General features: G+C 58.8%; 4 protein-coding genes across 8 annotated transcripts; 1 reads left to right on the forward strand and 3 right to left on the reverse strand.

Moving 5' to 3' along the window:
* The first annotated feature begins 23,555 nt into the window (after window positions 1-23,555).
* On the forward strand, window positions 23,556-39,182 carry LOC123357015. The gene is made up of 3 exons (XM_045000275.1): window positions 23,556-23,586; window positions 25,657-25,675; window positions 31,717-39,182. Exons 1-3 carry the CDS (start codon window positions 23,556-23,558, stop codon window positions 36,515-36,517), a joined length of 4,851 nt encoding a protein of 1,616 aa, XP_044856210.1. The 3' UTR covers window positions 36,518-39,182.
* A 9,967-nt stretch (window positions 39,183-49,149) lies between these two features.
* On the reverse strand, window positions 49,150-188,045 carry LOC123357017 (slit homolog 1 protein-like). Its single transcript, XM_045000277.1, has 37 exons — window positions 187,811-188,045; window positions 162,781-162,852; window positions 161,758-161,829; window positions 158,393-158,464; window positions 103,291-103,362; window positions 102,125-102,196; window positions 101,121-101,192; window positions 100,266-100,429; window positions 97,107-97,254; window positions 89,353-89,424; window positions 87,954-88,025; window positions 84,426-84,497; window positions 84,166-84,309; window positions 83,528-83,691; window positions 82,936-82,959; window positions 82,064-82,208; window positions 81,771-81,845; window positions 81,206-81,349; window positions 77,835-77,978; window positions 76,159-76,325; window positions 75,364-75,496; window positions 73,078-73,146; window positions 70,737-70,808; window positions 70,350-70,421; window positions 67,452-67,523; window positions 66,314-66,477; window positions 62,335-62,459; window positions 61,942-62,039; window positions 58,851-58,996; window positions 58,217-58,310; window positions 55,552-55,686; window positions 54,910-55,141; window positions 54,027-54,157; window positions 53,312-53,466; window positions 51,724-52,012; window positions 50,400-50,611; window positions 49,150-49,971 (listed from the first exon to the last, which is right to left on the reverse strand). Exons 1-37 carry the CDS (start codon window positions 187,987-187,989, stop codon window positions 49,721-49,723), a joined length of 4,596 nt encoding a protein of 1,531 aa, XP_044856212.1. The 5' UTR covers window positions 187,990-188,045; the 3' UTR covers window positions 49,150-49,720.
* Window positions 188,046-205,709: 17,664 nt separating this feature from the next.
* Window positions 205,710-259,252, reverse strand: LOC123357018 (rho GTPase-activating protein 19-like). Of its 5 annotated transcripts, none has more exons than XM_045000279.1 (12): window positions 245,235-245,301; window positions 231,908-232,173; window positions 214,354-214,434; window positions 213,812-214,021; window positions 213,207-213,433; window positions 212,576-212,662; window positions 211,509-211,574; window positions 210,521-210,709; window positions 210,222-210,314; window positions 208,504-208,596; window positions 207,149-207,223; window positions 205,711-206,347 (listed from the first exon to the last, which is right to left on the reverse strand). In XM_045000279.1, the coding sequence occupies exons 1-12, from the start codon at window positions 245,297-245,299 to the stop codon at window positions 206,291-206,293; spliced, it is 1,509 nt and encodes a 502-aa protein (XP_044856214.1). In that variant the 5' UTR covers window positions 245,300-245,301; the 3' UTR covers window positions 205,711-206,290. The 5 variants fall into 5 exon arrangements, with proteins under 5 accessions (XP_044856216.1, XP_044856214.1, XP_044856213.1 ...); XM_045000278.1 differs by lacking the exon at window positions 245,235-245,301 and adding an exon at window positions 259,167-259,252 and having other exon boundaries at window positions 205,712-206,347; XM_045000280.1 differs by lacking the exon at window positions 245,235-245,301 and adding an exon at window positions 238,640-238,674 and having other exon boundaries at window positions 205,712-206,347.
* Window positions 259,253-263,069: 3,817 nt separating this feature from the next.
* Window positions 263,070-269,588, reverse strand: LOC123357016 (neurotensin receptor type 1-like). Its single transcript, XM_045000276.1, has 2 exons — window positions 268,658-269,588; window positions 263,070-264,198 (listed from the first exon to the last, which is right to left on the reverse strand). The coding sequence occupies exons 1-2, from the start codon at window positions 269,586-269,588 to the stop codon at window positions 263,792-263,794; spliced, it is 1,338 nt and encodes a 445-aa protein (XP_044856211.1). The 3' UTR covers window positions 263,070-263,791.
* Window positions 269,589-280,256: the final 10,668 nt, after the last annotated feature.

The following is a 280,256-nucleotide window of genomic DNA, read 5'->3' on the forward strand; positions in this document are numbered from 1 at the left end:
CCCCCTCCTGCGGGTACAGATGAGGCCTCCGTTCCACCGGCAGACTCCCAGGTCCCACCCGAACCTGACACCGCCCAGGAACAAGAGCCCTCGCAGGACCCTCTTGTCCCTGACCTCTCCTCTTCCTCCTCTCCAGATGAGGCGGTGCCAGGGACATCCTCCTCCGGCCCTCCCCCGATTGACCTGAGGGCCCATCAGGACCTTCTGAGGCGGGTGGCTCAGAACATGAATCTTCAGGTGGAGGAGGTCCCGGAAATAGAAGACCCTGTGGTGGATATTTTATCAGCTGACACCCCCATAAGAGTGGCCCTGCCTTTTATTCGTACTATTCAGGCGAACGCCGATACCATCTGGCAATCCCCAGCCTCTATTCCGCCCACGGCCAGGGGAGTTGAGCGGAAGTACATGGTACCCTCTAAGGGGTACGAGTATCTGTACGTGCACCCTGCTCCCTAGTCGTGCAATCGGTTAACGAAAGGGAGCGCCATGGCCAGCAAGCTCCTGCTCCAAAGTCCAAGGAGGCTAGGCGCATGGACTTATTGGGCCGCAAAGTATACTCTGCTGGAGGCCTCCAACTCAGTGTGGCAAACCAGCAAGCCCTACTCAGTCGCTACAACTACAACACCTGGGCGACGGTGGGGAAATTCACGGAGCTAGTTCCCCAAGACTCCCGCCAGGAGTTTGCAGCCCTCTTGGAGGAAGGAAAGAAGGTGGCGAGAACCTCTCTCCAAGCCTCACTGGACGCAGCCGACTCTGCAGCCAGGACTCTGGCTTCAGGAGTGGCCATGAGGAGAATATCATGGCTTCAGGTGTCAGGCCTTCCACCAGAGTTACAACAAACTATACAAGACTTGCCCTTTGAAGGCCAAGGGCTATTTTCTGAAAAGACTGACCCTAGGCTGCAAAGCCTAAAGGACAACAGGGTAATCATGCGCTCGCTGGGAATGCACACCCCGGTGACCCAGTGCAGGTCCTTCCATCCTCAGCCTCACCGCGCTTACCCCCTGCCTAGGCCGCGACAGGACTTCGGCAGAAGGCAGTCTGGGCCCCAAGGGGGTCAAAATCAGGGCTCCCCCAAACTACCCATGGGACCCAAACCGAACTTTTGAAGGGACGCCCGAGGACGGGATAACAGTTGTTTCCCAGGATCCTTTTCCACCTTTTTACAACCGCCTCTCCCATTTCCTCCCTGCGTGGGCCCAACTAACGTTGGATCGTTGAGTCCTACGCACAGTAGAATTGGGATACCACCTCCAGTTTATTTCGCCCCCCCCCCTCCCACCCCTCATCCTCGTCCCTCTTCAGGGACCCCTCTCACGAGCAATTCCTCTTGCAAGAGGTACGGACGCTCCTAACCATGGGAGCTATAGAGGAGGTACCGAAAGACTCGAGGGGCAAGGGGTTTTATTCCCACTATTTCCTAATCCCCAAAGGAAAGGGAGGTCTGAGACCTATCCTAGACCTGCGAGGACTCAACAAATTCATGATAAAGTTGAAGTTCCGCATGGTATCCCTGGGGACCATCATCCCGTCCTTGGATCCCAGAGACTGGTACGCCGCCCTCAATATGAAGGACGCGTATTTTCACATTGCAATTTACCCACCACACAGATGGTACCTCCATTTTGTGGTCATCCATCGACATTTTCAATTTACGGTCCTTCCGTTTGGCCTTTCTACGGCCCCCACGAGTATTCACAAAATGCATGGCTGTGGTCGCTGCCTCCCTCCGTTGTCGTCAGGTACACGTCTTCCCGTATCTCGACGATTGGCTCATTCGAGGGACCTCCGAGACGCAAGTGACCCGTCATATGGGCATCATCAAGGACCTATTCAGGCGATTAGGCCTGATGATCAATATAGAGAAGTCCACTCTGGTTCCCACACAGAGAATAGACTTCATTGGGGCTATCCTGGACTCCAATATCACCAGAGCCTGCCTACCACAGCCTCGGTTTCAGGCGATGGTAACAATTATCCAAGGCCTACAAAACTTCCCGACAACCTCGGCTCGCACTTGTCTCGGCCTCCTAGGACACATGGCTACCTGCACGTTCGTGACCAAACACGCCAGGCTATGCCTCCGTCCCCTTCAAACTTGGCTTTCCTCGGTATACCAGCCAGGCCGAGACAGCATAGACACGATCCTCACGATTCCCCCGAGCATCCTAGGCTCCCTGGCCTGGTGGCTGACTCCCACCCTGGTCTGTGCAGGGATGCCATTCCACCCGCCTTAACCTTCAATGGCCCTGACCATTTCTGGGTTGGGGTGCTCACCTCGAGGATCTCCGCACTCAAGGCCTTTGGTCAGCTCAAGAACTGACCTTGCACATCAACGTGCGGGAACTGAGGGCAATCCACCTCGCGTGCCAGGTGTTTCGAGAGCATATACAAGGCCGTTGTGTCTCAGTGTTCACAGACAACACAACGGCCATGTTTTACATAAACAAGCAGGGCGGAGCACGTTCCTCCCTCCTTTGTCAGGAAGCCATCCAGCTCTGGGACTTTTGCATAGCCCACTCAATCGACCTGGTAGCGTCCTTTCTCCCAGGGGTTCAGAACACTCTGGCGGATCACCTCAGTAGATCCTTCCTGTCTCATGGGTGGTCGATTCGTCCGGACATTATCCATTCTGTTTTCCGGAAGTGGGGTTCTCCCTGTGTAGACCTCTTCGCCTCCCACAAGAACAGGAAATGCCAAGTGTTCTACGCTTTCCAGGGTCACTCCCCGGGCTCCCTCTCAGACGCATTTCTGATACCGTGGACGAGCCATCTACTTTACGCCTTTCCACCGTTCCTGCTGGTTCACAGGGTCCTGCTCACGCTCCGCAGAGACAGAGCCCACCTGATTGTGATCGCTCCAGCGTGGCCGAGGCAACACTGGTACACCATGTTGCTCGACCTGTCGGTGGCCAACCCAATCCCCCTACCTCTTTGGCCAGATCTCATAACTCAGGACCATGGCAGACTTCACCACTCAGACCTGCAGTCTCTTCACCTCACAGCATTGTTGCTGCATGGTTAAGCCAGTCCGAGTTATGCTGCTCTGCCTCGGTACAACAAGTACTCCTGGGTAGTAGGAAACCTTCCACTAGGTTAACATATCTGGCCAAGTGGAAGCGTTTCTCCTGTTGGTGCGCTCAGCGTAACGCTGTTCCCACCAAGGTACCAGTTCCTACCATCTTGGACTACCTCTGGTCCCTAAAAAAACAAGGCCTAGCGGTTTCATTAATAAAGGTGCACTTGGCGGCCATCTCTGCCTTCCACCCAGGGGAGAGCGGCCGTTCAGTCTTCTCTCATCCCATGGTTTCTAGGTTCCTCAAGGGCTTGGAGTGTTTCTACCCACAGGTCCGCCGCCCCGCCCCAACCTGGGACCTCAATCTAGTTCTAGCCAAGCTTATGGCTGCTCCTTTCGAGCCGCTAGCAACCTGCTCGCTGCTGTACCTGTCCTGGAAGACAGCATTCCTCGTAGCCATTACATCGGCAAGACGAGTCTCCGAACTTCGGGCTCTCACTGTGGACCCCCCCTATACAGTGTTTCACACAGACAAGGTACAGCTGCGACCACATCCGGCCTTCCTCCCTAAAGTGGTATCGGCCTTTCATATCAATCAAGATATCTTCCTTCCGGTCTTCTTCCCGAAGCCACACTCATCGCGCCGGGAACAGCAACTGCACTCCCTAGACGTCCGTAGGGCTCTCGCCTTTTATATCGACTGAACAAAGCCCTTTTGTAAAACACCCCAACTCTTCATCGCGGTCGCAGATCGAATGAACGGCCTACCTGTCTCCTCCCAGAGGATTTCATCTTGGGTGACGTCGTGCATCCGCACCTGCTATGACTTGGCCCATGTTCTGATGAGCCACCTCACCGCCCATTCTACTAGGGCTCAGGCTTCATCTGCCGCCTTCCTGGCTCATGTACCCATCCAGGAGATATGTCGTGCAGCTACTTGGTCCTCGGTTCACACCTTTGCGTCACATTACGCACTGGATACAACAGTCCAGAGATGATGCGGCCTTTGGCTCAGCAGTTCTACATTCTGCGACATCTCACTCCGACCCCACCGCCTAGGTAAGGCTTGGGAGTCACCTAATTGGAATCGATCTGAGCAAGCACTCGAAGAAGAAAAGACGGTTACTCACCTTTGTAGCTGTCATTCTTCGAGATGTGTTGCTCATATCCATTCCAAACCCGCCCTCCTTCCCCTCTGTCAGAGTAGCCGGCAAGAAGGAACTGAGGAGCGGATGGGTCGGCTGGGGTATATATCCAGTGCCATAACGGCGCCACTCCAGGGGGCGACCCAGCCGACCCACCGAGTGTTGCTAGGGTAAAAATCTTCCGACGAACGTGCACGCGGCGCGCGCACACCTAATTGGAATGGATATGAGCAACCATCTCGAAGAACAACAGCTACAAAGGTGAGTAACCGTCTTTTTCCATATCTTTATGCATGACTAGAGCACCCAGCACTGTAAAATGTAGGTGTCCAGCCTTTTAAAGGTGATATATTTGTCCTCTTTTGGGGTTCTTTAAAATGTATAAAGGGTTGAAAGGTTTTCATCATTTTTTTAATGAAATAAACTTTTCTGCTGTAGGACTATCAGGAATGTCAAGTCTTGTTTTGCTGGAGAACACACTGGGAGTCTCAGAGATGTGGATTGAGAGGTTTTGTAGCCTTTAATTAAAAGAGTGAGGTGTAGACTCTTCAATGAAGGCTATTTATTATTATTAATTTACTTATACAACAACAGTGACCAAAGTATGCCAGGCACGTAGTAAAACTTAAGCAGACACCATCCATGCCCTGAACTGGTTATATTGTAAAACTACAAGAGGAGAATACAAAGCATATTAAATAAATGGCCAACTCCCAGTGGCCTCTGTACCTAGCTATATTTAGCCAACTCCTTTCATGCAGGCATCATGCTAGAAATGGGTCTTCAGGAGCAGGGCTTTGGAGCTGTTCTCCAGCTCCACTCCAGCTCCAGACAAAATCCTTCAGCTCCACTGCTCTGGAGCTGCTCCGGGCTCCGCTCCAAAGCCCTGTTCAGGAGGGAGTTAGGCCCTGGTTCACCCAGGTACTTAAGTATATGGCTACCTTTTAACCCATTAAGTTCAAAGGGACCACTCTGCATGTGTTAGCACATGCCTAAGGTTAGGTACCTTGCTAAACTGTGGCACTAATGAGCAGAGAGGAGCAGCCCACAGACAAGCTGAGGAATGGCATTTTATGTGCTGAGGGGCAGCATGTAAGAAAGTGCAGCGATGATTTGGGAGAAGTGGGCAATGTTTTGAAAGAAACAAAAGGAAGTATTTCTTCACACAACGCAGTCAACCTGTGGAACTCCTTGCCAGAGGATGTTGTGAAGGCCGAGACTATAACAGGGTTCATAAAAGAACTAGATACATTCCTGGGGGATAGGTCCATCAGTGGCTATTAGTAGGGCCCTACCAAATCCGTGGCCATGAAAAATGCATCACGGACCATGAAATCTGGTCTTCCACCGTGAAATCTGGTCTTTGGTGTGCTTTGACCCTATACTATTCAGATTTCACGGGGGAGACCAGCATTTCTCAAATTGGGGGCCTGACCCAAAAGGGAGTTGGGTTACAAGGTTATTTTAGGGGGGGTCATGGTATTGCCACCATTACTTCTGTCCTGCCTTCAGAGCTGGGCAGCTGGAGAGTGGCAGCTGCTGACTGAGGGCCCAGCTCTGCAGGCAGCTGCACAGAAGCAAGGGTGGCCATGCCATACCATGCCGCCCTTCTTTCTGCGCTGCTGTTGATGGCAGCTCTGCCTTCAGAGCTGGGCTCCTGGCCAGCAGCCACCGCTCTCCAGCCAACCAGCTCCGAAGGCAGCGCCACCGCCAGAAGCAGCGCAGAAGTAAGGGTGGCAATACCGCAACCCTCCCTGCAATAACCTTCCGAACTCCCCCCCCCCCCCCCCACACACACACAGACGCGCGCGCACACACAATTCCTTTTTGGGTCAGGCCGCCTACAATTACAACACTGAAATTTCAGATGTAAATAACTGAAATCATGAAATATACGATTTTTAAAATCCTATGACTGTGAAATTGACTAAAATGGACCATAACTTTGGTAGGGCCCTAGCTATTAGCCAGGAGGGGCAGGGATGGTGTCCCTGCCTCTGTCTGCCAGGAGCTGGGAATGGGCGACAGGGGATGGATCACTCCATGATTCCCTGTTCTGTTCACTCCCTCTGGGGCACCTGGCACTGGCCGCTGTCGGCAGACAGGACACTGGGCTGGATGGACCTTTGGTCTGACCCGGTCTGGCCGTTCTTACGGTGCCTGGGCAGTGCCAGATCGCACACCGATGCTGGGGCACTTCGCACTGAGGAACCTAGGCCCAGTGCCGGGCGGTCTGGGGCCGGTGGTTGTTGCATGGCCTCCATGAGCAACTGCTGAAGACGAAAGTCTTTCGTGTGCGTGGTTTGAAGGCCTTACAGATCTTGCAACACTCGGCCTGATGAGCCTCTCCCAGACACCGGAGACAGGAGTCGTGGGGGTCGGTCTTAGGCATAGACTTGCGGCACGTGGTGAAACCCTGGGCTTGCAGCATGCCTTGCAGCCCAAGGCTGGTGCTGGAGCTAGCTTCCTGACACCTGCATACAATGGTATGTCAACAACTCTAACTAGAAGACTGAATAGCTAAGGGCTCACTGGCGAGTGAGAGAGAACGTTTCAACACCGTCACGGACGGTAAGAAGGAACTGAAGGGGGTTTGGGCCGGCAGGGTTCTATATACACCACCATAAGAGCCCCACTCTAGGGGGCTCCCCTGCGGTCCTGACAGGAGCTGCTAAGGGAAAAAGTTGCCGACGTCCGTGCGTGCAACGCACACACGCCTAATTGGAATGGATGTGAACAATCACTTGAAGAAGAATGGAGCCTTCCAGCTGCTGCCATTGCGGGGTGGCGAGGGATGCTGCAGCCGGCGAGGCTGGATACGTGAGGTGGGGCGAAGTATGTGGCTCCTTCAAGGCAAATCCAAGAAAGTTGAAATGGATGCAGTGGAAAAGGAGGAGGGATTAAAACTGAGGAGTGACATCTTTTCAGCTAACAGTTTCCCCCAGCATTTGAAGTAAAGAGTTGTTGGGCTGACAGAGGAACCAGAACAAAGCCTGGTAATAAACAGTCTGACTCAAAATCACTTATCTCAGGCTGGTTTCCAAACGTCAAAACTAAGGCTACGTTTTAGTCACGGGTATTTTGAGTAAAAGTCATGGACAGGTCAAGGCAGTAAACAAAAATTCACAGCCCATGAGCTGCCCATGACTTTTACTAAAAATGCCTGTGACTAAAACTTGGGTGGGGGGCCTCTGGGTGCTGGGGGAGGTGGCCCAGGCCCCCCGCTGGTGCTGGGGTGTGTGTGGGGGGTGCTGGGGAGTGGGACCCCGCAGGTGCTGGAGTGGTGTATGGCCTGGAACCTATGCTGGGGGGCCCGGGACTCCCGCACGTGCTGGGGGGGGGGGGGGGGGGGGGGGGGGGCTGGCAGAGGCACCCTACCCAGCTCCGTGTCCCTGCAGCGCCTAGGCCGCAGAGGGGCCAGGGGCTGTGCGTGCTGCTCACCCACCACAAGCACCGCCTGCACAGCCCCCATTGGCAGGAACCACAGCCAGTGGGAGCTGCGGGGGTGGCCTGCGGGTGCGGGCAGCGTGCGGAGCCCACTGGCTCCTCCACCGCCTAGGAGCTTCAGGGCCATGCCAGTGGGAGCTGGGGAGCCCCCAACCCTGAGGTAAGTGCCCCCCCCGCACCTCCCAACCCCCTCCCCCTAACCCTGAGCCCCCATCCCACACACCCAAACTGCTGCTGCTGGCCCAGGGGCTGCCAGAGTTGAGCAGCCCCTGAGCTAGCACTGGCTGCTGTAGAAGTCACGGAAAGTCACAGGCTCACAGCCTTAGTCATAACCCTACCAAGTTCTCAGTTGTCCATAGTCTTACACGAAAAAATTGAGTAGACAAGACCTGAATTTCTAGTATCGGAGAACAGCATCTCACCCTTTTATTCTGAAGGAACAAAGGAAAAATTCTAACTTTTTGAAGCTGCCTTTGTCCATAACAAAGCATCAGAAAAGTGCAAACTCTATTTTCCTTCTTTGCAGGCCTACTTCAACTTGATAGAAATGTTATAGGGATACTCAATACACAGGAGCATTTGATGAAATAAAAATCACTAGCAGTGTTCCACTAAAATGATTTCTTCAATCTCTTAGAATTCCCTTTTCTTCCCTGTTTCCCCATGTGCTGTTCAAAAAGTCTCTACGGTGCTTACTTTATAAGTGTCTGTTCTCCCCTAGCTGGACTCTTCTTCTTTCTTGGGGAACAATTTTGAAAATAACTTTTTAAAAGCAAAGAATTATTAAACAGGTTTATGGAAGGTGACAGGACTTGGCATTCAAGCTACTGATAGTTTTACCCATCTCAAGGAATTGGCACTAAAACATTTCTTCAGCTCGGGCAATTACATTAAAAATAGCAAAAGGACGTGATAGCTCTTGAAAAAATACATAAAGCACAGCAGTTGATCCCAAAAATTAAAGGTGAGAGTTGGTGTCTCAAGTGCAGAGAATATTTAGCGGCATAGAGGATTTCAATTGGGTTGCTTTTTCTAGCCTCATGGAATCAACAACACAGACAAACTGAAGAAAATGTCGAACACATTTTTTTCAAAGCTAAGTTACATAAATGCCATTTCCTCAAAGTTCAAAGATTGTGGGCATTAAAATGCAGCTCTGCATCTTCCCAAAGGACTGGCCAGAGCCTCAGTGATTCAACTGCCTTAATTTGTTTCAGAATGAAATCTCTGGATTCTGAGGCTGCCTTTTTTGAAAGAATTGCTTTCTCTCTAAACCCAAAGCTTTAATGCTTTACTTCAGCACTGCTGAGCAGTTCATGAAGCAGGTTTTGACATTAATTGTTAAATTTTAATAGTGGGTTGTGTGAGGAGAGGATTGAGTCTATCAGATGCAGGTCAGCCAGCCATTTTCTCCTGTGACTAATGCCCATGCGATGTAGTTTTAAGATGTGGTGCTCGTGTATCTGATGAATTCTCCTGCTGGGAACCTTGTTGTAACCTGAGTCTAAAATCCTTCCGTACAGGATCAAATAATGCAACTGTAGTTTAGAATCCTGATGGGTTTTTCTTTGGCTGCACAATAAAACGGACATGGTGACCATGGTCTTGAATGTAGAGTGTCTCTGCCCTCTGTAATTTAGCAATACATTGAATTTGTATTTGTTACTTATGCTGTTCTTCCAAGGGCAGTGCATGGTGAGGTTTTTCTATCACACTGATTGGAAATATTGTCCTGTAAATCCAACAGCGACTTTACAGTTGTTATATCCACTAACAAAACCCCACTATGGTGCTTGATGGAATAGTGATAGTGGAAGAGGCAGGTGGGACAGTTATGGCTAAGGTAGTGAGGAGGTGATTTCATTTCCCTTTTTGACCTGTTTATAAAGCTCTGCACTGCTCTGTGTAGAAACATTGTTTTCTGCATATCCTCAAGCTACACATACGAGAAAGGCGTTTCCAGTTCCTGCCTCAGGTGAAGTTCAGACTGGAGTTTCGGCCCCTCCTACATTAGTAGTACGCTGTTGTGGTTGGACATCTCATTTGTTCTCTTCAGCTTTTTATACTGTCACCATGGTCCCTGAGTGTGGTTACTTCCGAATCTTTGAGGAGTGTAACCACTTGTGAGATATTGGCAGTGTTTTAAAATGCACTTTAACATTGAAAACTGTCTTTGTAAAATGGTGTTGGGGATTCCGTTTTTGTGTAATTTCCACAGCAAATGCACTCTGTTTTTTGGATTTCTAGCCCTTCAATCTCAGCCGGGAATTTGAAAATCAAGCTAGGTTTTTCTATAGCAACCTTATTCATCAGTGATAAACTTTCCATAAGGCAAATTAGATTCTTGGATACACACGTATAACCCCATTGCTGGCAGTAGGTTTGCACTGCTGTAACTCGGTAAACAATTCTGTTAATGCACAAAAAGTAATGGAACAGTTTACAGAATATTTAGATATGTTAGATGTATGCAAGTTGGCAGGGCCTGGTGAAATTTCACCCTAGGGTACTTAAGGAAGTAGCTGAGTCAATCTCCGAACTGTTAGTGATTATCTTTGAGAACTCAGGCAGTACGGGTGAGGTCCCAGAGGACTGGAGAAGGGCAAACACAGCACCTCTCTTTAAAAGGTGGGACAAAGAGGACCCAGGGAATTATAGACCAGTCAGCCTAACTTCAATACCTGGGGGCTCCCCGGAAGCGGCAACGTCCCCCTCGCTCAGCTGCTATGTAGAGGCGTGGCCAGGCAGCTCTGCCTGCAGGCACCACTCCCGCAGCTCCCATTGGCCACCGTTCACGGCCAATGGGAGCTGCAAAGCCAGCGTTCTGGGCGGAGGCAGTGCGCAGAGTTGCCTGGCCACGCCTCTGCCTAGCAGCTGAGAGGGGGGATATCGCTGCTTCCGGGGAGCCCCTAGGTAAGCGCTGCCCAGAGCCTGCCTCACCCCATTCTGTGCCCCAACCCCCTGCCCCTCCTACACCCAAACTTTCTGGGGGGTGGGAGGGCGTAGTGGCCCAAGACTTCCCCAGAAACAGCCAGTTCACTGCCTGAGCTGCCCCTGAGCTAGGTGCACTGGCCACTGCAGAAGTCATGGAGGTCACGGAAAGTCACAGAATCCGTGACCTCCATGACACACTCGCAAGCTTACTCATAAGCAAACTATTGAACAGGTTTATGGAAGGTGACAGGATTTGGCATTCAAGCTACTGATAGTTTTTCCCAGCTCAAGGAACTGGCACTGAAACATTTCTTCAGCTCAGGCAATCACATTATAAATAGCAAAAGGACGTGGTAGCTTTTGAAAAAGTATATAAAGCACAGCAGTTGATCTCAAGTGAAGTTACTATAAGGTGGTTGCGCAACTGGTTGAAAACCCGGACTGACTTGGATAACTGAGTAGAGAGTACATGAGCTGGCTGGTCAACAAGTTTCGGTTTGAAATTAGATGAAGGTTTCTAACTACCAGAGGAGGGACGTTCTGGAACAGCCTCCCAAGGGGAGCAGTGTGGGGCAGAAAACCTAAGTGGCTTTAAGACTGAGCTTGCTTGCTAAGTTTACGAGGGGATGGTATGATGAGACCACCTACAATGGGATGTAGCTGATATGCGACTGTTAGTAGTCAATATCCCCCAATGACCAGTGATGGGGCACGAGATGGGGAGGGCTCTGAGCTACTACAGTGAATTCTTTCCCAGGTGTCTGGCTTCTGGGTCCTGCCCACATACCCAGGGGCTAACTGATGTCCATATTTGGGGACAGGAAAGAATTTCCCCCCAGATCAGATTGGCTGAGATGCTGGGGGGTTTTCACCTTCCTATTCAGCATGAGGCACGGGTCACTTGCAGGTTTAAACTGGCGTCAGTGGTGAATTCTCTGTAACTTGAAGCCTTTAAACAATGATTTGAGGCCATCAGTAGCTTAGCAGAGGTTAGGGGTCTATCACAGGAGTGGGTGGGTGAGGTTCTGTGGCCTGCAATGTGCAGCAGCTCAGACTAGATCAGGCCTGCACAACTTGTAAAGCGGCGAGGGCCATATTACTCCAAAGAAAACAGCTGAGGGCTGAACCCCCTGGCCCTGCCGCCCCCCCCCCCGTGTCACCAAGCCCCCCCCAAAACACAACTCCCCCAGTGCTGCCCAGCCCCCCTGAAATACTCCCCACCCCAGCAACGCCTGCCCCGTGGAAACAAACCCTCCTTCCCAGTAGAATAAGATCTTCCCCCCACTTTGTAATCAGTCGCCCTGTTGAGTGACTGAGGCGTGGCTGAGGCAGCCGTGGAAGGCAGCACCTCCAGCCAGCTGCACCCCTTGGAGAGGGGCTGGGAGCCAGCCCAGATCAGTAGAACTCCTCGCTCATCTCCTCAGCCCCCCCCCCACCCCCCGGCTCGCCTCCTCACCCCCTGCCACTGCCCGCCCGCCTCCTCACCCCCCACTCCCCCGGCTCGCCTCCTCAGCCCCCCACCACTGCCCGCCCGCCTCCTCAGCCCCCCGCCCCCCGGCTCACCTCCTCACCCCCTGCCACTGCCCACCCACTCGCCTCCTCACCCCCCTGGCTCACCCCTGCCACTGTCCGCCCACGTGCCTCCTCCCCCCCCCCCCCCCGGCTCACCCCTGCCACTGCCCGCCCGCCTGCCTCCTCAGCCCCCACCCCCCGGCTCGCCTCCTCACCCCCTGCCACTGCCCACCCACTCGCCTCCTCACCCCCCTGGCTCAACCCTGCCAATGCCCACCCACGCGCCTCCTCACCCCCCACCCCCCAGGCTCACCCCTGCCACTGCCCGCCCGGCTGCCTCCTCAGCCCCCACCCCCCCCGGCTCACCCCTGCCACTGCCCTCCCACTCGCCTCCTCACCCCCCTCCCCCCGGCTCACCCCTGCCACTGCCCGCCCACTCGCCTCCTCAGCCCCCCACCCCCGGCTCGCCTCAGCCCCCCACCCCCCGGCTCGCCTCCTCACCCCCTGCCACTGCCCACCCACTCGCCTCCTCACCCCCCACCCCCGGCTCGCCTACTTAGCCCCCCACCACTGCCCGCCTGCCTTCTCAGCCCCCCACCCCCCCGGCTCGCCTACTCACCCCCTGCTACTGCCCTCCCACTCGGCTCCACAGTCCCCCACCCCCCCGGCTCGCCTCCTCAGCCCCCCACCACTGCCCGCCCGCCTCCTCAGCCCCCCCCCCCAGCTCGCCTCCTCAGCCCCCCACCACTGCCCGCCCGCCTCCTCACCCCCCACTCCCCCGGCTCGCCTCCTCAGCCCCCCACCACTGCCCGCCCGCCTCCTCAGCCCCCCACCCCCTGGCTCGCCTCCTCAGCCCCCACCACTGCCCGCCCACTCGCCTCCTCAGCCCCCACCCCCCGGCTCGCCTCCCCCCCCCCCGGCTCGCCGCCTCCCCCCCTGCCTCTGCCCACCCACTCGCCTCCTCATCACCCCGTCTCAACCCTGCCAATTCACACCCACGCGCCGCCTCAGCCCCCCACCCCCCCCCGGCTCACCCCTGCCACTGCCCGCCCGCCTGCCTCCTCAGCCCCCCTCCCCCCGGCTCACCTCCACCCCCCCTGCCCACCCACTCGCCTCCTCCCCCCCCACCCCCCGGCTCGCCTCCTCACCCCCTGCCACTGCCCACCCACTCGCCTCCTCATCCCCCCTGGCTCACCCCTGCCACTGTCCGCCCACGTGCCTCCTCACCCCCCCCCCCCCCGGCTCACCCCTGCCACTGCCCGCCCGCCTGCCTCCTCAGCCCCCCACCCCCCGGCTCGCCTCCTCACCCCCTGCCACTGCCCACCCACTCGCCTCCTCACCCCCCCGGCTCAACCCTGCCAATGCCCACCCACGCGCCTCCCCACCCCCCAGGCTCACCCCTGCCACTCCCCGCCCGGCTGCCTCCTCACCCCCCCCCCCCCCCCGGCTCACCCCTGCCACTGCCCGCCCACTCGCCTCCTCACCCCCCACCCCCCGGCTCACCCCTGCCACTGCCCGCCCACTCACCTCCTCAGCCCCCCACCCCCCGGCTCGCCTCAGCCCCCCACCCCCCCGGCTCGCCTCCTCACCCCCTGCCACTGCCCACCCACTCGCCTCCTCACCCCCCACACCCCCGGCTCGCCTACTTAGCCCCCCACCACTGCCCGCCTGCCTTCTCAGCCCCCCACCCCCCCCGGCTCGCCTACTCACCCCCTGCTACTGGCCACCCACTCGCCTCCTCAGTCCCCCACCCCCCCGGCTCGCCTCCTCAGCCCCCCCCCCCTGCCCGCCCGCCTCCTCAGCCCCCCACCCCCCCAGCTCGCCTCCTCAGCCCCCCACCACTGCCCGCCCGCCTCCTCACCCCCCACTCCCCCGGCTCGCCTCCTCAGCCCCCCACCACTGCCCGCCCACTCGCCTCCTCAGCCCCCCACCCCCCTGGCTCGCCTACTCAGCCCCCCACCCCGGCCCGCCCACTCGCCTCCTCACCCCCCCATCCCCCGGCTCGCCTCCCCACCCCCCGGCTCGCCTCCTCACCCCCTGCCACTGCCCACCCACTCGCCTCCTCATCCCTCCGGCTCAACCCTGCCAATGCCCACCCACGCGCCTCCTCACCCCCCACCCCCCAGGCTCACCCCTGCCACTGCCCGCCCGGCTGCCTCCCCCGCCCCCCACCCCCCCCCCGGCTCACCCCTGCCACTGCCCGCCCACTCGCCTCCTCAGCCCCCCCCCCCGGCTCGCCCCCCCCCCCCGGCTCGCCTACACACACCCCTGCCACTGCCCGCCCGCCTGCCTCCTCAGCCCCCCACCCCCCCGGCTCGCCTACTCACCCCCTGCTACTGCCCACCCACTTGCCTCCTCCCCCCCCCCCCCCCGGCTCGCCTCCTCAGCCCCCCACCACTGCCCGCCCGCCTCCTCAGCCCCCCACCCCCCTGGCTCGCCTACTCAGCCCCCCACCACTGCCCGCCCACTCACCTCCTCCGCCCCCCCCACCCCCGGCTCGCCTCCTCAGCTCCCCACCACTGCCCGCCCACTCGCCTCCTCAGCCCCCGCCCCCCGGCTCGCCTCCTCAGCCCCCCACCACTGCCCGCCCGCCTCCTCAGCCCCCCACCCCCCCGGCTCGCCTACTCACCCCTTGCTACTGCCCACCCACTTGCCTCCTCACCCCCCCACCCCTCCCGGCTCACCCCTATCACTGCCCCACCACTGCCTCACCACTCGCCTCCTCAGCCCCCCACCCCCCCGCCCGCCTCCTCAGCCCCCACCACTGCCCGCCCGCCTCCTCAGCCCCCCACCCCCCGGCTCGCCTCCTCAGCCCCCACCACTGCCCGCCCGCCTCCTCAGCCCCCCACCCCCCCCCGCTCGCCGCCTCAGCCCCCACCACTGCCCACCCGCCTCCTCAGCCCCCCACTCCCCCGGCTCACCCCCTGCCACTGCCCGCCCACTCGCCACCTCAGCCCCCCACCCCCCCGGCTCGCCTACTCACCCCCTGCCACTGCCCGCCCGCCCACCTCCTCCGCCCCCCACCCCCCCGGCTCGCCTACTCAGCCCCTGCCACTGCCCGCCCGCCCGCCTCCTCCGCCCCCCACCCTCCCGGCTCGCCTCCTCATCACCCGCCACTCCCCGCCCACTCGCCTCCTCACCCCCCACCCCCCCGGCTCGCCTACTCATCCCCCACCACTGCCCGCCTGCCTCTTCAGCCCCCCTCCCTCACCCACCACTTGCCTACTCACCCCCCGGGCCACACAGTGAGCCCCCGTGAGCCGCATGTTGTGCAGGCCTGGACTAGATGATCACGATGGTCCCTTCCGGCCTTAAAGTCAATGAGCCTGCTTATAGACTGTCCATGTGACACTGAGCGGGGAGGGGTTGCTGGCACTTTGGAGACCAGAATTGGAAATCAAAAGGACTTTAGCAAATAAGAGAATTGGTCTGAAACCAACAAGATGAAATTCAATAAAGTGCAAAGTGCTACACTCAAGAAGAAAAAAATCAGATGCATTACAAAATGAGGACTAACTGGCTAGGTGATAGTACTGCTGACAAGGGTCTGGAGGGTGATAGCAGATCATAAATTGAATATGAGCCAACAATGCAGTGCACCTGAGAAAAAGGTTTATATCAGTCTGGGGTGTATTAACAGGAGTGTCGTATTAGAGACTCAAGGCAAGTGAGATAATATCTTTTCTTGGACCAGCTTCTGTTGGTGAGAGAGCCAAGCTTACACAGAGCTCCTCTTCAGGGCTGGGGAGTGTGGTATGTAAGGTGCAGGAGGTAATTGTCCTGCTGTACTTGGCACTTACGAGGCCTCAGCTGAAGTTCTGTGTCCAGTCCTGGGTGCAAAACTTTAGGAAAGATGTGGACAGATTGCAGAGAGTCCAGAGAAGAGCGACAGAAATGATAAAAGGTTAGAGAACCTAGCCTTTGAGGAAAGGTTAAAAACTGGCACGTTTAGTCTTGAGACAAGAAGACTGAGGGGAACCTGCTAACAGTCTTCAAATCAGTTAAGGGCTGTTATAAAGAGGATGGTGATCAGTAGTTCTCCATGGCCACCGAGGGTAGGACAAGTAGTAAAGGCCTTAATTGGCAGCAATGGAGATTTAGGTTAGATATTAGGAAAAATTTTCTAACTCTAAGGGTGGCTAAGCTCTGGAACAGGCTTCCAAGGCAGGCTGTGGAATCCCCATCACTGGAGGTTTCTAAGAACAGGTTGGAGAGACACCTGTCAGGTTTACTTGGTTCTGCCCCAGCGCAGGGGGCTGGACTAGATGGGCTCTCCAGGTCCCTTCCAGCCCTACATTTCTATGACTCCAGCTCCCATTTCTGCGGCTGTGTCGGCTTTACAGAGCACACAGGAGTAAAAAGCAGTTAAACATAAGCTTTGCCTACATACAAACTTGCCCTGGTTGAACTGTACCGTGCCTCTGGGGACACTCCTAGTTTGGCTTATTGTGTTTTATCTTAAACTTGATTCCTAAGTGACTTAAGCCCAGCTGAAATAAGCTTGGTGTGACGGGTTCCCCCCGGGGTGCCACTGATCCCACCTGTCCATCAGCCTGGGCTCCCTCACACTGTCCTGCTGAGCCAGCCCTCAAGCCTTCTCCAGCACACACAGGTAGGGACACGCCCAGCTGCAGACAGACAGACACTGAGATCAGCTCTGCCTGGGAAGCCTTCAGCTAGGGGATTGCCCAGCATGCAAGTGCTCACCCCCTCTGGGCTGTAAACCCCAAATTGTGTTGTCTTGCAGAGAACTGCACAGCGTAAGCTCATGAAATCCGCCCCCTCCCTCAGGGTGGAGGAAGATCTGCACAGCTTTTCACCCCTTAGTTATGAATTCCACAAACTGGTTGTAGGGAAAACAAAAACAAGTTTCACAACTACAGAAGATAGATTGTAAGTGATTATAAAGGTTAGCAAACAGATCAAAGCAGATTACCCAGCAACTGAAACAAACACCCAAACCAAACTTAATACTGAAGAAGCTGGTTACAAGTAGCAATTCCTCATCCTAATGTTGTTTTAGGCGGATTGCAGAGGTTCTTGAAGGCCAGCTGCTCTTACTTGCAGCTTAAAACTCCAGGTATTTCTGTCACAGGCCAGATCCCTTCCCAGCCTGGGCTCAGTCCTTCTCCCCTCATTTGTCTTTGTTTCTTAGATGTTTGCCGCAGTCGTTCTGGGCGGGGATTCAGTGAAGAACCCTGATTAAGTCCCTCCTCTGTCTTACAGGTTTTACATATGGCAGAAGCCTTTGTTTTCCAGTGTGGCACACCCCTTTCCCCCCACTGCTCCCAGTGGAAAAATACTGGTATTCTATCATGGAGTCCAGTACCAGGTGACTTAATCACATGATCCTGCAGTATCAAAGCAGCCATGAGTCAGAGGTTGTTCGTGGCATCTCAGGACAGCTTCTCAGGAAGGTGGGAGATTGGCATCTTCAAAGACCAATTGTTCTCCCTAATGGTTCGTTGACTTGTCCCCAGCTGGCCAGCCAGACTGGTTGCATTCTGTCTGGTGGGCGTTCCCCAGGTGCAAACACTTCTGTAGTACAGATGTACAGTGGATATTCCTAACCTTGGATACAAAAATGATACAAATGGGATAATCATATTCAGTAGATCATAACCTCTCCAATGATATCTCACCTGCCTTAACTTGCACAACGTATATCATAGTTAGGCTATAATCGTATTATAACAATATTTCTATGAAGAATATGGGCTATGGTGTCACACTGGGTTTAATCCAAACAAACATGTCCACACAACCTCTTACAACAGTTTAACATAATCGGCTTAAAAATCACAATTTCAGTTAGAAATGGCTGTAACGCTGCCAGTAGGCTAGCCCATAGAGACAGCTCGGACTCTGAACAATGGCATGGTCTGTGGGAGTGTGAGTGACAGCATCAAAACTCAGCTGCTTCTGGCGGCAGAGGAAGGAGAGTTGTAGGAGTTGGGGAATAAAAGGGGGGTTTGAATTGTGAGAGTCACTAATGATGGCAGGGCTTTCGGCAAGAGCCAGGGCTGGCTCCAGGGGTTTTGCTGCCCCAGGCAGCCCCCCCCCCCCCCCCCAAAAAGCTGCGATCACGATCTGTGGCATTTCAGCGGGAGGGTCATTCGCTCTGACCGGGAGTGAGGGACCCTCCGCCAAATTGCCGCCAAATAGCTGGACCTGCCGCCCCTCTCCGGAGTGGCCGCCCCAACCACCTGCTTGCTAAGCTGGTGCCTGGAGCCGGCCCTGGCAAGAGCGAGGCTTTGCTGTGTGTCCTAAAGATGGTCAGACTCTGGAGTCACCTGATCTGAAGTTAGACCACAGTAGTCAAAATGCGGGTGCCCTGTAAAGACTGGAGCTGGCACAATGCTGTCAGCAATTAGTGACCTAGGGGTCCTGATCGCTCTAGCAGAGACAGGGCCTTCAGGGTTTGCAATTCCCACTAAGGAGTTACAAACACCTTTGGCAGAAGAGACCCACGAGTATTTGATGATCAGCCTGTGCTAACTGGCGGTCGTAGGCTTTGTCTGCAGTGAGAAGGGTGGGGAATGTTTTCCTAGTTGGTAGCACCAGTGGAACTGCATGGTGAGAGAATCTCTGAAAATGTGTCTAGGAAATGCAGCCTTGGTGTTATTTTGGCTTCTTCGTTTGTCTTTACCCTTGGGTGTCGAGTGGCCGGTCATATTCACTTCTCTGAGAGTTCGATTCCCCTCAAGGTACAAGTTAGTGGGGATGAATTCTGACTTATTTTTTATGGCAAACAGGCAACTGATGTTTTTCTGACTCAGGTTTTTTTGTAAATTTTAAACTGAACCGTTTTCTTGCGTAAATGAAAACTGCACCGAAATATAAAATATATTCTAACCACAACATCTAATTACAAAGAGTAAGTTGCTAAAATCTAATATTATTTATTGGTATTACCATGGCACTGAGGAGCCCTAGCCATGGAGCACAAGAAAACAACGAGATGATATTGGTCAGTGTCATAGGCACTGGCTGGAGTTTGCCTGCTTTAAATATAATAAAGAGTTGTTTAAGTGATGAAAGCATGGTCAGTACTGTTAAAGACACGGTTCATGCTTTAAATAGCTTACAGTCTCTCACGGACTCACAGATCGTGCCCGCTCTTGGCTCCATGCGGTCCGTGGACGGGGGGGCCCCTTTCAGTGAGACAGTCCCCACTTCGTCACACAGTCTACCCAGGCAAAAATTGGACACTGAAACACCCTGGGAGACTTGGGGTGAAGTGCTTACTTAGGGGGATGGGAGATGGCATTTTCTGGACAAGGATTGGGGTTTGTGAGCCTTGCGCTAGCATTGAATTTTGTCCAGAGATATGACTGGAGAGTGCAGGCGCTCTTCGGCCAGTGAGCTGAGAAAGAAACTTCAGGGACAGGGGAGCAAAATCTGTAAGACATAAGGATGAGCGTAGGAAGCTAAAGAAGAGATATAGGGAGTAATAAGAAACAAGAACGAAGATGTAGGTAGGATGAAGATGTGCAGAGCTTTGAAGGTGAGGATAAGAAGCTTGATCTTAATAGGGAACGAGGTATGTTAGGACACAGGAAATGTCCCTCTTCATTGGAATGCATGAGAAATTCAAAGATTTCCTGTTGATGTTTTTGTTTTAACAGTTGTCTGTCTACTGCAAAATTAACCTGTATCATTTAATAGCAGTTGAACAACAGCTAAATTAACCCACATTAAAAATAGAACTTACTTTACCATCAACTTTGAGTCAGTCTTATTCCCCAGACATTCCAACGGTGAAATGCATTTTCCTTGTCTTAAGCTACTTCCCAAGCGGCAGGCCTTCTGCAGGACTATTAGCAAACAGTCAGTTGCCAATTGAAGGACAACAGTTAGCTGGAGATACTGACATATTTCTGAAACGGGTCATTCATATTTCAAAATATAGTCTTAGGCAGTAAATTTCAGCATTTGTCGGTAGAGAATGCTAAAGTTGAGGTTACAAAAGTGTTTCTGTTACAGTACAGCCTTGTCTGTCCAACGCTCAGTTATCTAAACTCCCTTTTTTCCGAAATGAGGTCACATTCCCAAACGTCAGTTAATTACACCGAAGTTTCCCACTATTCTCCGATCTTATTCAGCATGTCCCTCCTGACATTTGGATAATTGCGATTGTTCTGCTTGTATATTTAGCAGTCGAAGGTGCTATAGCTAATTGCTGCATCTGATCTTTTACATCTTCAGAGCAAAAAACCCTGCCTCACTTTTGCCTGTTTCTGCAAGATTCATGAGACTAAAACCCTTCAGGTTTCCCTCTGTTGGACGGTGGCAGTGCTTTGTGCTCGGGCTCCAGGGCTGGAGGGCTCTGGAATGACTCGGGGGTTGTCTGCACTAGAGATGTTAAAGTGAGGGTCTCGTCCATGAGACGTGCCCTGGCGTAAGCCCTGTGTGACCCTAGGGCAGGGCATCTCCGGTGAGGGTTTGTGCTGGGGTAGCTACAGTGGTGCAAAAATCCCTAATGAACACAAGCCATAAGGTCCCCATCCTGCAACTAACCCCCTTGACTTCAGTGTCTGGGCATAGGGATCTGATTACAGGATCTGGGCCTTAGAGCTGCAGTTCCTGATTTACCAGAGCCCAGGCCAGGTAGCAGCAATGATGTGTTCGGAAACGGAGAGTAGAGGTGTCTACATAGTACCCTCCTATGGGGAGATTCAGATGCCACTTGCCTCTTCTGTGTTCATGGAATCATTCAATCGGACAGTGCATCCTCTTGCTTAGCAATGGGATTGTTCCCTGCATGTCCTCCTCTAGTGGTGTGTCCAGATGCTTTTACATTTAAAAAATGTGCAGTGCTGTGAAAGGCCTTTGAAGAGCTCTGCACGACTGGTGTGGTTTGCCAGCTGTCTTCTGGCTTTATAATATGCACCTCACTGTAGTAGCTAGGTACCACCATCTTCCATAATGCCATGCTCAGCGCTGATGCTGTTCGAACCATCACACACAGGAGCACTCATGCTAATTTCTTTTTCCACCTCTTAAAAGAAAAATCCCAAATGTCCTTAGTAATTAGAGAAATTAGTCAGGACAATTGTGAAAAGCCCTTGAAAGCCAGTACGTGGGGCAATGTTTGCAGCTTGATAAATTTCCCCTGGTTTTAAAGACATGGGCTCGATGGCAAGGTTTTAATTAGCCCCAGCGAGGCTAATGTTAGATGTGTCACAACTGGTGATAAACCCCTGTACAGGAGTGGGGTGGAAGCAAGCAGAGACAGGAACACTGCAGAAACAAGAGTGTATTATGGATTGTGTTTGGTTTTAATTGTGTATAAGCTACATTGGCCTTTCCTGGCTTTGTTTGGATACAGGTGCGGAAGAAGGTTGCTTTAAATGTGTAATCCCTCTACAAAATGAATACTCTGAAGGGTTAAAAGTCTGACCCAGGGCTGGGTGCCTGCTGTTTATCTGAGCCAGTTGATTCATTGTACATCCCAAGTAAATTGATGAACAAGTGCACTTTGCAAAAAATCCCTATAACTTTTTTTTCTTTCTGCTTTTAGTTTAAACGCACACTTTATAAATCCCCAAAGCAGGTCACCAGGGACAGCAGAAATCCAGGGGCCTTGAAAATTCAGTGGGCCTGTGGTCTTTTTCTGGAGCTGTTTTGCTTGTGCTATGCAGCACTTAAGCTTTCAATTTAAGTTAAGAAAACATTCTCTCACTTCTAGTTGTTGCACTGAATTTCTCCTCGGTCTGCACTGCTTGTCTCTTTCCTCTGCAGTCAGACAGAATCACTGCAGCACCAACAGAGCTGTAAACTACCCTGTTCTTCTACTGGGGAGTATTACGTTCAAAGCATATGCTGAGCACTGAAATGTGTTACAACTAAACTGGTTCATCCAAACCAAACTTAATTACTGAGGCCTTGTGTACACTAGAAAAGCTATACCAAAAAACCCACCTGGTGGAGATGCAGCTTATACTGGGTGCAAAAGAATTCTTTTGTTGGTAGAACGTATGCCAGTTTCCCGAACGAAATAAGCTATACCCGCAAAAGGGCTTCTTTTGGTGGTGTAACTGCATGTACACTAGGGCTTTTGCTAGCATAGCTCTGTTAGTTAACAGGGGTTTGGTTTGGTTTTTTCACACTCCTAACTGCCGTAGCTGTGGGGGCAAAACATTTAAACGTAGACCAAACTGGAATCTCAGCACAGATCACAATGACAATACTTGTACATTAACGTGTCTTGGATTGACACATTGCTAGAGAAATATTCAGGTCAGGTATAGAGAGTCCTGAAAAATGTCATCTGTTCCTTTAATTGTGTTTGAAAGGCGAACCTGCCTTGGCAGGGCGTAGTACATTGTGTGCTCCTGCCCATCACAGTCATCTGCGTGATGGCAGAAGAGGGAGGGGGAAGGTCTGCCCAGTACAATACTCAGTTGGATTTTATAAGTTTATAGCTATGTTTTGTTTCTTTTCAGGAACTATATAATCGTGGTGCTTAGAGTGGTCTGAAAGGAACAGAAACACTTAGCCTTGAACTTCTGTTCTGCTGCTGCTTCTTGTGCCTCTGAGGTACAAAACGTATCTGTAAACTTATAATCTATCAAACTGATGTTCAGGGGCTTAAAAAAACAGAGACCCAGGCTTCACGCTCAATAAAAGCCTCTTGGGGTGGGGAAACTGGCACCGCACTATTCCCATGGACAGGTTTTTGGAGACCAGCGTTCCAGGTAGGTTGGTGTGAAACAGTCACACTCCCTGTTTCCTCCCCTGCCTGGCCCCAGAAGACACGCACAGGATCCTGGGCTCGTTCAGCAAGAGGCTGCCCAGAGTGACGTGCACCAGCCCGGAGGAGCAGGGTAATTCCATAAACAGTAATGGCAGGGGCAGAATGAGTTAAAGGCAGAGCCCGCAGAGCTCCCACGTGCACTGCAGATAATCTGGTGGTTCCTCCCGGGCCGCACGGCCGTGCCCCATACCCGGCAGTCTCTGGCTCTTACTGAGAAATAAAGAAGTGCCTTTTATGGGCTAGATCACTTATGTAAGAGCCCCTGGATTTTGTGAGAGCGGGAAGGAATGATTGTGAACTCTACAAAATAGTGGAGGCTCAATGCAAACAAATGGATTACAGCATCCAGCTATGCAAATAGCTTCAGAGCACAGCCCATTTTGCTGAGCATTAATTGCTACACCAGGACTGTTGCATAGCAACAGCTGCATTTGTACAGCTGACAGCTACTGCCCCTGAATTTCTCTGCCACCCTCAGTGACAAATTGAAAAGAAGGGGGCTGTCCCCAGGAAAGCTAGTAGGTGCTAAGAGCACCTGTGTCAGGCCAGGGAATCTGCTAGGGCTACCCCGGGTACACGTGAAATTGTGTACGCAGCAGTGGAACTGGAGTCGCATGTGTGGCTGGGACATAGGGCGAGGCGGGGATTGAGGTGGTGTAGACCAGTCAACTAGTGGAGTATGTGCAAGAAGGGGTCATTAAAACAGCTAGTTACAGCTCAGCGTGAGTGGCTTCAAAGCTGGAATGACTGGCAGCAAGCACCTGCGCATCACAGGTACTGCGGTAACTTTCTGGGCTGAGACTAGCAATCTTAGTGCTGGAGCAGCCCTTCCCCCAAGGAGTAAATCTCGCCGAAGATCCCCTTGTTGAGTTCCTGACCAGGCCCCCAAACATGGGTGATCCTCACAGATCCACATGAAGCTCCTGTGTTCCCAGCAGGTACTCAGCCCCCCTGTACCCTGGTAGCAGAACTGTGTTAGCAGGGACTCTCCCTGGCCATAGCTTCTCCAGAGACCGCCTTGATAGGGTGATAGATTCTTTGTGTGCATCCAAGTAAGAAACCCCTGAGCTCCATCCCCAGGGAAAGAGGACAAGTGGGGAAAGAGACTGGAGAGCAGGTCATAGAGGTTAAGGACAGCAGGAACCATTAGATCATCTAATCTGACCTCCTGTATAACACAGGCCATTACGGTCCGCCTCGTTACCTATGTGTTAAGCCCATTAACTTGTTTGGCTAATGCATGAATTCCAGAGAGTGATCAGTCTGGGTCTGAAGCCACCAAGAGGTGGAGAATCTGCCACTTCCCTCGGGAGTTCGTTCCACTGTTAAAAATGTGGGTTGGATTCTTAATTGTGCTGGGCTCCAGCTTCCAGCTCCTGGCTCTTGTTCTGCCTTTCTCTGCTAGATGAAAGAGCCCTCTAATCCCCCCAGGAAGGTATTTATACACTGCACACAAGTCACCCCTCCTCCTTCTTCTTTTTTATAAACTGCGCAGGTGAATGATTTCTAGGCAGTAATCTACATAATCTGTAGGGAACCCTGCCTAAAGGACACTGGGTGCCTTAAAGAGCCCCCCAACACCATTTATCCCAAAGCAAGCCACATGCCCAGTCTGTTTCTTGCACCATCCACGGTTCACAGTACTGCCAAAACAGAGACAAATTGGTGAGGAATGCTAGCTGCTGAGAGCCGCTGTCCCCAGTAGACCTGAGAATGGAAGCAAGTAGCAGCCTGCAACTCATCTGCACCATAACACCTATAACCCTACACTCAGCACTGAAAACTACAGGGGAACCCAAAAGACCAGGTTACCCTGATAGGTGTGCTCTGAGGAAGAGAAGAATGTTGCTGCAGGTAATGGAGAAATCTCTACCCTGAGGTCACTCTGCAGCCCAGGGAGATGAGGCACAGCCAGAGGCAGGACTACTGTTTCCAGCTGACGAGGGGATGGGTCAACTGGAGATGAGATATTGAAATAAATCCCCAGGACTGAAAGTGTTAAACCAGAGAGTTCTGAACAAAGGATGCCCCAAAACAGCTGAGTGGCTCTGGGTCGCTGGGGGAGTGGGGGGGGGGGGTGTCAGTTTATTGATGCTAACCCCCCCCCCCTTATTTCCTTTACAAAATGCAAACTTTTTCCTCCCTTGTAAATCTTCAAGTTAATGGAGCTAGGAGTGAACCCCACTGGTACCAGCTGAGTTATGGGGGTGTAAATGAGATCAGAATCAGGCCCCCAGCCTGCACACCAGGAATAAAATAAACTACGCACAAGCAGAAGAGAGACATGCCCTGCGAGCTGTTAAGAATGGGAGCTTGGTATCATCTTAGTGACGCAAGTGGAACCTGGGTTCTGTGAACATGCTGCTTCCCCGTCCTAGAGCCCAGAGAGTGCCACCCCCTGCCTTGCACACTCGCTGCACAGGTCCATGTAAAGCAGGGGAGAGTCACCACCTTTCCTTTCCCAGGATTGGGGCCCCCAGATTTGGCCTTTGAGGACTGATAACCTTGTCCCTGGCAAGAAACTGTTCAGATCACAACATGCTTTTCCTTATACCAAGCAGATCCAAATAAATCCTGTATCTGCCTAGGGTCTGCCTTCACAAACCCCATTGCTTTAACCCCCCAGACCAGCCCTAACAAGGAAGATGTTCATTGTTTTGCCATCATAACCACTTCCTGATCCGCCATCATTCCAGCATTCCTTTGAGCCTACTTCGCTAATTCCACAGTAGGCAAAGGAGTGTGTCACACAGGTGGGGGCTAGTCAGTAGCCACACCCCTGAGTGTGCTATAAAGTCAGGCCAGATTGCTGGCCAACTGCTTGAAAATGGCTGCCATCCTCAGAAACTGGGCTTTCAAACAGGTAAAAGAACCCATGCCTCTCCCTTGGGAAAATGGCAATCGCCTTCAGTTGGAGTAGTTACTGCTGAGCCCCGTCTCTTTGAACAGTCAGGCTGAAACCCCCCCTCTCCTCTCTCTAGTGGGGTTTGAGGCTTGTTTTCTCCATTGTTACTCTGCAGACTTGGGGAGGGATTTGCTCTGACATGCAGTGAGAACAGTTACTATACAGAGCCGTGGAGAGATGCCAGCGTTGTACCTGTGCCTTTAGAACGTTGTCTCAGGAATTCCAAGCTGTCTCTTAGCAGTCTCAGCAAACACCTTTCAGACACTTACTGGAGATAGAATGATAAAGGAGAGTAAAACTGTGTGTAGTAAAATGATATCACTGGCTTTTGTAAGGGGAAATGGTACCTCTCTAACCTGTTAGATATTTTCTGAAGGAGCTAAAGCAGTGGCTGAAGGAGACCCACTAAGTGTCATGTACTCTTTCAAAAGTCTTTGCTAAAGCCCTACACGAAACCCTGGTAGGGACCCTTTGTAACCAGGGTGTGTGATAGTCTTGTTATGAATTCAAAGCTGGCGGAGAAATGGGAAGTAAAAAGTAGCCAGTGGTTAATACTGGGGTGCCCAGGCATCAGTTGTTTGAAAAATATTAAAGAGCTGGAAGAAGGAGTGAGGATTAAAAAGACTAGGACGGTTCAGCTAGGAAAGGAGACGACTAAGGGGGGATTTGATAGAGGGCTATAAAATCATGAGTGGTGTGGAGAACGTGAAGAGGGAAGTGTTATTTACTCCTCCTCATAACACAAGAACCAGGCATCACCTAATGACATTAATAGGCAGCACGTTTAAAATAAACACAAGAAAGTACTTCTCCGCACAGCGCACAGCCCACCGGTGGAACTCTCTATCAGGGGATGTTGTGAAGGCCAAAAGTATAAGTTGATTCAAAAAAGAGCCAGATAAGTTCCTGGAGGGCAGGTCCATCAATGGCTATTAGCCAGAATGAGCAGGGATGCAGCCCCATGCTCTGAGTGTCTCTTGCTTCTGACTGCCAGAAGCTGGGAATGGGCGACAGGGGCTGGATCACTCCATGATTCCCTGTTCTGTTCATTCCCTCTGGGGCACCTGGCATTGGCCACTGTCGGCAGACAGGATACTGGGCTGGATGAACCATTGGCCTGGCCCAGTGTGGCCGTTCTTATGTTCTTAAAGGATGGTTGTAAGATGTTGAACTTGTAAACGAAATGATTCTGAGGGGTGGCTGAGACTAGGGAGGAGAGCAAGGAGCTTCAGAAGGATCTAACAACGTGAGATAACTAGGAAACATGATGGCAGATGAAATCCAGCCTAGCCCAGTGCAGAGTCATGCATTCTGGGAAGAGTAGTGTGAGCAGCTTGCACACTGATTGGCCTCAGTATAACATCTCGAGGGGTGGGAATGCAAATACCCAAATAGGCTTTGAGTCCAGCACTTGCAGTCCATTGGGAGTGTTTGCACAGACTCCAGTGGGTTTCGGATCAGACTCTAAGGGTCCCTGGGGAGAGATCACTGAAGACAGCAACCCAGTGTTTAGTAGCTTTAGAAAAGGGACTAGGAATCCACAAGTAATTGTGTGATACTAACTGAGGAGTGCTCTCTAGCGCTCTCACAGACCCGCACTCATTGTGTCAGCAATACACTAGATTTTCTAGCTTGACCTCCTCTTTCCCCATGTTCTACCTTTGGGTATGGCTACACTGGCGAGTTGCAGCGCTGGAAAGCCTCCACCAGCGCTGCAATTAGTAAGTGGCCACACCTGCAGGGCACTTCCAGCGCTGCAACTCCCTGGCTGCAGCGCTGGCCGTACACCTCACTCGGCATGGGGAATAAGGATTCCAGCGCTGGTGCTGCAGCGCTGCTCATCAAGTGTGGCCACACACCAGCGCTGTGACTGGCCTCCAGGGTATAAGGTGTATCCCAGAATGCTTTTATAAATTACTCTCTTTGTTTTGTTATGAACGAGCTCCCATCGGAGCTCCATTGCTTATCTAAAAAACAAACAGAGCTCCTGTTTGCTGTGATCATCTGTACCTGGCTGTAAACAATCAAATGAGAGGCAGGCAGGGAGTGAATGAAACAGCGGGGAGTCGTGTTGGCTGCAGGCTGTTTGCAATTCAGGGCTTGGCTACACTTACAAATTTGCAGCGCTGCAGCAGGGTGTGAAAACACACCCTCTCCAGCGCTGCAAATTGCGGCGCTGCAAAGCGCCAGTGTAGTCAAAGCCCCACAGGGAGGTGGAGTACGGACAGCGCTGGGAGAGCTTTCTCCCAGCGCTGGTGCTTTGACTACACTTAGCGCTTTGAAGTGTAAGTGTAGCCAAAGCCTAAGAGTTAAGACTAAGCGGTCGGAAAAATGTTCTGATTTTTCAAGGCAGGAAGCTAAACACAGTGTTGGCTCCAAAAATCCCCTCTCTCTCTCTCCCCCGGCTCCCTGTCACACTAGACCCCACTCCACCCCCCTCTTTTGAAAAGCACGTTGCGGCCACTTGAACGCTGGGATAGCTGCCCATAATGCATCACTCCCAACAGCGCTGCTAATGCTGCAAATGTGGCCACACACCAGTGCTGGTAGCTGTGAGTGTGGCCACACACCAGCGCTGCTCCTACACAGCTGGACAACCAGCGCTGCAAACTACCAGTGCTGCAAACCATAAGTGTAGCCATACCCTCCTTCTGTGTGTCAGCTCTCCGGTTCAGGAGCATTGCCTTCTTGTATGTCGGGAAGAAGCCAAGGGCATTGTGGGTGTTACTGAAAATATAACAACGGCAATAGAATGCTAGGATGTATTGCGGGAAACATGTATGAATCATAGGACTGGAAGGGACCCTGAGAGGTCATCTAGTCTAGTCCCCTGCACTCACGGCAGGATGAAGTATTATCTAGACCAGGGGTTCTCAGACTTTTGTACTGGTGACCCCTTTCACACAGCAAGCCTCTGTGTGACCCCCCCTTATACATTAAAAACACTTCTTCATGTATTAACACCATTATAAATGCTGGAGGCAAAGCAGGGTTTGGGGTGGAGGCTGACAGCTTGTGACCCCCCATGTAATAACCTCACGACCCCCTGAGGGGTCCTGACCCCCAGTTTGAGAACCCTTGATCTAGACCATCCCTGACAGGTGTTTGTCTAACCTGCTCTTCAAAACCTCTAGTGATGGGGATTCCACAACCTCCCTGGGCAGTTTCTCCCAGTGCTTAGCCACCCTGACAGGTAGGAAGTTTTTCCTAATGTCCAACCTCAACCGCCCTTGCTGCAGTTTAAGCCCATTGCTCCTTGTCCTGTCCTCAGAGGTTAACGAGAACAATTTCCCTCCCTCCTCCTTGTAACAACCTTTTATGTACTTGAAACCTGTTCTCATGCCCCCGCTCAGTCTGCTCCTCCCCAGGCTAAACAAACCCGAGTCGTTCCCTCTTCCCTCCGAGCTCCCGTTTTCTAGCCCTTTCATCATCTGTGTCGCTCTCCTCTGGCCTCTCTCCAGATAAGCCATTATTACTGGTCTCTGCCCTTCCCTCGAATCCCGCAGTGAGTGGTGACCCCTCAGCCCAAACCAGGATCCAGCAGAAAGAGAGAGGAGCTGGGAATGGTAACGAAATAATGACCGGCCTGGGGGGGGGGGCTTCTAAAGAGAGGGTTAAAGAGGGCAGGGCTATTTCTTTAGCATGGAAAGGGAGTGAGGAGGAAGAGAGAAGCTACAGGCATTATTATTATTATTCATTTTCATTACTGTGGAACCAGTGCCTGCCCCCGTCTAATAACACTGTGTGCTGCATTGTACAGGACTGGCTTATGCAGCCTTCTCTGCTCTGAAACCCAGCCAGGGTCTAGCAGCCACACGACCTGGTTGTTTCAGACAGGAGGCAGCGAAGAGCCTGGATCCAACTGAAATGATTGGTGGAACTTGGGGAGTGACTTGGCCAGGGCTTGGCCAGCCGTTTCCCGTGGGTTGTGAACAATCCCGGGCGGTCGAGGCTCCGAGTCCACAGGGGCAGTTAGTCCGTAGTGACTGCCTCCCGTCACCAGCCTCGCTTCAGCCTTCCCTTAGCGCTCTCCCGTGCAAGGGTTAACCCCGGCGCTCTCAGCTCACAGCCCTAAGTGATTTGGCTGTAGCTCGGACCATGGGGAGGGAAGCAGGGGGTTAAATGTGAGGAGTCCAGGATAACAACACACCTTGCCCTCCAAACAGTCAGAGGCTGAGCGAGAGGGGCCAGGGCTAGCCTGGCTCCAGTGGCCCTGATTCCCCGGCTGGGCCAGTCACTTGGTGTCTCTGTAACACAGGGAGCCCCGCAGGGGTGTTACCCATTGCACCCTGTGGCGCTCAGCTCCGTCTTGCAGCCACGTGAAGAGCCTTTGAGGGAGTGAAAAGAGCGCAGTGTCCAGTGGCACAGCTGTGGGATCTTCCCCAGGAAAGACACCAGGGCGCAGCAGGTCCAGCAGTTCCCTCTTCCCAGGGCTTGCAGGGGGGACCCAGCCTTGAGGGGCTGGGGGGAGCACAGGAACATAGGCAGATGGAAGCAGACCCCAGGTCTCTCTAGCCCAGTATCATGTCTCTGACAGTGGCCAGCACAGCTGCTGCAGGGGAAGGTGTGAGATCTCCTGGGGAGTGGGGGGGGGCGTAATCTGCTCCTCACATTAGGTGTGATCCTGATTTCTAAAATGAGATACTGAAACATGGTGGGCTAAGGAGCTAAGGGTCTAACTGTATATACCAGGGAGCCATGTGACTAGGCCATGTGCCTGGAGCGACAGTCAGCTCTGTTCAGTCTAGCGTAGGGGGTAACGTCTGTCAGTGCTGGAGAACAGCTGGAGCTACATCCATGCAGCATTGCCTAGTGGTTGAAGCCCTGAGACCCAGTTCTCCTCCCAGCTCTGCCGCGGCTTGCTGTGCTGCAGCGTGAGAGAGGGGTCTGAGCCAGGCCCCAGGGAGGATGTGAGAGCAAGCGTTCCAGAGCCGTTCTCGCTGGGGCCGGAGAGCAGGTGCAGAGACGTCCGAGGGGCATTAGTGCAGGGAGGACCAAAGGGGCTAGGAGGTTCGTAGCCCCGCCCTTGGATTGCGCCCACCACACTATCATCCAGCCCAGCCAGTTAATACCCAGATGTAAAGGGATTGCGGAGGATGCGATGCCTCCATTAGCGCATGTGGCACATCTGTCCTTGGTGTGCGACTGGCTGGCAGAAGGCTGGGGGGAGACTTGTAACTTCCAGCTTTTAAAGGGGAGAAAGATGTTAGCAAAGGAACTACGGGCCGCTTCCCCTCGCTTCTGACCCCGGAGATATGCTGGAGCCCAGGCTGCAGGCTCGGGCGAAGGACATTCGGGTGGAAATTGAAAGAGCTGTAATTGGGAACTAGCACGGCTTTCATAATACACTGTCAAAGCCGAGGACAGATATTAATGAGCCCTTAACCTCACCCCTGGTTAATCCAGCTAGTGGCCTCTGTGCAGCAGGTAAGTATGGTCACGCCCACCTTCGAGCTGGCTAGAGACAAGAGGAGGGTGTCTAGCCGCAGGGCCCAGAAGCCCGTGGCTGGGCTTGGACGGCAGCCCTGTCAGTGGCACAGCAGGGGGTGGCAGTGGCAGTGAGCTGCAGTGAAGAACTCGCTTGTGGGGCCCGGTGTCTTGTAGGCTGGTATTTGTCGGTTTGTGCAGGGCCTCGTCCAGGCGTCCTCCGCCGAATGGCCACAACTTGAAATCTTCCCTTTTTGATTGGGGGGGGGGGGGAGATTCCCAGCTGATAGACAAAAGTGAAATGCTAGTCTGGGTCCAAACGTGCATAGAAGATAAGTGCCAATCTCCACGAGGCGCTGAGAGGGAGCTGCCAAACATGGCGATAGGCCCCTTGCTCTGGCAAATGGATCACGCTTTGCCTTCCTGGGTGGATTGCTGAGTATCAAGGGTGCTAAGACCAGTTGCCGTTTGAGAGGATATACTGCTAAGGGGGAGGAGGAGGGTTTCTGTAGCTTTTACAACTTAAATTCTCTGTCCTCTGCTTTACTGACTGTTTCTCTCTTTCTCTCTAGTGAGGATACAGCGGAGACAATAGCAATAGAGCCTAACAATCAGCCGAAGTCTCCCCTGGAAAAGTTTATGGTCAGACTGTGTACACATCACCAGAAGCAATTCATTCGTGTGCTAAACGACATCTACACGGAAGTCCAGCCAGGCTGCGAGGGCCGGCCATTACCTGAATCCGAAAACATGGATGCAGCTACTTGCAGCTCTGGTTGTAGCCAGCAAAGCACTGAAAATTGGAAGAAGTCTGCTCCCTGTTCTGAATTGAAGCCCCTTACTTCCTCAGACTCAGACAGAGACCCAGTGGCTCTTCATAGCCCTTTGCGTGCTGCAGGGCAACCCTTGGAGCAGCACGCAGAGGTGAAATCCATGAACAGGATGGAGAATTTCAGTTCTGCTTTCAAAAAAGACTTCTCTGAACACTCTGCTACTAGAAGTAGTTCTGTTAGTCCAAAGGATAGTTCCACCCAAGGATACCTCACCACTTCGAACTCTTCCTCACTTCACTTCCATCCTGGCACCAGGAGCCCGGAAGGACAAACCCCTGGACAGGAGCAAGAGTCTGGTGTCAGAAAGTGTGAGGATGACAAAGACCAGATCCAAGGCAAGGCCTTAGCAGACGGCTACGTTGCTGTCAAAGTGGCCCATGTGAACGGCAGTGAGGACAAGTCAGACAGCTGCCTGGGCTCTCAGAAGAACTCTTCCAAAGCTTTCCCAGAAGAGGGTTGGGATTCAGGGTTTCCAGTGAACTCTCCTAGAAGAGCTGACAAGGAGAACGCTTTACAGTGCAGCTCCAAAGCCTCTTTGCACCAGGATTTAGAAATAAACGAAGAAGATGCAAGACCAAAGCAAGAAAACCATCTCCATGCCCTGGGGAAGGCTAAGGGGGGCTACCACCCGCATGCTGGCGACAAGAATCCACGTGAGCATGCCAGAGACGGATGGGTGGCCTCTGCCCCAGTGCCAGTGATGCACAAAGCCTCCAGTGGGCGCTCACGAGCTAAGGCAGGGTCCTCAGCCGTCAGAACAGCTCGGAAGAACAAAAGGGCATCGGGGCTGAGAATAAACGACTATGACAACCAGTGTGACGTTGTCTACATCAGCCAGCCAATAACTGAATGCCACCTGGAGAGCCAGCGGTCAGTGTCGTCCCGGAGGACAGCTCGGAAGAGCACCCGCGGGTATTACTTCAACGGTGAGTGCTGCGAGCTGCCAACTGTCCGCACGCTGGTGAAAAGCTCCCGGGTGGGGCCGGCACTGAGGCCGGAAGCTAAGCAGAGCCCGGCGCGCTCCGGAGGCGAGCCTTCGGGGGCAGCCCCAGCTGGGCGGAAAGAGGCTGACAAAAGAGCTTCCCTCAGGCTCCTGTCCAAAGGGGCTCCCCCCAGCAGAGAAGCTAACGAGAGAGCCGAAAAGGAGCCCAGCGAGGGCGGCTCGCTGGAGTCAAGAGAAGCTGCTTACACTGAGCCACTGCTGGCTCTCTCTGCTCCCGCCTGCCCTGACAATGCACCAGAAGGCGGCTCGGCCACCACGCAGCCTCTAGCCATCGGCCCCTCTGCTGCTGAAGGAAGTGAGGAGAGGATGTGCCAGCTGCTGGAAGAGGTGGAGGCAAATGTTCTTCAGCAAGCTAGCAGCAGTGCTGACCTGGCTGGGGACTGTGAGCCCACAGAAGACAGCAGCAGGGAGGCTACAGATTCGACACCTCTTTCTCCGCCAGAAGCTGCTAGTAGGGAGGAAGGTTCTCCAAGCTCAGAAATACACGTTGTTCCGGCGCCTCCTGCCAGCCTGGACCCGGCGCCTCCTGCCGGCCTGGACCCAACTCCTCCTTTGCAGCTTCCTACCAGTGCAGAGCTGGTGCACCATGCAGAGCCTCCTGCCAGCATGGACCCAACTCCTCCTTTGCAGCTTCCTACCAGTGCAGAGCTGGTGCATCATGCAGAGCCTCCTGCCAGCATGGACCCAACTCCTCCTTTGCAGCTTCCTACCAGTGCAGAGCTGGTGCATCATGCAGAGCCTCCTGCCAGCATGGACCCAACTCCTCCTTTGCAGCTTCCTACCAGTGCAGAGCTGGTGCACCATGCAGAGCCTCCTGCCGGCCTGGACCCTGAGCCTCCTGCTGGAGTAGACCCAGAGCTGGCTGGAGCACTTCCTGGAGACCCCCCAACTAGTTCAGACCTGGAGCTTCCTGCCATGCCCCCTGCCAGCATGGACCTGGAGCCTCCTGTGCAGCCCCCGGCGAGCTTGGAGACGGAGCCCCCGGCGAGCTTGGAGATGGAGCCCCCGGCTAGCTTGCAGTCTGCCGATGTGACCACAAGCGTTCCTGCTGACCCACAAGCTGCCGTAAGGGAGGTGCAGGAAAGCCCACCTGAGCCAGGGGAGGCCATGCTGACTCTTGCAGAGCTCAGTGGAATCTTGGCAGGCGAGACTGCCCCAGAGAGCAGCAGGCTGTGTGAGAGAGAGAACGGTGATGGCGAAATGCCATCAGGACCTGACACTTCAGAAACAGATGGTAAAGGGACCGGCTTGTCCAAAGAAAGCCCAGAGAAGAAGCAAAAGAAAGGCAGGAGAGCGCTCGTAGCATCAGACCGGCGTCTCCGCAGCCAGCAATCCCAACCACCCACAGAAGGCAGTGCTGAAAAGTCTGGTTCTTCCACCTCTCTGCAGCTTCCCTGTCTTCAGATTAAGCTTTCTAAAAGTCCCGGTGCAAAGCGTTTTAGGAGGGAGGTGCACCTTGATGGAGCAGCATCCGTGTGCTTCCCAAAGGATTGTTTCCACAAAACACTGCTGAAGAACATCCAGGGCCCAGGCACCGGGAGTGCTCTAGAGAGAGAGCCCGTGCAGCGGGGAGGAGATGAAAATGGCATTACTACTAGGCAAACCTATAAAAGCATGTTGGCAAAAGAGGGTGCAGCAGAGAGAGAAGGGTCATCAAAAGATGGCCCCCCTGCTAAAGCCAGCCATAGTAAGTCAGGGGAGATGCTTGAGATCTGTGTAGAGGCTAATTCTGATAAGAGAAGTGTTCTCCTTCCTAGGGAAAGTGGAACAGGTGTACAGGATGCAGAGCGATCGGATGAGAAACCAGGTGATGTGGAGAACCCAGACCATGCTGTAGATGCTGGAAAGGTACAGTATAAAGATCTGACTGATTCGCCTACAGGTCCCAGTAGCAAAAGTGGAAGCAAACACGTCCCATCCAAGACTTGGAAGCATAAAAAGCTGGCCCTCCCAGTTTACAACTTGAGACACACCCCTACACCTGTGGACACTGCAAAAAAGAATCTTCCAGGGAAGGAAGTTCTGCAAGCAAATCCAAGCCAGAAGGAAGAACGCAGTTCAGGGAACAAAGACACCATAGATTTGAAGGAGGTGGACGCAGTGGCTGAGGACAAACCAAAGTTTGTGGAGTGGTGTGCTGAGGAAGAGAATCAGGAGCTTATTGCTGACTTTAATGCCCAGTATATGAAAGTTCAGAAAGGCTGGATTCAGTTGGAAAAAGAAGTACAGCCAGCCCCCAAAGTAAAGAACAAAGCTGACAAGCTGAAAGAGATTTGGAAAAGCAAGAAAAGAACCCGGAAATGCAGGGCATCTCTTGAAGTTCAGAAGCTTTCTCCTGTCCAGATGCTGTTTATGAAGGCCTTCAAGTTATCCAACATTTGCCGTTGGTTCTTGGAGACAACTGAAACCAGGTCGCTAGTCATTGTGAAGAAACTCAATACCCGTCTCCCCGGAGATGTGCCCCCCATCAAGATCCCCCTGCAGAAATATTGTTCTTCCAGCCTGTATCCCAGCTCACTGCAAGCTGAACGCTTGAAAAAACACCTCAAGAAATTTGCTGCAACTACCCCTGCTAAAAATAACTTGAAGAATCAAAAGTTATGGGCCAGGCTTCGGGAGAACGCTGACAGTACGGAGCCCGGGGAAGCCGCCAGTCCCAACCGGATGTCTCCTTGTGAGACGAGCTCAGAAGAAGCTGGTGAAGACAGAAACGTGCAGCCCCCTCCAAGTCTGCCAACGCAGGCTAGCACTAGGATTCTGCGGAAATACTCCAATCTGCGGGGCAAACTGCGAGCCCAGCACCGCCTGGCAAAGAACGAGAGAAAGGGGGAGAGTGCAGCTGATCATCCCTCCGTGGAAAGTAAGCAAAGCCGGAAGAGCGTCTGCATCAACCCGCTGATGTCTCCAAAGCTGGCCTTGCAAGTCAAAGCAGATGTGTTTCCTGCTAAGTCCATGCGAGCGGAAGCAGCGGTAAAGGGAAGAAAAGGGAAAAGCAGGTCCCAGGAGGACTCCTTGCCCAAAGCTGACCCTCAGCCAGGCAGAAAGAAGAGAACGCTGCAGGAGGGCAGTGCTGTGCCAGAGCCGTCTCACTCCTCCAGTAAAGACAGGCTGCCAGCTAAGAAGGGCAGCAAAGTAAAACATTCCGAGGGTCCTCCGAAAGCTCCTGCTACCAGAAAGCAGGCTGCCATGGAAAGAAGCAGTAAGCTCGAGAAAAAGGTGTCTTCGAAAGAGAAGAGAGTCCCGAAAAGGCAGCTTGGCAAAGGCAGACTCCCCATCCCGAAAGTCAGAGAGAACCCCACCAAAAGAGCTGCAGCCCCACCCAGCCAGGAAGGGCTCACAAAATCTGCAAAGCCGAAGCCTGCGGGGGAGCCCTCTACCAGGTCACAGAAAGCAGCCAATAAGAAGCCCAGCAGTGGGAAAACTCTGACCAGGTCTATGAAGAAAATTCAAGAGAGCAGCACGTCCCAGGGCAAGAGAAAATTAAGGGCAAAAGTTGACTGTTCACACAGCAAGCGAACACGACTGGATGCAAAATAACCAAGAGAATGGTAGCCGTGGAAAAACTGTTGTATAGTAGTAACCCTTGATCATGCATTAACTGAAGCTGCTTTTATAAGCTGTAGCAAGCCTTCAAAAATCCACAGCTAAAGGATTACACCTGGGATTTTAGGCATCGGAAGGTGTGTCTCAGACAGAGAGGAGAGCCGTCTGTCTCTACTGTTGAGGGAAGTTACTGCAATTCGAATGTTCCTTGGATTTTAAGCTTGGAACCAGGCAGTTTTAGTTAAAAGTACAGTGCCTTATTTATCATTTTTAAACAAATAAAGAAAAAAGCTAGTCTGTGTGATTTAAAGGCTTGCATTTTATACTTGATGCACAAGCACTTGTACTGTAGCAGAAAGGAAACCACCTTCATGCACATAAAGTAGCTTTCAGCAGCCTCTTGAGGGGCATGCACACAAACCCTTCCCTTTGCATTAAACATCCTGACTGTGTGTTTGTGAGTGACATTGGAAGCAAAACCAAAAGCATTTCTCTTGTAGCCAGAGAGGGAAGGGGTAATTGGTCATTACTCCGTTCATTAGCAGCAGGTAACTGTTTAAAGATATTAATTGTTGGCTACTTGCGTGTAATTTATGGTCTTTAGGGTTAGACAGCGATTTCTGCTCTGCTGCTTCTTAAGCCTTGAGGTGGTGTGGTCTGATCTAAACCGCCGTGGCAAAGGGGTCACTGCTTGGAATATTGCCGCTAGTTCTGTAGCATCTACAGCTGTTTGCAGGCACAGTGGGCTAAGCTCATCCTTGGGGCTCTCCGGTATGTTAGGGATGAATTGGTCCCACGGTGCCTTACTGTTGGGCAAAACGCCCTCTCCAATCAGCGTTTTGTTTCATAGCACCTGGATCCATGTTGATTTCTGCTTTCTCGGACGGTAGCTTTTCACTAATAATCGGGTATTTTCCTTCCTGTGAAAAGCCAGGGCAGATTTCCACTTGTTATTTAGTCAGTCTGTGTGAAAGGGATATTTTTACCCTCCCCACGTTGTCTTCCCCCACCCGCACAGAACACCTGTATTTTAAGGCAAAATTCTTAATGTCAACTTTGAATAATGCTGAGATCTAAAGTCTCTGATTCCTTTTTTTTATTAACTTCAATCTCATTTTAAAATAAAGTGAAGCTGTTTTGGTTCCAGCCAGCGTTGTGGTGTGCTGTGGAGTCTAGGAGCGGGTAGTTCCCTTCATCGTCAGAGCAGCCCAGGCACTCTGTACACCCCGCCTTGCAAACATAGCCTTGAAGGTCTAATCAACACACACCTTGCACTGCTTAAAGGTCAAGCAATAGTTTCCAGTGGAGAACCACGAAGAGTAACAGCTGATACGCGCAGGAAAACCTGTTAGAAATTCATAGAATCATATTCCCACCGCAGACACTGGCGGTGGAGCTAATTGGGGTGGGGGTGGGGAGTTGAAAATTTCCGCCCGCCCCTTGTGTAAGCAGCTGTAAGATGATGGCGTCAGCTCCCACTCTGTGCCCAAGTTTAAAAGCTCAAGGCCACTCATTTTATTTCAAAAGCTCCACTCCGAGCCGGTACAAAAGAAGGGCTGTTTGCACAAGTTTCTAAGCAAACTTCCTTCCATTCACTAGGTTCAGCACCTGAAATGTGATTGTGAAGGCTCTGAAATCTCCTGACCTTTGGAGAATAGCTTCCAGCCGCCATTGTCCTGGCGCGATCGGAATATACATGCAGATCTGTGTTGTACCAACCAGCTTAAACGAGGCTCTCCCCTCCGAGAGCGTTACAGGAGCATGCCTCTTGGGCCGTGGAGAGGGCGGCCTTGCAGAGGAATTGATTTTCACGGTTAGCGTTGAACCTCAGATACCAAAGCTCATTATTGGAGGCAGAAAGTGGATAATTAATTGTCTTCAATCTCTTGCTGGATCCATTTAGCACAGGGGATGAAACTAAGCTTTGGAGACTCCACAGCACTCTTCCCAGTGCAGTAGTTCGCTCCCCGTGTGCTGGAGAGTGTCGTGTGCTGAGACAGGCGGGCACCCGCACTGGCGGTGCTACAGCCAGAGCCCAGGGGCAGGGGGACTTGGAAATCACTGATCTTTAAAGCACTGTTATTTTTTTAATCATGCTGAATAAAGTAAATGCTGGACAGTTGTTTTGTGGCTGCCAGGCCTGTCGGCCCTGTACTGGTTCATATGCAGTTATCTATTACTTTAATTGTATTGTGCATATTAAATATGTCAAGCATTCCGCCAGAACAGATCTAAAGGCATTTAAGGAGGGGGGGGCTGTACTTGCTGGTGGAGGATTGGTCCTCAGATGTTAAAAAGCTGGATTTTTTTTTAATTCTGATCTAGAATATTCTTGTTTCCTGTAGTCTGGGCTGCTTTCATAAATAGTGAGTGTGTATGTGTGTGCGCACGTGTGCAAGGACCTTTGCTGTCTCTGAATGGTGCCCCTATCCCAACGTCATGCCAATAAAACCTTTACCCCACCCACCCCATCGGTTTTCGTGTGTATGCCAGAGTGGAAAGAAAAGGTGTTCGGTTTCTGTGGGGTTTTAGCATTTCAAAGCTTTCTCCTAGGACTGTTTGTCCTTCACAACCTGCAAGGAACCGGGGGCTATTTTAACGTCCAGCTTCAGGCTGGGGAGTGACAGAAATCTGAGAATAACCAGGAGCTGCAATAGCTCTTCTGGGCAGCCGATTGCTGCAGATTGCTGCTAGGTCTCCAGGCCTAGCTGCACATGGCTGTGGCAGGGCCATGACAGGTGGGCTCTAGGGCCTGTCTCGCCCTGCCGGCTCCTGTGTAGCTCGTCGCTCGCTGCCTGCCCTGCCTTTGGAGCCAGTGTCCCTTCTCCGGGCGTGACGTCACCCAGGGGCTGCCACGTTACTCGTGGCACGTCTGGATCAGAGTCTGACTGGGGTGAGAGACGGGCCAGTGTGCCCATCGGGGAAGGGGGCAACCGTGCCCACCTGCCAGTGGTGCCCAGCTAGGACACAGTCCCTGGAAATGGGAGACTCTTCCCAGGAGGCTACATTGAGAAAAGAAAAGAAAATCTTCCTGTCCCCCCCTGCAGGCCCCCGGCTGCGTCCTTTCACCTCCCCCGCTGGTGAGCCAGGGGAGTGTGTGTGTGTGTTCATTGCTGAGAGGTCAGAGCACTAAGCCGGGCCAGAGAACGCGGCCCTCAGCCGTGGAGACGCCGCTGGGGCAGCTGCTGAGCCGGGCATCACCGGGCAGGGCGCCTGCTGCAGGGGGCAGGCGGGTCAGACACGCAGCTCAGCACAGGCTGGGAGTGCGGGGGGTTGGACGTGGGTCCCAGCAGCTCCTGTGGCGGAGGTGTTGGTGTCCCCAGGAGCTGTGAAGTGCTCAAAGGAGGGGCCCGATCCAGCGCCTGGGGCCGGCAGGGGCGAGACACCTATTGCTTGGGGTGAGCAGGAGCTGAGTGCGGGAGTGGCTGGCTCTAGCCTATAGGGACAGTGCAGGGGAAGCGGGGGGGGGGGTGAGTACCCACGGGTGGGTCTGTAGAAAGCAGGGGAGAGGATGCAATTCAGGTCTTTCTGCTGCCAAGCAAACCCTGTGGATTGATTGAGTGATGTGAGTGCGACTGGGCCGCGGTGGGTCAAACACTGCGTGTGGGGCAGCAGGTGGGGCCCAGGACTGCTCCACGCCTTCGGGGAGGGGCCAGGCTGCACCGGTCCCCGTCCTGGTGCCTCTGCTATGGAAGTGCCCGTCCCCGTGCCAGGCAGGGCCCGCAGCTGGCTTCTCGCTGCTTTAACCCTACCCACGCCGCCCTCGTTTGAGGGGCCCGGGGACGCCGCAGCCGCCCCAGGCAGCTTCATTTGGGAGCTTGCGCTCGTTTGGGTAACTGTGTGTGGGAGAATATGAACCCTCCCGCTCCGAGCAGGAGGTGCTGTGTCTCCAGCCCCTGCTCGCCCACTCCCAGCACAGCTGCGCCGCGAGCCGGCTCTGGAGCCCGGGCGCCTAGTGCTGTGGGACTGGGGCAGCTCTCAGCCAGCTCAAAGGGCAGGAGCTGGTTTGCTGGCTCAGCACCCCCCTGAGCTGTCCCCCGTGGCCCTGGCTGGGGACGCTAGGCCCCCGGACTGAGCTGGGCATGTCTGCGCGGTGGGTGCCTGGAGCAGCACGTCCTCGTGGAAGGGAAGGCCAGCGAGACCCTGGGCTGATGGCCAGGAAGGGTTACGGGGGGACCTGGCCTCTCAGGAGGTGGCCATGATGGCTACAGGCCACCCAACGCTGTGGCTTAGTACTTAGCCTTTGGGCCAAGACAGCAGCATCCCCTTGCTGGTCCCTGAGCTGCAGACACCGGCACGGTCGCTGGGCTCTTGGGGCAGCAAACACCCACCGGGCTTCTCCGACCCATTGTCGTGGACTCCTGCTACGGCTCAGTGCTCTGGGGGGAGCCGCGCTCCCCGTCCACCTCTCCTGCGTCACTACATTACACCTGTAGCCACCACGGCTTCCAAAGTGCAGGGTGGAGCTCGTCATCCGGCAGGCACTGGACTCCTTGCTGATTCCGGGGAAGGGACGAATTAGAAACCGCAGGGTCTGTTTTATCCTGTGGGGCAGAGCTGTGTGGGCAGCCAGGCCTCAGGTGTTAGACTCCCCCCGCCCCCCCCCAGCCGTCTTTGCATCACACTCTTCCTCATCTGCCCTCGGCGCAGGCCTGTCACTTACTGCTGTGGGCTGGAGATATGACGTGCACCCAGATGATACTGTCCGAACCTGTCTGCCTATTGGTAATTCTGTACACGGGCTGCTCCTGTCTCTGCTGCGCAGCCTGACTGCACGTGGCTGGGCCACCAGCTCCAGATCCCTGCCGCATTCACAGAGCGAAGACACGAGGCGGCTGGAGCGAGTGGCAGTTAATGGCGGATGAGAAGCAGTGTGTTTTACTGCCTTCGTGCCTGGCCTGGCCTGTGGCTCTGCGCTTTCCTCTCCCATCTGCTCCAGGGCCACTCTCGGCTCTCCAGCCTTGCTGGACTCCTCATCTTGGCGGCCTGCTCTCCCATCTTCCCCAAGCCCCGAATGCTGCGGCTGCCACAAGGCCACGTCACCCCCATCTTCAGACCCCACCCTGACTCTCCTTAGGTCGGGATCCATCATTCAGTGGCCATCCTAGGGTTCACCAACAAACACCCTCCTCGGCGGGCCCCAGACCCCCTCTGGACCTTTCCTGTTAGTCGAGCCCTGGCCTCCCTCACTTCCCAGCTCCCGTCAGATAACACTTCTCCGCAACCCCATCCGTCCGGAACAGCCTCCCGGGATGTTTCCACCACATCAACTGGCCAGTTTGGGTCAAATCTCTTTAAATCCCTCTTCTGTGGCTAGCCCTCCCCTGGGTCTCCATGCAGCGTCTTTAGCCCCGCTGCATCTGTAACGTAGCATCTCACAGGTAATTCTGCGAGCGGCTTGGTTTGCAGTGCGTGGCGTGCACCGGGCCGAATTCAAGTGAGATTTGTCCTGCATGTTGACATCAGACCTGAAAGTGCAGCTAGAGCTCTGAACTGCTTCCAGCAGCTGCTCCTAGCTGGGAGATGGTCTCTGCCGGTGGGGGTGGGGGATCTGTGTGTGCACCCCTCCCCCCCACACACTTGGACCCACCGCTCGAAGGTTAGTTTTACTGTGTTAAGAATGGGATTGCTCTGTGCAGACACCTCCCCCCAGGCCACGTCGGTAGCACGGATTTACCAGGAATTTTGGGGAAGAGCTGCCAGTCGTGTATTTGCTGTTAGGAACAAACTTTCCCAACTGCCGTGTTTTGTCCTGGAAACCCCCCGAGGGAAAATCTTCTTTCCCTGCTGTTCCCTGGCTGTTAAACGTTCGATGGGCTGGAGATTGTCTTCGGCCCCCGAGTATCTTTGCACCCTTGGCAGGTGAACAAAGCCTTCAGCTCTGGCCCAGTAGATTGACAGTAATTCCAGTCGTTCAGTTCCGAGCGCTGAGAGCTCTGTCGCCACCACCAGGTGGTGCTGTGAGGAACTAAAACAATCGGAAAACGGGGGACCTCATTTGCGCTGGGCTGTTTTTATCCCTGGTAGTGACAGGTCCATTCCCCGCCGGAGCCAGTCCCACACGGGGCAGAGAATGGGTCACTGCCCCATTGAGCTACATTCCCCTCATCACTGGCGCCTCCCAGCCCGATTTACTGATTGCGTAGGTGTGTGCGTGAACTCGCGCCTGCATGTCCAAAATGGGCTGGACTCAGCTGCCTTCGATGCCAGCGTGTCCGCACACAGCACACCCGAACACGCGTCTGCACACCCGAACGCAGGCATTCACACACCGCACACCCAAACGCTGGTGTCTGCACACCCGAACATGCGTCTGCACACCCGAACACAGGCGTTCACACACTGCACACCCGAACGCAGACGTCTGCACACCCGAACACAGGCATTCACACACCGCACACCCGAACGCAGGCATTCACACACCACACACCCAAACGCTGGTGTCTGCACACCCGAACGCAGGCGTTCACACACTGCACACCCGAACGCAGGCGTCTGCACACCCGAACACGCATTCACACACCGCACACCTGAACACAGGCGTCTGCACACCCGAACGCAGGCATTCACACACAGCACACCCGAACGCAGGCGCCCACACACAGCACATCTGAACGCTGGCGTCCGCACACAGCACATCCGAACACAGGCGTCCGCACACCTGAACGCTGGCATCCACACACCTGAACGCAGGGCCTCCCGGAGGCTGAACGTGCGGATCTGTAGAAAGTCCTGGGTTCATGCAGCTCGGAGCTCTGCAAACCAGGGACGGTTAGCTGGACCCAGCCCCTTGGCTCGGCATAATGTCCATCCGAGCTAAGGTGTTCACAGGAGCTGTAATCTGCATTGTGATCATCCCTAGGCTTGGAAGAAGTCATGGTCTCCTCCTCCTCACCATATTGGTCTTACTCTCATCAGGAGCACATCCATCGCCTTCCCTTTAGGACGGGGGTCAGGGTGTTGGGCGTGTCTCTGGGCACGTTGGCAGCTTCCAGACCTGGCATTCTGAGAACTTGAGTTGCAAGGTTTTGATGGCCTCTGTTGACCCGTTCAGCACATGTGGTTGGTTTTTAAGCATCTGTGTGTAGGAGTACCCGCGCTCTGTGGGTGCTGGGGAGGGTAGCCAGGGACTAGCCATTGAAATGCGGATCTCCTTGATAAGCTTTCTGGGCAGGCTGAGGCATTTCCTCCCTCTTGGCTTTCACCAAAACTACGCTTGTAAATAGTTTTGATATTTATTTTGTGTACTTTCTGCAGCTCAGTGTTCCTGGTGCCAGTGGGTGGCCACGTTTGCCTCACGTTGGACACAGCTCAAGGCACACACCAGGCCAGTGGCCTGTTCTGGTGGGATGATTTATTTTTTAATGACGCAACATTAAAAAGTCGAAGCATTAAATATTTTTCTTCATCTCATCTTCTTAAAGCTGGTCGGAAATGGTTAGCAAGACCTGGTTGCCTTCGTTGGCCCTGGCACCGTAAGCCATAAGATTCATAGTAATAAGTTCCAAGTCAGTAAAACTGAGTCTTCAGGGCCCATGGATGGGATGGGGGATCTCACTGCAGATTGGTTTGCCTTTGCATAGGGACCTGGTAGCTTAGAACCACCGTTTATGGGTCTGTGCGCTCTCGTGTCTCCTTAGGACAGGAAATCACAGACCCGATGGCAGGGCTGGACCCCGACACCAGCTGGGGAGTCTGGGGAGGAAAGCTGCCAACGGGCTTGTATTCCAGTGCGCATCTGACTGAGGCAAAGCCCCTGATTAATTTAGGAATCCCCTAAAATGGCCAGGATGGACCAAGCTACTTATTAGCCTGTTGCAACTTAGGACCTTTTAACTAATGTCCCCATCATGTGTCTGCTCTTCTGGTTGTGGAAAATGTAATTCCACTGCCACAGAGGGGGTGACCTACCCGCCGGGTTCTTGCACTGATGCTTTTAAGGCATTTAGTCAGACTTCCTCGGGACCTGCCCAGGATGGCTCCCAAATGCTCCCTGGCTCTTTGCTCGGAGCTTTCTAGGATTTTGGTCTAGGGTTTGTGTCTTTATAAATGTGCTCAGAATTTTTTTCACGCTTTTTGTGCTTGATGCGTGTCTTGGTTCTAGCCCTCAGGAAGAGCAAACCTAGCCCCAAGCTGTCTGCGTTGGAGCGTCTCGTGCTTCTAGTCCTTTAACTTCTGATTTTTAGCCAGTGGAATCTTTTGTTTCCTGATATTGGTTTTCTTGGTCACATAGGACTCTCCCCTGCACCCCTCAAACTTCCTCCTTTGGGACATTGTAGAAACCAGTAATTTTCTCTGTTAAAGTGTGTGTCAACTTTTCAATGGTAGTTCCTTTTTAATAACAAAAAGGTTTTTCTGCATCTACATCTGCTGCCCTTGGAGAACTTTGTAGACAGTTTCCCTGTGACACTGATCTGAGAAGCCCAGGACCACACGAGTCCCCTGCCACCCCGTCTGGTACTGTATGTATGAGCCTAACCAATGTGAACTTTAGAGGGAGCTAGGAGGCCTGTAGGCTGGTGCCCGTATAGGTTGGAGGATCTGGCTTGGATCTGCATTTCCATTCTGTTCTGGGTATTAGGAACGACTTCAGTGTGACTGGAGAAAATGAGATGTCTGCTGTGAATTGCGGGTCGGAGTGTTGAACAAGGTTTTCATTCGCTAATGTTTACATACCTCACCTGAAGGACCTTGGAAAGTGTATATAACAAAATAAAATTATATTGAGTTGCTTTAAAACAATACGTGTAACTGTAAGAGCTGGAGTGATCTGAACTGTCTCAAGTCTCTGAATAGTGACGTTGTGAACTCTGTGCTCCTGTGTTTTATTCCTGTTAGACTCTGGGAGAAGTTGTGTTCTTGTTACTGGTTAAACTCCTTCAGGATTCCCACCACCTTGTTTTCTTTTGTTCCTTAGACATTGATAACGACCCAACGAGCTTTCTAAAAGTCCTGATTTTATTGCAGCTTATTAAACTTCCCTTTGATATCGAAGCCTGCTTGGTGTGGTAACTGGGGCGAGTGAATGGGCCTGGTGGGTGTTTAAAGTTGCTGACATTGCTGACTCCTAGCAGGTCTCCTGCTCTCGCCGCCCCTCAGCCACGCGTCCCGCCTGGGAGTGGTGCTGGTTCCCTGAGTGAATGACCCGGGAAGTACCTGGGGCCAGCCCAGGCCACAGCAATGGCAGGCTGCTCGGCAGGCGATCCCTGGATCGCCAGCAGTGTCCAATGTAACCCCCGTGGGAGCGGGGCCTCCTTCCCGAGGACGTGCCAGGCCCCTGCCAGCGGGGCATGAAGAGAGAACGTTGCAGCTTCTCAGTAAAGCACCCGGGGCCCGAGCGCTGGGGTTTTTAAACATGCGTGAGCGGAAAGGTCCCTCTGCCGTCAGCGAGCCGAGCGCCTCTCGACTCCCGCTCCAGCCCTACCCTGAGCGGGCTTTGCTCTCAGCCTGAGCCTCCAGTTGTGGTAAACGGCCCTGAGCTGACACGGGGTGGGAGCCGGGAGTGTCCGACCAGGGACAGGATGGGTTCCCTAGCAGGGCCGGCGCTAGGCCCCAGCAAACCAAGCACGTGCTTGGGGCAGCAGAATGCCAGGGGCGGCATTCCGGCTGGGTTTTTTTGGTTTTTTTTTGCTTCAGCAGTTGCACTCTCAGAGGGTTTTTTTGTTTTTTGTTTTTTTTGCTTGGGGCGGCAAAAACCCTAGAGCTGGTCCTGTTCCCTAGGGAGGTGGTGGAATCTCCTTCCTTAGAGGTTTTTAAGGTCAGGCTTGACAAAGCCCTGGCTGGGATGGTTTAGTTGGGGTTGGTCCTGCTTTGAGCAGAGGGTTGGACCAGATCCCTCCTGAGGTCCCTTCCCACCCTGAGATTCTGTGCAGCTGTGAACAACCCCCTGCAAGCGGCGCGGCCCTGCCTGCAGGGTTCTCTGTGGGGCAATAGGGGCTGGCACAGGTAGGTGTTGCAGACCCACAGCCGTTGGCATTCGCACTAAGCCCTGCCCAGGTCACGGTTGGGCTGGTGGGAGTTTCAGGGCCCAGGCTCCTGCTCCCAGCTCGGCGATGCACCGGGGCAGGTCTCTGCAGGGCCCAGCTCCAGTGCCCACCCTCAATGACTGGGGCTGTCCTGGGGGAGCCTGCAGGGTGCTCCCGTGGGTCATCTTCCCAGGGCCCCTTCTGTGCCTCACCCCAGTGCCTCACCTCATCCTCTGCCCACAGCTCCCCTCCCACTTCATCAGGCTCCGGCTCCCGAGGCTTGAACCCCCCCCACCCTTGGCACCTACGCGGCTCGCCCTCGCCCCTCCTGAAGGGGCGCACGGGCTGCTGCACCTGGCTCACCTCAGCTACTCCAGCCCTGGACTCCTGCTCCCAGCCCCCGGTTTGCCCTCGGCCACGCGCCCCGTTGGGCAGGGGCTGTTTTGTGACCTGTGTCCCTGGAGCCTTCTGCCTCCAGGCGAGTGCGGCTCTGGAGGTCCCATTTCCTCTCACCCCAGCCCCGGGTGCGAGTGGGAGCCGTGTCTGGGCTGCCCGCCGTGTGCACACCCAGCGCGTGCCGAGGACGCGGCCCGTGGAAAGCGCCGGGAAGTGGGCAGCGTTCCGCATGGAGCAGGGGGCGTCCTGCAGGCTCCTGCGGGGGGGATCCCAGCATCGGGATCACCTCCCGGGATCACCTCCCGGGGCTCTGGGGGTGTCCTAGGAAAGGGGCCAGGCCCGATGCTGCTAGCAGGAAAGACGAGACCAGGCCGGCACCTCTGAATGAATCAATGTCATGTTCACGTGGAAGACAAAGCGACACGACCACACAGCTTCTAAAACAACACTGCCCCTGCTAGCCACTGGCCACGCACGGTGCCTCCCTGCCCGGCGCTACCCAGCACCTCGATGCGTGAAAAACCAACAGGCAAACGGAGCCCTTGTCCTTCGCTGCGGCACCGCAGCTGCAGCCGAACCGAACCGGCCGCGGGCTTGCCCGGAACGTATAAAAATACTATAACAAACTGAAATACAAATATATATTAGAATCTGTAAGTATTCTGTAGAAAGAGATACTTTAGAGGTTAGCTTACAACGAGCAACAGACAATGACCCCAGCCTTGGCATCGGGCAAAACGGCGCGGCCCAGCCAGACCCAGCAGCAGGCAGTGGAGGGGGGCTCAGGACGGGGGGGGGTGCCCGGGTGTTGGTGGGTTGGGCTGGGGTGAAGCCAGCATCAATTAAAGCTCTTGACAGAACTTGCTGCAAACTGCCCCGATGCCCCAGGGCGGGGGGAGGGCCGGGGCCCAGGCAAACGGCAGCCGGGACCCGTGAACTGGAGCCGTCAGCCCAGGTCCTGGTACATTTGTGTAGAACTGGGCGGGGGTGTCTCAATGGGCCAGGAACCAGGCACCCCCAGGGCGTGGGAGCGCGGCAGGGGTATGTCACAGGCGCACTGGCCCCCAGCTGGGGGGGCCGGGGGGGGGAGCTGTGCTGGCCTGGGATAACCACCCCCCTTGCCTCGCAAAGCCCCTGGGGGATGCTGGGGGGGGGGCTGTCGCACCCCGTGGTGTGACTTGGGTTCCATTATATCCCGGCTGCACCCCCTGGCTCAGCCGCTCCGGCCCCCCCAAGACACACCCTGGGCCGCCCCCGTGCAGGGCTGCCAGCTGCCCGGTTCTGACCAGGACGTCCCAGCGAAAAGGGACCTGGCGGCTCCGGGCAGCACCACTGACCGGGCCATTAAACGTCGGCGGTGCAGCAGGGCTAAGGCACCTCCCTGCCTACCCTGGCTCCACATTCCCCCCCTCCGGCTCCTACGTGTGGGGTCATCCAGGGCCCTCCACATGCTGCGCCAGCTCCGCAGCTCCCATTGGCTGGGAACTATGGCCAATGGGTGCTGCGGGGGCGGCACGTGCAGAACCACCTGGCCGTGCCTCCGCGTAGGAGCTGGAGTGGGGACCTGCTGCTGCTTCTGGGAGCTGCCTGAGGTAAGCACTGCCCCGAGCCTGCACCCCTGAGCCCCCCCCTGCCCTGATCCCCCTCCCACCCTCCAAACCCCTCACATCTAGCCCCCCCACCCCAGCGTCTACATACCCAGCCAGAGCTCTCAGCCCCCCCCAGCCCCAGCCCAGAGCCCTCACCCCCCCCCACCTCCAAACGCCTCATCCCTGGCTCCACCCCAGAGCGCCGTGGGGCTGCTTCCTGCCCACGTCAGAGCAGGACCCAGCCGGGCCTTCAGTGCGCCAGCTGGTGCCATCAGCCTCGCTGCTGGGCCCCCAGCCACGGGCGCCCCCTGGTTTTTCGAGTGCCCTATTCCATGGGGCGCAGGGCAGTGGGGGGGGTCTCCCCCCGCCCCCCGCAGCATGCAGGGCCCTGCGCTGGCAGAGCCTGGCTCGGGAGCGGGGGGGGTTAAATAGCCCAGCGGTCCAACCATTCACTGCCCCCCCCCCCCGTGGCACCCGACAGCCGACACGGGAGCGCCTTTGGTACGCGGCCCGGCCCGGGGACCGGCAGCCAGGGGCACTCCTGCACTGCAGCCAGGCCGCCGGTGCCAGCCGAGGGGAGGGGGCAGGAGAGCTGCCTGTGGCCGGCCCAACACTGCTACGCCCATGGCCACCCTGCGTTTGCCTGGGGGCACGTGGCCAGGCCTCCAGCCCAAACACTGATGCGGGGGCCTGGCACAGCGGGGGGCTCGTGCCCTGTGGACAGTGCAGGGCTCACCACTCCCATGGCGAGGGGGGCGGGGGGAGCCCAGGTCTCTGGCCACCACGGCTCCTGCGTTGCCCACGAACTGACACTGCTGCCGTTACAGCCAACGTCACGCTGCTGAGCCGGGCGCGGCCAGCCACCCCTAGGTGAAGGCAGCAGGGTCAGAGCCCCCCCGCCCCTCCGGTGGCCAGGCCCCCGGTGCCTCGGCCGCCCTGACAGCCCCCGTCCCAGGGGAATTTCCGCAGGCCGGGAGCGGGCGTGGGGGCGCGTGGTTCTGGGGCTGTACAAACACAGGGTGGGGGCTGGGCCTGCTCCCCATGTCCCCCCACTATAAATACATTGGGGGCGCTGCCGTTTTAAACCCCCCCCTATCGACACAGGTGTTCTGCGGCGGCTCGGCTGGGCAGCGACGTGGGCTGTGGGAGTCCCGGCTCACGGGTGGTGCCTCCAGCGGCTCCGCCCCTCGTCTCTAGCGGCGTTCTCCTCGGCGGGCCCCGGCTCTGCCGCCTCCCGCCGCCGGCCGCTACATGCACCGGGCGCAGCCGCACTTGCTGGCCTTCTCCACCTCCTCCACGAAGGAGGAGCCGTCGCTGCACTCGAAGGTGAACTTCCTCCGCTTCAGGCGCAGCCCCGTGCAGCAGCCCTGGCCCTGGCCCTGGCCCCGGCAGGAGCCCCGGCACTGCACCCAGGAGACGGGCCGCGTGGTCTGGCAGATGGCATAGCCCCGCTGCACTTGGGGGTGCTCCCGCACCGGCTCGCCCCGGCACGCCGACTCTGCAGGGCCAGGAGAGAGGCAGTCAGCCCCGGGGGCACGGCGCAGGTTGGCGCCTGCCGAGGAGCCTGGCATGTCACCCCCTGCACACGGGCGAGGCCCCGGCCCTGGGCGCACTGCTCTGTGGCACCTGCTGGCTGTGAGACTCTGCCGAGGCCCAGCCCGAGGCAGGGGGGCCGAGTGCTCCCTGCGGAGGAGACCACGAGGCAGGAGCTAGCACCAAATAGCAATCGCCACCGGGAGCCCTGCTCCAGGGACGTGGGGCCAGACTCACCGCGGGCAGCAGCGCTACGCCAGGGCCCTGGGCACCTCTCAGTGGGCGGGGGAGGCCTGTCCGTGGGGCTCTGCCGTCGCAGCCACGCCCGGGGCAAGCTGGAGCAGGCCGTGATGGGGCAGGGGCACTGGGGGCCAGGGCGGGCGGGGCACTGACCTTGGTTGCACAGCTGGCCGGCGTAGCCGCTCTGGCACTCGCAGGACGCCTCCCCCAGGGCCGAGATCTGGCAGTGCCCGTGCACGCACGGCAGGCTGTTGCAGGGGTTGTGGGGCTCCCCCGGCTGGCTGCACAGGGCGCCGCGGTACCCGTCGTGGCACTGGCAGCTGTAGGAGAGCGCGTCGAGGGGCACGCAGTCCCCGTGGACACACCTGCGGGAGCAGAGACACGAACCTGGGCAGAGCCGAGTGCTGCAGGCAGGGCCGTGGGGCGCCGGGCGCTCTACTGTCTGCCAGGGGCCCTGGCCCAGGGGTTTAGCCGTAAGCCAGGCAGCCCGTCACGGCCTCAGCGACCCGCCGGGACAGCGCCCACGGAGGAGCCCCTGGCAGCAGAGAGCGTGAAGGCGAACACCCCCCCACCGGGCTGGTACCAACCCTGGCACGTCACCCCCAGCAACTCAGCAGATCCGAGCTGGCTACGCCGGCTACTCCCGGCCTGCTCCTTCCCCGGCAACGGTCCTGCCGGGCCTGGCTCGGACTCAGCCACCCGGGGCCGCGCTGCCCATCCCCAGCCAGGCCCGTCATTGGCTGCGTGTGGCCTCGGGGCTCATGCAAGGGAGCACCTGGCAGCACCAGCGGGAGCGCGGCACATACGCAGCGTGCGCCCGCTGCCCCGTACGCTGCTCATTCCTCCCTCCCCCCAGCTCTGCCGGGGCCCCTCCCTCCCGACCTGCAGCCCCTGCCAGCCCGTCTCTGCCCCCTCTCCAGCTCTGCCAGTGCCCCTCACTCCCGACCTGCAGCCCAGCTCTGCCGATGCCCCTCACTCCCGACCTGCAGCCCCTGCCAGCCCGTCTCTGCCCCCTCTCCAGCTCTGCCAGTGCCCCTCCCTCCCGACCTGCAGCCCCTGCCAGCCCATCTCTGCCCCCTCTCCAGCTCTGCCAGGGCCCCTCCCTCCCGACCTGCAGCCCCTGCCAGCCCGTCTCTGCCCCCTCTCCAGCTCTGCCGATGCCCCTCACTCCCGACCTGCAGCCCCTGCCAGCCCAGCTCTGCCGATGCCCCTCACTCCCGACCTGCAGCCCAGCTCTGCCGATGCCCCTCACTCCCGACCTGCAGCCCAGCTCTGCCGGGGCCCCTCACTCCCGACCTGCAGCCCAGCTCTGCCGATGCCCCTCACTCCCGACCTGCAGCCCCTGCCAGCCCAGTACTGCCGGGGCCCCTCACTCCCGACCTGCAGCCCCTGCTGCGCCAGCTGGGGGCTTTGCTGCTGGTGCCGCGAGGGGCCAGCGTCGGCAGCCCGTGGGGAAGGGGCTGGCACCCACACTCACTTGTGGCCCTGGCAGGGGCTGTGGCCCTGCTGGTCGCAGTGCAGCCCTGCCCAGCCCGGCTCGCAGTGGCAGACGGGGCCGTGGGCGGCGTCGGGCTGGCACAGGCCATGCAGGCAGTACAGCTTGCGGCAGGGCTCGCAGCCCGGCACCACCCCCGGCTTCATCTGGGTCTTGGTGAAGTCCTGCAGCTCGTGGTTGATGTAGAGGTTGCGGATGCAGCCGTGGAAGCTGGTGCCGTTGAGGATCTGCCAGAGGCGGAAGGCGGCCGAGTTCACGTCCACCGGCATGCCTGGCAGAGAGCGGGTGGGGCGGGCGTCAGACGGGCGCAGGGGCACCCAGCCCCCACAGCGCAGAGAGATCCGAGCGCCGCCATCCCCTCCCTCCTGGGCCCAGCGAAGCCTCCCCCACGCGCCCTGGCTGACCGACCGCCAGCCTGGGCCTGACCCCTGCCAAGCCCCTTGTGCCAGCCTCCCCAAGGCCTCCCCGCGGCCGAGCTCAGCCCCCCCCTCCCCTCCCGGGCAGCCCCAGGAACCCTTTGTGACATTATTGATATAATCTGGCACCAAATCTTGTGCAAAGAGGGCATAGGAGGTGTCTAAGACCAGATTATGGGGGGCTGGTTAAAATGTGGGGGGTCTATATGTGTGTATCACTTTGTAAGCTCTGTACTGTCTGTATTTTAAATTTTAAACTCGCTTCTGGGAAACACCCCAGACAAGTTGTTGACAGCTCTGACTAGCTGGCTTGATGGCCCATTAAGGACCATCAGCTCCACAATTGACCCCTGGAGAGAAGGCAGACACGCCTTGTGACTCAGCAAAGTGCAGGGACTTGCCCATGTGACTCCAGACTCCATTTTGCTGTAATTTTCCACAGTGAGAACAAAGAGATTCTTACACCTGGAAGAGCCTATATAAGGCTGATGTCTCATCTCCCATCTGGTCTTCAATCCTGCTTCTTACCTCTGGAGGGACTTTGCTACAAACTGAAGCTCTGAACAAAGGACTGAATGACCCATCCCAGCGGGGGATGTTCCAGAGACTTGATTTGAACCTGCAGTTTATTCCATCACTGCTGCAAGCCTGAACTAAGAACTTTGCCATCACTGTATGTAATTGATTCCATTTAACCAATTCTAACTCTCATCTCTATCTTTTCCCCTTATGAATAAACCTTTAGATTTTAGATTCTAAAGGATTGGCAACAGCGTGATTTGTGGGTAAGATCTGATGTGTATATTGACCTGGGTCTGGGGCTTGATTCTTTGGGATCGAGGGAACCGTTTTCTTTTACTGGGGTGTTGGTTTTCATAACCATTCATCCCCAGGACGAGTGGCACTGGTGGTGATGCTGGGAGACTGGAGTGTCTAAGGGAATTGCTTGTGTGACTTGTGGTTAGCCAGTGGGGTGAAACCGAAGTCATTTTTGTCTGACTGGTTTGGTGCCTTAGAGGTGGAAAAACCCCGGCCTAGGGCTGTGACTGCCCTGTTTTAAGCGATTTGTCCTGAATTGGCACCTCAGTTGGGTCCCGCCAGAACAGCCTTGTCACACCCTCCCCCAAGCCTGGCGCCCCGGGTCCGGGACCCACCTCCCACGTAGAGTGGCGCCTCGCTGCTCAGCGTGTGGGGCTTGCCGAAGCCGTCCATGGTCATGGGGCTGCCCCCGTCGATGGAGAGATTCACCATCTGCTCGAACGTCACCAGCTCCACCGTGTGGAACTGCCCGTCGTTGATGGTCTCGGCGCTGGGGGCAGGGCCAGATCCCAGGGTTAGTGACGGAGCCCAGAGCCTCCCCCCACCCTGGCTGTCCAGCCCAGCCCAGCCCAGCCCCACCCACCCCTCCAGCTGCCCACACTCACAGCAGTCAGTGTCTGGCATGGGGGGGCCTGTGCCTAGGCCCGGGGTGGGGGATGCTATCCCAGCGCACAGACTGGGGTTCAGGGAGTGGCTCCTCCACACACAGGGCTCAGGGCTGGCACCGCCGTCAGGGGTGCGGTTGCACTGAGCTGGGGGGCGCTGACCTTGTCTACACTGGGGCATCCATGCCAGGCTGCTCCCCGTCAGTGCCACTCCGGCCAGCTGTGCTGGGGGCGGGCGGGACAGTGCCAGGCCTGGCAGAGCCCTCCGGGGACAGGCCAGGCTCTCCGGCCAGCCTGTGGGACACGGCTGGGGGCCCGGTGCAGGGGCAGGGGCTGTGCCCCAGGCCCCACATCACGGGTACGGCTCTGGCAGGGGCGGGGGGCTCAGGCTGCCCCCCCAAGGGGCTGCCCCCCGGCGCCGCGGCTGGCGGGGAGAGGGTGGTACCTGTAGATGGCCGAGCTGGGGTAGCTGCCGGGGTCGTAGCTGACCCGCACGTGGCCCTGGTACAGCTCCACGGCCATGTGGTCCCGATCCCCGTTGTACAGCAGGATCCCGTTGTCCTCGGCCGTGGAGACCTGGCGGGGGTGGGGGGGGACGGTCAGACCAGGTGCCGCGGCCCAGCAGCCAGCCTGGGCAGATCCCCAGCATCCCCGCCCGGCACCCGCCCCCCTGCACCCCCCTGCATCGCCCTGGCACTCAGCCCCGCCCCCCGCCTCGCCTCCCTGCACCCCCCTGGCATCCAGCCCCACCCCAACCCCACCTCCCTGCACCTCCCTCTGCCACCCAGCCCCGCCTCCCTGCATCCCCCTGGCACCCAGCCCCACCTCCCTGCATCCCCCTGGCACCCAGCCCCACCTCCCTGCATCGCCCTGGCACCCAGCCCCACCTCCCTGCATCCCTCTGGCACCCAGCCCCACCTCCCTGCATCCCCCTGGCACCCAGCCCCACCTCCCTGCATCGCCCTGGCACTCAGCCCCGCCCCCCGCCTCGCCTCCCTGCACTCCCCTGGCACCCAGCCCCACCCCAACCCCACCTCCCTCTGCCACCCAGCCCCGCCCCCCGCCTCGCCTCCCTGCACCCCCCTGGCACCCAGCCCTGCCCCCAGCCCCACCTCCCTGCATCCCCCTGGCACCCAGCCCCGCCCCCAGCCCCACCTCCCTGCATCCCCCTGGCACCCAGCACTGCTCCCTGCACCCAGCTCTGCCCCCTAGCACCCAGTCCCCCCTGCTCACCCCACGCACCGGCCCTGCAGCAGCCCCAGGGGCAGCCCTGGCAGGGGCCGTGCCCGGTGGCTGAGGGGTGTGGCGGGGCCGGCACAGGCCCGTACCTGCAGCGTGATGTTGGCCCGTGGCCAGTTGTGCAGGTCGGTGAATTGCAGGTACGTGTCCCGGTCCACAAAGTTGACGCTCAGCAGCTTCTCGCACTTGGGGCCCCCGAAGCCGGGGGGGCAGCGGCACACGGCGCGGCTGCCCAGCTCCACGCACTCGGCCCCGTTCTGGCACTCGGCCCGCGGGCAGAGACCGGGCTGGGCGCGAGGCGGCAGCTCACACAGCTGCCCGCTGGGGAGAGGGACGGGCCGGCAGCGTGGTGAGAGGAGCCCGTGCACCTGGGACCCCAGCGAGACCCGGGCGGCCGGCCCCTCCCCAGGCCCGGCTCAGCCGCCACACAGCAGGTGCAGGGGGCTCTGGGTGCTGAGGGCAACGGCCCCCACAGCAAACCCCCGAGAGCAAAGCTAGGCAGGTTCTGGGCCCCCCTCGGCCACACTGGGGCAGACTCCCCGGCCCACGAGGCCCCTCACCTCCAGCTGCACGGCCCATGCTGGGCCCCGCCCGGGACGTGCGCAGGGAGCGGGACGGGGTGCTAGGGAGACCACCGGGCACCCGCCTAGCGGCGCTGTGCATCCCACGCCCCCCACACAGGGCGGGCAGCCCCCTCTCCCCGGGGTGCCACGCGGCTCTGCCGGCCTCACCTGTAGCCCTGCCTGCAGAGGCAGGAGTAGCCGGTCCCCTCGGCCTGGCACTGGGCACCGTGCTGGCAGCGGTGGTCCTGGCAGGCATCGTCCAGGCTGCAGTTGTCCCCCCCGTAGCCGGGGGCGCACTCACACCTGGGGGGGGGGCACCTTGCTCAGAGCCGCCACGTCCTGCCGCTGCAAGGGGGCGGCTGCTCCCCCGGAAACGCGCCTAAGGGAAGCTGCCATGTGCAGCTCCGACGAGCCCAGAGATCCTCCCGCCCCCCCCCAGCCCATCGACGACGAGCCCAGAGATCCTCCGGCCCCCCTCCCCCAGCCCAGCTCCGGGCAGAGCCCAGAGATCCTCCGGCCCCCCCAGCCCAGCTCCGGGCAGAGCCCAGAGATCCTCCGGCCCCCCCAGCCCAGCTCCGGGCAGAGCCCAGAGATCCTCCGGCCCCCCTCCCCCAGCCCAGCTCCGGGCAGAGCCCAGAGATCCTCCGGCCCCCCTCCCCCAGCCCAGCTCCGGGCAGAGCCCAGAGATCCTCCGGCCCCCCCAGCCCAGCTCCGGGCAGAGCCCAGAGATCCTCCGGCCCCCCCAGCCCTGCTCCGGGCAGAGCCCAGAGATCCTCCGGCCCCCCCAGCCCAGCTCCGGGCAGAGCCCAGAGATCCTCCGGCCCCCCCAGCCCGGCTCCGGGCAGAGCCCAGAGATCCTCCGGCCCCCCCACCCCCCAGCTGCGCAGAGCCCAGAGATCCTCCGGCCCCCCCAGCCCAGCTCCGACGAGCCCAGAGATCCTCCGGCGCCCCCCAGCCCAGCTCCGACGAGCCCAGACTTCCTCCGCCCCCCCCCCCAGCCCAGCTCCGACGAGCCCAGAGATCCTCCGCCCCCCCCCCCCCCAGCCCAGCTCCGACGAGCCCAGAGATCCTCCGGCCCCCGCAGCCCAGCTCCGATGAGCCCAGAGATCCTCCGGCGCCCCCCAGCCCAGCTCCGACGAGCCCAGAGATCCTCCGCCCCCCCCCCCCCAGCCCAGCTCCGACGAGCCCAGAGATCCTCCGGCCCCCCCAGCCCAGCTCCGATGAGCCCAGAGATCTCCGCCCCCCCCCCCAGCCCAGCTCCTGGCAGAGCCCAGATATCCTCCGGCCCCCCCCAGCCCAGCTCCGACGAGCCCAGAGATCCTCCGCCCCCCCCCCCCCAGCCCAGCTCCAACGAGCCCAGAGATCCTCCGGGCCCCCCCAGCCCAGCTCCGACGAGCCCAGAGATCCTCCGGCCCCCCCAGCCCAGCTCCGGGCCAGGGCAGGGGTAGGCCCCACTGTCCCTGTGCTTGGGCACTGCCTGGCCCCCGCCCTGTGCCAGTCCCGCTCCCCCTCCTGCCCGTGGGGACATGGCGGAGCTGAACCAGTGTGATGAACTGGGACTGTTCTTAATGTTTGCTCTGAATACTGGGCTGGTGCCTCAGTGACCCCTCTGCAGTTCTTAATATCCAGGTGGGGGGATCGGGGGGTGGGATTGCTGCAGAGGAAGGGGCCAGTGCACCTAAATGCCTGACACTGTCTCCTAGCAACTGCTGGCCTGGGCCCCTCCCCTGCAAAGGTGCCAGCTGAAGGTGTTGGAGACAAAGAGGTCAGGTGACCTCCTGGCCCGGGGAAGGGGCTGAGCAGAGAGGAGGGGCTGGGGGGGGTTTCAGTCTGGAGCTGGTTGGGGATGGGAAGTGAGGGCAGATGTGGGGGTCTGGCTCACTGCCCCCCAGAATGGACCCGGCCGAGGGGTCCGGCTCGCAGTACCTACAAGCTCTGTGTTAGACCCTGTTCCTGTCATCGAATAAACCTCTGTGTTACTGGCTGGCTGAGAGTCACGTCTGACTGCGCAGTGGGGGGGCAGGACCCTGTGGCCCCCCCAGGACCCCGCCTGGGCGGACTCGCTGGGGGAAGCACACGGAGGGGCAGAGGATGCTGAATGCTCCAAGGAGAGACCCAGGAGGTGAAGCTGTGGGAGCTTCTTGCCCTGCAGACAGGCTGCTCCCAGGAAGAGGAGGCTCCCCAGAGTCCTGCCTGGCTTGGTGGGGAGCAGTTCCATCGCCCGGGGACTCCGGGACAATCTGCTCCTCAGGCTCGGCCGGGCTCCCCACTCGGCGCCAGGGGATCCTTTGACTCTCAGCGCTGGCGGGTCCCAGCGCCCCGGAGCGCTAGGCGCTGGCTGCCCCCCGAGCAGCGTGAGTCCCAGCCCTGGGACGCAGGCGAGACGCCAGGGCGCACAGGGCAGCACCGGGACGCCACCGGGCAGCAGGTCGGGCAGTGTCTGTTGGGACGTCCCTGCTCCCAGCACCGGGGGGTCTGTGCCCGGGCCCTCCAGCACCAGGGCAAACCGCCCCGAGGGACGCCCAGAAAGGGGCAGGCCAAAGGCACTTGGCCCCCCGGGTGTCGCCCGGCTGCGGGTCCGTGCAGCCGGTGCCCCAGCCCCAGCGCTGCCCCCTGCGGCCCAAGGGAGGGGAGCCCCGGCACGACGGCGAGCAGGGTCCCGATTCAGACACTGCGGTGACAGGCGCTGCCCCTCCCCCATGCCTGGGGACTGGGGGTCTCTGGGCTCGTGCCCACGACCGTGCCATGTCTGGGGCAGCCCCAGGTGCCCTGTGCCCAGCCTCACGGGCAGGGAACGGGGGGGGGCGTTAACCCTTCGTGGGCGGGTACTCACCGGGGCCCCTCGGCGGTGGCGACGCACTGCGCACGGGGCTGGCAGGGGCTGAGCTCCATGGCGCAGAGATCCAGCAGCTCCTCGCAGGCCCGGCCTGGACAAGGGAGGGGAGAGGCCAGGCTCAGCGGGCGGTGGGCAGTGCCAGCACGGACCCCTCCCGGCCTGCTGCCCGAGCTCCCCCGGGCCCGGCTCCGCGGGACGGACGGGGGGGAGGGGCGCTGGCCCCACGGCCACGGGGAGCAGGCCGGCGGGTCTGTGCGGGAGGCTGGCACAGGGCACCGCAGCCTGGCAGAGAAGGTCCCCAGGCCATGTGCTCGCCAGGCTTTCCCCCCTGGTGCCCAGCCAGGCCTCCCTGCTCCGCCTTGCTCGTTCGGCTCCGGGCCAGGGAGAGGCCTGGCCGGTGAAATGTCCCCCGGCTCCCACGGGCCTGGGCTGGGACACCGGCTGTCACCACCTGCCCAGCGGCAGGGCCCAGCTCAGGGGAGCAGGGCGGGATGGGCACGGCTGGCAGCGGGGGCAGGGAGACCTTTCTCCTCCTGGGGAGGGGCTCTGGCCCGTCCACCCAGACTGCCCAGCTGGGGCCCTCGGAGGCCGGTTCCCTGGCGGCCCTGGGAGGGTCCCTCCTGCCCCTTACCTGTGTAGTGGGGCTGGCACAGACAGGTGGCGTTTCCGAGCCCAGGAAGGCAGGTGCCCCCGTTGGCACAGGCCTGGTCCTGGTCCTGGCAGGCGTCGGTGATGGCGCTGCAGGTCGGCCCCTCGAATCCTGCTGCACAAAGGCACCTGCCAGGCGGGGAGGAAAACAACCCACAGGTAACCCCACAGACCCAGCCGCCCGGCTAACCCCACGGCTGGGCTGGCTCCAAACAGCCCCAGAACCACTGCGCAGCGCCCCCTGCTGGCTCTGCAGCAATTGTCACCAGACCCCCCCCCCCCCCCCGCTCGCGTTCCCGGGACAGTCAATGGAGCGAGCGACGCCCAGGGGGCCGGGGCAGCACCACCTGCCCTTTGCAGACACGGCTGCCTTTGAGCCCGCACCCCCCTGGGAGAGGGGGACCCCCCGTCCCCGGGGGAACCGACACCCAGAGCTCCGAGGAGACACCCCAAGGCAGCGAAAGAGCTGGGACTAGAACCAGCCGCACCCGGCAGCTCCCTGCTCTAGCCCCTGGCGCGCAACCCCTCGGGGCGGGACCCAGGAGTCCTGGGCTCTGTCCCCCTCCTGCCCAGAGCCAGGCAGAACCCAGGAGTCCTGGGCTCTGTCCCCCTCCCGCCCAGAGCTGGGCACGGGCAGAACCCAGGAGTCCTGGGCTCTGTCCCCCTCCCACCCAGAGCCGGGCACGGGCAGAACCCAGGAGTCCTGGGCTCTATCCCCCTCCCGCCCAGAGCTGGGCAGAACCCAGGAGTCCTGGGTTCTATCCCCCTCCCACCCAGAGCTGGGCAGAACCCAGGAGTCCTGGGCTCTGTCCCCCTCCCACCCAGAGCCGGGCACGGGCAGAACCCAGGAGTCCTGGGCTCTATCCCCCTCCCGCCCAGAGCCGGGCACGGGCAGAACCCAGGAGTCCTGGGCTCTATCCCCCTCCCGCCCAGAGCCAGGTACGGGCAGAACCCAGGAGTCCTGGGCTCTGTCCCCCTCCCGCCCAGAGCCGGGCATGGGCAGAACCCAGGAGTCCTGGGCTCTGTCCCCCTCCCGCCCAGAGCTGGGCACGGGCAGAACCCAGGAGTCCTGGGCTCTATCCCCCTCCCGCCCAGAACCGGGCACGGGCAGAACCCAGGAGTCCTGGGCTCTATCCCCCTCCCGCCCAGAGCCAGGTACGGGCAGAACCCAGGAGTCCTGGGCTCTGTCCCCCTCCCGCCCAGAGCCGGGCACGGGTGGAACCCAGGAGTCCTGGGCTCTATCCCCCTCTCGCCCACAGCCGGGCACGGGTGGAACCCAGGAGTCCTGGGCTCTATCCCCCTCCCACCCAGAGCCAGGCATGGCTGTGGCAATGCTGGTGATTAAACCCTGTGCCCAGTGCCCGCTAGCTCTGAACTGGTGCAGAGCTGCAGAGAGGATCAGGCCAGGAAAGGCTCCAGGACTGGACTGGGCTTCACCTGCTGCAGGAAGCGTCCTGAGGCCCAGTGCCCGTTGCAGCGTGGGCACCGGGGTGAGGGCTGCGGCACCGCGCCGATCCGTGGGAACCCAGGACGGTCTCTGCACGGGCCCAACCCGGGATGCACCCAGTCCCGGGCCAGGCTCAGGGCCAGCTGTGAGTCCCATGGTTGTAAAGGGGCGGGAGCAGGGGGTGGGTTCACAGGACGCCCCGTCATAAGCTGGGCCCGTGTTCAGCCGTGGAAGCACCAAAACCAGCAGTTCCAAGAACCTGCCTGGCCTGAAATCTCTGCTCAGCATCAGTTCACGTCACTGCCAGTGTGTGTGTGCGTGTGAGTGTGTGCAAGCGCACCGTGTGAGTGCATGTGTATGTACTGGGCTGTGGGGGCGGGCCCCGTGCAGCGTCATACAGTGTGCATGTGAGTGTGTGTGCAAGTGCCGTGTGCTACTGTGTGTGTGCATGTGCACAGGTGCAAGTGCACAGTGAGTGCATGTGCAAGTGCACGTGTGTGCATGTTGCTGGTGTGTGCACGCACTGCACGTGTGTAGATGGGTGCAGCATGCATGTGCGTGTTACACGTGTACACACGTGTGTGTGCAAAGGAAGCTGGGGGTGGCTGGCTGTGGGCCCAGGGCCGTGCTGCCCTCCCCCGGGGTCGGGGCTGCTTGGTTGGCCGTGCCCGGAGCCTCGGCACCTGCTTGGTGAGCTCTGCAAACCCCCAAGCGCCAGGCTGGCTGGCACGGAGGCTGGGTTGCCGTGGCGACGGGCTGAGGCCATCCAGCGTGGGCGCTGGTGTCGGGGGGGGCACGTGGGGGCAGGGCTGGCTGTGCCACGCTTCCCAGGGGCCCATTGGCTGCCTCCCTCCGCAGCGCGGGAAGAGACCAGGCTGCCTCCGGCTTCCCGTGGGGAGTGCGTGAGCCCCACTCCCAGGGCTGGCGGCTGCGCCCGCCTGGGCCCCCGCCTGCAGGGACCAGCCTGGCACACAGACCTGCTTGGACTCGGGCTCCAGGGGAATCGCGCCCGGGCACCTGCCCTGGCACTGAGCTCTCACCGCCGGGGAACAGGGCAAGCGGCTGGGCCCGGCGGCATGGGGGGCTCCTGTCTGAGGGACGGAGCAGAGCACGTGCAGGGATGGGGGGGCGCCCGTGGGCTGCAGCACGGCCCCCCAGTCCCTCACTGCAGCGTCTCCAGCACCTCCCCGCTCCCGCCCCCCAGCCAGCCCCACCCGGCCTTGGCCCGCGGGGTCCCAGCCCCCTGGGCTCTGAGCTTGCACGGCAGCCGGGCCCAGGTCTCAAGCTGCGGGAGGTTCCCCCCTCGCTCCCAGCCCCTCGGAGAGCCACTGAGCGCAGCTCTGGGGGATGCGCCCTGGGAGCCGGCCGCACAGGCCATCCCCGCCGCACTGAGCCGTCCCGCGGCAGGTCTCCAGACTCTGCTCCGGCCCCGAGTGCGTGGGGTGGGGAGCCGGGAACCCCAGCCATGCCGGCGGCAGGCGAGTCCCAGATCCACCCTGGGAGCCACGGTGCAGCGTCACACGACCCTGCGCTGGGCACCGCCCGGCCCTGCGTGGGTGCCCAGTGCCGTCCCCTGGTGCCCCATCTCCAGGGGTCCCACAGCCATAACCCCCACGCTCACACTCACGTGAACCCAGCTCCCTCCCGCTCCGGGGGCTGGCAGGTCCCGCCGTTGGCACAGGGGCTACTGGAGCAGCTGTCCACGGGCTCCTCGCAGTCCTTGCCCTGGGGACGGAGAGCTGGAAGCTAGGAGCTGGTCACAGCACAGGCCGCGCGGTCCCCGTCCAGTCCCTGGACCCTTTCATGAGCAATACCCTGGCAGAGCCCCATCCTGTGGGGAGCGGTGCCCCGCCAGGCAGGCTCGGGGGGCAGCAGCTGAGCCCAGCAGGCAGCGGGTGCGAGTGCCCCCCCCCCGATCTGGGGTGTTGGCAGAGCCCTGGGCTCCTGCTCACGTCTTGCTGCCCGTGACATGCAGTGGGAGGCAGCGACAGCGAACGAATGCCCAGCCCCCCCCGTTCACCTTGTACCCGCTGGGGCAGGCGCAGCGGTAGGCGGCCAGCGGGTCCTTGTGGCAGGTGCCTTGGTTCTGGCACGGGCTGGAGAGGCAGGGCTCACACTTGGCCTGGATGCTCAGGGCCGGCGGACCTGGCGGGGGGAAGGTCCCGAGAGTTACAAAGGAGGGTCCCTGGAGCCCGCTGGCAGCGTGTGACCGTGTGGGAGGACGCGGAGGCACAGGCCCAGCCGCCGTTTGAGCCAGGGCGCTTCGGGCTCGGGGCCGTACTCCCAGGGCCGGCTAAGCCACGGCTGGGCTACGCAGGGAGGTGTTCGAGCACCGTGCCAGGCAGCCGGCGCCGAGCGCAGCATGACCGTCCCTGGAGCACAGCGGGGGCAGCTCCCTGCGCTCAGCCACTGGCTGCAATGGGCTGGGGGTCCGGGGGGCAGGAGCAGGGGTCTATGGCCAGGCTGATTGCCCCGTCTGACCGCCGGCACAACCCAGGCCAGGGACCCTCCCCAAGGCCCCGAGCTCCTGGAACTGGTTCCGAGAGAGCCGTCCGATGCAAAGCCTCCAGCGACGGGGAACCCGCCCCGTGCCCTGCGAGGGGCCAGTGGGTAATTGTCCTCCCTGTTCAATGGGAATGTCTGGCTCCAGCAGGGCTGTCCCTAGCCAAACCTCCCCTCCCCAGGGCGACACACACAGACCGGGATCGAGCCGCCTCCCAGCCAGCAGACACTGAGCAGCCGGAGCTCCAGCCGCCTCCTGCCCTACGGCAGGCTTCCAGCCCCTGAACCAGACTCAGCGCAGCCACGGCCACGAGCCCTGTGATCACCTCATCTGAGCTGTGCCCAGCACGAGCCACGCGATGGCCCTGGAGTCACTGTGCTCTGCACCAGGCCAGAAACCGCCCAGCTCCGTTCGGCAATGGCCAGTGATGGAGAATCCGCCCGAGGCCGGGTAACGCGGTCCAGGGGCTAGTGACTGTCACTGGTAAAGAAACACCGTTTCCCATCTGCACATCCAGCCACTGGCCCGTGGGAGACCTTCCTCGGCCGGAGGGTTAAACACCTGTTCCCCAGGCAGTGCCGGCAGGCTGGGCTCCAGCCACCCTTAGCCACCTCCTTGTTGAGCTAAATAGATTGAGCTCCTGGAGTCTCACGATCAGGCCGGTTTTCTAACCCTTTAATCATTCCCGTGGCTCTTCTCTGACCCCCCCAATCTACCCGCATCCTTCTTGGCTTTGTGGGCACCAGCACTGGACACAGGAGCCCAGCAGCAGTCACACCAGTGCCAAACCCAGAGGTAAAATAACCTCCCTGCTCCTTCTTGAGCCCCCTGTTCATGCAGCCCAGGGTCACACTGGCCCTTCTGGCCTCCCACTGGGAGCTCCTGTTCAGCTGAGTGGCCACCCTGAGCCTCGTGGTTTTCAGCGTCCCCCGTCGGGTGAGTAGGGCCGAGGGCTTGTGCCCAGAGCTCGTTACAAACGCAGGCAGAGTCCCAGCCCTGTCAGGCAGCGAGGCCGTCACCCAACCAGCCCTGCCAGGCGTGTGTCTAACCCCCACGATGGGGATCCTGCATCCTCCCGCAGGAGCCTGGCCCAGAGCTTTGCTGCCCTGAGCGTTCGTTTTCCGAACACCAAACCGAAATCCCCGGCTGCTTGTCCGGCCTGCAGTGGGCGTGGGGACCTGATCCCCGTCCCCTTTAGAACCGCCCTGCGCATACGCTCTCAGGTCCCCCCCAGCCCTGGCTCCAGCCTGAACACACCCAGGTTTCACCCCTTCCTCAGCGCTCAGGGTATCGACCCCTCCGAGCGTCGCTGTTGCTCCCCTGGGGTCCCCAGCTCGCCAAGTCACCGCACACCTGGGGCTAGTGACTGTTTGTGGGTCCCTGTTACAGATGTTACACAGTGTAGGGCCAAGAACCCCTCCCCGCGGGCCCCCACTGGCCACATGCCTGCCCCGTGCCGAGCCCCCCTCAGTCACGTTTGGGACCGAGCAGCCAGCCAGCTCCTGCCCCGCTCCCCGTGTGCCAAGGCCGGTTTGTGGGGGTCTCGTTTGCAATGGCCACTAGCACGTGCACCCCAAGCCTGGAGCCCATCGAACGGGAGCCTGGCGAGGCGGAGCGGCTCCGTTTCAGTCCCTGCCAATCCTCGGGGAAGCGGGGGCAGCGCTGACCCGCCGGGCTGAAGCGGGGCCCGTGCCTGGCGGGGTGAGTCTCCACCTCTGTGGGACAGTCTGTAAAGCTGCCGCCGCCGCCCTGGGTTTCAAGCCCTGTTTGGTCAGTGCAGCGTGGGCCGGCTCTGGGGCCGAGGGGTTAAAACGGGCTCATCTCCCCAGCAGGCCTAGCGAGGGGGGGTCATTTCTCAGAGTCACTCGGCTGCTGACCGAGACCCCACAGGGCTCCTCTGTGGTCTCGGGGTAGCGACCGGCCAGTGGCACTCGGCACCAGCCAGATCGGCCCCAAGGCCCCGCTCCCTCTGTGGCCGGTCTGTGAGTGGCCGGTGCAGCCGCTGTGGGGTGAGCCGCCCCCCACGCAGGTCTCGTCCTGGTCTCCAGTACCTGGCTCAGCCCCTGGGGCCTGGGGGTCTCACGTGCTGCTGGAATTCCGGCTCCGCCCCCTGGGGGGTCCTGTCGCCCCAATAAATATCTGCTCCTGATTGGGGAGCATGGCCTGAACTGGTGCCTCTTGCTGCCGGGGAGTCAAAGTCCTCCTGGGAACGTGAGAGCTGCCTGCCCGGCCCAGGGCCCCGGTGTCCCTTTCGCCCTGGGGGGCTGTGCTGGGGGCTGGCCCCAGGGACCCCCAACCCCGCAGCAGGGACAGGCACAAGGACAAGGCAGCGTTTGCACCTGCTGACCCACGCCCAGCAGGTGCAAAGCCCGGTTAGATCAGTCGCTGCAGAGCCCTGCGGTGCGGCCTGCACTCAGGGCGGGTCTGCTGGCGCTGGCGAGGCACCGGGCGTTCTGCCGCGCTGTGACCAGTGCCGGGGGGTTACCGACCGTGACTAGCTACAGCCAGCCCTGGCTGCTAGGGTCTGACTCCACGGAGTGTCCTCCTCTCCCCGCCGAGGGTCTGGCTGGACCGAAGCGGGGCTCAGCCGTCAGACTCACCCACTGGCCGGCGTGGGCCAGGAGTCGCGAGTCACAGACACTTGGAGCCAGGCCCTGGCTCCGGGAGCAGAGCTGCCCTTCTGCAGCCAGGCACCTTTCCCGGCCCAGCCCCTGTGCCAGGCCCCGCATTGTCCAGAGAGCCCCGACACGCTAGGCCGGGGCCAAGCCAGAGCCAGCCGCTGGAGCTGAAGCCAGAGCCATTCCCAGTAGAACTAAGGGGAACCCCATTTCCAGCCGGCAGGGAATTAACGCCGGAGCAGCACGCCGAGGGCCCAGGGCTGGACTCCTCTCCCTGACCGACACGCTCCAGCTCAGCCGGGGGTACGTCCGCCCAGCAACCAGCCAGCTGCTCTCCGCCGGCAGGGCTGGAAAGCTGCTGGGGAGACGTCTGGGCTCTGGGTCCCGGAACCCGGGCTGCAGCCTGAGCCGCAATGTCTACACAGCCGAGCTTAGCGCTGCGAGCCCCCGTCGGCTGAGCCCACCCGCTGCGGCCAGGGGTAGACGTACTCCAGTGCGACAGGGCTGGAGGCAGAATCCAGGGCAGGTTCTCCGGCCTGCGCTGTGCAGGACGTCCGATGGGCTGCTCGGCAGGGTCCCTCGTGGCCCTGACGTCTCTGGCTCTCGCAGCAGCCCAGGAGGATCAGCGGAGGGAAACTGAGGCACAGGGTTGGGGCGGGGCTTTGCCACATGGAGAAGGTGTCTCAGAGCTGGGTGTAGGGCTCAGGACCCCCTGGGTCCAAGCTCTGCATGTGACCCACGGCAGCACACGATCCCCTGCCTGCAGCGACCCCAGCCGGCCCATTCGCTCCAGCGTTAGCCCGCGGGGGTGACAGCCAGGGCAAGGGTCAGAGTCCACGGGACCCTGTCGGTGCCCAGGCGCTGAATGGGCCCCTCACCTTGGCACTCAAACTTCTTGGCCGGGGTGGTGAGCAGCAGCTTGCCTTCCATGTCGGGCGGGCCGGCGCAGCGGGCGATGCCGGGTTCCTTGTAGCCCGTTTTGACCCAGCCCGAGAGCCAGCGCAGGTGGCAGTCGCAGTGCAGGGGGTTGGCCCCGATGGCGCTGCACAGGGGAGACAAGAGCAAAGGCCAGTCAGCGAGACCTGGCCCCTGGCCCCGGGGCGGGACGAGCCCGCCTGGCCCTACTCCCTTCGCAGCCCCTGGGCTGAGCGAGGCCAGCTGGCAGGGCCGGCGCTCCATGGCAGCTGCTGGTGCCCCCACCCGCGGGTGCGGGAAGACAAGGGTGCAGTGCCAAGGCACCTCCTCCAGGGGGCACACCGCTCCCACAAAGCCAGCGCCAGCTGCAGAGCCGGGAGCAGCTCCAGCCCCTGGGGCAGGCGGGAGCCCCCGTTCCCCAGAGCCAGGCGAGTGGCGTCCCGGCCTGTCCCGGCCTGCTCCAAGGTGCCCTGGGAAGGAGGCAGTCCTGGGCCCCCCCCTGGGGCCCCCCTCCTAGGAGCAATCGGACGCCGCTGCCCCAGGGCACGTCCTGCTCCCCGGGGATTCGGCCCTTGGCTGCCCGCCTGCTGCGGTGTCTCCTGTAGCCGACGGGTGCCCCCATCAGGGGCTGGCTGGCCTGGGCCAGTGGGATCGTAGCTAAAAGGCCGAGAAGCCGCCCGGCCCCGCAGCGCAGAGGGATGGCGCCCGCCAGCAGCACGGAGCAGCCGGGTCCCCTCTGCACTTGCTGGGTCCCGCGTCAGCGGCACTGGAGCTGCGGCCCCAGCCAGCTCGTGCTGAGAGCCCCCCATAACGCGGCAGGGAGCCGGGGGCATGGCCGGGGCAGCACTCGCGGCACAGGTCGCACGGCGGTGACGGCAAGGCCTCGGCCACGTGTCGCCCGCCAGGCTGCAGAGAGAAGCTGGAACCCGGCCCCAGGCGTGGCCTGATGGTGCTGACCCCAGAAGGAAAGACCCCCCCGCACACCCGGCAGTGATTCTCTCCTGCCCTTTGGGGCCTGTCTGCGATCCCTGGGCTCTGCGGGGAGCCCAGCCTGGCACCGTGCGGCCTTCCCGGGGCAGCCAGGCGCAGGGAGCTACTCACAGGTGGGACAAGGAGGTGACGTCGGCGAAGATGCCCTCTGGCAGGCCGGAGACGTCGTTGCCATGCAGAGACCTGTGGGAACAAGAGGCTCTGAGCCCAGAGGGCGCCGGCAGCTTGGGATCAAGGCTGATGCCAACACAGGGCCAGAGTGTGCCACCGGGGCAGCCTGTGCACTTCCATCAGAGTCAGGCACGCGCCCGCCCAGCGCGGTGCCCGGGGGGACACCCAGGCAGCTTAGACACTCGGGCTATATCCACATGGAGTCAGCGGAGCAGCAGTCCCGCCCCTCGCCCACCCCCACCCCCGTTCACTGGCACTGCGCAGCGTCCGCCCGGCACCTTCCCCAGACCCCCGTCCCCTGGCACAGCACAGCGTCCGCCCGGCATCTTCCACAGCCCCCCGTCCCCTGGCACTGCGCAGCGTCCGCCCGGCACCTTCCCCAGCCCCCCGTCCCCTGGCACTGCGCAGCGTCCACCCGGCACCTTCCCCAGCCCCCCGTCCCCTGGCACTGCACCGCGTCTGCCCGGCACCTTCCCCGGCCCCCCGTTCACTGGCACTGCACCGCGTCAGCCCAGCACCTTCCCCAGCCTCCCGTTCACTGGCACTGCGCAGCGTCAGCCCGGCACCTTCCCCAGCCCCCCGTCCCCTGGCACTGCTCAGCGTCTGCCCGGCACCTTCCCCAGCCCCCCGTCCCCTGGCACTGCTCCGCGTCTGCCCGGCACCTTCCCCAGCTCCCCAATCCCTGGCACTGCACCGCGTCCACCCGGCACCTTCCCCGGCCCCCCAGCCCTTGGCACTGCACCACGTCAGCCCGGCACCTTCCCCAGCCCCCCGTCCCCTGGCACTGCACTATGTCAGCCCGGCACCTTCCCCGTCCCCCCGTCCCCTGGCACTGCACTACGTCAGCCCGGCACCTTCCCCGGCCCCCCGTTCACTGGCACTGCACCGCGTCAGCCCAGCACCTTCCCCGGCCCCCCCGTTCACTGGCACTGCACCGCGTCAGCCCTGCACCTTCCCCGGCCCCCCGTCCCTTGGCACTGCACCGCGTCAGCCCCGCACCTTCCCCGGCCCCCCGTTCACTGGCACTGCGCAGCGTCAGCCCGGCACCTTCCCCAGCCCCCCGTCCCCTGGCACTGCACCGCGTCCGCCCGGCACCTTCCCCAGACCCCCAGCCCCTGGCACTGCACAGCGTCCGCCCGGCATCTTCCACAGCCCCCCGTCCCCTGGCACTGCACCGCGTCTGCCCGGCACCTTCCCCGGCCCCCCGTTCACTGGCACTGCACCGCGTCAGCCCAGCACCTTCCCCAGCCTCCCGTTCACTGGCACTGCGCAGCGTCAGCCCGGCACCTTCCCCAGCCCCCCGTCCCCTGGCACTGCACCGCGTCTGCCCGGCACCTTCCCCAGCCCCCCGTCCCCTGGCACTGCACCGCGTCTGCCCGGCACCTTCCCCAGCTCCCCAATCCCTGGCACTGCACCGCGTCCACCCGGCACCTTCCCCGGCCCCCCAGCCCTTGGCACTGCACCGCGTCAGCCCGGCACCTTCCCCAGCCCCCCGTCCCCTGGCACTGCACTATGTCAGCCCGGCACCTTCCCCGTCCCCCCGTCCCCTGGCACTGCACTACGTCAGCCCGGCACCTTCCCCGGCCCCCCGTTCACTGGCACTGCACCGCGTCAGCCCAGCACCTTCCCCGGCCCCCCCGTTCACTGGCACTGCACCGCGTCAGCCCAGCACCTTCCCCGGCCCCCCGTTCACTGGCACTGCACCGCGTCAGCCCAGCACCTTCCCCGGCCCCCCGTTCACTGGCACTGCGCAGCGTCCACCCGGCACCTTCCCCGGCCCCCCAGCCCTTGGCACTGCACCACGTCAGCCCGGCACCTTCCCCAGCCTCCCGTCCCCTGGCACTGCACCGCTTCTGCCCAGCACCTTCCCCAGCCCCCCGTTCACTGGCACTACACCGCGTCCGCCCGGCACCTTCCCCAGCCCCCCATTCACTGGCACTGCACCGCGTCCGCCCGGCACCTTCCCCGGCTCCCCAGCCCCTGGCACTGCACCACGTCAGCCTGGCACCTTCCCCAGCCCCCCGTTCACTGGCACAGCACCGCGTCCGCCCGGCACCTTCCCCAGCCTCCCGTTCACTGGCACTGCACCGCGTCTGCCCAGCACCTTCCCCAGCCCCCCGTTCACTGGCACTGCGCAGCGTCCGCCCGGCACCTTCCCCAGCCCCCAGTCCCCTGGCACTGCACAGCGTCCGCCCGGCACCTTCCCCAGCCCCCCGTCCCCTGGCACTGCACTACGTCAGCCCGGCACCTTCTCCGGCCCCCCGTTCACTGGCACTGCACCGCTTCAGCCCGGCACCTTCACCAGCCCCCCAGCTCCTGGCACTGCACAGCGTCCGCCCGGCACCTTCCCCAGCCCCCCATTCACTGGCACTGCACAGTGTCCGCCCGGCACCTTCCCCAGCTCCCCAGCCCCTGGCACTGCACAGCATTCGCCCGGCACCTTCCCCAGCGCCCCAGCCCCTGGCACTGCGCAGCGTCCGCCCGGCACCTTCCTCAGCCCCCCGTTCACTGGCACTGCACCGCGTCAGCCCGGCACCTTCACCAACCCCCCAGCCCCTGGCACTGCACAGCGTCCGCCCGGCACCTTCCCCAGCCCCCCGTCCCCTGGCAGTGCGCTGCGTCCGCCCAGGGGCACCGTCCCCAGCCTCCTGCTGCAGAGCCGAGCCGGGACACACGTCCTGACACCGTACACCTCACCCCCTGGAGCTGTGGGTGCTCAGCACTCCCCCAAAGCAGGCCACTGACAGGGCCACGGAGGTGCCACCAGGGCCCCGGCCTGGCCCCGTGCTGTGAGCAGGGCAGGGCAGGGCACCACTCCGGGCACGGCCACGCACTTACAGCAGCCGGAGCGCCCGGAGCCCTTCGAAGGCGAGCAGGGGGATGCACTGCAGGGCGTTGTAGCTGAGGATCCTGGGGAGGCAGAGGAGGAAACAACACGTGGTCACGTCCCCTGAGCACCGACACGCACCCGGCGAGGCTCCCGCGCCAGGCCCCCCTAACGGGCCGTTTCACTAGCACCCCGGGCAGAGACCCGGCACCCCGTGCACACTGCCTCTCGGGCGCTCTCCAGCAGGGCCGCTAGTTACGGTTCTTCTTAGTACAGGAACCGGCCGCCGGCCTGCACAGCCCAGAGGCCTCAGCAGCAAGCCCGGCTTATTGTCTCCCGGCCTTCACCCGCCCACCGCGCAGCTGGGTCAGGAGCCGCGGCCCCGGGCCGGGACTTACAGGGTGGTGAGCTGGCTCATGTTGGTGAAGGAGGAGTTGCTCAAGGAGCTGATCTTGTTGTTGCTCAGGTCACTGGAAAACACAAGTGCAGCAGGGGGGTCAGTTGGAGCTGGGCTCCCGGCCTCCCCCCAGCCCGTGGGGTGGCGCTGGCTGGTTTCACTGGGTGGCACTGGCTGGCAGGCCGAGGGAACAGTGGTTTTGCAGGAGATGCCGCCCCCTGTGGCCAGTCTAGGACACCCCTGGGTGCCTTACAGGTGGTGTGGTGATTCCTCTGCCACTGCGGGCTCCCCTCATCCTCTGGGTCCCGGACACTGCGCGCCGGCAGCTCCAGGAGGAAGCTTTTCCTGTCGCAGTTTAACCACGTGTCACTCGGTTAACGAGTGCTGCCAATGCTCACGTCGCTGGCAAGTCTCCTGGCCGCTGGTGGTTCTTGTAAGCCCCAGCTGCCGAGTCAGGCGCTGAGCTGAGCGTTCCCCTTGCAACGCTAGTCTCCAGCCCTCTGGGTTGCACAGCAAAGCTTGAAACGTGGCCTGCCCGTGCCGGCGCCGGGAGGCAAAGGAAAGGCTCCACATGTACTTGCTGGTTGCCCTCCGGGTGCTAAGCCACTGTCGTGACTTTTTGTGGCCTGGTGTGATTTTTGCAGGGGTGGGGTGGGGGGGTGACGCAGGTTCCACTCGCCCTAGGGAGGCGAGCGGGGCTGCAACGCTGGGCAAGTCGTTCGCTGCTTCGTCGCAGACTTTCCACAAGAACAAATGGAAACAAACAGGCCGTCAACACGTTTGGGCTCAACATGAGGCGAAGGTTTCTAAGCACCAGAGGGGTGAGGGTCTGGACCAGCCCCCCAAGGGGAGCCGCGGGGGCCAGACACCAAACCGGCTTCACGCCTGAGCCTGAGACGTGTGTGGAGGGGACGGTGTGATGGGGCTGCCCACAACGGCCAGTCGGCGATGGCTAGTAGCAAATACCCCCGTGGCCGGTGATGGGCCACTAGCCGGGGACGGCTCTGAGCTACTGCAGGGAATTGTCCGGCTGCTGGTGGGATTCTGCCCAGCAAACCACTGAGTTAGCACAGGGGCAGCCAGTGGGCTGGATTTTCCGTGGGCTCCAGCCACTGGGCATTGCCTCAGAGCTCCTCCGTCTGGCGGCTTCGCAGCCCCAGGGCAGCGTGTTTTAGCTCTCAGCTCCGATGAGAGAAGCTCGTCGCGGGGCCTGCGGGGCGGGGGGGTCTGCGACAGGGAACAAGCGCTCCCGGGGCTCACTGCTGGTTTCTCCAGGGAGAAGGGAGTGGGCTTTCCTCGACAGGGGCTGGGAGCACCCTCTGTCAGGAAGGGTCCCCAAAACGTCAGCCACGTGGGCTGAAACTTTCCTCGCCGGGCGGCTGCCTCGGGCTGAATTTTCGGGGAATGTTTCAGCCAAAGCAGTTCAGCCGTTTCTGAGACCGAGGCTGGAGAACAAGGCTCGGTCTGCCCAGGGGTAGATGGGGGAAGGAGGCTGCGGAGCCGGGCCCCAGAGGACTGGGGCTGTTGGCTGGCAGGAGCCTGGGACTGGCAGGGCTAAAAACTGGATTAAAAGAATAATATGAAAGTTGCAGAGTCGCTAGGAAAGGCCAGAACAGAGCCCGGCAACCCTCCTCCACCCCATGTACAGGCACATTTTCCCTCCAGCATTAGCACGGCCCCGATCCCTGCAGCACCGGAGCACGTCCTCTGGCTGCCCTCTGCCCACAGTCCCCTCTGGGCCCGTCACCCCGTTCCTGTTCCTGGCCACAGCGCGGGGGCTCGCGCCGGCCCCCGGGGCCCCCCCTTGGTCTGGGATTACACCATTGCTCGGTGTCCGTGGTTAACGCAGTCGAGTGCTGCCCTGGAGCACCGGAGTCTGTCCCTGCCTCTGCCACAGAGTTCCTGCGAGACGCTGGGCCAGTCGCGGTGTGTGCCTGGTGTCTGGGTGCTGGACCTGAGCCGCCGGGGGCGGCTCTGCAGAGGTGCCGGGCTGTGCCCTGAACAGGGAAGTGCAGCGGGATGTGGGACTGGGACAGGGACAGGCTGGAGGGGACGGGGCAGAGGGGGGGAATTTGGGGGTGAGTGGGCAGAAGGAGCTGGGCCTGCCAGAGCCTGGAAGGGGCCCCGCGGTCCCGGCCCCGTGGGAAAGCAGCTGAGAAACCTTCCGCACACGCAGCCAGGAGCCCCGAGGGCTGATCCCAGCTTTGTCACAGCTGCCAGGCTGCGCGGCCCACTGGCCAGCTCGCCGCCCCGACCCCCCCACTGCCCGGCCTTCGCGGCTCGAGTCTCAGCCAGCCCAGCCCCCGGGATCCCAGCCGCCGGGGCCGGGCCAGGATACTTACACCAGCTGCAGGGATCGGAAGGAGGAGAGCTCCCCAGGGACCAGCGTGAGCTGATTGCCGTCCAGGTAGCTACGGGAGAGAACAAAGGCCCGTCACCCATCGGGGCTGGGCCCAGGAGGCCGCTGCACAGGCAGTGAGAGGGCAGGGCTCACGTGGGGGTGCAGGACCAACCGCCCCAGTTCGGCCCCGGGGTCCGTCCGTGCAGAGACCCCCCGACACCGCGCGGAGCGGAGCACTGCCAGAGCCATGCAGGGGATCGGGGGCCCGCTCTGACCGCGGGGGCGCACTCGTGTGTGTGTGAGTCTGTCTGAGACTCCAGGTGGGCTGGCTGGAAGTGTGTGTGAGCTAGTCATGGTTCCCAGCCAATGGGAGCTGCGGAGCTGGTGCTTCAGGAGGGGGCGGCACGTAGGAGCCAGAGGGGGACATGCCTCTGCTTCCAGGAGCTGCCAGAGGTAAGCGCCACCCAGAGCCCGCACCCCCCCGCCCTGGCATCCCAACCCCCTGCCCCAGCCCTGGTCCCCCTCCTGCCCTCCGAACCCCTCAGCGCCAGCCCAGCCCCCTCCTGCACCCCAAATCCCTCATCCCTGACCCCACCCCAGAGCCCGCACCCCCCCGCCCTCGCATCCCAACCCCCTGCCCCAGCCCTGGTCCCCCTCCTGCCCTCCGAACCCCTCAGCGCCAGCCCAGCCCCCTCCTGCACCCCAAATCCCTCATCCCTGACCCCACCCCAGAGCCCCCACCCCCCCGCCCTCGCATCCCAACCCCCTGCCCCAGCCCTGGTCCCCCTCCTGCCCTCCAAACCCCTCAGCGTCAGCCCAGCCCCCTCCTGCACCCCAAATCCCTCATCCCTGACCCCACCCCAGAGCCCGCACCCCCCGCCCTCGCATCCCAACCCCCTGCCCCAGCCCTGGTCCCCCTCCTGCCCTCCAAACCCCTCAGCGTCAGCCCAGCCCCCTCCTGCACCCCAAATCCCTCATCCCTGACCCCACCCCAGAGCCCGCACCCCCCCGCCCTCGCATCCCAACCCCCTGCCACACCCTGAACCCCTCATTTCTGGCCCCACCCTGGAACCTGCACCCCCAGCCGGAGCCCTCACCCCCCCACAGCCCAGCCCCCTGCCTCAGCCCGGAGCCCCCTCCCATCCTCTGAACCCCTCGGCTCCACCCCCAGCCCGGATCCCCCTCCCGCATCCCAACCCCCTGCGCCAGCCCTGGGAAAACGAGGAAGTGAGTGAGGGTGGGGAGAGCGAGCGACAGAGGGAGGGGGGATGGAGTGAGAGGGGCGGGGCCTCGGAGGGGGCGGGGTCTCAGAGGAGGGGCGGGGCAGGGTGTTCAGTTTAGCGCGGCAGCCTGAGGTCGGGCGCTCGCCCCGCGGTGCAGACAGGTGCCGGGGCCTGGTGCCGGTTCAGCAGCCCCCGCTGGGAGCAGGGCCCGTGGGTGCAGCACCGGGCGAGCTCAGGGCCCCAGTGCGGCGGGTGCTGCACGAACGCCCGGCGACAGCCGGCCCAGCCGGCGCATGGGGGGCCCCCCTGCTAACCAGGGTTTGCTCTGCTTCTGTTTAATGATGGGGTGGGGGGGGGTCACAGGAGGGTGAACAATTAACCCCCCCGACTGTAATGTGCAGCCCCCGTTAGCTGCGTTTCCTGCCCCCCCCGTCTCCCGGCGGGCGGGTCACTCACCTGGTCGCCCCGCGGCATTCTGGGGCCCAGTGACGTGGTGCTCGCCTGACCCCCCCCCTTGGGGCAGTCTGGCCTAGGCGTTCCCGCAGCAGCCTCAGCCCAGCGCCCTCGCGGGCCGTGCCCAGGCGAGCCCCGGGGCACCAGGGGGCACGTTCACAGGGCTGGGCTCCCACGGGCCGCGGCGGAGCGGGAATCCCCTCTGGCTCAGGGCTAGCCCCCCTCACGACGGGCCAGAGCTGGGGCGGGAATTCACACCTCCAGCCCCGCGGCCAGCTCCGCTCGCGGGCCGCGGGGTGAACGCCATCAAAGCCAGTGGGGTCCCTCTGGATTTACACCAGGGTAACAGAGCAGCGTTTGCACCAGCGTGCGATGCACGCAGCTCTGGGCCCGGTGCCGGGCGGATCAGCTGGCCTGAGTGTGCAGGGGGTGACCCTGGACTCCGGGGGGGTTGGGGGGGGCAGCAGGAGGGCTCGGCTCCCTCCCGCCTCGCAGCCCCTGCTGGGAAATCTGACCCGCTCTCCCTGTGTCCAGGAGGCCCGGCCCCGCAGGCTCCCGGCCCCGCAGGCTCCATGGCCCGGGGCAGGCGGTCAGAGCCCTGGGATACTCACAGCTCAGTGACGTTCTTTGGGATCCCCTTGGGCAGGGACTTGAGGTGTTTGTTGCTGCAGCGAACGACCGTGTCCAGGCAGGTGCACTCCGGAGGGCACTGTGGGCGTGGGACGCACCCCGTCTCCTCCTGGCCTGCAAGGGGGGCACAGCTAGTAACGGGCCCACCCAGATCCGGCCTCTTGCCCTGTCCTGGGGGCAGAGATTCCCACACTCCAAGGCCAGAAGGGCCCTGTGCCGCGCCCGCAGCCCCTAGCGCAGACTCTAGACAAACATCCGCCCAGGCTGGAGAATCCACCTGCCCCCGGGTCACCTGTTCCCACAGTCACTCCCCCCCGGCGCAGATCCAGGCCTGCTTCCTGCCTGAGCACGTCTGGCTCCAGCTTCCAGCCCCGGGCCGGGTTCCACCTTCCTCGGCTGGACTGGCCGGCAGCGGCCACCTCCCAGGACCCGTCCCCCGGCGTAATCAAGTCACCCCTTCACCGAGCAGAGGGGGCTCCGGGGGCCGGCACTACGGGGCAGGTTTCCTCAGTCTCGTGTGGCCTTAATCGAAACCAAACCAAGGCTAAAAATGAAAATGGCCCAGCCCAGCCCCCGCTCAGCCAGGCTCTGTGTCGGAGCCCAGCCTGGAGGTGGGCAGAGCCAGGACTGAGGCTGGTGCGGGAGCGCGGCAGCACCGCCGGTGCCGGGTGGCAGGGGGCACAACGTGACCAGCCGGGAAGCACCCGCTGGGGACGCTGCTGCGGGGTCACCCTCGTCGGCCGCCCCTGCTCAGCCCCATGGCGCCTGTGAGTTACCTTCCTCACACCTGAAGTCGGGGAAGGCCACGTCCTGGAGCGGGATCTGCCGCAGGAAGTCGGGGTTCTGGCAGCGCGGGTTCCCCGTCACGATCTTCCTCCTCCGCAGCCAGTCGCCCAGCCAGGCCAGCCGGCAGTTACAGTCGAAGGGATTGGCCAGCAGGTTCCTGCGCCGCAGAGGGGGAGCGCGGGGCTAACGTGGTGGCAGCAGGGCCGGGCACCCGGAGTCCCCATGGCTGCCAGCTCCTGAGCCAGCGGGGCCTGAGCCAAGCCTCAGGCGTGTGCATCAGTGACGTGCTGAGTGTGAGCTAATCTCTCATGGGAGGGTGACAGGGCCAGAAGGAGTCAATTACCTCCCAGGCTGACCTGCCCCAGGGCCGAACTTTAGAGACTGGTTAGGAAGATCTGTAAATGACCAGAGCTTTGAAATGCAGCCGGCATTGTTAGAGGTAGAAGGGGAGGTGTTTGCTCAGGGCTTGGGATGTCAGCAAACAAGTCTTGTCTATTGCTAGAGCTTTGATTCAAAGATCAAAACAGGAATATTAACATTTAGGAATCAGAGTAGCAGCCGTGTTAGTCTGTATCCGCAAAAAGAACAGGAGTACTTGTGGCACCTTAAAGACTAACAAATTTATTTTAGCATGAGCTTTCGTGAGCTGCAGCTCACTTCTTCGGATGCATAGAATGGAAAGAAGTGAGCTGCAGCTCACGAAAGCTCATGCTAAAATAAATTTGTTAGTCTTTAAGGTGCCACAAGTACTCCTGTTCTTTTAACATTTAGGAAGACACTTGAGTGAAATAGTATTATTGTCTGTGTGTCTCTTTGAAGGTTGCGGTAACCTGTATCTGAACTGTTTAATGGATAAATTACCCTGTGCTAATTGCCAGGATGTTTGGGAGAAGGAGTTAAACCTATTGTTTTCTCAGGCCAAGAGGCTGCTGGAAATGTATAAAAACCCTGGGACACGATCCAGCTTCATCGCAGATCTGCTTTGGGTTTCAAGAGGGGGAAACCTTAAGCCACAAGGATTGAGATCCCCAGTCACTGACTGGAGCCACCCTGAATATGGACATTGGACTATAACCTCTGGACTATTTCTAAAAGGACTTTTGGCAACTACAAGCTCATCTCTGCTGTGTGTGAACCTCAAGAATTGAATTCAAGTCTGTCTGTATATTGATCTTTTAACCAGCACGCTTCTTTTTAAATAAATTTTAGCTTAGTTAATAAGAATTGGCTGTAGCGTGTATTTTGGGTAAGATCTAAGTTATAATTGGGCCTGGGTGTGTGGCTGATCCTTTGGGGTTGGAAGAACCTTTTCTTTTATATGATGAGATAAGATTTTCAGGAATCATCATCAGATCTGACAGGTGTGTCTGGACGGAGGCCTGAGGCTGGGCACTTTTAAGGGAACTGCGTTGTTTGGACTCTGAGGAACCAGGGAGGTGCTACAGACGCTGTTCTGCGCTGGCTGGTAAATCTCAGTATTGGAAGATCCACCAGCGTTTGGGGTTTGTCTGCCCCAGTCTGTTTGCAGTTCACCCTGATTGACTGACCTCAGCTGGCTCCCACATGGTTACAGCATCACCCACCCCAGAGCCCAGCGCCAGGGGGCCGGGAGGGGGAGGGCCGGGTCCCCAGGCCGGGCTGGGACCGCGGGGACGCCCCGACTCACAGCGTGGAGAGCGACTGCAGCGTGTCGAAGGCGCCGGGCGCGATGGTGCTGATCTGGTTGTCGTAGAGCGAGAGCAGGCGCATGCTGCGCAGCCCCGTGAAGCTGTCGTTGTGGATGCAGCTGATGCGGTTGTTTCGCAGCATCCTGGGAGGGAGGGAGCAGCGGGAGGGTTAACGGCTCCGCGAGCAGCGCCTGTCGCCACAGCCGCACCCGCCCTCTGCCCACCTCGCACCCAGGGACCCTCAGTGCAGTGACTCGGCCCCGCCCCGCCAGGGACACTGCCACACGCATGGGGTGCTGGGCGCACGAACCCCCCGGGAGCACCCCAGGGACTCAGGCCAGCTGGGGCCTGCCCCAGACGAGCAGCAAACCGACGCCCCACGTCAGCGCAGCAACGCTGCCTGCAGCAGGGGCAGCACCTGAGGGTGGCACCACCGGGGGCGGCTCCAGGCCCCAGCACACCAAGCGCGTGCCTGGGGCAGCAAGCCACGGGGGGGCTCTGCCGGTCGCCACGAGGGCGCAGGCAGGCTGCCTTCGGCGACATGCCTGCGGGGGGTCCACTGGTCCCGCAGCTTCGGAGGACCTCCCGCAGGCGCTGCCAAATCCACGGGACTGGGGAGCTCCCGCAGGCAAGCCGCCGAATCCGCGGGACCGGGGACCTCCCGCAGGCGCTGCCGAATCCGCGGGACCGGGGACCTCCCGCAGGCGTGCCGCCGAATCCGCGGGACTGGGGACCTCCCGCAGGCGCCGCCGAATCCGCGGGACCGGGGACCTCCCGCAGGCGAGCCACCGAACCCGCGGGACCGGGGACCTCCCGCAGGCGCTGCCGAATCCACGGGACCGGGGACCTCCCGCAGGCGTGCCGCCGAATCCGCGGGACTGGGGACCTCCCGCAGGCGCCGCCGAATCCGCGGGACCGGGGACCTCCCGCAGGCGTGCCACCGAACCCGCGGGACCGGGGACCTCCCGCAGGCGCTGCCGAATCCACGGGACCGGGGACCTCCCGCAGGCGCTGCCGAATCCGCGGGACCGGGGACCTCCCGCAGGCGTGCCGCCGAATCCGCGGGACCGGGGACCTCCCGCAGGCGCTGCCGAATCCACGGGACCGGGGACCTCCCGCAGGCGTGCCGCCGAATCCGCGGGACCGGGGACCTCCCGCAGGCGTGCTGCCGAATCCGCGGGACCGGGGACCTCCCGCAGGCGCTGCCGAATCCGCGGGACCAGGGACCTCCCGCAGGCGTGCCGCCGAATCCGCGGGACCAGGGACCTCCCGCAGGCGCTGCCGAATCCGCGGGACCGGGGACCTCCCGCAGGCAAGCTGCCGAATCCGCGGGACCGGGGACCTCCCGCAGGCGTGTCGCCGAATCCGCGGGACCGGGGACCTCCCGCAGGCAAGCTGTCGAATCCGCGGGACCGGGGACCTCCCGCAGGCTTGTCGCCGAATCCGCGGGACCGGGGACCTCCCGCAGGCAAGCCGCCGAATCCGCGGGACCGGGGACCTCCCGCAGGCAAGCCGCCGAATCCGTGGGACCGGGGAGCTCCCGCAGGGTGTGGCACGAGGCACCCGGAGGGAGACGCGGGCGCGGGGGGGCGGCACGAGGCGCCCGGAGGGAGACGCGGGCGCGGGGGGGCGGCGCGAGGCGCCCGGAGGGAGACGCGGGCGCGGGGGGGCGGCGCGAGGCACCCGGAGGGAGACGCGGGCGCGCGGGGGGGGCGGCACGAGGCGCCCGGAGGGAGACCGGGCGCGGGGGGGCGGCGCGAGGCACCCGGAGGGAGACGCGGGCGCGGGGGGGGCGGCTCGAGGCGCCCGGAGGGAGACGCGGGCGCGGGGGGCGGCGCGAGGCTCTTGGAGGGAGACGCGGGCGCGGGGGGGCGGCACGAGGCTCTCGGAGGGAGACGCGGGTGCGGGGGGCGGCGCGAGGCTCCCGGAGGGAGACGCGGGCGGGGGGGCGGCGCGAGGCTCTTGGAGGGAGACGCGGGCGCGGGGGGCGGCACGAGGCTCACGGAGGGAGACGAGGGCGCGGGGGGGAGGGACGAGGCGCCCGGAGGGAGACGCGGTCGCGGGGGGGGGCGGCTCGAGGCGCCCGGAGGGAGACGCGGGCGCGGGGGGGGTGGCGCGAGGCTCTTGGAGGGAGACGCGGGCGCGGGGGGGGCGGCGCGAGGCGCCCGGAGGGAGACGCGGGAACCGGGGGGCGGGACGAGGCGCCCGGAGGGAGACGAGGGCGCGGGGGGGGGGGCGGCTCGAGGCGCCCGGAGGGAGACGCGGGCGCGGGGGGGGGGCGGCACGAGGCGCCCGGAGGGAGGCGCGGGGGGGCGGCACGAGGCGCCCGGAGGGAGACGGGCGCGGGGGGGCGGCACGAGGCGCCCGGAGGGAGGCGCGGGGGGGGCGGCACGAGGCTCTCGGAGGGAGACGCGGGTGCGGGGGGCGGCGCGAGGCTCCCGGAGGGAGACGCGGGCGGCGGGGGGGCGGCGCGAGGCGCCCGGAGGGAGACGCGGGCGCGGGGGGGCGGCGCGAGGCGCCCGGAGGGAGACGCGGGCGGGGGGGGCGGCGCGAGGCTCTCGGAGGGAGACGCGGGCGGGGGGGGGGCGGCGCGAGGCGCCCGGAGGGAGACGTGGGCGCGGGGGGGCGGCGCGAGGCGCCCGGAGGGAGACGCGGGCGCGGGGGGCGGCGCGAGGCGCCCGGAGGGAGACGCGGGCGCGGGGGGGGCGGCGCGAGGCTCTCGGAGGGAGACCGGGCGCGGGGGGCGGCGCGAGGCGCCCGGAGGGAGACGCGGGCGCGGGGGGGCGGCGCGAGGCGCCCAGAGGGAGACGCGGGCGCGGGGGGGGCGGCGCGAGGCTCTCGGAGGGAGACGCGGGCGCGGGGGGGGCGGCGCGAGGCTCTCGGAGGGAGACGCGGGCGGGGGGGGGGGCGGCGCGAGGCTCCCGGAGGGAGACGCGGGCGCGGGGGGGGGGGCGGCGCGAGGCGCCCGGAGGGAGACGCGGGCGCGGGGGGCGGCGCGAGGCGCCCGGAGGGAGACGCGGGCGCGGGGGGCGGCGCGAGGCGCCCGGAGGGAGACGCGGGCGCGGGGGGGGGCCCCAAGGCGCCCGGTGGGAGACCCGGGCGCGGGGGGGGGCGGCACGAGGCGCCCGGAGGGAGACGCGGGCGTGGGGGGGCGGCGCGAGGCGCCCGGAGGGAGACGCGGGCGCGGGGGGTGGCGCGAGGCGCCCGGAGGGAGACGCGGGCGCGGGGGGTTGGCACGAGGCGCCCGGAGGGAGACGCGGGCGCGGGGGGCGGCACGAGGCATCGGGTTTAGCCTCCCCCAGGCCCCGGTGAAACCCGCCCGCAGCCCCCGCCAGCCCCCGCCGCGAGATCTGGGCACGGCTCCACTCACAGGGTGCGCAGCCCCGCCAGGCCCCGGAACATGCCGCTGCGCACCGACTCCAGCTGGTTGGCCGTCAGGTGCAGCTCGCTGACGGACGCTGCCCCCTCGAAGGCCCCGTCCTCGATCTCCGTCACCTTGTTGTTGCTCAGGTTGCTGGGGAGAGAGGGGAGCGGCAGGCTGGGCCTATGTAGGGGATGGGGGATGCAGCCCCCCAGAGAGCCCCCCCTGTGCACTGTGGGCCATCAATCCGGTCGGGCCGGCTTGGGGCGTCAGTCCAGCCCCGGCTGCTGCGGAGAAGGTGCACGGCACCCCCCTGTGGGCACTAGTAGAATAACCGGTCCGGGGGGGAGGGTCCTCCTGGCCCCTGTCCGAGAGAGGCTGGCTTGTGCCCTGGAATGGCAGGTTTACTGTCACTCTGGCTGGCCTCACTAGCCACAGAAATGCCCACTCCTGCTTGGCTCGTGACATCTTGTGTCAGTGAGTTCCACAGGTTAACGCTGCATCGTCAGGCCCTGCGTGCGGTGTCTCACACGCCGGCACCGCGGCCACGAGGCCTCGCTGGCGTCATACTCACATTTTTTTCAGGTGTGGGAGTTTTTTGAAGAGCCCCGTGGCCTCCAGCACCGAGATCTCGTTGTTGTTCAGGCGTCTGGGGGTGGGGGAGGCGGGGAGAGAAGGACAAAGGCGGAACGGATGAGCCCCAGGCAGTGCTCACCCCCCCCGGGAGGAATGAAGGAAGCCCCCAGCCCCCCGTCACTGAACCGGGCGGGGGCGTTACGCGGGGGTCTGCGGGCTCGGCAAGGCGAGTGCGCGTGCGACACAGACCCGGGGCAGGACGCCCAGCGCGGGGGGGCGGGGGGGTCTTACAGCTCTGCCGTGGCCTGCGGGATGCGCTCCGGGAGCTGGGTGAGCTTCAGGCTGGAGCATTCCACCACGTTGGCCTCGCAGCGGCACTTGGGGGGGCAGCCCACGTCGCTGCTGCAGTCGCTGTTCAGCTGCTGATCCTCCGCGCCTGCCACGAGAGACACGCCGGGGAGGGCAGGACGCCAGCCACCGCTCTGCTGGGGGGGGGGGCTGGGCTGCCACAGTCCCGCCCCAGTGCAGCGAGGCCAGCAGGGGGCAGCGCAGCGCGCCGCGCATGGAGCTGCACCTCCTGCTCCCCCGGGTTTAGGGGCAGATGCCATTTCCCTGCAACCATCGGGGGTTCAGGGCCACCCCTGCCCCAGCCCGAGATCCCCCAATCGCAGCCCCCAGCTGCTCTCTGCTAGAAGCCCAGCCAGGGCCCGGCGGCCGGGCGTGGGGAGGGGCCGCGGCTGCTTTTCGTCTCTCATTCAACCTCCATCCCAGCCCCCGCGCCGGCGCCGGCGTCGTGCCCTCGCTGGGTGCCTGGCCGGCCCGAGGCCGCGAGCCGCAGCCGGCTCCTGGGTGTGTGCAGGGTTCCTGCTCTGTGCCTGCGGGGGGCGCTGGCTGCGTGGAGCCAGACACTGCGCTCGGGGGCTGTGTGGGGCCAGGCTGGGTTAGGGCCATTCGCTGCCTCTGGAGCCAGAGCCCCGGGTGCCAGCAGCGGGCGGCACTATCTGTGCCAGGCCGGAGAGCCGGGCCGTGGGAGTCCTGCGTGGCCCCATACCCAGCTACCCAGGGACGTCACACGGCAAAGCACAGCCCGTCCGAGAGAGGCCCCCGGACACTCCCTGTGCAGATCCCCAGCTCCCGCCCGCAGAGCTCTGCCCGGTGCTTACCGGGGATAACGTACTGCTCCTTGGCTGCGGAGAGAAAGGCACAAGCACGTTAGCGGGGGCAGGGGGGCGGCTGGGCACAGCCAGTGGGGCCTGGCGAGATCTCTGGGGCACTGGCACCAGGGCTCGAGCCCTGGCTCTGCCACTGACACACCGGCTGAGCTTGGGCGGGTCCCTCCAGCTCCGTGCCTCGGTTTCCCCTCCTCCCTTGCTGTCTATGTGGCTTGGGAGCTGGGCAGGGCAGGGCGGGACGCGGTGGCTCTGCAGGGCCCAGCACCCCACGGCTCGGTTAAGGCCTCTGGATAGTGCTGCCCTCGCAGCAGCCCGAGGGGGAGCCCCAGCCCGCATCGGGCGGGGGGGGCAGCGACAGCGGCTGCGCGGACGGACGCTCTGGGTCCCAGGGAAGGGGCCGGGGCTGGAGGAGCAGGAGCCCGGTTCCAGCTTCCCTGTGGCTGCGTGGAGACTCTGCGCCCCGGCTCGTCTCCTGCCTGCTCGGCACACGGGGGCACCAGCCTCTCGCTCCCTTCACTGCTGGGCCCGTCCCCCAGCCCCGGGGTCCCGCGGCCGCAGGGGGGCAGGGAGGGGACGGACGCACCTGAGCAGCGGAACTTCTTGCTCTTGATCTGGCCGATGCGCTTGTTGGCCAGGCGGCGCGGGCTGGCGCACCGGGCCCCGCTGGTCTCAATGGGGTTGGCGCGCAGGAAATCCGCCAGCCAGCGCAGGTTGCAGTCGCAGATGAAGGGGTTCTGGGCCAGGTGCCTGGGGGGATGCGGAGGGGAGGGGGGGGATGCTGGCCCCAGCGCTGAGCGATACTGGCCAGGCCTGAGCTGGGGGTGCCGGCCCCATGGGCAGGGCCCCGGGCCCAGGCAGGGAGCGCCACACCCAGCAGGGCTCCAGGGTAAATTCCAGCAACCCCCGGCCTGGCCCCCCTCCGCTCCCTGGGGCCTGGCCCCCCTCCGCTCCCTGGGGCCTGCCCCCCAGCCCCAGCCAGCTCCATGCTGCCCCACTGAGCCCTGCTGGGGGGCTGCAGCACGTGGGGCTGGGACCCCCCCCCTCCCCGTTGCTCTGACTTACCCGGTTCCAGGGTTGCTTCCCCTCTCGGCCCCGGGGGAGCCCAGGATCCGGAGGGCGTGAAGGCCCCTTTGCCCCCCCCCCAGCCCCGGAGCCTGCCCCAGGCGCCTGCCCCGGGGGCCATGCAGGGCGGGGCAGGAACCCCCCAGCTCCGGCACTCACAGCGTCTGGATGGCCCGAAGGGGGGCGAAGGTGCCCTTGGCCAGGCCCTGCAGCTTGTTGTCGTACAGCGAGAGCAGAGAGAGGCTCTGCAGGTCCCCGAAGGCGTCGGCGCGGATGCAGTTGATCTTGTTGGCGTTGATGAGCCTGGGGGGGCAGGAGACGTCAGACGGAGACGCAGGCCGGCCCTGCTGCGGGCCCCGCCGACACTGGGGGTTCCCGAGAGCAGCCCCCCGCCCCCCCCGGAGCCGCCGCGTCCTTACAGAAGCTGCAGCGCGTGGAGTCCCCCGAAGACGCCCCTGGGCAGGTCTGTGATCTTGTTCCCATACAGCACGCTGGAAAAGACAGAGCCGGTCGCTCGCACGCAGCCCCCCGGGCATCGGCTGAGCCCCCAGCCCAGCGACCGGGGATCCCCGCAGGACCCCAGACAGGAGCACAGATCCCCCCACCTCGGCCCCCCAGCTCCCAGCTTTAGCGACCCCAGCACGGACCCCCAGGCCTCGGGCCTGGCCAGGGATCTTACCTCCGCCGCCAAACCAGACCCACCTCACCATGCGACGGGCAACAGACAGGGCTGTTCACCCTCACTCCAGAGAGGTCAAGGACCAAACCTGCAGGGGGCTGCGGGTCGGGAGTGAGGGGCACCGGCAGAGCTGTGGGGGCTCAGGGCTGGGCTGGCGGGGGCTGCGGGTCGGGAGTGAGGGGCACCGGCGGAGCTGGGGGGTAGCTCAGGGCTGGGCTGGCGGGGGCTGCGGGTCGGGAGTGAGGGGCACCGGCAGAGCTGTGGGGGCTCAGGGCTGGGCTGGCAGGGGCTGCGGGTCGGGAGTGAGGGGCACCAGCGGAGCTCGGGGGGACCCAGAGCTGGGATGGGACGGGACTGTGAGTTGGCACAGTAGCGGGTCGGGAGTGAGGGGCATTGGCAGAGCTGCTGGGGGCTCAGGCTTGGGCTGGCAGAGGGCTGCGGGTCGGGAGTGAGGGGCACCGGCGGAGCTGGGGGGCGGCTCAGGGCTGGGCTGGCGGGGGCTGCGGGTCGGGAGGGAGGGGCACCGGCGGAGCTGGGGGGCGGCTCAGGGCTGGGCTGGCGGGGGCTGCGGGTCGGGAGTGAGGGGCACCAGCAGAGCTGTGGGGGCTCAGGGCTGGGCTGGCGGGGACTGCGGGTCGGGAGTGAGGGGCACCGGCAGAGCTGGGGGGCGGCTTAGGGCTGGGCTGGCGGGGGCTGCGGGTCGGGAGTGAGGGGCACCGGCAGAGCTGGGCGGGGGCTCAGGGCTGGGCTGGCGGGGGCTGCGGGTCGGGAGTGAGGGGCACCGGCAGAGCTGTGGGGGCTCAGGGCTGGGCTGGCGGGGGCTGCGGGTCGGGAGTGAGGGGCACTGGCGGAGCTGGGGGGGGCAGGGCTGGGCTGGCAGGGGCTGCGGGTCGGGAGTGAGGGGCACCGGCAGAGCTGGGGGGGGCAGACCTGGGCTGGCAGGGCATGCGGTTCGGGAGTGAGGGGCACCGGCAGAGCTGGGGGGGCAGGGCTGGGCTGGCAGGGGCTGCGGGTCGGGAGTGAGGGGCACCGGCAGAGCTGGGGGGGGCAGGGCTGGGCTGGCGGGGGCTGCGGGTCGGGAGTGAGGGGCACCGGCAGAGCTGGGGGGGGCAGGGCTGGGCTGGCAGGGGCTGCGGGTCGGGAGTGAGGGGCACCGGCGGAGCTGGGGGGCGGCTCAGGGCTGGGCTGGCGGGGGCTGTGGGTCGGGAGTGAGGGGCACCGGCGGAGCTGGGTGGGGGCTCAGGGCTGGGCTGGCAGGGGCTGCGGGTCGGGAGTGAGGGGCACCGGCAGAGCTGGGGGGGGCAGGGCTGGGCTGGCAGGGGCTGCGGGTCGGGAGTGAGGGGCACCGGCGGAGCTGGGGGGCGGCTCAGGGCTGGGCTGGCGGGGGCTGCGGGTCGGGAGTGAGGGGCACCGGCAGAGCTGGGCGGGGGCTCAGGGCTGGGCTGGCGGGGGCTGCGGGTCTGGAGTGAGGGGCACCGGCAGAGCTGGGGGGCGGCTCAGGGCTGGGCTGGTGGGGGCTGCGGGTCGGGAGTGAGGGGCACCGGCGGAGCTGGGTGGGGGCTCAGGGCTGGGCTGGCAGGGGCTGCGGGTCGGGAGTGAGGGGCACCGGCAGAGCTGGGGGGGGCAGGGCTGGGCTGGCAGGGGCTGCGGGTCGGGAGTGAGGGGCACCGGCGGAGCTGGGGGGCGGCTCAGGGCTGGGCTGGCGGGGGCTGCGGGTCGGGAGTGAGGGGCACCGGCAGAGCTGGGCGGGGGCTCAGGGCTGGGCTGGCGGGGGCTGCGGGTCGGGAGTGAGGGGCACCGGCAGAGCTGTGGGGGCTCAGGGCTGGGGGGGTGGGGGCTGCGGGTCGGGAGTGAGGGGCACCGGCGGAGCTGGGGGGCGGCTCAGGGCTGGGCTGGCGGGGGCTGCGGGTCGGGAGTGAGGGGCACCGGCGGAGCTGGGGGGCGGCTCAGGGCTGGGCTGGCGGGGGCTGCGGGTCGGGAGTGAGGGGCACTGGCGGAGCTGGGGTGGGCAGGGCTGGGCTGGCAGGGGCTGCGGGTCGGGAGTGAGGGGCACCGGCGGAGCTGGGGGGCGGCTCAGGGCTGGGCTGGCGGGGGCTGCAGGTCGGGAGTGAGGGGCACCGGCGGAGCTGGGGGGGGGCTCAGGGCTGGGCTGGCGGGGGCTGCGGGTCGGGAGTGAGGGGCACCGGCAGAGCTGGGGGGGGGCAGGGCTGGGCTGGCAGGGGCTGCGGGTCGGGAGTGAGGGGCACCGGCAGAGCTGGGGGGGGCAGGGCGGGGCTGGCCGGGGCTGCGGGTCGGGAGTGAGGGGCACCGGCGGAGCTGGGGGGCGGCTCAGGGCTGGGCTGGCGGGGGCTGCGGGTCGGGAGTGAGGGGCACCGGCGGAGCTGGGGGGTAGCTCAGGGCTGGGCTGGCGGGGGCTGCGGGTCGGGAGTGAGGGGCACCGGCGGAGCTGGGGGCGGGCTCAGGGCTGGGCTGGCGGGGGCTGCGGGTCGGGAGTGAGGGGCACCGGCGGAGCTGGGGGGCGGCTCAGGGCTGGGCTAGCAGGGGGCTGCGGGTCGGGAGTGAGGGGCACCGGCAGAGCTGGGGGGGGCAGGGCTGGGCTGGCAGGGGCTTCGGGTCGGGAGTGAGGGGCACCGGCGGAGCTGGGGGGGGGACTCAGGGCTGAGCTGGCGGGGGCTGCGGGTCGGGAGTGAGGGGCACCGGCGGAGCTGGGGGGTAGCTCAGGGCTGGGCTGGCGGGGGCTGCGGGTCGGGAGTGAGGGGCACCGGCGGAGCTGGGGGGGGGGGGGGGGTGGGCTGGCGGGGGCTGCGGGTCGGGAGTGAGGGGCACCGGCGGAGGTGGGGGGGGCAGGGCTGGGCTGGCAGGGGCTGCGGGTCGGGAGTGAGGGGCATCGGCGGAGCTGGGGGGCGGCTCAGGGCTGGGCTGGCGGGGGCTGCAGGTCGGGAGTGAGGGGCACCGGCGGAGCTGGGGGGCGGCTCAGGGCTGGGCTGGCGGGGGCTGCGGGTCGGGAGTGAGGGGCACCGGCGGAGCTGGGGGGGGGCTCAGGGCTGGGCTGGCGGGGGCTGCGGGTCGGGAGTGAGGGGCACCGGCGGAGCTGGGGGGGGCTCAGGGCTGGGCTGGCGGGGGCTGCGGGTCGGGAGTGAGGGGCAGCAGAGGAGTCCCAGGGCAGCGTGACGATTAGTGAGGCTGGAGGTCGGACTCCCGGGGCTCGGGGTGCGGTGGAGCCCGTGGCCGGGGGCTGGGGGGGCCGGGGGCCGGCGCGGGGACTCACAGCGAGTTCAGCGAGCGCAGCCCCTGGAAGGCGTCGGGCGCGATCTCCGAGATCTGGTTGTTGCTCAGGTCTCTGCAAGGCAAAGGGGGAAATGCCCAGCCCCCGCCCGCCGCCCCAGCCCCTCAGCTGCAGCCCTGGGGGGCACAGGGAGCGTCTCCCCCGGCGCTGGCCAGACTCCCACTGCTCCCCCCGCAGCCCATGGAGGGGCAGGTCCCTGCCCAGCCGCCCCCGGCCAGGTGGGGGGGAGGCAAGGGCTGGGGGGGGCTGGGCGGGGGCCCCGGAAGGCCCTGGGGCAGAGGGGCAGGTGATGGGTCTCCCCCACGGCTCCTCCCCCTGGGAGCCGGAAGCTTCAGCTGTCGCGCTTGGTAGCCCGGCCGGTTGTGAGTCCGGGTCCTTAGGGATCCCCCCAGCCCCGGCCTGGGGTCCCCTCCTGCACCCCAAACTCCTCATCCTCAGCGCCCGCACCCCCAGCCGTAGCCCTCACCCCCCGCACCCCAACCCCCTGCCCTAGCCCTGAGCCCCCTCCCACACACTGAACCCCTCATCCCCGGCCCCACCCCAGCGCCCGCACCCCCAGCCGTAGCCCTCACCCCCCGCACCCAACCCTCTGCCCCTCATCCCCGGCCCCACCCCAGCGCCCGCATCCCCACTGAACGACGGCTGGGGAGGACAATCCCCCCCTCCCGGTAACACACTGCCAGCGCCTCCCTTACGTCCTAACTAAGCGTCTGCCGGCCGGTCTTCACCAGCTCCCGGGCCTTTGCCTTGGGCCTGACCACCGTAAACCAGCCCTACGGACGCTAACGAAGCCTGTTTGAGTTTGTTAGCGTAGGTACTGTGCTGTTAAGAGTGAATGCCCGGGGGTGCGGGGGGAGCCGCTGGCATGGGGCCAAGCGGGCCCCCCGTCTTTCCAGTGCCCCGTACCGGCTAGAACTCTCCGGCAGGTGCGGGGTCCCGGGGGCACCGCTGTCTTGGCAGCCGGGTGGGCACGTGGAAGGCCTGGCCGGGCCGGAAGAGCTCACCAAGCAGCTGGCTCGGCACCAGCCACGCCAGGCGCAGCACCACCCGGTGTCGGGCAGACCTTCCTGGGGGCTGTTCTGCCCTGGGGCCTGGAATTGCTGCTGGCGGGTCTGAGGGCTGGGTGCACCCCACAGGCACCCTAGCCCCATTGGCACCTGCTGCGTGAGCCCAGGGCAGAGGGGCCCAGTGCCAGGGGACTCCACGGGGCACGGAGCTGAGGGACCACAGGGTACCCAGGGCAGGAGCTGTGCCCCTCGGGCTCCTCGGGGGCTGAGAGCCCAGAGGCAGCTGCCGGGATGTGGGGCAGGAGCTGGGAGCAATGGGGCAGAGGCGTGTGGGGCAGTACTGGGCAAGCCCCGGGTCAGCCTCGGGCACTTACATCCGCCGCAGCTTCTTGTAGGGCGAGAAGGCCCCAGGGGGGACGGATCTGATCCCGTTCAGCTCCAGGCGTCTGCGGGGAGACAGAAAATGAACCAAACCTGCCCGTCCCCCTGGCCGCCTACTGCAGCCCGGCCTCTCCCAGCAGGGGGCGCTGTGGGGCACAGTGGGGCGCTGGCTGGGGGGGGAGCTGCCCCGGCCCCACCTCTCCCTGCAGGGGGCACTGTGGGGCACAGTGGGGCGCTGGCTGGGGGGGGAGCTGCCCCAGCCCCACCTCTCCCAGCAGGGGGCGCTGTGGGGGCACAGTGGGGCGCTGGCTGGGGGGGAGCTGCCCCGGCCCCATCTCTCCCTGCAGGGGGCGCTGTGGGGGCACAGTGGGGCGCTGGCTGGGGGGAGCTGCCCCAGCCCCATCTCTCCCTGCAGGGGGCGCTGTGGGGGCACAGTGGGGCGCTGGCTGGGGGGAGCTGCGCCAGCCCCATCTCTCCCTGCAGGGGGCACTGTGGGGGCAGAGTGGGGCGCTGGCTGGGGGGGAGCTGCCCCAGCCCCACCTGTCCCAGCAGGGGGCGCTGTGGGGCACAGTGGGGCGCTGGCTGGGGGGGGAGCTGCCCCGGCCCCACCTCTCCCAGCAGGGGGCGCTGTGGGGCACAGTGGGGCGCTGGCTGGGGGGAGCTGCCCCAGCCCCATCTCTCCCTGCAGGGGGCGCTGTGGGGGCACAGTGGGGCGCTGGCTGGGGGGGAGCTGCCCCAGCCCCATCTCTCCCTGCAGGGGGCGCTGTGGGGGCACAGTGGGGCGCTGGCTGGGGGGAGCTGCCCCAGCCCCACCTCTCCCAGCAGGGGGCGCTCTCGGCGGCGTGGTATGATGGAATAGGGACTGTCTGTGTGGTTGATAGGTGAGAGCAGGGACTGTCTCTGTGCTTGGTAGGCAGAGACAGGTCTGCAGCTGTAACATGAGCCTGGCTGGGGGAGGGGAGGTCTCACCTCTGGCTGTAGCTAGACAAAGGGAGGGGGGAAGTGGAATCAGTTTTTGGTTTTGGGAGCTGGGTGGTGGGTTTCAGGGGATCCTAAGCTGGGATCCAGGCACCCTGAACCCCCCCCCAGAACGGCCAGATTGAGGGGCCCTGGTTCTGAATCCAAGCTGGGCTGTATCCTGTGTTCCTGTTGTTCAATAAACCTTCTGTTTTACTGGCTGGCTGAGAGTCACTGTGAGTTCAGGAGAGGGGTGCAGGGCCAGACTCCCCCACACCCCGTGACAACTGGTGGCAGCGGTGGGATCGGCGGCACCCCGTGGACGGCGCTTCCTGCAGTAAGTGACTGGGGAGCAGTAAAACGAAGGGGCGATTCACCCCTGGGCGAGTGTGGCCAGAGAGAAGGACTTTGCAGTAACAGGGTCCCCCGGGGGATCACAGCGAGCGATCCCAGGGGCGGAGGAGTCTGCAGCTCGACCCTGGCAGAGAGGTGGTGAGCTCAAGGACTGGCACACTAGGGGTCCCCCTGGAACCCGTGGGGAGCGGCGAGCACCCCAGCCTGCGAGTGGCCAGCAGGAAGATGTACTCCCAGAAGCGCAAGTGTGAGCTGGTGGAGCTGTGCAAGCAGAGGGGGCTGCGCCATGGGAAGCTCACCAAGGCCCAGCTGATTGCCCGGCTGGAGGAGAGAGATCGCAGGGATGAACCGGTCCCTGTCTCTGAGGGAAGCAGCCGGGCAGATGCAGCGCAGGCACCAGTGTCTGTCCCCGCTGGGAGTGGCCAGTCGGCGGGTGAGGGCTCCTCGAGACCCCCCACCCCTAGGCCTAGGGGGAGGGGGAGGAGGAGCCCAGCTACGGAGGGCACCGTGACCCCCCCGGCCAGCAGGGGATCGTTCCGGCGACGCTCGGCCTCCGTGGAGCGCAGGCGGCTGGACTTGGAGAGAGAGATCAAACTGAAGGAGATGGAGATGGAGGACCGGCAGAAGCAACGGGAATACGATGACAGGGAGAAGCAGCGCAGTCATGAGCTGGCCATGGCCCAGCTGAACAATAGGGAGGCCCCGGCTGCGGTGAGTGAGGGGGGGCCCAAGCCTACAAAGAGCTTCGATGCGAACTTCCTGGCCCCGCGTAAGGAGGGGGAGGACATAGACACCTTCCTGACGGCCTTTGAGAATGCCTGCGAGCTGCACCAGGTTGCCCCTGCAGACAGGATCCGGCGCCTCACCCCCTTACTGGACTCCACCGCCGTGGAGGTGTACAGCCGAATGAGAGGGGAGGAGGCGCGGGACTACAACCTGTTCAAAGAGGCCCTGCTCCGCGAGTTTGGGCTGACCCCGGAGATGTACCGGAAGAGGTTCCGGGGTCAACGTAAGACCCGGGAGGGCACATACCTGCAACTGGTCAACCGGGCGCAGGGGTATGCCCGCAAGTGGACAGCTGGGGCCCAAACTAGAGAGGACCTGCTTGACCTAGTCGTACTGGAGCACCTGTATGCGCAGTGCCCATCCGACCTGAAGCAGTGGCTGATGGACCAGAAGCCGGAGAACCCGCAACATGCAGGCCGGCTGGCCGACCAATACATGGACAATCGGGCGGGGGATGGCAGGGAGGAGTCTCGAGGGAGCAGGCCTGCCTCAACGCAGAGAGAGAGTCACCACGGGACCTCCCAGCGGGGCCCTATGGAGAACCCCCAAAAAAGGGGAACGTCCAGCGTCAGATCCACCCGACCCCCTCGAGGGGACCCACGAGACATGGGCTGCTTTCACTGTGGCCAACAAGGCCACATACGGGCCCAGTGCCCCAAGCTCAGAGACAGACCGAGCAGACCCAACCCGCCGAGGGTTGACTGGGTACAGACCCAATCGGAGGAGGGGCAACGTGCCCAGGAGAGGGGGGCTGGCAGCGTCCCACCTGGGGAGGAGGGAGGAGGGCCCCAGGTCAGCGCCCCTGGGGGGCTGGATGCTCCGGTCCCAAGGGGCTGCTACAGGGTGGCCATGGGGCTGCCCCTCCGGAAACAGTGCCTGGTTCCCCTGGAGGTGGATGGGAAGAAGGTCACTGGGTACTGGGACACAGGCGCAGAGGTGACGCTGGCCCGGCCCGAGGTGGTGGGCCTAAATCGGATGGTGCCTGATACCTACCTGTCCCTGATGGGCGTGAGCGGGACCCCATTCAAGGTACCCGTGGCGAGGGTGCACCTGAAGTGGGGGGTCAAGGAGGGCCCCAAGGATGTGGGAGTGCACTCCCATTTGCCCACAGAGGTGCTAATGGGGGGGGACCTCGAGACCTGGCCCGGCAATACCCAGGGTACCCTGATTGTGACCCGTAGTCAGAGTCGGCGCAGGGCTCTGCACCCTGACAACGGGGAAAGTACTCTGCCCGAGTGCCTGGCGGGGAGGGAACGCCCAGAGACACGACCCAGAGAGGCTGCGGCCTCAGACCCAGCCGGTGAGAGAGAGCAGGTCCCCATCCCTGTCCCAGCTGCTGAGTTCCAGGCCGAGGTGCAGAAGGATCCCTCCTTGCAGAAGCCCAGGGACCGGGCTGACCTCAATGCAGCGCAGACCATGAGGAGAGGTTGCAAGGAGAGGTTCCTGTGGGAGAAGGGGTTCCTGTACCGGGAATGGGCTCCCCCCGGGGAGGTGGAGGCATGGGGGATTAGGAGGCAGCTGGTGGTTCCTCAGAAGTTTCGCCACAAGCTGCTGTACCTGGCCCATGACATCCCCCTCGCAGGGCACCAGGGAATCCGGCGCACCAGGCAGAGGCTGCTACAGAACTTTTACTGGCCTGGGGTCTTTACCCATGTCCGGCAGTACTGCCAATCCTGTGACCCCTGCCAGCGGGTGGGGAAGGCCCGGGACAAGGGGAAAGCAGCTCTGAGGCCTTTACCCATCATAGAAGAGCCTTTCCAGAAGGTGGCCATGGACATGGTGGGGCCTCTCAGCAAGGCGACCCGGTCAGGAAAGAAATACATCTTGGTGGTGGTAGATTTCGCCACTCGATACCCCGAGGCGGTGGCCTTGTCCTCTACCGAAGCAGCCACCGTGGCGGATGCGCTGCTGACCATTTTCAGCCGGGTGGGGTTCCCCCAGGAAGTCTTAACGGACCAGGGGTCCAACTTCATGTCGGACCTGCTCCAGTCCCTGTGGGAGAAATGTGGGGTCCGACCCAGCTGGGCCTCAGCGTACCACCCCCAGACCAACGGGCTGGTGGAGAGGTTCAACGGGACGCTAAAGATGATGCTAAAAACATTCATGCACCAGCACCCACAGGACTGGGACAAGTACTTACCTCACCTGCTGTTTGCGTACAGGGAGGTACCCCAGGAGTCTACTGGGTTCTCGCCGTTCGAACTGTTATATGGAAGGCGGGTAAGGGGGCCCCTGGACCTGATGAGAGACGAATGGGAGGGGAAGGCCGCTCCCGATGGAGAGTCGGTGGTGGAGTATGTCCTGACCTTCCGGGAAAGACTTACCGAGCTCATGGGCCTGGCCAGGGAGAATCTGGCCCGAGCCCAGAGGAAGCAGAAGGTCTGGTACGACCGCACGGCGCGGGCCCGCGCCTTCGCCACCGGGGACCAAGTGATGGTTCTCATCCCCGTGAGGAAAAACAAACTCCAGGCTGCCTGGGAAGGGCCCTTCAAGGTTGTCAAGCAGCTAAATGAGGTAAACTATGTGGTGGAGCTGTCGAACCGGGCTCATCACTGCCGGGTGTACCATGTGAATATGATGAAGCCATATTATGACCGGGGGAATATGGTGTTGGCCGTGTGTGGCCACTGGGAGGAGCCGGGGGATGACCCTCTAGTGGATCTATTCCCAGGGACAAAGGCTGGTTCCCCCCTGGAGGCGATTCCCCTCTCAGATCAGCTGACCCCGGCTCAGCATGCTGAGATCAGAGGGGTGCTGCAACTGTACCGACAGCTGTTTTCCAACCAGCCTGGACGCACTAATTTGACCGTCCACCGGGTGGAGACTGGGACACACACCCCGATACGCTGCTCCCCTTTTCGGGTTACCGGGAAGACTGCCCAGGACCTGGAAAGGGAGGTCAGGGACATGCTGGCTTTAGGGGTGATCCAGCCGTCCGCCAGCCCCTGGGCCTCCCCAGTGGTGCTGGTCCCCAAGAAGGACGGGTCGATCCGGTTCTGCGTGGACTATCGGAAGCTTAATGCCATCACCGTATCTGATGCCTACCCCATGCCAAGGCCTGATGAGCTCCTAGACAAGCTGGGAGGCGCTCGGTACCTCACCACCATGGATCTTACAAAGGGCTACTGGCAAGTGCCGCTGGACGCAGATGCCAGGCTGAAATCGGCCTTCATCACTCCCCTGGGGCTCTATGAGTTTCTGACCCTGCCCTTCGGCCTCAAGGGAGCGCCGGCCACCTTCCAGCGCCTGGTGGATCAGCTACTGAGGGGGATGGAGAGTTTTGCTGTGGCGTATATTGATGACATCTGCGTCTTCAGCCAGACCTGGGAGGACCACGTGTCCCAGGTTAGACAAGTGCTGGACCGACTCCGGGAGGCGGGGTTAACCGTAAAGGCTGAGAAGTGCAAGGTGGGGATGGCTGAAGTATCTTACCTGGGCCATCGGGTGGGGAGCGGCTGCCTAAAGCCGGAACCAGCCAAGGTGGAGGTGATCAGAGACTGGCCCGCTCCCCAGACCAAAAAGCAGGTCCAGGCCTTTATCGGGATGGCGGGGTACTATCGGAGGTTCGTGCCCCACTTTAGTGCCATAGCCGCCCCCATCACTGAGCTGTGCAAGAAGGGGAAGCCGGACAAGGTGGTCTGGACCGAGCAGTGCCAGGAGGCTCTCCAGACGCTGAAGGAGGCTCTGCTCAGAGGCCCAGTTCTGGCAAACCCAGACTTTGACAAGCCCTTTATGGTGTTTACCGACGCCTCAGACACGGGCCTGGGGGCGGTGTTGATGCAGGAGGATGAAAAGGGGGAGAGACACCCCATCGTGTACCTGAGCAAGAAGTTGCTACCCCGGGAGCAGAACTACGCGGCCATCGAGAAGGAATGCCTGGCCATGGTGTGGGCCCTGAAGAAGCTGGAGCCATATCTCTTTGGGCGCCACTTCACCGTGTACACCGACCACTCTCCCCTGACCTGGCTGCACCAGATGAAAGGAGCCAACGCCAAGCTCCTGAGGTGGAGCCTGCTCCTGCAGGACTATGACATGGACGTGGTCCACGTGAAGGGAAGTGCCAACCTGATAGCGGACGCGCTGTCCCGGAGAGGGGGCCCCGAACTTCCCCGGGTCACTGGGCAGTGACCCCGCTCAGTTCAGTCTCGGAGGGGGGAGAGGTATGATGGAATAGGGACTGTCTGTGTGGTTGATAGGTGAGAGCAGGGACTGTCTCTGTGCTTGGTAGGCAGAGACAGGTCTGCAGCTGTAACATGAGCCTGGCTGGGGGAGGGGAGGTCTCACCTCTGGCTGTAGCTAGACAAAGGGAGGGGGGAAGTGGAATCAGTTTTTGGTTTTGGGAGCTGGGTGGTGGGTTTCAGGGGATCCTAAGCTGGGATCCAGGCACCCTGAACCCCCCCCCAGAACGGCCAGATTGAGGGGCCCTGGTTCTGAATCCAAGCTGGGCTGTATCCTGTGTTCCTGTTGTTCAATAAACCTTCTGTTTTACTGGCTGGCTGAGAGTCACTGTGAGTTCAGGAGAGGGGTGCAGGGCCAGACTCCCCCACACCCCGTGACACGTGGGCTCGCCCTGGGCTGCTCAGCTGGAGCTCCCGACGGAGATTCGCTCTAGTTACAGTTTGGGCGAAGTCCTGGGGGACGGGGCGAGCAGGGCCACAGCGCCCCGGGCGGGGGGGGGGGTCGCCGGGGAACCGGGGCAACTGGCGCGTCCAAGGGCCGGCGCCAGCCTCCTGCTGCCTACGGCCGCCCTGATGAGCGACCCCTTTCCCCGGGCGTGGGCGGCCCTGGCAGCTCCCGACGGCTCCCGAGGGAGGGGACCCCCAGGCGGAGCAGCAAGGGGCCGTGCTCGGCGCTCACAGCCCTCTGGGGCCTCTGGTGCGGGGCCCTGGGCATCGCCGGCAAGGGGCAGGCCATGGGGCAGGGCAGGGTGCAGGCAGGGTGAGTGGGGGAGCCCCCACTCGGTTCCCTGGCCTGTTAGTGCCCCAGCTCCGCTCGGCAGCGCCTGAGGGGGATCCCTCACCCCCCGCCCAGTGCTGCCAGGGAGACCGTGCGTGTGCAAACGTGTGTGCACAGACGTGTGTGACAGTGCACGTGTGCACCGCAGGGCGTTCGGCAGGCAGGGAGCCAGGCCCGTGACCCCTCAGCTCTGCCCCGTCACGCAGCCCCACGGGCACCGCGGTGCCGTTAACGTGGGCACGGGCCCCGCCTGGCTGGACGGAGCAGGGCCGGCGGCAGGGGAGTGTTTGTAGCCTCAGTGCCTCCCCCCGCGGCTGGGGGTGACCGGACCATTCGGGGCCGTCTGGGCGCAGGCTGGGGGTGGGCTGCCGCGAGCGGCAGTGGGGGGGCTGAGCAGGGGGGGGGCGGGTGGGGGGGGGACTGGGGCGGAGCAGGGCTGGATTGTGGGTGGGGCCCTGGCTGGAAGAGGCGGGACAAGGAGCCATGTGACTCACCCAGCAGGCAGGAGCGGCGGAAGCGCCCTACAAGTGGGGGGGGGCACCGCCACTCACCCTCGCGGGCGGGAGAAAGTGGGGGGTTCTGGGGCCGCGCAGGAGGACCCCAGGGGTCTGGCTCCCGGTTGTGACGCGCCGAGGGGGGGGCTGTGACAGCTGGGTGCCCGCGCCCCACGGGCTCCCCCCACGGGCGGACTCACATCTCCGTCATGCCCTCGGGCAGGTTGGCGGGGATGGCCGTCAGCCCCTTGCCGCGGCAGTCCACCACGCTGCTGCTGCAGGTGCACATGGCGGGGCAGGAGCCGGACGAGAGGCTGCAGACGTGGGCGCGGGCGGCGTCCGTTTGTCCTGCCGGGGGGAACCAGCGGCCGAGTGAGACGGGGGCCCGGCCGGGCGGGGGCAGGGAGCTCAGGGGGCAGCTGGGGCCGGGCTGGGCTGAGACGCGGCATCGCCCGCCCCTCGCGCCCCCGGAGAGCCGCTTCGGTTCCCAGGGCGCCAGCCCCGCAGCCCAGAGCCCCCCCAGCAGGGCCCCCGCAGCCCAGAGCCCCCCCGGCAGGGCCCCCCACATCCCAGAGCCCCCCCAGGCAGGGCCCCCCGCAGCCCAGAGCCCCCCCCGGCAGGGCCCCCCGCAGCCCAGAGCCCCCCAGGCAGGGCCCCCCGCAGGGCCCCCCGCAGCCCAGAGACCCCAGGCAGGGCCCCCTGCATCCCAGAGCCCCCCCAGGCAGGGCCCCTCGCAGCCCAGAGACCCCAGGCAGGGCCCCCCGCAGCCCAGAGCCCCCCAGGCAGGGCCCCCCGCAGGGCCCCCCGCAGCCCAGAGACCCCAGGCAGGGCCCCCTGCATCCCAGAGCACACCCTGGCAGGGCCCCTCGCAGCCCAGAGACCCCAGGCAGGGCCCCCCGCAGCCCAGAGCCCCCAGGCAGGGCCCCCCCGCAGGGCCCCCCGCAGCCCAGAGACCCCAGGCAGGGCCCCCCGCAGCCCAGAGCCCCCAGGCAGGGCCCCCCCCGCAGCCCAGAGCAGCTCCCTCCCCCCAGCCAGGGTTATAATCTGGGACCATACAGAACATGGTTGCAACCAAGGTCCTGTAGTGGCACCAAATCTATGTAAAGGGGGTCATCTGAGGTGTCTAAGAGCAGGTTCTGGGTTGCTGGTTAGGATTATGCTGTCTGGGTGCCTGTGTCAAGTTATGAGTATTGGCTCTGTACTGTCTGTGCTTCAAACTTGTGCTGTGCTGCTGGGTGACACCCCAGACAAGTTGGTGTTAGCTCTGCCTAGCCGGCTTGATGGCCCATTAAGGACCATCAGCTCCACAACTGACCCATTGAGAGGAGGCAGATACGCCTTGTAACTCAGCAAAGTATCTATTGGGTTTCCGGGAAACAGGGTGGGCGGAAGCCCCCCCCACTGCTAATGGATCCCCCCGTCAGCCTAAGGGGAGGATCTACAGGGCCTCAGAAACCCACTAATTTCGGGGGACAACTAATAAAAGAACAGGGACAGGAGTGAGGTCAAAGGGTCATAAGGAGGGAGCCTGACGGGGACACCGAGCAGAGAACCCCCGACAGCGCCCACTGCTCCTCGAAGGCGTCAAGGGAGCCAGCGGACGCCGCCCAGAGGAACTCCGCCCGGAGACGTGAACGGACAGAGGATCGGAAACAGGCCCCACAGTCGCGGGAGTCTCCATTGGCCAACCGCCTCTCCCTGGTCACGTAGATGGCCATTTTTGCCAGGGCGAGGAGGAGGTTGACCAGGAGGTCCCGCGACTTCGTGGGGCCACGGATAGGGAGTGCATGGAGAAGCAGGTGGGGGGAAAAGTGCAGCCAGAAACGCAATGGGATGTTGGTGAGGAGCCGGTATAGGGGCTGCAGCCTGGCGCACTCTAAGTAAACGTGCGGCAGGGTCTCCCTCACGCGCAGAAGGGGCAGGTGTCTGGGACAGGGGTAAACCGCGCCAAGTACACGCCCGTGCTCACGGCCCCATGGAGGAGCCGCCAACCGATATCCCCGACGGGCCTCGGGACCAGGGTGGAGTACAGACTGGCCCACCGGGGCTCCTCACCCTCCAGAGGTGGCAGGAGGTCCCGCCACTTGGTGTCGGGGCGGGACACGAGGGTGAGGAAGTGAAGGGTGTGGAGCACGAGCACGTAGAGCTGCTTCCTTGGTGCGGTTTGGAAACGGACCGGCTGCAGATCGTGCAGCCGGCTTGCGGTGAAGGGGCGGGGGGGCCGGTCGGGTCCACGGAGCAGGGGCCCGATGAAGAGGTCCAGAGGGCTCGGGGTGGGGGGTGGGCGGGGCGTGCCCTCACGCAGGACCCCGTCAAGGTAGGCCCGAGCAGCGGGCGGCAAAGCGGCCTTCACCTCCTGTAGTACGCGCTGGGGAGTACACGGTCTGGAGAGCCCCATCCGCCGAGCGAGCGTCAGGGGATCCAGCCAGTCTCCCCGGTCGTAGTCCAGGAGGTCTCCGACCCTGGTGGCTTCCGCCAGGACCAACCTCTGGCGCAAAGTATGCAGGGACTTGCCCTCATGACTTCAGACTCCATGTTGCTGTAAAGTCTATATAAGGCTGATGCCTCATCTCCATCTGGTCTTCAATCCTGCTTCTTACCTCTGGAGGGACTTTGCTACAAACTGAAGCTCTGAACAAAGGACTGAATGACCCATCCCAGCGGGGGATGTTCCAGAGACTTGATTTGAACCTGCAGTTTATTCCATCACTGCTACAAGCCTGAACTAAGAACTTTGCCATCACTGTATGTAATTGATTCCATTTAACCAATTCTAGCTCTCATCTCTACCTTTTTCCTTTTATGAATAAACCTTTAGATGTTAGATTCTAAAGGATTGGCAACAGCGTGATTTGTGGGTAAGATCTGATGTGTATATTGACCTGGGTCTGGGGCTTGATTCTTTGGGATCGAGAGAACCTTTTTCCTTTATTAGGGTGTTGGTTTTCATAACCATTCATCCCCAGGACGAGTGGCACTGGTGGTGATACTGGGAAACTGGAGTGTCTAAGGGAATTGCTTGTGTGACTTGTGGTTAGCCAGTGGGGTGAGACCAAAGTCCTCTTTGGCTGGCTGGTTTGGTGCCTTAGAGGTGGAAAAACCCCAGCCTAGGGCTGTGACTGCCCTGTTTGAGCAATTGATCCTGAATTGGCACCTCAGTTGGGTCCCGCCAGAACCGCATCGTCACACCCCCGCAGCCCAGAGCCCCCCCACACATCCCAGGGCCCCCCACAGTGCAGACCCCCCCCAGGCAGGGCCCCCTCACATCCTGGACCCCCCCGGGCAGGGCCCTGCCCCCACAGCCCAGACCCCCCCGCAGCCCAGACCCCCCCAGGCAGGGCCCCCCCACAGCCCCTCACCTGAGCAGCTGAACTCGTTCTTCTGGAGCTCGGGCAGGCTGGTGCCGCGGAGCGGGGGGGGCCCGGCGCACTGCGTGAAGAGCCCGATGGCGGGGCGCTGGCGGAGCCACTGCGCCAGCCAGCCCAGGTGGCAGTCGCAGAACAGCTGGTTGGAATGGAGGCGGCTGGGGAAGGGCAGAGGGTCAGTGACGGCCCCCCCCCTCACGGGGACATCCCCGGCCGGGCCTCCCCCGGGCCCACGGCCCCTCCCCCGTCCCTCCCCCCCAGACCTCCCCCATGGGGACATCCCCGGCCGGGCCTCCCCCGGGCCCACGGCCCCTCCCCCATCCCACCCCCCAGACCCCCCCCACAGGGGCCTCCCCAGCCCCCACGGCCCCTCCCCCGTCCCACCCCCCCAGACCCCCTCCACGGGGACATCCCCGGCCGAGCCTCCCCCGGGCCCACGGCCCCTCCCCCATCCCACCCCCCAGGCCACCCCCACAGGGGCCTCCCCAGCCCCCACGGCCCCTCCCCCGTCCCACCCCCCCTGCCCCCCCACAGGGGCCTCCCCAGCCCCCACGGCCCCTCCCCCGTCCCTCCCCCCAGACCCCCCCCACAGGGGCCTCCCCAGCCCCCACGGCCCCTCCCCCGTCCCTCCCCCCCAGGCCACCCCCACAGGGGCCTCCCCAGCCCCCATGGCCCCTCCCCCATCCTACCCCCCCACGGGGACATCCCCGGCCTCCCGTCCCCAGGGCCCACGGCCCCTCCCCCGTCCCACCCCCCCAGACTCCCCCATGGGGACATCCTCGGCCGAGCCTCCCCCGGGCCCACGGCCCCTCCCCCGTCCCACCCCCCCTGCCCCCCCCCCGCACTCACAAGGTCCGGAGTCGGGGCATGTGGTTGAAGCTGGACACGGGGATGGTGCTGATGTTGTTGTTGTTCAGTGTCCTGCGAGCGGCGATGGAGACGGGTCAGGGCCCCCACCCCGCCGGGACAGACCAGCCAGAGCCCCCCCCCCGCCTGCCCCCATCCCCCGCTGGGACAGACCAGCCAGAGCCCCCCCCCGCCTGCCTCCCCTCCCCCGCCGGGACAGACCAACCAGAGCCCCCCCCCCGCCTGCCCCCCGCCGGGACAGACCACCCCGAGCCCCCCCCCCCGCCTGCCCCCCTCCCCCGCCGGGACAGACCAACCAGAGCCCCCCCCCCGCCTGCCTCCCCTCCCCCGCCGGGACAGACCAGCCAGAGCCCCCCCCCCCGCCTGCCCCCCCCCCCCGCCGGGACAGACCAGCCAGAGCCCCCCCCCCCCCCGCCTGCCTCCCCTCCCCCGCCGGGACAGACCAGCCAGAGCCCCCCCCCCGCCTGCCCCCCTCCCCCGCTGGGACAGACCAGCCAGAGTCCCCCCCCCCGCCTGCCTCCTCTCCCCCATCGGGAGAGAACAGCCAGAGCCCCCCCCGCCTCCCCCTCCCCGCCGGGACAGACCAGCCAGAGCCCCCCCCCGCCTCCCCCCCTCCCCCGCGGGGACAGACCAGCCAGAGCCCCCCCCCCGCCTGCCTCCCCTCCCCCGCCGGGACAGACCAACCAGAGCCCCCCCCCACGTGCTCCCCCTGCCAGGGAGCGGGGGGGCTGTGCGAAGGGGCCCCCGCTCTGCGGGACAAGGAGAGAGCAGGTCACACCCCTGGCTAGCAAGGCCCACGACAGGCCTCTGGCCCCGGTTTGCTCCGCGAGGCTTCGCCGGACTGGCCGCCGCGGACAGCCTGTTCCCGGAGCTGGCACCTGGAGACCGGGCAGGTGGGAGCTCCCCACCCCGACAGCCGAACTCACGGCTCGACTCCAGCCCGCGCCCCCAGGAGACGCGGCGAGCCCCCTGCCCGCCCCACTTACAGAACCTCCAGGCCCCGCAGCGCGCGGAAGGCCCCGTCCTCGATACAGCCGATCTGGTTCTTGTCCAGCTGCCTGCACAACAAAAGGGGACCCCGTTTTGCTGAACAGACTCCGGGCCCCAGGACAGTCTGCAGGCCGGGCCGGCGCCCTGAGCTGGGCAGAGGAATGTCAAGGCCCAGGGGGCTGCGGGTCGGGAGTGAGGGGCGCCGGCAGAGCTGGGGGAGCCCAGGGCCGAGACAGCAGGGGCTGCGGGTCGGGAGTGAGGGGCACCGGCAGAGCTGGGGGAGCCCAGGGCCGAGACAGCAGGGGCTGCGGGTCGGGAGTGAGGGGCACCGGCAGAGCTGGGGGAGCCCAGGGCCGAGACAGCAGGGGCTGCGGGTCGGGAGTGAGGGGCACCGGCAGAGCTGCGGGAGCCCAGGGCCGAGACAGCAGGGGCTGCGGGTCGGGAGTGAGGGGCACTACAATTATTAGTTGTTATTTAGAGTGCCCTGAATGTCCCTGGCACTCTCCAGACACCGGGTAAGCACCAGGCCCTGTCTGGCACAGCGACCGCTGGGGACCTGGCACTGGAGGGGGTGGTCCTTGGCAGACCTGTGGGGGGAGGCTTATGCAGTATCTGCCCCCACGAGGCCCCCTCCTGGCCTGAACTAAGCAGATATCGCCCCAGGTGTGCACCCTGGCTGTGAGCCCAGGGGCCGCCCCCTGCCATGGAGACGTGGCTCTCCCGGGCTGAGCCCCCCCATTGCCACGCTCGGTGGATCATCCTGCCCCCGCTGCCCGGCACCGAGTCCCGTCGTTCATGGCAGGCGGGGGGTCCCGCTGCACCGTGCGCTCCCACTGCACAGGTGGGAAGGGCCGTGCGGTGCAGGGCAGCACCCATCTGTCTGCATCCCTGGGGAGCAGCAGAGCACGGGACGCCCCAGGGACTCCAATGCAACAAGCCCGAGCTGGGGGCGGGAGGCCGTGACACCCCCCACACACACACTCCTCATGGCTTTCTGCATCCCGAGACCCGTCCTTCCCCAGCTGGGCTCCCCACGCTCTAGTGCCCCCAGCGTGCGTGATCCTGCAGCAAAGCACCGGGGAGCCCCTGGCACAGCTCGGGGGCCCGTCCCGGAGGGGCAGAGGAGCCAGGCCGGAGGAGCGGCTGGACCACAGCGACTCACAGGTTCTTCAGGTCGGTGGCTCCGCGGAAGGCTTTCCTCGGCACGGCCTGGAGGAGGTTCTCGCTCAGGTCCCTGGGGAAACAAAACGTGGGCGGTGAAATCAGCGAAGCCCCGAAAGCGACGTCCCCTCCCTGAGAGTGGGGCAGGCGCTGGGGGAACCGAGACGTGTCAGGTCAGCTCAGTGCCCCTGGCTGGTATCGCCAGGCCAGGGGGCAGGAACAGCCGGGGCCGAAGGCTGGGCTAATGATCAAAAGTCACATCACAAAATGCTCTGTCGGCACTGTCGGGTTTGCAGACTATCCCCAACCACACCTCCAGCCTGCAGAGGGCAGCAGAGTGCAGCCCATGGCTGGGTTCCTTATGCTGTGTACTATCTGGTACCACAGCAGCACCACCATTGACCAAGCTTTAGGGGGCTGTAGCACTCCTACACTCTCTGGTGTTGAGTGTGCCAGACACTCCTCCCTACTCTGGAGAGACCTGGGTTTCTGGGCTCTGCCCTGTGCCAGCTGCCGCACCCACTGTCCTCCCACGAAGCGCAAATCATCAACGGTGACCACCCCTCCAGGCCAGATCACAAGCACAGGCATGATGGGAGAGGTCTCAGCCGAGTCTCTGCAGACACCTTCCCACTGCTGGGCCGTGTCTGAGCTAAACTACTACACCCCACGGGCACTGCATGCACACGTCTAACTCGGCCACTGCTGCTCGGGCCCTACTGCGTGGGGTGTGGGGGGAAGCTGTCCTCGCTGCAGAGCACTGGGAGAAGGGGGCTCCCCTGGCGACAGGGCCCATGGCCATTGCAATGAATGGAGAGACCCCCAGGCTCTGGCTCAATCCCATAAGCAGCAAAGCCTATTCAGGGCTCAGTGCAGATACCAGCGAATGGCCCCGAGGCAGGAGCTGCTCTCCTGGCTGGCAGGGGCACCAGGAACACATGGACAGAGCCTTGGGCAGCCCTGGGCAGCGCCACCACAAGTTGGCCAAGAGCCATCCCATGCGATGGGATCCGGATTCCAGAGCACACGGACACCACCCGGGTCACGCTAATCAGAATTGAATTCTCTGAGGCTTGGCTCTGAACCACAGATCTGGCGGGGGGCCGGGCAGCACCGACCAGGTGAGAGCCAGCGAGAGGCAGAGACTGCCGGGGGGACGACACTGGGCCCAGGCCCGAAGCAGCCAGCGACCATGGGGGACTCTGTCGCAGCCTCCCCAGGCTCGCGGCCAGGGTGAACGCTGTCTGGGATGGCTAAGGGGCAGGGCGGAGCTGCCTGGGGCCGGGGGAGGGCGTGTCCGAATGGATCTGGATGGGACGCGTTAAGAAAACCAACCCGAACGGGAGCCTGATTGGCCTGCACTGTCCCTAGGCTCAGCGCCCGCCCCTGTTGGGATGTCGCCAATCATCCAAGCTGTGCACTGAGGGGGAGGCGCTCTGCCTCAGTTTCCCTGTCAGTACAATGGGAACGATGGTCCTGCCTGAGGTTGAATTTGCAAAGGGCCTTGCCAGTCACAGCTTCTCTGGGACTGAGGCAGCAGGTCTCCCAAGGAGAAAGGGGCAGGTGGCCTCAGTCCCCCAGCAGTGACACAAGGGGAAAGATTGGCCTTCAGCGCCGAGAGCCAATCCAGGCCTCGCACCAGCCGGCCAAGGGCGCAGGTGGGGTTTTAAAGGGGCTTCTAGCTCTGACGTGCAGTTCACGTTCTGCCCAGGGGGTGGCGCTGACAGGCTGTCCCGGAGCTGCAGGGATCTGGGTAAGTTCATTACCTTGTCCCCCGAGAGAAGAGCCCAGGGACCGGGGGGGCTCGTCTCTCTCACCGTCAGCCCCGGGGTAGACGGGATCACAGGGGTCACCTAGTCTAACCCCTGCCGAGATGCAGGATTTATTGGGTCTAAACCAGCCAAGCCAGATGGCTCGTGAAGGAGCTTCCCCAGGCGTCTGGGCCACTGTCCGACTGCTCTTACGGTCGGGGAATTTCCTCTGAGATTGAATCTAGATCTGCTGTGCTGTAGTTTGAACCCACTGCCTCTTGTCCTGCCCTCCGTGGCCAGAGAGAACCACTTTTCGACGGCACCTTTCACGTCTTTGAAGGCAGATCCCATGTCCCCGCTCAATCTGTTCTCTTCCATTGGGGGTTTGTCTGCCCCGGTCTGTTTGCAGTTCACCCTGACTGAGTGACCTCGGCTGGCTCCCACGGGCAGCACCGTCAAACCCCCCTCCCCAAAAAAATTGGCTGTTCTGCAAGGGACACTGGTACGGGCCAGGGCTGTCAGCCCCTGCCGGCTAGAGGCTGCCCCCGCCCCCCGCTCCCCGAGGTATCGCCGCTGAGGGGGTGGGCAGGAAACCTGCCTTCAAACGGCCCATCAGCGACGCTGCATTTTAGTTCTCAAGTCTCTGCCTCCCTCTGCCCAGCGTTTCTGTGGCACGATGGCTATTGAGAGCAACGGACGTGGCTGCTGGACAGAGCTGGAGCCGGAGCGCGGCTGCAAGGCCCAGCGCAGGGGCTGAAACTGTCACCGCCGCTGTGCTTTGATGATGACAGGGACATAAAAAAATCTCTTGCCTGCAGGATCCTCAAACTCCCCAACGTTCACCTCTTCCGCCTCGTCAGACCGAGTCCTGCCCCGGCTCATCTGGCCCGCAGAACGGGGAGAAGCCAGTTTTCTGCCCTTGGAACAGGGCACAAACCCTTCCCGTCGTGTGCGGGACACTTCTGTCGGCACTTGGCTTCACGTTAGACGAATCCTCTCATCTCGTTGCTTCAGTCCTTCGGCCGCTGTTTTCGAACCGCCCTGCGCAAATGTCGCCATCCCGATCACCAGGAAACGCTCGTCGCCCGCTTGCAGTCTGACCCGCAGCTTTCGCATGCCCCGCGGCAGGACGGGGAGCTGGGCCCCGGGAATACGGGAGCCAGTGTCGACGGAGCCCCAGCCAGCCCAACACGCCCACAAACACTGCCCCGGCCAGCGGGCGGGAATGGTGGGAGGAAATGTGGCTTGTTCCTGGCCCATTGCCTTTTCCTCACTGATTTCAGCCCTTTCCAAAAGGTTTCAGTTATTTGACGAAGAAGAAAATGTTTTTTGCACAGAAAAAACTTCCTACCCAGCTCTGTTCACACACACTCCCCTCCTGCTTCTCTTCCACCTCCAGAGACAGCTGCTGTGTGCGTAGCTCGCCCCCCGACTCGCCCAGCCCCAGCCCCTGGGCCCATCGCCTCCTAGCGGGCACCGTGGGCACTCAGCCGTCCCAGGCCACTCAAAGCGTTTGCTCAAAGACTGACTCCCGAGACCGGCGTCCCGCATCTCAGCCCCCGGCCATGTTCCTGTGCCGGAGGAATCGCCAACAAATGGACTGATCCTGCCTGTAAACCCCACTGGAGAAACCTGCTCCCACAAATCACCCCCCAAAACGTGCCCCCATCGGCACCTCCCCCCTCGCCCACCCGCCGTGTCTCTGCTGCTTTCAGGCTGTAATTCCAGGGGGTCTGTGCTGCACCCAGCGAGATGGGGCCTGATCCGGAGCAGGCCCCCGGGCGCTGCTGTAACGTGCGCTAAATAACCCTTCTAGCAGAAACGCTCTGCAGGGCTCTTGGCCGGCAGCCGGCCGGGAAGGAGAGCAGCAGCCTCCCGGCTCTGGCCACCAGGGAGCTGTGACAATTCATTGCCCTGAACATCCGGCTAATCCCCTGCGCTGGCTGGGTGGGCAGTGAAACCTCCCAGCGAGACTCTGGCAAGGCGGGGCTGCAGCCTGCCCCCGGGACGGCTCGGGTGCCCCTGGCTGCTTTGCCACAACCTGTGAGGCTGCCAGGCCACGCTGCCCCCACCCGCTAGGCGCCAGGCAGGGCTCTCAGACCTGGGGGGAGAATTCCCCGCCCCCACGGCCCGGGGCAACCCCTGCAAGTACCCTGGGGGGTTCCCGTCTGCACCGTGCACACGCCCCATCCCACCCTCAGCCCCCCACACCCTCTGTTCCGGCTGCCGGGGCCCCTCGCTTTCCCGTTAGCCCCTGGCTCCCTCCCAACCCACAGCCAGCCGCCCAGGGAGGGCTCCCACTTCCCAGCCAAGCCTTCTCCCTTCCCTGGCCGGGCAGCTCGCCGGCCGGCCAGTGCCTGTTCACACGCAGCACCCCGGCCCTGCTGAGCGCAGCCGAGACCCACGGCGCAGGGGGAGGGGGTGACCAGGCAGTGTCCCTTCAGCCTCCTGATTGTCTCACCAGCGCCGCCCCCCTGGCGCCAGGCACGCAAAGCGCCCTGCTCTCCCTCCCCTCCAGTCCGGTCCCAGGGCTCCCTGCCGAGGCCAGGGGGCTCTGTGCGGTCCTGCGGGGCTCCGGTGTCTCAGAGAAGGCCAGGACTCAGGAGTGCGAGCGTGGGCCCAGATCCACAGGCTCCCCCCCTGCATTGCCTGGGGGATGACAGGACGTCCTGCCCTGCACTGGCACATGCAGCTCCAGGCGCCGGCCCTGGCGAGAGCGGAGCTGGGCCGTATCCTGCGGCTTCCCTTTGCACCTGGCTGCACGCCGAGGGCGCTGCCCTGTCTCCTCGCCGCTGGCCTGCGGCCCCAGGATGCAGCTCTTGGTCGGGACATGGCAGGGAAGCCTGCAGCCCCCAGTGCACTGCTCAGCCCGGCAGGAAGCCCGCTCCAGCAGACAAAGCAGGCAGGGTTAAGCTCCGGCCCCTGCTGCGAGCGGCAGGCGAGGCCAGGCAAGGCTCTTACCACGGCTCCGGCTCCGGGCTAATCCTGCCTTCACACTTTAACCTGATTGAGCCTTGTTTGGCGATGGGCGCTGTGCCGCCGGCGGGATTACAGCTGGACGCAGCAGGGAGGTAATTGCTGCCTGGCGGCCTGGGCTCTGCCTTCTCTGACCCCCGCTGGCTGCTAGCCGGGCAGCAGAGACCTGGCTGCAACTGCGAGCTGTCTCCTTGGGCACGGAGTTCCCCACAGCCCGTCTCCCAGCGCTGGGCGGCTGGCCTGGCGGGCTCCCCTCCCTGAAATCAGGGACCAGATCCCCAGCTCGCAGCTCCACGGAGAGCCCCTCCGGCACACGCTGAACCTGGGTCAGTGCCCCCTCGCCACGCTGACTCACCACCTCCCTCCCCGCAGTCCCAGGGCTCAGCCCTGGGGGAACACGGCAGCTGTGCCAGCCCTCCAGACAGCGCCGCGCACTCCCCGGCAGCTGGCAGCTCCAGGGGCCACGGCCCAGCCCTGCTCCTCCCCGGCCTCCGCCCAGCTGGGAGCGATGGGGGGGCAGGGCCAGTCCCCCCCAGCACCCCAGGACGGGACTAGACCTGCTGCCCCCTGCCGCCCGGCGGGCAGAGCTGACAGACCTGCGGGGCCTGGAGCGAGAACCCCCCACCCACGGCGCTGCCGCAGCCCACTCAGGAAGCCCAGAGCCTGGGGCGAAGGGTCCCGTTAACTGAGACGTGCGGAGCGGGTGGCTTGCTCAGGGCAGCTCCCCTCCCCCCAGGCAGCACATCACAGGCTGCACCTTAGCCAGGTGGGGTGGGTCACTGGTGCCAGGCACAAGCCGTGGCTTCCGGAGCCCGCAGCGGGGCGGCTGGGCCGGCGGAATCTGCTGCGCGCTGGCCCCCTGCTAGCCGAAAGCGCAGTGCGGAGCGTGCTGGGAGATCCTGGGGGCAGCGCGCCCGCAGGGGAGGTGGTGATCTCAGGGAGGGGGCGCTCCAGCGAGTGCGATCCCGTCTGCACGGGCAGGGGGCCGGGTGTGTGAATTCGGGGTTGGCTGCGGCCGGGGATCACACCCGCCCTTTGCAAGCCCCTAACTCTGAAACTCAGGCTCTGACGTACCAGATCCCAGGTCCTGCTACACACACACAGACGGCTTCATGCCACCTCTCGCTCCCTCGCACCCTGGCCCAGCCTGGCACTGACGGGACCAGCTCCTGGCCAGGCAGCCTTCCAGGGGCCGTCAGGAATTGCTGGCGCACAGGGTGCTCCCGCCGCGTCCCCGACCCCAAACGCCACAGCGCAGGCCCTGTCTGCTGACCCAGTGAGATCCCCCCTTCCCCTGGCATTGCCCTCCCTGCCAGCGCTCTGTGCCCACGGCGGGTCCCCAGCCAGGCCCACGCTGCTGCCCTGCCTGGTGCCAAGCAGGGAGCCGGGCCGGAGTTCGCCTCCCTCACAGCTGGCGTCTGACGTCGTCGTCCGCTGCCGGCTCCACATCCCGCACCCGAGCGCTCGGGGTCTCTCCTCGCCCCTCCACTGGGCCCTTCACACCCACCGGCTCCAGGTCAGGGCAAGCAAATGGAATTTCTACTGCCGGGAACTCGTTAGCATCCAGCGGGCGCCACGCTCGCAGCAGATCAAAGGCGTTAACCCTTTCGCTGCCGCCAGGCTCCTGCTCCTGGGGCTCTCTGCTCAATGCACCAGGCCGGTTCTGCCAGCTTCGGGATTTAACTCCTTCATGCCCGCCATGCCGGGGACAGGATGGCACAGCTGTGCCCCAGGAACTGCCCAGGCCCGGCAGCAGGCCGCTGCGCCCGGCTCCTCTCTGCCCTGCCATTGTACGGCCAATGCTGCCGGAGCGGGGGGTTTCCACCCTTCCCGCTAGTGGGGCCGGTCCGGGGAGAGGGACCCAGCTCCCCCCAGGAGCCCGCCCTCACCAGAGAGGGGGATCTGCCGGGTTTAGCTGCAGAAGCAGGGCCAGATCCCATCTTCAGCGGCATCAGCGTCAATCCGCAGTGACCCCCAGAGAAGCCAGTGGAGTAGCACTGGCCTCCCTGCGGTGTGCGGGCCAGCAGGACCTCACCCGGGCTGCCTGCCTCACACAAACTGCTGCAAGCAGCACAGACGTGACTAGCCCAAACTGAGCCAGAAACTGCCAGAACAGAGACCGGCTCAGCCCAGAGGCCATCCAGCCCCAGAGGGCAGCACCGGCTGCTGCAGAGGAAGGGCACGAACCCTGCCATGGCAGTCTGGGATCACCGACTAAGGAGGAGCCAGTCAGGGCTGGATGCAGGAGACGTTACAGCCCCATCAAACGGGCCATCAGATGGTCTCATTATCCACAGAAATGTCCAGGCTTTTGCTGAACCCAAGGCTTCAATGCCATCCTGTGGCAGTGAGTTTCACAGGCTAACGGTGCGACGCACGGAAAAGCACGTTGTTTTCTCAGTTTTAGATGAGCCGCTGTTTGATTTCCCATTGTTTGTTTATAATGAGGAGGGGTCAGGCCATCAGTTACTCACGGCTAATGGCTCCCGGCGTCTAACAGCTGTGCAACGGCCCAGCCGCCATGGGCTGAGCTCATCAGCGTGGCCGAGGCCGGAGACCGAACACCTTGGGGGGCTCACAGCAGCAGGGGAGGGGCTGGGGGAAGCCAGGGTCTCCTGCAGCCTAGGCCCTGTTTGGTCCTAAGCTGACGCAGCACCTGGGTCCTAAGCTGACGCAGGGGGCTGAGGAAGGAGATTCACTGTGGGCCGAGTGCAGCCTTAGCGTAAGGGGGAGCAGCACCGCTGGTTGCAGGGGATGTCATGCTCTCTTACCCCAGGGCTGATCTGGGCCCCGCCAGCGGACCCAGCGACTGCCCCAGCGTCCCCCACCCCCATCCCTGAGCCACGGCGACGGCTGCAATTAGCACAGAGGCGGCACCGGCAATTGTGCGAGGCCATTTCCCAGCTGTTGGTCTCCCCCTGTTTCTGGGGGGGATGCAGGCAACAGCTGGCAGGCAGGACTGGGTGGGGGCGGGGTGAAAGCAGGCCCCTTCTCGGGCAGAGGGCGGGGAGAAGGCTTTGGCCCCAGCCATCCCAGCGTGCTCGGCGCTGCGGGCACGTGGAGGCAGCTCGCACCCTCGCTCCGTCTGACTGGGCGGGTCTCGCCCTGCACCTGCTCTGGAATTACCCAGCGAACGGGGGCGACAGACCAGGCCTCGCCTGCACCTGATTCCAGACACAGCTGGGGCTTCCCATGCCACAGTCCCAGCCAACGTCGGGTCCCTCCCTGGGGCAACCCTGGGGCAAGCAGCCACCGGCCAGGCCAGCGTGTGGTCAGCCTCAGCCGCCTCCCCTTCCTCCAGCGGGGATGGGCCCAGCCCGCCGACCCCTTCGCTCCAGAGAGTTCAGGGTGAGACGGGACCATTCGAGCCCCCAGGCTGAGCGCGCCCCTCAACGCGGGCGTGGCCAACGCACCTCGTCCAGACAGGCTCCGAGGGCAGCAGGGGAGGGAGAGACCCCGGAGGCCCAGGGCTTAATCCCCCTCCCTGGGAACAGTGTCCCCCGAATGCTCTGACTGGACGGTGCCTGGCGCCCGCGTCAGCCGCTGGCTCCCTGACCCTGCGGGAAAGGCTGCGCGGCCCGGCCCCAAGCCCTCGGGAGCACACTCGGGGAAGCGAATCGGAACGGCCCGGGAGAAGGCTGCACTGACCGGGCAGGGAGTTTCGGAAGCTCCGCGGGGCTCGTGCAGCGACTGGCCGAGGCCGAGGCCCGTGCTCTGGGGGGGCATGGAGGACTCGGGCCGCCTGGCCGGCATCCAAGCCCAGCCTAGCGTAGAAGCAGCGCAATGAGCGGGAGCCGGAACCTGCCTGCGGGCAGCGCTAGGCACAACACACTCAGTAGCTCAGCCTGACAGCAGGGAGCGGGAAGGTGCACAGAGGCTCCGGCGTTAACGGAAATCAATAGACTAATCAGCACTCGCATTAGGCCACGTCTAGCCCCATCAGACGAGTCGCACGCCGGCGTTTTGCGCTCGGGTTTTCTGCTGAGTCTGTGGGATGCTGCATCCCAGATTCTCAGCATTGTGGGTGTGACAAAAAAACGTGTGACAGCAAGTGCCGCAGCAGTGCCTGGCGGCCCGGTAACTGCACGCGGTTCAGTCACTGGGCTCCGCTGTGCCTGATGAGATGGGTGCGCACTGGGGAGGTGCCGTGCTGCACTGCCCCATGGCAGCGCCAGGAGGTGCGGTGCCTCAGGGAGCCCCCGAGCTCTCTCCCGTCCTGCCGGCCCTGGCTGGGGCTGGAGGGGGGCTGTCAGCTGAGAGGTCTCCCCACAGCACCACTCCGCTGAGGTGTAAATGGAAAAGCAAACAGCCCTTCCTGCCGAGCCAGCGCTGGGCCCCGCTGCCGCGCTCCGTAGTGAGGCTTTGCGTCCTGGCCAAGCTCAGAGCTAATTTACTTCTGGGCTCTGGGGCTTTTCATTGCTAATAAGTGTGAAGTCGGCCTCGCTCGCCCGTCCGGATTCAAGGCAGGTGAGAATGAATCCGAGCAGAGCTGAGAAGTGAGTCCCAGCTGGCCCCGGGCTCGGCTCTGGCAGCCTGGCCAGCCACGCTGTGATGCTGCTGGAGGCCACAGGCTCTCACCCCATGCCCAGAGCCCTGGAACAGCAAAGACTGGGGCCCTCTGGCAGGCTCAGCGTCCCGCAGTCACTGCATCATTTCACAACCCAGCTCCTCTCCCAGGAACAGACGGGCCCCAGCCAACTCCCAGAGCCAAACCCTGATCCAGACCCAAGTCTCCATAATGGGCTGAACCAACCCTCCAGGTCCAGGGATGCAGGGCCTGGGAGGTTCTGAAACTCAGCTCTGAACCCAGCATCTTGGCAGAAAGAGACTCATCCCGTGAGCACACTGGGCTTGGCAGGGATGAGCTGCCTCAGTGGGCATTGAAAGCACCTTCTGGGCTCCCCACACTCGGTGGGCGTACTTGGAAATAGGCAAAAAAGCGAGGGAGGAAGGGAGGAATTCTTGGCCCAGGTTCCCTGACAGGTTCCCATCCATGCAGCATCCCTATAAAGAGGGTTTGGAATGTCCAGGCGAATGTTTGAACTTCCCAGGTGCCTCCTAAATTAATATAAATGAGAAGCTAGAAAAGTGATAAGGGAACAAAGGGACTCTAGGGGACCTCTATGGCTAGCTGAGTTCAGAACAATAAGGAGTTTTTTTAAGTATATTATGAACAATAAGAATCCTAACGATGATATTGATGCATTGCTAGATGGAAACAGTAGAACTACCAATAATGCAGAAAAGGCAGAAGTGGTCATTAAAGATTTCTGTTCTGTATTTGATGTGGTCATATCGTATGATGATGACAATGCTCTTTCTATTCCATTAGTATCTTGGAGAATGTTAAACAGTAGCTAATAAAGTCAGAAATTGTTAAATTAGCAGCTCCAGATAACCTGCACCCAAGAGTTTTAAAGGAGTTGGCTGAGGAGCTCACTGGTCCACCAATGTTGATTTTCAATAAGTCTTGGAACACTGGGGAAGTTCCAGACAACTGGAAGAAAGCAAGTGTTGTGCCAATATTTGAGAAAGGTAAATAAATTATAGGCCTGTCTGCCTGATATGGATCCCAGACAAGATAATCAGGAGGCTGTCACGGAGTCCCCGGGCGCTGCTCTGGAACGGCTTCCCACCAAGCCAGGCAGGACTCTGGGGAGCCTCCTCTCCCTCGGAGCAGCCTGTCTGCAGGGCAAGAAGCTCCCACGGCTTCACCTCCTGGGTCTCTCCTTGGAGCATTCAGTATCCTCTGCCCCTCCGTGCGCTTCCCCCAGCGAGTCCGCCCAGGCGGGGTCCTGGGGAAGCCACAGGGTCCTGCCCCCCACTCCGCAGTCAGACGTGACTCTCAGCCAGCCAGTAACACAGAGGTTTATTCGATGACAAGAACAGGGTCCAAACCAGGTCTTGCCAGTACAGACAACAGGACCCCCCTTAGTTAGGTCCATCTGGGCAGGGGCGGCTCTAGGATTTGTGCCGCCCCAAGCAGGGCGGCACGCTGCGGGGGGCGCTCTGGCGGTCGCCGGTCCCGCGGCTCCGGTGGACCTCCCGCGGGACGCCACCCCAAGCGCGCGCTTGGCGCGCTGGGGTCTGGAGCCGGCCCTGCATCTGGGGCCCCAGGGAGGCCACAGCCCCGCTGGGAGGCCCGAGCCTCCTCGGGGCTCCCCTCCATTTTCCAGCCAGCTTCCAAAAACCCCCAACCCCCCCAGCCCCTCCTCTCTGGGCTGCGTCTCTTTCCCAGGCCAGGAGGTCACCTGATCTCTCTGTCTCCAACACCTTTAGCATCCCCTTGCAGGGGGGAAGGGCCTGGCCATTAGTTGCCAGGAGACAGAGGGTCGGCCAGAGCTGAGGCCCCCCCCACAGTATTCAGAGGGAACATTAAAACCAGTCCCACTTCATCACTCCCTAATAAATCTTCTGTGTTACTGGCTGGCTGAGAGTCCCGGTGACTCGCAGGAAGTGGGGGTGCAGGGCCCTGACTCCCCCGCACGCCGTGACACCCTGGCTGAGAGTCCCGGTGAATCGCAGGAAGTGAGGTGCAGGGCCGGACTCCCACACACGCCGTGACAGTAATGTAATTAATGACAATCAACAGAGGTTTGTGGAAAATAGATCCTGTCAAACTACCTTGCTCTCTGTAATGGAGTAGGAAGCACAGACTGTCTGTGTGGGGGAGGGGGAGCCAGAGGTTTAGGTGAGATGCAGGAATTCAAACTGTGGGCTGAGCTGGGCCTGGGGGAGGGGAGGTGACACCTCTGGCCAGGGCAGACACAAAGGAAGGAGGCTGAGGAGAGAGGAGGGGCCGGAGGGGACTGACAGACTGAGGTTGGCTGAAGAAGAGAGGGGAGGCAGGGAGACCGAGCTCTGATCCCCGGGGAGGGGGGGGCTGTGAGGCCCCCCAAGATGGGGCTAACCGGGGGAATCCGGTTATCTGTGCCTGCAAGACCTGTGTTGGACTGTGTCCTGTCGTCTAAATAAACCTTCTGCTTTACTGGCTGGCTGAGAGTCCTGGGGAATCGGCAGGGAGACCGGGGGTGCAGGGCCTGGCTCCCCCACACTCCGTGACACTCTCTTATTTGGATGAGATGACAGGATTGGTGGAGAAAGGTGAGTGTTAATGTGATACACTCCGACTTCAGTAAGATGTTTGACTGGGCACCGCATGACCCTGGATTATCACATTCAGTGGACTGAAAACTGGCTGAGTGACATGTCCCAGCCTGTCACTGTAAGTGGGGACCAGGTGTGAGAGATTTTGCAGCATGAAAACGATTTAGAGTCACAGATTCCTCGGCCAGCAGCGACCATTGTGATCAGCTCATCGGCCGCCTGTGGAACACAGGCTGTGGGCTGTCCCCAAAGTAATTCCTGTAACAGGTCTGGCAGGAAAACCTCTCATCTTAATGGACCAATGGTCAGTGCTGGAGAATCCAGCAGGCCCCTGGGTGAGCTGTTCCAATGGTTAATTCCTGGCTCTGTTAAACGGACGCCTTATTTCCAGTGCGAGTGTGTCTAGTTCAATCTCCAGCCACTGGCTCGTGTGAGACCTTCCTCAGCTCGATGGAAGAGCCCAGTAGTAAATACCTGCTGCCCCTGTCGGTGCTGGGATCCAGTCACCCCTTAACCGTCTCTTTGCAAAGCTAAATACACTGAGCTCCTTGAGTCCATTGCTACCAGGCAGGTTTTCTAACCCTCTGACCCATCTCGTGGCTCTTCTCCGACCCCTCTCCAATGTATCAGCATCAACTGCCAGACTGCACGGAGCTACAACGGGGAGGCTGCTGGGGAGAAACAAACAGGAACCGAAACGATGACAGAGCTAAGGTACCTCCAGAGGGAAGACCCAGGGTCCTTCGGGTAACAAGGGGGGAGCTGTTAGCTGGGAAATGCCCAACCAGGCTAGCAGGGTCGGTTTCCCGAGGCCTAGGATCAAAGGGGCACCAACCCATGAAAGAGCCCAGCCTAGGGGGCAGCAGTGGCTGGAGATGAGGCTCTGACAGAGACGCGGGGGGAACACGACCGGGCTGTCTGTCTGTCTGTCTCTCCCAGCCCAGGAGTAGGGGTCTGGGCTGAGTGGAACTGCCCCAGGCCTTGCAGGGAAGGGACACGGTTTTGGTAGGACCCAGGCGTACAGGCCTTTTGCTATTCTCTCTCTTTGCTCTGCTGGCTGGGGGCCTTTGGGTGAATAAATACTAAAGCAGCTGTTTCTGAGTCACTTTAAATCAGCTGCTAGAGTCCGGCTCCCCCAGGGAAAGCGCGGTGGGCCTGTCGTGTTATCACAGCTGGGAACCGGGGCTGCAAGCGCAGCCAGCCAGCTGGAGAGTGCTGGGACCATGACGGCTGCGCTCGGGAGGGACTCACAGGGCCCAGCGCGCAGCTCCCCTGTCACCGCGGCTCCGGGATGATTCTCAGCCCGGGCTGCACACAGCGATCCCCGCTCGGCATCCAGCTGGCTCTGTGCCGGCGGAGCAGGGGCTCTAGGACCCAGGGGGAGGAGCCGCTCCACCCCATTACCCCTGGCGGGTTCCGATTGAAGCCAGTCTCCTGCTGACACTTACACTCCTTCCTCATTATCAGCTCCCAGCTTCCAACAGCCAAGATCTCCCCCCAGCGGGGTCCTGGCTGCAGGAACCGGAGAGGGAAAGATGCAGGGACTCAGGCTGCAGCCCCCGGTGGAGGAACAGATCTGGCCAGGGACCCGTCGCCCAGGGGCATCGAGCGCTGGGCACAGCCCCCGGGAGACTGGCCGACGGGGCTTTTCCCCGTCCAGGCGCCGGCTCGGCGATCCTGTCAAGGAGGCGCTCTGAGAGAAGCCAGGCCTGGGGAGGCCGAGCGCGTCCGGCCCCAGCTCAGCACAGCGGGAGGGAGCGGTGTTAGCCCAGGTTATCTCAGCCCCACCCGCGCACCAGCCGGAACGCAGCTCCTGATCCAGATCCACGCCCGCTGCCCCTTGACAGGGTCTGGGGGAGCCTGGCTGGCTGGTTTCAGCAGGCCCCACTGCTCCAGGAGCTGTGGGGTTGGGCTGGTGCCCAGGGCTCTCTGCCACTGGCCCCGGTGGGCTCCGCTCCCTGGACTACCTCTGGCCCAGGGACAAGCCTGGATCAGTGTATACCAGAAATCCTTCCTCAAGCCGATCTCCTCCCCCTGGGCTCTGCTGCCGGGTTCCCACGGCTCCCTGCTGATTTAATGTCATTCCAAGACCAGCCTCCTTCGGGGGATGCTGCCTGCACTGCTGGGGTCACCCCCCTGCTCTGTGCTCTGGGGAGGGGGGTCCCTCAAAACACGCAGGCTCCCTGGGTAGGGAGGCAGATACAACAGCCACTTCCCTGCAGAGCATGCAGGGCAGCACAGCCCTCACTCACCCTCGCTGTCTCTGGCTTCCTCTGTGGGTTCCTCTTTTCCGAGGTCAACAGGGATTGTCTGGCCTCAGCCAACCCCCATCTAGACAGAGGCTCCTACGGCCGTCCTGTCCATAGCACCTGAGTGCTGCCCCCATCCCCACCCTCCGACACTCAGCCGAACCCTTCGCACCACCGCTGCCTGGGCTGACTGACACACAGCCGAACCCTTCGCACCGTCGCTCCCTGGGCTGACTGACACACAGCCGAACCCTTCGCACTGCTGCTTCCTGGCACAGCCGAACCCTTCGCACCGCCGCTCCCTGGGCTGACTGACACACAGCCGAACCCTTCGCACTGCCGCTCCCTGGCACAGCCGAACCCTTCGCACCGCCGCTCCCTGGGCTGACTGACACACAGCCGAACCCTTCGCACCGCCGCTCCCTGGGCTGACTGACACACAGCCGAACCCTTCGCACTGCTGCTTCCTGGCACAGCTGAACCCTTCGCACTGCCGCTCCCTGGCACAGCCAAACCCTTCGCACCGCCGCTCCCTGGGCTGACTGACACACAGCCGAACCCTTCGCACTGCCGCTCCCTGGCACAGCCGAACCCTTCGCACTGCCGCTCCCTGGCACAGCCGAACCCTTCGCACCGCCGCTCCCTGGGCTGACTGACACACAGCCGAACCCTTCGCACTGCCGCTCCCTGGCACAGCCGAACCCTTCGCACCGCCGCTCCCTGGGCTGACTGACACACAGCCGAACCCTTCGCACTGCCGCTCCCTGGCACAGCCGAACCCTTCGCACTGCCGCTCCCTGGCACAGCCAAACCCTTCGCACCGCCGCTCCCTGGCACAGCCAAATCCTTCGCACCGCCGCTCCCTGGCACAGCCGAACCCTTCGCACCGCCACTCCCTGGCACAGCCGAACCCTTCGCACCGCTGATCCCTGGCACAACCAAACCCTTTCCACCGCCACTCCCTGGGCTGACTGACATGGCTGAACCCTTCACACCACAGCTCCCTGGCACAGCCAAACCCTTCGCACCGCCGCTCCTTTGACTGACCATCTCCATGCCGGCCCGACGGCAGGAGTCCCACGAGGAGCCATGCAGACAGGGAACCAGGGGGCTCGCAGGCACATCGTTACTGGCATCTGCAGACCCACAGGCTGAACCCCAGAGCACAGCCCTCACCCCAGGGCCAGTCTGCAGCTCCCCCAGGCTGGGTCCTCGGCAGTGGGGCCAGCGCGGACGCTCTGACAGCATGTGAACAAACAGAACCAGGAAGAACGACCTGCCCGTCACCTTGGGGGCTGCACGCGGGCAGCGCAGGTCCCGCCCAAGGACGAGGCGGCGTTGGGGAGAAAGGGGAGCTGGATTCGGCTGGGAAAGTTCCTCCTAGGCCAGGCCAGCAGGGACGGTTGTTGGGAAGGCCCCAGGAGCCCAGGCAGACCGTTTCCTGCCTCGTCCATCCAGAACCCATGTCTGCGCTTTCCCCGGAGGGACTGTGTGGCAACACATCTCCTCTGGGGCACCTGGACTTCTGCCTCCCCTTGCACAGCCCAGCACCACCCCACAGCTCGGTGGCCACTCTCGCTGGCAGGACGGCCCGGCCTGGCCTGGCCTGGCCTTGCCTTGCCTTGCCGGCGGTGGAATAGCAACAGCTCCTGGCCGTATCCCAGGAGATCTGTGCTGGCTGGGCGTCATGGCAAACGCAAGGAGCTGGCGCGGCAGCCTCTGCCCACAGAGACAGCTTGGCAGGGCCAGCGCTCCTTCTCTGAGCCTGGGATCGTGGTCTCCGACTGTGGGGTTCTGGCACCAGCTCTGCCCGTGGCATTAGCATGCCAAGCCTGTGCCCAGGTATCAATCTCGCAGCCGGCCTGATGCCAGTGGGCAGCTGCTCTCGCCCACGTTCCACCAGTCGGGGTTGTAAACGTTCGTGCCGAACGCCGCACTCCTCCGCACAGAGCTGGAAGCAGCACGCTCAGCGCCAGATTTGATAAGTTTGTGGAGGGGATGGTATGATGGGATAGCCTAATTTTGGCAATTAATTGATCTTTGATTATTAGCAGGTAAATAGTCCCAATGGTCTGTGATGGGATGTTAGATGGGTGGGATCTGAGTTACTACAGAGAATTCTTTCCTGGGTGCTGGCTGGTGAGTCTTGCCCACATGCTCAGGGGTTAGCTGATGCCATATTTGGGGTCGGGAAGGAATTTTCCTCCAGGGCAGATTGGCAGAGGCCCTGAGGGGGGTTTCACCTTCCTCTGCAGCGTGGGGCACGGGTCACTTGCTGGAGGATTCTCTGCTCCTTGAGGTCTTTAAACCATGATTTGAGGACTTCAATAACTCAGACATAGGTCAGGGGTTTGTTCCAGGAGTGGGTGGGTGAGATTCTGTGGCCTGCATTGTGCAGGAGGTCAGACTAGATGGCCATAATGGTCCCTTCTGACCTTAGTCTATGAAACAGCACTGGGACCACGGGGGCGCTCCCAGAGCGAGGGAGCCGGGGGGCTAAGGAACCAGCTGGGGCAGGACTGCTCTCCCAGCTGCTGGGCTCGGTGTGCAGGCCAGCCAGTGCTGCACCTGAGCACGGAGTCCAGGCGCCCGGGGCCCCTCTCTCCCTAGGCCCCCCTGCACTCGCTGGCATCAGGCGAGAGCCCCTGCTCGAGGCTTGGAGCCGGGCTGCTCACGAGCGTCGCTCCCTCTGGCAGGTCTGTTCCGCTGGAGCCCCCCATTTCCTGGGCTTCAGCGGGGCAGCAAAGCCTGGCATTCGCTGTAGCAATGGATCACACGGCGGGCGCATGCCAGCAGGGGCGGCACCCACCGCGGCTCTGGTTTGCCATGTGGCCAGAAGGGGGCAGCTCAGCCAGGAAAACCATGACGCCATGGTACCCTCTGGCAGCGTGGCACATCCAGCAGAACAGCATGGTGCCCCTTGGTAACATGGCACCTCTAACTGCATGGCACCCCCTGGCACCACGGCGCATCCGGCAGAACAGCACGGTGCCCCTTGGTAGCATGGCACCTCTAACTGCATGGCACTCCCTGGCCCCACGGCGCAGCCGGCAGAATAGTATGGTGCCCCTTGGTAGCATGGCACCTCTAATTGCATGGCACCCCCTGGCACCATGGCGCATCCGGCAGAATAGCACGGTGCCCCTTGGTAACATGGCACCCCCTGCAGCATGGCACATCCAGCAGAACAGCATGGTGCCCCTTGGTAGCATGGCACCTCTAACTGCATGGCACCCCCTGGCACCACGGCGCATCCGGCAGAACAGCACGGTGCCCCTTGGTAGCATGGCACCCCTGGCACCACGGCGCATCCGGCAGAATAGCACAGTGCCCCTTGGTAGCATGGCACCCCCGGCGGCACGGCGCCTCCGGCAGAACAGCATCCCCTGGTAGCATGGCACAGTGCCTCCTAGCAGCATGGCACCCCCTGACAGCACACTGGGGCATTAGTTCTGTACTGACAGCAGGAGAAGTGATTTTCCAGCCCCAGTCCCTGCAGCCTCCTGCATCAAGCAGAGGTCTCTCTTCCAAGCACTGCCCGGGGGTGATCACAGCTGAAGTGGGACTTGCTGTGTAAAAACCATCCTCAGGAGCCAGTTGGGGGGACCCAGGCGGGGGATCACAGCCGCGCATCACAACGCGCTGTGCAGGACAGACGGGCCCCGGGACTGGCTCATGCCTGGCTCTGCAGTTAGGTGCCTTGGCTTCAGTCTGGCTACGTGAGCCCACGTGTCCATCTGCCCATCCTGCAGGAGTCCCAGTAAAAGCTGCAGGGAGGGCTGCCAGGCCAGGCGGAAGGCAGGCGGAGGATGGAGGTGAAGACACGGCCGTGGGGTGGGCTCAGCTCTGCACTCCAGGGTAAGCGCTAATTCGCACTGGCAACTTTGGCTTTGCTGCTCCTCTTCCCGCTAGCAGGTTGGGCACCAGGCGGGTAAACCCCGGCCCGGGATGTAGCTAAGGCGAAGATTTTGTCAGGGATGTTTTTAGTAAAAGTCACGGACAGGTCACGGCAAGAAAGAAAAATTCCTGGAAGCCTGCGGCCTGTCCACGACTTTTACTAAAATATCCCTGACCAAACAGGGAGTTCCGCTGCGGGGTCCCCACACCACCTGCAGAGGTGGGCAGCTGCGGGGGCCGCCTGAAGCTCTGGGGGTCCCCCCCCCCACTGCCCGTGGGGTCTCGGAGCTCTGGGGGTCCCCCCGCCACCTACGAGGGCTCAAAGCTCCAGGGTTCCCCCCGCTGCCCGTGGTAGCCAGAAGCTCCAGGGGTCCCCCCACTGCTTTACACTGGGGATCTGCAGCATCAACTCCATTTATCGAGGGGGGAAACGAAGCCCCGGGAGGGGGCACAGCAACAGAGCCCAGAGTAGATCTCCGGGCTCCTGTCCCTCCGCCTAGTGCCCTAGCCAGTGGGCCACGCTGCCCCCACCCCCAGGCTCACATTCCTAGCAGCTCGAAAGCTTCCCCACTGCGGGTCGGCTGCCGGCAGTCGAGGAAAGTCTGGCTGAGGACACCTGCTAGCAGGAGTGTGGCACCTGCCCCTCGCTCACTGGGCAGCCAGGGGCGTCCCTGGCGCCCCACGGAGCTGGAAGGAGCGGCCGCCCGGAGCACGGCTGTGGGATCAGGGAGCAGCTCGCCGGATCCGGGGCAGCGCCGCTCCTCGCAGAGCTCTGGGATGAAAGCTCAGCTCCAGCTGACGCTAAGTGGGTGTCTGGGCTCTGGGGAGAGCTGGGGGAAGGGGGAGGAAAGCGGAGCGGCCAGGCAGAGAAGGCAGCCCTGCAAGCCCAGCCGACCCAGAAAGGGGGCTGTGGGCAACGCCAGAGGCCCAGCGCTGGATCTCCGGTGGCTGTCAGTCCACACAGCTCTGCTGAGCCGAGAGGGGAAGTCAGCGGAGCCCAGCACATTGTACAACCGGGTAGAAAGCCCCTGGCACCAGCTCTCCAGGGCCTCTGACAGAGCCGGCGCGGTGCAGGGCAGGGCAGGACCTGTCTGGCTCTGATCCCACCCGACGCGGCTGGCCTGGAGATCTGACGGAGCCGGGAAGGGACCCAAGGCCTGCACTCAGGATGCGATGCCAAACGGAGCGGAGAGCAGGAGCCCAACCCGGAGGGAGGCTGAGAAGGGCTTGTGGGGAGGCCTGGCCTCTGGGTTGGGCTGGCAGCTCCGTCCAGGACTCGGAGGGGAAAACACGCAGCCCTGCCCGCCCAGGGCTTGAATGCGCACAGGAGAGCCCAGGCCGGCCCTGCACTGCCGCGCTAATCAGCCACCCGGCCAGCTGACGTGGGGTTTAAAGCCACAAATGGGAGGGAGGCGCTGCCTGTTCCAGCCCCGTCCTGCGCCATGCACACGGCTCTCGCCTTCTCCTTGTTATTGCAAAGCAAGAACAACCTTCTAGCTCACCAATAATTCACCGGGACACACGCTAATGGAGCTGTCCCGGGCGGGGACTCTCCCTTGTGCTGGGGGAGGGGGCCGTGGTGAGAGGCTAAATATTTAACAGCGTGCACGGCGCCAGTGTCCGGGACCGGGGGCTGGTTTGACAGAGTCATTAGCATGGTCTAGGCGAGCAGAGCGGCTGCAGGAGCATCCCCGCAGCCCTGCACAGGCAGCTCCAGCCTCGGGGGGGCTGGATGCATCTGATGCTGGAACGCAGCCATCGCCTTCCTGCCAAACGCCCCTGGCCTGAGCACAAGGGGCCGCGCTACGCCAGGGACAATTCAGAGGAATGCTGCCGACTCCGCTAGATGCTCATGGGACTGGAGCGGGATCGGCCTGGGCAGAGGCCTCGCTGTCACACAGGGCTCTAGGCTGGGGCAGCTTCTGTGGTCCCCAGGGGGGCACCTCAGGGTCCCTTCGTTCGGTGGGTGGCCAGGGCAGGTCACTGTGCTGCAGAATTACACAAGAAAGCCACTCCCACGGCCAGCCGGGTTTATCCTCCTGCCAGTGTGCAGGGCGAGCTCTGTGCAACCCCCCGTGTGCTCCGGGGAGAACAGGCGCCTTTGTTAACCGGGGCTGGGAAACCCCTCCCATGCGGGACTTAGGGGTCAGCATGCACATCCACTGCATCTGCGCCGCGCGCGGGGAATCCACGCACACCTGGGACGTTACCGTAGCTTCCCCACAGCCTGTGCTTCCGACGGCCCTGGCAATGCCGGCGCAGGCTCCGGCCACATCTGAGACGCTCGGGGGGTGAGATCAGGGCCACGTTCCGGCTGCTCACGGGGCCACTCTGGCGATGACCCTGCTGCGGGGACTTGAGCAGGGCAAGGCACATCAACCAAACAGAAATGACTGCAGAGGCAGGCACTGCCCTGGAGAAACCTGGGCTCCAGCCTGCACCCACGACAGCTGCGAGGCGTCCTGCTAGTGACTTCAAACAACAACAAATGTTTCGTGGAAAGGCTGCTGCAGGTGAGGGTATGTCGCACATCTCCTGCAGCGCTTCCCCTGGAAAGAGCCAGGAGATTCATAGATTTAAAGGACCTGTGGGAGCATCGGGATCCTCTAGTCCAGTGGGTCGCCAACCTTTTTATGCCCAAGATCACTTGTTGAATTTAAGGGCAACCCAGGATCTCCCCTGCCCCTTCCCCGAGGCCCCACCCCACTCACTCCATCCCCCCCTTCTGTTGCTCGCTCTCCCCCACCCTCACTCACTTTCACCGGGCTGGGGCTGGGGCCGGGGTGCAGGCTCTGGGCTGGGGCAGACTGTTGGGGTGCTGGCTCCAGAAGGGGGTGCAGGAGGGGGTTCAGGGTGCAGGAGGGGGGTTGAGGTGCTGGCTATGGGAGGGGGCTCAGGGTGCAGGAGGGGATTATCACGCCACCAATTTCTGTGTCATCTGCAGATTTTACCCACAATTCTTTGATATTTTCTGCCACTCCCTGACCGATAGTCACTAGTACTGGGACCCTGAGAGCCCCCAGAGTCCGCTGGCGCACTGGTGTTCTGATAGACACCGAAAAGGGGGCGTAACAGGTCACTGGAAAACTGATCGTTAGTAGTCTTGCGTGATGTCTGTATGGTAAGCCCACAAAGGACTGCATCGCACTGCGCTGGAGATATGTTCTTCCAGTGTGTGTGGCGAGCAGTGCCCACCCCATGCCTGCTCCAGGCAGAGGAATGTGGACCCGCCTGCTGCAATGTGTCTCCAATGTAAACGGAGCAAGAGGTGACCACAAAGCAATACACATTTGCACACTAGGTGAACAAAGCCATCGGGAGAGCAAGAGGGGAAAGACGACCACCCAACAGTCTCAACGGGGATGCAGACGGCCCCCCCGGGAAGCCGTCCTGCCTCGGGAAGCAGGGCAAGGCACTTTCGGAAGATATAAGGAGAGAGAAAAAGCCATTCTGGCATCCGTCACTTGAGGGACGAAGGGACCAGAGCTCCTGGAATGACAGTAGGTTGGATCCTTCAGCCAGGGAGCGGGAGTCTCTGGGAACCGAGCGTAGGTGAGAAACCTGCTTAGGCCAAGATTGGCACTTGCCAAGTTTTAGTCTTAGAAGCACATTGTACTTTTGTTTGCCTATAACCGTTCCTGTCTTTGTTCCTTATCCCGGGTCTCACGGAAACCTGCCACCTTTTGGTTGATAAACTTTAGGGCTTTCAAGCGATTAAAAAAATTAATCGCGATTAATCCCACTGCTAAACAATACTAGAATAGCATTTATTGAAATATTTGTGGATGTTTTCTACATTTTCAAATAGATCGATTTCAATGACAACACAGAATACAAACTGCACAGTGCTCACTTTATATTTATTTTTTATTACAAATATTTGCACTGTAAAAAACAAAAGAAATAGTATTTTTCAATTCACCTCATACAAGTACTGTAGTGAAATCTCTTTATCATGAAAGTTGAACTTACAAATGTACAATTATGTACAAAAAAACCTGCACTCAAAAATAAAACAATGTAAAACTTTAGATCCTACAAGTCCAGTCAGTCCTACTTCAGCCAATCGCTCAGACAAACAAGTTTATTTACATTTGCAGGAGATAATGCTGCCTGCTTCTTGTTTACAATGTCACCTGAAAGTGAGAACAGGCATTTGCACGGCACTGTTGTAGTTGGCATCACAAGATATTTACGTGCCAGATGTGCTAAAGATTCATATGTCCCTTCATGTTTCAACCACCATTCCAGAGGACACGTGTCATTGCTGATGATGGGTTCTGCTCGATAACAATCCAAAGCAGTGCAGACCGACGCATGTTTATTTTCATCATCTGAGTCAGATGTCACCAGCAGAAGATTGATTTTATTTTTTGGTGGTTCGGGTTCTGTAGTTTCCGCATCGGAGTGTTGCTCTTTTAAGACTTCCGAAAGCATGCTCCACACCTCGTCCCTCTCAGATTTTGGAGGCACTTCAGATTCTTAAACCTTGGGTTGAGTGCTGTAGCTAGCTTTAGAAATTTCATATTGGTGCCTTTGCATTTGGTCAAATTTGCAGTGAAAGTGTTCTTAAAATGAACATGTGCTGGGTCATCATCCGAGACTGCTATAACATGAAATATATGGCAGAATGTGGGTAAAACAGAACAGGGGACATACAATTCTCCCCCAAGGAGTTTAGTCACAAATTTAATTCACGCATTATTTTTTTAACAAGCCTCATCAGCATGGAAGCATGTCCTCTGGCCAACTTGTGAAGGGGCATGTGAATCTTTAGCGCATCTGGAAGGTAAATATCTTGTGATGCCAGCTGCAACAGTGCCATGCGAACACCTGTTCTCACTTTCAGGTGACATTGTAATTAAGAAGCAGACAGCATTATCTCCCACAAATATAAACAAACTTGCTTTTCTTAGCGATTGGCTGAACAAGAAGTAGGACTGAGTGGATTTGTAGGCTCTAAAGTTTTACATTGTTTTGATTTTGAGAGCAGTTATGTAACAAAAAAAGCTACATTTGTAAGTTACACTTTCACGATAAAGAGATTGCCCTAGAGTACTTGTATGAGGTGAATTGAAAAATACCATTTATTTTATCATTTTTACAGTGCAAATATTTGTAATAAATAATAATATATAGTGAGCACTGTACACTTTGTATTCTGTGTTGTAATTGAAATCAATATATTTGAAAATGTAGAAAAACCTCCAAAAATATTTAATAAACTTCACTTGGTATTCTATTGTTTAACAGTGCGATTAATCACAATTAATTTTTTAATCACAATTCTTTGAGTTAATTGCATGAGTTAACTGCGATTAATCAACAGCCCTAATAAACTTGTTTGACTTTGGGTAGAAGCCAGTTTTAAAACAAAGTGTTTGTTAGCCCCAGTTAAGGGAATAAGCTGCTGGACACTTTCTCTTTAAGGGAGCAGTGAACATCCTCACTTCAGTGACTGTCCCAGGAGAGGGCTGGACACCGCAGGGGAGACTCGGGACTGGGGGTGTTGGGGTCACCCTGCCAACAGTAACTGGGGTTGACAGCCAGGGTGCAACCACATGCTTGTAGGCTGGCTATTAGTGTCAGGGCTGTGAACCTGGCAGCAAGCATTTCAGGCACCCAAGGCTGATGACACAACCTCTTACTGATCTGGGTTGAAGCCCAAAGTTTCACAGACCCCACTAGAAACACCCCCACGGGACGACAATTCCCATCCACAGTGACTTTTTTGAGTCTATCAGTTTTTTGATTTGCCTCCACAGACTGTGTATCGTGCTAATGTTTTATATGCCTGTGCGCAGGAATCAGCCCCGTGCCGCACAGGAGTCAATGTTGATTACGTCATTACAGACAGAGTTACCAACCAGACTGTGATCCAGTCAAAAACATGATACCAGGTACGTCTGACAAAACCAACTGTCCAGGAAACTGTTTGGCCTGGCGTTAATTCTCGTTTCATTCGTCACTGGGCACATCCCAGATCAGTCTTCCCAGGATTTTGCCCAGGGTCGGTGTCAGACTAGCGGAGCTATAGTTACTGGGTGTGACGCGGTAGGGAGTGGGGTGGATTGACCTGGCACTGTCTGCATGGGGGATGGGAGAGCAGGGGGTGACTTTAGGTGAAGGACGGTACCTGAGCCAGGAAGGGGGGTGGGGCGAGTCGCCCAGGGAGCTGGACAAAGCGGGAGGGGGAGGGAGCCGGTTGGAGGGGTTTTGGTTTCAGTTTGGGGCTGGCTGGGAAGAGGCAGGAACCCCAGGTCTGGGGTCTAAGCTCCTTCCCCCCAGAGGGACCTGGCTGAGGGGTCCTGGTTGTACCTACAAGCCCTGCTTGGGACTGTGTCCTGTCGGCTAATAAACCTTCTGTGTTACTGGCTGGCTGAGAGTCCCGGTGACTCGCAGGAAGTAGGGGTGCAGGGCCCAGACTCCCCCACACGCCGTGACACTGGGTCAATAAACCTTGCTGAGGATCCAGCAGACTCCATAGCATTTCACCTCCCTCCGAGAGCCCGGCCGGCTCTGCGGCACGGCGAGCCAGGCCTGCAGGAGTTAACACCTTCCTGGAGGCTCTCCAGCTGACGGGCAGGAAGTGGCACCAGCAGAGGCAAGGCCCAGGTGCTGGCCACAGGCGGTTGCTAAGAGACCGAGGATGCCCAGCGGGAGCAGAGACTAAGGTCTGGGTACCAGCAAGAACAGGCGAGGAGCGTTGGTGGCGCTCGCCAGGGCCGCCCAGAGGATTCCGGGGGCCCAGGGTCTTCGGCGGTGGGGGGCCCTTCCGTTCCGGGACCCGCCGCCAAAGTGCCCCGAAGACCCGCGGCGGGGACCCCCCCACCGCCGAATTACCGCTGAAGCGGGACCCGCCGCCCGGTCTTCTGAGGTAATTCGGTGGCGGGGGGGGGGGTCCCCACCGCGGGCCTTCGGGGCACTTTGGCGGCGGGTCCCGGAACAGAAGGGGCCCCCCGCCGCCGAAGACCGGGCTGCGCTTCGACGGCGGCGGGTCCCGCTTCTCCCCCCCCCCACCCCGCCCGGCCCCGGCCCCTCCCCCTCCTGGCCCCGGCCCCGGCTCCGGCTTCTCCCCCCCACGCCCGGCCCCGGCTTCTCCCCGGCCCCAGCCTCGGCCTCTTACCGAGCACGTCGCCGGCGGGGCCTGAGCTCCGTCCCGCTCAGAGCCACGTGGTGAGGGGGCGGGGCTGTGAGCTCCACGCCGAGCGGAGGCAGCTGCCCCGCCCCCTTCCCACGCCGCTCTGAGCGGGGCGGGGCTCAGGCCCCGTTGGAGCTCCCAGCCCCGCCCCCTCCCCACGCGGCTCGGATCGGGGCGGGGCTCAGGGGCTCGGCCGGAGTCTTGGCGCTTGATGCGCCGAGGCTCCAGGAGAGGGGCGGAGGCGGGAGCCTCCGCTCTTCTCTTGGGGGCCCCTGCGGAGCCCAGGGCCCGGGGCAAATTGCCCCCTTTGCCCCCCCCTCTGGGCGGCCCTGGCGCTCGCTGCGATGGATCCCAGCTCCGGTCAGAGCCTCCCAGAGGGAGCAGAGGTTTTTCTCAGCACTATCTCTGAAGTGCAGCTCAGGCCGCAGCACCACTGAGCTGAGCTGAGCTGCCGGCTCACTCCTCCAGCACAAATCATCCGCTTCATCCTCCCTGGTTCTGCCACAAACACACGCAGGGCCAAGCAGGCAGAGAGAGGAGCCGCCAGAGACGTCCGCGGGAAGTCGTCCAGCCTGGGAATCAGCCACGGGACGTGCCACTGTCACTCTGACCGGGCATCGCGCCCCAGGAGCCCTCGGGGAGCAGAGCGCTCGCCCCTTGGGAAGTGAGACCCAGGGCACGCCACAGGCAGGGCCCAGCGACAGGCCCAACCCGGACCACACCAGCGACTGACCCCCCCGAAGCCCAAACACTGGCATCCAGCCCAGCTCCACGGCTTCGGGCCAGCTCAGACGCAAACCAGCAGGGCCTGCCCAAACCCTGTGAGAACCACCCAGCTCGTGCAATTGCCACCCTCTGAGCCACAGCCCCCGGGAACATCCTGCAACGCCGGGTCGGCCCTGAGCCCAATCTCAGACCCCCTCGGAACCGCGCCCCGGCCCCGGGGCCGTCCCCAGTCTGTGGGGAGAGAGGCACAAGCCCTGGGAGCATGTCGGGAACAGGAGGGTTTACTGCCAAATCTGTGGCTGGCGTAACCCCTGGCTTGGGCCCAGGCGTATCCGCTGAGAGAGCTGGGCCCCCGCTCGCCCCAGGCGGCCAGTCCCACCCAAGGGCAATGGGCTCGTCTGCGGCCCCCCAAGCACCCGGGACCCCGCGTCCCAGCCATGTGCTGGGGGGGATGGGACGCTGGCGAGGAGCAGGCCCAGAAGCTAAGATTTGCTTTCTCTCAGGTTAAGCCTTGGAGCAGTGGGATGCCGGGGGTCACCACCTGCTCGGCTCCCGGGGGGCCTGCGCGCGGAGAGGGCCCCCTCCATCCTTTTCATGCTGCTCTGTTTGCTCAATATTTGTGGAAGGAAATGAGAGCCGGGGGCTGGGAGGCCAGGGCCCAGGCAGGTCGCAGACAGAAAGTCTGCGGGAGGTCGGGCCCCATCCCCCATGGGTGAGGAAGGCCCCCCAGATCCCCTTTCACTGCAGACGCCAGCCCTCCCGGCTCACAAAACCCTCCACGTCTGTGCCTCATTCTGAGCCCTCCCGAGTCCCTCTGCTGCTCCAGTGCCCAGTCCCAGGCGGCCTCTTCTCATCATCCGGGCGCAAGCGCCTCCTGCGCCGCAGCCCCTGCAGCTGGGAACGGCCACCCTGCATCTCCATCGCACTGACTCTCCCTCTGGCTTCCACAGCTGAAAACGCCCTTCTCCTCAGCTCTGCTGCTCCCGCTCAGCTGTGTCCCCAGAGCCGGTACCTTGGCAGCGTGTCTGGAGACACAGCGTGCATGAAAACAGCTGTGCCAGGTCACAACATATCCCCGACATGCATGCTCACGACTGAGGGGGGCTCCAGGCCAGCCCACCCAGCCGCAGGGCTCTCAGAGCCCCTGGGCGCGGGATCCTGCTCTTCGAAACAACTAGACATCACCAAAAAAGTGGGGCTCGCCCATAGGCGGCAGGTTCGTATAATTTTTGGTGGGGCCCAAAATGGTGGTCCCCCCCCCCCCCGCTCTCACCCTGTAAGCTGATATAAAATGAAGCTACAATGCGTCAGCACCACAAGATTACAAGGGTCAATTAAAAGTGGAAAGTCAGAAGCAGCACTTGCCTATTAATACCTAATATACGGTATTAAATTTTGTTGCACCTGTTGTGACAGTGGGAATGTTCTTAATGTTTTCTCTGAATACTGTGTGGGTGCCTCAGTTTCCTCTGCAAAGTGCCAACTGACGGTGTTGGGGACAAAGAGATCAGGTGGCCTCCTTGTCCGGAAGAGACACAAAGGCCAGAGGAGGGAGTGTCAGTTTGGAGCTGGCTGGGGAAATCGGGAGAGGCCCAGAACTTGGGTCTGGGCTCCCCACCCCCCAAGATGGACCTGACTGAGGGGTCCTGTTTTCTGTACCTACAAGCTCTGTTTTAGACTGTATCCCTGTCATCTAATAAACCTTCTGTTTTACTGTCTGGCTGAGAGTCACATCTGACTGCGGAGTTGGGGTGCAGGGACCTCTGGTTGCCCCAGGACCTGCCTGGGCAGACTCGCTGCAGAAAGTGCATGGTGTGGAAGGGCTGAATGCTCCGAGGTCAGACCCAGGAAGGTGTAAGCTTCTTGCCCTGGAGACAGTATGCTCAGAGAGGAGGCTCCCCCAGAGTCCTGACTGGCTTTGTATGGAGTTGTTCCAAAGCATCCCAGCATCCCCTTCCACACCGTGCACTTCCCAGAAGTCCGCACAGGCACTGACACTCCCTCCTCTGGCCTTTGTCTCTTTTCCAAGTATTAGGAGGCCACCTGATCTCTTTGTTCTCCAACACCTTCAGTTGGCACCTTGCAGGAGAGTGGCCCAGGCCATCAGTTGCCTGGAGGCAGGGTTGCAGCCATTCTCTGTGCAGACGGCATCACACTGGGCCTGGCCCTCTAGGGCTTTACAACAATCACACCCCCTTATCCCACCATCTAGAGCCTTAAGAAATGCATTGGGGAAACTGAGGCACACAGACAGTATTCAGAGAAAACACCTGTATACGACCAGTTACATACTTTGAAGGGTGTAAAATAATCAAATATTGTGCTAAATACAATGATACTCCAAACTGACCACCAAATTTAAGTTGCATGTTTTTCCCCTCAGGTGAGGGTTCTGGGGTGGGGCTGGGGATGAGGGGTTCACAGTGCAGGAGCGTGCTCGGTGCTGGGGGTGCAGGCTTTGGGGTGAGGCAGGGCTGAGGATGAGGAACTTGGGGTGCAGACAGGCTGCCCCAGGGCTAGGGCCAGAGAGGACTCCCCATCACCACCACTGGCAGCAGCAAGCTCCAGGGGAGGGACCCCTCCTGCCCCCCACGGCACACACACTCTGCATATGCTCCTAGGGCCCCTCTCAGGTCCAGAAAACTCACTCCCCTCCCCTATGATGGGTACTGGGGGGGGGGCACAGGTGGCCTTCCATGTTGCTGCCCATCACCATAACTTCACTGGGGATGGGGGATGGGGCTGCCCCTTGCCCAGCATGGGGCAGAAGTGGGGTCTGCAGGGTGGTGGCTATGGGACGGGGGAGCAGGGTGTCATAAAATTCACCCAAGCCCCAGCTGCTCAGGTCTAGGAAGCCTCCCTCTCCCATCCCTCCTGTGGCGGGTGGGTTGGTGGGTGCTGGGGGAGGGGGAATTGCCTTCACATGTGGCTTCCTGCCTCCCCTGTGCAGCCTGCTGTGCCTCACTGGGGGTAGGAGTAGGGGCTGGGACTGGGGCTGGGGCAGGGGGGGAATCATAGGGTCAAACACTCAAACATAATAAAAAATCATAGGGTCAAACACTCACGGAAGCCCCAGCAGCTGCTAAGGTGAATGATGTCTGTCTCCTGGCCCGTTTGTGTCTCCTCCAGGTAGGGGCAGAAGAGGGGAGGCCCCCTCCACTCCCCTCCCCCTCCTGAGTGCTTCAGCAGTAGTTAGCATTCCTCTTATGCTAATGTTGCAGCCCTTAGGCTATGGCAGCAGCAGCAAAGGAGAGAGAGACGCGCTGTGCGCTCTCTTTACATTCAGGCAGGGAAGCTCCGGGGAGGGGGAAAAAATCTAGCTCCAAATATTGGTGGAGCAGAGCCCCTGATTATGAATATTCCTGGGGCTTTAGCTCCAAGAGCCCATATAAGTTGGCGCCCATGGGCTCGCCCTGGGAAGCAAAGACCAGGTCCTTCCAAGGGACAGGGCCTGCCCTGAAAGGGAGACAGGTGGGTTCCTGTCTGGCGTCTATGCTGCTCCTGCAATGGGGGAGAGACCAAGGGACGAGCAACAAACGAAGTGTCCTGCGAAAACCAGTGCAGGAGAGAGGCAGCGAGCGTGGTGCAAGCGATGCAGGTCCCCACATGGACGGGGGAAAGGCCAGGCATGGTGCAAACCCCAGCAGCTGTTACAATGTAAGAGGAGAATCGAAACGCTGTGGAGCTTTTGCGTCAGGTGCCGGGTTGGGGAAAAGGGTGTGTGGGATCTGGCCCCCTGCAATCTGTACCCAGCAACGGACCTTCCACCTTAGGACTTCTCGGTGGAAAATGAATCGCGGGACCTTGGTTCACACTGAAACCGACAGGCTGCTTTACAACCCGCTCCTGGGAACGCTCGTCCCAGCACCAGTGGCCTTGCTAGCCTCTGTCCCAAGCCTGCTCTAGGCCATTCAGTGCTGCTGGAGATATACCCCAGGCCCAGCCACATCGCTCCCCTGCAGCTCACGGCCACTAGCAGCACTGCGGCTCCTGCGCGTTTTAGCCCATGTGCAGTGGCCGTGCTGCAAACGAGACGCCCGAACAGCCTGCAGCGGGCCTCTAAAAGCCACGGCGTCGTTAGAAATCACGACCATGGACGCGTGGCTGTGGAACGGAAGAACCCCGCACTCCCAGGGCTGCGAGGGCAGCGAGCTCAGGCCTTTGGCTGGATGGGGTGCCTGGTGTGTCTCTTCTGCTCCCTTCTGACCCAGCCAGCTTCAGCCTGGCCCTCGGGGTGGACTAGCCCAGCAGGAAGTGGTGAGCTCCCCGGCCTATTCCCAGCTTGCCCGCCGACTCCTCAAGCCAGAGCGATGAGCAGGTGCGATTCCACTGGCCTCATAGAGCCACAGAGGCAGAAGGCCCCGTGGGGGTCAGCTAGTCTGACCCCTGGCCGAGAGGCAGGATTTGTGGTGTCTAACCCATCCCAGACAGATGGCCCCAGCCTGCCTCCTTTGGAAACCGCCAGCCAAGGAGCTTCCACGACCTCCCAAGGCGTCTGCGCCTGACAGTTCGGAAGCTTTTCTCGAGATTTAACGAGGGGCAGGGAAGTTAGCTGAGCTAGGGCACTGGGCAGGTCACCTCACCTCCCTGGGCCTCCGTTTCCTGTCTCAGGACACTGAGTTGCCACCGAGGTCAGGAATGCGCGTCCACAGAGCACCATGCGAGCCAGAGGCAGAAGGCACTGGAGGAGGGCTCAGTATTGCTGTGGTACCACTGGGAATGGAGGCCCCCATCCAGAGGTGAAAGTAAGCTGGTGCGGTCCGGTACGGTGTACCGGCAAGAGCCAGTACGCCATGCTGGCCCGCATCGACTGCCACGGCAGGGACTGAAAGGGCTCTGGGCTTCCCGCGGCTGCGGGCAACCCAGAGCCCTTTAAATCCCAGCCACAGCTGAGATTTAAAGGGTTCAGCGCTCCCCCCGCTGCGGGCAGCCCAGAGCCCTTTAAATCCCAGCCGCGGGAGGCCAGGATTTAAAGGGCTCCGGGCTTCCCTCAGTGGCAGGAGCTCTGGGCCCTTTAAATCCCTGCCCCAGCCCCGCAAAGCTCGGGGTTTCCCCTGGCGGCCAGAGCCCCGGGCCCTTTAATTTGCCCCTGAGCCCTGGGGGGCTCCCAGCCACCTCTGCAGCTGGGAGCCCCTGGTTGATTTAAAGGCTTTGGGTCTCTCAGCCACAGCTGGTTCCCCAGGGCCTTTAAATCTTGAGAGGCCCCGCCCCTTCCCGACGAGGCCACGCCCCCTCAGGACTCCGGCAGTACCAGTAAGTTACTTTCACTCCTGCCCCCATCCCACATGCTCCCCAGTCCCTGTGCAGCTGCCCTGGGCCTGTCCATTGTTACAGACCATGTCCGCCGGCACAGTGACTGTCACGGCCTAGAAGGGCTGCCGGAGGGGCAGGCAGCCTGTCCCAGGGAGACGGAGCAGAGGGGACCCTGACGGCCAGAGGTGGGGTCACTGCACGGCTGCCCCTGGGGAGGTGGCTGCAGAGCCCTGGACACTGGGAGTTGGACACACTTCAGCAGAAGCCCCAGGCCCCAGCACAGCAGAGAAGAGACTAACGCTCCCTCCAAGCCGCTCCCGCCTCCCCATCCCCAAACCCTGGGGCTGCCCACAGCCACCAACCCCTTCTCGGCCCCCAGACAGCATTTCCCATTCTGTGGGGGCGCCCGACTGGAGCCCACCCCCGGCCTTTAATTCCCACTTTAAATTCTGCACCCGGCGCCGCGCCCAGAGCTCCACCGAGCGCCCCGGCCGGCCGGCACCCGGCGCCGCGCCCAGGGCTCCGCCGAGCGCCCCGGCCGGCCGGCACCCGGCGCCGCGCCCAGGGCTCCGCCGAGCGCCCCGGCCGGCCGGCACCCGGCGCCGCGGCCAGAGCTCCGCCGAGCGCCCCGGCCGGCCGGCACCCGGCGCCGCGCCCAGGGCTCCGCCGAGCGCCCCGGCCGGCCGGCACCCGGCGCCGCGCCCAGGGCTCCGCCGAGCGCCCCGGCCGGCCGGCACCCGGCGCCGCGCCCAGGGCTCCGCCGAGCGCCCCGGCCGGCCGGCACCCGGCGCCGCGCCCAGGGCTCCGCCGAGCGCCCCGGCCGGCCGGCACCCGGCGCCGCGCCCAGGGCTCCGCCGAGCGCCCCGGCCGGCCGGCACCCGGCGCCGCGCCCAGGGCTCCGCCGAGCGCCCCGGCCGGCCGGCACCTGGCGCCGCTCAGAGGCAGACACTGGGCAGCCTGTGTGAGTGAATGGCAAACAGACGGGTAGGGGCAGCTTACAGCTCAGGTCTAAGCTCATTAGCACACGGCCCGGCAGAGGGTGTGAAATCCGAGGATGCCGGAATGAGCAGCACAAGAAGCAGCGAGATACAGAGCAAGGAGACCATGGAAGTAGGAAACACCCCAGAGCGACAGCAGTGCTCTGGGCTGAGCTGGCATGGGGGGAGGGGAATACTCCCCTTCTGATCGGGTTAGTATCACAGACGGGTGGGGCTGGAAGGGACCTTACGAGCTCGGCTACTCCAGCCCCTGCACCGAGGCAGGACTCAGTGTTACCTAGACCAGCCCTGGCAGGTGTGTGTCCAACCTGCTCTTAAACATCCCAGTGACGGAGATTCCACACCCTCCCTGGGGTCCGTCCCCCCTGCTCCCCAGTCTTCTCGTCCCCAGACTAAACAGACCCAGTTTTTCACTCTTCCCTCATAGCTCATGTTTTCTAGACCTTTCATCATTCGTGTTGCTCTTCTCTGGACTTTCTCCAATTTGTCCACATCCTTGCTGCAATGTGGCGCCCAGAACTGGACACAATACTCCAGCTGAGCTCTATCAGCGCGGAGTAGAGCGGGAGAATCACTTCTCGTGTCTTGCTCACAACACTCCTGCTAAGACAGCCCAGGCTGATGTTTGCTTTTTTGCAACAGCCTTACACAGGTGACTCATATTTAGCTTGTGCTTTCCGCAGGACTCCTTCCCAGGCAGCCATTTCCATTTCCCAGTGGCTGGGTCATTACACACATTGAATCGATTTCCCCATGTTAAGTATCCTCACAGCTTCTTGTCAACTGTCTAAAATGGGGCAAAGAATCCTGTGGCACCTTATAGACTAACAGACGTTTTGCAGCATGAGCTTTCGTGGGTGAATACCCACTTCGTGGGATGCTTGTCTAAAATGGGCCATCCTGATTATCACTACAAAAAGTTTTTTCTCCTGCTGATAATAGCTCATCTTAATTAATTAGCCTCTCACAGTTGATCTGGCTCCTTCCACCTTCTCATGTTCTCTGTATGTATAAAGATCTTCTTACTGTATGTTGTTCCATTCTATGCATCTGATGAAGTGGGTTATATCCCACGAAAGCTTATGCTCAAATAAATTTGTTAGTCTCTAAGGTGCCACAAGTCCTCCTGTTCTATTTCCCATTTTGTATGTGAGCAACCGATTGTTCCTTCCTAAACTGAGTACTTTGCATTTATCCTTATTGAATTTCATCCTATTGACTTCAGACCGGTTCTCCAGTTTCTCCAGATCATTTTGAATTCAAATCTTGTCCTCCAAAGCATTTGTAGCCACTCCCAGCCCGGTATCGTCCACAAGCTTTATCAGTGCGCTCTCTATGCCATTATCCAAGTCATTGATGAAGACACTGAATAGAACCGGATGCAGGACAGATCCCTGCAGGTCCTCGCAGCTTGACTGAACCACTGATGATTACTAGTTGCGCACCACCTTACAGGTTTGTCTAGGCTGCATTTCTCTAGTTTGTTTACAAGCAGGTCATGTGGGACAGTATCAAAAAGCCCTACTAAAGTCGAGCTACACCACATCTACCGCGTCCCCCCATCCATGAGGCCTGTAAACTCTTTGCAGCATGGCCTGTCATTAACTGTGTGTGCATCACCCCTGGCCTTCTCCTGCTCCCCTGGGTCTCAGGTAGGGCATCTAGATGATATAGACAAGCAAACAGTAATTAACAGGGCCAGTCACAATTGCTATCTGGCTAGTCTAGATAATGTATTTATATGGCCCCCATCACCGCAATATCTGGCGCCACACGCTCATTCATGTATTTTTCCTCACAACAGAGCAGAGCTGTTATCCCTATTTAACAGAGGGGAAACTGAGGCACAGAGAGGCTAAGGCCCAGATCCTCAAAGGTATCTGTTGTCCCAAGTGACTTGCCCAAGGTCATACAGGCAGTCTGTGGCAGAGGCAGGACTTGGATCTGGGCTCCCAAACCCTAGGCTAGTGCTCGAACCACTGGACCAGCTCCCCTCTCCTTGGGCAGCTATGGGTCAAGAAGGCGGATAAGCCAGGGCTGCTCTTAGCAGAGGGCCTGCCTCTCCCAGCCTTCTCCTTCATGTCTCTTCACATGTGGCTGTGTCACCCCTGGTCCGTGTGCGTTACGCAGCCCCCTCCCGGCCTGATCCACAGAGGATGTGAGTCTGTTACAGCCTCAGCACTGGAGCCTGTCTCTACAGGCAAGGTGCAGAGACACGGCTACACAGTGTTGGCGGCTGTCACATCAGCACAGCACTTCCTGTGTTCTGGGCACCATGGTGTGAACAGGACTGGAGTCTGAGCAGATAGGGAGTCACATCCACCCAGTGACGCTGGGCGCGCTGAGGGCCAGCGCGGATGGAACGATTCTTATGGTAACTAAAGGCTGAACTGACGCCAGTGGGAATTGCGGGGGCTCAGGATCAGGCCCTTTTCCCCGTCTCTCTCTTCTGACAGGGTTTTGCATTGTAGCGGGCTGGCAGGTGGCCTGTCCCTCTCCCTGTACATCACACATCAATATCTGCACTTTAAAAATGACCTGCATGGGAGAAAGAAACTGGGCTCGGCCCTGTTTACACGAGGGAGGCATGAAAGGGATTTTATCAAAAAACAGTTTTCTCCCTTCCAGCTTCTTTTTCGGTTAGAAATCCAGGCTAGGCCTGCCCTGGGGCAGAGAAGAGGAATACTGAACTGAGGACACAGCAAGAGCCCAGAGTGAAGCTGCTGCAGCTGAGAGGGGAAGAGAATTTTAACCCCTTGCTGTTCGTTTAACACCATTTAACTCCAGAGCCCAAGAACTCACTGGAGAAAGGACATCTCTGTTAAAATCTCAACCCATCCCACCAATTACGTTTTGAGAGTGAGGAATTCACAGCTGAGTCCCTCCCGGAGTCCTGCAGCAAAGCCAGGGCAGCACAGGACTTCACATTCCAGAGATTACTTTATGGTCATAAAAAGCAGAAAATATCATTTAAAAAACTTAAAAAAATAAAATATAGCAAAGCAACCTTTCTGGCCTCTTTCATCCATCAAAACAAAGCAACTCAGGACAAAATCCAACTTTAAAATGCCCCTGGAGGTCACCTTTAACTAATGAATCCCTACAGCCTTCTGAGGGGTAGGTCAGGACTCTTCCTCCATTGCACAGCTGGGGAAACTGAGGCACAGAGCGCAGAAGGATCTCTCCCCAGGTCACGCAGCAAGTTGGTGGCTGAGCCAGGATCAGGAAACAGCAGGTCCTGGCTCCTAGGCCTGTGGTCAATCCACTAGGCTAAGTTCTGTTCAAGGAAACAAAGAGACACCAGATCCCGCTGGGGTCCCACCCGGGCCGGCAGGGCAGGACTGTTCCCGAGCAGTTCTGCCCATGGCTGCAGAGCCAGGCGGGCTAGTGAGCTGGCACAGGCACGTGCTGCCAGGCAGTCTGCTCCATCCCCTCCCCTCCTTCCTGCCCACCCCCAGCGCCCGGGCCAGGCCCAGGCTCTGCGGCAGGCAGCGGGAGCTGGGAGAGCCTGACAAATGACTGAGGAGGGCCCGGGACGCCCAGCCCATTGTGAGGCCTTTATTGTGCCTGACCTACAGCCAAATACTCAGGTCCTTGTTTCCCTGGTGACACCTGAAGGCCTACGTCTCCTAGCAACTGGGAACAATGGCTCCTGGGAAAAGCACATGCAGCATTTCCTCAGTGAGCTGCTGGGTCCTGCGAGGGCTCCGGGCTCCTGCCCGCGAAGCCCAGGTAGGGATCCAAGCCACCACCACGGTCCCTGCCTGGGCCACTGGGGGCTCAGCGTTGTGCTGGCCAGGACAGGCGGAAGCGCTCACCCACCTGTGCAGGTGTTAGCTGGCTCTAAAGAAAAGTGTCTTTGAGAACATTCCCTGCCGCTTCCCCCTCCCTCGGCTGCGCTGAGACGCCCAGCCCCTGGCCCGGCCTGGCTGCAAATCCACCCATCCATGCCGGTTTTTGGGCACTGATTTATTTCTGTTTCCAGTGCTGTGCACCTGGATCACACATGGATAAGCTCCGCTGCCGCAGAGTGGGTGCTGGGAAGGGGACTGTCCCCCAGAGCCCTTCATGCAGCCTCAATAACACGAGCGCTGCTTCCTCAGAGCATCTCTGCTACTTAGGATATGAAACACTAGTCTGTAGTGGTTGGAGCACAGGGCTGGGAGCCAGGATGCCTGGGTTCTCTTCCCAGCTCTGGGAGGGGAGTGGGCTCTGCTGGTTAGACCAACTGGGAGTCAGGACTCCTGGGTTCTGTTCCTTGCCCTTTCACTAGAACGTGGGGTTGGACAACTCACTTGGCAGTGTAGTGCCTCAGTTTTCCCAGCCATATAATGGGTATAATATTTCCCACCATCCCGGGCAGCTGGGAAGACGTTTACCACCAGGCATTCTGAGAGGCATAGGTGGGAGGGAGCCTATCAGCAAAAGCCATTCGTGCTGTTGCCTTCCTTCCAGAACCTCTCTGCTCTAATGCTGTTAACCTGGAGAGCTCCAAGCACCTGGACTCCCTCCAGGTAACCCCTCCCCCAGACTGTCCCTCTCCCAGCCCAGCCCCGCTGGAGAGGAAGCTGGGCAGTGAGGAAGAGACGGAGGGGGGGGGGGCGCTGAGGACACCCCATCGGAAAACCACCAGTGCTGGTTCCTGCCTCCCAGTTTACAGAAAACACGTCTTCAGTAACCAACGGCTCTGTCAGGGGGGTAACAATTCATCCAGCTTTTCCTGCCTTTAAGAAAAACACACACAAAGTGGGACTGAAGCCTGGGGGGTAGGGGTGGGGGGGCAGCTGAGGAGACACTGTAATCCACAGGCTGTTTAATAGCACAGACGCTCCAGCAGACTCCAGCCAAGGGGGAATTAACACCAGACATCTATGCCTAGGTGTCTAAGTGGGGATAAGCATGGATGATCATTCATTTAACCCAGCCAAGAATCCGGGGAACAAATTCCCTTCTTCCTAGACCAAACCCGCTCCACGGCTGGTTTTTAGCACACATGCCCGGACACTGCCAGAGACACACACTCCTAGTGCCTTTCGCTCCAGCTTAGGCTGAGCATGCCGCAGGTGAGCTCTCGCTCAGGCTGGCGGTTGGCACTGAATTGGCACACTGCCTGGCACACAGAATCAGAATCCCAGACGTGTGGGACCGGAAGGACCTCAGTAGGTCACGTGTCCAGGCCCAGCACTCGAGGCAGAGCTACGGAATAACTAGACCAGCCCTGGCAGGGGTGTGTCCAACCTGCCCTTAAAACCTCCAGTGACAGAGACTCCACAATCTCCCTGGGCAATTTATTCCAGTGCTTAACCAGCCTGACTATCAGTCCCCCGCTCAGTCGGTGCTTCTCCAGACACTGTGTTTCAACAGCACCAGCTGCAATGCTATTGAGTCACCCGAGTGTGAAACAGGCACATTTTCCTCACATAAAAAAAAAAGAAAGACAAGGATTCAGTCGTTACTGCACTGGACTCATTCTAGCTCAGCCGCACGATGTGAGTGATGCAGGACTCTGGCCTGTGCTCTGCAGGTCAGAATGGAGGGTCAGGCTGGTCCCTTCCGGCCGCATTCAATGGATCCACTTCCTCCGTAGCACGTCTGTCTAGCTCCCGGCGTAGAAGCCGTCTGGCCCCAACTGATGTAGGGACTGGACAGCTCAACGCGGGCCTGGCCGCAGACGATCTCTGTGTCTGGGTGGTAACAACATCCCTTACTTCCTCGTGTCGCTGCCGGCCCCACCTCCCCGCGGAGCTGCCCAGGAGGCTCTGCCCACAGCCGGGTAAGGGAGCTGGCAGCACGTCTGCTGCGTGTGTGGGCAGAGTTTCGCAGAAGATGCAGCCGTGGTTCAGCTAATGGGGGAAAACGCGATGGCACCAGGCGGATTCTGCGCAAGGCCCCACGTGGCACCCAGACCGTGTACGTGGTTGGCCTGGAGGGAGAACAGCCGGTTAGCGGTGCCAAGGGAGGAGGGCCAGGGCTGGAGCCGACAGACAGCAGGGGAGGGGAGAACAGAGAGCCGGCAGAGGAGGCCTTGAAGGAGCAGGCAGTCAGCGAGGTAGGAGGGGAGCCGGCGAGCGCAGTCCCTAAGGCCAAGGGAAGGAGAGCATCTGCGGCAAAGGGAGCCATCAGTCACAGGGACGTGTGAGAGTAACACCGGGCCGAGAGAGCCCAGCTCCCGGCTGCTCCCGTGATTAAAGGCACCCAGGGAGACTCAGGTCCCAGCTCTGTCACAGGCGTCCTGTATAACCTAGGGCAAGTCCCCGCGTCTCTCTGGCCTCAGCTCCCACATGCGAATTAGGGATAATAATTCATCCTTTCAGCGGCGCGTCTCCAGCCCGTACGCTCTGCCGGCAGGACTCTGTGGACTAGACAGCACCCACTGGGACGCAGCCCTGAACTCAGCCGGGATCTCCCGGCGCCGCTGTCCTACAAAGGATTAATACTCCCAGCAAGCGTGGCGTGACCTCAGAGCTCCTGAGCGAGTCCACTGGCCTCCACATCATGCCGCACTCAGCCCGCGCCACGCACGGCGGAAAAGCCAGTCGGAAAGAAGGGTTCCGAGGGACTTTTTTTAAATTGCACTGGGTTTATTTCTTGCATCCCTCCGCACAGGGCTTCACGCTCACTTAGCACCACATTCAAATGGCCCAGGTCTGCCTCGGGATGGGAGGAAAATTATCAGAGCAGTTTTCTTTGTGAGGTCTGATAGTTGATAATATCCAGAGCACAGAGCACCTGGAAGCAGGATTTCGGATGGGATAGAGAGCACAGTTCCAGCCCCGGTGGCTGTGATGTACTGGAGATTATTATGTATATCACGGTCATGCCCTAAAGCCTGAATCAGGACTGACCCCCACCCTAGCCCGGCACAGGACACTGCAACAAACCCATCGTCCGACCCAGTCCCAGCTCTGAAGAGCTCCACACGGCACTGGGGCAAGCCTGAATCCTCCTCATCCTGGTGGAATTTATGGAGACAAATTTGCCATCTGGAGGACCCGGGGGGAGGAGACATTTCCCCGAGAGGCTGTTTCAAAAGGGGGCTGCTCGAAGCAGCTGCTGGCTTTGGCTTGTTAGAAGTATTCCCGATGGTGAGAGATCAGTGGGCAGGTGAGCCAGTACAAAGTGCATCATAAATGAAGTTTAATCAGAAGGCTCTGCAAATTCCCCTACCTGCTGGCTGCCTGGGCATATGTAAGGAGTTGGCAGGCGGCTGCCTTGTCTCTCCATTTCCTATACCCCAGTTACTGAAGGACAGGAATCTTTTCTTGTTTTACTGTCTGAACTGAAAAAAACCAGAGAGAAGGTGGTTTTATTCTGCTACTGACATGGATAAACAAAGGATTCGCTCGTGTTTAACTCTTTCGGTGGCCCAGGCCCAGGTGGACACACATTCTGTAACGTAGGGGAGGGGCTGAAAGGGGATTTGGGGAGACGAGTGCCTTCATGTTTTACCAGCTCGGTATTCAGCAGCGCTGCCCCAGCGGTAGGAAAATTAAGCTTCTACTTGCTGGTGATTGTCTTGTGAGCTGCAAATACCCATTTGTTAGAATGAAAAGGGAACTCCAGGGGCGAGTAGGCGCCATTTAAATGGTGCAAATGATGGTACAAGATACGCGGGGTAGTGGATGCTTGTTGGACATGCAGCCAAACCGAAAACTGAAGCCAACGTTTTTAATTTGCGTCAGAGCTCAATCCAAATCCCAGCGTTCTGACTAGCGCTAGAACAATCATCATCCCACATTCCTGGTTCTTAACCGCTTGGGTTCAGCAGCGCCCACAATGTGCTGGGTACTTTCCAGACAGGAACAAACGCAAGTCCCTGCCCCAAATCACCGACCAGTTACAGAAGGACAAACAGAGAGAGGCCAAGGAAAGCGGGGGGATCTCTGAAGCTATGTCTACACTGCAGCTTAGAATCCCAGCATCGTAGGACTGGGAGGGACCTCGGGAGCTCGGCTACTCCAGCCCCTGCACTCACGGCAGGACTGAGTATTATCCAGACCAGCCCTGACAGGGGTGTGTCCAGCCCGCTGTGACGGAGATTCCACAACCTCCCTGGGCAGTTTCTCCCAGTGCTTAGCCACCCGGACAGGTAGGAAGTTTTTCCTAATGTCCAACCTCAACCTCCCTTGCTGCAGTTTAAGCCCATTGCTCCTTGTCCTGTCCTCAGAGGTTAACGAGAACAATTTCCCTCCCTCCTCCCTGTAACAACCGTGTGCGCTTGTTCTTGCGTCGGCATGGGCGTAGCGTCTGGCACTCAGGGGATGAATAAACCCCTCCCCTCAGCGACACAAGTGACCCCGGGCGAGGTCTCTCCCGGCGGCTTAGCGCAGCTACGTAGGGGAGCTCCCACGGCCTGGTGCATCCGCGCTGCGTAATCTCTCCAGTGCAGCCGCCCCAAGGAAAGCAGGCAAGGGGGCAGTTGGCCACGGTAGGGGATATAGGGCTCAAGCCTGCCCCTTGCTGAGGAAATGCTGGAGGCTAACGAACACCTACAGGCTCAAGCCTGTGACGTATTAATTACACCATTGTGTGAGAGGGCGGGGGAGGGTATCGCCAAGCAGCCGACTCAGCCACAGTCTCTCTCTTTTCTGACACCCAAGATGCACCAGATGGATAATGGAGCAAAACAAAACCCCAGAGCCAAATGCCCCCAGACTCGGGGAGGTTCAGATTTGGACCCCAGATCTGTGCCACGGGCCCATCGCAGACCCTAACCAGGGAGAGGGCCAGGGGCTGGTGGGCACTACAGTGGGAAAACCTGTTCCTACAAGACTTTGGAGACTTGTGCACCGTTCTGTTCGGTGAGACGCAGGGGCATTTCCCACTGCCAGTGGCATGAAGGCACTAAGTGGCATTAAGGCCCAGGCATTCAAAAGTCATGAGACTGGATTCAAAAGGGGGTGTGTGTGGGGGGGTCTTTTGCTATTTGCCTTCTGGCTTCTGCGCCTGTAGATCCCCTTTCAGACTTTTCTCCACAACCACGAGAACTAGAAACGTTTTCTGGGTGAAAGCGCCGCTTCCCATGGAACCACCTGGCTCAGGAGCTGGGGCTTTACAGCCAAACTGCGAGCGCTGGTGACCCCGGCTCTCTCCTCTACAGTGAGCTGGGTAAGCACAGCCTCTGGAAGCGGCAGCCAGGCCACAGGGCCCAGGCCCAGCCTCCAGTCCTGGAGCAGCACGTGCCCCAGTGCCGAGGCAGAGCCGCCCGGGGGCAGGAGTGCTGGGGCTTTCCTGCCTGCCCCGCTCGAGGCTCCTCCTGGGAGCCCCGGCCAGCTCCAGCCTAGACAGTGTCCAGACTGCGGAGGTCTGCGATTAGCAGGGAGGGGGCCTGGCCCTCCTTCCAAGCCCTGCTCCAGTGAGCTCGGCACCGGCCCCGGCTCCATGGACCAGCTCTCCCAAAGCCACCTCTCCCTCCCTGCAGTTCCCCAGTAGCTGGCTGGGCCATGGGCCAGGGGCCCCACCCCTCGTACAGGGGCAGGGGAGGCAGCCTGGGGAAGGAGCAAGCAGCTGACAACTTCTCACCGGCAGGCCTGACTCCAGGACAGCGGGCGGCTGCCAATCTCTGGGACCCGCGTCTCCAGAGCCTGCCCCATTGCGGTCAGGCTGGAGCCCTGGGGCTCCTCCCTGGGGTCTCTGCTTTCCTCTTGGATCAGCCTCCAGGCCTGGCCGCAATGCTCCCACCCGTCTGCGTGGCGCTCCTCCCTCCGGCCCCGCTCGGCCTGGCTCCGGGCTGCCCGGGCCTGCCAGCTCGGCTGGCCCCCTCTTTTCCTAGGTAACCTCCCCACCTATTAGTGCCTCATTTGTCTCCCTGCATTTCCTTGGAGCTGTCACCGGGCCACAGTGACTCTTTGTTCCTCTGGGCTTGTGCGGAGCCCTCCCGCTCTGGAGTCAGACACCCGGGGGGGGGGGGGGGGGTTACATTCTCAGAGCGTAAGGCCCCCGCCCCCCCGCCCAGCAGAGCAGGCGGAGGGGGACTCAAAACGCCCCCTCCCCCCGATTGGTATTGGATGAACACCTTCCGGCCAGGCTCCCTGTGCCACGCCGCCTCGCTCCGTCCCTGACAGAGGGGCTTTGTCGGGGTGCAGCACCTGGCGTGCGAGCCTGGCAGAGGAGCCCCCTTGCCCTCGCGGGGAAGAGGGAGAGGCTGACGGTGGGGGCACACTGCGCCCCAGCGAACATCCCGGGCACAAAAGCCAGGCTGAGGAGAGCCCAGTCGAGACATTCCCCCTCCACCGCTCAGCCGCCGGACCCCAGAACAGGGAGTGACCCGTCTCCCAGACCCGAGGCTTTCTGGGCCCAGGTGGTGAGCTCCTCAGGGCAGGGCCCGTGACTCAGACTGGTCCACGCACCCCTCTGGGGGTGGCGATGGTGGGAGCACTAGTGTAGGAAGGACTCGGGCACCCTGACCAGTCCCTGCAGCACACAGCACTCCCAGCATTGCTCCACCGGTGCAGCCGCAGCGGGGACCAGGCAATGGCCCCAGACCCGGGCAGACTAAGCTCTCGCTAACCTGTCCCAGCGCTTTACACGCTTGTCTCTGGCTCAAGTCAATGAGATTCCACTGGGAAACCCACTCGCTGCTCAGCCTGTGTGTGAAGCAAGCGCAAGACGCTACCGGACTGGGGCGGAGGGCAGGGCTAGAGGAGGGGAGGGCAGTGGAGAATCAGGCCCGAGGAAACCAAAGTGTAGCCAGATGCAGAGTCCGGCCCTTAGGCTGGCAGCCAGGTGCCCAGGAGATCTTAGCACCGACTTCATTTGACTCTGTATGTGTTTCGGGGGGTGCAGGGGAGGGGGCCTGATACAGGAGCCAGGCCCTGGGGCCAAACACACCAAACCCAGTGGCAGAGATTCCCGTCAGCCAACAAAGGCTGAAGATCATCAGCTGGATTTTAACGAGGTGAGGCTGTAATGAGATCAGAGATCAGCGGTGCACTTCCTGGGGCAGGGGGATGCGTGTAGGGATGCACCATGCCTCTGGGCTGCAGGGGGCGTGTCTGGGTGCCCGTGGAGCTGGCAGTGTGCGCGTGTACTGACCCGGGGTAAATCAGATGGCGTCAGCGATGCTCACGCTGGGGTAGGACAGGCGGCAGACCCCAGACAAGCTCTCCAAGTCTGCGCTCTGGCTGAACGGGCAGGGACTGGCTGCTCGGGGCGAGTCTCAGAGGTGAGGCAGGATTCACGCTGGCCATGTCTAATACCGGGACTCCCCTTCAAAGGGGAGGAGAGACACAGGCTCTCCCGGGCAGTGGGGAACAGCACCAGGGCTCCCAGCGGAGGTGCTGGAAGAAGGGTGCGGGAACCCAGGCGAGGCGAGCACTTCACACAGATGCAGAGTCCAAACAGGCCCTGCTCCCAGTCACCACCTCTGGCTCCGCCCCGGCCTGCGGCACCCCTCCGATTCACCGCCTGGCTGGCCAAGGCTCTGGCAGCTGGCCGTTCTCAGTCCCTGTGGATAGCACTGACCAGGGGCTGCTGCCTCTCTCGGGGCTATGGAGTTGCCCTTCACCTCCATGCAGGCCTCCTCCAGATGGGCAGCAGCCACCGGTGCCAAGCGTGGGAGGAGGCAGAGTCCTCTGCCCCTCCCTGTATGGCCCAGATTCCCGGGGAAGCGCTGCCGCGCTGCTGGGAGACACGTCAGGTCGCTCATATCCAGACCTCCGAGAAAGGTGGGGAGAGGCTGCTTCAGCCATCCCCTCGCCTTCCGAACAGCGCCATGTGCTTCTGATCACAGCTGCCTCCAGCTCCTCTGGCACCCAGGAAATGCCCTGCCGGCAGCTGAGTGCAGACATGGCATTCCTGTCCCAATCAGCCCTTCCGCGGCACCCGGGTCATGCATGAGTCGGAAGGCAGGGGCTGGGGCCACTGAGTGGAGGGATGGGGGGGTATCAGAGCCCCCCATACACAAACAGAGGCATAGAAACCTCTAGCTGGGTCCACCCCGCTCGCCCAAGCTGCCCGCCGAGCACAGGTGAGACACACTGCAGCAGCACAGGGACCGGAGGAGGGAGCAATCCGGCAGCTGAGGGGCCCTGACGCCAGAGGGGACGGCTCTGGAATAGAAACCCGTTCCCGGACGGGAAATGATGGAGCTGGAAATGGGGAAGGTATCTCAAGTCCCATCATGTTAATTTCCCCAGGGGTCAGTGCAGGCTTGTTCCTAGCAGCCTGTTCTGCTGGGGGAGGCGTTGTCTCGTCTCGTGTTAAATTACCCAAGCGACAGGCTTTCCCTCATTTCCTCTGGGAGCCGAACCCACCGTCAGAGAGCATCCGAGCGCTGGGGTTACTGGAGAACAGGCTATTTCATTGGAAAGCACAAATCTAACCCTGTGGACGCCAGCACAAAGTGGGGTCCGTGGGGAGGGGAGGGGAGGGGGCTCTGACTCCGGTGGGAACCCGAACCTTGGATTTCCCAACTGGGCTGTTTAAAGCCTGGACACCAGCACTACGCTGACACGTGTTTGCTCCTGGCTCTCTTTGATCAATCCCTTCCGTTCTGTAGCACTGGTCCCCCCCCGGGGAACTGGGGAGGCCTGCCCCATTCTGCCCCTTGCTGCACCCGGCATGGACACCGCCCACCTGAGCGGCAGGCTCACGCTGCTGTGTTACTAATCAGTGAACGGCCTCCCGCTGCGCCGTCCCATCAGGGTATTGCTCTGCGGGGAGGGATCCTTTGCCCTTCTCCAGATCACTTGCCATCACTGGGTGAGTCTTGCCTGCTCTGCTAAACACAGCTGGGTCCCATTCAGTCCTGGTGCAAGAGTTAAACCCGCACTGAATCTCGCGCTAATCTCAGTGTATTACCCACTAGCCTCTCCTGAGCTCACAAGACATCCAGCTGCCGGCCGCCTGCAACTCGATTCCATCAAATAACCCGCGCCCAGCAGCGACCCCTGCAGGGCACCGCTGGTACTGCACCACTCACCGCGCTCCCGGTCACGATCAGCGCAATCTGAAGGCACTTCTACTGCTCTCTGGCGACAGGGCGCGGCTGGCTTGGCTGGCCCCCGAACCGCCTGGGAGTTTTGTATTGACTCACTGGGAGCAGGAGCAGATCCCTAGTGTGGCCCTGTGCTGTGCATTCCTGCCTGTGCTTCGTCCCTTCCTGTTGGCTCCTGTAATCCACTCCAGCCTCTTGCCTGGCGCAGAGCTTCGGCGAACCAACGGGCCATGTCTTCTTCTTGAAGACTGGTCCATAGTTCCTCACTCTCAGCTGTCTGCTCTCAGACCTGTGCCGGGCCGGGCTGGCGGATGGTGGCTAACCGAGCCGCCCACTCTCGGCAGAGCCGACGGCGGCTTTTACTTGCTCCTGCTGACCCGGACCTGGAGGCCGACATTTTGACAGTGGCCAGGGAGGCTGGCGGCCCCACTTCAGACACCGGGAAGGGCCCCTGTTCATGGGCGCTGGGCTCCAACACCCCCAAGATGTCTCAGGTTCGCCCCCAAACTCAGGAACCACTTTGGAACATGCTGGTCTCGCCATCCCTAAGCCGCCTGTCCCCGTCCGACACGTGTTCTCACACTGCCCTTGAGCTCACAGCTCCCTTCGGCAGCGTCCTCTGACAGAGTGGTTCTGTCTCCCAGCCATTGCAGGACCATCTGCTGCTGGATTGCTAGCGGCATCTGATCATATTGCTCTCCTCCTCCCCCGGCCCTTTGCTCGCTTTCCCTTTTAACATCCCCTTATTTATAGTATTTCTTAACACCTCTGGCTACCAGTTTTCCATCCCACGCGCCTGCCTCCCTGACACTGTTCCTGCCGTATTTAGCTACCACCATACGTTCTCGCTCTGCCGTTGTGCCCTTTCCCATCTCTCTCTAGCACAGTGCCTGGTGGCAGCTGCTAGAGGGAAGCAATTTCTGGAGAGAGGGTTAAAGGCAGGGTGGAGAAGCAGAGAAAGAAGAAATCCAGGGCAGTTATAAGAAATATCCCACAACCCCTTCCCAGTGCAGGACTCTGGGAGCCACTGGGAAAACACTCACAGGCCTGGGATCAGGCGCTCTCAGAAACGCTGGGGAAAAGCTTCCAGCCCCCCGCTCCCCTGCTTGCCCTTCAGCCTGACAGATGCGTGATGGGGGCCGGGAACCGCGTGCATGGGGAGCGAATGTAAATGTGTTTAGCTGTGCAGAGCCCAGCCCGAGAGCCGGGGTCACCTTCCTGCCTCGTCCATTTTTAACAGCTCTGCGTTTCGCAGGGGACACCGTCCTCCCAACTGCATTAGCAGAGGGAAACCGCAGGGCCTTTGTTCTTCCGTCCAGCAATGACAGTTTAATTAAACCCAGTTTGTGACGGGGTCGGCGGGGTCGTGCGTCCTCCAGTGAAATCTCAGATCGCCCCGTTTCCAGCCACCGGGGCCGATTAATGAGTTAGCCCCTGGTTCCAGCGGAGATGTAAACAAGGGAGCACCACACACTGACTTGCCTGCCTGGATCTTTCTGCCAGTTATTCCGGGGCCCTCCAGTCCCCGGATCCTTCCCTGCCTCACACCTTGGCATGGACACAAAGGATTTGGGCCACCCCGTGAGCGGCGGCTTTGTCCCATATGCAGCTGGGACTGGCGAGAGAGAAGGCAGGGGACAAGGGCAGAGTGCAGCGCCCTGCGCAGGGGCAGACCACAGCAGCGAGGCACTCACTGCCCGTGGCGAGCTCCGTTCATGTCAGTTCAGGAAACGAGCCGCTGGATATCCAGCCGCTCCCTGCCGTGCCCTGCCCCAGACTGATGGTTGCCCTTGTGGGACCCTGTCCGAGGGAGGGTCCTGTAGCGTCAGACAGGTGCCCCTGCCCTCTCAGCTGAGGCCTGAGCAGAGCACGTGGCCGGGCCCAGGGCACCGGGCAGCCACCCCGCGGGAGTCTGGGAGATAAGCCTTGGTCTTAATTCCAAGAAATGGCTCCTCAGAGAATACGTCTGAACCCGGGCCTGGGTGGCGTTGGCCCTGAGCAGCCACCAGCCCGGGCTGTCCCCAGCAGTACAGACGGGGAAGGGCTGGGAAAGCCAAGGGCCCTGATCACTCCCAGCCGGTCAGGGGAGGTGGGAGTGGGGCTTGGGGAGCCGCCAGTCCTGCCTGTTCCGAGAGGTCGGGCTGAGCGAGGCTCCGGCACACGCATTCTGGGATCGTCTCCGCTGGGTTCCCAGAGGTCAGAGGCTCCGAGCGAATTCCAATCCCCTCCATGACGGGGATGGAGAAACGCTACCTGCAGCACGGAGCCGAGTGACTAATGGGATTTCAGACCATAACGTGCCACAAGGGTGGATTGCGATTTGATACTCTGGCCTGGGAGTCAGCAGAGCTGGGCTCTGTCAGGCGCCGACCTACCCAGCGTGTGCCCCGGCAGCTCACCCCCCACTGCACGCCTCAGGTCCCAGCCGTTCCCCCAGCTCGCTCTCCCGGGGCTCTGCAGGGCGGTCTGGGAAGGGCTTCGAGACCCACCGTACAGTGCCAGCATCTACCTCCTCGGTGCTTTACTAACATGGCAACCAAGAGTCACAGATGTCAAGGCCAGAAGGGACGGTACCGACCCTTCGGCCTGGCCTCCTGCAGGGCGCAAGCCACAGCTCCTTCCCCAGCATCGCCTGCCTCCAGCCCACAGCTGCTGGCTGAGCTCGCACGGGTGCTTTACACACGATTTAACACAGAATCCACCGTGTGCTGCATTTTAAATCTGAATTTGTCTAGCTTCAGCTTCCAAGCGCTGGATCTCAAAGTGCCCTCTGCTCTCAGCGATCCTTCCCCAGGCCGGGATTTGTAGGCCAGGAGGAAGTCATCTCTTAACAGAAAAAGCAAGTTTCATACAAATTCCCGCAGCACCAGGGAGCCAGAGAGCCACTGTCCGAGACTGGCTCACCCTGCAGCAAGCCAGAGAGAACACCTGGCAGGTGTATCACCCAGCAGCAGCGTCAGGGGAGCAAGTCCCAGCTCAGCGAATTTAGCTTCCGACTTACCCTGGAACACGCCGGGGGGAGCTGCAGCCGGCCCCCCGCCAGGAGGACGAAGCCGTGCCTGAGCAGGTTGTTCAGGGGGCAGAGGCCCAGACTCCACTCCTGGGTGGAGAGACGAGGAACTGCACTACGTGAACGGCATTTCTCTGCAGTGGAACTGAGGGCTGAGCCAGCCAGGGGAGAAGAAATCCCCTGGGCAGCACAAAAGCAGGTTTATTCCCTTGCTCAGGTTTTGGGAATTTCCAGCGATGGAAGAGCGTTATGTTCCCTCTCTCGGCAGCTCTCCTGCCAAGCCGCCTCTCTCCTGAGCAGCTCCCCCAGCCTCCCCCCTCTCTCCTAGCTGACCCCCGTTACCTGGCCCTCCCACGCTCCTATTGCTCATTGCAGGCAATACCTCTGTGCAGCGGTCCCTGCAGACACAGGAGCCAGAAACCATTTCTGCACTCAGACCGGCCTCTCTCTCCACAGCTCCAGCGAGGCAGGGAGGTGCTGGGGATTGCAGGGCTCAGGTGAGAAGCAATCGGAGCCTGTCTCCTCTAGGTCAGCAAGCTGCACCCCCCAGGTGAGACTGACCTTGCTGCAGTCTGACAGCTGGGCAGTGCCCTAGGAGTTCCGGTGCAAGCCGCCATGCCATGACTGGCTCTTGCTGGCCCTTGGCTGCCCGGGGCTCTCTGCAGGGCGGGCTGAGGCTCAGTGGCAGGGCAGCGCGGGGAACACGGGCGGGTTCTGTAGCACTATCACCCAAGCCCAGCAGAGCCGGCTCAGCCCCCTTCATTTATCAAAGGCGCCAGTCCCAACGGAACAGGCACAACCCGATCCACAAGGCTCCCCCAAGGGGATCTCCCTGCCCCGCAGGGCAGCCTGAGACAACCAAACCCAGCGCTGCTCTGCAGGGCAGACAGGTCGGGGAAGGGAGGGGCCGTACCGCCTTGTCCACACACTCAGGCTGCACCAGTTTCTAGTTAAATCGGTGCAAAGCCCCCTGCTGACACTCTAGATTCGGTTCCAGACGGGCTTAGTTGCACTTAAACCTGTTCCTAGCCAAGCTATATCCACATAGCCCGAGACACGTAGACAGGAGCTAAGAGCATCCGCGTGGCCCTGGGCACTGGCTGGACTAAATCCATTTTAAATCTCACCTCCAGGTAACCCAGTGTGACTCTGCACATAGAGCAGCTCTGCTCTGGGCCCCGCTCCCGCCTCAGCCCCTCTCATTTAAACCCAGAGTCTCCCGCTCAGGAGCAGTGCGGATCCGGGAGTGCCAGGGCGAGGCGGCACCCTACGGGAAATGGCTGACAGGATCCCCAGGCAGCGAGTGTTGCCATCAGTCTCCTGAGCCTCCCACTCAGTCAGCCGCTGCCTTCCTGACTGTGCTCAGGTCACTAGCCCGTTCTGCTGCCCGGGTGGGAATCCCAGCAAAGCCTCCACGGCTCCAGTTCCCTCTGGAGCTCCAGGCTGCACAGACATGGGAGCACTGAGTGTGTCCCATGCTCTCAGCTCTGCAGGGACCAGTCACACCCCGCACCCACCTAGGCTTGCACTTAACACTGCAGGGCACGGGACAGGCTTGGCTGGCAGCAACGGCAGAGTAAATCCAGAGTAATTTAACAGACAGAGAGGGCAGTTTCTCTGGACCAGTGGTCCCCAACCTTTTCGTCTGACCATGGCAGCGGTCGAGCATCCGCCAAAATGCCGCTGAATTTCGGCGGCATTTCGGCAGCGACACCTCTCGATGATGTCGCTTGTCGGCGGCAAGTGGCGTCATTGAGAGTTGTCGCCGACAAATTTCTGCGGCATTTCAGCGGCGACACCTCTCGATGATATCACTTGTCGGCGGCAAGTGGCGTCATTGAGAGGTTTTGCCAACGAATTTCTGCGGCATTTCGGTGGATGCTCGACCGCCGGCCAGGACGCGGGCGCATTTAGATGCCCCCGTGGATGCCATGGCGCCTGCAGGCACCGCGTTGGGGACCCCTGCTCTGGACTGACACCAGTGTAGAGAAGCAGAATCTGGCCCAGTGTCTCTGGATTCAGGATTACAGCACTGCAGACACCCTTCCTGGAATACCTTCCAACCCTCGGAGCTCCATGGTTACTGCTGGAACGTACCAGCTCATAACGAGGACAGCAATTGTTATGAAATACACCCTACAGCAAGGGAGTGTTTGGTTTCACACACACCTTCCTCCTTCACGTAACCCGCAGCACTTCACTCGGCGAAGGATTAGACACAGAACGTGCACAGCTTGGGATGCAAAAGCCAGCACAGAGACAGTGGAGTTAGCAGCAGGAGGCGCCATTCGGACCATCAAAGAGCAGCCAGGATAGCTGAGAAATCAGGATCCAGGCATAGTCACAGTTTCAAAAAACAACATTTCAGAGAGTCCTGGCAACTGCTATTTTCCCTACCAGGAAAGGGCTAAAACACACTCATCAAGGAAACGGTTGGAACAAACAAACGAAATAAGAACAGGGAGGCCACAGCAGAAACAGGCCAAGGGCTAAGAGCTACACACCACACAAAGCAAGGTCGGAAAGGATTTCAAGCTGTCCCCGCTGCCCATTTGCATCTCTCCTGCAGCCCCCTTTGTCCGGACACTTGCACGTTAGACCAGGAGCTGTTCAAGGCAGGGATGGTCCCTTTTCAGCTGTCTGCACAGCTCCATGCACACCAGCATGGACTATAAATAATCGCACCGTAAAAAGAGACAGAGAGGGAGCCGTGACAGCTCTCGCCATCCCAGACCCCGCGGGGGCCACCCCACATCTGTATCCCTCTGACGGTATTAAAACCCAGCACAGATTAAAATGAAAACGTTCACGTTTTACACTCATTACCTTCATTGTTTTTTTCTTTTTATGTAACAGGAGCCTTTGAAGCAGGACGGCCCATCCTCATGCTCCACCTCCGCAGACCAAGAGAAATGCCAATCCATAATTAATTGGAAGAGTGCGTTATCAGCTGCCATGACATATGCCAATTTTGGGCACTGATCCACCGTTTCACACACTCCAAGCTGGCAGCCCCAGCCTGGTTTTAACCCTTTACAATACATTTGTGAACGGATTCTTGGGACCAGCTCTCTGGTAGGCACAGGAGCTTATTCCAAACCTGCTGGCTGTGCCAACAAAGCCTGCCCCGCAGAGCTGCCGAGACGTCTGTCATGGGGCTTGCCTGGCCCTCAGCCCCCTCACACTCAGTCCTGGGCTCTACCCTCGCACACTCTGTGAGGCAGGAACTATTATCTCTGCTCACAGCTGGGAACTGAGACATAGGCTAGAGGAAGTGACTTGCCTGAGGGCTCACAGGGATCCTGGGCCCCAGCCCAGTGCCCTGTCTACTAGCCCACTCTTCCCACTCACACAAAGTCCAAACCAGTCAACCTGCTGAAGGAGATCACTGGGTCAGCAGCACCAAAGGAAACTGCTCCAAGCTACGGGCTGCACCTAGAGATAGTCTAGGACCATACTGCGTGACTCATCCGCCCTCGAACCCCCGCCTCTAGAGACAGCCAACTTGCCTTCAAGCCAGGCTGTTGCCCAGAATCCTATCAGCATCTGGTGTTTACATTTGCTGTGGAAGTTGGATGGAGACAAGGGGATGATTATGATGTAGAATTTGTAATTGCGCTGTTAAAAGATTTTCCCCCCACAAGAATGGTACCAAGAACCCAGCCCCCCAGAACGGCCAAACCGCCCCAACAACCGCAGCCAGGGGACAAACCAACCCACCACAAGAAAATTCACAACTGTTTAAAAAGCACAAACTCTTCCTCGAGCAGAGGTTTTACCCTCAAAAATGAGACGTGGAGGCGCCCAGATACCACAGTGCCGGACAGCAGGCTGGACGGACAGATAGAACATTCGTATAAAGAGACGCAAGGCACGTATACAAGCTCCCTCGTAACGTACGGCCACACTCCTCACCCTCCTCCTAGCCGCTAGAACTCCGGCTCCTGACTCCCGGCTAATCTTCTGCTCCTCTCGGCTGCAATACAAATCAAATCGGGGAAAAACAGGAACTAGGTTCTCCAGCATTCCCGGCCTGGCTTGATTCTATTGCAGCATTACGGGGACTCGCTGTGCATCTGGGCACCTACCCGGCGCTCAGGGCCGCGGAGTCTGAGCAACGCTGCCTCTGTTTCCTTGCACCAAGTCTGTATCAGCCCGTGTGGCACGGGGGTTATTCCAGCCAGAGCAGGGGTAAGAATCAGCCTGCTCTCAGGCTGGGGAGACGGGGGTCGAGCCCAGAGTCTGAGCCCTGCACAGGGTGGGGACCAGCATGGACTGACTCCCAGGACATCCGCAGGCCTGAAACTCGCCTGGGAAGAGAATCCGGGCTGGGGGATCAACCCTCCGCCAACCGCTCGTGGCGTTTCCAAGGTAAAGGAGCTAATGGGAGCTCAGTCGCTGACCAATGGCAAAGCGCCAGATCAAGTCATCTGGTGCCATAGTAACGGCTGCCTCAGAAACGGGCCCTTTTCAGGGTGCTTGGCACAGGCCACCCCGTCTCTTGTCCTTTTCTCTCACACACAAAGCGGAGGAAACAATCTTCCCCTCCCCCCCTCCCCTGCACCTGGACGGGAGCAGGGCCCAGCCTGTGCTGAGAAATGGCCTGACGCATTTTCTCCCGGTCCCCGGGGGAGCCCCTAACAACAGGGGCCAGCGCTGTGCTCTGAGCGAGGCAGGCTGCTCCTTCGCAGGCCTCTGGAGACGCCCCTTGTCAGGACCCGCTGCCCAGCGTACCCCTCCAGCGCCGGCCAGAGCAGCCACTGAGCCTGCCAAGGGCCCGTTCGGGGAACGCTCTCCAGGGCGCGGTGCCGGGGCAGAGCCAGCTCAGGCTAGTCAGCCGCCCTGCCCCCAGCCTCCCACCTCAACACGGGAGCCAGGCAAACAACGCCCCCCCCCATGGCGGGTCTGCCCCGGCACCTCTCCTGTGCCAGGCACAGCGCCCCCAGAGCCCCAGCCCCTTCTGCGGCTCCCAGCTGTGTCCCATCCCGGCGCCCCCCACCCCCACACTTCGATCATACAAGGGCCTTTTTCCTTCTGAAAGGCTGTGCAGTCCCTGCCTCAGATCCAGCTGCATCCCAACACGCTAATTGGTGACTGAAGGTCACTGCTGCCTTTGCATTCATTATTGTTTTATTAGCAGCTGCCTCCTTCCTTTCACCTTCCCTCCACCATCTCCCGCCTCCCCCTGGCCAGGCACACTTCACAGGCCAACAAAGCGAGAACCTGCCGGTCTGGGGATGGAAAGGGTGAGGAGATCATTAAGGGCACTCAGTTCTCCCCGGTTGCAGGTCTCCCACACGGGGAGAACAGCAGTGCGGCTGCGTCCCCCAGTCCTTCAGCACCCCTGGAGCAAGGCTGAATGTGCAGGCGGAGGGGTTAGCTAGTGGCCCAGGCCAGCACCCAGAAAGCACTTGGCATCTCTCTCTTCCCCTCTCTGTGCACACACAGAGCAGAAGTGGAAAAAGGAACCATGGCAGATGTAGGTCACACCCCAGCTGCCCAGTGTCCACCTAAAAGGGGCCCTGAGAACATCCCCCCCAAGAGAGGTTCCAGCTCTGTCCTGCCCCAGCTCTTGGCAAGCGCTGAATGCACAGACTGCTGTCTCCATAGAGCACATGCTGCCTTCTCCGCCGGTCCCTGCCCAGCAAGAACCAAGGGGCAAAGGCGCCCCAGAAAGATTCACACAACAGCACGTGCGCGAAATTCCATTCTTAATCCTCAGAGCTCAGGCCCAGCCTGCGCAGGCTCCCGATGATACCGTTCACACAGGACCAGCCACTCACAAGTCGTGCAACCCAGAGACACGCTGCACCAACAAACCACCATCCTGGATTCCGAGACAAGCCTGCCACTGAGCCGGAGAAAGCACTTCCAGCACTGCCAGCCCGCAGCATCCAGCAGTAGTGTCTCCTCCAGCTCGCGCCCCACGCAAAAGGGCTCCACCCTACACACCAGGATATACACACACATGGAAATGCTCTCCAGGCACAATCAGAGCTCCCGTCACTACCAGGGAAAGTGTCCCTACCAAACTGTTCCATGAAACCCCATGTCTGACACCTGGCTGTGCACCCCAATACCTCAGCCCTCTCCTCCCAGTTCCTCCACTGCCATGCTTCTCTACGGCCCAAAGAAACACCGGCTTCCAACACAGCGGCCTTGCTAGCCAGCCAGAACATGTCACGCCCGGAAACCAGCTCCTAGAATGCCAGCTGGAGTTCAGCATGGCGGCACAAACTGAAAACCAGCAGCCTGACCTTCAGGAGCAAGTCTAGCTCTGATGCAATCAACACAGCAGCTCAGATATCCCGTCCCCGCAGCCCTGACGCGTCACACAGCACACGCAGCTCTACCAGAATCAGCAAGGTGTTGCACACAAAGCTGGGCTTTGCTGCTGGCCTCGGTTTGCATTTGGTATCTCCAAGCTATGGATAATTCCCCCCTGCTTCGGGCTTGCCGGAATGGTTCCTCTCTCACAGACAGCAGGGTAAATCCGAAGTAGCTCTGTCCAAGCACCAGTATAAGTGTGTTTAGAATCAGGCCCACAAGTGAAAGACACAGCAAAGGTCTGGGAGAAGCCAGAGCTCACAGCCTCGCTTCACGTTTGAAAGTGCCACATTTCAAGGTCCAGGGCCCTGGGGCGTTTGTGTTCCTTCACATTTCACAAACCTGCATGTCACAATACTAACATTGCTCAGCCAGCCCGGATATTAAGCAGTTTGTTAGCCACTGCTCTTCTCTTTAATAACATTTAACAGCCTTTAAAGATGCTGATCCTTCAGATCTTCCACGGCTGATTCCTTTTCATACTGCAGACGTCGGGTAATGAATTTACGTCACTCCAATTAAACGTTTCCTCGCATCCCAGTTAGTTCCCCTTCTGATAAAACCCCAGTTGGCTCCAGTGCAGCAGCCGAGAACTCTGGATCTAACCCCTAGAACTCTGCGGCATTCCCACAGGGAGAGCTCGCCGCACCGACACACCCAGCCAGGGCCCCTCACTGTCGGAGCCGTCCGAGGGCAGAGATGGAACCTCGAGCGATAAGAAAGGTACTCACAGTCGCGACAGGGCCTGGTTGTTCTGGAACAGAAGCTCCGGCAGCGTGTGCAGCTGGTTCCGATTCAGCCGTCTGGGGAAAGGGAGAGAAAGGGTTACAGGGAGTCACATTTTCCAGGAGGAAGGCAAATGATCCCAGCCCAGCAAGGACCCCCAGTGCCCAGCTCTGAAGCTCTGGGAGAGAGGACTGCTGGGGGGTGGGACGGGGAGTGGAAGGAGCCGGCAGCTGGAAAGATCAAGGTTTGCTGCATGGGCCCATACAGGGTCTCTCATAGACGTCAACCTTCCCCTTACAGAGTAACTGCAGCGTTACTGGGCCAAACTCACATTCTCTCCTTAGCAGGCAGCCTTCTTAGTGCACAGCTAGCCGAGGGGTGTGTGGGACACCCTGCCCAGGAGCCTCTGGGCACTAAGAGATCTTTGACACGGGGCCCCGGAAGTTGGACTCCTAAGTCCACCTTTAGATACCTAAGTATGTGGCCTGATTTTCAGCAGCTCGCGCTGAAATCATTGTCAGCACAGCCAGGCCTGAGCTTTGGTGCGGTGCAGCCCAAGGCAAGCGGTCTCCTGCCAGCTCTAGAGACTCCAGCAAAGGGCAGTTAAATTCAGCCTGTCGCTCAGCATCCGCTCGGCTCCTTCTTCAACAAAGCCCCAGACCCACATGCTCTGTACGTCCTACCCACCAGCGCTCACCCCTACCCTCTGCTGCGGCTTTCCTCCCTGCTGCGGGAGTTACCCCCCCCCTTTGCTGAGACGTGCTGGCAGCGCTCCGCGGCTGAGCGGGGGCCTCGTCCATGCACAGAAGTCGCCCTGGTTTAACGGAACTGGTTCAGAAACTGACTTTGTTTCCTTGCCTGGACACTGGTTTCAGTTTGAGAGCAGTGGCCACACAGGAGCATTGCAGTGATGTGTCTAAAGCAGACCATGGTGATCGGCCCATTGGTTCTCAGCCCATGGCCCAATCAGCTGCAGCCCATGTGACATCCTCAGGGCCATACAGGCAGGATATCTGTTGTGTGGATGCGGTCCATGTAACACAGAGCGCTGCACAGGTTGAGAATCACTGACCTAGTCTGACCCCCTGGATAGCGCCGTCCCGATATGCAGCCGTTTGTCCCGCGTCCCACCGGATGTATGGTCGGGACGCCAGCCTCTGACTCCTGACCAAACGCATATTGTTCAGAAAAACATCCCAGCTTGATTTAAAAATGGCCAGTGATGGAGAGTCCACCACAGCTCTTGGTAAACTCCTCTGATGGTTAATTACTCTCCCTGGTAAAAATGTACACCTTATTCAGTGCAACGACATGTGCAGCCCAGGTTCGGAGCTGGGGCGGTGCTCGGGAGCGGGCCCACTGACAGAGGATTGCACAGACAATGTCAGCTGCAGCTTTGCCTGGTAACCCGCTTCTCAGTCAGTCTGCCCCATCGGCTTGAACCAGTCAGGTTTTCAGTTTGCAGAGTCTCTTTATTTAGCATTAGCATCTCTTTATTTATTTATTTTAAAGGTCGCCATCCTGCAGCAAAAAACCTTCAGGACCAGACTCCAAAGAGAAACTGCTGAGCTTCAGTTCATTTGTAAATTTGACACCATCAGCTCAGGATTGAACAAAGACTGTGAATGGCTTGCCAACTACAGAACCAGTTTCTCCTCCCTTGGTTTTCACACCTCAACTGCTAGAAGAGGGTCTCATCCTCCCTGATTGAACTAACCTCGTTATCTCTAGCCTGCTTCTTGCCTGCATATTTATACCTGCCTCTGGAAATTTCCACTACATGCATCCGACGAAGCGGGTATTCACCCACGAAAGCTCATGCTCCAATACGTCTGTTAGTCTATAAGGTGCCACAGGCCTCTTTGCCGTCTTTATTTAGCAACGACTGAACTAGAACAGGTATCGCCCGTTTGCAGTGCTTTACATAGACAATATTGGTATCGGTTGTATCTTATTTCCTCCACCATTAAATGCAGACACATCTCGGGCAGGACAAGTAGCTGTTTAAAAAGCACACGGCAACATTACCTTGCAGTTTAGGACAGAAAGCGAAGGAGGCTGCCTCTGATTGAAACTGCAGGGGATTTTAAAGAGGCAAAATATAATGGCACAACTTGTACTTTGGACAGGACACCCCTACTCCTGTGCCAGCCCTGTGGGCTCTTTAATGGTCACAATTTCACCCCCCTTAGCACAGCACCCCTAGCACTCCACTGGGATCCTGGGTTCAGCCCTCAATCAGGTCTTCACTGTGAAACAAGAGCCGTGGCTGCAAGGCTCAGAGCCCAGATCAGCTGACTTAGGCTCACACTACGGGGCTAAAAATAGCAGTGCAGATGTTGCCACTCGGGCTGGGGCCAGGGCTCTGGAACCCGAAAGGGGGAGGTCTCAGAGCCCGAGGTGCAGCCCAAGCAGGAAGGGCCACACAGTTATATTTAGCCCTGTAGTGAGCTGACCAGGTTCTGAGTCTGAGCCATGCTGCCGCGGGGTTTTCTTTCTTTATTTATTTTTTTTGCTGCGCAGGCGGATGCCAAGAGGGGGCAGCCCCCCCACTGAGCCGCATGCCCCCCTCTGCAGCCCGGCGCCCTGCAGGAACACAAGTCAGTTCTGATTCGAGATGAATGTCCACTCCTGAGTCATCAGCACGCGGGTCTCACCCCGTCCAGCCCCGGGCAGGCCTGACTCTGCTTCCCAGGAGAGAGCGGGTGGGGTCACAGCTCAGGGCGGTGTGTGCGCAGGCAGCATGTCTGCTGCCGAGACCTGCCTGCGGGTGCAGGTTTTGCACTGCACTGAAGGAGCTGCTAGGCGAGGTCCCAGCCGCGCCTGTGGCTGCTTTGCACACAGACGCGTGAAGCACATCGCTGAGGAGTTCTTGGGATCCACGACGGAAAAGGAGCAGATTGGGACGCGTCTGAGTGCAAACGGCAGGCAGCTCCGCGGCTGGGGTATAAAAAGGTTTGTCCTCCAGCCATCTGTCTGTGTTAGCGAGAGAGCAGGGCCCGTCCCCCAGCACAGCACCCCGCCGAGACACTGCCATGCCCTGCCCTCAACCACTCCCACAGGAGTCCTGCCCCGCAGATTAGCCTGCTGGCACCTGAATTGTACTGGAGAGCAGGGATGGACAAGGGTCTGCTCCAGACCCCCACCCCCTCCCATCCCCACAAGGGTCTCTGCTCAGGCTGCTCGTGGATCACTTCAGAGCAGTCAGGGGCTCGCTCTTCTCCAGGGAGAGTAGTGGGCTGCACCCAAATCCCCCCCACGCGATAGCACAGCCACTGGCCCCCCCAGCAACTGGCGGGACCACCGTGTCTGCAGCAGTGACGGCCATTCCCCTCTCCCCCTCCCCGTCCCCCAGCGCCAAGGCACTCACAGCCGCTCCAGCTCCTTCATGTCATCAAACGCTCCCCGCTCCACCACGCTGATCTGGTTTTCCATCAGCTGCCTGGAAAAGGGAGGCAGAGAGAACGGGTCAGAGTCGAGAGGCACCGGGGCAGCACGCTCACTCGCCGGGAATCCACGGGAAGCCCCCGCACCGCAGCCTGGGGACCTGCCCGGGTACTGGGCAGGAGATGCTCATTCCAGGGGTGCAAGGGCCCAGGTCAGGGGCGGCCGCGGTCTTGCCACGCTCCCTTGGTGCAGGGGCCACCTTCATAGGGACCCCAGCCACCCCCGTCAGCGTCGCTGGGAGCTAGCCAGGGAAGGGGCTGCTTTGTTCAGACATCTACCGGCGCCCCAGCTAGGCCACTCGCGGTCACCTCCAGCACCCGCCATGGTGCCGGGCTCCCAGGTCCCTGAGCCGGGAGCCCCCAGCCCACGGGTGTCACACGGCTCCTCCTTGGCCCCACGGAGGAGCTCCCGGCTAAGAGCTCGGGCCTGGCTCCCAGCAGCATCCATTTCCATCACCCGCTTTCCAGGCCCGTGGAGGGCACGCAGGCCTCGCCGGCAGGGAGCCAGCCGGAGGCCGAGGGCCCAAGTCCCTCTGGGATACTGGGGTCACCAGGCAGCAGCCCCAGCCCCCTCCCTGGGGGGTGGCCCGGTCAGTCACGTGGAGCAGGACCCTGAGGCACATGCTCCCTGTTCCTTGTCCCCCCCGGCCCCTCCGTTCCTTTCATCCCAGCCCCCTTTACCGTCAGAGGAGTCGCCCCCCTCCCAGCCTAAGGGGGCCAATGGCCTCTGACCCCCCCCTTTCAACCGTGTTTCCCACCACAGGGGCCCTCTGGTGAGCCCGGGTTCCCCTCCGCCGCATGCCCCAGTTCTCTCTTAGCCAAGGCAGAGTCCAATCTGGGTCAGCCCTGGCCCGGGCAGGCCTCTCCCCCCAGGCAGGCCTGGCAGCACCACCGCCCCCGTCACAGACACTGCTCAGAGGGGGCGAGCGCTCGGGCAGGGGACTCACAGGACACGCAGCTGCTTCAGCCCCGAGAAGTCGTTCCTGTTGATCCGGGTGATGTTGTTCCCATTCAGCTCCCTGTGGAGAGAAGAGGGGACGGTCAGCGAACGGGGCGGATGTCAGGCGGGGTCGGAGCCCTGGGCTCCCGCAGCCAGCGCTCGGGGAGGGCTGAGCTCCCCCAGAGGCAGGCAGGTGCCAGAGGACAGCTAGATTGAACAGGGCTTCTCCATGGATCTGGAAACAGGCAGCTGGCCACACTCCTGGCTCTGACACCGTGGCCAGGAAGGTGCGAGGACCCCTGCAGAGAAAGTTTTCCCCAAATGGCCGGTTGTTAATGGCCAGCTAATGCCCCAAAGCAGGAGGGTTTACAGCCCTTCTCAACACCCCGGCTGTTAGTCTGGCTTTAGATGTTCCCGCTGTGACGGGCGGGACCCCTTGGGAAGCCACCTGATGTGCTGAGATACCACTGAGTCTGCCTGTTCTGCCAGCCTGGGCCCCCTTCACCTGTCCTGCTGAGCCAGGCTCTTCAAAGCTCCTCTAACCCTCACAGGCAGGGCCACCCCAGCCGCAGATCAGCTCTGGGCAGACTCAGCGTCAGGGACTGGCTCCAGCACTCAGAGGCCCCCCTCCCTGGGAGTGCAGACCCAAAGATATAGTATGAAATTCACCCCCTCCCTCAATGTGGAGAGAGGTGTGTGCACACGGCTTGCCCCTCCCCCCAGTTAGAAATTACAGAAACTGGGTTTGATAATAAATAAAACAAATTTTATTCACTATAAAAGGCAGATTTTAAGTGATAAAAGGGGTAACAAACAGAACAAAGCCGATTACTAAGCAAGTGAAATCAAACACGCAAACTAAGCTAGTTTCACTAAAGAAATCAGTTACCAATAGTGTTTCTCACCCTAGACCAGGGGTTCTCAAACTAGGGGTCGGGACCCCTCAGGGGGCCGTGAGGTTATTACATGGGGGGTCATGAGCTGTCAGCCCCCACCCCAAACCCCGCTTAGAATGGTGTTACATATATTTAAAAGTGTTTTTCATTTATGGGGCGGGGTGTCGCACTCAGAGATTTGCTGTGTGAAGGGGTCACCAGGACAAACGTTTGAGAATCACTGCCCTAGACAGTGTTGCAGGCAGGTTGCAAAGTTTCTGTGGTTCAGCGTCCCAGTTCTATTCCTGTTCAGACTGGACGCCTGTCTCTGGCTGGACTCTCCCTTCCCTTCAGGTTTAATTCTTGGGCAGCCAGGCCATGGAGAGGAGGCCTTCCTCCCCACCCTTCAACAGGCGAGAATCCTGTTTCCCAAACTTGACCCCTCCCCCCCTTCCCTTCCAGTGGAAAGCTACAAGTCGTCCCAGGTGTGTTTAGTATCAGGTGACTCTGTAGGATCACAGCGTCCATGAGGCAGGGGCAGTGTGGAGCATCCCCAGGAAGGCCAGGCTTTTCACAGTCCATTGTCCTCGCTGATGGGCCATCCGCCCTGTCTGGCTTTTCCATGGTTGTACCTGAAATCTTGGCAGGGGGTGTCACCCAAAGTAGCACAGTTGAAATACAGACACATAGTCAGTATCCCTAACTTCAGATACAGGCATGATACCGGCACACAGATTGGATAATCACATTCAGTACATCAGAGCCTTTCCAGTGAGATCTCACACGAGCCATCTTGCACAGAGGTATCTCTCAGTTACATCATATCCATATCATAAGCATATTTCCCTGAGGAATGTGGACTGTAACGTCACACCCATTACCCACGCCAATGGCCAGCGCTTGGCTCTTGGCCTCAGTGAGATCTTGTAGCAGCAAGTTCCACAGGCCCCTTGTGGGCCGTGTGCAAAAGCATTGCCACGTATTCATTTTTAACTGTCCCCCTTCAATGACATTGAATGCAGGGTGGGCAGGAGCAGGGCAGCTCCCTGCACCCCCCCACCCCCCCAGATGCTGCTCTCCAGGTGGGAGGGGATAACGTCGCTGCCACAAAAGCAATGAACGGCTCAGGAACAGCGACAGCTGCCTGCTGTATGTGCAACAAAGCCCTGGGATGCCGTCCCCTTGCGCCGATGCAGCAAATATCGAGCGTCTGCCGAGACCCAAACGCACGGAGCCATGGAGGTTTCTGAACTTTAAATTAGCAGGGAGGCCCCCCAACATGACTATCCGCAGCTGAGAGCCAGGTTTACACCACGCACAAAACCCGAGTCACGTCGCCCCTGGCTGTCAGCCTGCCCCAGCTCTCCAGGAACAAGCCTCTCTAGGGAGAGCCGCCTGGACCACTGGGACGTCTGCACTGGAGGCTGGGAGTCAATGGAAGCCTTTCCCTTCCCCCATACACACTGTGGCCTTTGGGAGCCCCCCAGGCCCAGCCCACTGCCCTAGGTTTGTTTTCAGTGGTATCAAAGCAGCTCGCAGAAACGGCTGTTTGGAAAATAAACTGCGTTTAAACTTTCCCACGCAGGAGACACTAACACAAACCCCATTGTTTCTTCCGGAGTCAGGTTTCACCCACAAAAGACGTGGGGCTCAGAGCCAGCCAGAACTCCGAGGGGAGCTGCAAGCTTGGCTTGCCAGGGCTCAGCCGCTCCCCCTGAAGTCCGGAGGCTGTGCTGATTCATCCCCAGGTGTCAGGAGGGTGTGGGAACGAGGGGCAGCGACAGACAGACAAACACCCACCCAGCCTGGCTCTGACTCTGGCTGAGACACACACAGCGCAGAGCAGGGGAGTGTTCGCACTCAGCACCACCCGGAGAGCAGCACCTGTGAGTAGAACCAGGGGGCTTCACAGACAAAATCATCTTTGCTAGGCCCAAACTCGTACCCCCAGTGAGCTGCTACAGTCTGGTGGGAAAGGCCTTCTGCGTGCAAATTATTTCTCATTAGCCACTGCACCAATTAATACGGCCACCACTTTGGTGTGACTGACCCAAACCCCTGCCTGGAGAAGGAAGTGCCAGGCAGGCCCTGCCACGCTAGAACGGTGGGCAGAGGGAAGGGTCCCTACCTAAGAGCCCAGTCCCCGAGCAGGAGCGGTAGGCAGGCAGGCACCTACAGCTAGGACCGGGCCCTTTGTCTTGGGAGCCGGTTAATCAGCCCACTGGGGATCAGGAGGTCAGGGAGGGCTGGCTGGTTCCCGGTGCAGCCATGGCCCCTGTGTGGCTGCCGCGGAGAAGCCAGGCCAACCTCCCACGATCCCTGCGGGGTCAGCGAGGGCACTCCTGGGTAACACTACCCCAGCTCCAGCTCCAGCTCCCCTGGCACCGGGCTGCTCCCACCTCCCTGCATCCAATGAGCCACACCTGCCCCGCTGCTATCAATGACCTGCATGGCTGCAGCTCCGGCCAGCAAGCAGGGCAGAGCCCTCCCCAGTTACAGGTCCCCCCTCGTGCACTACAACCCACCTGGGGGCTTCCCCACAAGACCCAGCTACGTCTGCCCTGTCCCGCTACTCCTGGGCCAGGCGGGCAGGACACAGCTCCCTTGCACGGCCCATCCCCCAGGCTACCCAAGGGGGTCACAGAGCCTTGTCTCCCGGCTAGTCCCAGCCTTTGGGGCCTCACCCAGCGCTAAGGAGCAAATGGGGCCCCAGGCGCCGATCTCCCAGCCTCCCGCTGCGACCGACGGCTCTGCCCCGCCTGGCTGGTAGAACAGCTGCAGGGCGCCCCAACCCGGCCACATCGAGCACATGGGGATGCACAGAACTCGGCTGCGCAGGGGCCAATGGGCCCGGGAACTCCTGATCAGCAAGCGCCCAGGTGTACTGGGGTGATGGAGCCACGCGGGGGGGGGGGGGCTCAGAAATCCCAGCCCCCCGCCCTGCCAGTCTGCAGCAGCCTCTCTCGGGGGACGTCTCCCTGGCAGCGAGCGCCGAGCCGGGCTGGCAAACGCGCTGGGCTTGTGCTGCCGCGCTTAGGAACAGCCGTGTGGCTGCTGCGGCTCAGGCTGGCTCTCAGGCTCTGAAGCCTGGGGGGGAGCTTAGAGCCCGAGTGCCAGCCTGAGCCGCAGCTCAAAAGCGCCGTCTACACGGCTGCTGGCAGCGTGGCCACACCCTGAACGCACCCGGAGCAGTGAGCACGCAGGGCAGCGAGCAAAGCGCCTCCTTCCCAACTCAGACACGAAGAACCGCTCCGCTCAGCCCCTCCTTGCTGATTGCTGAGAGCTGGGGGGCCTGGGGCAGAGGGGACCCAGAGCCGGGGTCGGGGCAGTGGGGCGTGGGGCCTGGGGCCGGAGCCTTCAGCGCAGGGTCTGGGCTGCCAGGTCTGTGCACCCACACTGGGGACAGCACATCTGGCCCTTTCAATCCAGGGTGATGTGGGGAAAGAGCAACCTCCGATCGGCCAGCGCAGCGGGGTCCCTACCGCGGGGCCCGCACACCCTCCGATCGGCCAGCGCAGCGGGGTTCCCACCGCGGGGCCCGCGCGCCCTCCGACCGGCCAGCGCGGCGGGGTCCCCACCGCGGGGCCCGCGCGCCCTCCGACCGGCCAGCGCAGCGGGGTTCCCACCGCGGGGCCCGCGCGCCCTCCGACCGGCCAGCGCGGCGGGGTTCCCACCGCGGGGCCCGCGCGCCCTCCGACCAGCCAGCACAGCAGGGTCCCTACCCCGGGGCCCGCGCACCCTCCGACCAGCCAGCGCGGCGGGGTCCCCACCCCGGGGCCCGCGCACCCTCCGACCGGCCAGCGCGGCGGGGTTCCCACCGCGGGGCCCGCACACCCTCTGACCAGCCAGCTCAGCGGGGTCCCCACCGCGGGGCCCGCGCGCCCTCCGACCGGCCAGCGCAGCAGGGTCCCTACCGCGGGGCCCGCACACCCTCCGACCGGCCAGCGCGGCCGGGTCCCCACCGCGGGGCCCGCGCGCCCTCCGATCGGCCAGCACAGCGGGGTTCCCACCGCGGGGCCCGCGCGCCCTCCGACCGGCCAGCGCGGCGGGGTTCCCACCGCGGGGCCCGCGCGCCCTCCGACCGGCCAGCGCGGCGGGGTTCCCACCGCGGGGCCCGCGCGCCCTCCGACCGGCCAGCGCGGCGGGGTTCCCACCGCGGGGCCCGCGCGCCCTCCGACCGGCCAGCGCGGCGGGGTCCCCACCGCGGGGCCCGCGCGCCCTCCGACCGGCCAGCGCGGCGGGGTTCCCACCGCGGGGCCCGCGCGCCCTCCGACCGGCCAGCGCGGCGGGGTTCCCACCGCGGGGCCCGCGCGCCCTCCGACCGGCCAGCGCGGCGGGGTTCCCACCGCGGGGCCCGCGCGCCCTCCGACCGGCCAGCGCGGCGGGGTTCCCACCGCGGGGCCCGCGCGCCCTCCGACCGGCCAGCGCGGCGGGGTTCCCACCGCGGGGCCCGCGCGCCCTCCGACCGGCCAGCGCGGCGGGGTCCCCACCGCGGGGCCCGCGCGCCCTCCGACCGGCCAGCGCGGCGGGGTCCCCACCGCGGGGCCCGCGCGCCCTCCGACCGGCCAGCGCGGCGGGGTCCCCACCGCGGGGCCCGCGCGCCCTCCGACCGGCCAGCGCGGCGGGGTCCCCACCGCGGGGCCCGCGCGCCCTCCGACCGGCCAGCGCGGCGGGGTCCCCACCGCGGGGCCCGCGCGCCCTCCGACCGGCCAGCGCGGCGGGGTCCCCACCGCGGGGCCCGCGCGCCCTCCGACCGGCCAGCGCGGCGGGGTCCCCACCGCGGGGCCCGCGCGCCCTCCGACCGGCCAGCGCAGCGGGGTCCCTACCGCGGGGCCTGTGCCCTCCGACCGGCCAGTGCAGCGGGGCCCGCGCGCTCTCAGACGGGGCCAGCGCAGAGTGGGATCTGGCCTCTCCCCTACAGCGGGGAATGGAGACTAGATTCATTGCCTGTTGCTCCCCACACCGGGAGCTGGCAGCTGTTTCGACGGCACACACCTTTGGCAGCGCCAGGCCCTGCCCTTGGGGTCCCTACGCAGTGTGGGGCCCGAGGGAGGGCCGAGGTCAGAGGCAGGCCGGCCTCCAGCACCTCGGCAGCATGTACAGACACTGAAGCCGCGCAGCCTGGGGTGGTGGCATTGTGCTGCTGAAATGGCTGATAATGGCTAATGAGTTCCAACTCGACCGGTATAGTCTCATAATTACACAGCTCAAAATCCCATTCAGCTGCTGAGATTGCCTGGCTCCTTCCATTATGGAGCCGTGTGCGCCCGAGTGCGAGGGGGCTGGGGGGCAGGTTACTAGGACACTGATGAATGCCTCGGTGGGAATGAATAGACGCTCCCGGCCCTGCTGATTAAACTGAAACCCAGCAGCGCATCCAGCTCCCAGCAGGCCAAGCCAAGGCAGCAGGCAGGCAGAGACGTTTGGATTCCTGCCCCCACCCCCAGGAACAAGGGCCCGATCCTGCCAGGAGGGGAGTAACTCCAGAGGCGCTGAGCGCACAGAGGCTGTTCATCCCCTGGCAGGATGGGGACCTCGCGGCAATTCAGCAAGGCTGAGCCCAGGGCACGGTCCACAGAGATGGATAAACAGAGTTCACAGCTACCTGACTCGACTGCCCCAAGCTGACTCAGGGCTAAAAGGAAGGAAACACACACGCTCGCACGCTCGCACACACACACACACACACACTAGAGGCAGAACTTTATGTGGGTGCCGATTTTCCAAAGTGCTCTAAAATGCACCCACAGATGCAGATTGTGCAACATCAGAAGCAGGGGTAGAGTTAATGGTGCACATGTGGGGTTTCTGGGTTCGGGGTTTCTCAGGGTTCAGACTCCCTGTCAGGACCTCATTTCAAACTGCTGTAACATTTATATGGCTGGAATACACAAGCCAACAGGGCCCCACTGTCCCAGGCAATGCACGCACACGCACCAAGCAAAGGGCAGGCTTTGACCCAAAGGGTTCCCACTCTGAAAGACAAGACATAAGCCTCGGACTGCAGAGTCCCAGTCATCTCCCAATCCCTGAGCTCCAGGCCCCCACGTCACACCCAGTTCTGCCCCTGCTGAGCCCACTCACCAAGGACGTAGGACATTGGTGGTGTCCCACAGACCCCCAAATCACACCAGGGAACAGGACAACCGGCTCCTTACACACCTACCTATAGTGTGTAGGACAAAGAGCTGTGCAATCAGTGAGAGTGACATATGCTGAAGGTATCATGCAGACAGGACTAAAACATCCATGGAGTTTCTAAACATTCTAACTGACAATCTCCTAACTCAGAAAGAGTTGCAGCCAACGTGGGTGAATTCTGCGTTAGACCTTGTCATAACAGATAAAGACGCACGGATCACAGACCTAAAAATGAATGGTAGCCTAGGCACAAGTGATCATGATGGTCACATTTATAATGTGCAAGTGGAATAAAGTCTAGACAAGTAATAGAACCAAATGTGTATATATAACAGGGCCCATTTCACAAAGCTGAAAACAATTGTGAGCCAAATCAGCTGGGAGGAAGAATTTAATCAGAAAAATGTGAATAGCTGGAAATCATTTAAGAACACCTGATTAGATGACCAAAAAGCCACAATTGAGGAAGAAGGTTGTGCTGGTTAAACAGACAACCTAGGTTAGAGGGGAAGTGAAGGCAGATGTAAAAAAATAAAAATAATATATAACAAACGGAAGAAAGGAGAAGTTGATAGTAATGAATATAAATCAGAAGTTAGGAACTGTAGAAAATTGATAAGGGAAGCCAAGAGACACAAGGCAACATCTATGGCCAGCAGACTTAAGGACAACAAGAAGGAGTTTTTTTAATATATCAGGAACAAAAAGAATCCTGACAATGGTACTAGTCCATTACTAGACGGAAATGGTAGAATTATCAATAATGCAGAAAAGACAGATGTGTTCAATAAATATTTCTGTTCTGTATTTGGGGGTAAAGCCAGATGAAGCAGTCTCTTCATATAGTGAGAATAACACTCTTTCCATTCCACTGGTATCTCTGGAGGATGTTAAACAGGAGCTACTAAAGTCAGACATTCTTAAATCAGCAGGTCCAGACAACTTGCAATCCAAGAGCTTTGAGGAGCTCGCTGGTCCGTTAATGTTGATTTTCAATAAGTCGTGGAGCACTGGGGAAGTTCCAGACGACTGGAAGAAATCTAATGTTGTGCCAGTCTCTAACATGGTAAACGGGATGCCTTAGGTAATTATAGGCCTGTCAGCCTGACATCGATCCCAGGCAAGATAAATGGAGTGGCCAACACGGGACTCAGTTAATAAAGAACTAAAGGAGGGTGATGCAATTAATGCAAATCAACATGGGTTTATGGAAAACAGAGCCTGTCAAACTAACTTGATAATGTTTTCTAATGAGTTTACAACTTTTGTTGATAAAGGTAATCGTTTTGCCGTAATATACTTAGACTTCTGTGAGGTGTTTGACTTGGTACCATAGGACATTTTGATTAAAAAATGAGACCAATATAAAATGAACCTGGCACACATTAAACAGATTAAAAACTGGCTAACTGTTAGGTCTCCAAATGCCACTGTAAAGGGGGAATCATTGAGCGGGTGTGTTTCCAGTGGGGTCCTGCAGGGATCGGTTCTTGGCCCTCGGTTCTTTAACATTTTTTCCTGGCAGAAAACACGTCATCACTGACGTTTGCAGATGACACAAAGACTAGGGGATTGGTAAATAATGAAGAGGGCACATCACTGATTCAGAGAGATCGGGGTCATTTGGTAAACTGGGTGCAAGCAAACAATCTGCGTTTTAATACGGCTAATATGGCACACAGCTAGGAACAAAGAGCGCCAGCCACGCGTACAGGATGGGGGTCTCCACCCTGGGAAGCAGGGACTCTGAAAAACACTGGGGGTCATGGTGGATAAGCAGCTGAACACGAGCTCCCAGTGTGTCGCTGTGGCCAAAAGAGCTCATGTGATCCCAGCAGTAGGAGCAGGGAGGTTCTTTTACCTCTGGGTTTGGCACTGGTGCGACCGCTGCTGGGATCCTGTGTCCAGTGCCGGTGCCCACAGTGAAAGAGGGATGCTGAGAAATTGAGGGGTCAGAGAAGAGCCATGGGAATAATTCAAGGATTAGGAAACTTGCCTGAGAGTGACAGACTCAAGGAGCTCAACGTAATTAGCTTAAAAGGGAGACAGTTAAGGGCTGACTTGCTGAGTCTATAAACACCTACATGGGGAACGAATAGTTCCTGCTGGGCTCTGCAGTCTAGCTGAGAAGGGTCGAGCACGATCCAATGGCTGGAAGCTGAAGCTAGACACACACAGACCAGAAAGCAGGTGTCCATTTGTAACGGTGACAGGAATTAACCATTGGAACAATTTACCCAGGGCCAGGTGGATTCTCCATCACTGGCCATTGTTAAATCCCGACGGGATGTTTTTCAAAGCTCTGCTCTGGAATTATGGTGGGGCAGGTCTCTGGCCTGTGTTACACGGGAGCTCAGCGGAGACGATCACAATGGGCCCTTCGGCCTCGGAATCTCTGATAACAACAATGCAAGGCTAGCAAAGCACTTCACTGAGCCCCAGCCTGCAGGGAGGGAGGCTGGAGCCATGATCTCCAGACGGGAAGGCAGAGGCTCTGACGAGAGACGTACGTGGACCAAAGGCAAGCAGCTGGTCAGTGCCACACAGAGGAACTGGGTGGGCTGGAGCCCTAGCACCTACCCCAAACTGCCTCCAGCTCAGTGGTTCTCAAGCAGGGTTCGTGCACCCCGGGCTACGGAGAGGGCTGCGGGAGGAACAGCAACTCGACTGGAGATTTGCCTAGTTTTACAGCAGGTTGGCGAAGTCGGTACAAACTAAACGTTCCTACAGACCATGACTTGTTCATACTGCTCCATATACTAGACACTGAAACGTATGGACAGTATTTCTATTCCAATCGATGTATTTAGAATTAGATGGTAAAAATGAGCAAGTTGGCAATGGCTCAGGAGCAGTGGGCTGGGACACTTGTATGTTTAGCTCTGATTCTGTAAGCAGGTCGTTTTTAAGTGAGGTGAAACTTGGGGAGAAGTCAGACTCCTGAAAGGGGTTCCACAGTCTGGAGAGGCCGAGAGCCCCTGCTCCAGAGTGCGAAACAGAAAAGCTTCAGCCTCAGTCACTGCAGACGCTGCAGGGCAGTTGGGGGTAATTTAGGAGATATTTCAGGACTAGATTTTGAGCAGGGGGCAAGAGACACACCAGGCAGCACGGTGCAGTGAGTCGGGGCAGCACGGCCGTCTCTAGCTTCAGGAACCATAAGGCATTTGTGCTGCTCAATCATCCCTCTGACAGCCAGCGATGAAGAGAGAGAGTGTGTGTGGTGGGGGGTGTGTGTGGGGGGGGTGAGCTGCCAGGCATCGAAGGCCCAGCCAGGGACCCCGTGTTTTCCTCAAGCTGCGGTGCTGAGGGGCGAGCTGTCAGCACTGTCTTCCCAGACCTGGAGCTCCCACATGAGGACAGATCCCCCCCATTTCTCCCAGAGCACTTTAAGCATCTCCAGCCTCGTGCACCAGCTCCCAGCCCCTTTGCAGCGTGTTTGGGGGCTGGGCCGTCCTCACAGCTGCACACTGACCTGACCATCATCCCACTGAACATTCAGACTCCCCCCACCCGCGCGCCGCTCACCTCTTTGTTCAGAGGAGCGGCCGCCTTTGGAGCCCAGAGGGGAATTAGCAGCAGGTGAAAGCGTGTTTCGAATGCTGCCAAGACAACAACGCTGTGATTTCACTTCATGCCACTTTCTCCCCCCCCCCCCCCCCGCAATCCCCCCCAGTGCCTCAGATTCTAAATTACAGCCTGTCAGCCCCAGGCCTCTGAAACGCTCGCTGCTCAGGAGCTAACCCTTTGCCTTGCTGCCCTATTCCAGCAGAGTAAAAAATACCTCCCCGGCCACGTACCATGCAGCTCCCAGAGCTCAGCGACGCAGCCCGAGGCCTGGCTTGGCACCTGCTTGTATCTCCTTGGCTGGGAAATAACCACACAGCCTCGCTCTTCCTTGGCGTTCCTAGAGGGAAAGGCCAGAGGCAACCGTTCGGTCCTCTTGCCTGACCTCCCATACAACACAGGCCAGAGACCCCCCCGGCCCCAGCGCTTCCCGCGTTCAGCCCAGGACTGGCAGCTGAGCGAGGACACAGCTGAGGCAGCAATGCCCAAGCGTCAGGTGATGGCAAATCCCCCACATCCCTTGGTGAAATCAGTTCAGATGAATGAGCCCTTTGTTACCAGGGTAGCAGGTCACACCCCACGGTTTATTGGCTTACAAGGCCCTGCATTTTGATGGCTTGATTAGTTCCTTGTGGCTTTGCTGGATTCTGCCCCAGCCACTTGGAGGGTTTGGGGGCTGGCTCACCCTGTAGCAACTGAATGGAATGGAAACGGTGAAAGATAATTAGCTAGACACGGTCACAATCAGATCTATTCCCCAGGGACTTGATGGATGTGGAAGCGGCGCAAGGCAGGCAGGCAGACCCAGCGAGCCAATCGTCTGTAATTCCCGGCAGTGCAAGCCCGAAGCCCAGGAATGCCGAGTGTGCCCACCACGACAGGCGCTGGCACACGCTTGGCTCTTGCCACTGTGCTGACCCACTTAGTTTCGCTTTCTTGCTGCAATGCCCGATGGATATGGGGCTCTCGGGGCCACGCATGCAGCCGGCCTTGATTCAGCCTCTGAAATTGCACCAGATTCGGGCGTGGAATGAAAAACCTGCATTGGCAGGTGGAAGTGGAGCGACGTCTCACTACCCGATGGGCGTGTGCCAATGCAGAGTGCATGCACCAGCACACAGAGGCATGTTGTGAAAGATCTGGTGCTTAATCCGTCACCCGTCAGACGTGATCACGTGGCTCTCGCTTCGACTCGGGCTGCAATGGCCAATCTGCCTGGCCACTCCATTGTTACTGTGTGCACCTCACCCCCAGCCACTGTCTACCTGCTTGGAGAACCCTTCTGCTTACACTTCGATTGCAAGCTCCTCTCGTTAGCTGTGTGTGCAGCGCCTGGCGCCATGGGCCTAGTCCCTGCCTGAGTCTGGGTGACACCACCTCAACTTCACAAACTCCTTCCATTGCATTCTGCAAACCTCCCCAAGCCCCGTCGGCTTCTGGAACGTCACCCACTGGCCCAGCGCCCTGCCTGTGTCGGCCCAGCCCTGCCCCATGCCGATCCCGCACCGTGAGGAGGCGCCATTCCTAGCTCGTGCTGGCAAGGAGCCGCCATTGCAGCAGCTCGCCCGGCTTTCCCAGGGCACCCGCCTGCAGCTCACAGTAGGCACAGGGGATGAAGGCTGCCATCAGCGTTTCTCCTGCCAGGAGGCCAGCCGGCCAGGTGCCTCCTGGAGCAAGCCAAGGAGCAGAGCCCTTTCGTGGGTCTCATTGATTAACTAGCCCCTAGCCGAGGGTGGAGCAGCCAGGGAACGCTGGGGAGCAGAGGACAGGCCATAGGAGAGTATTGAACCAGGCTGACACCACAATGAACTTTTCAGCCTCACAAGCAGCCCGGCTTGCGAAACTAGTGCTGGGGAACAGGAGCGTTTTATGCTTTTCCTCACTTACCTCTGGGGAGTTCGTGCCCCAGCTCTTAGCCCCTCCTCCCCCTGGGTGGGCTTTGCACAGACACAGAGGAGTTATTTGTCATCCTCCGATTTCAAAGCCCTTGATTTAATACAATAATGGCTGACTGTCAATATCCTCATTCGAAAGATGGGGAAACTGAGGCATGGAGCAGGGACATGACTTTGTCCCGCTGCACAATGACTGGGAGATAGGAACACAACCCATGAGTCCTGACAACCAGCCCTGTGCTCCGTCCACTAGTCCAGCTGGACACACTAAAGATTTGAGTCCTGCGGTTACTGACTTTGCCGCACCCATTTCCCAGATACAGGGGAAGGATAGCCCAGTGGTTAGAGCACTACCATGGCACTCAGAGCTGGCTTCTATTCCCAGCTCTGCCACAGACTGCCCGTGTGACCTAGGACACATCACTTAGTCTCTCTGCCCCACCCCCTATCGGGAAGGCGAGAGCAGCAGCATGGCCCTGCCTCGCAGGGGGGCGTCCGGAGAGCACACAGAAGATTAGGAGGTACTCAGTTGCTATGGCAATGGGGCCACAGAAGTACTTAGACAGGAAATAAAGCAGGACTCCTGTCACCCCCGGTTTTGGAGCGGCAGGGAGCTGCGGCCCCAAAGGCTGCTGGGACTGACTTCTGCAGGAAGCCTCAGCCCTGAGATATGGGGGCTCTTGAATGACCCACATCCATTTGCTCTCCTGAATCCCCACGTCTCCCAGCTTTGCCCCCTCCGCCCTGCTCCGGTTAGGGACCCAAGAGACCCTGTTTCTGCTCCAGTCCCCAGGCCAGTGACTCATCCTCGCTTTGCCGAGCTCCGGCTCCATCGGTGCTCTTGCCATCGGCGCGGTGAGCTTGCATTCCTCTGCTTTCAGAGCCCAGTGGCCTGAAAAATTCATTTCTCTTTTTCTGATCTACCCGTTCCTAGCAGCATCTCTGTCCCCTAGGGCACTGCCTCTGCTATCTGGATCAGCATTTGCATCCAAAATTCATGCCGGGAAAGAGAATTCTCAGCAAAGCCTCAGGAAGCCTGAAATGGCCCCGGCCACAGGCCAGGATCTGGGCCAGATCCTCAGGTACTGTAACTCAGCCTGGCGGCAGCGTGTGCAAGGGAACTACCCTGATTTACACCACGAGGGGTCTCTGTCTTACATGATTTATCTTCTGATTTAAAGCAACACTGTGAATTTAACAGCCACGCTCTCGACAAACCCCTTTCTCTGCCTGTGTTACCCATGGGCCCTCGACGTGAACGCTGGGAGAAATCCAATGTGTCACTCTGGCTGCTCTGAGTCACTTACAGCGTCTCTCCCGGCTGGGACACTTCAAAGCGCTGCCACGGCAGCGCTTTGAAGCGCTAAGTGTAGTCAAAGCACCAGCGCTGGGAGAAAGCTCTCCCAGCGCTGTCCGTACTCCACCTCCCTGTGGGGAATAACGGACAGCGCTGGGAGCCGCGCTCCCAGCGCTGGGCCTTTGACCACACTGGCGCTTTGCAGCGCCGCAATTTGCAGCACTGGAGAGGGTGTGTTTTCACACCCTGCTGCAGCGCTGCAAATTTGTAAGTGTAGCCAAGTCCCCAGGGAGCCCGTCGGCTCTTGCTTTAGAGTCAGTCGCACTTTCAGCTTCTTAGCAACAATCTGGTTTCCGACCCTGCAGGGGAAGAGCTGCTTGCTGGCACTCAACTGGCTTTATTCCTTGTTATTTGAATCTTTGGGAATGTTTCTGTGGCCCCTGGGCTTTAGGAAAGCTCGTTTACAGAGAGTGAAAAAGGCAGGGCCCCATTTAGGCTGAGGTTGCTGAGCACTCCCCGGACGGGCACACAGCGACGCAGGATTGGGCCCCACTCGGGGATGCAGACCCTGTTCCAGCATTTCCACCTTGCCGTTCTCCCCCATCCACACACATCCCCTTCCCCCTTGCTTTAACACTCCTCTGCTCCTAGCCATGAGCCAAAACAGAGCCTGGCCCTGGCCAAACGAAACCCCTGCCAAAGGTGGGCGTCTCTTCCTTCGGGGCAGTCTCTGTACACAGCTGGCTCACCCCGGAACCTGGGCAGAGCTCTGTGATTTCCCCCGTCACGGCACTCTCCAGACACTTCATTACACACCGGGCAGAGTCTGCCTCGCCCCCCGCTGCTTCCCAGCTTCAGGGGAAACAGAAATGGAGAAAATGCTGAAGGAAAGGGAGCATGAAATTAGAAGTAAATGCAAATACCGTAATGAGCTGGCTGGAGTGTGTGTGTGTACATGCATGAACCCCCTTGTCACATTTTCAAACAAGCACCTTTGTGTTTCCTCCCCGGCTGCTGCTCACACCGGGGTGAAGCTCTCTGTAAACATCGGCAAAGCCACCTCATTGTCCTCCTTCGAATCCCTTCTCAAGACTCTCCTTTGCTGCGATGTCTGCACAAAACTCAGCAACGGTTCAGCCGCCCGCACCGAGCCCCCTGCCCACCCGCCCGCGCCGAGCCCCCTGCCCGCCCGCCCGCACCGAGCCCCCTGCCCGCCCACCCACGCCGACTGAGGCTCTCATTGTTTCCTGCTACTCCTCCATCTGACCCACTTGTCATCTCTCGTCTTACACTTAAATCACCAGCTCTTTGGGGCAGAGACTTTCTGTTCTGTGTTTGTCCAGCGCCTGGCCTGATGGGGTCCTACAAACACTAAACAATAACACCCCCTGCTGGATGGACTCTGAACTGTTCCACCGGACATCACTGCCCCTCTACTGCGAATGGGGATTCTCTCAGCTCCTGTGCTTTTGGAGCCAGAGGGCCCGGGTGCTGCCATTGGTGAGAACTGCAGCCAGGCCGTGCCAAGGGCTGGGCGTGCGGTACGGGGAAGCGACAGACAGACAAGAGCCTAAATAACAAGCACGTTTTGAAGCGACTGCCCAGGCTTACCGATTACAAGGGCAGACAATTCTCGCTCTCAGGCTCTGCATCAGCTCAATGGCGGCAGAGCAGCACCACTCCGGGGGAAACAATGCAGCAGCACATGTAAGACAAAAATACGTATTTGAAACGGTGCAATAACCAGGGATGGCTCAGACGTTCCCGGGAAACCACTGCTGCTTGGCGTGAAAAGTGGCCACCCGGGGCCAATCCAAGAGGCTTTAAAGTCTCTTATCGGTGACTTTTTCCAACGTGGGACAATAGATTCTCAGCTACCAGCCTCAGCTCCAGTCAATACAAACACAACATAGTTTTTTAAACTAATATTTTTCCAGCATGCGATTCCATGGGGAGAGAGGCCCAGCGTTGCCATGGCGATATATAGCCAGCATCTGCCTTGGAAGGAGCTGAAGGGAGAAATTGGAATAGAATTGCAAATTTGCTCAGTCCTGAGGACGACTCCAAGGGAATCCACTGAGCCAGATTGCAGCAGCCTGGCTTCCAGAGAGAGCCCTGCCCGTCACCGCGAGCCTGAGGCTCCGGAGGGCAGCTCGGCCTGGGGAGCGGAGCCATGCTGGGTGCTCGCTCAGCTGGAAGCTGGTCTCCTATTCCGTCCCTTGAGGCCACCTGAGGAGAGGCAGCTCGAGTGCTGCTGGCATGTGCACTCCCACAAACAGCCACAGGGCTCCAGTCATCGTCTGCACCTCCCTCTGCAGACACCGCGCTGAGCGCCTCCATCTGCTTGGGCAGCAAATACCCCCGGGGGGCAATTCACTGCCGAGCCCTTGCACCCATGAGTGCATCCCCCTGTGTCCAGCGAGCGGGGCCAGCACCAGCTCTCTCTGCACTTGCCTAGAGCAAGAGGATCCTTGGCAGCTGGCTATGGCCTATGATACTGCAGGCCCTTCACCGGGTCCCAGAGAGAAAGGGGAAATTTCCTCCCTCGAGTTCTCTGGCGCCACCCCCAACGCTGCTGACAACAGCTCTCCTCAACCAGCCTGTGGAGACAGAACGCTCAGACTGGTGCCGCTGTCAGACTACAACTGTGTGGCGAGGTTACACGTCTGGCTGACCAGGGAGCGGCGCTGCATCCCGCGGTACCGCACCCCGTCCCTGGGACGACACGGCACATGCAATGGCTGAACAGCTGCCTGGCTGAGAGGTCTCAACGGCAGGGCCGGCTCCAGACCCCAGCGCGGCAAGCACGCGCGTGGGGCGGCCCTTTCCCGGGGAGGGCGGCAGGCTGGCCCGGCGGACCTGCCGCAGTCATGCCTGCGGGAGGTCCACTGGAGCCCCGGGACGAGCGGACCTGCCGCAGGCATGACTGCGGACGGTTCACTGGTCCCGCGGCTCGGCTGGACCTCCCGCAGGCATGACTGCGGCAGCTCAAGCGGAGCCGCCGGACCTGCGAACCGTCCGCAGCTGCGGGAGGTCCAGCCGAGCCGCGCGACCCGCGGACCCTCCGCAGTCATGCCCGCGGGAGGTCCGCTGCTCCCGCGGCTCCGGGGCACCTCCCGCGCATGACTGCTTGGGGCGGCCAAAAAGGTAGAGCCGCCCCTGCTCAACGGGGAATCCTCAGTGACCCCGTCTGGTTCCAGGGGGGTCCTGAAGGGTTCCTGGCCCCAGGCTCATTAATAGTTTTATCAGTGACCTGGGGGAAAACATAAAACCAGCCCTGAGGAAGTCTGCAGGTGACACGACGCTGGGGGAAGTGGTACATAATGCAGAGGTCACGGGTACAATCCGGATCATGTGGGGAGCTGGGTGCAGCAAACAACGTGTGTTTTAATGGGGCTAATGCAAAGTCATACATGTAGGAATGAAGACGGCAGGATGGGGGACTCGGCCTGGGAAGCAGCGACTCTGACAAAGATTTGGGGCAGTGGTGGAGAATCAGCTGCACAGTTCTGGTGTCCACGACTGAAGAAGAATTTAAAGAAGAGCCGTCATTTGCTGGTGATTGTTGATCCCGGGGCCTGCAGCGCTGCCAAAGGCGTGGGCAGAAGCCAGGAGGCAGCCTCGCAAATCCCAATTCAAGATTCCGGGGCATCCTTTCCCCCGCAATGTAAACCTCTCGGCTTCATCTCCAGAGGCTGATTCACAGGCCACTTGGCCTTTCCGTGCTGGGGCAGGATGAAGAGGCTCTGAGGCTGCCTGAACTCCGCCATGCTGCCTAGGCGAGCTCCTAGAGCCCTACCCAGCACACCCGGCTTGGAGCAGCCCTGCGCTGGGAGAGAGCAACGTGACTCTGGAAAGTCAACTTGGGCCGTTCGGGCCTTTCTCGCCCCCTTTGGCTGATGCTCACAGACTCAGCAGGGCCCATCATGAGCATCTAGTCTGAGCTCCTGCACGTCGCAGGCCTCCAGCGCCCAGGTCTCTCATTTCCCCCCTAACAGAAGAGCAATGTGCACGGGTGACAACGCACCCGGCACAGCCACGGCCCCACTGACGGCAGGTGCCTCACAACACCGTGGCTGGGATTCCCGGGCCATTAGCTGAGCTGCTGGGAACGTTTCCCAAAGGAAAAACAAACCCGAGGACAAAGTTCCTTTGCTGCCCGGCACTCTTGCTCCGTGAAGGCTGCCGATCCGCGAGAGCCACCCACGCCCCTGGGCTGCGGACGCGAGGGACCAGCAAACGGGAAGGATTTTGCACACTCCGGAGGCACTGGACGGGGACTGGAACAGCGCAGCCGGGGCTGGGCGGAGGGGCGTCTGCTAGACACACATGGGGCTGTTTCTCAGCGGGGCTGGCCATCTGCAGGATTTATGAGGATTTGTACCATGGTCGTGCCTAGGACCCTGCTGCGCTAGACTCTGCACAAACACAGAGCAGACCCTGGTCCCTGCCCCACGGGACGCTGGGGAAGCGCCCCGGGACAGTAACTTTCTTTTCCCCAAAGGTGAGGGAGATCGAATAGAGCCACGCAGCGGCGCTGGGCAGCATAGCGAATGCCCCCCCTGTCCCTGAGCCCCAATTAACATTACTAGGCGCACATGTCTCTACACAGCAGCGTCCAGGAGGTGCACACAGGGCTTAGAAACACGCCAGGCTTTCACAAGGCAGGCACGGCTCTCCACCCAGCCGCAGCTCCTGGCTCAGCTGGGTCCGGACCAGATGGCAGGAGTCCAAGAAAGAAAGATCAGGAGAATTCACAACTCTGCAAGTCACCGGCCCAGATCTCCAGGTGGGCTAAACCCCTGGGGCTCCGCTGCCTACAGCTGAGGATCAGTCCAGAGAGGCGGCGGCTCCGGCATTAGATCCTAGAGCCAAGTGAGGCTAAGGGCTCCCGCAAGAGATCAAAGGGACCAATGGGCCATGAAATGCCAGGCCAAGCAGGACAGGAGGCTGCAGACTGGCTCGTGACATGACAGCAGGGAAGCCAATGCCTGAAGGGCCTTCCCGGGAGAGAGGTGAGAAGGGGGACACGGGGCTATTTGCCTTGAGCAAGGGAGGAGCAATTTGGCCTAGTTCGTTACCCACTAATTAAACCCGAAGTGCCCACTGATTACGAGAAGCAGGTGCCGAATGAAAGTAGCCCCCCGACGCGTGCTGGGTGGAGTGCTGACGGGGAGCGCGCCCCCCCAGACCCACACACCAGGGGCCCCCGCCTCCACTTCCCCCTGCCACTCCCAGACCCGACAAGCAGAGCACCCCTGGGACTCTCCTCCAGCTGCACCAGGCAGTGAGAGGGGCTGGGCCCCATCGTGGACCCCTCCAGACTCAGCCCCAGCCGCCGGTTGTGACATTAGCTGCCAACAGGGGTCCCCTCTGAGAGCTGGCAGGTGCCCCCCGCCCATGGCAGGTGCCTAGGGCCGAATTCACAGCTGGCAAAAGCAGGCGCAGCTCCACTGAGCCCAGTGGGCGTTTATACGCTCAGCCCAGCAATTAATGTGGCCCAAGGACTCAGTTCAGGGCTGGCTCCTGGTTTCTCTTGGCCTCGTGTGCTGGAAAACGTATCGGGCTCCATCAGACCCCCACAGCCTAAGCATCTGTGGGGGGAGAGGGAGGGCAGCCGGTCAGGTGGGGGACTTTGGTGAAGAATTGGCATTTTCCCAGCATGCCCGCTCTCTGCCCCCTCCCCGCAAGGCTCCTGGGGGAGTTCAGGCGACCCGTGCACAGCGGGACCCACGGGGGGCAGGCCTGTCCCACTGTTAATACAGCTCCCAGGTGCCCAGGGCTCGTCAGGAACAGGCTGGAGTTTTCAGTCTCCAGCGAGTGGGCTCCACACGCCGAGGAGCGACAGAGCAGAGGGAGGAGTCTGGCTGCGGGAGCCCCAAAGCCTAACGTGTGGGGCTGGAAACCCCCGAACGCGCCTGGGAGAGACGAGAGCTCCCAGCCCAGCTCAGCCCAAGGCCCCCAGCGTGCCAACAGGCTCGGTGCAAAGGAAGAACCCCCAGGACAAGACGCTGCGCGTGGCCGGCTCCGGGGCAGAAGTGGCGAGAGTCCAAGCTTTTGACACCAGAATCCATCGTAAGTGCCAGGGGTTCTCTGCAGCGGCTGGTGCTGGCTCCGGTCACAGCCGGGACGTTGGGCTGGATTCACTCCACCCGTGGGACTGGTTCCAGCTCCGGAGTCAGAGCCCGCGTAGGAGAATGTCTTGCGCCCCTGAGCAGCCGGGGGAAACGGCAGCGGGAGCAGCCGGAGAGGCGCTGAGACCGGCCACTCCCAGAGATGCCAGCGGGCGCGCCTCTCGGGGCTGTCAGCCGAGCGCACTGACGGGCCGGGGCCGAGAGAACAGACACTATCGGTCCTGCCGAGCTCCCAGAGGGACGCGCCTGGGGCTGGAGCAGACCTGTGTGTCTGTGCAAACCCAGCCCCGCGCCCCTGCCCAAAGTGGGTTTGGTCATTAGCGCTTCCCTGTGTCCACAGCTTGCGGCAGCCCTGTCACTGCGCGGCGTAATCCTCACTGCTCTGAGGATCATTACAGCAGCAGAAGAGAAAATCCCATTAAAGAGGCGCCCTGTGGTGCTGCTGACATGCTGGGCGCTGGCAGGGCTGCGGGGCTGCGCTCACACGGGGCAGGCGCAGGAGGCTGGCTGCCATTCCCGACAGGCCCCTGACCTAATTCGGCTCAATCCCAGAACATGAATTGGTCTGGGGAAGGACTGGTAGTGAGGGGCGCTGGTCCAGCACGGGTCTGTCACAGAGCACGCTCCATGGCCTGTGCCAAGCCTCACCAGGCCGGCCATCCTGAGCCCAGCTAGCCCAGGATCCTGTCTTCTAACAGGACGGTGCCAGGTGCCCCAGAGGGAATGAACAGAACAGGGAATCATCAAGTGATCCAGCCCCTGTCGCCCACTCCCAGCTTCGGGCAAACAGAGGCCAGGGACACCCAGAACGTGGGGCTGCATCCCTGACCATCCTGGCTAATAGCCAGTGATGGACCTGCCCTCCAGGAACTGATTTAATTCTTTTCTGAACCCAGTTATACTTTTGGCCTTCAACACCCCATGGCGAGGAGTTCCACAGGTTGACTGTGTTGTGTGAAGTACTTCCTTGTATTAGTTTTAAACCTGCTGCCTATTAATTTCATTGGGCGACCCCTGGTTCATGTGTTATGTGAAGGGGTAAATAACACTTCCCTGTTCACTTGCTCCACACCAGTCAGGATTTTATAGACCTCGATCATATCCCCCCCCGTCGTATCTTTGCCAAGCTGAACAGCCCCTGTTTTTTCAATCTCTCCTCATACCAGAGCTGTTCCATCCCCCCAATCCCTTTCGTTGCCCTGCTCTGTACTTTTTCCAGTTCGAATGTATCATTTCGGAGCTGGCGCGGCCAGACCTGCGCGCAGTGTTCGCGGGGTGGGCGTGCCCTGGATTTCTGTAGGGGCATTAGGAGATTGTCTGGTTTATTCTCTATCCCTTTGCTAATGGTTCCCAACATTCTGTTCGCTTTTTTGCCTGCCGCTGCACATGGAGCAGATGTTTTTAGAGAACAATCCATGATGATTCCAAGATCTCTTTCCTGAGTGGTAACAGCTAATTTAGACCTCTTCATATTGTATGTATAGTTGGGATTATGTTTTCCAATGTGCATCACTTTGCATTTATCAACATTGAATTTCATCTGCCATTTTGTTGCCCAGTCACCCAGTTTTGTGAGATCCCTTTGTAGCTCTTCGCCGTCTGCCTGGGACTTAACTATCTGGAGTAGTTTTGTATCATCTGCAAACTTTGCCACCTCGCTGGTTACCCATTTTCCCAGATCATTTATGAATATGCTGAATAGGACTGGGCCCAGTACAGAGCCCTGGGGGACACCACTATTTACCTCTCTCCATTCTGAAAACTGACCATTTATTCCTACCCTTTGTTTCCTGTCTTTTAACCAGTTACCAACCCATGAGAGAACCTTCCCTCTGATCCCATGGCAGCTTACTTGGCTTAAGAGCCTTTGCTGCGGGACCTTGTCAAAGGCTTTCTGAAAATCTAAGTACACTAGATCCACTGGATCACCCTTGGCCCCCTCAAAGAATTCTAGTAGCTTGGTGAGGCGTGATTTCCCTTTACTAAAACCATGTTGACCCTTCCCCAACAAATTATGTTCATCTATGTGCCTGACAGTTTTGTTCTTTACTATAGTTTCAACCAGTTTTCCTGGCACTGAAGTTAGACTTACTGGCCTGTAATTGCTGGGATCGCCTCTGGAGCCTTTTGTAAAAAGGTCCTGCAGCCACCCAGGGCATGCTGGGGCCGCTCTCTGCAGCTATTCACACTCTGAGCCCCTCCGCACACAGCCCAGGCCCTTCCTTTGTTCCTGCGGCAGATCCGAGCCCGTTAACAACAAAGCACTTCACCCAGTGACAGAGCCAGCCCTGTGATGCCCCTCACTGTGATGCCCCAGGGAGCTGGCTCTGCACCTGAGCTGGCGAGCTCCCAGACAGGTGCTGCCTCTGCAGACAGGTGGGAAGTCACAGGAAGAGCACACGCCCCAGCAAGGACTCACAGGGGCCACGCACACCTGAAAGAGTCACGATCCCAGAGTAACTAGACATTCCTGCTAAAATGTTAACAACCATGACACTTATGCCACTGCCATCATTAGGTTCCAGGGTTATCACTCCATTCTGAGGTGGGTGGGTAGCTCCCAGAGCTGCTCTTTCCCGTGGTCTGCAGACTCCATGGCCCAGCCCTGTATTGGGATCAAGTGCCAAGACTAGACATGTAATATGAATCTTACACCAAAGCTGTAATTCTGGAGCAGAGACGTGCACCGCCCCCCCCCTCCCCAGCCCAGACTCTGTGCCGATGCGGCAGGACTGGCTGTGCACGGAGACAGAGTGTTGACAGGCCAGGGTGGTGTCTGCCTTGTGCAATGCAGAGCAGATTAAAGCAGCCATGTCTCCCGTCACTTCCGGCTGGGTCAGCCACAGGTGGCCAAGGAGCAGAGGGGCAGCCCAGAGGAGCTGTGGAGATGTTGAGATGCCCCAAGACACCCATTTCCTGGTGGCCTGGCACCCGCAGCTGATGCATAAGGACTAGGAGTCACCAAATGACATTAATAGGCAGCAGGTTTTAAATGAACACAAGGAAATATTTCTTCACCCAACGCACTCACTGTCAGCCTAGGGAGCTCTTTGCCAGAGGATGTGGTGAAGGCCAAGACTATAACAGGGTTCAAAGAAGAACTAGATAAATTCCTGGAGGACAGGCCCATCAATGGCTGTTAGCCAGGCTGGGCAGGGATGGTGTCCCTGGCCTCTGTTTGCCAGGAGCTGGGAATGGGCGACAGGGGGTGGATCACTCCATGATTCCCTGTTCTGTTCACTCCCTCTGGGGCACCTGGCACTGGCCACTGTCGGCAGACAGGACACTGGGCTAGATGGACCTTTGGTCTGACCCATTCTGGCCATTCACGTTTCACCCACTTTACAAATCTCCCTGCCACACTTGCCAGAGTCATCCTCAGCCGAGCTCCCCTGGCTCACCCCAGGCAGGGCTGCCCCTGGTGCATTCAGCAGGGATGAGCCTCCCCTGCCTGGAACAGACTCCGGTCCCGGTGGGGTCGCCCGGCCACCTGGCTAAGCGGGAGCAGCTGAGCAGCCCAGCTGGAGGCGGTCGGCAGCCTAACGCTGCAGAACACCAGGTCTAGGATGGCAGTAACCTCCTTGGCCAAGCAGAGTGTTCATGCTCCCGCCCCCTCCCCCTCCCCCCGGGGTTCACAGCCCGGGTGGGGCCCGGGGCTGGAACCTCCTACAGACCAGCGGAGCTGCGGGAGCCTAGGGTGGAGTTGGCCCGGGAGCCGCTGGTCAGCATGGCGGGTCCCCGAGAGCTGGGGGGGGGGACAGCAGGTGACTGGGGTGCAGACTCAGCCCCCCCTCTTCCCCGCCGGGCTCGCCCAGGGAACCCGGCGCTGTGCTGGAGGGGGGGGGCGGGCAGGCCGGACCCCGGGGGGGGGCGTCCTCGGGAGGGGCGGGGGAAACTCCCCGAGGACAAAGGGCGACGCTGGCTCGCTGGAGCTCGCCCCCTCCCGCCCCCCCGGCTCAGGGCTCGTCGAGACTGGGGGCTGCAAACTGGGCTGAGGGGGCGGCCCCGCTGCCACGCAGCCAGCGGCCCCAGTCGCTGCTGCGCCCGGCTGCCCTGTCACGGGGGGGGTCCCCATGTCCCGGGGGGGGCCCTCCAGCCCGCTGCCGCCCGCCCCGGGCTGGGGGTCCCTGGCGAAGCGAGCGGGGGAAGCGGCTGCCTCGGACAACGCGCCCCGCGCTGGTCCGGGGGTTAATGGAAGGAAAGTTGACTCGGAGCCGCGTGGGTCTGCGGGGAGCCCGTGACCCGTCCCCAGCCAGCCCCGGCGGAGCAAAGGGCGTGGGAACGCGCGGGGAGGGAGCGTGGGACGGACACCGGGGGACGTCCCCGCCGGGCTCCGTTCCGCGTGACACAGCGGCCCGGGGGGCTGGCGCACGTGTGTGCGCGGCTAGAGAGAGTGCGGAGATCCACGCGTGTGCGCGGAGGGGTCCCGCTCCGATTCCATCCCACAGCCCCACGCGCGGAGTCACAGACGCAGCCCCCCGCCCCCAGCTCCGTAACAAAGACAATTGGAGGCTGGCTCAGGAGCGTCAAGACAAAAATCCCTGTCTGGCTCCCCCCCCCGCCGCCTTTTGTGCGCCCCGCGCCGGGACTGTCACCCCGCGGGGGTCCCCGCAAACCCGCTGCACGGCGCCTGCCCCGCCCCGCCCGGCAACCCGGCCCCGCCCCACCCCACACATGGGGGGGGGAATAGATGCCAGCTCGGCCCCAGCCCACACATGGGGGGATCGATCCCAGCCCTACCCCACACATGGGGGGGATCGATCCCGGCCCCAGCCCCAGCCCCACCCCACACATGGGGGGATCGATCCCGGCCCCAGCCCTACCCCACACATGGGGGGTCCCAGCCCCACCCCACACATGGGGGGGATCGATCCCGGCCCCAGCCCCACCCATGGGGGGTCCCAGCCCGGCCCCACCCCACACATGGGGGAATCGATCCCGGCCCCAGCCCCAGCCCACACATGGGGGGGGATCGATCCCGGCCCCAGCCCCACCCCCACCCCACCCATGGGGGGCGGGTGAGTAGCTGTGAGGCCAGGCTGGAAGGGGGGCGCTGCAAAGGCAGGCGCCCAGGCCCCCCGCCCAGGGGCAGCGCAGGGGTCTCTGCGGGGCGCGGCGGGTCCGTACTCACAGTCGCTCCGTGTTGCGGGGGATGTTTTTGGGGACGCCCCGGAGCCCGGTGCCGTGACAGTCCACGGTGGTGCCGCTGCAGGTGCAGAGCGCGGGGCAGCCGGTGGCCCGCACCCCCCACGCGGCTGCCCACGCCAGGAGCCAGGCGCCGGCTCGCAGCCACCTGCCCTGCGGGGCCATGCCGGGAACCGGACCGGACCGGACCGGGCTCGGAGCTGCGCCGCCGCCGCCGCCGAGCGCCCTCCCCCGCCAGCAGCCGGCTGCGTCTGAGCGCCGGGCTCGGTGCGAGGGGGAATGCGGAGCTCCGCGCCCCCCACCCCCATCCATCAACCGCAGCCACAACCCCCAGCCCCGGCCGGCTCCGCCCCCAGCGCCGGCCCCTCGCCGCGCACACAAAGGAGCTGCCCCGCCGCCGGATCGGGCCCGGCGGGGGGCGCATGCGGCTGAGGGGCTGTAGGAGGCGAGGGGGCAGGTTGGCCGCCGCCCCCCTGCTCCTGCCCCGCGGCCCCGTGGCGCCCCTTGTTGCACCGCCGAGGCTACAGTCGGAGCGGGGGGGGTCTCGCCCCACCACATGGGGGTCACGGCCTGGCCTGGGCACAGCATCGGCTCTGCCATGAGCCCCCCGGCAAAGCGCCTTGGGTGGCGCTGCCGAGTCCAGCCTTGCCAGGACCCCTGGGGCAGCGCTCTGCCGAGCAGAGCGGCCGGGGGGCTGGCCTGGGGCCCCCCTCGCCCAAATGCTGCTGGGGGCTCCGGGTCCAGAAGTCAGGTTCCTCCGAGGGAAGAGCAAAGGGAGCCTCCCCCCGGCAGCGGCAGCTCCTGGGGGCAGCAGGGGCCAGTGGCTCCCGGGAGCTCCCCTCGCTTCAGAAGCGGTCGGTCGGACGGGCTGAGTCCAGCCTGCTTGGGACAAAGGGACGGAGCTGCTGCACTGGACTCCAGCCCCCGTCACATTAGGATCTGGGCACCGCCCAAGGCCCAGCCATTCGTGTAGCCACCTCAGGCCCGGGGCTGTGGCCCTCACGGTACAGGTGGCACCAAGGCGCACACACGTTCAGAGGCTCATAGGAGCAGCCAGACTGGGTCCATCCAGCCCAGTGTCCTGGCTGGCGACAGAGGCCAGTGCCAGGTGCCCCAGAGGGAGTGAACAGAACAGGGAATCATGGAGTGATCCAGCCCCTGTCGCCCATTCCCAGCTTCTGGCAAACAGAGGCCAGGGACACCATCCCTGCCCAGCCTGGCTAACAGCCATTGGTGGATCTATCCTCCAGGAATTTATCTAGCTCTTTCTTGAACCCTGTTATGGTCTTGGCCTTCACAACACCCTCTGGCAAGGAGTTCCACAGGTTGACTGGGCGCTGGGTGAAGAAATACTGCCTTGTGTTTGTTTTAACCCTGCTGCTTATTCATGTCATTGGGTGATGCCTGGTGTTAGGTGAAGGGTAAATAACCATTCCCTGTTCACTTCCTCGCACCAGTCATGGGTTCAGAGCCCTCTGTCAAGTCCCCCTCCCCTCCTTGGGTGTCTCTTTGCCCAGCTGAACTGTCCCAGTCTTTGGAATCTCTCCTGTACAGAAGCTGGTCGCTCTCCTCCTCAGCTTCGTTGCCCTTCTGTGTGTCTTTCCCAGTGCTAAGAGCTTCCTGAGACGGGCGAGCAGAGCTGCGGGCCGTGTTCACGGCGTACCAGGGATTCCCACACGGGCATTAGGATATTCACCGATGATCTGTCCCGTTCCGTTAGCTCAGTTCACTCCCCCGAAGTCTGTGGTGCAGCAGGAACAAACCCGGGTCTCTGGTTAGTGTCTGGATGCAGAAATTAGTCTGGGGGCGGGGGTGCAGCTCCCAGAGGGGGATCACGTTAGGCCCATGCTGGAACCCCAGATCTGAACACCCCAACTTTGGGGAGACTCAGGGCTGAATCTAAGCTCTGCAGCTGGCCTCAATGAACTGAACCAAAAGCCTGTCTCATCCAATCAGGGAACAGAAACAGTGTCACATGACTGCTGTCCTGGACCTGAGTTTCGAATCTATGCAATGGCACCACCCGCGCAGTATTTCCTGATGCAGTTACTTGGGGAATGATTTCAACAAACGAAAATCTCTCCATTCACCACAAGAAAGGAGGCAGAATCCACCCAATGCCAGCGTGGCCAGTGCCGCAGTGTGCCGGTAATTCTGAATCACAAGACTGGGTCAGACCAAAGGTCCATCTAGCCTAGTATCCTGTCTTCCAACAGTGGCCAATGCCAGGTGCCCCAGAGGGAATGAACAGAACAGGGCCGTTATCGAGTGACCGATCCCCTGTCGCCCACTCCCAGCTTCTGGTAAACAGAGGCTAGGGACCCCATCCCTGCCCAGCCTGGCTAATAGCCATTGATGGACCTGTCCTCCAGGAACTTACCTAGTTCTATTTTGAACCCTGTTATAGTCTCAGCCTTCACAACATCCTCTGGCAAGGAGTTCCACAGGTTGACTGTGCATTGTGTGAATACTTCCTTGTGATTGTTTTAAACCTGCTGCCTATTCATTTCATTTGGTGACCCCTAGTTCTTGTGTTATGAGTAAATAACACTTCCCTGTTCACTTGCTCCACATCAGACCTTGATCATATCCCCCTGAGACATATGAGTCTGATCTAATATATCACTGACAGGTGACAGGGCCAGAAACAGTTAATTACCTCACAGGCTGACCTAATCCAGGGACAAACTTTAGAGACTTGTTAGGAAAATATGTAAATGAACAGAGCTTTGAAACGCAGCCGGCATTGTTAGAGGTAGAAGGGGAGGTGTTTGCTCAGGGCTTGGGATGTCAGCAAACAAGTCTTGTCTATTGCTAGAGCTTTGATTCAAAGATCAAAACAGGAATATTAACATTTAGGAAGACACTTGAGTGAAATAGTATTATTGTCTGTGTGTCTCTTTGAAGGTTGTGGTAACCTGCATCTGAACTGTATAATGGCTAAATTACCCTGTGCTAATTGCCAGGATGTTTGGGAGAAGGAGTTAAGCCTATTGTTTTCTCAGGCCGAAAGGCTGCTGGAAATGTATAAAAACCTTGGGACACGATCCTGCTTCATCTCAGATCTGCTTTGGGTTTCAAGAGGGGGAAACCTTAAGCCACAAGGATTGAGATCCCCAGTCACTGACTGGAGCCACCCTGAATATGGACATTGGACTTTAACCTATGGACTATTTCTAAAAGGACTTTTGGCAACTACAAGCTCACCTCTGCTGTGTATCTGAACCTCAAGAGTTGAATTCAAGTCTGTCTGTAGATTGATCTTTTAACCAACTCTCTCTCTTTTCTTTTTTAATACATTTTAGCTGAGTTAATAAGAGTTGGATCTAAGCGTGTATTCTGGGTAAGATCTAAGTTATAATTGGACCTGGGTGTGTGGCTGATCCTTTCGGGGTGGAAGAACCTTTTCTTTTATATGATGAGATAAGATTTTCAGTGACCATCATCATATCTGACGTGTGTGTCTGGCCGGAGGCCTGGGGCTGGGCACTTGAAGGGAGCTGTGGGGTTTGGATTCTGAGTAACCAGGGAGGTGCTACAGAAGCTGTTCTGTGCCGGTTGGTAAATCTCAGTATTGGAAGATCCACCAGCATCTGGGGTTTGTCTGCCCCTGTCTGTTTGCAGTTCACCCTGACTGAGTGACCTCAACTGGCTCCCACATCCCCCTAAATCATTTTTGTTGCACTTTTCTGAACCTTTTCCAAGTCCAATATCTCTTTTTCGAGCTGGGACGACCAGATCTGCCCGCAGTATTCAAGCTGTGGGCGTCCCATGGATTTATACAGAGGCAATATGATATTTTCTGTCTTATTATCTCTCCCTTTCTTAATAGCTCCCAACATTCTGTTTGATTTTTTGATGGCCGCCACCCCTCCCAAAAGACTGGCTTCAGACTCATGGGATCTTACACTGCAAGCAGTGGGGTTCTTTCTATTCACCTGCTGCTCTTAGAGCCTCTGGGGTGTCATTTCCAAGCTTTTCCCCTCAAGCAGAAGGGCTGGAACTGTCCATCATTGCAGTGAAAACTGAGTCTCACAGAAGCCCAGGGCTCCCGAAGCTGGGGCTGTAAGAAAAATACCAAACCTTGTGAGATTCATGATAAAATCAGGAGTGTTTGCTGCTCCGAGATCGGCTGCCGTGAATGATCGGCTCCGTTCTAAGCGTATCGCCCAGAAAACAGCTGCCACTGAAAGAGACACGGCTGGGGCCCGTTCGGCTCCATGCCAGCGTCGGGGGCCAGAGGTGGATTCGGAGCAGGGCTCTGACAGCGTGGAGGGAGTGACTTACAGCGACGGAGGGGCGGTATATATACCCTCCCCGGGTACCATTCCACCTCACTCCCCTGGGGGGGGCTTCCTTCCCCTCTGCTTTCTCCCCTAGGTCAGGGCGCTGCCTCACGGGACGTTCTGAGGCCAGTGGTGATTTCCTGGCTGCTGCGCATTGCTAAGCCCCAGGGACCGGCTCGTCACAGCAGTCTGGGCAGCACCTAGCGCGTGTCAGAGGCACCATGCCAACTTCCCCCTCCTCTCCCCAAGTCTCCCTCCAGCCAGACCCCACGAGAGCTGGTCCCTGCCCCAAGATGAGCCTGATCCTGGTCCCATTGGAGTCGCGCCATTAACTGCCAGGGGAGCAGGATCGAGGGGCTCCTCTTTCTTCCTGCATCTCTTCCCTCCCGACTCCCTCTGCTTTTTCTTTGCACCTGCTCCTTGTGCCGGGGGGCTCGTGCTGACCCTCCCCCCAGGAACCCTGATATTCCACAGAGGCTGAGCGGCGGGTGCCGGGAGCCTGCTCCCCACGCCAGTGCTCCTCCACCAGACACACGTCTACACCAGCTCCGGGGAAGTCAGCCGGGACACACACTTGGTTCACCAGAGCATCCTCCCCCCAGGCCTCGGTTACAGGCTCCTCAGCCGTCTGTCTCTCTGTGACATCTCCTTCCTCTGGCCCCAGCGCTGGAAGGGAGCCGAGGCCCAGATGCATGAAAGGGGTGTCACGGAGTGTGGGGGAGTCAGGGCCCTGCACCCCCACTTCCTGCGATTCACCGGGACTCTCAGCCAGCTGGTAAAACTAAACGACATTCCCAGGTCAACCCACCCCGCTCCCTACTGCGTCGCAAGGGGCTGGTTCTTGCTGCTACGCAGAAGCCCTGACCTTCGGGAAGCAGCACTTCTTCCCAGCCTCCCGGAGCTGCAGACGGCCCAGGGGAGGAGGAAAGCCCAGCGGTCGCTCAAGGAAGTGTCCCAGCTGGCACAGAAGGGGACTGGCCGGGCACTGTGGGAGCCCCATGGGCTCTACCTTCTCTCTCTGCTGAACGTATCCTCCGCGCCCCAGAGCCCCTGGCCTAGGGACAGCCTGCCTGTGCCAGCCCTTGCTCAGACAGAGGGGTCCTGCTCCTGCAGGTGGGAGAGGGAAGCCAGCTCCCCCAGCCATTCGGGGCTCCCTGTCCAGGCGTGGGGGCAGAGCAGAGCAGGAGCCATTGCCAGAGTCACTCAGCCAGGGAGCACCCTCCTGATGTGTGAGATGAATGGGCCCCCGGCCAGTGCAGAGGGTCCCCGCTGCCATGCCAGGAGCTCAGGAAAGCACCGGGGCTGCAGCAGCAGCCCAGGGAGCCGCTCAGCAGGGCTGGGGAAGAAGGGGTCAGGCACTGGGCTGGGCCTCAGGCAGCGGTTCCCAGCTCTGAGACAGACTCCTGGGTGTCCTTGGGTGAGTCACTTAATCGCTGGGCCTCAGCTCCCCGCTGGAACCTGGGCTCACGGATGCTGGGAGGGTAAATGCATTGTGTGCGCAGGCGCCCAGAGGCTCGGTGATGGCACCCATGTAAGAACCTACTTACGTAGGGCTGGCAGCCATTGCCAGCTGCTGCCTCCGCCTCGCCCTCGCGGGGGTGAAGGAGCGACTCCGTAGCTAGGAGGGGTGGAAGGCTATTACCCTATGTGGACAAGCGATACACAAGTCTGAGTGTGTTGCTACAGCTGGTTATTTTGAGAAGAGCGAACACAGGAAGGGCCTGCCTGGGACCTGGGAACTGTAGCAGAAAGCGAGCCTGGGACATAAGCCCTCGTATCAGAGGCCCGGTGTGAGGCCTGAGGCCTGAACTCAAGTAGTGGCCCTGCCATGCTGACGTAACGCAAAGTGAGCAGAAGCCAGGCTCTGCCTGCCTGCAAGCTCCCAGAAGCTGGGAGGGACGGGGCTGGTCCTGCAGATACACCCCATGGCTACGAATTGCTAAGCACAGAACCGTCACTCAGACGCGTTCCAGAGAGCCAGGACCAGCCCGCCCCGACACCAGTGCACTCCCCACAGACAAGAGGGACCCATCTTAAAAATAGGGTCAGGGTGACAGTATGATGGACAGAGGTGTTCTGATTGAACCAACAGGCACAAGGCGATGGGTGGGAGCTCGCCGCGCCAGGGGGTAATACACAACGTGTTTGTATTGGGGTATAAAGAGGTATCTCTAAGGGGGTGGTGGGGTCTGGCCGAGGGGATAGTGGAGAAAACGGTTACTCACCTTCTCATAAGTGTTGTTCTTCGAGACGTGTTGTTTACGTCCATTCCAATCAGGTGTGTGCATGCCCACGTGCACAAGCCGGAAGATTTTTCTCTTAGCAGCAACCGTAGGGTCGGCCTGGGCCTTCATGGTGCCCAATATAGACCCCTGCCAACGCGCCACCCCCTCAGTTCCTTCTTGCTGGCTGCTGCGCCAGAGGGGTAGGAGGGTGGGTGTTGGAATGGACGTGAACAACACATCTCGAAGAACAACCGTTACGAGAAGGTGAGTAACCGTTTTTTCTTCTTCGAGTGCTTGTCCATTCCAATCAGGTGACTCCCAAGCCCAAGTTCAGGAGGTGGGGTTGGAATCGTCCACTGATTGGAACACAGCTCGTCCGAAGGCTGCATCATCTCTGGCCTGCTGGCTGATCGCATCGTGCGTGGTGAAAGTGTGGATGGAGGACCATGTCGCTGCTCTCCAGATGCCAGGAACGCTGCTGTGGAGGCCTGCGCCCTGGTGGAGTGAGCAGAGATCGGGGGAGCAGGCACCTTCACCAGGTTGTAGCGCTCACGGATGCAGGACGTGATCCACGAGGAAATCTGCTGAGAAGAGACAGGGAGACCTTTCATTCTGTGCGCCACTGCCACGAATAACCGCACCGAGTTTCAGAACAGTTTGGTCTCTCAATGTAGAAGGCTAGTGCTCTGCGGACATCCAATGAGCGGAGTCTCTGCTCCCTGGCACTGGAGTGTGGCTTAGAGTAGAATACAGGGAGCAAGATGTCCTGGTTGATGTGAAACTGGGAGACAACCTTCGGGAGGAAAGCAGGGTGTGGCCTGAGCCGAACTTTGTCCTTATGGAACACAGTGTAAGGGGGCTCTGATGTTAGGGCCCTGAGCTCAGACATCTCCTGGCCGAGGTTATCGCCACCAGGAACCTGGTATGAGAGAGCACAGAGGGCACATCGCCAAAGGGCGATCCCATGAGTCTGGAAAGGACCAGGTTGAGGTCCCAAGCCAGGACCAGCTGTCGGGCCTGCGGATATAGCCTGGCCAGACCTTTAAGGAAGCAGCCGACCATTGGGTTAGCAAAGACCGAGTGTCCCTCTGCGCCTGGGTGGAAGGCGGAGATGGTGCCAAGTGAACCCTTACTGACAACATGGACGGTCCCTGCTGCTTGAGGTGGAGGAGATAGTGCAGTGTAAGTGGCACCGAGGCGAGTGTCCGAGACAGAATGGGCTGTGCCGACCAGATTGAAATTGTCTTCCATTTGGCAAGGTAGGTAGCTCTTGTGGAGGGTTTCCTGCTCCCGAGGAGGACTTGCCTGACTTGATCAGAGCAAGAGAGCTCCACTGCGTTCAGCCATGGAGCTTCCATGTCATGAGATGGAGCGACTTGAGGTTCGGTCCTGCGTGATTAGGTCTGGAAGAGCGGCAGGGTGACGGGGTTTCCACGGACAGTTCCAGGAGCGATGTGAACCAGTGCTGGCAGGGCCAGGCTAGTGCTATCAATATCCCCAGAGCTCAGTCCCTACGAATCTTGAGGAGCACCTTGTGACCAAGAGGGATGGACAGGAACACGTATAGGAGGCGGCCGCCCCATGGGAGGAGGAAGGGGTCCGCGCTGGAGCCCGGGCTGTGAGTGGGGAATGGGTCTATCTGGGGAAAGCCCTACTGATGGAAGATTAAGGTCACTACGTCTGGGCATTAACCCTCTTCAGTGAAGACATGTTAGAAGGATAATTTACCATTTAATAGACTAACTCTCCATTTGCTGCTGGCAAGCGCAGCCGATGCATTTCTCTGCGGTGCCATAAACAGCAGCCTCTCTGCCAGGGGCGGCTCCAGGCCCCAGCACACCAAGCGCGTGCTTGGGGCGGCATGCCGCGGGGGGAGCTCTGCCGGTCGCTGGGAGGGCGGCAGGCAGGCTGCCTTCAGCAGCACACCTGTGGGAGGTCCACCGGAGCCGCGGGACCGGCGAGCGGCAGAGCTTGGGGCGGCGAAATGTCTAGAGCCGCCCCTGCTCTCTGCGGTCACACCATGCCACCCGGCGGGTTCTGCTGATGACCCGGGCCCTAGGACAAGCAGACACGTTCTGTCTGCTTTGAAAGGAGCTTGTCTGGGAGCCTGTTAGCCTCATTTCGATTCCCGTTTGTGCCAGCGTCCCTGAGCTGGGAACCCATCTAACATGAACATAAGAATGGCCAGACTGGGTCAGACCAAAGTTCCATCCAGCCCAGTATCCTGTCTGCCGACAGTGGCCAATGCCAGGTGCCCCAGAGGGAGTGAACCTAACAGGCAATGATCAAGTGATCTCTCTCCTGCCATCCATCTCCAGCCTCTGACGAACAGAAGCTAGGGACACCATTCTTACCCAGCCTGGCTAACAGCCATTAATGGACTTCACCTCCATGAATTTATCCTGTTCTCTTTTAAACCCTGTTATAGTCCTGGCCTTCACAACCTCCTCAGGCAGGGAGTTCCACAGGTTGACACTGTGCTGTGTGAAGAAGAACTTCCTTTTATTTGTTTTAACAAGAAGGAGCCACTTGGCCCAAGTAAACAGTGAGGCTGCCCTGGCTTTATTCATGAAGATGCACCAGATACAGACAAGCCCGTCTTTGGTCCGTATTTATTGCTAGCTGGAGGCTGGTCCTGCGCTGGGAGGGAACTGATAAATCGTGTGCCAGTTGTGCTTATTCTGCACTTACTCCCAAGCGACAGGTCGTGAGCTTGCGACTGGTGTTGGGGATGGCAGGACCAGGGCCCAGCCGCCCCAGGAGAACGTCACAGTCCCTCCGCCTGGAACCCAGCCCCGCCGATGGGTCTGGCCAGCATCCCGGCCTCCTGCCCCAAGCCGCTTGCCAGGGCCATTCTACAAGGGATCGCAGCAGATCTCTGCCTCCTGGGGCAGCGGTGAGGGGGGGCGATTTCCTTACTCCCAGCAGTGGCAGGCTCTGATGTTACAAAAGCAGGTGCTTAATGGGGCTGGGTGCAGGCCCCTCTCCCCCTCCCCACAACGCCCCCGCCCAGTTGCTGGCCTGGATGCCATGGGGCATTTTTAAGTTTAGTGAAACTTACTGGAAATATTCCTTGAGTGTTTTTGAGTTTGCTGGAAATTTCTCCATGTCAGCCCCTGCCCTGGGCACCCCTCTGTCACCGTCATGGGCCCCTCCTGGATGCCGTTCCGCCAGGGGCTGGCATCTCAGCCTCCACAGGTGGCTCCAGTCCCTGAAGGGGGTTCCCACGTGCTAAACCCCTGGTGCAGCACAGGCCCTGGCACAGCCAGCCAGCCCGGCTCCCCTTCCTCGTCGCCAGCTGCCATCACAGGAATCCAGCCCTTTGTTTCCTGCTCCATCCTGGGAAGGGCTCCCCACGCCCAGAGTGAGGGACGGGCACCACGGAGCAGGAAGGGTGCCCTGCCCAGGGGATGGATCTGGCAGGGGTGCTGTGTCCCGGGGGAGCCCTGTCGCTCCCTGACAGGGCTGGATCTGGCTCACACCAAATGAGGGGAGCAGCCAGGGGGTCCCTGATGCCTGAGGGAGCCCCAGAAATGCCCCCACTGCTGAGTACCAAGGAGTGGCTGATGTGTTCCTCCCGGCTCATGCTCCCAAGCTAGGGGGAGTGAGCAGGCAGGGGGGAGCCGAGTTCTGCTGGGCCCTGGCCCTTGGCTGCCAGGGTCCGGGCTGTGAGCCACAGTCGCAGGGCATCTTAGGCACCCAGGGGTTCAGGGCAGGCGGTGACACAAGCCCTCACTGCTCTGAACCCTCACAACATGACAGGGCCGGAGGTGGAGTCTCAGTGCAGGGGCTTCCCGGCCCCGTGGGGTCCCCAAGGGCAGGCGCTCTGGGAAGCCAGCCAAGCCCTGTTCCCACGGGACGGTCTGGAAGCCGCCGGCCAGCGTGTGCTGCGTGGCCCCCACTGCGCTCGACCCAGCCCGAGGCGCGAACCCTTCAGCTCAAGCTGGGGCCGCTGGCCAAACCCCACTTTGCTCCGGAGGGGCCCGGTTCCACGCCCAGCGCCAGCGGCACAGAGTTCTCACGCTGGTACTGCCGCTGCTCCTTGCCTCCTGCCCCGTAACGGCCACTGACACCGTGTCCCCCGTCCAGTGACCCCACGCTGGACGCGCAGCGAGCTCTGCCCCGGCAGGTCCCTCTGGAGGGAGACAGCAGCGGTCCCCAGCAGCTCAGCACCGACCGCAGCCTGCGGACGCCCTGGGAGAGCTTTAGACGCCGAAGTCATTGTCCAGTCAGACCTGGACCAGGCCACTGGGGCCAAGGGCTCTTCGCTTGCGGGGGTGGCTGGGGGCTGTGCAGAAGGTAGGTCCCGTGCGCCCCAAGGGGCTGCACCGGGGGGCAGACAGGAGCCTGGCCCGGGGTTCTACCAGGCGGTGCTGGAGGGAGCTGACAAAGATCTAACACCTGGGCTCCCTGCGGAGCCCCGGGGACCAGCCAGCGGCCCAGCGCACTCATGAGCTCCAGGCGTTGCTGAACTGGTCCCCTCCTGGAACCTGCCCCTATTTCCGGAGTCCCGCTGTACTGGAATGAGTGAGGCTCAGCTGCCTTTGCAAAGCCCTGCGAGATCCGGGGGAACGGGCCCGACCCCCGGCAGCTGGAAATCAGCCAGGCCCCGTGGACTCAGGTGGAGCCTGCAGGTTCACCCCAGCTGGGCTCTGAGCCAGGGAGCGCGAGAGACAAGCCAAGTGCTGGGATTTTCCCCAGCCCCGTTGTCCAACAAAGGTCCTGCCATGGCCCCCACCCGAGGCTGGTGCTACGTTCGCCCAGTCCACAGCTCCAGGGGCCCGCAGCCCTTTGCTAGGACCAGGGAGGCTGCAGCCCGCTCTCCCCGCCAGGGGGGGGGATCGCCGGGGCGGCTAAAGGGACTCTGCCGGCTCTGCCCTCGAGGGCGGCGGCCTCGCCCACCCGCCCGCACTGCCCGTGGGGCACCGCTGGGGCCTCGCCTCCACGTGCTCTTTGCATTTCTGTTCCATTCACAGCCCAAACTCCCTCCCTGCCCTGCCGGGACCCCAGCCACTAACCCACTGAGCTGAGCCCCTGCCCCTCGCATGCCCCCGGCCTGCCCCACGTCCCGGGGGCTCGTCTGCTCTGCTCTAGCGCCCCCTGGTGGTCCCGCGTCTCTGAAGCGTGCGGTGTGGTCCAGCCGGGAGCAGACGGATTTCACACAGGTACCCTCCAAAGGGGGGCCCCTGGCTCCCCCGGGCATGGTGAACCACCGGCTCTGAGTTCCGATTTTGCAAGGCAGCATTTTGCAAAAAGTCAGGCTCGTCCCCATAGGGAAGTGCGTGGGGTCTCGCTCTGTCACACACGTGTACACACCCTGCACACCCAGGCCGATTCAGTGTGGTGGTTACTCACAAGACGTGTTGCTCACGTCCAGTCCAATGAGCTGTTTGCGCGGCGCGCACACTCGTCGGAGTTTCCCTTAGCAGCTCCCTCGGGTCGGCTGTGAAGCCCCTCGGAGTGGCGCCTTCATGGCGCTGAACACAGGCCCCTGCCGACCCGGCCCCACCTCAGTTCCTCCTTGCCGGCTACTCCGATGGGGATGGGTTGCAATGGACGTGAGCAACACACCTCAAAGAACAAGTTATGAGAGGGGAGGAACTGTTTTTTCTTCTTCCAGTGCTTGCTCATTAAGTGACTCCCGAGCTCTACGCAAGCGGTGGGGTCGGAGTTATGGAATCGCTGAGTGCAGCACTGCTCTGCCGAAAGCCGCGTCGTCTCTGGCGTGCCGGATGATGGTGTAGTGAGAGGTGAACGTATGCACTGAGGGCCAGGTCGCTGCCGTGCAGATTTCTTGTGCTGGGACCTGGGCCAGGAACGCCGCTGAGGCCTGGGCACTCGTGGCATGCACAGTAAGAGCCGGAGCTGGGACCTTGGTCAGCTCGTAGCACGTGTGGATGCAGGACGGGATCCAGGAGGATATTCTTTGAGATGAGACCAGGAGCCCTTTCATCCAGTCTGCCACCGCTACGAACAGCCGGTTCAACTTCCTGAGTGGCCTAGTGCGCTCGATGTAGTGCCTGTCGAACAGCGAGGAAGTGCAGCCTCTGCTCCCGGCTACTCGCATGAGGCTTAGGATAAAAAACAGGCAGGAAAATGTCTTGTCTGGCATGGAAATGTGACAACTTTAGGAAGAAAGGCCGGGTGAGGCCTGAGCTGCACCTTATCCCTGTGGAAAACTGCTGCGGTGGGAAGAGGAGTCTGTCAGAGTCGGATGAGACTGATCTCAACCGTGATGACCACAGTGGTGCTGAAGGGTATTGCGCTGGGGACCAGTGCCGAGGTGACCGTGCTGGGAATCCAGTACCAGTGATCAGTGCTGAGGGTCCGGTGCTGTTCCTCGTGGTGGCGGGGAAGGGGAGTGTCGCCCCACTAGTGCCGGGGAGCCATGCCTGGAACCCAGTGCCAGGAATCGGTGCTGCTCCTCTTGTGGTGCCAGGGAAGGAAAGTGTTGCCCTGCTGGTGCCATGCCCAGAACCTGGTGCCGGAGAACAGTGTCTTGCCAACAGTGATTGGGAGCAGCGCCAGGGCGAACAGTGCCAGACTGGCGATGGTGATCTCCTCAGCATGGCCGGCTTACCTCTACACGGTGCCGGATGATGCGGTGCTGGAGGCTTGTCCCTGATCGCTGGGGGCTGTGGTGCTATCATGGCAACAAGATCCCTGGCAGCCTCAAAAGTGTCTGGGGTGAAGGACAGCTCTAGCTTCTCCACCTGGCACTGCTCTGCAGAGTCGCCGGGCACAGGACTCGACGGTCCCTCAGGGGAACCGAACTCAACGGTGCTGACTCCTGCTGTTTGGGTGCCGAGTGCTCCTTTGCAGGATGCACTGGTGGTGTCTGCTGGTCCTGCTGTACTTGGCACGGGGAGCGCCCTGTCGGTCTTCCTATACTGCTTGTGAGGCACTGGTGAATGGGAGCAGTGCAGGGGAGCACCAGTGCCGAGGGTCTCTTAGGTTATTCCTTCCTCGGCACCATGTCACAGGCCAGGGCGCTCTGTACAGAGCGATGTGCACATTCATTGGAATCGATATGAGCAATCGCTCGAAGAACTCCACCTTCCCGCCCAGCATCCACAGCTCCAAACACGGCCACGAGCCCCAGAAAGGGAACGTAACACTATGACACATGGAGGGAGGCTGACTCCTGAGATGAGCCAGGCCAGACAGGAACAAGCTGCCCCTAGAGGGGGCAGGAACGGTGGGTTTTAATTCTTCCCTTTTCATGCAGGAGGGTATTAGTGGGATAGGCACACCGCCACCCCCTGCAAATGACTTTTTAACTGGGTCCTGTCCCCTTAACTGAAAGCTCTGGGAGAAGCAGAATCACAGACACCCTCCCTGGACATTTGGCAGTGGAAGGCTTGGAAACGCCGCTCACTCAGCCAGCTCCTGGGGCACCATGCGAAACAGGATGGGGCAAAGTTCTTTGCGAGTTGCTCCGTGATTCAGATGCACCCGGCCGGAGCAGTGCCAGCCCTCAGGCTGCCAGGCGGCTTCCTCCTCCCCCAGCAAGGCACAGACCAGTCTCCGACACTGGAGGGAGAAAGGTGAGAAGGGGCAGGCAGGGGTGGGGGCCTGGGGGGCAAGGGGAGAGGAAATTAACCAGCTGGAGGCCAGAACTCTGTATCCTAATTACAAGCCTGCTCCTGCTCCTGCTCCCATTGAAGCCAGTGGCAAAGCTAACATCGGGTCAGGCCCTGCCAGCTGCAGCTCTGCCTACTGCCAAGCAGCAAGGGGCTCCAGTCCCCTTGCCCGCCGCCTCCCCAGCATGGCCCTGGGCCCTCAGGCAGGGAGGAGAGACCTGAGCACTCCAAGTAGGCCCAATGCCCGAGCATCTGGGAGAAGGAAGCACTGACTGGCTGGCTACGGGGGAACAGAGCGTCTCAGCCCACACTGCTCCCCAGTCTGCATTTGACATGAATGGTTTGCACTAAAATCAGCCCCTGGGAAGTTCCTGCTGAGAGGTGCCACCCTTGAGCCCAGCACCGGCTGAGCATAGAGCTGGGCACAGCTTCCATCTGGCCTCCTCACAGAGATTAGCCCTGGAATTAAACTCCCTGGACCTCTCCCTCCAGCTAAGAGAGGATCAAAGCAGGAGGGAGGCCGATGCAGCCTCAGAGATGGGGCCCCGCAGGTGAGCTGCCAGCCAGACATCGGAATCCCAGACGAGGCCCCGAATTCCATGAGAACACAGGCCAGAGCTGTCTGCATCTATCTTCATACACAATTTAGCAGCCCCAGCACCAAATCTAATGCCCATTACCGAGGGGATGAGAAAAAAACAAAACAAAACTGGTCATTTATTCACCCAGCCAAAATTATCACTTGTTTCAGGCAAGCTACGCTGTGAAGATGATTTTAAAGATATAATCCTGTCTCCAGTCAATGCAATGCAGCCAGTGCAGGGGTGAAACACAGCAGCTGTTTGACAGCGCCCAGCAACACATGACCATAGAAGAGATTAAATGAAAACCACACGTCAAATTTAAACCAGGGTGAAGTGATTCAAGGCAATTTAAATCATTGATTTAAATGAGGCTGAGGTTTCGTAAAACTAATTTGACAATTTGTGCTGTTAAAAATGTAGATTAAAATGTATTATGAAGTAAATGATAAATGCTGTGGGGTTTTCCCCTCAGTGCAAGGACGGGCTGGGTATCTCATCTGAATGTACAAAACTACTATTGGCAAAAAGCAAAACAGTGGAAATTAAGGGCGCAATTCCTGTAACTTTCCTGAGGCCTAGCCCCATTGACTTCAACGCCCCAGCTCGGCGCTGTAAGCGGAAGCATGGGCGTAGGTGTTTGCAGCATCAGCAGCTAAATCTGTATTTTTATTAAAAACTTCTCTTTGTGGCATAAAATCGTTGTCACTTCGAAATCAAAATGCGTCAGGTTAGCACTGCGACGGGAGTTCGATTTCCAATACACGGATAAAGTCACGGGGGCCTGTTTTAAACACACAGGCCAACAGTTAGCCTAGGAGCCATCTTTGGGAAGCAGAGGGTAGAAGCTCCTGGCGGGGTCTGTGCGGGGCCCATTTACCCCAGCACTGCCTGGCAGCAATGCGAGCCCCGGGTCCACGTGCTGGTGGGCCCTGCACTGAACACACAAGCTGTGTCCTTCCTCCCTCTCCCCGGCCAGAACGCTGGTTGAGAAACACCTTCCTGGGACCGAGCTGTTCCAAATACCGTCCTGGGGTGGGAGTGGTGGCAAGGGCAGAGGCAGCCAAGGGGAGGGCTGGGGCCAGCCTGGCCCCCAGAGCAATGGCAAGCAGCCCCAGCTAGCAGAGGCAGAGAGAGGCAGGCTGGACCCGGCCCAGGACAGGGCTCCAGCCCTGGTGCAACTGAGCCAGGCCAGGAGGGATCCCAAAGGGCTCCCTGACAATTGCCCAGACGTCAGCGGTCTCAGGGAGGGGTGGCCATGGAGTCCCAAACATGAAGGAGCCGATGGAGGAGAGCATGCTGGGACCCCAGTATTCAAGGATTAGAAATGAGGGCAGGCATGGGCCTCACCCTTCCCCGGGACCTACAAGCCCCCCCCACTTCGGTACCACACCCAAGCACAGCCAGAGGGTGGGGGTTTGTGAGCCGTGCAGAATGCAGGGCTGATGCTGTTCAGCGGGGAAGGACAAAGACAAACCTCTCCTAGCCAGGATCCGAGGCTAAGCACAAACACAGCGTGTCCTTGAGCCAGGCTGCAACGCTCCGTGTGCAGCCCCATGCGCAGCACCGCTTCGGGGGCATCTGAAGGGGAGCTAAAAACCCACTTTTCCTCGGAGCTGCCTGTGAACATGAAGCAGTTTTGAACCTTTATGAATAAAGTGACTCACTGCTCCATGGGGGAGGGGGGGTGGATTTTAGATTAACACACAACTCCAGCACCTCCAATTGACTCCGTTGGCAGGTTTAGGAATCCAAAGAGGGGACTGGGGGTCTGGCCATACCCACCTCTGCCACTGTGCGTGGTGTCCTGGGCAGTGCCAGGAACAGAACCCTGGACAGTCCTCCACCTGCCCACTGGGCCACGCTGCTTCTCTGACGCTGGGCAAACAGGGGTTAGGGACCTGCACGCACAGCTCTGCCCCTTGCCTAGAGCTGGGCTCACATCCCTGCTCGGGTCTGTTCACTCCTGATGTCACCACTCCTCAGACATGGAGAATCTGCCACGGATGGAGCCCTACCCCTGCTGGCTCTTGACGATTAGGAGACAATTCTAATTGGATTTCAGTGATTATTTGCTCCATCTAGGAGGGCTGAGAAGTGTTTAGCTGGCTCCCCCTCTGATTAAATCTTTACTTCACAGTGGTGAGCGTGTGTATCTCCGTATAACCCCAGGTATCGGCTTAGCAGAGCACTTCAGCTTAATGAGCCAGACAGCTGCCAGTGACCAGCTGCAACGGGGGCTTATTCTGCATCTAGGTGATTTCATCCCGGTTCTGCAGCTCTGAGCCGAGATCCAGTCTCGGGGACAGCTTGCTAACTGACTGTTCAGGCAGTCTGAAGTCCCTGCCAGTCTTAAAGGTGTATGTGATCAGCATTTGGTTACAATACACAGCCTGCAGGCCAGTCTTCGGTGCCACTGCCAGAGGGAGGTATGTATCCCGGGGCACTGGGCCTGGCAAACCTACCTCCAGCCATCACTTGGAAAGCTGCCGCCAGCTTCCAGCACCCACCGAGCAACACCCTCGCCCCTGCACAGCTCCCATGTGGACTCTGCCTGGCTGCCATGGCCACCTGCTTCTGAGGTCACATCGCCATGTTAGCCCCAGACAACCTGTCTGCCCCCTCACGTCCCCTTTCACATTCGAGAGCTTCTGCCTGGCTCAGCACCCACTCAATAGAAACTGTGAAAGGCCATTAGCTGTCCCCTACTTGTCCTCCAGAGACCTCGACCATGGAAACAACCGGGAGGTGACAAGCATGGTGCTGCGGCACTGCTGAATGCATCAGGCAGCCGGCGGCTGATTAGAAAGGAGACAGACCTTCCAATGCCTCGTCTTGGCAATCAGCCGTGATGGGAGAGGAAGCACAGCAAAGGGAGGTGACAGGTACATGGAAACACAATCCACTCCAGACGCAGTGCAACCTGCCTTCCAGCACCTCCCCGGCACGAGACACGGCCCTTGCTTAAACAAGCACATAAAGTATCCTCAAGGTTCCCTCTGTAATTATGTCTGACCTTTAGTTAGAGACCAGGCAGTCTGTTCCCAGGGCTGGTTTCACTGTGTGCTTTCTACAGACTATCCTGTAAGTAGCAGGGACTGCGGCTAAGGGGCTCTGTTAACATCAAGATGACGAGAGTTTATTCTGGAATCTGCTTCTTCGCCATTTGACATGAAGATGTCACCCCCCAATTCCCCTCCTCCCATGGCCATTCCCCCATCCCCGGAGCTGCCCAGGGGCTGACATGGCCAAGCCAGCATGCAGCCTGTCAGGAAGGCAGAAGTGACCCCTGGGGTTGGGGATTTGTGATACTGCAGCCACCCTCCCCACTCATCAATACCCCACGGAGAGAGCACTGCACAGGAGCTAGTCAGACAGAGTTAGCTGCCGGGAAGCGGCTGACCAGTCTCGTTGTTGATGGGAGGCAGGGGGTAAAAACAAGACAAATGTGTTAAAAGCTCAGAGAGCAAGAACCCGGAGCACTTGAACAAAACCAGTGAATACAAAGCTCCTGCCTTCTTCCAACGGGCTCTCCGGCCCTTCCTCAGACCCAGGGTCAGACACCCTGCAGGTGCTTGCTTGGATAGTGGTTTGCCCATATTAACATAAGGAAGTCAGAGTCCTCACTATGCTCGCAGCAGGCCCCGTTGCCAGCCAAGCCTGTGAGCTGAGTTAGAGGGATCGCCGGAGGCTGCAGCACTCAGTCCTCTCCCAGCTGGAGATGCAGCAGGCATTATTCACAGCTTACAAGTCCAGACGTCTGCCGCACACACGGGCTGGTGCCTGGCTGCTCAGATGGTTGGCTCCTTGGTGGAAGGCGCAAGGGCCTGCAGATGTTTACGGGAGTCCTAGGCCAGAGGAATTACAGCGGTTAATACGCCCGAAACGCTGAGTAGAACTGAGCGTGAAGAGGTCGTGTTTCTCTCCCCACAAGCCCAGGTCTCAGGGCAGCCCCAGGGGTGGGTCTCTCAGCTATTCAGGGTCTCCTGCAAGCTGCACACTGTATGAACAATCCCTACAGGGTTAGTGACTGGTCATCCTCCTTTCTCCTCCCCTAGGACCCGCCAAGCCAGCACCCATCTCCTAGCAGGCCCCATCTCTACCACCACCATGCTGCTGCTGCGTGTCACTCTGCGCCTCCCTCTGACACCCGCTGCCAGCCCAGCACGTTCAGACAGTGTGTGCTTTCTGACAGCCCCCGCCTGGGAAGCGCCTGGCTGGGGCTGACATTCAGCCCTGGGAGCTGGGATGAGCTCCCTTCCCAGGGGCCTTTTCACCAGGCCCCGACTTTACCCACACCAGCTGCACCTGGTCAATGTGTTCAATCCTCCCCACTCATTCTGGGGGACGACGTTTGGAAGCCCAGTGTGAGACAGTCCCGCCCTGACGTCCAAAGGGGCCACGCACCCAGCAGACTGCAGCAACCCTCATCTTTAATTCAGAGAGAAAGCCCCAGGGCACTGCAGCTCCCAGTACGCAACAATCCAGGCCACTTAACTGGAGATGGAGCATTGCATGCTGGGATCTGTCATCCTGCAGGCCTCATGCCCATAGGCAAGATGAAGATGGGCTGCAGGGGTTTACACGTGCTGGAGTGGTGTGGAGGACAACATGTGTGTATGGTACCTGGTGTGTGCAGAATTTCTCACCTCTTTCCTGCCCTCAGACAATTTCAGCTTTGCTCGGGTGCCATGACTTGCTGGAGAATCAGGCAGTCTCTGTAACTGGACACGGTTTAAATAGTGAGGCAGAGGCAGAAGGGTCAGAGGGAGCAGGGACTGGCTGGGGGAGGAACTGACACTCCAAGATCTTCCTTGCAGGCAGACCATGCTAAGTACATGGTTAGTCTCCTACCCAAGTCCAAATTCACCCCGACGGGCACTGGACATGGTGTTACCGCACAAAGGACAATGATCTCCTCTACAGGGAGCAGATGCCTTTGCCTTTAGCTGCTGGTTAGTCTAGATTAACCCACCAAACTGACCTGGGCCTGGCACTGATGGAGTGAGAGGAAAGATGCAGGGCTGGTCTGGAGGCCAATATGAAAATAATCTGAATTCAAATTGGAACGGTGCAGAGAAGGGCTCCTAGGATGATCAGAGGAACGGAGAGCGAGCGTCCAAGAGGAGACTGGAAGACGGTGGCTTGTTCAGCCTAGCACAGTGCAGGCTGAGAGGGGATCAGTTGCTCTCCATAAATACCCTGGGTGGGAGAAGAGCTGCTGCAGCTAAAGGACACTGCTGGCACCAGAACAAATGGAGCTAAGGCTGGAAATGAGAAGGTGGTTTCTAACCCTCACAGGGAAGCCATCTGGAGCAGCCTCCCAGTAGGAGCAGTGGAGCAAACAACCTACTAGTTTGAAGATGGAGCTTGATAAGTCAATGATGGGGACAATCTGTCAGGGTCTTCCCTGCGATATCAGGGACTGGACTCCATGGCCAGGAGGTCCTGTGCTCCTAACATGAATCTTAAGCTCAGTCCCTCAGAGGGAGGGATAGCTCAGTGGTTTGAGCATTGGCCTGCTAAACCCAGGGTTGTGAGTTCAATCCTTGAGGGGGCCACTTAGGGCAAAAATTGGTCCTGCTAGTGAAGGCAGGGGCTGGACTTGATGACCTTTCAAGGTCCCTTCCAGTTCTAGGAGATTGGTATATCTCCAATTATTACCTTAGAGCGCCATGGCAAAGATCCAGGGGAAGTGGGAGAAGCAGCTTTAGGAGGAGTGAGACTGATATAATGGGATAAACCGGAGGGCAGAGAAGCCAGGAGAGAACTTCCACAGCACGACTGGAGCCAGAGGAGCACCGCCCAGGCGAGAACCAGCACTGAACTCCACGGCTGTCTCCATTCCTCAGAATGGCATCTTCTGGCCTCGTGTCTGATTGCAGACAGATCGTCCACAGGCCCAGACTCCAGCAGAGCGCAGCCAACACTCCCCCGGAGAAGTGAAGTCCCATGTACCACCTCCCCTCCAGGAAGCACACGCGGCCCCAGGCACAGCTCTTACCAGGTGGAGGTTCTCTTTGCTGGCTCCCTCCGATTCCGGTGTGGAGTCCCTGCTTTTCCTTTCCAAGATCAGTGGGTTCCCCAGCATCCTCCGCTGAGTTAGAAAGAAGAGAGGGTTGTTGGTAAGTGCGGAGAGAGGCCTTAACGGGGGAAGGGAGCGCTGGGACAGGATGAGGATTCTGGGCTGAAGTCACAGCCTCACATGGCCAGCAGCTGGATGTTGGGAAAAAAAGCAAAGGATTCCCCGCAAACAGGACCTGCCTGAAATCCGACCCGACGAGGAAGGTGTGGCAGGGCACCTCCTCCCAGCCCTTCCCCCTCTGGCCGTGGCAGGGCCTGGGGAAAGCAGCCACACTCCGGTCCGCTGGGTTTCCTTATCAGGATTTTGGAGGTAGGCCTCGGGGCCGCCCCTAGAAGTGCTCCTCCACCAAACAAAGAGAAACCAATTCCCAAACCCAAACCTCCCCCTGCCCCCTGGCTGGGGGGTGTCAGGCCTTCAGCTCTCCTCTCCCTCTCTCCAGCAGCCCTGAATAGGACTCAGGTGTCCTGAACTGACCTGAGTAACCCCTTCTCAACTGGTAGGGAAAAGGGTCTTTATCATTCTAGGGCTAACAGGTCTGTCTTCCATGCAGCCATCAGACGGCCTGCGTCGCAGAAGGATGAAAGACACTCACTTCACTTTGCATGGGCACAAACACTGGGCCTGAGACCGGAATGGGCCCATTTAGCCCGATCTCCTGCCTCGGACAGTGGCTGACACAAGCTGTCCAGAGGAAGGTGTGAAACACCCCCGAGGGAACTGGGGACTTGCCCACCACGAGGGAAGTTTCTTTCCCCAGCTGTCAGGTGGTGGCTGCCTCATGCCCTGGTGCAGGATGTTTCTAGCCTCACACTGATACTATTGTTACCCTTTCTAATGTGCCTGCATTGGAGAAGCAGCTAATCCCATATCTTACTAGCTAGGACAGCCTGGGGCAGTGAGTTCCCCAGCTCGTTATGCGTGGTGTAGAAAGGTCTTAGCAGTTTTACATTTAAATTAAAGCTCAGAAAGAACTTTAAGAGCAGTAGACCAATGGCACAGCCTGCCTAGGGAGGTCGTAGAAGCCGCTTCATTGGAGGTTTTCAAAAGGAGGCTAGATAGCCAGCTCTCTGGGATGGCTTAGACACAAGAAATCTTGAATCTCAGCTAGGGCTTAGACTAACTCAGTGTTTCTCAACGACCAGTCTGTGGACCGGCACCGCTCCCTGAGATTCCCTGACACAGGTTAGGAAGGCAGCAAGCCAGTCCCTGGTATCAAAAAGGTTGAGAAACACTGAACTAGATGATCCTGGCAGTCCCCTCTAACCCTATGATTTACATGGGTTGTCTCCAATATCATTGCTCTGCCGTTCTGCAGGGTAACTAGAGCACAGTCTGTTTTCTCTGCACCATTCAGTATTTCATATCCCTCTCCTGGCCCCTCCTCCAACAAACTGTCCCAGGCTTTCCAGTCCCTCCAGAGCTTGTCGCCTGTTCCTGGGCCCCTTTCAGGGCTGTTCTGGAGCCGAGTGACCTGTACACACACGCGTACGCCCCGGGGCTGATGCAGAGGTTTGGAATAGTCTCCATTTTGTTCTCTACCCCTTTCCTCAGGCACCTCAACTCTTGGTTTACTCTTCTGACCACTGCACATGAGCAGGGGGCTTCAGCAGACAGCTTCTGAGGGGAGCTGCAGTTACCTTAATGAGGCCGCTGAAGGAGCGGGAGCGCCTCTGTACCGGGGGTGTCGGTGCATCGGGCCCAGGAGTGAGAGTGCCGGGATGCTTATGGAACTAGAGAGAACACGCAGGGCACCATGTTAGGTGTTAAACCAACAACTCCACTATCTTCCAGTCACCCCCGCCAGCTACCCGGCACAGCACCCCAACCCCCACACGTGCTCAGGATCTGTGGGTGGCTTTGTGGGTGAGCCCTGCCTCTGGGAGTCTGCAGCCAGTGGCGTGCTCCCTCGGACTAGCCCCTGCTCCCTGAACACTACCTGCCGGATGAGCTTTTTCTTCTTAGCAGAGTCTGGCATGCTGTGGATGTGGTGGAAGAGCTCCTTCAGCGCCTCCTCCGTGTGCTGCTGCGTCTCCTCTCGGTGGGACGGATCCAGCCTGCTCCGCTTCTGAGACTTCAGGGGCTGGAGTTCCTTGGACCCGGCAGATGTCAGCAAATCCAGGTCGTCCTGGGAAAGTTCAGAGGGGCACACTCATGTTCCCACGTCACTCCCTGCCCTAGTGCCAGCCCGCTGCACTCCACAGGGTGGGCATGCTGGCAATGCCAGGAGCAACGCGACTCGTTACAAAACCCAAACCAGCCATTGCATCTCGGGGCCCGCAGGAACAGCTGTGCCAGCTCCCGTGCAAGACCCATTGCTGTGCAGCAACAGTCCCCTAACAAACCCATGGGGGCGGGGGCGGCAGTGAGAAGGTGACCGGACACCACAGGGCAGCAGCTCCCCCAGGCTGACATGGGCTTGGTGCAGCGTTCCCTCCAGTGCATCACGGGGAAGAGCTGGCTTGCTGGAGAGCAAGGGGAGAAATTCTCTTTCCCCATCTAGTGGAGGGTCTGATCTCCAAGCCCCCCTTGCTGCGGCAGCTTGTGCAGCCCCCAGACCAAGAACAGCCTGACCGCAGTGGCTAATGTGAATGGCTCAGGTCGGTTTGAACACGGCAGCCCAGCCAAGAAGTATCTAGTCACTACACGTACTGTGCCTGGGGACAGAGAATAGGCCTAGTGTTAGACCTGGGGCTGCCATGGTGTCCATGCTCCAGCTCCTCCCTCCAGTGCCATCATCCGGGTGATCCTGAATCATGGTCCCATGGCGGCTCCCCCTCCGGTCTCTGGGCAGAGCCTGTTCTTGGCACTGTTTCAGTTTTCAGCTTCTCTCACTTGTAAAACCCTCCGAACAGCACCAGAGCGACACACCTTCCTCCCAGCACCTGCCCCTTCCCCGTGGGCAGCCACTCATCTGCTGTCCTCACCTTTGACGCGTGCACTCGGGACCCCAGGTAGTGCAGCCTGGCACATTCGCGAATGTATGCCGGAGCCTGGGCAGGGAGGGAAGGCAGGCAGTGAGCACAGACGAGACCTGGCATTTCCCATGGGCCCTGAACCACACTGCACACCCCACCAGCCCCTCTGCACTCAAGGAGCCGGTGGCTTCACAAGCGCTTTTCTCTGGCCAATGCAGTGACAGTGATTGTGGTACAATGAGTTTCTGCTGAGACACAAAACCAAGCCCAGTGGAACAGAGAGAGTACAGCCAGCCCAACATATCCTGAAAAGGGTCTAAGTGCTTTCTCCATTTGCAAACAATTCAGCCAGCCGCGGACCCCGAGCCGGAGCCTGACTAAGAGAGGAGGAAATGCTCATCTAGAGACGGTGAGGCCTTGCAGAGAGAAAATGGGCATGCTGAGAACTGCTTTCCTGAAAACGGCAGCTCCAGGCCTTGGAGACCCTTAGCATGACTGGCGAGCGTGCTGGATGGCCAAGACGCTACTCTGCAAATGAAATCTGTCCTCCCCGAGAGGCCCTGGCCTGGGACAGAGAGCCCCTCAGCAATGTCCCACCAACCCACCCTGCACCTGGAGTATGCAGTGCTGGGCCTCTCCTCTGGTCACAGCCTACCAGCTCAGCCCCAGCCCTGGGAGAGGCTTCGCCATGTGCACGAATATCTATGAGACCGAGGGCATCCCACTTGCACACAGATTCAACTCCTATCAGCACTCCCCACGGGAGAGCCCCAGGAGATGTTCTCCCGCACATAGGGACCCTCAGTTCCCCAGAAATGGCCCTTGTGAACGTCCCCTATGAAACAAACATGCTTTGGAGCCTGCCAAAGCCAGTGCCTGAACTGGCCTGCAGAGGGTGCTGTCAACCAGCCAAAGGAGGAAGCGCCAAGTTCAGGCATCGCAGACCTGTGCCCTTCGCTTCTGCTGGGTCACTGGCGTGGCACTTCTCAGGCAGTGCCACCAGCCAGCCGCAGCACCCTGCGAGCCCCTGCAGGAAGGGAGAGCAGGGGTACGAGGCCCCCATGGGGCGCACTGACCTTGAAGAGTTTCTGCGAGTGTTTGATCATGAAGGCCACGCCCTCATTCAGCTTTGTGATATTCTCCTGCAGGTCGTTTGCTGTCACCTGGGGAGGGGACGAAGGCCAAGCACGAGCATCAGAAGGGGAGGAGGCTGGGTGTGCTGCCCGACTCCCCGGGGAGTTCCTGTCCCTCTGCTCAGGCCTCTATTGCACTGGACACACAGCACGCCCATAGGCAGGCTGCACAGATCCACAGCCTGCGCCAGGATAGCCCACGCTCTCTGCACCTGCACCTCAGAGCAGACGTTTAGCAGCAGGCTCGGGTGGCCTGCACAGAAAGGGCTGCGGTGCGTCCCCCAGGCCTCGTGCATCGCTCACAAGGCAATTCTTAGAAACAGCAGGAGTTTGGTCACTTTTCAGATGCATTGAAAAAGAGGAAGCAATATACACGGCTGTCACTCCTATGGCAGGCAGCAGCCTCCCCCAACACAGCTCTGCCAAGGCCCCTGAATCTTGACTGTCAGCCCCACCCTCTCCCACTCCTGTGTTCCCCACTCAGCCTGGCCAGCACCCTCCTGTCCTGGCCCACGGCCCCAGTCCCACTGTTCTGCCCTGCAGTATAACCCAGCTGCTGCGAAGCGTTGCTTACATTTCTGGGCCACAGGATGTGGGGTGCAAACATGAGAGCCAGGTTGTGGGCAGACATCTTGTTCTTGTCCTGTTTCTTGGCCGTTTGGTAGAGCAGGTCCAGCAGCAGCTTGAGCAGGTTGCGATTGGGCGGGGGGAGGATCAGGAAGAGCAGCTGCAGGGCTTCAATCTGCCGCTCCTTATCCGGCGTGCTGGTCTTGTTCCCCTTGTCATCAAACTGCATCAGGCCTGCAAGCCAGAGGGCGCAGGAGCTGAAGCCACCTGGAGCCCCTCAGGTCTCCGTAACCAGGAAGCTAGGTCCATACTGGCCAATCCTCCCCCCCCATATATTGTACTTCTCCAGACATGCCTACCCTGGCTCCATCACCCCCGGGAACCCTCCACCTCCCCCAGGTGGGTATGGTTAACTCCTGCCCCCAGGGCTGAAACGTACACAAGAAAAACATCCTCAGGGTCATTCACCTTTTGGGTCCCTCCCCTGTCACAAGACCCAGGTCCCGAAAGAGACGAACATCCCAGTGTGTGGCCAGTTGACATAAGCTGCCCTCGAGGAGGCTCGCTCAGCTCCCATCCCTTGTGTCTATCACTGCCCTGTTGCCTACTCACCTGCAATTTTGAGGTGGGCTTGGAAGTGCTTGTGTGTCAGCAGGGGCTCAGGTAATTCACCCAGGAACATCTTCAGCAGAGAGGCCACATCGTTGGAGTGAAACTCGCCCGATTCCAGGTCAATATCGGCCCCGCTGTTCAGGGCATCCTTCAGGATCTGCTGCCTGAGACTGTTCCCTGGCACTCGAAACAAGCCCTCCATTCGCAGATCTGCTCGGCAGGGAGTAGAGAGAGATCACTCATCGTCAGGAGGGGGCTCCCGACCTTTGACACAAGGAGCCCTCTCCCAATTTCCCTTCTAGCCACCTGCATGGGATCCCATAGAGAAAACCTTACTCAGCAGGCTATATACAACCCCAAGGCCCAGCATGCGCCCTACGGCTCTGGCAGAAGGAATGCCTGCAAAATCAGAGAGGTGAGAGAAGGGCTAGAAGCTGCCACAGGTGACTCTGGGTCACAGCACCAGCACACAATCCAAGCAAAACACTCAGGTTTGGAGCCCTGGGAATGGCAAGCTGGCAAGAGAGCTGAGAGTCACTTACGCTTGTGCAAGTATTCGATGAGCTGCGAGACCTGGGCGATGCCCTCCTCGGTCAGCGGGGAGCCAAACACCACCCCTTTATCTGGGGAACAAAGCGATCCAGTCAGCACACATGGGACAGGAGCAACTCAGGCCTGGCACCTCTGGGTGCAGGAGCCACAGAGCTTAGCAGGCATTTTCCTACTGTGAGACCAGGATTTCCAGCAGGGGGTTCTGTTGCTGGGAAATCAGTGACCAGGAGAGTTGGGGTAAAGGTCAGAGGAGAACCCTACTGCTCTGACATCACAAGCACCCCAAACCAATACTTTTACCTTGCAATGGCCATGCTCCAAGGGGCTTTCATCAATTTGCTGTTTATAGCAATGCAACTGCAGATTCTTTCTCACCAATGTTCTAAATAAACCATATTACTGTGGAGGCAGGGAAAGAATTAATAAGGATTTGAAGGGGATTTTAATGCATGTCAGTCAGTTAGCAAGAGTTAGGCCAGCTGTGACCCTAATGACGTGAGCTTTATAGAAGCAGGATAGTGTGAGGCAGAGGACAAGAACTGTGTAAAAAGTTATTACGACCTTGCAACTTGATAACCAAATATGCAGGCTGGCGTCTTTTAGAAGTGAGACAAATAAGATAGCAGAAAGGCTTATGTATAAACAAAATGTATTTGTTGCTTTTTACCGTCTGTATTATTGCTAGAAATTGTCTGTAACAAAGGTATAAAGCTTGCTGTAATTGTTTACCAGTTGAGAGACCTGTCCGGGACTGGGGCGACCCTGTGTCCTAGGGCTCTCTCTCCCTCCATTGTAATTACTGGAGAAATAATAAAGTATTTGATTTTGCTGCACCCAAACAAAAAGCGAGAACTGAGTTTTTCTCCGACATTACTGAACCCCCGTAAGAAAAGCCATGTCAGGGCAGGGACACCTCAGCCTTACAAGATGTGCTAGCTACAGCCCAGACCCATTGGGAGCAGGCTCCCTAGTGGAGCGGGAAAGTTAACAAGACACAGTTTCCCCTCCAATTCCATGTGGAGCTTTAGAGCAGAGGTTCATTTTTAGAAATCCCCAATTTTGGAATATACCATGGAGAATCTGAGAGTCTAGCTCCCATTCATAATCCTGGGAGAACGCCTGCTGAGAGTATCGGCTGGAGGGCTCTGAACGCCAGGGAGGTAGATGGCTGAAATTTGGATCTGATGGGCTATACACCAGATTCACAACATTATTGCTTTGGTGCACAGGGATACAGAACATGCAGGCCATGTTGTCAGTCATCAGCCTGATAGATTTGCCCCTGAGGAGGGGTAAGAAATGAAGGCAAATTCACAGCTCTGAATCCCAAGCAGAGGTAAATGCCTCCCGCCAGCCCTGAGTTAGGAACCTAATTACACCTCTACCCGCTATAACGCGGGTTCGCATACAACACGGTAAAGCTCTGATACCCTGCTCTGAGCAGCATGTTAAGGGTGCCAGGCCGGGGTCAGGGGGTTGGATAAGGGGCAGAGGGTCTCGGGAGCAATCAGGGGCTCCCCTCCCAGGGTCTGGGAGGCAGGAGCTGTGGGGGGACACCTTTGGGGACCCCGCAGTCCCAGAGTGGCCCTGGGAATTAGCAGGGAGCTGGTAGCAGCCCACTCTGCTTCCCTCGCCCCAGCCCCAACCATGTCACTCGGGGGAGGGGGCTTGGGGGAAGGGATCCCCCCCACACTCACCAGCAGCGGTGGAAGTGGAGCAGCCTGGCCCCAGCCAGCTCCACTCGCCAGCGCCCAGCCGCAGCGCTCCGCTTCCTGCTGCAGGTGAGTGCGGGGGGCGTCCTTTCCCCAACCTCCTCGCACTCACCTGCGGCAGGAAGCGGAGCAGCCCAGCCCCAGCCCACTCCACTCCGCCAGCTCCCAGCCACAGCACTCCGCTTCCCGCTGCAGGTGAGTATGGGGGGCATCCTTTCCCCAACCTCCTCGCACTCACCTGCGGCAGCAAGCAGAGCAGCCCAGCCCCAGCCAGCTCCACTCCGTCAGCTCCCAGCCACAGCGCTCAGCTTCCTGCTGCAGGTGAGTGCGGGGGGCGTCCTTTCCCCAACCTCCCCGCACTCACCTGCGGCAGCAAGCAGAGCAGCCCAGCCCCAGCCAGCTCCACTCCGTCAGCTCCCAGCCGCAGCGCTCAGCTTCCCGCTGCAGGTGAGTGCGGGGGGCGTCCTTTCCCCAACCTCCTTGCACTCACCTGCGGCAGGAAGTGGAGCGCTGCGGCTGGGAGGTGGCAAAGTGGAGCGGGCTGGGGCCGGGCTGCTCCATGTTAGGGGGCTTATTCCTTCACCCTCTCACTTCCCTGGGCCTTCTCGCATGAACAGAGAGCAACAATACCCAAAGTCCAAAGGCGCAAACAATTCGATGTTTACTGGGGTGAACTTCCAGCAAGCAGGATTCCAGTTTCCTTCCTCAGTGTCTCCCTTCCCAGCTCTGACACCACAGAGCCTTGCCTGTGTCCCTGTTCCTGTTCCCATCCCCCGTTCCCATTCCCCCCTTTAGCAAAACATGATCCCAATTCCCCCACCCCCAGTCCCTGTTCCCAACCCACCCCCCTTACTTCCTGATTGACTGCAGACTATATAGTAAAAGTTGAATTCTGCTTAGCTATACCTTCACCAATCATTTTATGAAATTTAACTAACCAATCCTAACATCCTGTAACATGGTTATTTAACCAATTATATCCCACCACTTTAACTGGTTTACACCCAACAAAATTAATTACACAGCAGACAAACACACTCAGAACCAGACGAGATTATACAGCCAACCAATAGGGAAGTGAGACTGCAGCGACAGAACAACACAGAAATGAGGATTTCACATCCCAGCTATTGATAAGTGAGTTCTTGCCTGGCAGGATGCTATCAAACTAATGTTTCCTTTTACATCTTCTAGGCTCTTCCCTTTCTCTGGAGGTGATAGATCGGCTCACCTTCCTAGCAGCCCCAGATTGCCTGATTTCAATATGACTAAACCGGGCCTCAGACTGTCACAGTGAGAGAAGGCCCTTACACCGGCAGACAGTGATTTTCATTCTTTCTTTTATATCTCTATAACTAGCTAAGTGATAAGAATACACCTAAATTCTTAAAGTATAGGCCTTTGCAGATAGGCCTGAATATCTATATCCTAACACTCCACTTCCCGCCGCTGCCGGTGAGTACCTGTCAGGGCACGGGGAGGGGTGGATAGGGGTCGGAGCAGTCAGGGAACAGGGGGGTTGGGTAGGCAGTGGGGTCCTGGGGGTGATTAGGGACAGGGGTCTCTGGAGGGGGCGGTCAGGGAACAAGGAACAGAGAGGGCTAAAGCAAGTTTGGGCGGGAGGGATAGCTCAGTGGTTTGAGCATTGGCCTGCTAAACCCAGCATTGTGAGTTCAATCCTTGAGGAGGCCACTTAGGGATCTGGGGCAAAAATTGGTCCTGCTAGTGAAGGCAGGGGCTGGACTCAATGACCTTTCAAGGTCCCTTCCAGTTCTAGGAGATTGGTATATCTCCAATTATTACCTTAAGTTCAATATAACGCAGTCTCACCTATAACACAGTGAGATTTTTTTGTCTCCCGAGGACCGCATTCTATCGGGGTAGAGGTGCACCTTGTCAGGGTGGGATTGAGGCTTCACCCCTCTCCTGGGCATTCCCTAGTGGCTAGGGTAGGCTGAGGTCCTCAGCTTGCTGGCGTCTGTGAATCCCATTCTTAGGCACTGATATCTCCCCATGCATTGTATAAGTGCAAAGTAATGCACACTGGAAAACATAATCCCAACTCTACATGCAAAATGATGGGGTCTAAATCAGCTGTTACCATTCAAGAAAGATCTTGGAGTCATTGTGGATCGTTCTCTAAAAACATCTGCTCAGTGTGCAGTTTCAGTCCAAAAAAACCTAACAGAATGTTAGAAACCATTAGGAAAGGGATAAATAATAAAACAGAAAATATCACAATGCCTCTGTATAAATCCCTGGTACGCGCACCCCTTGAATACTGCAGTTCTGGTCGCCCTATCTCAAAGAAGATAGGAGGAGCAGAGGAGCGTGTGGATCAGACACAGACTTCTCTTATGGGAGAGTCTGATGATAGAGAATCTCCAGGTTATAGTCAGGAGCAGAGGAATGAGAAGTATAATGTAAGGGCCGGATCAGATGATAAACAGTCACATAAAAAAGAATCTGGCACATCAGAAAAAGGCAGGCTAATAAACAGGGACAAGTTTTTAAAGTGCTTGTACACAAATGCCAGAAGTCTAAATAATAAGATGGGTGAACTAGAGTGCCTTGTGATAAAGGAGGATATTGATATAATAGGCATCACAGAAACCTGGTGGACTGAGAGCAATCAATGGGACACAATCATTCCGGGGTACAAAATATATCGGAAGGACAGAACAGGTCGTGCAGGGGGAGGAGTGGCACTATATGTGAAAGAAAGTGTAGATTCAAATGAAGTAAAAATCGTAAGCGAATCCACATGTTCCAGAGAGTCTCTATGGATAGAAATTTCATGCTCTAGTAAAAATATAACAGTAGGGATCTATTATCGACCACCTGACCAGGACAGTAATAGCGATGATGAAATGCTAAGGGAAATTAGAGAGGCTATCAAAATTAAGAACCCAATAATAGTGGGGGATTTCAATTATCCCCATATTGACTGGGAACATTTCACTTCAGGACGAAATGAAGGAGAGATAAAATTTCTCGATACTTTAAATGACTGCTTCATGGAGCAGCTGGTACGGGAACCCACAAGGGGAGAGGCAACTCTAGATTTAATCCTGAGTGGAGCGCAGGAGCTGGTCCAAGAGGTAACTATAGCAGGACCGCTTGGAAATAGTGACCATAATACAATAGCATTCAACATCCCTGTGGTAGGAAGAACATCTCAACTGCCCAACACTGTGGCCTTAAATTTCAAAAGGGGGAACTATACAAAAATGAGGGGGTTAGTTAGACAAAAGTTAAAAGGTACAGTGACTAAAGTGAAATCCCTGCAAGTTGCATGGGCCCTTTTTAAAGACACCATAATAGAGGCCCAACTTCAATGTATACCCCAAATTAAGAAACACAGTAAAAGAACTAAAAAAGAGCCACCGTGGCTTAACAACCATGTAAAAGAAGCAGTGAGAGATAAAAAGACTTCCTTTAAAAAGTGGAAGTCAAATCCTAGTGAGGCAAATAGAAAGGAGCACAAACACTGCCAACTTAAGTGCAAGAGTGTAATAAGAAAAGCCAAAGAGGAGTTTGAAGAACGGCTAGCCAAAAACTCCAAAGGTAATAACAAAATGTTTTTTAAGTACATCAGAAGCAGGAAGCCTGCTAAACAACCAGTGGGGCCCCTTGATGATCAAAATTCAAAAGGAGCGCTTAAAGATGATAAAGTCATTGCGGAGAAACTAAATGGATTCTTTGCTTCAGTCTTCACGGCTGAGGATGTTAGGGAGATTCCCAAACCTGAGCTGGCTTTTGTAGGTGACAAATCTGAGGAACTGTCACAGATTGAAGTATCACTAGAGGAGGTTTTGGAATTAATTGATAAACTCAACATTAACAAGTCACCGGGACCAGATGGCATTCACCCAAGAGTTCTGAAAGAACTCAAATGTGAAGTTGCGGAACTATTAACTAAGGTTTGTAACCTGTCCTTTAAATCGGCTTCGGTACCCAATGACTGGAAGTTAGCTAATGTAACGCCAATATTTAAAAAGGGCTCTAGGGGTGATCCCGGCAATTACAGACCGGTAAGTCTAACGTCGGTACCGGGCAAATTAGTTGAAACAATAGTAAAGAATAAAATTGTCAGACACATAGAAAAACAAACTCTTGAGCAATAGTCAACATGGTTTCTGTAAAGGGAAATCGTGTCTTACTAATCTATTAGAGTTCTTTGAAGGGGTCAACAAACATGTGGACAAGGGGGATCCGGTGGACATAGTGTACTTAGATTTCCAGAAAGCCTTTGACAAGGTCCCTCACCAAAGGCTCTTACGTAAATTAAGCTGTCATGGGATAAGAGGGAAGGTCCTTTCATGGATTGAGAACTGGTTAAAGGACAGGGAACAAAGGGTAGGAATTAATGGTAAATTCTCAGAATGGAGAGGGGTAACTAGTGGTGTTCCCCAAGGGTCAGTCCTAGGACCAATCCTATTCAATTTATTCATAAATGATCTGGAGAAAGGGGTAAACAGTGAGGTGGCAAAGTTTGCAGATGATACTAAACTACTCAAGATAGTTAAGACCAAAGCAGATTGTGAAGAACTTCAAAAAGATCTCACAAAACTAAGTGATTGGGCAACAAAATGGCAAATGAAATTTAATGTGGATAAATGTAAAGTAATGCACATTGGAAAAAATAACCCCAACTATACATACAACATGATGGGGGCTAATTTAGCTACAACGAGTCAGGAAAAAGATCTTGGAGTTATCGTGGATAGTTCTCTGAAGATGTCCACGCAGTGTGCAGAGGCGGTCAAAAAAGCAAACAGGATGTTAGGAATCATTAAAAAGGGGATAGAGAATAAGACTGAGAATATATTATTGCCCTTATATAAATCCATGGTACGCCCACATCTCGAATACTGTGTACAGATGTGGTCTCCTCACCTCAAAAAAGATATTCTAGCACTAGAAAAGGTTCAGAAAAGAGCAACTAAAATGATTAGGGGTTTAGAGAGGGTCCCATATGAGGAAAGATTAAAGAGGCTAGGACTCTTCAGTTTGGAAAAGAGAAGACTAAGGGGGGACATGATAGAGGTATATAAAATCATGAGTGATGTTGAGAAAGTGGATAAGGAAAAGTTATTTACTTATTCCCATAATACAAGTACTATGGGTCACCAAATGAAATTAATAGGCAGCAGGTTTAAAACAAATAAAAGGAAGTTCTTCTTCACGCAGCGCACAGTCAACTTGTGGAACTCCTTACCTGAGGAGGTTGTGAAGGCTAGGACTATAACAATGTTTAAAAGGGGACTGGATAAATTCATGGTGGCTAAGTCCATAAATGGCTATTAGCCAGGATGGGTAAGAATGGTGTCCCTAGCCTCTGTTCGTCAGAGGATGGAGAAGGATGGCAGGAGAGAGATCACTTGATCATTGCCTGTTAGGTTCACTCCCTCAGGGGCACCTGGCATTGGCCACTGTCGGTAGACAGATACTGGGCTAGATGGACCTTTGGTCTGACCCGGTACGGCCTTTCTTATGTTCTTATGTTAAGACATTTTAGAACTGGAAAAGGTTTGGAGAGGGACAACAAAGATGATTAGGGGACGGAATAGCTGCCATCTGAGAGATTAAAAAGGCTGGGACTGTTCAGCTTAGAAAAGAGACGACTAAGGGTGTCGATATGATAGAGGTCTATAAAATCATGGCTGGTGTGTTATTGTCCTATTCATATAATTCAAGAACTGGGGGTCACCTAACTAATGACATGAATAGGCAGCAGGTTTAAAACAAACACAAGGGAGTATTTCTTCACATCACACACAGTCAGCCTGTGGAATTTGTTGCCAGAGGATGTTGGGAAGGTCAAAAATATAACTGGGCTCAAAAAGAATTAGATACATTCATGGAGGACAGGTCCATCAAGGGCTATTAGCCAAAAAGGTCAGGGAGGGAACCCTATGCACCAGGTGTCCCTAAACCTCTGACTGCCAGAAGCTGGGACTGGGCAACAGGGGATGGATCACTTGAAATTTCCCTGTTCTGTTCATTCCCTCTGAAGCACCTGGCACTGGCCACTGCCAGAAGACAGGATACTGGGCTAGATGGACCATTGGTCTGACCCAGTATGGCCGTTCTTATGCTCTTCTTGTATAAGTAGCCTGGGCACCTAACTCAGAACCGAGTTTTCCCAGAGAGGTGCTTGCTAGTGTCGGGAAAGGCTAGATATCTTAACATGATGAGAGACTTCTCCTCTAGCCTAGAATTGCAGCTCTGAAACACCTGCCTACACAGCTGTAGTATGGATGTGAAAACACTTCTAGATTGCATCAAGAGAGGTCAAGCTCTCTGAGCTATTCTTAATGGAACCTGGGCTGGTGGAGACATCACTTCTGAAAGCTATTAAAAAAACGGTTACCTACCTTTCGTAATGGTTGTTCCTTGAGATATGTTGCTCATGTCCATTCCAGTTAGGTGTGCACGCGCTACGCGCATGGCAGCTGGAAGGTTTTTCCCCTAGCAGTACCCGTTGGGTCAGTCCAAGCGCCCCCTGGAGTCACGCCTCCATGGCGCCAAATATAGGGCCCGCCAACCCGCGACCACCTCAGTTCCTTCTTGGCAGTTTGCTCTGACAGAGGGGTAGGTGGGTGGGTACTGGAAAGGTAGGTAACTGTTTTTTCTTCTTTGAGTGATTGCTCATGGCAATTCCAATTAGGTGATTACCGAGCCTAAATTTTGGAGGTGGGGTTGGAGCTCAGAGGTTTGCTGACTGTAGCACGGCTCTGCCAAAGGCTGCATCATTTCTAGCTTGCTGGGTAATGGCGTAATGCGAGGTGAAAGTGTGGATTAAGGACCATGTCGCAGCTCTGCAGATTTCCTGGGTCAGAACCTGGGCCAGGAATGCCCTTGTGGAGCATGCTGTAAGTGGAGGGGCAGGTATCTTCGTCCGATTGTAATATGCCCAGATACAGGATGTGATCCATGGCGAAATTCTTTGGGAGGAGACTAGAAGCCCTTTCATTCCATCTGCTACTGCGACAGACAGCTGAATGGACTTCCAGAGTGGTTTCATCCGTTTGATATAGAAGACTAATGCGCGGCGAACGTCCAATGAGTGAAGTTTTTGCTCCACGCTGCTTGTGTGCAGCTTAGGATAGAAAACTGGAAGATATGCTGGTTAACATGAAACCGGGAGACAACCGTAGGCAGAAAAGCCAGATGTAGTCTAGGTTGAACCTTGTCCTTATTGATGTGAAATGAGAACTCCGCTTAGGACCAGAGGCCCTGAGACCTGTGGTCTCCCAGGTGCGCGCCCCAACCCAACACTGATGTGTCTGTCACCAGCGAAAGCAATGGCTGTGGTCTGGCAAAGGGGACACCCGCACACACCACCTGCGGATCGAGCCACCATAGGAGGGACTTGAGGACCGGTCGAGGTAAAGTGACGATTTTGTCTAGACTGTCCTGAATAGGCCGATACACTGAAGCCAGCCATGCCTGAAGAGGTCAGAGTCTCAGTCTGGCGTGCTATACTTGTAGCAGGGTGGACCCCTGCTCCTGGTTTTGAAGAAGTTTAAAAGCGGCCTGGCAGGGTTTGAGAGCTGCTGCTCTCAAGCTGGGCTGATTGGGGGAAGTGGCTGCAGCTGGGCCACACCCCAATCAGGCCACAGCTGGCCCTTATAAAGGCTGTAAGCCAGAAGCCCAGACAGTCTCTCTCTGTTTCTAGAGGGAGATGGGCCTGGCTGCAGGGAACTGAGACAAGGTACCTAGGGTGAAGCAGGGCTGGGGAAAGGCTGAGGAGCTGGGGAAGCTCCAGCCTAGAAAACCCCAGGCTGCGGCCTAGCACAGGGCAAAAGGTACTGGCAGGTTGCAGGGGGCAACCTAGAGGTAGGCCAAGGCAGCAGGTCCAAACCCCCTTTGCCGATGATGAGTGCTGGCTACTGCAGTCTGCCCCAGCGAACGGGGGCTAGACAGAGACTGAGCAATAGCCACTACTGAGGCGAAGTGGGGATAGTAGGGTGGGGGATCCCCTGGGAAGGGGAAACCCAGTTAAAGGTTAAAGGGGCACCGGGGTCCTGGGAGGGACACGGGGGCCAGGAGATGACAGGGGGATCACCGGCCTGCAGAGGGCGCTCCGAACGCTGGAAAGAGCTAATTCCCCAGAGTCACCAGCAGGAGGCGCCACAGGGGTGAGTCAGACCCGTTACAATACTACATAGGTATAAGCAGCTAAGTGGTCCAGAAGCTTTAGGCAATTCCTTGCTGTGATGGTAGGGAACTGCCTGAGACTTCGTATGATGTCACACAGGGACCGGAAACACGACTCCGGGAGGTATGCCCTCGCCTGTGTAGAGTCCAATACTGCCCCTATGAACTCCGTCCACTGAACGGGGGGGTACGGTTGACTTCTGTACATTCAGTAGAAGGCCCAGGTTGTCAAAAGTAGCCCTTATGAAGCTCACTTGCACCTCCACTTGCGCCCTGGAGCCGCCGTTGATTAGCCAGTCATCGAGGTACGGGAACACCTGCACCTGATGCTAGCGTTAAGAACACAGCCACAACTGCCATACACTTAGTATCAGAGGGGTAGCCGTGTTAGTCTGGTTCTGTAGAAGCAGCAAAGAATCCTGTGGCACCTTATAGACTAACACTTAGTAAACATTCAAGGAGCTGCTGACAGGCTGAATGGAAGGACTGTGAACTGATAACGACTGTGGTTCACCACGAACCTGAGGTACCTCCTGTGGGATGAAATTACTGAAATCTGAAAGTAAGCATCCTTCAAGTCAAGGGTGGCGTACCAGTGCCCCAGATCCAAGGGATAATGGAGGCTAAAGAGACCATGCAGAACTTCAGTTTCTTTATGAACTTGTTGAGCTCTTGCAGGTCTAGGATGGGCCTGAGGCCACATTTGGCTTTCGGTATTAGGAAATACTGGGAATAGAAGTCCCTGCCCTTCAGCTCCTGAGGAACCTCTTCCACTGTCCCCAGCGCTAGGAATGTGCACCTCCTGCGTGAGGAGTTGTGCGTGAGAAGGGTCCCTGAACAGGGGTGGAAGGGAGGGAGGGAGGAGAACTGGAGGGAGTATCCCCTTTCTACTGTGCGGAGTACCCAGTGATCCGATGTAATCTGCGCGCACGCAGGACAGTCGGCACAAAAAGGTAAGGGGGGAATGGACCCAGAGTCCAGACTGGTGTGTCGCCCCCGGGCGCACCTTCAGAAGTTCTGCTTCTGGCCTGAGGATGTTTTGCCTGCCCAGAGCTGACGAAAGGGGAGGCCTCTTTCTGTTGTTTCTATTATGCCGCTGAGAAAAATCCTGCCTGTTTTGTGGGTGGTAAAAACGAGGCGGGGGTTGCGACTTAAAGTGCCTCCATTGTGTAGCCAGAGCGTGCAGGCCCAGGGACTTGAGGGTGGCCCTCGAATCCTTGAGGCTATGAAACCGAGAGTCAGTCTTTTCTGAAAAGAGGGCCGAGCCCTCAAAGGGGAGGTCCTGTATAGTCTGCTGGACCTCATATGAGAGCCCTGAGACTTGCAGCCAGGAGCTCCTCCTCATGGCTACCCCAGAGGCCATGGTGTGGGTGGCTGAATCAGCCACATCGAGGGCTGCTTGGAGCAAGGTGCGGGCAATGAGCTTACCCTCCTCTACCAAGGAGAACTCTGCCCTGGAGTCCTCCGGGAGAAGCACCATAAACTTCACCATCGCTCCGCACGAGCTGTGACTATACCTACTGAGGACAGCCTGATGGTTAGAAATTCAGAGCTGGAGCCCCCCGTGGAATAAATTTTCCTCCTAAAGAGGTCCAGCTTTTTAGCCTCCCATTTTTTTGTGGAAGGGCCCTGATATCCTTGGTGCTCCCGCTCATTCGCCGCGGCTACTGCTAGAGACTCTGGCGAGGGATGGGTGTACAAATGCTTGAACCCCTTAGAGGAAACTAAGTATTTTCGCTCATTCCTCTTCACTGTGGGTGGTAAGGAGGCAGGGGTCTGCCACAGTGTCTTAGTGGTGTCCTGTATGGTCTTAATAAGTGGCAGGGTGATACGGGAGGGACCAGAGGGGGCGAGAATGTTCACCACGGAATCTGATGTCTCAGCGACCTCCTCCGCCTGGATCCCCAGGTTCTGCGCCACCCTGCTGTCCTCCACAGCCGGGGTCATCGACATTCCTGCCATCGCCTCATCAGGCGAGGATGAGGACGAGGACCTAGATGGGAGCAGGTCCTGTTCTCTGCCCTCGGCAACAAGGGGATCCCGCAGTGCCTGGTCTTCCGGCGCATTCAGTCCCGGCATGGCAAATGATTGGTCCTGCCCCGGGTGAGGTGTCAGAGGCACGTATGATGCTGAGGCCACCGACGCTGACCTCGAATGGGACCTCTGGCTCTGGCAGAACACCCAGGGGGTCCAGAAAGACCACTGGGCGGGAGCCTGCCACTGACCAGGCTCCAGCCCTGGATGAAGCTGCTGCCTGCGTCTATCAGACCTGGACCGCCTGCTTTTCCTGGACCTATAGAACTCCACTTCCGACTCCGAGGACTCACTGTAAGATGACCATGGAGAAGCAGTGCCCAGCGGTGCCTGGAACTCGGGGACCAGTGCGGCTCCCCTATCCGTCCACTGGTGGATGGTACCAGTGATTGGTGCCATGGGGATGGCGACTGGCGCAGTACAATCACGGCTTGCCTCTGGATGGCACTGAGGGTCTCACAGGTGCTGCTGAGACGGAGCTCGCCTAGGAGGGGAAGGCGGTGACGGGAAGGTGATGAGGTCCTTGGCAGTCTCGAACGCCTCCAGCGTGGAAGGTAACTGTAGATCGCAGCCTTCTCGGAGAGGGGAGTGTTGGGGGCCCAGACTCAACTGGTCCTGTGCTGGGGCAGGAGTCGATGGGACCCTAGCTGGAGGACTCAAACTCACGTGGCCTGCCATGGTTCTCACGGCGGCGGACTTCTGCGCTGGTTTGGGCATGGGAGCGGCCCCTTTTAGGTCTCCTCTTCTTGTGGGGCACTGAGGATTGCGAACGGTGCTGCCCACTGCCCTGCATGGATCCCCTTTGTGGGGAACTGTGCTGGTGCCGAGGGTCTCTGGCAGAGTCCTACCTCGATGCCAACTCACGTATCGGTGGTGCCAGCACACTGCGCACCAACGTCGAGGTGCTCAGCGTCGGCTTAGCTGACCCAGGGCCCAAGTGGGGACGGAAGGCAGCCTCCATCAGAAGGATCTTGAGGCGCTGATCCCTCTCCTTCTGAGTCCTAGGACGAAATCCCCTGCAGATCTTGCAGCGTTCCTTTTGGTGGCTCTCCCCCAAACGCTTCAAGCAGGAAGTGTGGGGGTCACTCCTGGGCACAGACTTGCCACATGCTGCACAGGGTTCAAACCCTGGGGAGAGGGGGGGCGTACCCCCAAACCAAAACTACACCAACTAACACTAACTATTTACAGAAAAAGTTCAAGACTGCTAAAGAAGCGCTTGCCGAAGCAAGAGATAACGAGCGCTCCGGCTAACCGTCACAGGCGGTAAGAAGGAGCTGAGGTGGCGGTGGGTCGGCAGGGCCCTGTATTCGGCAGCGTGTCTCCAGGGGGCACCTGGACTGACCCGATGGGTACTGCTAGGGGAAAAGCCTTCTGGCTGCCATGCACACGGCACACGTACGCCTAGTGAGCAATCGCTCGAAGAACCAATGCTCCAGACCAGGCATGGCCAAGCTGTGGCTCATGAGCCACATGCGGCTCTTTTACAGTTAAAGTGCAGCTCCCAGAGCCCCCCACGTATTCCCCCCTCCTACTCTCTGCTTACAAGACTGGGCAGGGGGAGCTCAGGGCTTCTGCCCTGCAGCGGGGTGCTGGGACTAGGGGCTTCTGCACTGCAGGGAGGGGGGCCTCAGGGCTTTAGACCATCAGTTGGGCATTGGGGCAGAAGCCCCACGCCCCAGCAGGCACCACCCTACGGGGCAGGTTGTGTGTGTCTTGCGGCTCTCGAACATCTGAAGATTATTGTATGCAGCTCAGAGGGTCAGTAAGTTTGCCCACTCCTGCTCTAGGTGAACACAATGAATAAAACCACCAAACAAAAGAAGGAGGCAGCCTCATAAAACCTCCTTAAAAGGCTGACAACTCTTCTCTCAAGAGAGCATCATAAGAGCTTTAAAGAGGCAGCACTGCCTTCAAAGGCAGGTTAATTCAAATCAATTAGGCACAGCTACAGCTGCAGCTACTTGAGAGCAGCAGCCCACAGCTATGCCTTTTCAGTAGGCAGCTGGTCTAAATGGGATGCCATGGCTGATGGTAAGTGGGTATCAGGGGTGCACAGATTGAGTTCATTAGTTTTTGCCCAGCTGGGTGGAGAGAGAAAACTTAGGACGAATGTCTGGACCTGCCTTGATGCGTGGGAGGGTGACGTGGGCAACAGAGAAATACTTCTGGAAAGGCTGGCAAGTCCAGTAGGACATAGTGCCAAGACCGTGCTGTGGGTGCCAACTGGCAATGGGAAGAAAAGGCAGAGCATTTAAATAGATCTCAGAACATTTGAAGACTAAGGGCTAGATTCACAAAGGGACTTGGGCACCTACCTGCCTCTCAGGCATATAAGTCCAACATTTTGGCACTACTGGAATTCACAAAACCCCAGCTCTGCTGCCACTTAACCTGTAGGCCCCTCTTTTTCCCAGGCACCTATGTTTCTGCCAGTAAAGTACCCTACATGCCTAAGTTTCCACGGCTGGGCACGAGCAAAGCCAGCTAAGTCCTGATGCTGCCGAGCTGCCCAGAGCCCTAGCTCACGCCTAAGCCGTGATGGGATTCTCAAAGCAGACATTCCCCCACCTGTGGCCTGATACAATAGGTGTGCTCTGAGCAGGACTAACCCCCCCAGAAGACAGCATGGATGAGAGTCTGGGGAGCAGGCATGTATTTTTCCCCCTTTGAGTCAACAGTACAGTGGTTAGGGCACTCACCTCAGATGTAACCCCCCCAGGTCTGTAATCTCCACTCGCCTGACTTGGAGCAGGGACTCAAACCTGGCTTACCCCAACCCAGCAATCAGTCCCCTGACCGTGGGATACGGGGTCAATCTCTCTCCCCCAACGAATGTTTAATTATGTACACAAAGTGGACCAGCGTCAACAGGAGAGCTCCAGCCCAGAATGCTCAATAGCCAGATGGTTAGGGCCCTTTCCTGGGGCGTGAGAGAGCTGGCTTCAAGTCCCTGCAGCTACTGGTTATAAAGGGATGGTCTCTCTTTCACTCTGGTTGGTTGTGTTCTGCCAGAAAGGGCTGATCTGGCTTAGGTGCCTAACTCCAGGAATCCTGAGCGGAAACAGGCCCTTCCCTCCAGCCCAGAGTTTGGCACCTGGTGAGCGTGAGAATTATTGTTTCTCGACAAAGCTGGTCCTCTGGCTTTCTATTTCTCAGCCTTTAGTAACGAGCCTCCTGCACCTGGGAAACTAAACCAAGGGAAACTCTGCAAGTTCTGAATGGAAGCTCAGAACCCTGAGAGGCAGAAGGAAGGCGCTTGGACCCCTTCAATTTGACTGAATGCGTAGACCTGCCCAAGTCTGATATAACCCACCCAGTTAGAGACTGACCTCGTTCATTCTCAGCCTGCCACTGTGACATTCCCCTGGTGTTATCTGGACCGGTGATCTGCTAAGCCACTCCAACCCTTAACTCTGGGAGCCAGCCTGACCCTGCTCTGCTGGGAGAACCCCCACCCCTGGGCTGGTCACGCACAGCCTTTGGCGTGTAAACTGCTCCCAGCTACTTGCAACCAAGTGACACTAGCCAATATCTCTGGTCCCAGACACAACCCTAGGAACCTCCATCTTGCAGTGTCCTGTTATCCCACTGGACGTTGCAAGCTTATATGAGTTCGTCAATTTAACAAAGAAATTGATATGTACCAGGCTTGTTATCCCAAGGGGAGGCTCTGACAGGTTTCATACCAAATGCACTGCTTCAGGTAAAATAAACAGATTTATTAACTACAGAAGATAGATTTAGGAATTATAAGTCAAAGCACAACAAGTCCGATTTGGTCAAATGAAATAAAAGCAGAACACATTCTAAGCTGCTCTTAACACTTTCAGTGCCCTTACAAACAGAAGTTTCTAACCACAGGCTGCCTGGTTGCCCTTCAGCCTGGCTCCCCCCTTTGATCAGCGCTTCAGTCACTTGGTGGCGGTGTCTGTAGATGGAGGTGGGAGAGAGGAGGAGGAGCCTGGCAAACGTGTCTCCCTTTTATCATGTTCTTTCTTCAGTCTTGGCTTTGCCCCCGCCCCCCTTTCAGGGTCAGGTGAGCATCACCTCATCGTAGCCCACAACTGACCAATAGCTCAGTGGTTTGAGCATTGGCCTGCTAAACCCAGGGTTGTGAGCTCAATCCTTGAGAGGGCTACTTAGGGATCTGGGGCAAAAATTGGTCCTGCTAGTGAAGGCAGGGGGCTGGACTCGCTGACCCTTCAAGGTCCCTTCCAGCTCTAGGCGATAGGGAAGGGGGGTGACTCACTCCAGAGCCCAACAGATCCTTTGTTGCTGCCTAGGGGGTAGTCTGCCGTGGCAGCGCTTTATCATGCCGTGTGTGGTTGCAGCTCCCAGCGCTCTAAAAAAACCATCTCAACAAGGGGCGTAGCTCCCAGCGCTGGGGCACTGTTTACACTGGTGCTTTACAGCTCTGCAACTTGCTGCCCTCAGGGGGGTGTTTTTTCACACCCTTGAGCAAGAAAGATGCAGCGCTGTAAAGTGCCAGTGTAGACAAGCCCTAGGCCAGTGTCCTTTGTTCCTGTGAGGCTGGGCTGGGTTTGCCCCGTACATGCCCTGATGAGGTGTGAACTGCCTCTCTGCTCCTGGAGAGTTTTTGCCTGGGCTTGTTTTAAGCCAGGAGGATATATTTTCAGCCTCGTAATTTTATATATGAAATTACAACCTATAACATTACTAACACATTGCCGTAACAACAATTACTATAACAACAATGCACAGTGCATCACGAGCCTTCCGAAGACACCCGACCTGACAAACTTTGCATTGGACACCACACAATCATATTATAAAGATGAACATGGGGGTGCAGGGTATTCCCCCGAGGTCCACAACGTCACACTGGTCCTCTGGCTTTCTATTTTCTCAGCCTTTAGTAATGCCTGGTTGTCAATATGAAAGGCCTCCTGCGCCTGGGAAACTAAACCAAGGAAAACTCTGCAAGTTCTGAACGGAAGCTCAGAACCCTGAGAGGCAGAAGGAAGGCGCTTGGACCCCTTCAATTTGACTGAATGCGTAGACCTGCCCAAGTCTGATATAAACCACCCAGTTAGAGACTAACCATGCTCAGCCTGCCAGCTCTTCAGGGCAGGGAGCACGTCTTCCCACGTTTGTACGGACTCTGGCACAAGGGGGCTGCCTTCTCACGGGGGCTTGGGGGAGCAACAGGAATCTGAACACTCAATAAGACGACTTCCCCAAGGCAGGCTGCTGCTTTGGGAAGGACGAGAACAGATGCAGCGATCTCCCTGCAGCTACCCCTGGAGTCAGACACCACAAATCAAGCAGAAACAAAAGAAAGGGCGACCTTGTATTCACTGACTGCTAATTAGATGCACTCTTGGTTTGGCTTCTTCCTTCAGGCTAGGGGCCCTCGTCTGGGATTACAGCCCCAGGGTGCCAGGCAATGAATGAACACAGAGAGACAGGCCCTGTCCTGAAGAGCTTACAATCTAAACAGAAGAGGTGACAACAGCTGGATGCAACAAGGAGCACATGCAAGGTGCCTGGCTCCCAAGAGTGCTTCGAGAGAGGGTGGTACGTGGTATAGCTAATGGAATCTGATCCAGGACCTCGGTGGTCCACATCAGACTATGGCGACAGCTGCCAGGCAGAGCACAGGGCCTACCTTTACGCTTCAGAGACATTAGGGACCGAAAGAATCCAGAGGCTGAGCCAATGCCACCAGGCAGCTTGGGGTCCTCCTCCCCCATCAGCTGGGCCAACTCTGCTCCCGGCAGGTCGATGAGCCTGGTGATGTTGCTGACCACCAGCTCTGTGAAGACTTCGGGCTTCTCATGCCGCAACTTCTCCACAAAGAAGTCAGGGTTGAAGATGACTGTTTGTCCACGGAGGGAGGAGTCATTGCAGATGACAAACCTGCAGATGGCATCACTGGGAAATAAAAGGAGACAGGTTGTAAAGCATTTCTTCCAGAATTCACTCGTACAGCCAGTGTCCCCCCCAAATCCCAGATCACAGGCCTCCGGACCAACCTCACTCTGGAAAAGACATCTACTCGCACTGGAGGTGCCAGTGTGTTCTTCAGAACCACTCCTGTCCCATGCTTGCTGTGAATCAACAGCATGCGTAGCTTCAGCAGAGCTGGGACAACAGCTCTTCTCGGTTTTGTTTTTTAACATTATAATTAACAACTGTACTCAAGACAAGATGCACAAAACAGTACAACTGTCTCACAACTCTGTCTAATAAACCTTGCCAGCAAGATTTCAGATCACTAAATCTCAGAGAAAGGGGAAAACACCCCAAAGCAGCTATTTTAATCATTAACCAAACTTTAAACCTGAAGGCTCTAGTCACACTACCAGAGCAACTATTACTTGTGTGACAGTGAGCATATCCCCAGCGAACATACACCAGGTAACAGAAGCACAGCCACACATGGAATGCTACAATGTAGCCTGCAACTACCTTTATCTTTAACAGAAAGAAAGGCCCGCAGAAACTGCAGGCCCCAAGTGCACTCAGATCAAGATTAGGACTGGATTCTCCACTAGCTGCACCTCTTACCAAAGACAAGGGCAGTTGGAATTGGCTTGATTTTATCTCAGGCACTACCTACATGCTCATGGCAAATTCCTAGCGGGGCCCTACATTTAGGCAAAGGCGGGGTGTCTGGGATGTACACACACACCACTGACAGTCAGCATCCAAATATCCACACTTTCCTCTAGCTCTCACAAAGGTTCACACTGGTAGCACAGCGCCAAATGTGCGCAGACATTTAACTCCCCAGTGGGGAGTGTTAAACATATTTTTTCTGCGGTAAACCAATAATTACAAATAGCAACGAATGGAGAAGACAGAAAAAAATCCCATACCACGCATAGAAAGGTAACCTCAATCTACAATCTATTGTCTCCCTGTTATTTGTGAGCTTCAATAACTATGTGAACAACTATATGCATCTGTGACGTTACTGACTTGAACTGTGACCGTAGAGATCATTGTTACAACCAAGGTCCCAGAGTGGCACCAAGTCTTGTACAAAGGAGGTCACGTAAGGTGTCTATGGGAAGGTTATGATTTGCTGGTTATGATGATGCTATCTGTATGTAGGTATCATTTTGTATTTAATGTTATAAGTATTGGCTCTATACTGTCTGTATTTCAAACTTGTGCTATGCTTCCGGGTGACACCCCAGACCATTTGGCATCAGCACTGCCTCACCTGCTTGATAGTCCATTAAGAACCATCAGCTATACAACTGACCTATTGAGAGAAGGCAGATACACCTTATGACTCAGCAAGGCAGGCAGGGACATGCCTATGGACAGAACTCGGAGGCTTTCAAGCCATGTGCTGGGCAGCTTGTGTTTGAAACACAGGCCACATGGCAAGAGACTATAAAAGGCAGCTGCATCTTCTCCATTTTGTCTTCAATCCTGCTTCTGACCTCTGGAGAAACTATGCTTGAAACTGAAGCTTTGAACAAAGGACTGAATGACCCATCCCAGCTGGGATGTTTATACTCTAGAGACTTAATTGGTTTAAAATCAGCAGTAATCCCATCAAGCCTGAAACAAGTCTGAACTAAGAACTTTGCAATTGTTGTATGTATTTGATTCCATTTAATCAGTTTTAACTCTCATCTATATTTCTTTCTTTTTCTGAATAAACCTTTAGGTTTTAGATTCTAAATTGGCAACAGCGTGATTTGTGGGTAAGATCTGACTTGTATATTGGTCTGGGGCTTGGTCCTCTGGGATCGAGAGAACCATTTTTCTTTTACTGGGGTATTGGTTTTCATAACCATTCATCCCCACAAGGAGTGGTGCGGGTGGTGATACTGGGTAACTGGAGGGTCTAAGGGAACTGCATGCATGACTTCTGGTTAGCCAGGGGGGTGAGACCAAAGTCCTCTCTGTTTGGCTGGTTTGATGTGCCTCAGCTAGTAAAGGAACCCCAGCCTGGGGCTGTGACTGCCCTGGTCTAAGCAATTTGTCCTGAATTGATACTCTCAGAAGTGTCCCGCCAAAGGCAGTTTCGTTACAGCATTTTTGACCTAAAAGGCAGAAAAAACGGTTACCTACCTTTTCAATAACTGTTGTTCTTCGAGATGTCTTGCTCATGTCCATTCCATTCTAGGTGTGTGTGCGCCCACATGTGTGGTCATTGGAGATTTTTGCCTTAGCGATATCTGTAGGGCCAGCCATGGCACCCCCATGAGTGCCGCTCTCATGTGCTGGTATATCAGGCACCGCCGGCCCTATGCCCTCTCGGTTCCTTCTTGTTGACAACCCCGACAGAGGGGCAAGAGAGTGGGTAATGGAATGGACATGAGCAACACATCTCGAACAACAGTTATAAAAGGTAGGTAACCGTTTTTTCTTCGAGAGCTTGCTCATGTTGATTCCATTTTAGGCAACTCACAAGCAGCATCAACAGAGGTGGGCTCAGAGTTCACAGGCTTGCAGCTCTGCCAAAGCTAGCGTCATCTCGAGCTTGCTGGGTCAGTGCATAATGAGACGCGAATGTGTGGACGGACAACCAGGTAGCGTCTCGACAGATCTCTTGGCTCGGTACCTGTGCCAGGAAGGCTGCCAATGATGCCTGTGCCCTAGTTGAGCGTGCCGTTACTATCGCTGGCGGATGCAGGCTGGAACTCGTGATCCAGGATGAGATCCTCTGAGCAGGCATTGGGCAACTCTTCATCTTGTCTGCCACTGCAATGAACAACTGCATTGACTTATGAAATGGCTTTGTTCTATCTATGTAGAAGGCCAGCACCCTCCGGATGTCCAGGGTATGTAGCCTGCATTCCTCATCTGATGCATGAGGCTTTGGAATTAAGACTGGTAAATATATGTCCTGGCCAGTATGAAATTGGGAAATTACCTTGGTCAGAAATGCCAGGTGCGGGCACAGCTGAACCTTGTCCTTGTAGAAGACCATACAGCAGGCGCGTCCTGGCCGGCGGTTGAGCATCCGCTGAAATGCTGCCGAAATTTGGCGGCATTTCAGCGGCACCACCTCTGGATGACGCCACTTGCCGCCGACAAGCAGCATCATCCAGAGGCGTCGCTGCCGAATTTCGGCGGCATTTCAGTGGATGCTCGACCACTGCCACGGTCCTTTGTCTGGCGCCTGCCAGACGAAAAAGGTTGAGGACCACTGCCATACAGGGTGGCTCCGAGGCAAGGACCCTGATCTCAGACACCATACGGGCCGACGTTATCGTGACCAGGAATGAAACCTTCCAGAAAAGAAGCAGGAGAGAGCAGGAAGCCAAAGGCTCAAAGGGAGATCCCATGAGCCTTGACAGCACAAGATTCAGGCTGTGAAGATAGAGGCACTACAGACCCTTCAAAAACCACGCTGTCATATGGTGGGCGAAGATAGACCTGCCTTGGAACAGAGGATGGAATGCTGAAATGGCAGCCAGGTGGACCTTGATCGAAGAGAGGGACACGCCTTGGAGCTTGAGGTGCAGCAAATAATCCAGGATATCCTGCAGCGGGGCCTCCGAGGCCCGAATACGCCACTCCAAGGTCCAACATGTGAACCTTTTCCACTTCTCCAGGTAGGTTGCCCTGGTGGAGGGTTTCCTGATGCCTAGCAAGACCTGCTGAACACGGGCCGAGCATGCCCGTTCGTCCATGCTTAGCCACGCAGTAGCCAAGCCGTCAAGTGCAGCGCTGTCAGGTTTGGGTGCAACAGACTGCCGTGGTTCTGGGACAGCAGATCCGGCCAAAGTGGCAGTTGTAGCGGGGCAGCTGCTGAAGTGGGTATTCACCCACGAAAAGCTCATGCTCCAATACGTCTGTTAGTCTATAAGGTGCCACAGGACTCTTTGCCGCTTTTACAGATCCAGACTAACACGGCTACCCCTCTGATACTGAACTATGAACATGTAACAGCTATTGAACACTAACTACTAAAGAATGAACTATTTACAAGGCCCAAAGGCACGAAGTCCGAAGACGAAAACTGCTAGCCCTTGCTAAGCAAGGAAAGGCGCTCTGACTAACCACCATGGGCAGTAACAAAGAACTGAGAGGGCATAGGGCTGGCGGGCCTGATATACTGACGCATGAGCATGGCACTCAAGGGGGCATCACAGCAGGCCCTACGAATACCACTAGAGGCAAAAATCTCCGATGACTGCACACACTTGGAATGGAATTGACATGAGCAAGCACTCGAAGGACTGTGGTGTCATTTCTAGGATGTGTGACCAGAATAAGCGACAAGAGAATCATAGAAGATTAGGGTTGGAACGGACCTCAGAAGGTCATCTAGTCCAAACCCCTACTCAAAGCAGGACCAATCCCCACTTGGGACTTAAGACTCCGCAGTGGAAAACACTTGCTGGAATCACTGTAAACCACGGACTTGCAGCCAGCACTCTGCAATTTGTGCTGAGTGAGAATCCCAACAGAAACCCTCTCTGCTGTCACTACTACACAGGCATGATGAGAGCTATTTTGAGAGAATAGTGGAGACTGAAAGGATTCAAGGCAGATGAGACTGGCAGAATCATCTCAAGAGTAACAAGCTGTAAGGAGTTCACAGCTGCATCCTGTAGGGTAGCATAGGCAGCATGCTACTGATTCCAGTATCACCTGATGGGTTTCTCAGACGTTTGTTGCACCTAAGGACTTAAGACCAAGATGGAGCAATTCAGTACCAACTGCCAAAGACACCTGCTGATTGATCTCCCCATACTCACAATGTTACAAGAGTTTAAAACCACACACAAGTGCCAATTCTTCCCAACAACGACAGAGCTCTGTCCTGAAATCCGTAACAACCCACTTTGATCCAACACAAGTCCTCCTACTGAGTGTGAAGAGTTACAAAGGGATCTCACAAAACTGGGTGACTGGGCAACAAAACGGCAGAGGAAATTCAATGTTGATAAATGCAAAGCGATGCACATTGGAAAACATAATCCCAACTATACATCCAAAATGGTAGGATCTAAATTAGCTGTTACCACTTAAGAAAGAGATCTTGGAATCATCATGGATTGTTCTCTGAAAACATCTACTCAATTTGCAGCAGCAGTCAAAAAAGCTAAGAGAATGGTAGGAACCATTAGGAAAAAAGATAGATAATAAGACAGAAAATGCCACTATATAAATCCATGGTTTTCCCACATCTTGAATACTGCATGCAGTTCTGGTCACCCCATCTCAAAACATATATTAGAATTGGAAAAAGTACAGAGAAAGGCAACAAAAATGATCAGGGTATGTTGCATCGCAGAGGAGCAGGGACAGAGTTTGACAACCCATGTGATTATAAGCAGAGAGTATTTTATTTATTTTCAGCATGCTTTTTATACTCTTAAAGCAGGCAAGCAAGCAGTTGCTAATTGGTTAACAAATTTAACACACCCGCAGCTGTAACTTCATAAAACTAGCCAAGGCCAACTTCTCAAAACAAAGCTCAAAGCCTAATTAACCCATTCTAAAAACCTAAACATTTTAGCTTTCCACACTACCAGCTGCCAAGCTAGCAAAATATTCTCAACAAGGGTATGGAACAGCTTCCATAGGAGGAGAGATTAAAAAGATTGGGACTGTTAAGTTTGGAAAAGAGAGGACTGGGGGGGGATATGATAGTGGTCTATAAAATCATGAATGAGGTGGAGAAAATGTGTTATTTACCCCTTCACATAACACAAGAACTGGGAATCAACCAATGAAATTAATAGGCAGCAGGTTTAAAGATAAACATAAGGAAGTACTTCTTCACACAACACAGTCAACCTGGGGAACTCATTACCAAGGGATGTTAAAGACCAAAAGTGTAAGTGGGTTCACAAAAGAATTAGATAAGTTAATGGAGGATTGATCCATCAATTGCTATTAGCCAAGATGGTCAGGGATGCAAACCCACGCTCTGGGTGTCCTCAAACCTCTGGCTACCAGAAGATGGGACTGGATGACAGGGGATACATAATTCAAATGTCCTGTTTTGTTCATTCCCTCTGAAGCGTCTGGCACTAGCCACTGTTGGAAGACAGGATGTTGGGCTAACTGGACCATTGATCTGACCCAGTCCCGCCATCCTTATGAGATGGTTTCATATTTAGACCCAGCTACCCTGCCTGCAATGACCCTTGCTCTGTTATTCGCTCACTAGCAGTTTTTGTTCCCCACACAGTAGATATGCAAATACTTTCTAACAACTACATCAAGCAGCACAAACTATCTGCTCCCTCCACTGCTAATTACATCTCTAGATTCGCAAAGAGAAAACCCACTGCGCTAAAATCAAATCTCTCCAACCTAGAGCAACCGACAGGCTCACTAGGCATGTTCCAGAGGTTAGTTTCAGTAAATTCAATAATCCCTAATGCAAAAACAGATAGAAAACCAAATCTCTTACATGAATGCCGAGAGCTTTTGGAGAGGCATTGGGAAGCAAAGACACTGAGAAAAGAACTTGCTCCTTGTTTCCAACAACAAAGACACCCGCCTGCCCCAGCACAGCCTATGCAAATTCCACGCATGCTACAAGACACAAGGGTGCATTATTGGGTCCGAAGGGCCCCCTTGGCACACACTGGGCATCAGCCGTCACACAGAGACAAAAGTGAAAAGAAAAGCTGGACAAACTGATTATGTCACTTCCCAAAGGTCAGTGTAGCTGGAGTCTCATGGCAAACAATTCCATCTGCATGGAAACCAGGGATATGAATTAGGGACACTTTGGGTTTAAGTAATCTAACTAACAGGAACCTACCAAATGGGCCCCAGTTTAACTCATCTACACGACAAGTGAAGCCATGTCACTAGGTCTCCTGTCTGGGTTGAAGCATGGTTCCATTTTGTCGTGATTACAGAGCCGTCACCATGTCTCTCAATCATGCTAAAGCCATATCCTTGGACCAGTGGTGGGCATCCTGCACGCCGCATGCAGCCCGTCAGGGTCATCTGCAGGTGGGGCACGAGACAGTTTGTTTACATTGGCCGTCCGCAGGCACAGCCACCCGCAACTCCAAGTGGCCGCGGTTCGCCCCTTACAAATGTAGATTTTTTTTGTTACATAACTGCTCTCAAAAACAAAACAATGTAAAACTTTAGAGCCTACAAATCCACTCAGTCCTACTTCTTGTTCAGCCAATTGCTAAGACAAACAAGTTTGCTTACATTTATGTGAGATAATGCTGCCCTCTTCTTATTTACAATGTCACCAGAGGGTGAGAACAGGCATTTGCATGGCACTTTCGTAGCTGGCATTGCAAGGTATTCATGTGCCAGATACACTAAACATTCAGTAGGTCCCTTCATGCTTCGGCCACCATTCCAGAGGACATGCTTCCATGCTGACGACACATGTTAACTCTGTTAATTCAATAGTAATTTTATTAAAAACGTTAATGCCAAAGGTAAATTATAGAGTAATTTCTAATGTCTCCATAATAAATGTTCATTAGGGCTTCCCTAACCCTCTCTTAAATAGAGGAGATATATTTAGGTACCAAAGGACTAGAAGATAATGTACTTCACATCATTTCACTACAGGTTCCTCCTTTTCGTTTTGTCCCTCTTTCCCACCCCCCGAAATCTGGGATGAATCCTGTCTGACCCTGGAACTTTGTCTCCGGACATTCTCATTGATTTTCCTTGATTTTTGTTCTGGCACAATCTCAGTTTTCTGAGATAAAGGTAAAGGTAATAATTGGAGATATACCAATCTCCTAGAACTGGAAGGGACCTCGAAAGGTCATCAAGTCCAGCCCCCTGCCTTCACTAGCAGGACCAATTTTTGCCCCAGATCCCTAAGTGGCCCCCTCAAGGATTGAACTCACAACCCTGGGTTTAGCAGGCCAATGCTCAAACTTCTTAGTCCCTGAAAAATATGCCTTTGTGGCATCTGTGTCCCCATCTTCCTTTGTGAGGACCCAGGCAAAGAATCCATTACATTTTTCTATTTAGTACTGTCTGCGTCTCCCTCAACCCTTGATATCTCCTAGTGACCTCACCGTTTCCTTCATTAACCTTTGTCTCCTATGTTCTAAACATTTCTAATTTATTATTACGTGTGGAGTCTTTCTTCCATTTTCTGACTAATTGTGTCATAAACGTTAACCCTTTTACTGCTGAATGTTAGGGCGTTCCCACTGTGCAATGACTCTGATGGAACACTGGGACTTCATTAAGAACCTAGGTAGGAGGTACACAGCATAGCACTGGAGATGAACTTTTCCCCCATCTGCCAGGTACATCAGAGAGCACTCAAGTGGTTAACTTCCTTCTGGCCTTCCAGCATCCCAGTTTTTACCCCTCCCCCAGCCAGGAGGGTCTGTGCTCCATGCCTTCCATCACTGCTTGCAAATGGTTCCTCTCACTCAGTTCCTGATTTACCCCCGTTGATGTTCTGCTCTGGCTTTACATTGTCTGGGCTTGCTTCTAACTTCACAAACAAAGATTTTACACTCATGTAACTCCATTAAGTCAATAGAACTTACTTCTCATGTATCCCACTATAACGGCAATGCTCAGTTACACATCCCATCTCTTTCCTGGAGACATTTTCCATTCACTTCCTTACTACATTATCCCATTTGTTTGCTTCCCAAACTTTCTTTCCACAAACTCAGGAACCATAGTTTGCTAGTTGAGGTCTCACTTTAGTCCTGATCTTCAAAGACCTCCATAGGACTGACTCAGGCTACACAAGGGATCAACTCATCTTGCATGATTGTGACCTCTGACAACAGCTGCTCTCCACTGAAATAATGGAACTGTTACCCCTAGAGTGAGCCTTGTGTGCCTGATAGCTTATTCTGCAGCTTGTCCCTCACTGTGGAACTCACTCCCAGAAGGTGCTAGGCTCACCATGAATCTTCTGAGTAAAATTAGAGCCCACTGCTTTGTCCAAGCTTTCTCCATAACAACAAAACCACCCCCAACCAAACATTAAAACCTTGGGCTAATTAGGGGGAGGGGAGTGGGAAGGAGAACAAGCCATTTGTTCCTTTATTGTGTACTTTGATATGATGTAAGGCACGCAGATACCATGGTGATGAGTGGTCTATAAAAGCAGAGATGAAAGAAATCCTAATTAAAAACAAGGCAGAAAATAGAAATAACATGTCTGAGCAAATGCCTGTCTCCCCTTTGCTGCTGTTCTGTGAACTGTGTGTCGGTGGGGCACATCCATTCGCTCTGTTTACCCTGGGTATAGCAGGCAGGAAGACTGGGCTTTGTCTGAAGGTTACACACTCTGCGGTGTTGCAGATTAACAGGATTATTGTGTGAAATGCCTGTGAGGGCTTTATTTCTGTGCAGAAATGGGGTCCTGCTTTACATTTGCATTTTGATTACCAATAACGATACCTAGGCACCTTTGTGTGCGAGGAAGGGTCACTAATAAAGTTACCTTTATAAATTAAAAGGCCTATTGAAGTGCAGGAATAGGAGACTGGAGGCTGTTTCCAGCTGTGTCAGTCAGAGATGGCCAGGCATCCAGGGAAACATGGAACGGGGAACAGAAAATGGAAGAACTGCAGATGGGTTCATAGGAATAGGTAATAGGATACCGCAAGGGTGTTTTGGGAAGGCCTCAAAAATATGCTGTGATGGGGTATGCAAACCCCACACTGGCCAACAAAGGGTTAAGGAGCGGCTCTGGGCTCAGCCAGCCCTGCCCCACATGCAAGAGATGCTCAGGGAGCAGAGCAGCTCAGCTGGGGGTAGGTCTGGAAACAGAGCCCACCGGCACTCGCAGCCCCTGAGGGAAGGGGGCACCTGCTTGAGAGACCCCCTGGGAGGGAGGCATTTCCTTCACTCTTTCTCACATTAATTCCCCTTGTGTTGTTTATGGACAACGCTGGATCACTAGGCCAGGCTCCACACGAGCGCAAGCCGCCACCTATCCCAAAAGCCCAACTGGCCACTCTGAAAGCTGGCACTAGGGGAGTCCACTTGCAAAGTCCAAGGCCACACGCAGCCCGTCAGGGTAATCCGCTGGCGGGGCCCGAGACAGTTTGTTTACATTGATCATCCGCAGGCACGGCCGCCCACCCGCAGCTACACTTCTATGATTCTATAGAGCAGGGGTGGCCAACCTGGGGCTCCGGAGCCACATGCGGCTCTTCAGAAGTTAACATGCGGCTCCTTGTACAGGCACCGACTCCGGGGCTGGAGCTACAGATGCCAACTTTCCAATGTGCTGGGGGGGGGGCTCACTGCTCAACCCCTGGCTCTGCCACAGGCCCGGCCCCCACTCCACCCCTTCCCGCCCCAACCCCTGGGCCTGCCGTGCCCTCGCTCCTCCCCCTCCAGAACCTCCTGCACACAACCAAACAGCTGATCGGGAGGGGTGGGGGGTGCGTGAGGCGCTGGGAGCAGGGGGGTTGCTGATGTATTTCTGTGTCTCTTTGGCAATGTACACTGGTACATTCTGGCTCCTTCTCCGACTCAGGTTGGCCACCCCTGCTATAGAATAACTTATTTTTCTATATACATTTAAAATATAAATATTTAGTAATGTTTACATAGATTATATTTATAAGTTCCTTGGGACAGGAACAAGCTTTCTGTTGTGTCCCCCAGATGCCTTGCACAATGGGGTGCCAATCCCTGACTCGTATTTCTAGAGTCTACCACAATATAAATAATACATCATAACGGAAAATGCTTCCTTGCCCTGCTTTCCTCACATTTATTTAGGATACTCTAATTTAAAAGATAAAATGTTGTACAGGCTTCAGATTCACCAGTAACTCATCTTAGCCAACACCCGAAAGTTTACAAAGTCCCAGAATTCAGAATATTCAAGTTATTGCTATAATCACTCATAATCAAATTGAGTTTCATCAATTAAAGCAAACAGACCTGACAAGCATCATCAACCACACTCTGCTGTGGATCTAGAGATGTAAAGAAAAGTGCCCTTACTTGGGAAAGTCAAATTGTCTGTTGCTTTAATCTGCTCTTTAACTACAACACCACGGGGTATCAACTAACACTGCAATGGCAAGACTGGTTATGGCTGACCTCTGCTACTCAGGTGCTTAGAACTTTCTGAAAGAAATTTACATTTTAGAGTGAAGTTGCTCAGGTTTGGTCTGAGCCCAGAAGTTAATTAGTTCTTGAAAAATGTTAATAAAAGTCCATTTGTCCCCAGTGGGAAAAGGCAGCTGCGTTACATCAATAAAGTCTAAGGAAAAGGACAAAACAAGAACATTGGAGGGAACTGCACAGTGCACTGTACTGCTCCTCCAGCCACACTGACCAGTGAATAATCTGTTTAATGCTTAAACGCTCCCTTTCTATGTAACCTGATGCAGTTCACACAGCACATGCATGTGCTATAATCAGATAATTAAAAACCTTATTGTAACGTAGCCATGCGATGGGGCAAAAATAATGCTACCAGGGGAACCTTAACTCTGACTCCCTAGATTGTTGTGCAATTAAAGTCTCACCCTTCATACCACAGTGGTGCAACATTGTGCATTTAAAAATGAAAAACAACAGCATCAATTTCCTCAGCTTTCAGGGCTGCACAATCTTTGTAACTGCCTCTAATTATTTTTATTTAAAACCCTTAGAGAGGCAGAGCTGGGAGGCAGGCTTGGGCCCAATCCTGCTTTCACAGACATCCATCCAAATGTCTCTTTCCATGGAACAGTAGCATTCGCTCCCTCTCACTGTCTAATTGCAAGCTCCAAATGATGTGGAGACACACTGCCTCCTTCAGAAGGGAGCGGCAGGCAGCCAGAGCACTGGGACATGCATCACACACAAGAACCCTGGCTGTTTTCATCAGTCCCAGGATTTAATCTCTCACCTTAGAGAGGCCATTCCTCGGAGGAACAGGATTTCCATAGCTTCAGTGCTGCAACCGCTATGAATAATTCAAGTGGTGAGTTTTTAAAGAAAATATGGTTTGTTCTAGCACTCTCGGGGTGTGTCTACACTCGTGGTGGCACATCGAGTACAGATACTGCATGCCCAACTAGCACGGGTATAAAGAGCAGTGTAGACAGCGAGGCACGGCTTAGGCAAGTAGGGTGTGCTACATGTCTGAACCCACAGGATAAGTTTGTGGAGGGGATCGTATGATGGGATAGCCTAATTTTGGCAATTAATTGATCTTTGACTATTAGCGGTAAATATGCCCAATGGCCTGTGATGGGACACTAGATGGGGTGGGATCTGAGTTACTACAGAGAATTCTATCCTGGGTGTCTGGCTGGTGAGTCTTGCCCACATGTTCAGGGTTTAGCTGATCCCCATATTTGGGGTCAGGAAGAAATTTTCCTCCAGGGCAGATTGGCAGAGGCCCTGAGGGGGGTTTCACCTTCCTCTGCAGCATGGGGCACGGGTCACTTGCTGGAGGATTCTCTGCACCTTGACGTCTTTAAACCACAAGTTGAGGACTTCAGTAGCTCAGACATAGGTCAGGGGTTTGTTACAGGAGTGGGTGGGTGAGAGTCTATGGCCTGCGTTGTGCAGGAGCTCAGACTAGAAGATCATAATGGTCCCTTCTGACCTTAAAGTCTATGAATCTATGAGTCTATACCCTATCCAGCTTTCTACACCTCCAAGCAGCGCCTCCCTCATCTACACTGCTATTTTTAGTAATGTGGTAGTCCGCTACCAGAGCCTGCCATCTCCACCCTGGCAGAGCCTTTCCTCGCCGCAGGGACAGGCTCCGGCAGCTATGTAGACATAGCCTTTGAAAGAAAATGGTGACTGCTCACAGCTCCCCTTCAGGCTCAGACCTTGGAAACGCTTTCTCATGCAGACAATACAGTATTGTAGGTTTTTCTGCTATAACTATCCTGAAACTACACCTCCACCACTTTGTTTATGCTGGTTTAAGCTACTTCTCATGTGAATAACTGCGTCCACATCATTCTGCACTGCTTCTGAAATAGCCAGTCAGATATCCCATGGTGTAATGTTCCAGTGCTAGAGTCTATGCATTCTGGGATTTTTCTTGCAGTGTATTGTGAGATACCTACCAGAACCTACAGGAATTCTGGCACTCAAACTCCCATGATTCCTTTCTTAGTATCCCATATTTCATCTGGTTTTGGTAGGCCAGCACCATTTTCAAACTTGTCAGACAGCATGGAGGAAGCACTGCTGAGCACTGCAATCCTGCTCCAGATGTATTGGCGGTCATGCAGCCAGATGGCTTTGGACGAGTTGGGAGACAGCCATTGCATAATGTTGCGCAGATATTGCTAGAGAAGAAACCAAGTAGTTACGTCTGCATGACATTTTCCTAGAGCAGCTTCACTCCACTGAGCGCCACTTTTGTGTTTGGCCACCCAGCACCAACTGGTGGGACAGGACATTGCCACAGAACTGGGATGACCACCAATGGGGCAGAACTTCAGGATTTGGAATGCTACTGTCCTTGAGATCTGTGCAGAGCTGAAGCTGCAGGACACCAACATGCCAGTTCCCATCAGTATGGAGAAGTGCGTGGCCATCATTCTCTGGACATTAACATACACCCACACCCCACTTGTTATTGATCCGTAGGCTAAACAGTTTGGTGTTGGCAGATCAACTTCTGGGGGTGCTGTCACGGAGGTTTGCACTGGTGCTAAGAGGGTGCTGCTGCCTTAGTTACAAAGCTGGGAAATGCACTGGAGTTGATGGATTTATATGGCTAGGGCTCCCAGATTATGTAGGGGCTATTGATAGGATCCATATGCCTGTAATTTCCTACCCCTTCAAAAAAGACCAAATACACCACATCGGGCCTGGGCATTCACCAACAGAAAGGGGTATTTCTCCAATGGTGCAGACAGACTGTTTGATCACCATGGCAGCTTGATGTCTAGTTGGCTGTGGGTATCAAGTGGAGTGCTCCAGGAGTTGGTCCTGGGGCCAGTTTTGTTCAACATCTTTACTAATGATCTGGATGATGGGATGGATTGCACCCTCAGCAAGTTCACGGACGACACTAAACTGGGGGGAGAGGCAGATACGCTGGAGAGTAGGGATAGGCTCCAGAGTGACCTAGACAAATTGGAGGATCGAGCCAAAAGAAATCTGATGAGGTTCAACAAGGACAAGTGCAGAGTCCTGCACTTAGGACGGAAGAATCCCATGCACTGCTACAGACTGGGGACTGACTGGCTAAGCAGCAGTTCTGCAGAAAAGGACCTGGGGATTACTGTGGATGAGAAGCTGGATAGGAGTCAGCAGTGTGCCCTTGTTGCTAAGAAGGCTAATGGCATTTTGGGCTGTATAAGTAGGAGCATTGCCAGCAGATCGAGGGAAGTGATTATTCCCCTCTATTCAGCACTGGTGAGGCCACATCTGGAGTAATGCATCCAATTTTGGGTCCCCCACTACAGAAAGGATGTGGACAAATTGGAGAGTCCAGCGGAGGGCAACAAAAATGATTAAGGGGCTGGGGCACATGACTTATGAGGAGAGGCTGAGGGAACTGGGCTTATTTAGTCTGCAGAAGAGGGGGGATTTGATAGCAGCCTTCAACTACCTGAAGGGGGGTTCCAAAGAGGATGGAGCTCAGCTGTTCTCAGTGGTGGCAGATGCCAGAACAAGGAGCAATGGTCTCAAGTTGCAGTGGGGAAGGTCTAGGTTGGATATTAGGAAAAACTATTTCACTAGGAGGGTGGTAAAGCATTGGAATGGGTTACCTAGGGAGGTGGTGGAATCTCCATCTTTATTGGTTTTTAAGGCCCAGCTTGACAAAGCCCTTGCTGGGATGATTTAGTTGGGGTTGGACTAGATGATCTCCTGAGGTCTATTCCAACCCTAATCTTCTATGAACTTAACCAATAATAAAGTGGGGTGGTCTGGAAAGGTCCATGGTACCAGGATCTTTATGAAAAATGGAACTTTGGTGGTGGTGGAGATGTGCTTCCTCCAGTCACTGTGACACACCCAACTTACCCTCTGCTCCCCTGGTTTATAAAGCTTTTGAGTGGACACTTTGATAGGGGAAAGGAACTGTTTGACTCTCCCCTGAGTAGCTGCAGAATGACAATGGAGGGTGCATTTGGAAGACTGAAGGGAAGATGGAGGTGCCTGACATCAAGGGCAGAGGGCATCTGAGAAATATAACACAAGGCAGGTAAGTGCTATGATTTGCACAACTTCTGTGCGAGTGAGAGAGCCTCCCTAAGGACAGGGGGGCAGAAGGACTTGTGGAATTTTGTGAACGCCAGAGAAGCTGCCTCTTCAAAATCCCCCAACTAGTCAGGGAAGTGCTGTGCTCCCACTCTGAGGTGTAGGGGAGGGAAACGAATGTAATGTAACCAAGGACATTAATATGCTTTGTGTAACGATAGTAGTAGGAGTGGATGTTCTTAGGTACAGCAGGACCTAGCTGAATTTCTTTTCAGCCAAGTTGTAATAAAAACCATGTATTGACATTGCAAAAGTTAAAACCAATAGAAAAGGGGCAGACCTGCCCAAAGTGCTGAGAATACATCAATACGGGCACAAAACATTTCAGGGAAATAATCTTTGTGCATAAACTTGTCAGTGCAGACACTGTTCTGAATCATTAGCGGGCGAGTGACATAAAAGCCCAATGAACAGAGAACTAGGGCCATGTTTCCATCCTCTCACATCTCAATATGCTTCCCTGGCAACAGGTGAGGAGGAATCACCTCCAAAGGTGGAGGAGGAAAAGCCATGTACCCCCAATGCTGGAAAGATCACAGACACCACTCCCAGGAGAAAACGTAGGGTAGTAGTGGTTGGAGACTCTCTTCTGAGGGGGACAGAGGCACCTGTTACCCTGACATGGCATCCCGGAAGGTATGCTGCCTGCTAGGGGCCCGTATCAGAGACATGATGGAGGGACTGTCAGTGATCTGGCCCTCTGACTACTACCCCATGCAGGCACTAATGATACTGTGAGGTATGAACCTCAGCAGATCAGAAGTGACTACAGGGCTCGAGAAGTAAGAGTGAAGGGGTTGGGAGTGAAAGTGGTGCTCTCTTTGATCCTTCTGGTCAAAGGTAGGGTCCCAAGCAGAGAGATACATCCTGGAGGTGAATGCCTGTCTGCAAGGATGGTGTCTCCAGGAGGGCTTCGGCTTCCTTGACCATGGGATGCTGTTCCAGGAAGAAGGATTGCTAAGCAGATAGGGGGCCCACCTATCGAGGAAGGTGTCACGGAGTCCCCGGGCGATGCTTTGGAACTGCTCCCCACAAAGCCAGTCAGGACTTTGGGGAGCCTCCTCTCCCTTGGAGCAGACTGTCTTCAGAGCAAGAAGCTCACACGTCTTCACCTTTCTGGGTCTCTCCTTGGAGCATTCAGCATCCTCTGCCGCTCCGTGTGCTTCCCACAGCAAGTCCGCCCAGGCGAGGTCCTGGGGAAGCCACAGGGTCCTGCCCCCCCACTTCGCAGTCAGACGTGACTCTCAGCCAGCCAGTAAAACAGAGGTTTATTTGATGACAGGAACATGGTCTAAAACAGAGCTTGTAGGTACAGAGAACCGGACCCCTCAGCCGGGTCCATTCTGGGCGGCAGTGAGCCAGACAACCCCATCTGCCCTCACTTCTCGTGCCCAGCCAGCTCCAGACTGAAAACCCCTCCAGCCCCTCCTTTCTGGCCTTTGTCTCTTTCCCGGGCCAGCAGGCCACCTGACCTCTTTGTCTCCAACACCTTCAGTTGGCACCTTGCAGGGGAGGGGCCCAGGCCAGCAGTTGCTAGGAGACAGTGTCAGGCATTTATGTTCACTGGCCCTTTGCTCTACAGTAACCATACACCCTTATCCCACCACCTAGATACTTAAGAACTGCATAGGGGACACTGAGGCACCAACACAGTATTCAGAGAAAGCATTAAGAACATTCCCAGTTCGTCACAGAAGGGGAAGGGCATATTTGGATACAGACTTGCTAACCTAGTGAGGAGGGCTTTAAACCAGGTTCAAAGGGGGTAGGTGACCAAAGACCACCAGTCTATGAAGAACATGGAGACCTGGGAAAAGGTTCGCAATTTGGGGGGTGGGGGGGAGCATGGGCTGTTATAGCAGGGATAAAAGAGAGACAAGACAGAACTCAGGGGGAAATCAAATCAGTATCTTGGATGTCTGTATACTAATGCAAGAAGTATGGGGAATAAGCAGGAAGAACGTGAAATGCCAATAAACAAACACAACTATGACATAGTTGGCATCACAGAGACCTGGTGGGATAATTCATGTGACTGGAATATTGGGATAGAAGGGTACAGCTTGCTCAGGAAGGACAGCCAGGGAAAAAAGGGAGGAGGTGTTGCCTTAGATATTAAAAATGTACACACTTGGACTGAGGTTGAGATTGAAGTAGGAGGGGTCATGGTAGGGTCTACTACAGACCACCTAACCAGGAAGAAGAGGTGGATGAGCTTTTTTTAAACAACTAACACAATCATCCAAAGCACAAGACTTGGTGGTGATGGGGGACTTCAACTCCCCAGACATCTGTTGGGAAAATAACACAGCAGGGCACAGATTCTCCAAGAAGTTCTTGGAATGTATTGGAGGCAATTTTTTATTTCAGAAGGTGGAGAAAGCTACTGGGGGGAGGCTGTTCTAGATCTGATTTTGACAAATAGGGAGGAACTGGTTGAGAATTTGAAAGTGGAAGGCAGGCTGGGTGAAAGTGATCATGAAATGGTAGAGTTCATGATTCTAAGGAATGGTGGGAGGGAGAACAGCACAATAAAGACAATGGATTTCAAGGCGGCAGACGTTAGCAAACTCAGGGAGTTGGTAGGTCAGATCCCATGGGAAGGAAGTCTAAGGGGAAAAACAATAGCAGTTTTTCAGACACACATTATTAAGGGCACAAGAGCAAACTATCCCACTGCGTAGGAAGTCTGGCAAGAGACCACCCTGGCTTAACCAAGAGATCTTCAATGATCTAAAAATCAAGAAATTGTCCTACAAAAAGTGGAAACTCGGTCAAATTACAAAGGATGAATATAAACAAATAACACAAGTACGTGGGGACAAAATTGGAAAGGCCAAGGCACAAAACGAGATCAAACTAGCTAGAGACATAAAAGGTAACAAGAAAACATCCTACGAATACATTAGAAGCAAGAGGAAGACCAAGGACAGGATAGGAATGTTACTCAATGAAGGGGGAAAAACAGTAACAGAAAATATGGAAATGGCAGAGGTGCTTAATGACTTCTTTGTTTCAGTTTTCACCAAGAAGGTCGGAGGCAATTGGACGTCTAACATAGTGAATGCCGGTGAAAATGAGGTAGGATCAGAAGAGGCTAAAACAGGGAAAGAACAAGTTAAAAAATACTTTGACAAATTAGATGTCTTCACATGATCTGTGCCTGATGAAATGCATCCTAGAATACTCAAGGAGCTGACCGAGGAGATATCTGAGCCATTGCCAATTATCTTTGAAAAGTCATGGAAGACGGGAGAGATTCCAAAATACCGGAAAAGGGAAAATATAGTGCCCATCTACAAAAAGGGTAATAAATCCAACCCAGGGAATTACAGACCGGTCAACTTAACTTCTGTACCTGGAAAGATAATGGAACAAATACTTAAGCAATCAATTTGCCAACATCTAGAAGATAATAAGGTGATAAGTAACAATCAGCATGGATTTGTCAAGAACAAATCATGTCAAACCAACCTGATAGCTTTCTTTGAAGGGTAACAAGCCGGGGGGAGGGAGTGGTAGCCATGGTATATTTTGACTTTAATAAAGCTTTTGATACTGTCTCGTATGACCTTCTCATAAACAAACTAGGGAAATGCAACCTAGATGGAGCTACTATAAGGTGGGTGCAAAACTGGTTGGAAAGCTGTTCCCAGAGAGTAATGAGTGACTCACAGTCATGCTGGTAGGGCATAAAGAGTGGGGTCCTGCGGGGATCGGTTCTGAGTCCAGTTCTGTTCAATATCTTTATCAGTGATTTAGATAATGGCATAGAGTACACAATACCAAGCTGGGAGGGGCTGCAAGTGCTTTGGAGGACAGAGTTAAAATTCAAAATGATCTGGACAAAACTGGATGAAATTCAATAAGGACAAATGCATTTAGGAAGGAACAATCAGTTGCACACATACTGAATGGGACATGACTGCCTAGGAAGGAGTATTGCGGAAAGGGATCTGGGGCTCATAGTGGATCACAAGTTAATACAAGTCAACAGTGTGACGCTGTTGCAAAAAAAGCAAATATCACTCTGGGCTGTATTAGCAGGAGTATTGTAAGCAAGACATGAGAAGTCATTCTTCCGCTCTACTCTGCGCTGATTAAAAATAAATAATAATATATGGAGATACACCTATCTCCTAGAACTGGAAGGGACCTTGAAAGGTCATTGAGTCCAGTCCCCTGCCTTCACTAGCAGGACCAAGTACTGTACCTGATTTTTTCCCCCCCAGTTCCCTAGGTGGCCCCCTCAAGGATTGAACTCACAATGCTGGGTTTAGCAGGCCAATGCTCAAACCACAGAGCTAGCCCTCCCCCCAGATGTAAGCGGGGGAATGGTCCCGCTGTTATGGGAACTTTCCTGGCGGTGAAGCAGGCTAGCGAAAGGATCTGAGTCCTCGCTCCCACTTCCTTTACCCAGAGGCCACCCTGCCCACGAGGACTCCCCTTCCACTCTCCTGTCTGGCAGAGTCCTCGTAACCCCAACAAGGCTGGGCCCAGAATTCCTGGGGGCTCGACAGGGGCTAGGGTGTCCCCACTCCGGGGTACTCTCTCTGCACTGGGCACCTTCCTGACGCACTGATCATTTCATACAATTTAAAGCAAATACAAGTTGTTTAACAACTAATTTAAAAAAAAAGAATAAGGAAAAATGGGAACGGTTAAAGGAAAACAGAACACCCTGCTCTGTGGCAAGGACCATCACAAACAGTGTCTCTGGGATGTCAGGGCAGTTCACAGTCTGTTCCTTGTAGGTCCCAGGCCTCCTTCTCAGGCCCTGGCTGTGCTGCAGGGATGCTGCGGGTTGGACACTTGCTCTGGTGGTGGCCACACGCTCCCAGGCTCTGGGTGGCGGGACCCTTCTTCCCAGCATCACCCCCGCCCTGTCAGGGTTACAATCCCCCCCAAGTCTGGCCTGCAGAGCCTCTTGGCTGAGGCGTCTCCCTGTGCTGGGCCCACTGCCCAGGGTCCCCCTCGCTCTCCCCAGCTGCTCACCACACCCGGCTCTGGACTGCTCCAGCCCCCGCTCCAGCTCCAGCCCCCTGGGCTGCCTCTCTGGCCTCTCTGGCTCTGGTTGCTGCAGCTCTGCTCCCAGCACAGGTCTGTCTGCAGGCTGCTTCTGTGACTCTGCTCCCAGCTCTGACCTGCTTCCTGGGCTGCCCCTCTGGCTCTGGTTGCTGCGGCTCTGCTCCCAGGGCAGGGCTGCTCTCTCTGCCCTGTGCCTTGGCTTTGGGGCTGCAGCTCTGCTCCCAGCAGCTTAGCTTGGGCCCCTGCTCTCTGTCCTTAGCTCGGCCCCACTCCATCTGACTCAGACAAATTCAGCTCACACGGAGGAGGGAACCCCCCTGGCCTCCTGACTCCCTGATTAGCCTGCCCGCCCTGTCAATCAGGCTGACCTGGAGCATTGGCCTCTCCCCATTGCCCCTGGGGACTGTCAGTCTCAGGCTCCTGATTTCCCATCAACCTCTCCCCTTTTAGTGCTGGGAGCTAGCAACCAAACACCCACTGAATGTTAGTAAGGGGGCAAAAGTCCCCTTACACAAAATTAATTCAAAATGGGGATGTATCTATGTGAACCATATAGCAGAATATATACTCATCCCAGACTAGTGTTATGCTGCTTGCAAAGAGGATGAAAGCAGGATAAGACAAGAGAAATCAAAAAAGAACTTGTATGGACACAAGGCAGTTGATGTGGGGGCAGGGGGAGTTCCTCAGAATCTGGAAATTGGTGGGGGGTTCCCCCACTCTGAAACATGCATTTCCTGACTGAGCCACGACCAGAGGGATGCATCAGATTTCTCTTCCATGTACTCAACCAAGCCCCGGGAGCACTGACAGACTGAGATTCCTGCACTACCATTAATCCCCTCAGCACTTTTACAAAAGTAAGTTACACACATTAAATCAAACATGTTCAAAAAGTTCCAGACAGAAGTGAGTCTAAGGAGGGTCATCCTCAAAGGGCCTCTCCCACCCTAAAGCACATGAGCCAGACCATAATCCAGCTGTCCCCTGCAGGATACCAACTCCACCCGCAAAACGTTGAGAAGTCTCCACAACAAAGCAGAATAATGTCAGGATCAAATCTGAGCTCTGGCAATCCCAGGGGAGGAGCTAGGTCCAGAGCCACCCAGAACTTCCTGCCTCAGAGGATCACAGCTGCCATGTCATTACACAGGGAGAGAGGGGAGGTCTTGCTAGGAAGCCAAGGCAAACACATTAAAACATCTTTTGGGAGACAGCTGGCAGCCAATTACACCTGTGCTGTGCTCTCAGCGAGCGGCTTGCCTCATTCTGCACAAACGGCAGTTTCTGAATGGTGTGAGGAGGAAGCCCCCATCCAACCAGGAAGTGGGGAAGGCCAGGAGTACTGGAGTGAGGGCTCTGCATCGGGAAGAGAGGATGCAATTTTCTTGCCAAGTGCAGATAATAAAATAATGTCATTGTGACAAAAGCTGCAACCTACAGAGGCTGAGGATCCTGTCAGGCTATAAGCCTTTGAAACAAACAGTTGGGGAAACCCATCACATGGATGGGCTGCTACAACCGCCATCATTCTCCCACTTACTTCCCCCACACTGATTCATACAGACAGCTTGGATTCTGGAGAACAGAACACTGTATGGAACAGAGAAGGTGCCTTGTGAACAGTTTAGGCAAGTTTGGTCCAGTTCTGCAATGTAACCAGGATGTGTGCTTGCTGGCTGTGATGATGCTGTCTGCGGGAGCCAGCTGAGGTCACTCAATTAGGGTGAACTGCAAACAAAACGGGGCAGACAAACCCCAAACACTGGGGGATAATCCAATACTTAGATTTACCAACCAGCACAAAACAGCTTCTGTAGCACCTCACTGGTTACTCAGAAGTCCAAACAATGAAGTTCCCTTAAAGTACCCAACCTCAGGCCTCCATCCAGAGACACGTCAGATATGATGATGGTTACTGAAAATCTCATCATATAAAAGAAAAGGTTCTCCTGATCCCAAAGGACCAAGCCCCTGACCCAGGTCAAATGATAACTTAGATCTCGCCCCAAATTACACACTTATAGCCAATTCTTATTAACTAAGCTAAAATTTATTAAAAAAAGAAAAGAGAGTTGGTTAAAAGATCAATATACAGACAGACTTGAATTCAACTCTTGAGGTTCAGACACAGCAGAGATGAGCTTGTAGTTGCCAAAAGTCCTTTTAGAAATAGTCCATAGGTTAAAGTCCAATGTCCATATTCAGGGTGGCTCCAGCCAATGACTGGGGATCTCAATCCTTATGGCTTAAGGATTCCCCCTGTTGAAACCCAAAGCAGATCTGAGGGTACGTCTTCACTACCCGCCGGATCGGCGGGTAGCAATCGATTTCTCGGAGTTCGATATATCACGTCTCATCTAGACGCGATATATCGAACCCCGAACATGCTCCTGTCGACTCCGGAACTCCACCAACGCGAATGGCGGTACGGAGTCGACATGGGGAGCCGCGGACGTCGATCCCGTGCCGTGAGGACGGTAAGTAATTCGAGCTAAGGTACTTCGACTTCAGCTACGCTATTCACGTAGCTGAAGTTGCGTACCTTAGATCGAACCCCCCCACCCCCCAGCGTAGACCAGGCCTAAGATGAAGCAGGATCGTGTTCCAGGGTTTTTATACATTTCCTGCAGCCTTTTGGCCTGAAAAAACAATAGGCTTAACTTTCCTTCTCCCAAACATCCTGGCAATTAGCACAGGGTAATGTATCCATTAAACAGTTCAGATGCAGGTTACCACAACCTTCAAAGAGACACACAGACAATAATACTATTTCACTCAAGTGTCTTCCTAAATGTTAATATTCCTTTGTTGATCTTTGAATCAAAGCTCTAGCAATAGACAAGACTTGTTTGCTGACATCCCAAGCCCTGAGCAAACACCTCCCCTTCTACCTCTAACAATGCCGGCTGCATTTCAAAGCTCTGGTCATTTACAGATCTTCCTAACCAGTCTCTAAAGTTCGGCCCTGGGGCAGGTCAGTCTGGGAGGTAATTAACTCCTTCTGGCCCTGTCACCTTTCAATGAAATATTATATTACACTCATCACATCACACTGGCTCTATGCAAGGGCATCACAGAAAGGACAATGCCTGAAAGCAACAGAATGGGAGTGACAGGCAAAGAGACCCATCTCCTGAAGCCAAAGTCAGAGGTGAGAGAAGGAACCAAATGAGAATAGGTTCCAAAGTAACTAAGAGAAAGCTGCCTGAACCCGCTAAAAAAAAAAAATCCAGGGCTATTTGCTAAGGAGGAAGAAGTGTCTGACACCCAGCTACAGCCAGGAATGGAGCAATGGGGGCCAAATGTGTCACATCACCAAGCCTTGGTGGACTTCAGTGTGACTGCTACTTAAAACATCAAAGAGCCATTTCAGTGCTGCCCTGCCCGCCCCCCATTTGTTTCCCCCACTGGATATATGCTTAGATCAGCTGTCCTAAAAACTCCCTCTGCCACTTATTCGTCCGGTTTCAGAGTAGCAGCCGTGTCAGTCTGTATCCGCAAAAAGCACAGGAGTGCTTGGGGCACCTTAGAGACTAACATTTATTTATTCGCCCCTGTCCCCACAGCAGGGGCTGCAGCTCGAGGTGGGGGGGGGGGGGGAAAGAGGAGAAGGAGGAACAGAGGTAAAGTGGCCGAGGCTCCCGGCCACAACCAGGGGCCGAGGCTGGAGCAGGAGTGGGAGCAGAGCTGCAGCCAGGCAGCGGCCAGGTGTGGCTCCGGTCCCTGCTTTGCCCCCAGCATTGGTCCCAGGCTGGGAATAGAGCCACCAGCAGCAGCTGAGGCTGGTGTGGGGACAGGAGCAGAACCACACCAAGGCCAGGACTGGGGACACAGCTGGGGGCAGGACCAGAGCAGAGCAGGGAGGGCTTTGTGGTGCCCCCTCCCTGCCTCTGGGCAGGGTTGCCTGGGCTCCGCTGCACCCCCCAGACATTCCTCCATGCCCCCCTAGAGGGTGCACCCCACACTTTGGGGACCCTCTAGCTTAGACTGTAAGCTTTTGGGGGTAGAGGCTTGTTATTTCCTGCACACATAGTGCCCAGCCCAATGCGGATTCCATTCCCGACTGGCACCTCTGGACGGACGGATGGACACACACACACACACACCAGTTCAAAGACAACATGAACAACATGGGGTGACATTTTACACACTGCCACGGACATGATCACTGGAACAAGGACACTGGCTAGGCTGGTAAACAGAGGCACCTAGATGCTGCTTTGGATTGTGTGGGCAAGTAATGCTCCCCCACCCCCTCTTGTGAGCAGACAATGTACTGGAGTGTAGAAGAACAAGGATCCTACTGTCCGAGCCCAACAAAGCCCTGGATAAGAGCAGGAGGGGGCGTAACATGCCATCGTATAAATAACTGCAGAAAGAACCCTGCTGGGGCTCGGCTCTGGAGGGTTGCCCAACAGGACAGGAATATGTTGTGGGGTTTTTTGAAGTAAGTCTGTCTCCATACTAGATTTTAAGTAAAAAGCAACAAAGGGTCCTGTGGCACCTTATAGACTAACAGAGGTATTGGAGCATGAGCTTTCGTGGGTGCATCCAACGAAGTGGGTATTCACCCACGAAAGCTCATGCTCCAATACGTCTGTTAGTCTATAAGGTGCCACAGGCCCCTTTGTTGCTTTGTACAGATCCAGACTAACACGGCTCCCCTCGGATACTAGATTTTAAGTAAGTGTCACTGCCCGGGGGGGGGGGGGGGGGGGGTGTAATAACATGATTGCCCTCAGATAAGGCATTTTCAGAGACACAAGATGCACTGGGCAGGAGGCAGGAGCTCTGCCACAAGCTTCCAGCAGACCCACATGCCACTCACCTAAATGCCCCTTGCCTCACTTTCCCCTCAGATAGGCATAGCGATTTCACTTCCCTCCTTTGGCTTGGCTGTTTAGAGCAGTGGTCTCCAAAGTGGGGTGCGCGCATGGTGTGCAAGACGATCCATTGGGAGGCGCGGCGGGAGGAGCGCCACCGGAGGAAAAAAGAAAAAAGGGCGGCCGGAGGAGGGAGCGAGCGAGCGGGGAAGCTGCCCCCACCCCGGGCCAGGCAGGGCCACCCAGAACGCAGGGGCTTTAGGGGCTGCAAGGCCCTGGGCTAAGGGGGCCCCGGGGCCCTGGCCTGCAGCTCTAAAGCCCCTTTTGGAATGCGGCCCTGAGTCCTCCGGCCCGTGGAGGAGCAGGGGCAGTGGTGCAGCCAGCAGCGGCGCTTTCCCCTTCAAAGCCGGCTGGAGAGAAGCTTGGAAGGGGAAAGCGGAGCTTTGACACTTCTCTCTGGCAGCTGGCTGCCCCTGCTCCTCCTGAGTGCTCCAGCCCATACCTGCAGGGCCATATTGCGAAAGGGGCTTTAGAGCAGCCGGCCAGGGCCCCGGGGCCCCTGCTTTAATAATTTTTGTGTGAGAGCAAAAAGGTTTTTTGTACCATTAACGAAAAACGTTTTTAAAAAAAATGTATTTTATCTTTATCTCATCTTTTTTATTTCTATTTTGTGCATTTTATAATGTGCATAATATATTAGTACATGTATATAATTTATACATAAATACATATACATATATTGGGGGTGCATGCTCAAATTTTACTGACAGGGGTGCACGATCAAAATAGTTGGAGACCACTGGTTTAGCCTATGAGCTCTCTGGGACAGGGGCTGTCTCTTAGTAAGCATGTGTACAGAGGGTTAGTGTAACCGTATTGGTCTCAGGATATGAGAGACACCAGGTGAGTGAATGAATGAATTTTATTGCAGTGGTTCTCAGCCCTTCCAGACTACTGTACCCACGTGAGGAGTCTGATTTGTCTTGCATACCTAAAGTGTCACCCCACTTAAAAACTACTTGCTTACAATATCAGACCCTGAAACACAGAAGTGGCACAGCACACCCTTACTGAACCATGGCTGAGTCTCATTTTTACCCTGCAATTATAAACCAAATTGTTTGGACTATAAATACTGTGCTTCCATTTCAGTATATAGAAGAGTATAAACAAGCTATTGTCAGTATGAAGTTTCAGTCTGTACTGACTTCGCTAGTGTTTTATGTAGCCTGTTGTAACACTAGGCAAATCCCTAGACGAGCGGAGGTACCCCTGGAAGCGCTCTCGGGCTCCTGGCTGAAGCGCTGCGTCACTGGAGGAAGGTGCTGGCCAGAGACAAGCCCCGCAGAGCTCCTCCTGGGGTGCGGGGAAAGCGCTCAGAGGCCTGGCCGCACCACCCAGCTTTAGCAGCAGGGCTGTGCCGGTGCGGACACGCTCTTTGCCGCACTGCTGCCGGCAACACCCTCCCAGCCCCGAGCGGCCGCTCGCTGGGCCGCAGGAGCGAGCCCCTGCGCTGCTCTCTTGCGGGGGGAGGCTCGGCTCGGCGGACAGCTCGCAGCGCAGCCGCTGCAGAGTCACCGCTCAGCGCAGGCTGCGGGCCGGGTCCCCCCAGGGCCGAGCAGGGCGCGGCGGCCTGCGAACACCCCTCGGGGGGGGGGGGGAAGGGGGGTACTAGGGCACCCAGCCCCGCCCGCCCGTCCAGCCCCGGGGCCGGTGTCCGGCCAGGCCGCGCTGTAGGCCCCGGAGCACCGGGGCTCGGCCGAGTCCCCGCGCGGGCGGCGATGGCCGGTTCTGGGAAGCGGCCCCGGCGGCCATTGGCGGGGGGGTGAAGAGTCTGTCCCGCCCCTCCCCCCGCGGAGACAGGCAGCCCGGGGCGCGGGGGTTTGACCTGACCAGACCGGACACGGGACCCGGGCTCGCACCTACCTGCCGCCCCGCCGCTCAGCGGCTCCTCGGCTCCCCGCCGCCATCTCATACCGGCCGCTCCGCCTCCCCATTGGCCTTCCGGACCCCAGCCCCTGCAACCCGATTGGCTGGACCGAGCGCCGGCCCGGGGCGGGGCCACCCAAGGGCGGGGCCGCCATTGGCCTGTTCGAATAATCAACAGACGACCCGCACGCTGGCCGGGCGGGGCCGCCGGGTGCGCAAAGGATCCTGGGGGCTGTAGTTTTCCTAGGTGGGAGGGGATCCGGAGGCCCCGCCCCCAGGCTGAGGACGCGCCCCGGGGTGGGGTAGCCGGGGTTGGGGGGCGGAGCAGCCCCGCCTGAGGAGGGGGTGGGGGAAGGCAGCAGTGCGGGGAGGGGTCAGGGGTTAACAGCTGCCCAGGCTGAGGCAGTGGGGAGGTGGCCAGGGGCAGGGGGGTACCTCAGGGCCCCCCCCCTCAGTCGCTGGGCAGGCCAGGGCCCCTCCAAAGGGGGTCGGGGTCCTTATCCCCATTGCACGGCCAGGGGCCGGGCGCAGGGCTTGCCCAAACCACAGGGGGGAACAGGCCCCGTCAGAGCCAGATCTCAGACACTGCTCGTACCCCCGGCCTCCTGGGGAGCCAACCCTCACCCCCCGCTTCCCACCCCCTGCTGTTACACCCACATAACTGCAGAGCTGACACCCACAGAACTGACCTCAAGGCAGTTCTTCCAGATTTACACGGGTGTAACAGAGCCCAGCATGGCCTGACTTCATTCCCAGTTCACTTAGTAACTGAAAGGAGAGTCTGGCTGGGGAGGATGACGACTGTAAAACCAGGGGATCAGCAGTAAGAGGAGAAGTCACTGTGGGACCCATTCTCCCATTAGCCTGAGTCAGAGGTTCTTAAACTGTGGTCCGCGAGCTCCATTCAGGTGGTCCGCGGAGAGTTCCCTCTAAGGTGCGCGCCCCAGGGAATGAAGGGCCACCCACGTAGTAAGTGGAGCTGTGCAGGCGTGGCTCCATTAATTAGGTGCCTGGACCCTGGAGAAGATACACATGTAAGGTGAGGTGGTGGCCTTGGGGGAATAGAGGGGTAGGTGGGAGGGGGCAGTGGGGTGAGAAGAGGGGGTGGAGGAATTTTGGGACATGCAGGGCTCCAGCAGCCAGAGAAAGAGGCGACTTTCCCCAGCGCCAGGGCTGTGGCTGCTGGGGAGAGAGACCCCCCCTCTCCTTCCCAGCCTCTGCTCTGTGGCTGCTGTGGTGGGGGAGGAACCCCGCTCCTTCTCAGCCCCAGCTCGGGAGCTGCCACTGCAGGGGAGAGACAGAGAGACCCCCCGCATCCTTCCCAGCCCCAGCTGTGGGGCTGCCGTGGAGGGGGAGAGAGGGCACATCCATCCCATTAGAAAGGTAAGACTGTGTGTTTTTATTTGTAGAACAAAAAAATGTTAATTATTATTACGGTTTTTTTATATAGCGCTTTTATCCAAAGCATTTTACAACAGGTAGCTAACGGTACAAACAACATTTGGAAAGATTGTTAAGTGGTCCGCCAAGACCCTCAGCAATTTTCAAGTGGTCTGTGGAAAAAAAAAGTTTGAGAACCACTGGCCTAGGTGATGCAGGGGAGAGCAGCGAGGGAGCTGGAACTCACTGAGTGCCTTTAGCATTCCTGCCGAGGTGGCTTGGTTCCCCTGCTGCGGAAACTGGGCCCTTCGCTCCGGGGTCCCCTTAGCTCATGTTGGTTACCTCCATGACTGGCCCAGCCAGAATCCACTCCCTCCCAACCTGCACAGCTCCCTTGCAGGAGAAAGGGAGGAACATGTGTCAGAGAGTTTGGGAGGAGACAAGGCCCTGCACCCCTGGCTTCCCGCAAGTCACCGTGACTCTCAGCCAGACAGCAGAACAGAAGGTTTATTAGACAACAGGAACACAGTCCAAACTAGAGCTTGTAGGCATAAACAGGACCCGTTAGTCAGGTCCTTCTGGGGGGTTGGGATCTTAGACCCCAGCCTTGGGGTTCCCTCCGATTCCCCAGCCAGCCCAAAACTGAAACTCCGCTGCAGCCGTCTCATTCCCCCCTCTCCCCGGCTCCTCCTCCAGCCTTTGTCCAGTTTCCCAGGCTAAGGTGTCACCTGGCCCCGTGCCCCTCCCAGCTCAGGTTACAGGCTCAGGTATTATCCCTCAAGTAAAGTCTCCCCCTGCCCTCCCATCCCCCATGCAGACAGTCCCAGTAAAACCAGAGGACATTCCCAGGTCAGTCCACCCCGCTCCCTACTGCGTCACAACATGCCACAGAGACAACACACATACAAACGTCCACCTAAGCAGGCAGAGGTCTGCATGTGGGGAGACCCCGCTATGCAGTTTTCAAGGGGATAATCTGGCTTGCAACATTTAAGCCCTGGTTTTCAGTGGTGCTGAACACCCACATCACCAGTTGGATTCAGTGATCCGTAAACCTCACCACCTTTGCAAAGCGGGCTCCTAGAGCCTGACAGAACATGAGCAATAAACAACACTGGGGGTGTAGGAAGGACAAGTCATGCCAAAAACCTGGGTTGTTTTTTTTTTGACAGAATGGACAATCTTTGGACAAAGAACACAGCAGGTGTCATGTTTCTGGCCTTAATAAAGCACCTGATATGGTGATTCACAAAATCATATTAAAGTAAATAATTCCAGCTGTCTCGGATAGGAGCATAGTCACATAGACTAGAAACTGCTCGACAAATAACGAACAACAATAAAGCCATAATATGATCATGGCAATGGACTGACTTGGAGGTGAGTCTAGTGAGGTGCCCCATGCCGGGGTGGTAGGTCTCATCTTATCTTATTTAAATGAGCTGAAAAAGGGAGCGAGTCGTGATAAAATCTCCAGATGATGCAAAACTGAGAGAAGCTGCATCCGCCATGGAGGACAGAGTAATTGTACGAAAGGTCACATATGTTAGAAACATTGGCAGGGAATTACAGATGAGATTCAACTTGGATAAATGCAGCTGATGCATCTGGGAAAATAAAACCATCTGGGAAAGAGAAATGAGTGAATGAGGAGAGTGGGCAGAGGATTAAGCAGCAGTTTGCAATGCATTGTGCCAGAAAGAAACGAACCTGATTTTGGGCTGCCGAAGCAGAAGCGTGACATGCAACAAGAAGCTGCTATTCTGACTTACAGCCCTCAATACAGACAGACACAACTCTTTTATTAGGCCAGATCCTGATAAGATCCTGCGTTTTTTCTCAGACCTCACTCAGGGAAACCCCCATTGAAGTCTAACCGCTGACCCTAGTAAGCTGAAATATTAAGAAAAAAAAATCATGTGGATATGACCTTGTATTCTGTGCCCATGGGATTTGCCACAGGGTCCATCCCTGCCACAGAACTGTGTTCCTCAATCTCAGCCTCCACTTCAAACAACAATGTCTCGAGCTCTCTTCTGGTTGTACAGGTAACCTTGAAAACATGAGCCAGGTGAAGAAGCAGCAGGCCGAGAAAGGCAGGCTGCTCCATCATCATCGCACGGGGTGTTAATGCCAAAGACTATTTAAATGTCAATATCTGTAACTATTTCACTGCCGATCGTTTAGCTTATGTGCAATCTCACCATCTCCAGCTGCCTCTTCACTACCCTCAAAAGCCCCAAAAGCCCCAGTGTTTGTGCGTCTCTCAAATGCGCATGCAGCTCCCCTGGCCACTCCGATGAGTTACGCGTTCTCACTACAAACGTATGTGGGACAGCATCAAATAAATGGCATGTAATATCAGAATAACTCAGAGGACACTGCTGATTGGATTGTGCACTTTCAGATTTAATTTAAAAACTCTATTTTTAATTAAAATTAAGCTCCTGCCAAATTTCCCACCTGCTGCCTCAGAGCCATGCAGAATCCAGGGACCGTGCCGGAGACTCCAGGCCCAGCTTGTCATTGTGTAGCCGGGGTTTTGGCTTCGGGATCCATTCTCTCCTACATGGAAATACCGGCTCCAGGCTCCAGTGGGAGTTGTGTCTGAGTAAGGACTGGGAGGTAGCAGCGTAAGGAGCTCAGGGTTTGCTCTGGGATTCTGTGCTATTTTGTGGAGTTGACTCCATGTCCCAAAGGATTTTGGGATTCGTATCCGTATCTTGCATCCGTTCTTGGAACGAAGGAAACCTGATCAAACTGAGGTTGGGGGACACCCTAACTGGAGAAGGAGGGAGGGAGCCCTAGCCCTCCACAAAGTCTGTTCCTTTCTCCTGTTGCAAAGGCCCTCCAAAATATTAGCCCGCCCAGCACCAAGAGAATACACAACTAGACTTCAAGCAGGTACAAAGCCTACACTGTGCCACACAGACTGAGCCATGCACCACAATAGTGACCGAAGCGCCTCACCACAGCAAACACGCCACAAACAACTCAGCAACGGATTTCCACACAAGAGCAACAACTGAACAGCGGAACTGCTAGCTAGTCAGCTGTTACACCAGCTGCAATCCCTGCTGCAGTAAGCCTCCACTTGGTCCCCTAGCACCCACAGGGAGGGGAAAGTGTGCAAGCACGAATGCATGTGCCCCAGGCTGTCTCTCACACGATTGTGCCAGGACATTGTGAATAGTGCACGGCTTTTTCTGTTGTGCACAGGCTGGGTTTGCGCCGGGTGAGGCTCATGGGCCCGCTCTCTTCCCACAGGAGAGGAGCTGTGGCTCACTGGGCTGAGAGTCTCTGGAGGATTTGCTTGGCTCCCCTTTGGTGGAATTTAAGGTCCACAAAGATCTTCCAGCCCTGGGCGCTTGCCCTCCCGACCTGGCACAGGAGCCTTGCAGTTTCTTGCTGATCCAGGGCAGGAGTGGGGGGAGACTTTCGCGGCAGGCGGTGCGGAAGGAGGCTGAGGAGATGCAGAAGAGGAGGGGGTCCAGGGCACTGTTGAGGTACCAGAGAGGCAGTGAGAGGTAGGTCTTCAGCCAGGTGTAGAGCACCAGGATGCTGGTGCTCCAGCTGTGAATGTAAATGTGCATCAGGGATGACGCCGTGTCGGGGAAGTTGCAAAAGAAAAACGCAGCCACCACAGCACCTGCATGGAAGAGAGGAGAGAGATTCATGCCCAGCCGCATTGCACAGGGCTCCTTGCCGAATGGGATTCTGCAGCCATGGAATGACCATAGCACTGTCCCTCTTTTAGAACCTGATGCACAGTGGCACCCCCAAAGTCAGATTTCATTTAAAAAAAGTCTATTTCTGCCCTTTTGGTTTCAAAGAAAACTTTCAAAAGGGACCCAACTGTGACCAACACAGTGACACCTGCCTGAGTCTGCAAAGAGCCTGAAACCACAGCTCTGGAAGAGAAAAATTACACCTTGTTCATCACGATGAACTTCAAAATCACATCTCCACTTGAATATTTGTAACCTGCTCTAGTCGCAGTTAACACCTCAGCTTGCTGTAACAGAGAGATCAGAAAGATGGTTTAATTTCCCTGTTTTTTCAGTATTTCTTTTGTACATGTGACAGTGATTTCTGTATAGGTATTGTCACTATGTCATGTAGAAACAGGGAAGAGAAAAACATTTTAGAAGTAGGAAAATGGGATGTAAATCGACAGAAATCAGCCAAGTGCTAATGGGCAGAGAGATTACTCTGAAAATGTTTTTTATGTTTACTGGATTTCATCTTGAGGGCTTCCTGGAGATTTTAAGCCTCCACACTCAACCATCTTGCTGGTGATCGTTAGAAAAATATGAAGTAAATAAAATAAAAACTAAACAATAATAATCTTGCTTCTGGCCTTGCTTTTAAACAAGCTAAATAAGCCAGCAAGAGAATGTAAGTGAAAGCACAAGGCTGCATGCCCTGCCCTCCAGCAGGTAGCCTGGCCTTTCAGTAACAAGAGAAGATGAGGGGCTAATGGAGCACCAGGAAGGTGTTAAGAGAAGATGCAAAGTCTGAAAAAAAGTGACCACGCCGCTCCTTGCCCCTCCCACCAGGTACAAAAGAGGTGGTCTCATCACCCCCAGGCTCCCAGAACGGAACATCCCCATGCATTGGAAGGGGTGGTACCAGGGGACGGGCCCTACAAGTCTCATTCAGTTTGCCTGGAAGAGGGAGCTCCACTGGCGTGCGGCGAAGGAGGGGGTTCTAGTGGCGTATAGAACAGTAGTTGGGGGATGGAAAGAGGAAACTCTCCCGGCGTATAGCGATAGCCCGACTGTGTAAAGAGCTTCGAAATATGCTTGATTGTTTAGCCCCAATAAACCCATCCAGTTGCCGGCAGACTGGACTCTGGACTGCTATGTTAAGTAAGGGTGGCAATACCATACCAGGCCACCCTGACTTCTGCGCTGCTGCTGGCGGTGGCTGATCCTGGCCAGCAGCAGCCGCCGCTCTCCAGCTGCCCAGCTCTGAAGGCAGCGCCACCGCCAGCAGCAGCACAGAAGTAAAGGTGGCAATACCTCAACTCTCCCTGCAATAACCTTGCGACCCCTCCCACAATTCCTTTTTGGGTCAGGCCGCCTGCAATTACAACACCATGAAATTTCGGATGTAAATAGCTGAAATCATGACATTTATGACTTTTTAAATCCTATGACCGTGAAATTGACAAAATGGACCGTGAATTTGGTAGGGCCCTAGGTATAGTGTACTTAGACTTTCAGAAAACCTTTGGCAAGGTCCCTCACCAAAGGCGCTTAAGCAAGGTAAGTAGTCATGGGATAAGAGGGAAGGTGCCTCTCACGGATCAGTGACAGGTTAAAAGATAGGAAACAAAGGGGAGGAATAAATGGTCAGTTTTCACAGTGGACAAATGGGGGGAAAGGATTCCCCAAGGATCTGTTCAGGGACCAGAGCTGTTCCACCTATTCATAAATGATCTGGAAAAGGGGATGAACAGAGAGGTGACAAAATTTGCAGATGATACAAAATTACTCATATAGTTAAGCCCCAAACTGACTGTGAAGAGTTACAAAGGGATCTCGCAAAACTGGGTGACTGGGCAACAAAATGACAGTTGAAATTCAAATTGATAAGTGCCAAGTAATGCACATTGGAAAACATCATCCCAACTATACATATGATACGATGGGGTCTAAATTAGCTGTTACCACTCAAGAAAGAGATCGTGGAGTTGCTGTGGATATGTCTCTGAAAACATCTGCTAATGTGCAGTGGCAGTCAAACAACCGAACCGAATGTTAGGCGCCATTAGGAAAGAGAGAGATAATAACAAAGAAAATATCACAATGTCTCTCTATAAATCTATGACACGCTCACACCGTGAATGCAGTTCTGGTGGCTCTATCTCTAAAAAGATATATTAGAATTGGGAAAAGTACAGAAAAGGGGAACAGACATGGTCAGGGGGATGGAACAGCTTCCGTACAAGAAAAGATTAAAAAGACTGGGACTGTTCATCATGAGTGGTGTGGAGGAAGCGAGTAGGGAAGTGTTATTTACCCCTCCACATAACATGACCCAAGATCACCCCAGGAAATGAACAGGTAGCAGGTCTAAAGCAAACACACGCAGAGTATTTCTTCACACAAAGCACAGTCGGCCTGGGGCACTCCTTGCCAGGGGTGTTGTGAAGGCCAAAAGTGTAACTAGGTTCAGAAAAGAACTAGATCAGTTCCTGGAGGCGAGGTCCATCAATGGCTATTAGCAAAGATGGCCAGGGCCACAACCCCAAGCCTCTGACTGCCAGAAGCTGGAAGTGGACGACAGGAGATGGATCACCTGATCATTGGCCTGTTCTGTTCATTTCCTCTGAAGTGTCTGGCACTGAGCACTGTGAAGCAGGACACTGGGCTAGATGGACCATTGGCCTGACCCAGGCTGGCCGTTCTGATGTTCTGATACGGGCTCAGGGGCCGTGAGTTGCAGTCAGTTTCCTGGGATGGGGAATGAGGAAGTCAGCCTTCCTCCTCCACATTTAACGTCACCTCTTGCCCTGCCCAGCTGAGGGCAGGATGGGGAGATGCAACCACTCCCAGCACTGCGATCCTCAGCTGCCTCCTGTATGCCAACCCCCCAAATCAACTCTCACACCTTCCCTCAGTGCCAAATGCCCCCACAGCCTTGCCCAGATACCCCAGATCTCCGCCGGCCCCTCCCTGTTGCTTACCACCACACAGAAACCTGCAGCACAGTGAAAATCCTGGGGCAGCGTACAATGAATGGATTGATTAACCAGCTGATCGGGCTTGCTGTACAGATTGCACTGGGCTGGGCAGTAGGGGCAGTAAGGGAGAGAGGGCTGGGGGAGCAGAGCCCCTTAATTCTGGTTCCAGGGTCCCTATTGAATCATTTAGGTCTAACATGCTGCACGGGCCACGGGGCTGTGGTTATGGATGGGCTGGCCAAGGCCATGCGGGAAGTAGACAGGGCTGGGAGGGGACTGGACCGTGTGGTTTGGCTCAGCTCCGGCCTCCAGCCTCCAGGAGGGATGAGCCCACCGACAAGGGAGCGTTCACATAGAGAGTGTTCCCTGTGCTCGGCACAGAGGCTGCTGCCGGACCCGACTCCTTTCGTGGCTGCAGGAATTCCTGCCTGCAAAGGGAGCTCGGGGGAATTGGCAATCCCCAGTAGCGGGCAGGGCGCTGAGTGCGCCAGCCACCTGCAGAGCAGAACCCAGGAATGGAGCGCGTGGATGGAAGGAGTCAGAGACATCTGCTCAGCCTTCTGGAGGGGTCTGACTAACCGCGTAGCCAGGACGGTCTGTTTGTTCCGGAGGCGCTGGTACGTTGGGCTTTGCACGTGGACTGTGAGCTCCTGGGGCAGGGAGCACGGCTCCCTGTGTCTGTAGAGCCGGGTCCAATGGGCCTGATCCCGACGGAGGCCTGCGCCGTTCATGCCACAGCACTAAGAATAGCAGTGTCAGGACTGCACTTCCTGCTGGGCAGATGGGAACGGCGCGTCAGCGGCTGAAGCTGTCAGGATGACTCTGCTAGGAGCATGTATGGGGCTGGCGTTCTCTCCCCGTGCTGGGGTTGCTTAACTCCTAGGTGCACCCTGGATATTGGATGTGGCAGTCGGATTTATGCAGCTTTTCACTCCTCCAGTTCGTTAATACAAATTATTTATTTTACTGATTAAAACGAGTCTCAAAACCAGTTTAGATTTTCAAAGGGGCTGGAGGAGGTGCAGGATACCCTCCCAGGCCCCCACATTGTCCCAGGCCCACCAGACTGTCCCAGCCTCGCTGGACTGCCCCAGCTGCACCGGCGCATCCCAGGCCCACCAGACCGGTGGCCTCTGAGTTTGGGGCTCGGCCTGAGCCAGCTGGGGCCTGGCTTTCAGAGGTGCCGAGCATTCACGGTGACCGGGGGCTCCCAGTGTGCAGCAGCTCTGAGAATCAGGCCCCAGGTGTTCAGAGATGGCCTCTTAGAACTGGGGATGAGAGGCCATGTCTGGAAGCGTGGGGTCTTCCCCCTTCCACCTCCCCACCTGTGAAATGGGCTGAAGACCCTGCCCTGCCTCAGGGAAATGCTGCAGGGCCCTGGGACAGCGCTGAGTGCCGTTCAGAGGCTGTCGCTCACCCATGAGGTGCCGGGCCTTCCTCTCTGCCGGAGGCATGCTCCCGGGGGGCTGGTTGACCTGCACGGAGAAGCCCCCTGAGCAGGGCTGGGTCAGCCCCATCTCCTCCCGCTGCCGGCGGGTCTGGCTGAGGTGGCGGAAGATGAGGAGGTGGAAGGTGATGATGGCAGCCAGGGGGAGCAGGAAGCAGAGGAGACTGCGCGCTTCGATGATGCTCTTGTAGATGGCGTAGGGCTCGGGCTCCAGCATCTCGCAGACGGTGGAGAGGAAGACACTCTTCTCCCGGCGGGTGGAGGTGTAGTCCAGGATGCAGGCCGACGCCTGCCCGTAGACCACGGTGAGGGGCGCCGAGCTCACGAGGGCCAGCAGCCAAATGAGCGCCAGCAGGTGGGCCATGCGCGACTGCCGCAGGCCGGTGATGGCCCACAGGGGGTGGCAGATGGCCACGTAGCGCTCCGTGGTGAAGGCGACGATGGTCCAGCTGGTGGTGGCGCAGCACAGCTGGCGGGCCATGAAGTAGAGTTTGCAGACGGCGTCGCTCAGCACCCAGGGGTAGTACTGCCAGAAGTAGCGGTACAGGGTCACCGGCACGGTGAGCAGCATCAGCACGTCGGCTGTGGCCAGGCTCAGCAGGTAGAAGCGCACGGCGCTTGCCCTCATGCGCCCGCTCCGCAGCAGCGTCAGCACGCTCAGCCCGTTGGCCAGGAGCCCGAAGACGAAGAGCAGGCTGTAGAAGACGGTGACGGGGATGGCCACGTAGGCGGGCTCCTGCTGCTGGGCGCTGATCAGGAGATGCTGGGGGTCTGGCTGGGTCACGTGGGCCCCCGCCATGCTGTTCCGGGCCGACCGGTTCTGAGCAGTCAGGTACCCCAGGCACTCTCTGGCCCCAGCCCCCAGGGGCTCAGAGCCGTTCGGGCTGGAGCTCGGGGCCATCCAGGCTGCCGGGGGGCCTCACCAAGGGGCTGGGTTCACTCTCCAGGGCCAAGAGAACTGCCGAGGCAGCTTCAGAGTCCGACCCCCTCAGCCGAGCGCTGAGTCCTGCCTCTGCGAAGGGGGTAGCGCAGGGACTGCTGGGAAGGCGCGGGATTCGGGGCAGGTTTCTCCTGGTTCAGCCTGACTCCTCGGCCCCTGGAGGGAAAGCAATGAGCTGTCATGGTTTGTCTCCCCCCCTGCAGAGGGCCCCAAGGGGTCCCGGGGGGGGGTTAGGTGGCTTCACCCCACCCACCACCCCGTCCCAGCCCTCCCAGACACTGCCCGCTCCCCCTGCTGAGGGAGGCAGTGGCAGGCCTGGGAAGAGGACTCAGGGCCCCAGCTCTGCCCACTAGCCCTCGCTGTCTCTCAGTGTCGGGGGGCGGGCGGCAGGCGCCATCCACTCGCCTGTCTGGGTGCCCCGCAGAAGGCGGCTGTGGCAGGATCCCGAGTGGAAGGGCGTCAGAGCAGCAGCAGCTCCGAGTGATCAGCCCTAGAGCCAGACAAAACCCGACCGGGAGGTGGGAACAAAGGGGGAGAGGGAGGCTGCAGGGCTGCACCCCCTGGCGTCGCCATGGCCGGGGGAGGAGCAGCTGGGTGAGGACACTGGGGCGCGGGCTCAGTTCAGCCAGGCATAGCAGACGCCTGCACAACCCACTCGCTGGGGCAGACACCAGCTGGAGGGGCAGGTCTGACCGCCCAGCTCCCGTCAGCGGGCTCAGCCCCAGGTCCCAGCGCATGGCACAGCCCCGCGGCGAGCGGCTCCCCTGGCAGCTTCCCCAGCAGGGAGTGCTCTCCCTGGGCCCTGGCTCAGCCCCACAGTGCCATCCACGCCGTGTCCTCGCCGGGGGCAGGAAGTGTCCGGGAAACACAGCGACCCCCCCTTGGCTGCAGCTGCTCCCAGGGCGAGGGGGCAGAGGCCTGCCCGGCCACGCTAACGCCAGGCGTGGGCTTGGCACGGGGCAGCTAACGCGGCATCTGGGTTTGTGACGCGGGTTAGCGGCCCCAATCCACCCCTGGCTGCCCTGCAGGCTTGGCCTTGTGCCCCACCGGCTGCAGGCCGCGCTGCTGGGTCTGCGCTGCTAGCGGGGCCAGAACACACCTGGGTTCCAGAGCAGCCCTACCCTGAGCTGCTGGAGGTGGGGCTGAGCACAGGTCCCCAGGGCCGCCCACGGAGCCAGCTCTGCCCCTTTCCTGCTGCAGGGAGGGCACAGGCCATGTTGTCCCTTGGCACATCCCGACGGGGGGAGCCTGGATACTCAGGGCTCCCTGCACGGCCAAGCGGGGACCCCGCAGCACCTCCACGGGCTAGCGGGGGGAAGGACTTCCTAGGAAGCTGCTCCGCAAGGAGCTGCCTGGGGCAGAGGGCCCTTCCCCATGGGGCAGACGGAGGGGCTGGTGGGGCACCCCCCCTCCTCTCCCTCCATTTCCCCCTACTGCCAGCATTCACCCCCCCACACACAGCCCCAGCCCCCTGTGCTTCTGGGGCACACCCCCCTCCCTCCAACCCCCCTACTGCCAGCGTTCACCCCCCCCCACACACAGCCCCAGCCCCCTATGCTTCTGGGGTGCACCCCCCCTCCCTCCAACCCCCCTACTGCCAGCGTTCACCCCACACACACAGCCCCAGCCCCCTGTGCTTCTGGGGCACACCCCCCTCCCTCCAACCCCCCTACTGCCAGCGTTCACCCCACACACCCCGCCCCAGCCCCCTGTGCTTCTGGGGCACCCCCCCTCCTCTCCCTCCATTTCCCCCTACTGCCAGCATTCACCCCACACACACACACCCCAGCCCCCTGTGCTTCTGGGGCGCACCCCCCCTCCCTCCAACCCCCCCACTGCCAGCGTTCACCCCACACACACAGCCCCAGCCCCCTGTGCTTCTGTGGCGCACCCCCCTCCCCCCAACCCCCCTACTGCCAGCGTTCACCCCACACACACACAGCCACAGCCCCCTGTGCTTCTGGGGCACACCCCCCTCCATCCCCCCAACCCCCCTACTGCCAGCGTTCACCCCACACACACAGCCCCAGCCCCCCACCTCCCCTACTGCCAGCATTCACCCCACACACACAGCCCCAGCCCCCCACCCCTCCTACTGCCAGCGTTCACCCCACACACACAGCCCCAGCCCCCTGTGCTTCTGGGGCACCCCCCTACTGCCAGCTTTCACCCCACACACACAGCCCCAGCCCCCTGTGCTTCTGGGGCTCCCCCCCACCCCGCTACTGCCAGCGTTCACCCCCCACACAGCCCCAGCCCCCTGTGCTTCTGGGGTGCACCCCCCCTCCAACCCCCCTACTGCCAGCATTCACCCCACACACACAGCCCCAGCCCCCTGTGCTTCTGGGGCACACCCCCCTCCCTCCAACCCCCCTACTGCCAGCGTTCACCCCACACACACAGCCCCAGCCCCCTGTGCTTCTGGGGTGCACCCCCCTCCCCCCCACCCCCCTACTGCCACCGTTCACCCCACACACACAGCCCCAGCCCCCTGTGCTTCTGGGGCACCCCCCTACTGCCAGCGTTCACCCCACACACACAGCCCCAGCCCCCTGTGCTTCTGGGGTGCACCCCCCTCCCTCCAACCCCCCTACTGCCAGCGTTCACCCCACACACACAGCCCCAGCCCCCTGTGCTTCTGGGGTGCACCCCCCTCCCTCCCACCCCCCGCCTGCCAGCGTTCAGACCCCCACACACACACAGCCCCAGCCCCCTGTGCTTCTGGGGTGCACCCCCCTCCCTCCAACCCCCTACTGCCAGCGTTCACCCCACACACACACACAGCCCCAGCCCCCCTGTGCTTCTGGGGCACCCCCTCCCTCCAACCCCCTACTGCCAGCGTTCACCCCACACACACAGCCCCAGCCCCCTGTGCTTCTGGGGCGCACCCCCCCTCCCTCCAACCCCCCCACTGCCAGCGTTCACCCCACACACACAGCCCCAGCCCCCTGTGCTTCTGGGGCGCACCCCCCCTCCCTCCAACCCCCCTACTGCCAGCGTTCACCCCACACACACAGCCCCAGCCCCCTGTGCTTCTGGGGCGCACCCCCCTCCATCCCCCCAACCCCCCTCCTGCCAGCGTTCACCCCACACACACAGCCCCAGCCCCCTGTGCTTCTGGGGCGCACCCCCCTCCCTCCCCCCAACCCCCCTACTGCCAGCGTTCACCCCCCCCCACACACACAGCCCCAGCCCCCTGTGCTTCTGGGGTGCACCCCCCTCCCTCCAACCCCCTACTGCCAGCGTTCACCCCACACACACACAGCCCCAGCCCCCCTGTGCTTCTGGGGCACCCCCTCCCTCCAACCCCCTACTGCCAGCGTTCACCCCACACACACAGCCCCAGCCCCCTGTGCTTCTGGGGCGCACCCCCCTCCATCCCCCCAACCCCCCTACTGCCAGCGTTCACCCCCGCACACAGCCCCAGCCCCCCTGTGCTGCTGGGGTGAGCCCCCGACCCCCGCACCTATCGAGGTGCCCCGTGCATCCCACCTGCCTGTGCCGCGTGCTGGGGGGCGCCCCCCTCCCCGGTCTATCCGGCACCCCCAGCCCGGGGCGCCGGGTCCCGCACTCACCTGCGCGGAGCCTCGCGGCGCTGCCGGGAGCCGGGCTGGGGGCTGCGGCGCTGCCGGGCGGCCCCGGGGGGCGGCTCCAGCCCAGGGACCTGCCCCACGCCGGGCACTGGCCGCCGCGCTCCCGGGGCGCAGCCCGACCCCCTGCCCGGCTCAGCGCTCGGGGCGCGGCAACCTGGGCTCGGGAGTCGGGACCACCGGGCCGGGGCTCGTGGTGCTGGGGGCAGCCCAGGGCACACGGGCTGCGGCCCCCCCGGGCATGGGCCCCGCCCAGTCAGCGCCCCGGCCCCCCCGGGCATGGGACCCCCCCAGTCAGCGCCCCGGCCCCCCCGGGCATGGGACACCCCCCAGCCAGCGCCCCGGCCCCCCCGGGCATGGGACCCCCCCCAGTCAGTGCCACCGTGCCACGACCCCCGGGCATGGGACCCCCTGGCCAGAGAGCCCCAACCCCCAGCCAGAGCCCCAACCCTCCTGGGCATGAGACTCCTCCCCCATCAGCACCCTGACCCCTGGGCATGGGACCCCCCAGTCAGCGCCCCGACCCCCCTGGGCACGGGACCCCGGCCAGCACCCCGACCCCCCAGCCAGCGCCCCGACCCCCCTGGGCATGGGACCCTGGACAGTGCTCTGACCCCCCCGGTAATGTAGTAAAATAGCCCCCTGCCCGCTCCCGTGCACTGGTGGCCACAACGGCCCTGCAGCCAGAGAGGTGCAGAAACTGCACCTGGGAGCACCCGGGCGGCAGCAGGGGGAGTTGGGCCGCACCCCGGGCTGGCGCGGTTACTTAGCCAAGGGGAGCCGCGTTCACATGAGGGACCCTTGGATTTGGCTGCGCACCCGCCGCTCAGGCCAGCCCTGCCCCAGTGCTGGTGTAATGGGCCAGATCCCCACGGGTGTAAAGCTGCATCACCCCATTGGCGTCAATGGGCCAGATCCCCACTGGTGTAAAGCTGCATCGCTCCATTGGAGTCAATGGGCCAGATCCCCACTGGTGTAACGCTGCATCGCTCCATTGGAGTCAATGGGCCAGATCCCCACTGGTGTAACGCTGCATCGCCCCATTGGCGTTAATGGGCCTGACCCCACTGGTGTAACGCTGCATCGCCCCATTGGAGTCAATGGGCCAGATCCCCACCGGTGTAAAGCTGCATTGCCCCATTGGAGTCAATGGGCCAGATCCCCACCGGTGTAAAGCTGCATCGCCCCATTGGTGTCAATGGGCCAGATCCCCACCGGTGTAAAGCTGCATTGCCCCATTGGAGTCAATGGGCCAGATCCCCACTGGTGTAAAGCTGCATCGCCCCATTGGCGTTAATGGGCCTGACCCCACTGGTGTAAAGCTGCATTGCCCCATTGGAGTCAATGGCCCAGATCCCCACTGGTGTAAAGCTGCATCGCCCCATTGGCGTCAATGGGCCAGATCCCCACCGGTGTAAATCTGCATCGACCCATTGGCGTTAATGGGCCTGACCCCACTGGTGTAACGCTGCATCACCCCATTGGAGTCAATGGGCCAGATCCCCACTGGTGTAAAGCTGCATCGCCCCATTGGTGTAATGGGCCAGATCCCCCTGGTATAAAGCTGCATTGCCCCATTGGAGTCAATGGGCCAGATCCCCACTGGTGTAAAGCTGCATTGCTCCATTGGAGTCAATGGGCCAGACCCCAGCGGTGTAAAGCTGCATCGCCCCATTGGTGTAATGGGCCAGATCCCACTGGTGTAAAGCTGCATTGCCCCATTGGAGTCAATGGGCCAGATCCCCACTGGTGTAAAGCTGCATTGCCCCATTGGAGTCAATGGGCCAGATCCCCACTGGTGTAAAGCTGCATCGCTCCATTGGAGTCAATGGGCCAGATCCCCACTGGTGTAACGCTGCATCGCCCCATTGGAGTCAATGGCCCAGACCCCCCCCCCGGTGTAATGCTGCATCACCCCATTGGCGTCAATGGGCCAGACCCCACCGGTGTAAAGCTGCATCGCTCCATTGGTGTAACGGGCCAGATCCCCACTGGTGTAAGGCTGCATCGCCCCATTGGCGTCAATGGGCCAGACCCCACCGGTGTAAAGCTGCATCGCCCCATTGGTGTAACGGGCCAGATCCCCACTGGTGTAAGGCTGCATCGCCCCATTGGCGTCAATGGGCCAGACCCCACCGGTGTAAAGCTGCATCGCTCCATTGGTGTAACGGGCCAGATCCCCACTGGTGTAAGGCTGCATCGCCCCATTGGCGTCAATGGGCCAGACCCCACCGGTGTAAAGCTGCATCGCCCCATTGGTGTAACGGGCCAGATCCCCACTGGTGTAAGGCTGCATCGCCCCATTGGCGTCAATGGGCCAGACCCCACCGGTGTAAGGCTGCATCGCCCCCTGGGCTCTGCGCGAGGAAGGAGCGGGGCTCAGGCAGGGAGCAGGCGGCCCTGGGACCGGACCCGGGACACACACTCTCACTTCTCGGTGATAGGCAGAAATTAGCCCGAGTGTGGGGGGTGATGGTGCCCTCGGGGTCCCTCTCCCGGGCCGGGCCGGGCCGGGCCTGAGCAGGACATTCCAGGCTAGCCAAGGCCCAGGAGATGATGGAGGCAGCAGCGCTGCTGGGGAAGCTCCCTTCAGCACCATTTGGCTCCCCAGGGGGGAGTGGGGGCAGAGCAGTCACATGGAGGGGGGCTGAGTCAGAGGCAACCCAGAAAATCCCATCGCCCATCAGGCCAGAGCCTGTTCCTGGCCCAGGGACGGAGACGAGCCAAGGGATTGGCCAGGAACCGAAGGAACTTGGTGCAAACTCGAGGCGGGAGGAAGGCAGCAGGCCTGGAGCTGCGGAGAAATGCCCCTGGGCACCTGTGGGTGGGCGGCCTGGGGCCCAGGAGAGCCAGATCCTGTGCCGTGCTCTGCCGGAGCCTTACCCCGTGACCGCGGGCATGGCCCTTAGTCTCTCGGCCCGTCTGCCCACCTCGAACCGGGGAGGAGGACGTGGGGCCCTGCACCTGAGCGGCGGTGGCACAGTGGAGCTGCGGCTGCTACCTGCAGGTCTGGAAGGCAAGATGTGGCTTGAAATGGCTGAATGGGGACCAGAGGCCCCTAAGGCAGAGCCCCCCCAGCCTGAAACTGATGCCCCTGCCTCCGGTTCCTCAGAGAAAGCTGCATCGCCTGCCAGCAGAGCCAGTGACGGGCAAACGCGGCTCCAGGTCCTGAACGAACAAGGCTCTTCGCTGCCAAGGACTCCGCACTGAGCCGACCGGACGTTTCCTTCCTCTGGCACAACGAGCGGCCGCTGCGCAGGTCAGAGGGAGTCAAAGGGGCTCGTGCCTCCCTGCGCTTCTCTCTGACAGATGAAGGCAGCTGGTTATTTTTTCTGCCAATAGCTGGGATCAGACGACGGGGTCTGGATCACCCCAAAGTGCCCTGTTCTGTTCATTCCCATGGAAGCAGCAAGCCCAGGCAGGAGAAGACCGGACACAGGGCTGGATGGACCGTTGGTCTGACCCAGCAGGGCCATTCCTATTAGCGCTCCCCTTCCCCAGCAGCGCAGCCCCCACTGGGGGAATGGAGTGGGGAGGGGGGGTTTCTCCCAGAGCTGAGTAGCTGCAGGGCTCCCCCCCGGGAAGGCTGAGACCCACAGGCAGCAGCCATGTGCATTCATTCCCTCTACCTCTCAGGTAGGCAGCAGGCTGAGCATGGGCTCCAGGCACTGCCCTGAGCTCGGGCGCGATGCCTTGGGAGCAGGAGCAGGGCCCTGGGGACATGTGCCTGTATTTGTGTTTGCCTGGCACTGTCAGGCTGCTGCCTCGTGCTGCACGGTGCAGGTGCTCAGCGCTGTACATTGAATCCTCCATTGCCGGTTCATCAGCCACATCCCCCCAGGCTGGGGAGCTGATGGCGGCCAGGTCACAGCAGGGTACAGGGGAATCCCCCAGTGCCAATGGTACCTCTGGAGCTCAGAGCAGTGCAGACAGCACCACTGCAGGGCTGGACAGAAACAAGCAGGGAGGTGTCTGGCAGCCTGTTCTTCTCACCTTTGCAGAGAGGTCCTCGCTCTCTGGGCCTGGCGCGTCCTCCACCACAGCTCCCCCGTCACTGGGTGCTTGGCACAGGGAAAAGCAGCAGAGCCGAGGGCACCCACGAGCGGTCACTGAAAACCCCAGTGCGGCAGGAAATCTTCCCACGCTGGGACACCCAGACACAGGAACGGGAAATGTCCGAGGTTTTGTCGGAGAGCAGGGCAGGACGGGCGGTCAGCCGCAGACACGTCCCTCAGTTCCTGATGCCAGTGTCCCCAGTCTGCCTTCCCTGCAGCCCCCCAGTGTGGGGAAAACAAGGCAGAAGAGGCCAAGATCATTTTTATTGTGCTGCTCGGCCCAGCAGGGATCTGCCCGACACGGCTGGCTCAGCAGGACAGCTGGGGGAGTCCATCCTCCACCCCAAACCCTCCCCACCGCACCGCCCGGCGATGGCGCTCTGGTGGACCCAGAGCTCCTTTCCCTGCTGCCGGGAATGCTAGAAAACTCTCCTGGGAAAAGGCCCGTTTTAAAGGGGACGCAGTTCACCACGTGGCGGATGACAATACGAAATCCCCCACGAGGCCCTGCTCCAGCTCAAAGGCGCAGGCCTGGTGCTTTCTTCCATGAAGGTCCATCTTTCAGCCACGTCCTCAGCCTCCCACTCTCCCTGACAACACGGGTTTAAGAGCCTAAGAACATTTACCCTCCTCGTAAAGGCCCAGCACCCTCTTGGGAGCGTACGTTAGTGCACCCCCGTTTAATGACGCAGCCGTGGGAGCCAAGGGGCTAACGTGCTGCATGCGTCACCGCAGCCTTTCCATCGCAGCGGCACTGCGAGGTGTGAGAGGGGTTATGAGCATTAGGGCAGAGCCCCTCTGCACAGGGAGTTTCTCCTGCAGTACTTACAGATTTCCCCATCACCCAGACTAGAGAAGCTTTCCTGTGTGTTCCGCTAAGCATCACGCCCCAAAGGGGCAGCTAAACTGCTTCCCCGGGACGTGTGACCTGGGACTGAGCATTCAGCCAGGCACGAGAACGACTGGTCTCTCACGCAGCGCACAGCGGCGGTCAAAAAAGCAAACAGGATGTTAGGAATTGTTAAAAAGGGGATAGAGAATAAGACGGAGAATATCTTATTGCCCTTATATAAATCAATAGTACGCCCACATCTCGAATACTGTGTACAGATGTGGTCTCCTCACCTCAAAGAAGATATACTGGTATTAGAAAAGGTTCAGAGAAGGGCAACTAAAATGATGAGGGGTTTGGCGAGGGTCCCATATGAGGAGAGATTAAAGAGGCTGGGACTCTTCAGCTTGGAAAAGAGGAGACTAAGGGGGGATATGATAGAGGTCTATACAATCATGAGTGATGTGGAGAAAGTGGATAAGGAAAAGTTATTTACTTGTTCCCATCAGGGGCGGCTCTAGGAATTTGGCCGCCCCAAGCACGGCGGCATGCCGCAGGGGGGCGCTCTGGCAGTCGCCGGTCCCGCGGCTCCGGTGGACCTCCTGCAGACGTGCCTGCAGAGGGTGCGCTGGTCCCGCGGCTCTGGTGGAGCATCCGCAGGCACGCCTGCAGGAGGTCCACCCGAGCTGCGGGACCAGCGAACCCTCCGCAGTCATGCCTGCAGGAGGTCCACCGGAGCCGGAGGACCGGCGACTGGCAAAATGCCGTCCCAAGCGCGCACTTGGCGCGCTGGGGTCTGGAGCCAGCCCTGGTTCCCATAATACAAGAACTAGGGGTCACCAAATGAAATTAATAGGCAGCAGGTTTAAAACAAATAAAAGGAAGTTCTTCTTCACGCAGCGCACAGTCAACTTGTGGAACTCCTTGCCTGAGGAGGTTGTGAAGGCTAGGACTATAACAATGTTTAAAAGGGGACTGGATAAATTCATGGTGGCTAAGTCCACAAATGGCTATTAGCCAGGCTGGGTAAGGAATGGTGTCCCTAGCCTCTGTTCGTCAGAGGATGGAGATGGATGGCAGGAGAGAGATCACTTGATCATTGCCTGTTAGGTTCACTCCCTCTGGGGCACCTGGCATTGGCCACCGTCGGCAGACAGGACACTGGGCTGGATGGACCTTTGGTCTGACCCAGTCTGGCCGTTCCTATGTTCTTAGGTTCGCATGCTGAGACTGAGAAGGGGCAGGACCCCAGGGACTATGGACAAAGGGGTTCACATTAGCGGCCATCCCCCTTCCCCAGGGCTCAGACACCCCCCTCGCACTGGGGTGGGGTCAGTAGAGCCAGGCCTCTCGGGGGGGGGGATCTGTCACACCCCGAGAGACGGCGCTATGCCGGTGTACGCTCCCAGCGGAGACCAGCCCTCAGGCAGCACCTTCCACAGCAGCACCGGGGGCTGGTTCCCCTGGGCAAAGGCTGACTTGGGGGGTCTGCACCCCTCACATAGCTGTGAGCCTTGGGAATGGAGGTTTCTGAAGCGCACCCCCAAAGCCCTGAGGAAGGCAACATGGAGTCTGGGGCTGACGGAAGCGCCAGGCTGGTTCCCCCACCTCCCCGGTATTTGCTAACATGCAAATTAATCTGTTCCCGCCCTCTCCAAGCCAATGACTGGCCACCTGGCATGCGATTGCCACTGGGCTGCGATGCCGCCTGGCTGGAGGCGCTGGCTCGGCCTTTGGGCGAAACCTGCTTCCCGCTCCCAGCCCGGCTGGTGAAACACAGGTTAGTTCCAGGTTTCCTTTATATTTGCATGGGCCCGCGGGGGGGTATCGTCCCGACACCAGGGTATTAACGAGCAGCAGGTCATTAGCTCTCAAGCGATTAATGAGCTGGGCTACACTGGACTGGTCAGACCGGCCGAACCTCACTGCAGCTGCCACTGAGCCCATTGGGGACGGGGTTCACCGCCCTGCCTTTGCCAGAGCCGGGATTCTAAGCAGGCCCTGAGGAGGTGGTGGTGACCCAGGGTGGTGTCAATACGGGGCCACGTGAGGAAATTGCTGGTTTCCGGCTGCTTTTTCAACACATACAAAAGTCCATACAAAACACTCCACTGAAAGACCGTTACGATGGTCACAAAGTCAAACACTCAAC

This window comes from Mauremys mutica, unplaced genomic scaffold, assembly GCF_020497125.1.
Source record: "Mauremys mutica isolate MM-2020 ecotype Southern unplaced genomic scaffold, ASM2049712v1 000206F_np12_subseq_1:328963_obj, whole genome shotgun sequence".
Taxonomy (NCBI): domain Eukaryota; kingdom Metazoa; phylum Chordata; order Testudines; family Geoemydidae; genus Mauremys; species Mauremys mutica.

What these genes read in the sequence shown, in the direction of transcription:
- LOC123357015 (XM_045000275.1), top strand. Translation starts at nt 23,556, where the DNA reads ATGACTGGCAGCAAGCACCTGCGCATCACAG.
- LOC123357017 (XM_045000277.1), bottom strand. Translation starts at nt 187,989, where the DNA reads ATGGCCCCGCAGGGCAGGTGGCTGCGAGCCGGCGCCTGGCTCCTGGCG. An exon ending in ATGAAGGAGCTGGAGCGGCT is followed by an intron (nt 158,465 to 161,757) that starts GTGAGTGCCTTG and finishes CCCTTTCCCCAG; the next exon opens with ACGGCTGAATCGGAACCAGC. An exon ending in TTCCGATCCCTGCAGCTGGT is followed by an intron (nt 70,809 to 73,077) that starts GTAAGTATCCTG and finishes TGTGTTTTCCAG; the next exon opens with TGACCTGAGCAACAACAAGA.
- LOC123357018 (XM_045000278.1), bottom strand. Translation starts at nt 259,237, where the DNA reads ATGGGGAGGCGGAGCGGCCGGTATGAGATGGCGGCGGGGAGCCGAGGA. An exon ending in AATGTCTCTGAAGCGTAAAG is followed by an intron (nt 214,435 to 231,907) that starts GTAGGCCCTGTG and finishes TTTGTTCCCCAG; the next exon opens with ATAAAGGGGTGGTGTTTGGC. An exon ending in TGTCTGAGGGCAGGAAAGAG is followed by an intron (nt 206,348 to 207,148) that starts GTGAGAAATTCT and finishes CCTCTGGCCTAG; the next exon opens with GACTCCCGTAAACATCTGCA.
- LOC123357016 (XM_045000276.1), bottom strand. Translation starts at nt 269,588, where the DNA reads ATGGCCCCGAGCTCCAGCCCGAACGGCTCTGAGCCCCTGGGGGCTGGG. An exon ending in GAAGGCCCGGCACCTCATGG is followed by an intron (nt 264,199 to 268,657) that starts GTGAGCGACAGC and finishes TCTTCCATGCAG; the next exon opens with GTGCTGTGGTGGCTGCGTTT.